This window comes from Manihot esculenta, chromosome 2 (assembly GCF_001659605.2).
Source record: "Manihot esculenta cultivar AM560-2 chromosome 2, M.esculenta_v8, whole genome shotgun sequence".
Lineage (NCBI taxonomy): Eukaryota > Viridiplantae > Streptophyta > Magnoliopsida > Malpighiales > Euphorbiaceae > Manihot > Manihot esculenta.
Genome location: NC_035162.2, coordinates 1,741,193 through 1,953,174, shown reverse-complemented (window position 1 = coordinate 1,953,174; position 211,982 = coordinate 1,741,193). Strand labels below are relative to the sequence as shown.

Here is a 211,982-nt window from a genome sequence, read left to right as displayed (position 1 = left end):
CGTCTTCAAAATGATTGTGTTGCCCAATTGGAGAATCAATTGATCAAGAAGCAGCCTGAAGCTTACTTTTGCGTACTTGGTTGTCCCAGGTCCAAGATGATGCAGAGTTGAAGGTTAAGGGCTTTCTTTTGCGTACTTCACAACTTGAGGATGAGCTTTTGAAGATGTCTGAAGATTTGAAGCAGGCTTATTGTCACTTGGAGAAGTCTCGAGAGGATGCTCGCGTCAGTGAAGTTGTGAAGAATCAATATAAATTGGAGGTAACTGAGCTCTCTGCCCATTGTAAGGAATATGAGGTGGCCATAGTGGATATGCGTAATACAACTAAGGGTATTGTCAGGACCATGTATCGGAAATACATGCAGTCCAATGAGCATAAATCTAAGATTCTCAATTCTACTATGCATTTTTATGGCAGCAGCTATAATTTGGGGCTAAAGGTTGGTCATGATGAACTGAGCAAGCCTCTTAGTTCTTTTCGATTAGTTGAGTGTGATTCCGATGGTGAGGACGTGCAGTACAGTCCTGATGACTTGCCAGTTAAGAAGCCTACCAAGACCCCTGTCTCGAAGACCTTGGCTTCCAAAACTCCTGCCACCTCTTTTCGTGATGCCTTAAGGAAGGATAGTGATCCAGCTAGCCAAATGATTATCAATCCCATTGCTCCAGAGGCCATAGATGCCCAAGTTTCTCTCCCGAAAGATGTTATTTCTTCAGACCTGACTATTGAGGCTGCTCATGCTACTCCTGCCATGTCAAGAGTTGAGCTTGACCTGGCTGGTGAACTTGCTTTCTCTGGGGAAGTTTAAAAGAATTTTCTTATTCGTAGATATATGGCAAGCTTATTTTTGCCTTGCCCTTGCCAGTATATAGCTTTTAGTTTTCATAACATATCTTTTTATTAATGAAATTGATTTCACCTCTTGATTGTTTTTCATTGTTAATATTCATTTTTTGTTCCTCTGTTGAACTTTATTTTCTTATTGGGCATAGTCAGCCCTATCATTTATATGTGATCTTAACTCATTAGGTCGTTAGGTAATTTATGACTTGTCTTAGCCCTAATGGTATATTGAGATAACAATACTTAAAATTTATGTAAACGAAAAGAGTAGTAGACAAGCTATTTGATGGAGATCATAACAAAAACTATCACAAGTTGTTATAAAAATTTGAAAGTTTGTGAGTTTTTCCTTTTCGTGTTATCAATTCGCACTCCTTTTAGAAATGACCTTCTAAGTTTAACAAGAACTGATTTATTTTTTCGATCTTTTTTAGCTCTTTTATCGCTTTCAGTGTTCTTTAGCCCTAAATATTTTTTCATGAGCATTTCGGCTCTTTACCGGACTCTTTAGCCCTTATTATTGTTAGAAGTATTTCAACTCTATCGGGCTCTTTATCCTTGATTATTTTTACGCCTGAGCTCTTTGGCTATGTACTTGATTCCAGACTCTTTAGCCCTGATTCTTAATCTGAACTCTTTTAGCTATGTGCTTGATTATGGACTTTTTAGCCTTGCTCTTCGTATTATTCTGAGCTTCTTAACCCTGATTCTTAATCCGAGCTCTTTTGGCTCTGTGCTTAATTCTAGGTTCTTTAACCCTAATTCTTAATTCGAGCTCTTTTGGCTCTCTATATTATTCCGGACTTTTTAGTCCTGATTCTTAGTTCGAGCTCTTTTGGCTCTGTGCTTGATTCCGGACTCTTTAGCCCTGATTCTTAATCCAAACTCTTTTGGCTCTTTGTATTATTCAGAACTTTTTAGCCCTGATTCTTAGTCTGTGCTCTTTTGGCTCTTTGTATTATTTCGGGCTATTTTATCCTAAAGCGTTTTCCAGGCTCTTAGCCCTGACTCTATTCCTAGCATTTTTGTTCTTGCACTTCTTTCAGGATTTTTGTCTTTAAGCGTCTTTCAGGCTTCTTTAGTCCTGAATCTGTTTCTGATTCTTTTTTCCTTGGGTGTCTTCCAGGCCCTTAGCCCGGAGTCTACTTTCGAGTATTTTTGCTCTTATACGTCTTTCGAATTTTTTTGCCTTTAGGCGTCTTCCGGACTTTTTACACCTTAGCTCTTTTGGCCAGTTCGTATGATTCTGGGCTCTTCAACCTTGATTATCTTTACACTAGAGGTCTTTTGCTCTTTTCCTTTTTCAGGCTCTTAGCTCTGAGATTTAGTCCAAGGATTCAAGCTCATGGCCTTACTGGCGACTTTAGGAATTCAGGCTCGAGGTCTTACTGACGACTTCAGGAATTTAGGCTCATGGCCTTACTAGCGATTCTAGGATTTAGGCTCATGGTCTTACTGGCGATTTCGGGATTCAGGCTCGTGACCTTACTGATAGTTTCAAGATTCATGCTCGTGGCTTTACTGGCGATTTCGAGCTTATTAGCCTTTCCATTACTTTTAAAATTTATGTGCAAAATAAAAATTTGTACATAATATATATAACGAGAATGTACGTTGTTGATTGAATAATATTCATTAATGAGTACTGTGGCTTGCAAGATTCTTAGTTTCACATTTCCAAGGATTGCAAGTATTAATTTTGACTAACCATTCATCTCATAAATTTGAAAAAATCTAATAAAGGGTGTTCACGTGCGCGAATTATTTCACAGGTTTTCAAACACATAGTGGCATACTTTAAATAAATAATTCTTTTCTCAATAAATTCATGTTAATATTAATCACCGATGAGAGCTTTTAAGCTATTTCAGTACACTATCATATTCAGACTCATATATACAAGGTTTTTATTTAAAGTTTTAAATTTTGTTACTAATCATGATAAACAAAAGATATTTTGAATTGAAGAAGTAACAGTATAGCTTGGTTAACTTGCGTATGTTACCTCTCTTTTACGATTAATGGATCGCTCTTGTGTTGTACTTTCTTCTCACATCAGCATCTTCCTCTACCCGACTTTCACTGTGTGACTGTTAGATGTAGCAGGTGATTCTCGAGTCTTTCACTATCTCTCTTCCCTTTTTTCTTCTTTGTTGCTGGTTGTTAGTTTTTCTAGGTTTGTCATGTAGATCTTAACGGGATTTGTTTGAAAACTTCAGCGACAAGATAGTTTCCTTCGTTTCCTACAGACAGCACCAATTGATGATCTGAGATCCAACAGGGCGGCCAGATGCGCATACCTAGAGGCTTGATTCGATGGATTGATCATTGATCCATGATTAGTTTCATATAGGTCCTTCCATATTTAATCTTAAAGAGAGGGACGTGCAAAATATGAGAGGACGGTCAGGGGTCCTCCGGAAATGTCCCTAGTGGAAAACCTCCGACACTCAAGTTAAATCAAACGTTATCTAAACTTCATTAATATGAAGAGAAAGTAAATAATAATAAAGCATTTATAAGGAAAACTCCAGAGGGCATGTATTTTGAGATTTCTTCTATGACTATGTGAGAGAGGAAGAGCCATTAACCCCTTTTTAGGGCTAGATTAGTAATATATATACTAGTTGGTCCTTTTGATGGTGTCCAATGCCAAGTTCCATCAGATTGGACATGGACACCTTTAGTAGGTGTATCATGTGATTCATTAATGGTGGGTAAGTTTATCTCATACTCTGTCTATCGTGTATCTTACGTTACTCAATCTTTTTGCATGCATATTTATGACTTCGGTAATATACCAAGGAGACGATTAATATGTTGGAGGTCGGCTTCCTACCTTTACCTAAATAGGTCGTGCTCGGTTCACCTAGTTTATGTAGGGGAGGGTTCTCCCGATCACTAAGATCGGAAGTCTCCATATTTGATTCCTATTTGGGGTACAAGCTTTGAAATAGTCGACCTATCCATTTCGGGTATTGATAAAGTCAAGAGTGTTGAGGGTCTGATTTTCGTTTCCTATAGGTCGAGCTTCTCCATTGCCCGGTCAGACCAGATGACTTGATTCTTGAGATCTTTCCGTATCTTTTGTATATGTGTCATTATATCAACAAGTTCTATTATTCTTTTATTATCACAAATAAAATGGATTAGCTAGATTCCCAATTCTTAATTTCTCTGTATATTGTCTGTTCATTGAAGCGGTGGTATAGTGTTTTTCTTTTTTAACCGAGGCAAGGGGGTAGGGGGAGGGGATTGATCCTGGGATCCCAGGATCTACAGGATGCCTTGCTGGTATAGTGTAGTTGATTATGAAAGATCGTGGATAGATTTTCAAATCGGAATAATCGAACCGAAAATTGAAATTGGTCAAAAAGCATTTCGACTAAAACCAATTTTGATAACACTAGAATCAGCCGGGCTAATTTCATGCGAAGACCGATATTTTAAATAGAAAAAGACAGAAGGAAAAAATAAAAATTCAACTTGGGAATTTAATGAAATCCGAAAATGAACAAGAATCAGAATTAAGTAGACTCTATACCTCGGTTCTAGTCTCTTAAATTTTGAACCTAAACCTTGAGAAGTTGGAGGATGAAGAGGGTTCCGGGTGGGGCATTTTGCTTTGGTCAATGATGCTGTTTTCATTTGATTTTCTACATTATATTTCCTCCCTCATATCCATATTAAAATTCTCTTAAATCGTTTGGTTTCTTATCTCAAATGATCAACTAATTACTCTCATAATTTATCAGCAAAACAGCTCATCAAATTTGACAGAAACCAAGTTCTTACCGACCTTGTCTCATTTTTATCTTCATCACCTTTTTTACACAGCATTAATCCCCAACGTGAAGTGGCAAGTTCAATTTGCAGGTAGAGATTTTAAGAGCTGGAGACTGTAGTATAGGACAAGGAAAGCAGTAGACATTATAGATATGGATTTCTTGAGCAGCTCAGGTGCTTGTGTTCGCTTCAAAATATTAATGCAGTAAATTCAGACAGGCACACAGATAGAATTCTGCTACAGAACAAAAGAACTTGCAGCAGCCACTGCTCTCCTTGCATAAACTTGCACCAGAGGCAAAAACAAACAGACTCTACTAGAAAGCAAAATATTAATTCAAAAGAATTCGTCACAGCATACCAAAAAATAAGAACCTCGCCTTCAGCAACCACAACCAATAGCACTGTACATAAATTACAACGATTGGGAAGACTTGAATTCACTCGCTAAATGCAACTTTAAACAAGAGCTGAATCCCTCCATTAACATGTAGTCTATCCCATGACTGTCTTAATTATTTCCCTAGATTGGTGTATTGGAAAAGGTCAGCAAACAGAAGCAAGGGTGAAGTGTTCATATCTGGATGTGAACGTTCCAATATGGCAAGTACCCAGCAAACTGATAAAAAACCAACGCATCCAACAATTTTCTCCAAGATGAAACCCATTCACAGGTGGAAGAAGGCTGCCATTTATGGCCCACACAATTCAAGGTTCGCTCTGAGGCTTAATAACACTGGATCAGCTGGAAATTAAGCTTGTGTTTGCCTTGGTGTCATCTCAAGGAAGAGCAAAGAAGAGATTTATTAAGCTTCATCATTTTCTATCATCAAGCATTTCCATCACTTTCTGTCATCAAGAATTAGTTGTCCTTTGATTTTCAAGTGTTGATCCCTCTTTGAGAGCTGCTTGGGCCTCGCTCTCCCTTCCCAATGCAAAAAGAGCTGCTGCCTGTAAATATGATGCAATATGCCAAATGGGGGATATTACTTGGGCTTGCACTGCATCATTAAGGGCTTCTTGTGGCATTTCGTTCATGAGATAACACAGACTTCGGCGTGCATAGACAGTTGGAGAAACCATGGTTCCAACCTCAATGAACTGCAAATTCAATGAACTGTCAGGCCATTTTGCATAAATTTTCTCATATGTAAACTACTTATCTAACCTAATCAAATGTAGATCATCCTAATTTTGTCTACTTCAAACAACTGCAAGGGAAGGACTCTAGAAATCATGGCAACCAATTTAACCTGGGAATAGCATTCAATGGCAGCTCTAAAATCTTTATGCCGGAAAGCAACATCACCCTTTTTCTTTGAATTTAATGTTTCCTGCATCTGATTGGTCCACATCTGGAATGAGAGCTACACGACAGGAAAACAACAGTAAGTGAACTAAAATACTCAAACTCAATAAGTCTTGCATAATATACAAGTAACAAGAAAGCTAATGTGAAACTGATTTCCAACTGTAAACAAAAAGAGAAACCCAGATGACTTTATCAATATCAATAAGTTACAGTTACCACTAAAATGTCAGAAACAAACCTCAGTAGCTGCACCCTCATCATCTTTATATCCAATCTTTTCTATGATCTCATGTATGGCAGTCAAATCCATCCTTGAGCAAGCCTCACCAAGGGGTGACAGCGTTAAAGGTGCAGCACCATCTGGAATACCCATCAATACATGAGAAGGAACCTGCACAACAAATTACTAAATCTCATTCCCACTAGTGCATTAAAATTGTTCGATCTTTAGCCATTTAATAGCTCTAAGAATATAAATATATTTTGTTCACATGGTAGGATAAGTTTCAAAATGTGTGAACTTAAAATGAATAACACTTTAAGTTCCTTGAGAATAAATAGATAACAACCTCAGTATCCTTCTGAAGTGGAATCAAAGCAGCAACTAACGACTTTGGATTTGGCCGCTCGCGAGGCTCATACTGCAAACATCGAGAGGCTAATCGAACCAATTCAGTCCCATCATCATTTGTAAATTGGCCTTCCAAGCAAGAATCAGTAAGCATCTGAATATTCCTGTCCCTTATTAAGTCCAGTGCCTGGAATACATAGTGTAACTTAATATTAGGAACTAGTTGTATGCATATCCTAAAACTTCAGATAAATACCACACCTTAAAAGAAAATGAGATTGTTTTGCTAACTTAAAAATATACTTGGTCAGGCTCCTATCAGAAACAACTTCCAAGATGTTCAATTGTATAGGCTCCTAACAAAAGGATTAAGTTGAATTCAATCCACTTAAAAATTATGGATTGTTCTAGGCATTCACAATTCCTGTCTCCACTAGCACACCATAACATTGTCCAATATGCACAAGTAGGAAAAAAGGGTTAGAGAGCCAAGAGCTGGGTTAACAGTTTTATGCTAGGAGTTTACAATTTGAAAATCACATTATATTCAAATTAAATGCTCCTAGTTGGAGTATGGTTTTGGACCAAAATTTGTGCTTCTAAAAGGCACAAGAAGTCCAGTTGATAGACACATTAAAATTGTTCTGTCAGATTGATCCTATAAAGGAGAAAACTCACATGGCTGGGAGGAATATGTTTTCCACTGAGGAGATCTAGCAAAAGGGTACCAAAGCTATACATTACACTTTCTGGTGTTACTCTCCCTGCAGATAGAATGAGATATGGGGTGTTATTCTGGAATAAAACAATCAATAAACTTTTTTGCATCCACAGACTAAATGAGACACAATTGAATAAACAACATCAAAATCAGAACTCAGGAATCAGGATTCAACTGCCACATTGGTTCCATTCACCCTATAGATATCAATGGACCACAAAGGTCAGTCTGCATGCCCATAAAAATTGATCTGTTTACCCGTTCTCAGGTACTCAGGAGGAGTAAATGCCAGGTTTGTGCTATAACTTTTTCCATCTCGGCTGTTCTTCATCAGACCAAAACATGAAAGTCGAGGGTTGCCCTCCTGAGAAATATAAAGATAAAAAGGTGGCCATTGTATAAGTTCTATCTACAAAAAGGGACTGAAATTGATAATACATACTTACATCATCAAAAACAATTCTATAAGCATTCAGATCATGATACAGAGCACGCCCTTTACTAGTACAATATTCTAGAGCTTGTGCAAGATGTAAGGCCACTCTAAGTCGCATTGCCCATTTCATTGGTTGTGCTTCCCCTACACAAGATGCAGAGAAAGTAATTGAAATGAAGTACAACATGCACCACAATTATCTATAGTAAGAAAAATTCCCTTGTTGCGGAACTTAGTGATCTAAATAAGAGTGTTGTATTCACTCCATGATCTATGATAAATTGAAATCACAAAAAAAAAAAAGTCACATTCAATGGGACACAAATTTAGATTTAAAGGCAGGAAAAGTTATTACGTATGAATTATAAAAGTAAAATGGCCATAATCCATCTGCAATTCACAGAACCTAGATTACTGTTCAATTGTGAAGTATGTGAGTTTTGAACCCTCAAATAAAAATGACCAAATGTTCAAGCTCCAGATCCATTTAAAAGGGGAAAAAAAAACTTACAGTGGAATAAGTGTTTTGCTAATGTATCATTGGGCATAAATTCTGTAACAAGTAGCCTCTCATCCCCTTCACAGCAGCAACCGAGTAAATTTGCCAGCCTATGGTTCCGAAGCTGACCAACAGCTCTTGCTTCTTCCTAAAGTTATAGAATGTCAAAGTCAAGGACCTATGAAATTTCCTTATACCAACAGCTACAAGATTACCATATTAGTGGTCATATGTATAAAGTGCATTGAAGAAAAATATAGCTGCCACAGCCATGAATCTGAGAAAATAGGAAATGATAGGCTTCACTTACCAAAAACTGTCTAGCATCAGGCCAAGCAGATCTATTAAATCGTTTTACGGCTATCCTCCTTTGGTTCTCAAACTTACCCTTATAAACCACATTTGGAGCCCTTTCCCCATGCTCAGAAACTATGTTCTCCACAGCGAATCCAGATGTTGCCATCTTGAGTGTCTCAATAGTGTATTCACGGAATGCAGGTAAATCATCAACTTCGTCCTTCTCCTCATTTTCTGCCAAGAATAACCAAGTTAAAGATCAAAAACATTCTCAATCATAAAGTAATAATAACAATAATAACAACAAGAACTACTACTCCTACTACACATTACAGATTTCACTTACCTTCATTTTGGCCCTCGGGAATTGATCCATCAAACTCAGAAGTCCAACAACAGGCGGAGAGCTTCGAACACTCACAGCCCATCCCAACACCAAAAGTTGTAATTAAACACAAATTAATCCCAAAGCCTCAAAAATTACAAAATCTTTTCCAGCTCAATCACTTCATCCAGCTTCACATTCTAATCCGTTTTCCCAAATCGTATGATAAACATTTTAAACCTTCAGTTCTTGCCGCGATCAACATAGAAAAGTGGGACAACTTTGTCCATAATCCTTTTTGGGAAAAAACCTAGTCAAGCTGTAACAAAAAACCAAATGGAATCAAACTTTCCTTCTAGAACAACACAAAAGCCACACAACAGCTGAAGCAATGAGAATCTAACAAGTCACATCACTAACCTCCTAACAAAAAAAAAAAAATCCCCGAATCACCGGCTACTTAACACAGCGACATATCTTCTTTCAAGAATACAATTCCTATGTCCCCTGTGAACCTAAACAAGTCTCTCGCTCTCGCTCTCTCTCTCTCTCTCTCACACACACACACACACACACACACACAAAGCATCAGTCATTTCCTCAGCCTTCTCAGCGATGAAAAAAAAAACAACCGAGAATAGAATATACCCCTTTGCAGCGATATCCCTTCGAGTCAACTCACTGAAGCAGCCAAGTCAATCGAATTTCAGCTCTCTGCAGCAGCTTCAACTGATTTACTCAATCAAAACAGAAAAAGATAGTTGAAAACCTGAATATAGAGCAAAGCAGCAGCTGGATTCGGTTCAATGGAAAGCAAAAGGGGACACCATATATGTATTAAAAGATTAAGAAACTTTTCGGATTTGGCAAATTTTTTGGGTTCTGGAAGCAATGGAAGTGTTATTCAAAGTGGGGTTTGGCGTGTGAATCTGAGATCAGTTTAGAGAAAAAAAAAAAAAAAAGAATTTTGAGATTTGGATATAATAATTCAACAAAAGCACAAAAAAAAAGGGATATATATAAATATTGAATAAGTAAAATGAGAAAGGAGAAGCTATGGCCAAGCCTTAATCCTCATGGGTTTATTCAATATCAAGCAATCAGCGGCATCCGCTACGCAGGTTGAGCCTGTGTTTTGATGTTTCTCTCTTTCTCTCATTTTTCTTTTTTTTTTTTTTTTTTTCCTCTGTATAATTCCACCGACATGACCACCCCTCTGTTGTGTTTTGTATCAATTGGCCACTATTTGCCTCTATTCAACCAATTAATTAACATAATAATTGAATTTAGATTTTTAATAAAATTTAATACTAATAATATCATAATTTAGCTACTAAAGATAATTTAATTGGGTTTTTAAAACTTTTTTTGAGGTATAAAAATAAGAAAAATATTAAATTTAAGTTTCTATGTTTCCTTATTCTGCAATTTATTAATGATAACATATTTAGAAAATTTTGCAAGTGAGACCATGCGCACATCTTATGTAAAGTCAATTTTATAAAAATACAACAATTTGAGTGAGTTAAAGTAACCCTAAATAATAATACAGGGGTTGATTTAAAAAAAAAAAAAAAAAAAAAAACTCTGCTCCACTACTAATCCATAATTGTTATTTTAATATTCAGTTCAATAATTTTTTTTAATAAAAAAATGACACCATAATCTACTATAATTTATCTTTTAAAAATATTAAAATCTTTAGTCCTGATAAGATTATTGGTTTATTCAATCTCTTAATAAAAAGAATCACATTTTTTAAAAAAAAAATACATATTTAATTGTGCATTAAATTTATGATAGGCTCAGGATGAACATAAATTTCTCATAGCTCAAAGTGTAGGGGCTTGAGACATGGTTGAGGTCATTTGAGATGTGATTTTGTCTTTATTGAAAAATTAGAGAAGAAAACTCTGCAAAAGAATGAAATTAAAACAGATAAGATATGGCTGTTTGATATTGTCACTGAACAAACGAGATTCTTGTGAGTTGCTAAATTAAGGTTGGATAAATTTGTTGCTTCGTTAGCTGTTTTGCCCATCACATCACTTGTCGTCTTTTTCAAAATCTACCCATAAAAGTTCGGCTGCAACCCTATAATTAAAATTATCATATAGTTCAACAAATTTCTTTAATTGATGGAATTTTTTATTAAAATTAATTTAAATATTTAATTATAATTACAAGAAAATTGAAATAATCAACATTGTCTTACAAACTATAAAGTGTTTTCACTTTTACATTTGCCAAATATTAATTGAAAAAAAATTATTACAAAGTTAAAATAGGATATAAAAAAGGAGGAGAAATTACATAATTATCAATCATTCAACTGATTGTTGCTTGGGCTTTGGGCCTTGGCCTTTGGGCGATTGAATCGGTTCCGTTCTCCTGACCAAGCCTCTCTCCCCAAGCAAACTGCAAAACGGTCCAACTTGTTTTAAAAATTTCGAATGCAATCCTTAAAAATATATATTTTATCTCCCTGTTGTGGAAGTGCGTTTAGATTCATTATTGTGGTCGGGAGTGGAGGTTGCATTAACCAAACACATCATGAGCTTATACGTGTGCCTATGTTTTTTCTTTATTTTTATTTTATATATATAGATTTACATTTCCCACAAATTATTATTAAATTTATTTATTTCATTTAATTAATAATAAAATATATATTAAACTAAAATTTTATATATTCTGAAATAATTAACATAAAATTTAAACCATGATCAATAAAACAATATCCTCAATCCGATATTATACCAATAGCACAAATTTTTAAAGTTCAAGTTTCAGATTTTGGTAATTTAAAAAATATAAAGTATTATTTTTTTTTAAAAATAAAAAATGTAGGATTCCGTGGGGTTAGAACTGTTTCAGTGTTGCACAGTAGCGTACTGCCTAGGTCAACCACATAAACTAAATTACCATTTTCTCCTTTGACCAACGACTGAAAAAGCAAACTCTTATTTTACCAAATTACCCTTACACCCATATCTTTATTCCCTTCACTTTTTGGACCACCTCACCAGACCACCTCACCAGACCTAACATTTTTGCAGGCAAAAAAAAAAAAAAAAAGGATTTAAAAGAAGAGAAATTACAAATGGACCATTTATTTCAAGTTACAAATTCATATATTCAAAAGATTAAGGAGATTATAGTAATTGGAACAGCTGGGATCTGCAAACTACTAAATTAGTAATATTTAATTATTGGAAATTGTAATATTAATTGCAGTGATCATCCTATCTCGATATTATGTGCAATTCCCAATTCAGACACTGAATCCTCAAATCTTGCTGGCCTGGCCTTCTTAATTTTAAGGGCTACCAGATAGCCAAAAGTACCCCCTCCCAGAACATAGTGACTACTGTTTTTCTTGGGTATAACTGTCTTTTTAAGATGGGTGCTCCGGTATGAAACTGCTAATCAGATTATTAAACAAAGTGATTAATAAAGAAACCTAAAAAAACAAAACTCCTATAATATTAGCTGCATATGATGACTGCAAGATGGCTTTTTTAATAGACATGAACAGAAGTGGCAGTCCTGTCAATGTTTCTCGTTGCAGCTCTGTCTCATGAGAGAGACGGAGAGAGAGAGAGACCTTTTGTGCTTATGACCAAGGCATGCGTTCTCTTCTCTCTCTATAACTGACCTTTTGTGCTTATTATGCTTTACTGCAATCGGTCTGCTTCTCGTTGGTTGTTTTTGCCTTTACCCAGTACTTTTGTTGATTCTTTGAGCCTCTAATAACTCTTTTGGTCATTCCGATTCTTCTTCAGGATGCGTTTTTAGTTTTCCTTTTTTTTTTTTTGTTTCCTTCTAAAGATTCATAACTTCATAAGAGAGTTTGAGTAGAAGAGATTGATGGATGTGATGGCATCCAGTTGCAGTTTGTTGGGTTTTTCTTTGAATTCACTTCTTTGAGATCTAGTGGGGTATGATAATTTTCTTGAGCATTTTTTTCTTCATTATTTCTGCTCACAATGTAGGTGAAGATAAAGTTGTTTGCTAATAATTTTTACAGAGCATAGGATTCCTTGCTGGTTCAAGAGTTTCAGTTTTAAGGTGATCAAAGTCAGTTTTTTGAGGTTTTCTATGATTCTAATTCTGGAATCAATCATGGGAGTGTGCTTTTTGGAAGAAGGGTTATCTGTAAAGTTAGATTCATAGTACTAATACTCCAAGATAGAACATTGGAGACAGCTCTTTCATTTTAGTATTTTTTGCCTATTTAATAATTATGCTGTTTGAAAAGAGTGTTGCTTTGGTATTTTCTTATCTACTTCTTAGTTTCATCTCTGTTTTTGTACATTTCTTCCAATAAGGAGCAGAGAGTTGTATTTCCAGCTGGTGGCTGCCCTTTTAAAAGAAGGTTTCTTTTTTGTTCTCATTTGCTTCTTGTAAAATTCAGGAAATCCCCTTGGCAAGTTATCATGGTTTTTCTTTGGCGACTGTTGTGTTTCCTGTAACCGAAGCTCCACAAGAAAATTTGCAGCTAATAGAATTCATTTTAGGACTTTCTGATTATGTTTGGCATATCTATATTCATATTTTGGAGAATTTTTTTTTTTAAGTAGATGCTGATTTTATTCATATTTTACAGGCATTCTCTTAATTTTTCTTGATCTTGATTATTGCAGAGTTATGGATCTAGTAATGGGCCTAGATATGGAGTTGGATTTGGAGAAGAGCTACTCCTCAGATCTGAGTCCTAACACTGTTCTTCCATGTCGACATTTTTCAGATGTTGAAAAGAAAAGAGCAAACAGCAAAATTAGATGTAAAGACGATTTGTTGACAATAAAGGATGGCTTCACAGAGATTAGCTTTTGTCGCTATCGTAGTTCCTCCGGCAAGACTCCATCAAGACCTGTTGGTCTACAAGGAAACGTTGAGTTGAAGCGAGGTTCCATTTACCAAAACTCCACAGAGGTAAGGACAATGAAGATGGATGTTAATGAAGGAAGGAGAAAAATTGAATTGTCTCGTGATAGTGACACTAATTTCTCCTTCAGCATTGTCGATTCTTTGTGTTGTTCATATGAAGAGAACACACATAAGAGTTCCCCTGCTTTGTCGGTGGACTCGAATCCAACATCTGTCAGGAAGTCTAGCTTAGAACCTCGCTTATCAGATGACTACATAGAAATCTGTCCAAAATTGGATAACAGAGAAAAACAATCTGCTGGAACTGTAAGGAGTGATTCAATTGAGAATCCAACTTTCAGAAGTGAGCAGGTTGTTGGTCCTGTAAATGATGCTAATGACCTTCTTGAAGATGATATGGCTCTTACATTTCATAGATCCCTTTCTGCTAAGAATGTAGAAATGCCCCATTCCCCTTCTCCTTCAGAAAGCACTTGCTCCTCCGGAGCCGGCTCAAAGTCCCGGTTTAACCCTATCAAAAAGATGTTTGATCCATTTATGAAATCCAAGTCTTTACGGAGCCCTTTGGGTTATATAGCAGAACTTGGTGATGTTAAAACTACAGGGATATCAAATGTGAGAAGGAATCAGACCATGAGGAAATCTTTGTTGCCTGACTTTGCAAATACAGTTGGAAAATCAAATGTTGATTCTCTACTTGTCCGGAATGATCACCATCAATCAACTGTGGCATGTTCACCAGTTCACCTGCATGGTTGTCTCAAGTTGGAAAGTAAACATGGGATGCCACATTTCGAGTTCTCATTAGATTGCCCTGAAGAAATTTTTGTGGCCAAGACATGGAAGGCAAATAATGCTGTTAATTGGGTATACACATTTCACTCAATCTGCAGTAGAAAGAAAAGCAATGCCAGTGGCTGGAATTTGACTGACAGCAACAAGGAGTCTTTGGTGGGGCAGATGCAAGTTTCCTGCTATTTATGCTCAGAACTAAAAGATGGCAGGAGTTTTGACAACTCTAAGGTGACAGAATTTGTATTGTATGACATAGCACATGCAAGACAAAGTGTCTTTTCACAAGATTCATTTGATATTGGTAAACCTCTCAATTATTCTAAGTCAGGCTATGGTGGTGGAACTCATGAGTTGGACCTCAATCATCAAACAAAACATGCTTCTGATGCTAGCAACCTTCGTTCTTCAAATCCTTATCCATTGCCAGCTGCAGTTTTACATTCAGACCTTGAAATTGCAGCTATTGTCATTCAACTCCCAGTTGCAAAGAAAGAAAGCTTGAAATACAAAAGGAGGAATAAAAGTAGTGATACAGTGCATTCAAATGTACTAAACAATTATACGTTTGAGCAAAGGAGAAAAAACGTCACAGACAGAGAAAGTCCAGACAAGTTGAATGTGGTAATTCCAGCCGGAAATCATAGTTTGCCAATTGATGAGAGCTGGGGTCCTTCTTCTTTGCTTGATAGATGGAGAATGGATGGACGCTGTGACTGTGGTGGATGGGATATGGGCTGCCCACTTACTGTTTTTGGCAGCCCTGGTACCAGATGTGCTGAAGATGAACGACCTTTAGAACTTTTCGTTCAGGTAAGCTTCTTTATTGGCACCTGATTATCACCATGTTTTCAATAAGTGCAGATTTGACACTTACAAGCTTAGTTAAAATGAGTTTAAGGAAACTCAGATTTCCAATGCTGTGTCCCTAGGCAAAGATCCAGTCAATAGATCTCGCTGATAAACATGACCTGAAATTGATGAAATAGGATTCTCCTGCCTGTGACATGTAGGTTTCTTTAGCTGCTTATTGTCAAAGATAGTTCAATTTGACGTCTTTGTAAAGAAGAGCATATAATGCAGTGCCTGTGCAATAACAATGTTCTTGAAATTCAGTATTTTCTTCTGATATTTTACCTGCAGGAGTCTCATGTTAATATGGTCATTTATAAGAAATCACCAGAAAGTTTAGCTGTATTTATTAGTAATTAGATCTATCCCTATTAAGTACTCTTAAGCAAACTATTGAAGCCAACCAAAATAAGCTCCTTTTAACTACAGGGAATTTGTTGGGAGCCATTACTAAGTTCTGTCATTGGTTTCCTAACAAAGAGAAGTTCTAACCAGATTCTGAATTCTGTACAGGGAAGAAAACAGAAAATTCCAGAATTGACCATGAGAGTTGTTGAAGAGGGAAAATATGCTGTTGATTTCCATGCACAGTTATCCGCATTACAGGCATTTTCCATTTGTGTTGCTGTATTGCATAGTACAGAAGCCTCCAATGATACTGGGGAGGAAAGAAGCAAGCAGTTGCCCCATTGCAATTCACTGAAAGTACTCATCGAGGAGGAAATGCAATTCTTCACTGAAGCAGCGAAGGAGGGGGAAAAGAAGAAAGTCTCCAAGAAAATGGAAGAGATCCAGCAATCTTATGTGCTTAACCCTCCTTTTTCTCCAATCGCCCGGGTATAAATTGTGGGACTAAACCAGAATGATTGACAAAGCAAAATGGCAGTTTCCAAGAAAAAAAGATTGGGGTTTGGATGGACTAGAAGCAAAAGAGATATTTATTAAGTACCACTGAAGGATTACAATTGATTCAGTTTTTCGCCTAGGTTGACTAGTTTGGGAGAGTCTTGAGTTCTTGTGCAGCCTTGCATTGCTTGCTTCATTAAGCTGAATGGTTCACATGAATGAGGTATCACTATCAATTCTACAGCAAGAGGGTAATTGCATATGAAGATGAAAGATCCTTGCATGTATAATTTTATTTGTTCTTCCAACTCTACTACTAGGGATAGAATAGAAAACATATACTGTCCATATTGTAAGTTGATAGCCAAGGAAAAGAACCAATTCAATTGTTGAGAGATAGGGGGTTCTATACCTTGTGTTCTGCAATAGATTGTAACTTAGAAGCTCTTGTTACTAATGAATCTTGAGCAAGGCAGTTCAAAATTTTGTTAAAAATTTCTGTATCTCCAAAATAATAAATAGTGGTTAATCCCTTGTTGTGATTTTCTGTGAAATAATCCAACAGATGCGTGGTGACCTTGTTTTTTTTTGGCTCCTGCACTACTAGCTCAATAATGTTGTAGTCCAAAAGCAATTGCAAACATGTCAGATGTTTAGATGATTTTGTTGTCTGCTGAAACAGAGCCATACAGTGATCTTTTAGAGGACATGCTCCCTCGTTTATGGTATACTAGTCCTTTCAACTTTTCCATTCTCCCCAAATTGAAGTTCTAATATTTCAGATTTCTCTGTCATTGATTGAACGAAGACTGAGCATTTATATCAAAATTTTCTTTTTGTTTTAAAGAAAAAAGTTATTTAAATAAGGACTTAAATGACTAGGGCAAAATAAAAGGAAAAAAAGAGTTGGAGAAGAGGATAAATCATAGAAGCAATAGCAAGTTTTTACCTGTTGTACATAAAAAATGGTTATAGACAAAAAAGTACGAAATAGCCGCCGTTGCCGGGGATCGAACCCGGGTCACCCGCGTGACAGGCGGGTATACTCACCACTATACTACAACGACTTTGTTGATTTATCTCTGTGTCGTAAATTATAAAAACATTTCGATCTTCAGACTATGGTTGCCCATCATCGGAACATCAACCACCATATATTAGTTATTAACAACTAGTTTCCTGTCTTCTGTACTTTCACAACATTCAAAAAGACAAGAAGCAAAATTTACAAGCCATAAATTTAGAGTCTATCCAACTACAAAGAAGCTGAGATCTGGATGAATTAACTGCAGAGCTTTCTGGTTCATTTTCTCCAGAAAATATTGTGAAGGGAAATTCAGGTCTTATATTGTTTGGGTTTATATTGTATTTTTAACTCGAGTTCATCTTTTTGTCTGCTACTTCCGCCGGCTCTGTGCATGGACAGATTGGTAAGGCGGAAACTGATATTCGCTAACGTGCGCTAGGTGGTAATATCCTTGATAATTTAAATTGCACTAACATAAAAATTCTATATTTTTCATACATTAAAATAAATAATTATATTCAGTATTCGCTATCCATTTCTTATTTGATTATCAAATTTAAATGATGAGTATTAAACTCGCAAAATTCTGAGCTGTCGTGCTAATAGTATTTTTTTCATGTACCCTTGGTTAGTTGTATACAGTTTAAACAATTTTTTGTAGTATAAAGAATTCTGAATAATAGTGACATAAATTTTTAAAAAAATTACTATTTAATTATTATGTTATTTAAAAATTTACTAATTGAAACTTCAATTTTAAAAAATGCATTAAAAAATTATTGATATTTTAAAAAAATTAATAATTTTATTTTTTTATTAATATTAACTGTTAAATATTATAAAAACCTTAAAAATGCCTAATAAAAAATATTAATTAATAAATTTTTAAAAATTTAAGAAATCAATTAATAAATTTTTTAAAATTATAAAAATTAAATAATAAAATATTTAATAATAAAATTAATAAAATAATTAAATAGTAAATTTTTTCAAAAAACAGAGACATTTTAATATATTTTTTAAAATTAAAAACTAAACTAGTAAATTTTTTTATATTATAGGATTAAGTAATAATTTTCTCTAAATTTTAATTATTTTGAGAATAATATTTTGCCTTTGGGTTCTGCAAACAATCAAGATGAGGTGATTTTGTTAAATTTGACACAACGCACATAGATCAATGAGGTACATGATCCACGTTCCATTTCAACGAGCTTTGGCAAGACACCAGTGGTGTGACAACGCCAGAACTCGATATATCTAAAAAGATGGACTTGAAACGATAATCCTCAGGTATATACATTTTAAACCACAGTCTTCTGGTTTATCGCTTCCCAAGTGAACATTTCTATTGGAATAAATGGAAGCTAGGACAATTCTAGGAGGAACAACCTGACAAAGTTAGAATCTACAAACTACTGCAAGTGTCAATTTCTTTACCATCCAAAATGTCTCCAATATTTAGTGCCATTTCTTTGGAGGCTTGGCTGCGGAGGAACTACCAAGAGTCCGAGGTGCTGTCATAGAAATAAAGCGATAGGTCACAAGTGTTAGCATGGGATATAAGTCAATTAACATAGAGGCCATATATATGAAAGTCATGGAACTAGCAGCCAAGAGATGAATATTTAGCAAAACTGAGTGCAAATAACAAAGAAGGAATAACACAGAAATGCACGTACTTGATAAAGCCCTTGGAGTGGAATTCTTAGTCAATGATAGGCGTGACAATCTTGTTTGCATCAATTGCTGTGGAGGCCTTGGTAACTTGGATATAAAACTGGGTCTTCCAACCAATAGAATTATCAAATGTCAGATTGATTTGAACGAATTTGGTCAAGCAATAGGATGCAAAAATCAGAACAGGGAAAAACACTGAAAAGGTATAAATGATGCAGAACGAACAAAAACTTGGAATGAATGAACGAGTGAACAGTAAATACATTAAGTAGACAGCATTGAGAAAGGTCGAGCAAAAAAGCATAACCATTTGCACCATAAATGTTTTTAATGATGCTAGAACCAGAGTTTGAAGTATGAAAACTATAGATCAGTCTGTAATGTTAGCAGTTAATAATTTCAGAAAACTGTCTAAACCTAAATATTCATACAATAAAACCTAATGTTCAAGTATACTCACTTCCTGGTGTTCTCTGCTTTCTCAGTTGGTTTTGCTGCACCTGGTGTTGCAACAGGTGATTTTGCAGGTTCAGCAGCTTCAGCTGGTCTTGTACTTCCAGGTGATTTTGCTGGCTCAGGAAAAAGAGTGAACTCGACTGATTCTGTTTCAGTTCCCATTGAAAGACCACCATCAGATATGTCACTCAATCTCTCATCAGAATCCACATCTCCAAACCCCAAGAGGTCAATGTCTTCTTTAGGATTCTGACCTATATCTTTTCTAAGCTTTGGTTGAGAGAGAAATTCCTTTTGAAGTCTCAAGTCACCCATTGACCTTGACTGCGGAAAAGATGCCTCTTGATGCCTGAAGTCATCCCTTGACTGTAGAGAACCAGCTTCAGATCGTTTCTCACTGTAATCTGAACTATTATCGATGTCAGAAGCCACTTTATCATAAGGTCCTAAGCTTTTCTCCCCACTTGTCATAGGGGCTTTACGAGGACCCTCAATTGAATATCTTCTTGGAGAAGAAGATTCACTTCTGAGGGAGTTCACACCATGCTTCATGCCAACCACATTAGATTTAAGCTGCTGCAACTGCTCAATCTCTTCATCTTTCTTCGCAATAGTGTCCTTGAGGCATGCCACCTGCAAGATTCTTTTCAATTTAGAGACAGTGAATGAATTAGACCAAATATTTAGCATCAAACTTTAGAGTTGGGGTGATCCATGTGGAGTGACATTTTTACCCTGAAGAATCAACTGTGTTTTTGTTCTTAGACATGAGAGCTAGGCAACCATAGCATAGATCTAAAATAGGTAACCTCCACTATGAATTCATGGAAGCTCCAATTATGTAAAGCAACTTGTGCTTTATGGACTTGAGGAAGCACAGCCATTTCTACAGCTTATAGATGAAATCATAAAAGCATCACTCAAGCCTAAAAGAAAAACAAAATGAACAGGCAATTAAGTCATCAGGTTAGGCAAAATTCAATTCCAACCAAGGGCATGCTACTCCAGGGGGCCGTACTTGTAGGGTTCTTATTGTCATTGTGATGTAGAAACAAAAGAACACAAACCCGAAGAAAACATTATCAAAACTTTATTAATTCTTAATATCATTAGTAATCCTAATAACTCTACCAAAATACCTAAAAGACAGGTATTTATAGTAGTATTTGTAATCCTACATACAGGATTTGGAATCCTAAACAAGAAATACTAATTAGGAATTTAGACAAAATTTAACGTCCTAAATAATAAACTATACTTCCAATATATTAATAGAATTCTTAAATAATATAAACTTCCTATTAGTATAAACCTTTATTTCCTAATTTTACAATGCAAGATTAGATAACACAAATAGATTTCTTGACGGTATCACATTGACACATGCATAGTTAAATGAATGAATATTAACTTATCGATTTATTCTCAGTCTGGGAGAAAATTAAGGAAAGAACTCATGAAGACCAACTGTATTAATATTGACAAATTTGAAAACCCAACAACCTGCTGCATAAGTTCTCTAATGTCCCTTCCTTCTTTATTACTCCTTGCAGCGCCCAACTCAATGCCAGATACTCTCTCAGCAAACTTTAAGGTACTTATAGTTTCAGAATATGAATCTACATCAGGATTCAGCTGGACAAACATGAGGGTCTTTGCTTGACCACCTAGAATGTGAAAAGTGGTTAAAGTTCTAGTAAAACAAAGTAAAATAACACAATTAAATTTTCTGTATTGCATATTACAAAACCATACACAATGTAAGACTGGAAACTGAAAATAATACCTAAAGAGCTTTGCAGTACTTGAGTCAATTTACTATTTCTGTAAGGAACATGTGGATTTTTTTGAGCTAAAGCAAATATCACATCCCCAAGTGCGGAAAGTGATTTATTTATGTGTTGTGCCTCCTTCAACCTGTCTCCAGTTGCTTCAGATCGATCCACCCTTTCACTTCCAGCAAGATCAATTAAATGCAGATTACCACGCAAAACAGCACCAGTCTCCAAGTCCATGCCATGAACATGAACAGTGAGCACACTGCAAACTGAAAGTAAATTAGAACCCTTAAAAATAGTAGTGGAAATTCAGCGTTAGACAATCATTTTTAGAAAGACAACCTGTGGGATCTGCTACTTCTTTCATTCAGGGCTGTAGCACCAATAGCACGGTTCATCAGCCCAATATTCATCAACTCTAGGACATCTGAGCTTGATTTAACACAGTGCATGATAGCATCAGGGACAGCTAACCCATTTGGTTGGGTTGTACTCCAAATCCCCAGTGTATGCAAGTTAAGAAAAATGCCAATTGGTTGACATTAAAGTCAAGATAATGTGTAGCAATATTATCCTTTGGTTTGATATACATGAGAAAATGAAAAAAGTAGTATTCACTCATTAACAATTTTTTTTTAAAAAAAAATAAAAATTGTAGCATCATCACAAGAAAGTTGTGAAGGAGAAATCCAAAAATATCTAAAGTAAACAAATAAAAATGAAGGATATCTTTTCTGAGAGCTATTGCTTGAGAGGAGATCGCGAACTTGTTCATTGTATATTTCAACCATTTGTACACCAATTTCATATCTGATGGAGCTTTTCCGGCTATGCGAGATTTTGAAAAGATCATGTAAGGCTCGATAATTGACCCCCCAATCCTCTTCTGATGATAAATCAGGTCCACTCTAGAGAATGAATACACCCAAAAACACCTCAAATACATAAGAACAATTTTCAATGCAAGCAAAGTGTTTGAAATGAAAACTTATAGATTAGTTTGGTACCATTGTGTAAGTCTTGCCCGAGCCAGTTTGACCATAAGCAAAGATACAGACATTATATCCATCGAGAACAGACCGAATTAGTGGTTGGGTGTCCAAAAATACCTCCTCTGAAAGCAATGGTATTTTCCAATGTAAATAAGAGTTGCATATCCTCTCTAAATAGGTAGAGAAGCACAAAATCAACGATCAAAATTTTTAAAAATTCCGACCTTGACTAGCAGTTGGAGCAAAAACCTTGTTGAATTTGAAGAGTCTATGGTTGTCTTTTCCCTGTTTTGAGGGATTTGAAACCACTAATTCACCATTTTCACCAATATACTCTATGGTTGTTTGCTTTTTACATTGGCCTGGAAGAAATGGTCTTATCCGACAATACACTCGAATATTTCCTATGAGATATGAAAAAACAAACATGAGTGACAAGCAGGCCAGATACAGATGAAGTTATACTCAACAGTGTACCTTTCAAATCTTGAACTTCATTATACAGTTTTCGATTTTCTGCAAGCACAGAGTGGTAATTCTCAGCAGCATCTGCCAGTCCCTTAAGCTTCCCTCCTGTTCAAGCTAGAAGTTGTTATACATCACAAAAAAAATAATGCTCAAAGCAAAAGCATATCCCAATACAAAACTAATTTGAAGGAAACCAACAGTTGAAAAATGACTCTACCTAAGCATTGAAATTCCTCCAAGTAACTCCGTTTTGTCTTCAAGACTTCACGTTTTATGGACTCAGATGTAGCTCTCAATTCCTGACAGTATCAGCCTCATAAATTAATGTGGTATACCATTGCATCAAAACAACACTAAATAAGGACATGATGATTAAAGACAAACCTGGAAAGCTCCAAATTGATAATTTATAAAGCTTTGATAGGTTCCTTCTTTCTTTTTCCATCTTTGAGATTTAGATTCAGAAAACGACTCAAGTTCTTTCACTTTGTTTCTTGACTCTACAAGAAGACGCTCAAGTTCCTCCATTCGCTTCTCTAATTCAGCATTTTTTTCCTTTGCACGCACTTCCAACAATAAGCAATGCTCTTCATGCATCTTCTTTGCTAATTCTAGTTCCTCTCTCAGAGTTAATTTCTCAATATCATTATGATTTTTCTCTTCCTTTAACTTATGGAGTTCCTGTTCTTCAAGCTTTTCCTTGTGCTCTATTTTGATCTTCTCAATCTGCAACATAGAAGAAATATAAAGCAACAGAAAAAGAGCATATGCTAGCATAGGAATGTCTCAGCAAGTTCTCTTTCCTTATCAATTGTGAAGAGCAGGCAGCATGATCACTATCAGCTTAAGATTTAAATTTTAATTACAATTTTTTTATAACATATACACAACTTACTTGCATAATTAGCATATAAATGTATTATACTAGACTAGATGCATAAAGAATATGAAACGTTTAAGAAAATAAACAAAAAGAAAAGGGAGAACTCAAATAGATAATTCCATTAAGCATTACTATTTACAGCTTAAAAAATGATTCTTTCTTTCAATCTTAAAAAATACAGGGAGCAGAGTAGTTCATGGCAAACATTCAGTTCTTTGCCATAAGCACTCAACTAACCATGTGCAGCAACAAAGGCAAGGAACTTGCACCCCACCCCACCCTACCCCCTCCCTCTTCCTTTTTGGATGAGCATATGTACAAGTTCAATTAAAAAAATGCATGCTTGATAAGGCATTGAGAATAAGAATCAACAACCAGAACATGTGCCTTTAGCTAAATACAGTAATATAGAGTTAGAGATAAGTTGATGAAGAGTACCTTTATCTTCTGTAGTTGCGACAATAATACCTAATGGAGAAGAATATTAGATAGAAACTAACTATGAGAATTAAATACACAAAATTGTAGCTAGATGCTTCAATCTATCAGTCAGAGTACCTCAATTTCTACTGCGGTCCCAGATGCAAGGGTCTCAAGTACTCTTATTTTTGATTGGTACTTCTCTGTATGAATGCCATAGAGGTTGTTTTGCTGAAAACAAGCAACAATACAAGCATTATTCTGCATGATCCCTATGCAAACGATTAGATAAACATACAATAATGCACATGCATATAAAACCATATGCATGTGCTTTTGCAGCAAAGGCATAGATTACTATAGAAAAGGATTTCCAACACATTACATCTCTCAAGTTCTCTGCTTGAATTGAAAATCGTTGCTCAATAACTTGGATGACTTTCTTCAATATATGTACCATCTGTAGTGAAAAGATAAATATAAAAAGATTACTTCCACATTCAAAAGGAACCACACACCAAGAAATTAGCAATTAAAAAAATAACACATCATTTTATGCATGCACTAAAATATAAACATTGATGCTTCTTCTTCACAGACATACATGTTGAATGTGGCCATTCTTCCTTCCTGTGCTATCATCCAGTATCTTATACACCAAACTGAACAATGTTCTAGTTGAGGCATTCTGAAAAAGAAAATTGCATCAGAATAGCATCAAATTTCAAGTTGATTCATACATTGTGTATTTCTGGTTCAGATGTTCACTCTAGACATAAGAACAAGCAAGTTCAGAAGTTTACATCCAAACTGTTTGATTTCATCAATTCCCAAATATTAGAATCCACAAGATCAGCATAGTATTCTTGCTTTAGCGGCAACTCCTTGGAAAACTTGTGTCCAGCATCATGCAACAAAGCAGGATAAGGCTCTAAAAAAGAAACCACAAACAAGGGAAAAAATGAGCAAACAAGCTCACATATGCACATGTACACAGAAGGTTTAAGAAAAGAAAGCTAAAGAATGGGAAAGCTGATTACTAGCCGCAAACAAAGAGAAGACAGTGAAGGATGGACAAAATGAATAGGACAAAATCAACAATCACAAATTAATCTTGTGATACAGGTATGCATGGAACAGTTTAAATCCTAACTCCTAATCAGAAAATTAAGTTGTCATATGATTGAGTAATCCTTACATTTTCTTTTTCCTCACATTACCTAATCACAAGATAAATGAAACGGCATTAAGCATTAACTTTAAGCTCAGTTGATAAATCATCAGATTTTAATTAGCACCAGCTCATTTACAAAGAACAAAAGAGAACATGTCCTAACAAATAGTCACGTATAACTTGCTTTTCTCCAACAATGTCACTATTCTAGATTATAAACAACCATGTTCGAAAACCATAGCATCAATGTCTTTTTCCTCACATTATCTAATCACAAGATAAATGAACCAACATTAAGCATTAACTTTTAGCTCAGTTGATAAATCACCTGATTTTAATTAGCACCAAGTCATTTACAAAGAACAAAAGAAAATATATCCTAACAAACAGTTATTGAACACTTACTTTTCTCAAAGAATGTCATTAAAAATTCTAGATTTTAAACAATCATGTTCAAAACCCATAGCATCTTTGTCCTACATTTTTGCTTCTTCGCAAACTGTGTAACTTTACACCACTAGAGTGCATGAAAGAATGAGTTCAATCAGGTCTAATAGAAAAAGCATAGATCTGAACAATTCTAACAGATTTACTATAAGTGTTGGCATACATAAAATTCTTATTAGGTAATTACAAAAATCTTAAGAAGATCATAGCATTTACAGCACATGCTATACAGATTCTTATCATGCAATTAATTGGAGATTAGAAAATCCAATACATGCATGTTTAACTTCTCTTGAGCTGGATAGTAAGATACCTGATATAACAGAACGATGCACCCCTTTGGAATGATCAATTCCTTCTGATTGTTGGTGTGTCCCCTTGGTATTTGCCAACAATAGATTCCATAATCTTCTTGAATGATTACGGATGCCCTCTTTCCCACCATTATAATCAAAATGTGCTTTAAGAGTGCCAAGGCACTGCAAAACTGGCATCATGTATCCCTGCAAAGTATCTCAAATGACATAATAAAATAATCCAACAAGGAATATAGGAACAACAAATGAAGTACTTTTAACTTTTCCACACCATGAGTTAGTATTCTACTTGGACAGTTCAAGAAATACAATAAATAAATAAAGTTCCGGTAAGGTTTATGAACTGATACAACCAGTTTTTTGTCCAATAATAGATAAATTTAAAATCAGACTCACTTAAAACGTAGTTGTCCTTATTCAGAAGCCTTCCATACCTGTTCTATGTCTGCAAGTACAAACCTAGGAAATCCCATTTCATCCATCGCAGCCAGAAACAGTTTTACTTTTTCTGGACCAGGCTCAAAGTTGCCCCTCTGAAAATCAAAAGCACATTCAGGAAAACAAACTCTGATTAGGGAAACTGAAAACCACAAACTAAAGCACAACAAAAGCATAAACTCTAAGGGAAAAGTAATCCAACCATTTCAACCAAACCAGGATTCAGCTTGCTCAAAATGCTACACAAAACAGTGCCATCAATAAGGCATGCCCTCAATTCTTCTTCTGAAGCTTCCAGTGGCAAATTTAAATGGGGAATCATATGGTTCAACCACTCAACCAATGGTTGTATGTTGCCTATAAATAAGTCAAAGTTCTTACGTAAGATGAAAGTAGCAAACAGGAACAAGTGTTCAGTGTGAATGTTGGGAAAGGCAGAGAGGAAGAAAGGGTGATTAGTCCTACCATCGATGCCTTCAGGCGCTTCTTTTTCATCTGCATTCAGAGCATGATTGCCATTTAAGCTGTCATATATCACATTCTCACCTAATTTCCTTTGTTGTTGATTATTCATGTTAAGGTGACCTAGAATTCCTCCTCTCCCAAATAAATTGTGGACACAGCTACAATTAAAAGCCATCATATTAATCCAAACACTTTGGAAAAAGGAAGAACAAAAACATGTCATTGCCAACATAAAATCAGCCAGTTATATTAATTACGTCACTTTTTCTTTAAAAGAAAATATAAAGTTCAAGCTTCGTCTACACGCAGCATACTTATGTACAGTACTACCACTGTGGTTGTGCGTCACTATTGTCATTGAAGGTATTGAGATTTTCGAGTAACATTCTAATAATCTATCACCAACATTAGCATAAAACTGAGAAATCCAAATATTAGTTGCTTTATCGCATCGAAACGTCTGCACTTGCCATTATAGCTACGTAAACAACAAATATACTGCCTCAGCTTAAAAGAGAACTAGAAAAGTTAGAAAATTAAAAAAAAACTGAAAGGATAGCTATAGATTCTTTTATTTCCCTACACTTCAACCAAAAAGAAAAAGCAGGGAAACTACGCAATTTGTTTTGCTTAAATGAGCTTTTTTTCAATTATTATTCTAGATAATCCAAGCTAAAAACAAATAAACAAATTGCACCAGCTTCATCTTGGTTCCATTTCTAAGCTGAAAAATAGCGCATAATTAGAATTTAAAAAAGAAAAAAAAAACACAGACACACACAAAAACCCTACTCAGTCCAAATTTTGACAGACAGAATCTGAATGCAGGATGTAGCAGATATCCACCAGATCCAAGCAGAAGCCCTAAATTTCACGCAAAATAAACTTATACAGACAAAATGTGGGCTACAGAATTGGTCGTACCTGAAGAACGAAAACAGGAGATGGACCTAAGATCGTGAAGAAGCAGACATTGCAATGCCGTCGAGATCGAAAAAATCAGAATTCTCCAAATAAAATGCAGAGAGCTGAGCTGGAAAATATAAAAGAAGAAAATGGAAAACGAGCCTAAGATCGCTGGATTTAAAAGTGACACTAGTGATTTTTTCTTGCTGCTGCTTCTCTTTCCTTTCCTTTCCTTTCCCACTTTCTGTGTGAGAAACGAAACGAAAGAAATAGCAAAGAAAGGAAAGGAAATGTTTCTCTCCGTCTCTCTGTGTTACGGAGATGTGTTTTCTGCTTCCGTTTTATCTTTTTCCATTTTTTCTTTAACGAATATATATTTATTCGAGACCAGTGAGTAAATAACTGAAAGTGAACTTCTCAATTCTCATGAGACTAAATTATTTTTTACTCCATATTATTATAAATGTTTTATATTTTCTGTACAGAATAATTTTTACTTCAAAATAAAGTAACCATTGAATTTTCCTTATCTATCACATTATATATATTTTTGTCATTTTATTAAAAAAGTATATTTAAAATTTTTAAATTTATTTATTTAGAACACTTTTCAGCTGTTTTTAGTTAGTAATAAAATCTTTTTTTAACTAGAGAATATATTAAAATGTATTTAGAAATAAGTTGAAATTATTATAAAGTTTATAGAACTAAATCTTAAGAATTTTTTAATTAATTTTTCAGTACAAAAGTATTAATAATGATAAAATATTAAGATGAAAATTAAATAACGTTTTCATAAAATTTATGGATTTTGTTGGAGGTGTGGTCCCCGCAAATTTGGAGTAAGTGGGGTCCAGTCCCACAAAATTTTGGAGTGGAGTTCCCGCCTTGCAGGCGTTGTCGTTTTAGTCATTTTGTGGATTTCAAATAACCAACAAAACCAAACAAAAACATAATTATCATTACATCATCTAAACATTGTTTGGGCATTGACCGATGAAAGCAGCCTTAGTTGTCGAAATTTGGTTAGAACTTAGAAGCTTCTCGTTAACTGTTTCACTAACTAACAAACTAACTAACTTACCCTATACTGAAATTACTAATGGCCCTTTCCAATTTCATCGAATATTTGGGTTTTTAATTTTAAAAAATTACTGGAAATATATTTTTTATACTTTTAAATAATACAAGTATTTATCATTATTTCTTATTTTTCAAGTATTTTAAACCAGTAATAATAAATTTCCGCAGAATAAATATTTTGTGAAATGTGAATAGCGATAAATTTCATAAATTAAACTGTTTTTTTTTTTAAATAAGAGAAAATAAATTATTTCTTTCATTTATAAAATGAGTCGGACCTTTCCACGGAAATCCGTATAGATTTTAAAAGAATATTAATTTTATCATCTACAATTTATAACCATCAAACTAAACTTTGTAAAAATTAACGAATTATCTTAATTTTGTAAAATTCATATAGTAATTCCAAAAGTTTATAACTAAATGATAACGTTGTTTCTTTGACCAAGGGAAAGAATGGTTGAGATGGTTTATTCCTGGATTCGGATTTAGCACAGCTGTGGCCTGTGGGTGCTGCGCCGATAACAAAAATCAATGGTGGAGATGATTAATGGTGAAGTAGTAGTATACGTTCTTTAGTTATGTCTATTTAGAATTATGGGTTGATTTTGAATGAGAGGCAATGATCACTCATATATTTTGAGAAACAAATTATAGTGTTGACTTAAACACTAAGTATAAAAAAAATCTGAATTTTCAATTCAAATTTATAAAGCAATGTTTCTAACGAGCTGTAATTTCCAGAATCATTCGTTTGTCATAACTTTTGCAAAGCAAAAAGAATTTAATTCCTCGCCCATGCTTTATTGAAGGGTCATCATCTGCCAATACATTTCTGTTAATGTGGGTACTAAGTTTATATATAGGGGCAGCCTGCATATCATAATTAGGCAAACAGAGTTCCAAGTCTGATTAAATAATTCAGTGCTGCTTTGTTCCATTGCCAATTATAGCCCAACAGAAAATTAAAAGGCAATAGAAGCTGCAAGAACAACTACAGGTTCTCTCTAGTTCTTATAATAGCTAGTTTTCACTTTTTTCTTTTTGTTCAATTCAATTCCAGAATTGAGCTGAAAAATAATGTCTTCTGATCATTATTTTTATGATAGCTCTTTCAACCTTAGTGACCTCTTTTTCTCTGACCCTTTTCCTCCTTTATATGATACTGACATCTTCCAAGAATTGTCCAACAAGCAAAACACTCAATACCCAATTCGTAATTCCAACCATGTAGACAACTTTAGCCCAAATATGCTGTCTTCTCCTCCAAGTCACAATCAGGAGAACTTGTCTCTTTATCAAGCAGCTCCTTTGCAGCCTCTTTCAGATGGTTCAAGTTTGGAAAATGGGTATAATAATTTCCAAATGGGGTTTGAGTTTGACTCCTCTTACAGTCACCAATTATTTATGGCTTATAGTCACAGTGGTGTGGAGAACGAAGCAGAGATGAAGAACAGAAGCTATAGCAGCAACTCCTCTGAAGGCAATCATCACTTTCTCTCTCAACCTCGCTTTGACACTCTCTTGGGCTCGCCCAATTATCAAAACCAATCCTTGAGCTCTCCTGAAGACAACCTTCTCGCTAGTCAGACGAGTATGGTTTGCAGCAATATACATTTACAAGTAAGATTCATTTAAAATCACCTACAGTACCCCACTTTTTGTCCTTCTTTTTTGCTTTTTAATCATTTATTGTTCCATCTTTGTTCTAGAATACTAGAACAGCACATACAACACACAGGTCCAGGTCCTATTCAAGCCCTTCGGCAACTGAGAGCTCCTTTATGGAAGAAGCAAACTTAAAAGTGGTTCCTTACAGTGCTGAAGAGAGAAAAGCTAGGATTTCCAAGTACAGAGCCAAGCGTGAGCAGAGAAATTTCACCAAGACCATTAAGGTAACTGAGACGCAGATTCATTAAGGAAATGATAATCAAAATCTAATCTAAGTAAATCCCAGACGTGGTTAATTAATAGCAATGCAATTTCATGAAAGAATATTAATGGGGTCTCTGTTTTTTTCTTGTAGTATGCATGCCGAAAGGCACTAGCAGACAGCAGGCCACGTATACGTGGTAGGTTCGCGCGCAACGATGAGAGCGGTGAGACTCCCAAAGCTGCATGTTCTATCAGACATGAAGACGCACATGAGCTATGGGTACCATAATTGCTTCTGTTTCTACATTTTTCACAGTATTGGATTTTTTCTTTTTTTTAATATAGTTTCTGTTTTTTTCTCGAAATTTTATAAATTTAATATTAAAAATTTGGCTTCTTTAATTATGTTATAAAATTGCAGGTTGTCACTCTTTTGTGTGTTCTTTTGCAGTTTGACGGGATGCATGGAGATTAAGATTACGTAGAAAGCAAAGTAAATTAGAATTATAAAATTATTAAATATATTCAATATATAATAATTGAATGCTCTTTATACTTGGCATATAAATGTGGCATTCTATAAATGTAAATATTGTATTATGTGAATGAAAAATATTATTTTATTTTAAATGTGTCTGATACTTTCTTGAGAAAAAAAAAAACCCTCAAAGAATAAATTCAATTGAAAAGAAGCATCAAAATATTTATGCTATTGGCAGTTTACAATTTTTTTTCCATTCTGCTCTTTAGTGCAATCATTTTTCAATTCACCTGTGAGTTTTGTGAGGAAGAGCTAGTGGGTATTTGAATATAATATCTCCAGGCCTCTTATGGCTGACTTTATATCTATTCCAATCTGCAAATTAAGCTTAGTGGGTGGGTCTATTGGACTTGATCGGTAAATTTAATTGTTAATAATGGATTATCTTTGTTTTTTTCTTTTTGAAATTTCAACTCATTACACTTCAATTTGTAGTGTGCTAATTATAGGAAATCTCGGAGACCTGTGGTTGTATTGTAAATTTGTAGCTTTTATGAGAATTTAATTTAATTTTTTTTTTCATTTTAAAGCATTCAATTTATAAACTTAAAATATTTTCATTTAAAAGAAATAAAAATCACATATTGATTATATAAAATTTTTTTTAGATTCTTTTTTTTTCCAAAATAAAAATCATAATTTAGTGGACGGATGGCAATGTATATCAGACCCATAATCAATTTGAACAAGTAAATGTTTTTGGTTAAAAGCATAATTTATTCAAGTGGATGGATGCCGATGTTGAAGCATCTCTTTATGCAGCAGCTTTGAAATTTAATTATCTTTCCATGAACTTGCAAGTTGCACCGACTTTAAAACAATAAACTCATTGACATGCTCAAGACCAAAAGAAAGTCTCAAAACATTAAAAACTAGGGAAGTGACACTTGTGACTTGTCCTCCTCTTTGTCTTCTCAACACGTCACAGTAATATCAATAATTTGACCACCACCATCAGGCAAAGATATGAACAATTTTCTTCCGTTGAAGAACTCACAATTGAATATCCTAGTTTTGGTGTTTTGATCGACAGCCTAAAAGATAGTAAAGGTATAAAACCCTCCCTCGAATCCGTTAAATAAAAAATGTACGCATAAATTTAAAAAAATACTGAGATTCAGAAGAAAATTGAGTAAATTTTGATATATTTGAATAAATTTAGTCTAAATGGTTTTTTTTTCTTTTATTTTTTTTTTTATCATTTAGTGACGTATTCTCGCTATCATATAGAGCCGTATGTACAGATATACCCGTCCTCTCGCTATCGTCAAGCGGTCATTTAATTCCCCTCAAATGCTCGTGCTGATAAGGTCATGGTCTAGCTGAATCCGCTCCCCATTAACCCATCACGTTAGGGGACTGAATTTTTTTTATGAATCCAAACCTCGGTCTACCTGTCTTACTCAAATGTGATGTCCAGTTTACATGGTAAATTTTAATGGATTCTGGACTAAACTTTCATACAACACTCGACTATGGTCTAAATGCCAAATACCCAACGGTGATAAAGCACAAAGAATGCAAAGCTCCCATCAGTTTTTTAGCCACAAATACCTGTCATAAAGTCATAAATTGATAGCTGTTGGAGAAGGAAATTCCAAATAGCTTGCAAGACCAGTAATCAAAATTTTCTCACAATAACTACTAATTAAATAAGTAAAATGCACAAATTGTTAAGTGGATCATCAACACACATTAAAATAATGTGCTTGTAGAGCAAAGGAGAATCCCTTTAAGCCATCGTTGATATAAACGTTTGGTGAAGGCAAGAAAGAAGCATGAAATCTGATACAAAGAAAAAGAAAAGTTAATTCAACTAGTCAGATATCCAAAAAGAATCTTCCTTTTTTTCTTCTTTCTCCCTTTAGCAAGGAATCATCTTAAAGAGTCTTGAGATAGCCAGCAGTTTAGATATAATTAAAATGTGTTACTGAAACTACTTGGAAGCATTAGGAGGGTTGTGACTTGTGGGTTGAAAAAGTGAAAAAGAAGTCAAATGCTAGGTAGGGAAATTCCCGAATCCTTGGAGCCACCCATCGACTCTTAGTTTTTGTAGTGTTTCCATCCAACCTCAAGAATACTTGCTTGATGCTTCAGGGTGTTTGGTAGGTGAAAAAAGTCCCTCCACAATGCAAGATTCTGACCTATTTTCAGCATCACCTGTGGAGAATCCTGCCATTTTCCAGTCTACTCCTTCTCCTTCTTTCTTTCTCTCTTTTATATATTTTAATTGCAGTCTCATTACTGCAATTAAATAACAATTAAAGGTAACATGAAGGAGTCGAAATGCAAACTTTAGAGGCACATTTGAAACTAGAACGAGTATCTTCTCTTTTGTTGTTGTTTTCCGTTCTTGATTTAACATCCGAAAGTGAAAGAAATAGTTACTCTTAATTCCAGTGGTGCATGTTCAAAGCAGCAGAACATGAATTTTCCTAGGAACACAGATAATTAAGAACCTTTTGATTGTGAGAACCCAAACCATTGCAGGAAAGAGATTGGTGTTATCTATCATTCAATCTCAATTTGTTTTAATGATGTTAATTTTTAATTTCATTTTTTTGAAAAAAAAAAAAAAAAAAACATTCTTCTAAACTAATATGCTATAATCATAGGAAACCCACAAGAAGATGATTATCAATATAATATAGACAAGGGAAGATATTTATTAGCATCTCCAATGAGAGTAGTTTTTTCCATTATGGAACCTCTACATAAAAAATAGGCAATAAAATGAAAGTAGCTCCGCAAATTTTCATTAACTTCAAATATTAACCCTTTAACACCCAATAAATCAAGAACTTCAAATTTAGGGTTCAACAGGTCCCTTTTCCTAATAATAATAATAATAAAATTTATTAAAACAATATTATTTTATTTTATGATATTAGACTTGCTTATTATTTTTAATTAAATAATAATAATAACCTAACCCCAAAGAATCACAAAACCCATCGGAATAAATTGATTCTTAAACTTTACCTGAACCTGCAGAATATCATTCACTACGTTTCATAATGATCTGTACGCTGGAGTTCTGTTTCAAAACTATACTGTATATATAAAGAAATATATAAATAGCCCATATTCAAATTTGCAGATTGTCTCGCCTGCGATTCACAAATGATTTAGTATAAGAATTAAAGTCGGCAGTTAACATGGTAAAATAAGGGATGATTTTGGAACAAAACTAAAGTTTAGATATAGTATTGAAACAAATTAAAACTACGAGATGAAAATAACACAATCCTTTGATGGGAAAAATTACCCCACGCTACGGGGAATGTGCAAAAAGAGCAGATATAAGCAATAAATTTCAATTACAAAAATATAGCTGCATTTAATACACAAAAGAACTGCAAGAAAATCTTCAACTTGAGAGCACCTTTGGTCCTCGAGAGAAGGTAAAATTTTATGCGTGTAAAAAGAACACCAAGTTGACATCTTAGCCATAGCGTCTTTTGAACAGATGATGCCGCTTGGATGGATCCTTCGGTTTACTCTTAATTTGTCCCTGACCAAGTTTGTTCCTTCCAGTACTGCAAATTACGAGAAAACGAATAAGAAGAAAGAGGAGTTGGCTTTGGGTGGCGGCAAATAATGGGGAAGAAGAAAAACAATGAATGGTCTTGAACTCATATTTAGGTTATCCAGAGTAAGACGTCTAAGTTTTCCACAGAGATACCGCACCTGTACTCCATATAAACCATCCCCTTTGCACCTGACATTGCACTCATTGAACCCATCGACCGACGAGCTTTATGAAGCGCTATGTCATCTGCATCTTCTTCCAGCTGCTCTAAGCCAACAGCATCATCACCAGCATTCAAAACCTGATGCATCCAACATTTCATAAACTTGATACTACAACTACCTAAAAGGTAATCAACCATAGAAGCAGAAATACCTTTGCAAGGAGTGACAACTGTTCATCAAGATGGTAGTAGCTCAAATCAGCACCAGAATCAGGTGGAGGCAAGCTTGTTATCACCTGTCAAAGGTTTTTACATACAGCACAAGTAAATTACACAAATATGAGATCTAAGCACACCAATTGTAGCCCTGATGTACCTTAAAGCTGTAACCCTGATCAATCAAAAACTGCTGCCTTTTGGTGGAGTAGTACATTTCCTGCACCCGGATAACACACACACACACAAAAGGGAATTGGTTGGAATAGAATACAACATAATCAACAGGGGTCATGTATGACTTAGGAACATTCTGAGGTTGAGAAACAAAAAGATACATACCTGTGTATCTGTAGAAACAAGGGAATAGAAAAACGCATTGTACTCTTCTTTGCCACCTGCCATCCTATCTTGATGTTTACCCTATTGACCCAAATAAAAAAATAAAAAATACAAGCTTGGAACCACAACACTAAACTAAGCTCAAGTAATATTAGTATGAGAGATTTACTATTTAGTTTTTGGGTATTGTCATTATTAATAAATCAATTCCTGAATTTTCAGAAATCTATTGAAACGTTATTATCTTTTCTCTCCATCAGCAAGATAATCCTACCATCTATTTCTACCGTTAAAAGTATAGCAAAAAACTAAATTACCGTCAAAGAGGAAAACGATAAGAACATTTTAATAAATCTGAGAAAAGATAAAAAAATTTTAATAGATCTGAAAAAAGATAAGGACGTTTCAATAGATTGCTGAAAATGTAAGAATTTGACTTGTTAATAATGACAATACCTAGAAATTTCATTTGAGGACAAAATTAAAATTTAAAATTTTTTCTCTTATTCTTCATCTATTTTTAATGGAAAAAAGGACGGAAAGACTATTTCGTTGACGGAGAGAAAAGATAAGAACGTTATAATAGGTTTCTAAATGTTGAATCCCATATCGATTATGGAAAGGGGTAACGTGCCCCATAGGCACTCCTCCCCTTTGAGCTAGCTTTTGGGGTGAGTTAGGCCTAACCCAAATTTAACATGGTATTAGAGCCTCCCATCCGATGTTGGGCACCCATAAATGTGCCACGGGCGAAAGGGAGTGTGTTGAATCCCACATCGGTTATGGAAAGATGGAAAGAGTAATGTGCCCCTTATATGGGCCATAGACACTCCTCCCCTTGAGCTAGCTTTTGGAGTGAGTTAGTCCTGGCTCAAATTTAACACTAAAAATAGAAGGACTGACTTATTAATAATGGCAATACTCAGAGACTAAGTAGTAAATCTCCCTATTGTTATTTCAGTAGTAGTAGATGTCTTGCTCCACCTAAGCTTTGCTAAACGAAGTCCTTAGAAGTAAATGCAACATAGTGCTGAAAGTTCAGCTTGGTTACTTAAATTCAAACTATTTTATGCTTTCAATGATATAGAAATCTGCATTGTCTCTGTCATAGGCTGATATTAGTAAGTTTTCAAGCAATATGATCTGCTTAACCAAACCAGTACGTGCAACTTGCCAATCGAGTAGAGTGGAGCCAAATTTTATTAAATATTAAAAAGAACTGGGAAACTGACCTTTGCCCTAAGAATACGCCCCAATCGTTGAGCTTCTTGTCGTCTAGAACCAGCATGTGATGAAATCTGAATGATCACATTTGCCTCAGGAATATCTATGGAATTATCACCAACCTACAAATTGCAGAATCAATAAAGATAAGGTTAAATATTGTCGTGTAGACTCCAGCATTTTTATGGAGGTGAATTACATAGCAAGCAAATGGCAGCAAATGAGAGAGAGAGGAGAAAATAATGATTTGAGAATTTCGTCAGAATACCTTCGACAGAAAGATTGTATTTACTTCCTTGCTAGTTTTGAAAGCCTGAAGAATTTTGGTCCTCTCAGCATGGCTGCACATTACACAATTGAATGCACTTTTAAGAGAACTCTAAAAGCAGTCGAAGCCCCACTCTCACACACACACCCAAAAAAAATCCCACCTGGTAGCACCATATATCATAGGTTTGCGAAGTTTCATTGCATACTCGGTGAGTGCAAAGAGATTGTCAGCAAACACAATTATCTTATCACCACGCTGTTGTTCATGGAATCGAATCAGAAACTCACATGCCCTGAACTTATTAGGGTTCATCACATATAGTGCCTGAAAATGTAAGAGAACTTTTATATCACCAAAGGAAAAAAATTATAAATAAATAAAAAGCATACATCTTTATTCTATAACATCTATTAGATTAGCTATAGACCAGCAAACCTGCTTCTTTTTGGAGTTTTCTTTCTTTAGATATTCAGCAAAAAACTCCTTTGTCATTGGACACCATACTTCAGCACACTGTACATTAGCTATAAATCCTCCTTTTACCAGATCCAACCAGTTTGCTTCATACAATTTGGGACCAATAAGGAAGTTCAAGTCTGTAATTCTTTCATCCTCTCTTACAAGTGTGGCTGCAGTTGGAATCACGGGTAAGATTCACTTTCTCAACAAGGAAAGATAGGTGCTAAATAATGGAGATGTGCCCAAACTGAGATGTGCCCAAACTAAAATTACCAGTAAGCCCAAGTTTGCAGTGAGATTTAGTGAGGCTAATAACTTTACGGAACATGTGAGCAGGAACCACATGGACCTAAACAAAAGAAAAAAGCAAAATAAAACTAAAAAGCTGGCAAAATCATGTAAGCATATTGGTTGCATGATTACCTCATCCATGAGAAGCAGTCCCCACTCTCTATTTCTTATTTCTTCAATAATTTTTTCAGATTCTTCAGATCGTTTACCACCAAAAGCAACCATGTTATATGTTGTCACAACCACCCCAGCATTGCCTTGAAATCTTTCTTTGCTATCAGACGTAAACCGACAAATGTGTTCGTCTCGGATGGTAGACCATAGCTGGAACTGGAAGGCCCACTGATCCACAGACACAGCATTTGTTGCTAAACATAGGCAACTTTTCTTTATTCGACATGCTGCAGAAACACCAACCAAGGACTTTCCAGCACCACAAGGTAGTACAATGATGCCAGATCTTGCTCTACCTGTAAACCACCACGAAGGCATGAACAATTAATTTTTGCTCAAGTTAAAAGCTTCTAGAGTGATATAGTTGCAACGATAACTAACTATGACATTGAAAATTGCCTACTAAATTTCAACTAACTTGAAGTACACCACAAAAAAATGAAATCTGAAGACACAAAATCTATTATACTCTAAAGTATGTCTCAGGCCATCCATAGTATAAATGAGTAATACAACCATTTTAAAATTGGATTCAGCAAGTTCCAAACATTTTACCATTTCCAAACATTTTACTAAGGCTCTTTTCTTGATATGGTCGTGGTTGTGCATGAGGCTTCAGTTCCATGTCAAGATCAGGATTGACCTGCAGGGTCAAAAGAGAGTTAACCAATCTTTGCAAACAGGAAAGAATTTGCCAAGTTCCTAAACTCAGCATCTGCAATTATTCATATAACACAACATGACCTTATTTCTCATGTTGTCATCCTATTGCTAATTTATATCAGCTATGTAATGAAAACAACTTGAATCAGAACAGAAGTAGACAAAAGAAGGAATGTATTACATACAGTATCATTTCTAAAGTCGTACTCCTCCAACATAGGATAATTCAAAGCATTTGGCAAGCACCGTTGTTTTACATTTTCAACCTGCCAAGAACCAAGAAACAACTGAAGAAGGTTCCTATGAAGTTCTATCCACATCACAGAGTATCCAATTTCATATGTGATTAACAACACTTGCATAAATAAACCATGAAGAATTATTGGAAGAAATTATATTACAGATCACTAATAAAAAAAAGTTCTATTGAAGCCATAGCCTCATCTACTTAATCAACACAATTTCTTTTCTTTCCTTCTATACCATCTATAATTGAGAAACCAGAAGAAAATTCACAACACCAAAAATAAAAAAATAAAAGGAGCCACCAAAAACTGCATACAGTTCTTAACTACTTATAACCATATGCTTGAAACGAAAGGCAGAAAGAATAACACAGTTCCAGTCATTTATGCCCTAATGTATCTACATTAGGTTTTACTAATGCTAAAACCTTAAAAAGCAGCATTGGGGTTGTCCATGGAAGAGTAGACAGAAAACACACAAATTGATCATCATATGACTACAAATCAGAAAAGCTGCATCATGCATGCAACTCTTCCCCCGTATGCATTAGCTCGCCAGAGCACAAAACTAACAAAACTTGGAATGTGCTTCAAGAAATGAAGCAACTTAAGCATTGGGATTTGACATCCATTTCAGATGTGCAGTTACCTGAGAAGGATCAATCTCAAATGCATGAGTTTCTTTTTCTTCTGCTGCAGCTGCCAATTCTGCTTCATTTAGCAACCCATCATGACCAGTTGCAATTTCTCCGGCAGTTTTACTTATTGTAAAACCATCATTTCCATGTGCCTGCACAAGGATGGAGAAATGAACAGTTCCCAGATACAATTCAAACCACCACTGCTAAAAATGGAGAGAAAGATATAAAGATAGGTTGGAAGAGAGAGATACAGCCACCTTTTATAAATTAAATAGATGAAAAATTAGGCAAGAGATATAACCAACATAAAAATAGAAATGAATGTTACATTAATCCAAATGCACAACACATATAGAACGCAACATTTAAGATGCACAAAAGACTTTTGACAATCATCCAGCAAGAGGAGAAAAAGTTCAGGTGGAACATTACCAATAATGCATAAACAATTACAGCTAATAATTCAGCAAATTGCGCAATTCCGATAGTGATCTCATGGGTTTGGTTACAAAACTAAGAATAAAAGAGCGACTCAGCACACATCACATTTGAGGATTCTGGGAAGGTTATCATATGCAACTTTACCCCAACTCTGCTAAGAAGTTGTTCAGTGGCTGGAAACTGTGACCTCCAGGTCACAGATAGAATAACTTCATCATTACATCCAAACCATTGTACCTATAAACTATTCAGTGTCATAGTATGATTAACTATGTGAATCATACTGAGAAAACAAACCTCAGGAGTTATTCTTGCCCGAGATATAACTTCATCCTTCAACAACCTTTTCAGCACCTGAAACGTGACCATAAACACATTACTACCAGCCATTCAAAACCCAAATATCAAAGAGTAGACACCTAAGAAAAACCATCTTGCCTCTGGAAATGGTGATTCCACAAGGTACCGATTCTTCTTGAGTACAAGCTTCACTTTGCCGTAATTGGCAGTAGAAGCATGTATAAAGTCAATCATCTCTTGAGGCAGCTTTGTTTTGGACAACTTGTTCAGAACAGCTATTATGGTTTCAGTTTCGAGACCCACCGATACGGCAGCATATAATGAATGTGGGGTCAAATTGTATTCGTGCATTGACTCAGGCCTAGAAATACAAATTTACATTCATAAACTCACATTCACAAAAACAAAACATGAGGTATACAAATAAAAACCTGGAATCATGCATATTTTGTGTTAGAAACCGATAACAAATACCTGCAAACGGGCTCGGCAATGGCGATGAGGAAATCGTAGGCCTGTTTGTATAAAGGGGAGAAAGTCTCAAGGAAAATACGACCATCGGCGCAGGCCCATAGCGGCCGACTGGCGTGGTCGAGTTTCAATTCTAATTTGCTAAAATCCCTCTTCTTCCCTTCCTTATCACCGTCTAATTAAACCACGGATAACAAATCAATCTCTCATTAAACATGTTAAAAACAGATGACAACCACCGATCGAGAAATAAAACAAACTTGATTAAAATGGTCGATCATATTACCATCCCGATAATCATCTTCAGCTTCGCCAAAATAGACGTCTTCGTCTTCCATAGCTATACTCCTGTGCTCATCCTGCATTTAAAAGTTCTTGATTTTCGTTTTTTGGGTACATATGAACAGCATAATTATCTTTTCAAAAGTTGCGTTCGGAATGACCTTAGAGGATTTGAGCTTCTTGTACGGGCGACCCTTTTCACCTGAAGATTATCATACGCAAATGTTAAACGTTACCATTTAGAACAGATGAACGATTAAAGAACCAAACATCAAGTAAAGCAAGCTTCAATTTCTTAGTGATAGAAAGATACAAGCTAAGGCCTTTTACCATGTCCCATGTTTCGCTTTGTTCCTCTTTTCTTTCGATCAGAGAAAATTGGCTACTTTCTTCTGTTTCTGCTTAGTAGAGTGCTATTGGAATCGATATATATATGAACGAAGAGACCGCCTCTCAGATCAGGCCTGAAACGGTGAGAGATATATGAGAAGAGAATTTCGTGCGGTGGGGTCCACCTGGGTACAGTGGGCGTGGCGCGCTTGTGGTCTAAAACGGTTGCGTATTGGCGGCCCAGCTCTCATTTATTTCCTTCAGCTCCTAAAGGGCTAAACCACCAAAAACAAACTCCGCTGGCTGTAGCTTCATTCCTTTCTTCGAGCCGCCTACCTTTCTTCTCTATCCTCGGCTGTATATGACATAAATGGTGAGTTTTGATCTGTATCAATGGCTTTTTCTTTCTTTCGGATTATCAAGATTGTTACCCAATTGTTCTTCTATTATAAAGTTTCGAGTTTGCGTGTGTGTGCTAGATTTAAATAGCTGCCCTTTGGTTGCCGAGAAAACGCAGGAAAATCAAAGAAATTCTGGTTTCATGTTTACTTTTTAGGACTTCTGAATATAATAACCCTAAAATTAAACTATCACGAGATTCGAATCCGCCCCTCCTCGTTTTCCCTGTTTTTCTCAGTAATGAAATGAAAATAGGATGATCCCTTAAAAGTTTCGATTTTTCTTTTTTATCTGTCGAATTTATTTGTTTTCCTAGTTATCGAGCTTAAATCGAAAGTTTTGCACCAGGCTACACCATTGATAACAGGGATGGCAATAGCTGCTGCTGCTTACGCGGGCAGATATGGCATCCAGGCTTGGCAGGCATTCAAGGCAAGACCTCCAACTGCTAGGATGCGCAGATTCTATGAGGGTGGTTTTCAACCTGTCATGACGAGGAGAGAAGCAGCTCTAATACTTGGAATTAGGTACGTCTTTTCTCAGAAAATCTAGGTTGTAAATGAATTCATTTCATAAATTTATTAAAAAAATTTAAAATAACTCCGTATTAGGTTTAGAAATGTCTGTTTATATGCATGAACAAGCTTTGACGGTCCCATACCAAGACGAGTATGATTGTTGTTGATGTTGCCTTACCTAAACTACTATTTGATTAGCTAATTGATTCCAGGTTCTTTTGATGTTTGTCTTTTATACTATAACCTGCACGTTGGCATATGATTGTTGTAGGCCATTTTGCTTTTGTAAATATCGCTGAATAAAAGTGCTTATCATTTATTTCCCATAGTTCCACATGCCTTTTGTCATTGGTGTAATTTCCCGAGCGAGAAATCAATCATGTTGATATTGCCTTGCCCCAAGTAGCATTGGAGATAAGCAGCTCTTAACTTTGTGGTTGATAGAGAGTGGTTAATTCATGAATGATTTCCAGCTCCATATGAATCAAAGGAGTTGGTACTAGAAACATACATTATATCCTTACTTTCAGACGTTAGTTCCTTAAATCAGCATGCCTACCTTGTGAATTTGGCCAAAACCTGACACTTAAGTATTCCAAAGGAGGAGATACCTCCACTTTATCCTTGTACGATGCTGAGCTTCACAGCTCTTGTAGCTGGAAATTGATGTCATCGCCTTTGTTACTATCACTGTACATTTTCATTTCTAGTTTATTTGTAAGAAATAGATGTTCTTCAAGTCTCCCAAATGCATGGTGCAAAATAAATGTGTTCAACCTAATATGCCTCTTTTCCTTTGACAGAGAAAGTACTCCATCAGACAAGGTTAGGGAAGCTCATCGGAGGGTGATGGTTGCAAACCATCCAGATGCAGGTGGCAGCCATTACCTTGCTTCTAAAATAAATGAAGCAAAAGATATCTTGCTTGGAAAAGCAAAGGGCAGTGGCTCTGCATTTTAATGCCATTTACCGTGTTTTGCAAACGAGTCAGAATACAAATAATCTTGCAAAAAAGCTCATCAAATTTGGGAAGAAATATTACAATTGCAAATTGAGGGTCTATATGTTCAATCGATTGTTTGAACCCGTAGATGTAACAGTGACCGAGTAAACACCAATTGGAAAAGTATAATGGTTAATAGTTTTTCTTTGTAAACTAAAGAGGTTAGGTGCCTTTCATATTGTAGCCTTACCATTTTTCCCCCCTTTACTGGAGCATTTCCGTCCCTCCTGTTGTCCTTTGATCCTGATATTATTCTGGGCAATGTATTTTTTGTGGAAAATGCTAAAATTTAGTTGAGAAATTGCTATACTGTGACAGTGTCTCAAATATGACAGGTGAGCTTCATTATCTTGATTATTTTGGTTTAACAATCTTGGCAAGGAAGTTTTATCATGGGTATGTTTCCATTGAAAGATTTTAAGAAGAAACAATGTATGAGAAACTGAGTTATTTTCTTGTCATTATTGTTTGGAATTTCTTTCTTCAAAAATCTGGCCCACAATATATATCATTGAAATCTTCTTCTATTAACCCTGCCCCATAATGAATTCAATGTGGCGTAGCTGCAAGGAAATATGAACTTCTTATTTCTTTTATCACATAAACACATCATTGGAGATGCATGTGGAAAGATCAGATCAAGTGTTCTCTGCTTCTAAGTGCATGTTTTTCGTTGATGTTCGGAGCCAAAAACGCTTTGATGTTAGAAAAAGTAATTTAGAAACGGCATAATTTTAAATGTTCATATTTGCTGGTCAGTCCTCTGGATAGTCAATACAAGCTCATTCATAGTTTCCCTTCAATTGAGGAAAATATATATATATATTAATTCTCTTTTGCGAAAAAAAATATATATTTTTTGTGTAAAAGAAATGGATTCTAAAATTTAAACTAGTATCATTACAGTACATGTGAAATTTATATATATATTTATTTATAAATAATTTTTTTATATACTCGAACCGAATCAAGTTGAGCCGTTATAAACTCATATTTGATTAGAAAATAAATTTAAAAGTTCGAGTTGGATCTCGACTCGAACTTTATTTATAAACTTGAATTTGATTTATAAAATAAATATTAAACTTAAATTTAATTCGTAAAAAATTTGTTTATCACAATAACGAGCTAACTCAAATTTTATTCAAAAAACTTAAATTTAAATTTGATTATATTATAAATAAACTCAATATAATTTAAATTTATTTAAGTTATAAATAAATTTAAATTATAAAATTATTTAGAAACTTTTAAATTACATTTTTATTTAATTGAAATCTCTCAAATCTAAAATTAATGAAAAAAAAAATAAATGAGTTATCTTTTTAAAAAAAATTACGATCCTTCATATTCATTCAACTTTCAATGTGGGATTGGTATTAGCAAAACGTACTCGCGAGCCTATTCATAAATTTGGAAATAAGTCGAGTTCGAGTTTAAACGAGTCGAATACTGTTAAGTTCAAATTCGACTCGTTTATTAAATGAGTCTAAAAAGTAAACTCGAGTTCGGTTCATTTCGAATCCGATCGAGTTTATTGAGTCAAGTCTTGAATAACTCACGAATTGTATGGTTCATTTATACTCATAAATAAATTTTAAATACTTATTGTTGAATTACACGTTATAACATGGATTTTACATTATTTATATTTGTTGTTCACATACATATAGAACTTTGTTATGTATTTTTCTTTTAACATACTATCATAGAAATAACTAATAGCTACTTAATTGAATCCATTATGCAATATATGGAATATTTTTTAAAAAAAAATCATATATGAAATAAGTTAAAATAAAATTAAAATAGTTTATGTAATTAATTATTTCTGTAATTATATTAAAAAAGTTATTTCTATAATTTATTACATATGGGTTATTTATGATTTTATTCTTATTAGAGATCAATTACAGTAAAATGATTTTCTTTTTGAGGTAAATTTCTTGAAAAGAACGCATCATTTTTTTTTTAATTGTAAGCATTCTTTAATAATTTTATTCTTATTTGGAATCTAATTTATGTAGTTTTTTTTTTTAATTTTACCTTAATAGGATTTCAACTAATGTAGTTTTTTTAAAATAAAATTATCTTAATAAGTTGCTGTCTATGGGTTCGTTAGTTGCAATTCTTTTTTAATTTTTAAATTAATATAAAAGATGACGCTAATTCTTTGTTACATAATATTAAATTATTATAAATATTTTAACAAAAACCATTATTTTATTGCCCCTTTCTTCTTTTTCTTGTCAATACCCTTTTCTAGTTTTATATATTATAAATTATTTTTTTATTATGCTATTATATTTATGCATTAACAAAATTATATTAAAATAAACTGATCATTTACAACGTAATTTTTAATCCAACAAAATTTAATCACTATTTTTTAAATAGTAAATAATTTAATTTTTAAATCTTTATTTTATTAATAAAAAATTAATAAGTCAACTCAAATTATTATAAATATTAAAATTATAAGTACTGAATTTATAAAATTAAAATTTAAAAAACTAAATTATTTTTTTTTTGAAATGAAAAAAAAACTAAATTATTGTAATCTAATATTTAATTTGAATGAAATAATTATTTCGATAACAAATGAGATTTTATAAATTAAATTATTTTTATTAAAATAATAAAAATTAAATTATAAATTTTATTCGATTTATCCAAAATACAAATGTGCAGGGTAGGCGAAAAAAAAAAAAAAAAAACAATAGCATGTGAGTGGTGGGTCAGGCTTTGAATCCTGAAGCAGGATTTATATGGAGTGCGCTCCAGCTGCAATAGCGGATTTCAAATCCAACTCAATATTTACCCAATTCTTATTTGTTGTTTTAGGAGTTTTTTTTTTTTTTTTTTAAATAAGTAATGTTTTATGATTTTAATATTTTACTAAATGTATTTTTTTTCTGATGTACTCTCTAAGATATTATTTAGATCCATCATATTTATATAAATATTCTAATTAAAGAGTCATATAATATTTTTATATTAATTTTTATTAAAAATTAATAAATTTATTGCACTCATATACAAAATAATAATTAAATAAAAAAAGGGGAGTAGTATTTATATTTTTACTTGCTAGCACTTTTGAAAATGAACTTAAGCATATGCAATTTTAATTTCTTAAGTGATTTTCAAAAATTATTTTTTAAATTGTAAGGATTGAATAATTCATTTTAATAAAAATAGAAATGAATGCTTTTAGAGTTGGTGGCAGTAGCACCAATCAAGGCTCTGTAGATAGGAAATAATAACCTGTAGTTGCAGAAACAGGACACACATGAACATAGTCCATTGATAGCAATTGCGAGATTTTTAAAGCTCTATGGACCATCTGGGCCCCTCAAAATCACGGTGATACAGAAACCTGATTTCATCAAAAACGACAAAAGAAGCCAGTCTGTCTGTAAGCCAATTAGCCGAGTCGATTTCGCAACTCATAGCATGAGCATAGCTGATTATAGTCCCTCCAAAAACAACAAGCAAACAAAGACGCGCAAACTCGGACGTTTCCGGTCTCTCGTCCAAAACTAAGGTAGAATGGCTTTTGATTTTACAGGCGATATCCGGTAAACCGGTGGGGCCGGTTCCAAAGGTGTGACCGTACGGCCCACGGCAGTTGGTAAGCATTTAGTTTGCTTTTGCCTTCCCCTCTCGTCTCTCTCCAGTATATCTGTTTTCTCTCTCACTCTCAAAAGCTGTGCATTTTTTTCGCTGCTGATCACTTCAGAAATTCCACTCTGAAGCCTTTTTCTTTTCTTTCTTCAAAAACATCCCATACAATGCAAACCCTCAGATCCGATTAGTTGCCGATTTATCGCTTCCTAAACACTATCTGAATCGGTTGCATTTCACTTCAGGTATTAGACGTACAAACGTTTGAACTCCTCCTCCTCATCCTCTTCATGCTGTTATTCTTCTTGTATTTATAATATTTATATAGAGAGAGATGGCGACATAAAGGAGATAATCAATTTCTTTTTATTTAAATTTTTGGTATTGAATGCTCATATGGGGTCATTCATGGTTTAACTTTGATAAGCAGAATTGGAAGCTAACTTCGATTAATTAGAACAACAAGCAAAAATGATCACTAATTATGGATTTTTTTTTTTTGGTTTTCCATTTTTCGTTGTTTGTCTTTGTGAAAATTTTTTGAAAGAAAGTTTTGGCTTGTGATTGTTCAAGTTATAAGCTAATTTGGGATTTCCAAATTTGGATTTTCTTTTTAAAAGGTTGCCTTGCTTCCAGAGGTGATGGAATCAAACTTTGAGGATTTTTCTATTGTAATCAAACTTTGAGGATTTTTCTATTGTAAGGGGATGGGATCAAGTGTATTAGATTGCTTATAATGCAGATAAGCTTTGGTATCCGTATGATCGTAGTTGAAAAAGCTTGATTCAAACTGGTATGCGGAGTAGTTGGATAATTTTCAGGTTCAGTATTACGCCGATAATCAATACGGCTGGATTACCGAGGAGTACCCTTTTGAATTGAATCCAACAGTGTTTCATTTATTGAATTCAATCTTAGTCCGTGACTCAGTGATGGCGCATTTTAAGTTTACTTATCAGTTCTCTCTCTCTCTGAATTATTGTTGACGCTGTAAATCTGTGGATTTTTATTTGATACTGATCCTTTTCTTTTTGCATCTCCAGGAACTGTGTTGGAGCTTGAAACTTGATACTGAAGAGAAGATAATTTCGATTTGGTTATACTAATAGCAGTCATTTAGTTTTTCTCACAAAAATTAAATGGGTTTTTCTGCAAAATTGAGTTTTAGATTGTGGGAACTGCGTTAACTTTTCTGGGGGCTTCTTTGCTATCTGGGTGTTCATCAACATTTGGAGAGGTAAAGATGTTAGAGACCGAGCTATATTCTTCTCGGATACTTTCTCCTTTCAGAGAGGAAAGTTGTGATGAAGAGCTTTCTGTGCTTCCTAGACACACCAAAGTAATTGTCACCGGAAACAACAGAACAAAGTCGGTGCTGGTTGGTTTGCAAGGCGTGGTCAAGAAGGCAGTTGGGCTTGGGGGCTGGCATTGGCTGGTATTTGCTTATAATTTTTAGTGTTAAATCATTCGATAATATAATAACCATTGCGTTGTTTTGCGGACAAACTTTTTATCGATAATTTTATATGCTTCTCCTCTTTACTCGTATTTTAGCCACCTCGTTTTCAATAACGCTTTTAGTAATTTTGCACGATCACTGTTATGTTAGAAAATCTTTTTCTAATAGAGTTCCGGGAAATTGTTAAAAAAAGCAAGTTAAAAATCCAAGTTTTTTTTATTTAAAAAAAATCGATATTGCGTTTGGATTGGTCAAGTTTGATCCATGGGTTTAGATTCTGGCAAAATTCATTGCACGCGTCTGCTAAATTTTTATTGATATGGATTTGAATGTCATAAAATAGAAAAATTTATAGATTGCCATCATTTCAAAAAAAGAAAAATCCAATATTTTTATTTTAAGTTTACATGAATGTCATATTCAAATTAAACATATTCTAAGAGTATCAAGTGTGAGTGTTTTCTTTGTTTTAGGTCTAAAGGTAACGTTCTTTTTAAAAAAAAAAAAATGGTAACTTCATTTAATTTTTTTCCTCCGTCATTGCTTTATTGTAATATGGGACCTTCATATTTCGTAGGTGATAGATTATTTCGGTGGTTTTATTCTTTTTGGTTAAACTTTATGAATATTAATTACTTAATAGTGATTTTGTATGGACAATTTGGTTTCACACACGTTTATAGTGCTCTGCAATTCGTTCTTCTTATTTTCTCACAATAGTCGATTGGCGTTCGTATAACAAGTATATAAAAGACCGTGTTTTAGGGAACTTTAAGATATTTAGCCTCAGCTTCGAGCAATCTCTCTCTTTTTTGTTTTTCACATCTTTTAGCTGGTGGAACTATGTCTCTCAAAGTAAGTGCACTGGCTTTTAAGATACAAACGACTCATTGGGTTATCAATAATTGTTACGTTCTGATTTAACTTCTTTTTTCTTCTTAGAAAATTCTTTAAAATTATCAATTCTTTGAAAGGATTCTTTGCCATTGTCATACAACGTTTATAGTTGATTTATTTTTCTTGCTTTTTTATGGAATCTTGAAACCTTAAGCATGTCTTTTTAACCAGGTACATTCAATGAAATCTTGTGATTCTTTTTTCTTGCTGAAGTTGTCCTAATATGATGTAACCTGAATTCTGGATACTTTTATTGCACGCAGAGCATGGAGATTCCTGGTAGACGTGGTTTTCTTGAAAATTAAGATCCTTTAAAATAATGAAAGTGGGGTTCGTTTTTCTTTAGTTAATTACTATCTTTAACATATATTGTTAGTAAGCCACTATTTCTTAAAGGGACCAGCCAGAATTCTGGTGAAATATTTGTGTAGATTTGGTTTACCAACGTGGTTGCGGATTAATATAATGATATTTCCTCACTTAAATTCACAATTCATAATTCAGAGATAATTATAGATAAACATCGTTGGTGTAGTTTATAGATGATGTGAGAGACTCATCAAGGATTGGTCTTAATTCTGATGTATTCCCTCTCCCCATAAAAATTTAAAACAGAGAGAGAGAGGCAGAGGGGAACCATATTTAGAGCCAAAAATTGATAAAGTATTTAGTCAGTCAAACTATGAAAAAACCATCGTAATGAAGAATTGGAAAGCATTGGTTCAAGTAAAAACTACTTTTTTTTGAGACAAAAAAAATGTTTAAACTGCTCTGTCTTTTAAAAAATTACTAGTATCATATTCATTCAATGGCTTCCTTTTTTCGCTGATTTGCTTCAAGTTTTGCAAATGTCAGAAGACTAGAAATCTATTATTGATGAAAGGTAAAGATTTATTGTTTTGCAGATTTTGGAAGTTGCATAGGATGAGATGGATCTTCCTGTGATTGACTGTTGGTCACTAATTGCTTGTTCTTTAATGCACTATTTTGCTTCCCATATATCCTTTTGTTGTGGGTTTAATGGATGTTCAATGTGCATCCTTGATGTTTTTCACTTGCCAGGTTCTAAAAAATGGAGTTGAAGTTAAGCTGCAAAGGAATGCATTAAGTGTGTTGGCACGTGCCACTGGAAGTGAAGTAGTAGATGAAGATAATGATGTTGATACTAGCAGTGGCTCAGAGATTTGTTCACAGGACCATGATTTCTGTATGGACACTTGATGAGACTGTTGATTTTGTTTATCCTATTTTTCCATTTTATAAGATATATCTGTACTCATGTGGATATAACTTGGGCAGCTAGTGGCACCGAGTTCCTTAAATTTAGAAAGCCAAGGGTTCGCTCAACCAGGCCACGCATTCCATTAGCAAATTCAACAAGTTCTAGCGGTTGCGTAGATGCTGAATCGATTATTCATCCACTCCAATCGGTAAGAGATCTCAAACAGTAGGGCATCCAAGTAGTTAGGCTCCTGTCATGCGTATCTTACATTTGAGCCATAGATCTAAAACCTAAGCTGGGTGGAACATATTTGGCGCATCTGAATTGGAAGAACTGATCGGTTCTCCCCCAAGCGAAGAAGGTTACGTGGAATAGGATTCTTTCATTGAGAAAAATTGATGGCATATTCTTTGTTTTGATACCATTTTGTGACACTATACAGACAAATATTTACTACAAAGTAACAAGTGACATTAACATGTTCCCAAAATTTTTGTGGATACTCAGAAGGTGAATTTGGCAAAACTATCAACAGAATCATTACGGAGATATTGCAGAAGCTTTAACCTTGTGAGTCTTTACTTGGACATTGCACCTATGTTATTATATTACTATTATTATCATCTGGAGTGTTAGTTAAATTTTTACTCGGTATTATGCAAATTTAATTAGGAGGGTGTGCATTCCAAATCAACAAGGGATCAAATGCTTAATGTTGTGCAACAGCACTTTGCTTCACAGGTTTTTTCTCTCTCCCTTACACGCGAGCTCCCAAGTCACAAGCACATGATAGGAGCTCTTCTAAATCTGCCTTAATCTAAATCTGATATATTTTATTGTTGCAGCAACCACTGGATGAGGTGCAAGTGATTGAAGAATTCATTAAAGCTAAAAAGAGAAAGAAACTAGCTGACAGACCAACGGAGTGAGATTTCTGAATGTTTGAGACCTTGTATAATTATATACTCATAATCTCTTAACATATAGAGTAGATCTGATCATATACTGATATGGGAGATGGCTCATTAGTAAATGACAGTGTCTCAGATTCTAACCATGTAACATTTGGCTGATGTCTAGTTGACTTCCAGTAGATATATGATTAAGATCGATTATTAGCTAACTGACTTGATATAATGAGATTTAGACAGTAGAGGTTGGGGCAGCTACTAAATATCTTCTGATCCATTGCATTCTTTTTCTGAACATCTTCATTCTCCTTAGAGATTTTGCTTTGACAGTGGTAACTGAAAATGGAAAAAGGTTGCAAGTTTAATGTCGGTGATCATGTTAGATGGTCTCTCTAAATGGACAATACAGGCACTTCTAGTTTTTACATAAACATGTATAAGGGCTGGTGCAAAATCATAATGCCTGCGGTGGGTGAATTCTGTAATCTTTTGGAATGAAATTACCAGCCATAGTAGGCTATTGATTCCAGTCCACTCTTTTCTCGATGGCAAAAAAGTAGAGAGAAATGTATTCATTGGCACTTGAGAAGATGCCCCAGAAGCCACAGACTCCAAGCTAATGGCTTAGTCAGGCTTAATGAGGTACCACACTAAGCAAATATCTTTGTTTTTTTTTTTTTTTCACAAAAATAATCACGTCAAACGAAGGGGATACAAATCTATCAATCAAACAGGATCTTCCAAACAAGTTAATCTTCTCAAATATTTATAAAAGATATTATATCCTTCATTATAAGGTTTACTAACTTGAGCATCCATAAGATTCCCAAGCCATTCAACTGGTACTCTTGATTTATTGCAGTATCTAGCATAAAAATGTTTTAAAAAAAACTTTGTTTTCTTATCTAATTTAAATGGAAACTCTTAACTATTATGTGAGAAGTTCATATACAGATGGTGATTTTATAAAATCTTTTTTAAAAGTTTAATTTTTTAAAAAATTTGTAGAATTTAAATATATTAATTTAACCTTTACTTAAAACTTAAATTTATGAATATGATTAAAAAAATGCTCAATTAATTTAAAATGGTTCAATATTTACGTGTATTTATATTTTAATTCATATATTTTAATTTTAGTTTAATTGAGCTAATTTTTATATTTTAGTGTAATTTTAGCCGATTTGTATATTTTTAAAATTAATAGTTTATGTGGCAATATGATAATATTGCTTATATGCACTATATTATTATAAATAATTAAAAAATATTTAATATTTATATTATTTGCGTTTTAATTTAAATATTTAAATTTTAGCTTAATTAATTTAATATTTATATTTATATTTACGTGTAATTTTAATTAATTTTTAAAAATTAAAAATAAAAATTAAATAGAAAGTTAAAAATAATATTTTATTATTTTTTAAATATAAATTAATTTTAGATATAAAAATAATATAAACTTATATTTAATCATAATTAAATAATATATTTAATTATAAAAATAACAATAAATCTACAATTAACAGTTTTAACAGTAGTTAAATTTTATATTAATAATTATAAAAATTTTATAATAAATATATTATTTTTAATTATTTTATATATATTATTATATTGAATTAAATAATATATTTGCTATAAAATATTTATAATTATTATTGTAAAATAAAATTTATGATAATATAAATTATTTATTTCATAATTAAATTATTTATTTTTAATTTTGATTTTAAAAATTAACTAAAATTACATTTATAGATAAATATTAAGTTAATTTATTTAAAATTTAAATATTTAGATTAAAATATAAAATAATATAAAAATTAAAAATTTAAATTAATTAATTAATTAAAAAATAATTATAATAATATACCTATCATATTAAATAATTAAATAAATTATTAAATTTAAAAATTAATTAAAAGTATATTAAATACAAAAATTAAATCAATTAAATTAAAAAAGTATAAATACGTGGAAAAAGTGAATTCGCCTTAAAAAATAATGTCCTCGATGTAATTGCCGCAAGAGATTTATTTTAAAAAAATCGTCTAAATTAAAATAATAAATTAATTAATTAGACAAGCCCTTTTGCGGTGAAGGGTTTCTCGCACGCAGAGCAACACTCTCGCAAAACTGAGCCTCCGTTCACTTTTCAGGCCCCCGTACACAAAGAGTGCATAAAAGGGGGGAATCAAGCAAACTCCCTTCTCTTTCTTCTGTTCAATTCCAATTCTAATTCCAGTTCCACTTTCACTGCTAACATCAGGTACTATTTCTCACTGTTGCGTTCCCTTCTCTTTACGTATCCACTACAGTTTTTTTTTTATTTTTATATTACTTCTGCTGTTTGATTATTCATTTCTGAGCTCATATGGATTTGATATTCTGTGTAATTTTTGTTTTCCCTGTTATGGGGTTTGCTGGTTTTTAATTTTGATTGATTGCTTATTATTTTATGTAACTTTAATTGTTGGATTTTGTTAGGGTTTTATTGGGGTTTTAATCCGTCGTTTTTCATGTTGCTGGAGTTTGCGGTTTCTTGTGTTTTTAACTTTTTTTTTTTTTGGTTGGCTCAGGTCAGGTATGCCTCTTGGATTGTTTTAGTACAGTTAAACGTTTTGCTTATGGTAGATAGCTGGTAGCAGCATATGTTACGTCAAACGAGTAAAATTTTAGATGGATATTGGAATTAAAATACAAGGATAATGGGAGGTTGCTGCTGTTGTTTCTCCAATGGAGCTGAACTAAATCGTGCACCGCCTTATTATTATGTCAGTACAACCTCTGCCCTTCTTTAGATGCTTTTTTATTCAGTAGCCCACACCAGAAAATTTGTGTTAAATACGTATATTGCACGTCTATTGTTGCAAAGGTAATATTGGTCTTTTTCTTTTTTTCTTCCTTTTTCTGTTTCGCTTGGATCGTGTGTTATTTATTTGTTGGCTGGGGAGCAACTCTGAAGCAATTCAAAATTTCAAATGTTGGGTGCTGTTTGTTTTTGGTATGCTGAGTATCCAGGCGTCTGTTTTATCCTATTCTATCTAAAGACTGGTTAATTTCAGTTCTTCCTGGAAGATTAGGCTTGCTGGTCATTTGTACCCTTACATAAGCACCCTGAAAGACCCGATAATATTTAGTGGCTCCTTATTGTTTTGTGCTTCTTTAAATTTTTGTTGTTAATCTATTGTCTTTCAAAATGCTTAACATGATGGATTCAGTTGCTTGGCTTAACATATCGGAGTAAGTGGGTAGAGAAACTGAATTAATTGCTATATTGATTGTATCTTAACTGTCTTTTTTGCAGTACCCCAGGGCATCAGAAGAGCGTGTCCCACTATCATCTCATCATGGTGCTGCGTCTACCCTCTCCACAGGACTCTTGGTTGACACAAACCTTGACACGTCAGTCCCTGATGCTTATACGCCACCTCCTCCACCTATGCCATTTGATGTGGCTCTAGGACGTTCTCAAACTCCTCAACGAGCACAGGGAGCTTCCTGTGATAAAGATGTTGGAGCAGTGCAGACAACTTCTGATTCTGTTCAAGAAACAACTGGCATGGATTCCAGAGGAACACCAGCCAAATGCGAAGATATTAAGGTGTCAAGTGGTAAAGAACATATTAATTTAGTACTTGATTCAGCGAAGGAGCCAGAAATTGAGCCCCCAAATTCCGTTGAACCTGTTGTTTCAGCAACAGAGGAGGATGTTTGTCCCATCTGTCTGGAAGGTAATGCCATTATTATATTCTTTCATTCCTTGTGAGTTGTGGGCTTCTATGGTAATTAAAATTACTTATGTAGTATTTAATTTTAGTTGTAAACGTAGCTTTGCTTTTGGTTGCTGGTAATGGTATAAAATCTGAACTTTTTTTCCTCCCTGCAGAGTATGATGCAGAGAATCCAAAAATTACCACAAAATGTGAGCACCATTTTCACCTTGCATGCATTCTTGAATGGATGGAAAGAAGTGAAACTTGTGCTGTTTGTGATAAGGTTAGCCTCGTAAAATTAATTCATTGATCAGGTGATCCAATAAAACCTACTGTGAGCATGAATGTTAATGACATAGTTGTGATATCTCATGGTGCAGGAGATGATAATTGACCCTCCTATTGATTAGTAGTTATGCAGAAATTTGAACAATGGTCAACTTTTTGCTGTTTGAATTAATTTTGGGAAGCGAAATTTACAAATGCAGAAGGGTTTTATGTTCTTTTGCATCCCCTGTTCAGTGGTACCACAGATTTGGCTGCAGCTGTTCCTTTCACTTTTGAAGAGTCGGTGCCGCTACTTTGTCTTTGTGCTAGAAGTCATTCATACATGTAAAAAAAATCTTAAATTCAGAGAAGAGAGAGAGAGAGAGAGAGAGAGGAAGAGGGATTTGGGGAAGCAAAAAATAAATAAAAAAAGGACTAGAGTTGGATGACTTCTATAATTCTTGATCTCTGTTGATGTCTGAAGCTCATATCGTATTAGTGTAGCAAGACAAGCGTAAATTTGCATAATGGAAGATGCTAGTACTTGTCCAAGATTTTGTTACTGTCCAAAGAGAGAAGTCAATTGATGGGCTTACCTTTCCTCTCCTTTCCCTACCCTCGTATAGATTTTAGGCAATTTGAAAACTAGCAAGACTGTTGACAGATGCTTTTTTGTTTTCTTCCAAAAAAGCACTTTGAAATCTGTTGTGTAAATTGCATATGGTGGTGGTTGATGTCTGCATTTTATTTGTTTGTGAGATTACTGGATGATGAAGGATTTGATTAGTGTAGGGAAAGTCGAGGGAATATCAAGCTGGTGGTCTTTGTTTTCAAGATGATTCATGTAAATAATACATGTGATTTTTACATGAAGGCTTGGTTTTTGGTTGCTTGTGCATTAATGGTTTGCCCAAACTCATTATTCTGCAATTTGCTTAAATTCCTTTGCTATGATATTGGTGCGACGACTCCGCTTTTCTCTGACTGTAGGCGGAGGCTCATCGGATTTGCCTGGCTAAGGTGATCTAGTCTTATTATTATCATCAAAATATATATACATGTTGCATGTATTAAGTGTATGTATGCTTGACATTTCCAATTCTTCACATCATGTTGATAGTTTTAGGGTAATATCATGTTGATAGTTTTAGCGTAATTTATAATAAAGTCAGATTTAGTAAAACTCATAGTTTAATCCCTATCATTTTAATACTAAATTTAATTTTTAAAATTTTTATTTTATTAATAAAATAGTTATTTTGTTAAAATAAAAATTTAGAGATTAAATTGTTTATTATTCAATAAATAAAGATTAAATTTTAGATTTTACTAAACTTTAAAAACTATAATGTAAATTATCTATAGTTTTATTGATTGACGATGATATTTTGATTCTGTCGTTCGATGTCCATGTAGTAATGTGTTGTTCTGGTTACAGTTTTAGATGAAGATCAATATTACAGTAGGATTCGGTTACTAATCAATTGAAATGAGTGTCAATTTATGAATTTTCTTGCCAAGTTGTCAAGTGATTAACAAAATTTGATAATAAGATGCTATCTCTGACAATACAAATGAGATAATTTCTTGAAGAATTTGGGATTACTAAGATTAGTTCTCTTGTTTCAATGGAAGAAAAGTAATGGAGTCATCAAGCTGATTTCTTTAAAGGCCTCCAAAAATTAAACTATTTTAATCAACAAATAGAAGATAAGATACTTTGTTGTATATGATGTGGAAGAATAATCATCTACATGAATAAATTAAGAAAAACAAATAAAGAAAGAAAGCTTGCCGGGTGGAGTGTATTGGTGATGAGTGCTCTACCAGAAAAAAAAAAATTCATAGTCTTAGTCTTAATTCTCTTATTCTAAAATATATAATTAATATATTAATGATTCTATTATAATCATCATATGGACCTTTCAAATCTTAATTCTATTATTCTACTAAACCAAGCTACCTACAAGACTTCTTTTTTTTTTTTTTAAGTCATTTTTAGTGAATAAAATAACCTTTAATCACATTTTAATCTCTATTTTTTATAAAAAAAGTATTTTAATTTATTTAAACTAATAAAATATATTTTTTAATAGATATATTTTAAACTTTAAAAACACTATTAGCACAACTATTTTTTTTTATTCATAATTTTATTAATACCCTTTTCAAGGAACTATGGTAAATTTTGCAATTGCTTAATATATATGATTATCATTTGATTAAATTGTAAACAAATGAATATACTATAAATTATTGGGGGAGAATGCAAGAAGGGCAAAAAGAAAAGGAAAGGGATAAAAGAATGTAGTAAAGAGTAATATGCTTGCTAAAGTTATGCAGATTCTACATTATCTTTTTGATATTTATGATTTTATACTCTTTTTATTTATTATTAGTCATATAAACACTTGCAATTTTTTTAATTGAGAATTTTAAAATTAAATTACTTCCTTAAATGACTTTAAATATTCACTCTTTTATATTCATTTAATCATTTAATATATTCATAACAAATAATTCTAAAATATTTCTAACACAACTGAATTCTAATTAATAAACTAGGAATTTTATTATACCAACTGTATTAACTTTAAAAATAATTTCAACCTCGTTTGTATTTTAAAAATTTTGTAGATTCACTGTTTTTCAAAAAAGAAAAAATTTGAGAAGAGCTTTTCTTTTTTAGTTTTTAATATAAATAATTTGTTTTTAATTGTTTATGAACGCAAACTTAGCACAACCTTGGAAATTAAATCTATAATATCACCTTAATAATTAAACAAAAATACTATTTAAATTAAAGATTGATGATTAGATATTCAAATCCAAAATTTAAAACAATTAAGATGAGAATCAGCTTATTATATGATTGTTGAAACTTTAAATATCCTTGAAGCATCATTAGTCACATATTAAAAATATAAAGAAAAATTGAAGACTCTAAAATTATTTATAATATATAATTTTTTCATTTATAAATATTCTATATAAATGCTTTAAAAATTAAAAAATAAAAAGATATAGGATCATGTTATTAATATTAAACATTAGAGGATTGTAATTGATAAAATTAAAATGATAAAACTGTGTTTTTTTTTAATGCTTTTTTGAACTTTAGAAATCTAACTCTGTTCACATAGTAAAGAGTAAAGGCGGAAAGTTACCATGGCTAGTGGGGCTCGGAGTAAGAAGACTGCATATAAATACTCGCTAGCTTCACTCATTGTTGTCTGAATTCCTTCTGGGTGTCTCTCTTTTCATTTGGGGAAAGGCTATTTCTCTATTATCATCTCACCTATCTCTCTAGAAAACGAATTCAAAGCCTAAAATGTCTTCTCCAAGCAAACGCCGGGAGATGGATTTGATGAAACTGTAATCTTTTTTTTTTTCAAATGATTCTTTTTGGGATTCCTCTTTTTATTTTTTTGTTTTTAATTTTTTTTTTCTGGGTTTTGATTTGAATGAACTAGGATGATGAGTGATCACAAGGTGGAGGTGATCAATGATGGCACGCAAGAGTTTTATGTGGAATTCAATGGACCAAAAGACAGTACAATCTTCTATACCCATTTTTTCTTTTGCAGTTTCGTATTATATAATTTGGTTCTTTTTGTGTTTCATTGAACTTTCCTCGATGTTCTCCTCTTTGTGGATTCTTTTCATTTTTTGAGTTGATTGTTTGCATAACTGTGTTGACCTTGTGCAGATGCTTTGAGCTGTAGATTTGTACTTGCAGTTGTATCAAATGAAAATTTCTACCTTTTTCCCCCTTTTCTTCTTGACTGTCTTTTTGATTTTGTAATCAATAGTTTTGATCACCTACACATGCCCAGACTCTGTTAGCGTAGAGTGGAGTGTGATTGTGATGGATCGTGTTATTGGTGTTATTGGTTCATATGAGCTGCAACTTTGTTGTTAACTAGTTTTCCTTAGTGATGATAAAGTATATTGGTAGATTAGTTGTAGGAGTTTTACAAAGAGGTTATTCTCTTTTATTTGTTGTTTTCTTTGGAACGTGACAGGTCCTTATCAAGGAGGGGTGTGGAGGATAAGAGTAGAACTGCCAGATGCATATCCTTATAAATCTCCATCAATTGGCTTTGTCAACAAGATCTATCACCCAAACGTTGATGAAATGTGAGCTAATGCATATCAAAATTCAATTGCTTTGCCTTGTTTTTAATGTTATTGTGCTTTGTATTTGGTGTATTTTTAAGAACACAAGTTCTAACACTAATAGTTGGCTGCATTTGCATTTCAGTTCAGGTTCAGTTTGTTTAGATGTTATCAACCAAACTTGGAGCCCCATGTTTGGTAAAACTACTGCATCATTGTTTTTTCTGCAGACAGTTTATATACTTTATGTAGAGCTTCTCATTTTGTTTCTTTCATCCTTAGAATTTTTTTTTTTCATCATTTTTAGTTGTGAAATTATAGTCTGAAGTTATTGATTTCCCCCTTTTCCTAAATTTGTAGATCTGGTAAACGTATTTGAAGTTTTCCTTCCTCAGCTTCTTTTGTATCCTAATCCATCTGATCCATTGAATGGAGAAGCTGCTGCTCTCATGATGCGTGATCGCGCCGCATATGAACAAAGAGTGAAAGGTAGCTACTTTAAACACAGATTATGAACTCACATTATGACAAAGTTTGACTGTCTAAAAAAAGGGAAAGAAAACTGAAAATACTTTCAGTTTTAACTGCATTTTCTTCTTTTTGGTGCTGTTGACTCCACAATGTTTGACGGGGGGAATCAATGGGGTTCATGAATCTAAGAGGCTGGACTTAGAAATTCTGTGGTGTGCCTAGGACAGCAGTAATCATGCTCCATTCATGCTTCTAGGACCTCTTTTGAGGTTTGAGTGCTTTACCTAGCAAAGAAACTTGCACTTTCAACTTTAACCTAGTGAGTGGTAAAAAGAAATTCCAGTCCAAGCTAGTGTTTTTGCATCCAACTTGGTATCTATAGTTTATCAATCCAATGCCTGTGAGAAGTGCAACTTACTAACTGGTTTCCACTTTCTAGAGCTATTTGGTTGTTGCCATCATCTCTTGCATCTGCCTCTTTGAAGTTGCTTGTGAATCTAACAAGGTATCCAGGCATGCCTAGCACACCATGAATTGTTTTATTTGCCCCTTTTTCCATTGGATCATATGGAAGCCAACCTATTAAGTAGAAAATTAAGACACTTAGAGACATCAAACTGTGCCTTGAGCCTTCATGAGTCACAATTTGATGCTTTGAAAGTAAATCAATCTTGACTTGATTTTCTAGAACCTTGAAGGTGTGCTGAAACTATTACTTCTTAAATCAAATGAAATTTTTTCCAGTTTGTCTGCTATATATGTTAATTCAAAAGGTTAACTAAATATAAAGTTATGCTAATAGAAGAAGATTGGATGCATTGTTGAATTTCAAAAAAATTGCAGCTTCAAACACAATATTTATTCCTACCAGGACTTTGTTTGGGAAAAGCAGTAATATATTTATGTAGTAGGTGATGTGAAATTATCATCTATTGCCTTTTGAATTGATTCTAAAGGTTCAATCTAGTTTCAGTATGTTCAATGATTGAGGTATTAGATGATAATAATTTAGGGGAAGACAGTATAAATTTTGCAGACATGGGAATCACTCCATAGAAAATAACTGGGGGCCAGAAGCGATATGGCCCAAATGGCTCGATGAGTCCTTTGATTCCTTGTTGACTGCTGATTCACTCTTGGTTGAACAATCTTTTTATAATCCCAGATAGAAGAAACTATAAATTAAGCAGTTAATATGATGTTGAAGAATTTTTTATTAAATGGGATTTGTTTTAAAATTTGAGTTGCACTCTATGAACTGAAAGACAATCATGAAGTCATTAAATGTTTTGTACAATGAATGGCAGCCATTCCATTGAAGGTTCAATAAAACTTGAAAAAAGGTTTGCAATGTACGGAACTCTTTGTTCCTCTATAATGTCTATGCTATAGAAGATGATTGTTAATTTAATTTCTAAGATAATGGACTTAAGCCTGTTGTTTCATTGTTGTCAAGTGTTGTTCATGAAAGTTAGTCTAAACCATCACTAAGAGGCAATGCCACAACTTTTTCTTGTTGTAGTGCTTGCACAGGGCTTTTACTTCATTTTCTTTAAATCATTTGTTGCTTGTGATTGCTTGGAGTCATTTAACAGTTACTTCCAACTGTTTAATTTCCAGAATACTCTGAGAAATATGCAAAACCAGAGGATGCTGGGGCCAAACAGGAAGAAAAATCAAGTGATGAGGAGCTGAGTGATGATGAATATGGCTCCGAGGATGAGCAAGTTGCTGGCAAAGCTGATCCTTAGTTGCTTGTATGCTTGCAATCCAGTTGTCTGTACATGATATTTGATATTCAGATCGTGGAAAATGAGACCCTTAAAAAACTGAAGGCTTTTGGAAAAATTCCTGGCCCTTCTGTCTTTTATTTTCCATGGATGTTCTGTAAATTATTCAACTCATGATGAATGCCTTCAATATTCATTTACTGTTGGGACTAAGTTTATTTGCATGCATGCATTAGATTTTTACAAGAGATGGCAAAGGAATGGGTATTTTTAGTACTCGATTGGATCGAAATTCTAATAGAACGGATTTGAATAGTTATAATTGGGTTTACGACAGTTTGAATTTAAAAAATAATATCAGCTGTCGGTTTGAGTGGATATAAAAAATAATATCGTTGCGGGTTCGGATTTTTTATATATAATTATATATAAATAATTAAGTTAATATAAAAAATATATTTTATAATAATATTTATAATATTTTTTTTATATATTTTTATTTAAAAATTTAAATTTAAATAGTCTTTAAAAATATTAGATTTTTTAATGAAAATTATTAATAAAAAATATTTTTATATAAATTATTAATTAAAATATATAAGATTAAACGGTTTTAAATTTTATTCGAATAATAATAATAATTGGATTTGAAATGAATTTTATTCTAATAATAATAATCTGAGTTTGAAACGAGTTAAAGTAGTTTAAATTAATTTTAAATTAATTTTTAATCATATTAATTTAATTGAATTAGTGACGGGTTTGAATATTAATGAGTTTAGATATTACTAATTAATTTAATTGAATTAGTGATGGGTTTGGATATTAATGGGTTTAGATATTACTAATAATTATTAACGATTTTAATAATTTGATTTAGAAAAATGTTATAAGAATTAATTTTTTTAGATTATTCATTTGAAATTTAACTATTAATATTTTGACTCAGACTAAATACAGAGTAATTTTTTCAAATTTATTTTAGACGGTAGCTACAAAGAATGGTTGAAAACTCTTAAATTGCTACAAAGAATGGTTGAAAACTCTTAAATTGTTTACCATGTATATTTTTTTCATTTATAAATATTTTACATAAATGATTTAAAACTTAAAAAAGAATAAAAAAAATGATAGGATGGTGATATTAATATTAAACATTAGGAACGTAATTAATAAAATTAAAATGATAAAACCATGTTTTTTTTTATGCTTTTTGAACTTGAGAAAATCTGATGCTTGCTCTGTTCATAGTAAAGAGTAAGGTGGGAAGTTACCAGTGTGTGGGCTCGAGTATGGAGACTGCATATAAATACTCGCTAGTTTCCCTCATTCTTGTCTGAACTCTTTCTGGGTCTCTATTTTCTTTTGGGGAAAAGCTATTTCTCTATTATCATCTCACTATCTCGCTGGAAAAAGAATTCAAAGCCGAAAATGTCTTCTCCAAGCAAACGCCGGGAGATGGATTTGATGAAACTGTAATTCTATTTAAATCAAATGATTCTTTATCGGATTCCCCTTTTTTCCTTTTTTTTAAAAATTTTTTTGTGTTTTGATTTTAATGAACTAGGATGATGAGTGATTACAAGGTGGAGATGGTCAATGATGGCATGCAAGAGTTTTATGTGGAATTCAACGGACCAAAAGACAGTACAATCTTCTATACTCATTTTTTCTTTTGCAGTTTCATATGATTAAATTTGGTTCCTTTTGTGTTTCATTGAAGTTTAGTTGATGTTCTCTGTGTGGATTCTTTTCATTTTTTAAGTTGATTGTTTGTTTAACTGTGTTGACCTTGTCTAGATGCTTTGAGCTGTAGATTTGTACTGGTCAATTGTATCAAATGAAATTTCTACTTTTTTTCCCCTTATCTTCTTTGCTATTTCTTTCTGATTTTGTAGTCAATAATTATGATCACCTACACATGCCCAGACGTCTACTTGCTGTTAGCGTAGGATGGAGTGTGATTGTGATGAATCGTATTCCTGTTATCTGAGTTATTGGTTCCTATGAGCTGCAACTCTGTTGTTCACTAATTTTCCTCAGTGAGGATAAAATATATTCATAGATTAGTTGTAGGAGTATTACAAAGAGGTTATTCTCTTTATTTGTTGTTTTCTTTGGTACCAGGTCCTTATCAGGGAGGGGTGTGGAGGATAAGAGTAGAACTGCCTGATGCATATCCTTATAAATCTCCATCAATTGGCTTTGTCAACAAGATCTATCACCCAAATGTTGATGAAATGTGAGCTAATGCATATCAAACTTCAATTGCTTTGCCTTGTTTTTTAATGTTATTGTGCTTTTTATTTCGAGTATTTTTAATAATACAAATTTTAACACTAATAGTTGGCTGCTTTTGAGTTTCAGGTCAGGTTCAGTTTGTTTAGATGTTATCAACCAAACTTGGAGCCCCATGTTTGGTAAAATGACTGCATCATTTTTTTCTGCATATAGTTTATGCGCTTCATGTAGATCTTCTAATTTTGTTCCTTTCATCGTTAGATTCTTTTCATCATTTTTAGTTGTGAAATTATAGTCTAAGTTGACAATCAAAATTGATTTCCCTCTTTTCCTAAATTTTTAGATCTGGTAAATGTATTTGAAGTTTTCCTTCCTCAGCTTCTTTTGTATCCTAATCCATCTGATCCATTGAATGGAGAAGCTGCTGCTCTCATGATGCGTGATCGCTCCGCTTATGAACAAAGAGTGAAAGGTAGCTACTCTAAACACAGGTTATGAACTCACATTATGACCAAGTTTAACCGTATGAAAAAAGGGAAAGAAGACTGAAAATACTTACGGTGTTAATTGCATTTTCTTTTTGGTGCTGTTCACTTCACAATGTTTGATGGGGGAAAATCAATGTGGTTCATGAATCTAAGAGGCTGTGTTGTGTGCCTAGTACAGCAGTAATCATGCTGCATTCATGCTTCTAGGACCTCATTTGAGGTTTGAGTGCTTTACCTAGCAAAGAAACTTGCACTTTCAACTTTTAACCTAGTGAGTAGTAAAAAATCCAGTCCCAGCTAGCATTTTTGCGTCCAAGTTGGTATGTATAGTTTAACGATCCAATGCCTGTGAGAAGTGCAACTTATTAACTGGTTTCCACTTTCTAGAGCTATTTGGTTGTTACCATTATCTCTTGCGTCTGCCTCTTTGAAGTTGCTTGTGCATCGATAGGTATCCAGGCATGCCTAGCGCGCCATGAATTGTTTCATTTTCCCCTTCTTCATTGTATCATATGGAACCCAACCTATTAAGTAGAATTAAAAGACAATTATGGAGTCATTAAATGTTCTGTACAATGAATGACATCCAATTTCCATCAGAACTTCGATAAAACTTAGAAAAAAGGTTTGCAATATACCAAAATCCTTTGTTTCTCTATAATCTGCGTATGTTGTAGAAGATGATTGTTTATTTAATTTCTAAGATAACAGACTTAGGCCTGTTGTTTCTGTGGTCGAGTGCTGTTCATGAAAGCTAGTCTAAATCATCACTAAGCGGCAATGCCATAGCATTTTCTTGTCAGAGTGCTTGCACTGGGCTGTTACTTCATTTTCTTTAAATCATTTGTTCCTTGATATTGCTTGGAGTCATTTAGCTGTCGCTTCAAACTGTTTAATTTCCAGAATACTGTGAGAAATATGCAAAACCAGAGGATGTTGGGGCCAAACAGGAAGAAAAATCAAGTGATGAGGAGCTGAGTGATGATGAATATGGCTCCGAGGATGAGCAAGTTGCTGGCAAAGCTGATCCTTAATTGCTTGTATGCTTGCAATCCAGTTGTCTGTACATGATATTCAGATTGTGGAAAATGAGACCCTGAAAAAACTGAAGGCTCTTGGAAAAATTCCTGGCCCTTCTTTCTTTTATTTTCCAGGGATGTTCTGTAAATTATTCAACTCAGGATGAACGCCTTCAATATTCATTTACCGTTGGGACTAAGTTTGTTTGCATGCATACATTAGATTTTTACATGTGACCTTGCTGGTTCACTATAGTGGTGTGATTTATGTGTTCTATTGGTTCACTGTCTAATTTGCGCCACTTTGGCGCAGAACTGAGCCGTTGATGAGCTACTCTGATCTCCTTGCTTCTAAGCTGTTGGAGTTTTAACTTTCTGAGGATGACATTGGAGCAACTCTTTGAGCTTCTTGAGGTTGGAACTTTATGTGAAAGTTTTTAAAAAATCCACTTGAAAGCTTGATCTGCGGTGGTATCAGATGTAGGTTGGCATTTCAGTTGAAGTAATTATACACTGGTAGGAAAATCCATGTGATATGAATACATGGGAAAGAATGAATTCGAAAATTTAATAATTATCTAATTAATGGGTTCTATTAAAAACTAATAAACAGTTTTTTTTTTAAATAAAAAATGACTGGAATACCATCTGTTGATTTGTGATTCCATATGAAATATTGCCTCAATATATAGTTTTTCCTTTGAAGTGCACAAATATAAACTATTGTGTTTTGGAAAATAAGTATGAGCTAATTAGATTTGGATGATACAAATATTTTATGATGAATATTAATAGGGACAATAACTAAATTTAATAGGTTTAATTACAAAAAGCCCCTTGAAGTTATGGGTAAAATTTTTTGCAATATTTGGTTCTTATTGTTTTAAAATTTAGAATTCTCAAGATCTTTTTATTTAAATTATATGATTGCTATCTAAATGGTAACTAAGACATCGTAAACTTATGAATAATCACATAAAGGATTCATTTCAATATTTATATCCTTTAAAGATGAACTTCAAGATGTGCCTTGGTTATGAATCCATGGAGATTGATGAGTTTGCCTTGGTCCAGACATGGACTTTTAGCTACAATAAACTCTGTTTTTGTCAAGACAGTAAAAACAAGATTCCCATAATTCCCCTTTTTTGGAGTTTTCATGACATACGATAAGTTAAATGTACACAACTGTAAAGTTCAAACACAGATTTTGTCGCTTCTCACCGACAAACCACCAGAGTTTTACTGTAGAGAGTAGCAGTCTGTTCAGAAATCTAGTTGATTAACCAAAAAAAAAAAAAGTAACAGTAGCAATCATTATTTCCAGCAACTCATCACTGCCACATTCCCCAAGAGGAAAATGATGAAACTATACTGAAATCTTTCCTTTCTTGAATGGAAATATAAAAGCTCAACTGTAAAGCGACAGTTCACTTTCTGTTTATTGACAATTTTGCTGCACTACACTTGCACGAAAAACAATCTTCCTTTTTCACATAAAAAGGAAAGAAACTTATTGTTATTGATCCAATCAAAATGAAATGAAATGAAATGGGACTGCATAATTTTGTTTTTCAGTTTTATACCATTCACCACTACTTTAAGCAACAAAGAATTAAGAAAGAAGTTTTGATCTTTCCATTGTCATCGAATGATTGATAATATACCAGCTGATTAGCCAATGTCTACAGAAACCCAAATATTGAATCCATTGGTTTTTTTAGCCACATATAAATGGTGAAGACTGGAGACTTTAACGTGAGTAGAGGCAATAGCATTGCTTTGTCTGGTTCTTGGGAAAGGCCTAGATGTTGAATCCACCATGCTTGTAAGAAAGACCAGAGCACTGAAGCCATGAACCCCCAAAAGCAACATGTATGATAAACATTCGGCTGTCGAATAAGAAGAAAGCTCTCCTCAGATTTAGGCAGTTGAAATGCTATCACCCAGATGGGGTTCTGAGATAGAAGACTTAGAATAAGCATCACATAAGATTGAAAAATATACTCCACAACTTACAAAAGATTATCACTCATAACTTGATAATAAATCAAGCAATTTAATAATTCTGCAAAAATCCTTCCCCTCAACAAAGATGATATATTGTCCAAATGGATTTAAACTTGTCAAATCAACCACGGGTACAGTAAATAAATAAATTGAGAATATATATGCAATCAATCATCAGAGGACTATTGAATTGTTTTCTGTGTATGCTACCTATTTCAGGCCAGCAGGAGTTGTCTTGTCACAACAGTATAGCTTCCCTTGTTTGTGGAAAGTTGCAGCAACCGAATTCAATATGTGATCTGTATGGGAAATAGAAATATTCCTTAACCACTAATTTCAACAAAGATAAGAGTCTAACGACATGGAATTATCTTTCTATTGTCTTTTCATAGTAAGTTTTAATGAAATAGTTTACAGCATTACATGCCAAATAGATGTGAGGACTTGCCCTGTATGATTGAAGTTAATTGAAAAGCAAAATTTGCACAGCAAAGGACTAACAGTTGAATGGCATACAATCTGACAGCACATTACAGCCAAAATGCATTTCTTTTCCCTTTTTTTTTTCCGGTAGTATGGGGGGTGGGGCGTAGGGATAAGTAGCAAAAGTAGCAAAAGTGGAATGTGTGACAACTTCTGAACAAAAATCAGCTGAAGTAGATTCAGACAACTTCACCCCAAAATAAACATATAAATAAAAAGATGGAGCATAAAGGTTTGTGAATTGCACCTGGCTAGAAATCTTTTCACGTACCTCTTACTCTGCACCTGCATGCTTGTAGCATAAGCATATGTCTCCGCAGAAGCTGTATAGAGCCTGGTTCACTGACAAATGCAGCCAATGAATTCATTCGGGATGGAAAAACCTGGAAGGATAAACTCATCACTGTAGCAGCAATATATTTCAAGACTGGAGGTAGAGAAGAGAATCATTAACCATTAACAGAGATAGTGCCAGAAGGAGACTTTGTTTATCTTCACCACAGCCACTGAAATAGGGATGAATATCTTTCACTATTCCCAGTGTAGCAGATGGTACACCAAGTAAACTCTCTACCATGTACGGTTAACCTCTTCCCAAAATAGCCTGTTATGGAATGTAAAGCAGTTCTTGTCCTGGAATCTCCTTTTCTTAATGCTGATGTCGTGACATTATGAACCAAGTTGTCCAAATATTAAATGGTAAGTTTTAAGTTGGCCATTTTCCCCTCAAGTCTTATTGTATAATAGAAATGCAATGAAGAAACAAGCAACTCAAAACATCGTCAGAAATACACACAAGCATTCATAGAATGTACGCATATAAACATATCGCGTACATGAATGTTATATCAAAGAGGAAATTTTTGAGGAATGAATGGGCATCATTTTCAGATTTAATGTAAAAAAAAATTACTCTAGAATGTTTACATTATTTGAGAATTTTGTATAATTCTAATGTTAAGTTTAATTTGCTTACAAGAGATAGTTTATGGTGAAGTGTAAATTTGAACATTCGCAAGATGCCTGGTGAGTCTGCTTAGAGTCTCGCGAGCAGATACAGTGTCTGGATGATCATCACCACAAACTGAAGTCCTAATAAAAATAGCTTTCCTTATTAAATCATCACCCACACTAAACTGCCCCCCTCTCAGCATGAGCTTTGCCCTAGTTTCCAGTACAGTGGCTCTTAATAGTGCTAGCTCCTGCCAAAGGTACGGATACAACTGAGCATTAGTCTGGATAGGCCTCCAACAAAGTGATTTGTCCAACCACTTCTCAACTGGGGTAACAAATGCTTGGTCTTCTGCTTCCAAAGCATCAGTGCATAGTCGAAGGAGCTCCAGAGCAGCATTGCACCGAGAGAATGTAATGAATGTCCAGATTGCAAGAGGCAAAACCACTTCTCTGACAAGGTACAACAACTCCGACACCTTCAATTCAGTGGCTTTTGGTTCATTGCCAAAACCAAATAACAAGAAACATGCTGCCCACATATGTTCTGAATGGTGGAATATGGACCCACGACTGATGACAGCTTGAACCATAGCCTGTGCACCTGTAGCAGCTCCTCTCTTACACACATAGAGCTTAACAAGCTCATTGACATAGAGATAGCCCTGCTTGGTGCTACTTCTTGCAATATTAAATCTCAATAACATGGAGGATGCTTCTGCTTCTGACCTTTTGATGTATGATGAAGTGAGACCACAAAAGGAATGCAATAATTTTCTCCATAACCGTGCCCCCCTATGCTTCTGGGGTATCTTTTTTGCAGCTAGGGCTAATAGAGAAATAGGAATAGCAGCTGGTGCGAACCAACCACTAGCTTGGACCATCCTGTTTGCCAAACTCCTCGGCCCATCTGCATGATCAAATATTGAGAAACATAGCTCAAACAACTGCAATATGAAAATATTGCTCCTCAATGCTTGAGCGTCCCTGCCACTCCATGACATCTCCCTCGACGGCATTCTATTTATGGTGTCCAATAGCCTGCTAGGATTTATAGGAAGCTCAGATAAAATTGCTCCTACTATTGCAAGGCCCAAAGTTGATCTTCCTACTTTCTCCTCAATAACCCTAAGGGCATCAATTTCTGCAATTGAATAGTCTTTCCCACTTCCCTGCATTAAACACATTGCCTCAACCCCTGATAAGTAAGAGAGTTTCAAGGGTTCCAAGTTCATCACACGAGGGAGCCGTGTGGATATTATGATGTGGGTCTCTCCACCAAAGCGGGGAAGAAGATCCATTATAAGTTTGTGATCCCACCAATCCTTTTCACTCTCCAAATTATCAATCACCACCAAAAATGGTATATTTCTCATGAGCTCTTTCCGAACTCTACAAATAGCTTCCTCTTCTTGCTCCTCAAAGCTTTTTATCCTTCCTTTCTCTGAGAAATTCTCAACCCCGACATCAACTTCTAAAAATGAACACAGGTTCAGATAATTATGCCTAATATACTTGCTTTCTCCTCCAATCCATAAAACCATTTTATACCTCTGTTGATATCTATAAGCAAATTCCAGAAGCAGTTCTGTTTTGCCAATTCCTGGCTCTCCTGACACACAAGCAATCCCTTTCCCATACACGATTTTTGTTGATCTTTTTCTCCTTGCATAACGCCCACCACCTTTTGGTCTCACTTGGCGTTGCCTATGAGAAAATTCTGTGCTTTGCATCTCAATCTCCTTTTCAGATTCCTTCCATACAACTGGTTCCTTGCCTTTCTTAGCTCCATTCCCCAATTTTTGCTCCCTTCGTTTTTCCTCGATTAAACCGCTCTTGCTCCATCCAGCCATTAAATTTTTTCTCCTAGGTCTTGCCTTTAGCTCAAAATAGTCTCTTTCTGAATCTCCACTAACATCACCAAAAAGTATGAACTCCAATTCTGACAATTCTTTCTTCCTTCCAATGAAATTCTCATTTCGAGGGAAAGGGAATTCTTCTTTATCCACCTTCTCTCTCCACTTAGCCAGCCGATCTACAACACTTCTCCTTCCCAATTTCATTGCCAAGAGTGTGACAGCCCTCAGAATGCAATCTCTCCAGTTACCTTCGTGAGCTTCCAATTTGCACTCATCAACTTGAGAAAGACCATTAATTGCTTCTTTCCACTCCTTCTCAAGTCCACCATATAAAAGCCATAGCTCACCTCCATGTTTTTCCCACAACTCTCCTCTCTTCTCAACTATGTCCCTTACTAGGCAATCATCTGGAGTCAAATCAAAGAATATTGGCACCAAATTCTTCTTGCTTGCGAAAAACCTCAGTTCCTCAATAGTATATGGGTTCCTAAAAGACTTCTTTGTCAAGACAATAATGCCAAAAGAAGAAACATCCATTGCCCTCTCAATGATTTCATGTTTCCGCGAGTTCCTACATCGAGCTCTGTCAGAAAGAAAACAACTCATCCCTTGAACCTCCAATTCAGCACGGAGCCAATTAGCAAACCTTAGCAATGAAGGTTTTCGACCATGGACACCTATGAAGATGTCACAGCTCAGTCTGTTACAGGAAAGGGGTATTGACACTGGAGTACCTGATGTTTCATGGCCTCGTCCATGCTTTCTGCGCTTCTCCCTGAACCCAGAATAACCATTGTCATGGGCATAGCTAATGCTATACGGTGAGCTGTTAGAAATGCCAGTTGAGGACAATAATCGATCTAAGTTCTGGAAATCAGTTCCAATTTCAGAAACTGGATCCCTTGACATGTCTGATAAGACATCTCGAACGTTTGCTAGAGATGCTGGTACTAGATTTCCAGAACCAAAGTTAAGGGGATTGCCACTCAAATGAGCACTGTCACATTGAGCATCTGACCTTGCTGATTCTGATATTTGACAAGTTGGTGATCTTGGAGAGAAGAAAGGTGACTGGTTTGCTGAAAAGAATGCTGAAGATGATGATGACATATTCCTTGAAGTTGTTACTGGTAACCCACCAAATCTAGAGCTGTCTTCTCGGAGATCCATACTTACGAAATCTCACCTTTTTCAGAGGGTATCAATTATACTCTATGAGAAAAGCCATCCTGAAATGGGTAATGACTTATTCAGTAAAAAAAAATCCCAAAATGGAACAGACACATTAAAAAGAAAATACACCATAAAAAATGAATGCTTTTATTTAGCATTATCAGTTTCAGTGGCTAATGGAAATGGGAAGAGAACGATTTTCATATGTAAGCAGCAGAAAAAAGAAAAACAAATTGATAATAGCTTGAAGTTTGTGGCATTTAGATCTATTAGACAGTCAGTATGCGAAGAACTTTTAAATTTTCAGATTTGAGTAGAATAAAATAACATTTTAAAGATAATTCAGATCTGAGAACTTACTTTACTTGGCTTCAAATCTCAAGCTTCGTTTCCAAGGTTCAACCTTTTGCCTTAAAACCATCCACCCAGTTCTAAAAATTTGAATGGTGAATGAAAAATAATTAAAATTTCGAGGAACCCAGATAATCTCGAGTGTTGTTTATTATCAGTGCAATGAACTGAGCCAGCCTGCAAAAAGAGTTGACACTAACTTGACATACAAATTACCACAAGCAAATAAAAAAAGACATGACGATTCAATCACATAGATAGAGGAAGTGTTGACAATGAGATATAGAGAACTGTAAAGATTAAAGAATTAGGAAGAAACCAGTCCGTGCTTTCTCACTCAAAGTAACTGTGTTCTACGACCTTTTAGAGATAGATTTGAAAGTGACCCACTTTCAAAAAATGAAAGATAGACCAAAGTTTTGTTCCTCCATGGATTTTGGTTAAAACCGAAATCACAATTTTTGCTTACCTTTCCGGTGAAAAGGAGTAATAAGAGTATTCAATATTCACCCAGCATTCACGACCCTTAAAAACTGTTTCTGAGAAAAAAAAAATTGCTCTCCCTTCTTTGACTAACTAAGAAGATTCCTTTTTCCTTCTCTAAAAAAGATTTCTCTCTCTCTCCAAGTGCTTTATTTTATCTGCGTACGAGAAATTCTCATGAGGAAAATGATGCGCAAGGAAGAGAAGCACCGCTGAACAAGGGGGAAATGGGACCCAATGGGACGGATCTGATGATATATGGGTTTTGTAGGCTCCACAAATAAATGATACAAAGAACAGACACTTCCCCTCTTTATATAGCAGTGAAATTTTTCTGGCAATCCACTGTCGTTTCACATTGCCCTGTTTTTCCACAGGGCCTGCGGTTGATGTTTAAGGTTTGCCAAAAAAAGCTTACGCCTTTTTATGAGCCTTTTTCTCTCTTGCTAATAAGATTAATGTCTCCCTTTTTCACCAAAAGTATTAGCCCTATAACAAATAAAAATTCTCTCTTTTTTTCTTCAAAATGGTAATTCAATTAATTTCTTCTTGACATTTGCCTTCAAATTAAATCTTTTTTATTGCATTACAGGATGAATGATAATAGAAAGTTGACAAGTGGAAAATAATTGCAATTTTTTTAAAAAAAAGGATCAAACTTGGTTAGTATTATAGATAAAAAAGACAGTGCAAGCACATAGTTGAGGGAACCAGCTTAAAAGTCATAGGTTAGAGTGTGCCAATGATGAAGAACAGAGTTTTGTACATTATTTGGTAAATAATTTACAGCCACTTCCTATATAAAATCCACTATTCAGGCAAAGGCACATGCTTCTCATGATCTCTAAATTGTGTTTTGGTTCTCATCAACATCAATATTAAAATTTTAAAAAATAACTATATAAACCCTTAAATTTAATAAAACTCACTAATTAATTTATTAATTTAAAAAATTTATTAAAATATATTTAATATGTTAAAAAATTTATTAATCAGTCCATTAAATATTATGATCTATTAGTCCATCCATTAAATATTATACTATTTAATTTTTATAATATAAATAAAATTTATTAGTTAATTTTTTAATTTTATAAAAATTAAATTAATTAATTTTATATTTTATATTTTTTATTAAAATTAACGAATAAATTAATTAATAAAATTTTTAATATTTCAAAAATATTTTAATATATTTTTTAAAATTAAAAAATCTCACTAAATCTAACAAATTAAATAGTAATTATGCTTTAAAACAATACATCGTGCTTGTTTAATACTCGACATTTTACACTCATATATTTAGTCTAAGATAAGTCAAGCTAAACTCTCGCCGATTTTTTTTTTTTTTACTTTTTGCTATAAATTATGCTTAAACTTTGTCTGTTTTGGTAATTAACACATCCACATGTGAAAACAAATCCTATTCACACTTGGTTTTTTTTTTTTTTTTTTTTTGTAAAAAGTGTTTAAAAATCATTAACTTCTAAATTTTGTCTTTTATGGTCAGAATTTTACAGCCTGCCCCCTGATTATGCAGGAAAAAAAATCCTCGTATTAATTGTCAATCTCGTATAAATGGAAGAGTTTTTAATTTTTTGTAACTTAAGCCATCATTAATTGTTATTGTAATTTATTTTCAATATTTATTAACTAAAACTTAAGGAAATAATTTTCCCATTTAATTATTTTATATAGTATTTTAATTGATTAATATACTAAACACTATTTTAAAATGGATGGTAAAAAATTCTAAGCTAATTTTGCAATGTGCCAAAAATTATTATTATTATTATTATTGTTGGGTAGTAGTCTTCCAACAATTATTGATTCAACAAGATAACATTTCTGTCGAGCACAGGACTGCTAGGTTGACTTGGAGGGTTATTGGATTTGGCTGTTTCGACATCAGTCCAAATTACTCTTTTGATACTTGGGAGCACATGGATGCATGTGAGCAGCACGGCCACGGTTCGATTTTTATTTGAATTTCAAATCCATAGTTTTAACTCTAATTTAAAAGACGGGTTTGATTTTTATTTATAAAATGTTATATTTAAATATATATATATTTTTCTGGAAGTATATTATTTTAAACCATAATTTCGATTTGATACAAAACTGGCCTACATGTGAGGTTCACATAAATGGATGGCTGTGATTTATTCTTTTAAATTCAATCAATGGCCTATTTTGCAACAATTATACCCCCAAGAGAAAGAGGTGGAGAGAGGGTTATAGAGTTAATGGAGTTTTAGAAGTTCTTTTAGTTGAAAAAATTAAAGGACATTGCCCCACAAGTTAAGGACAATTTGAGAGTGCAGCTATGAAAAGTGTAAACTATCTTTTCTAGTGTTTGGTAGCTGCTCAGTGTTCTCAAGACATCAAATTTTAATAATTTCTTTTTTTATTTTACAAAATTTCATTTCTAAATAATAATTATTTTAACATGCTTATCTCTTACATTATAATCCTCTGCAACTTAGGTGGGCCATGGAGGATGGAAAGTGTCAACATCCTAAGTTCTATTAGTCTATCAAATGCAATTCATACATTGATGGATAGTTGTCCACTTTTGAGCAACATTTAAAAAATTTGCATTGATTATATTATTTTATAAAAATATAAAAAAATTATAATTTAATTCTTAAAAATTATTATTATTAATAAATCAGCTCATACATTCTTAAAAACATATTACAACGTGATTATTTTTCTCTCTACCAATGAAATAATTAATTTATTTATTTTTCTCGTTAAAAGTATTGTAAAAAATCAAATTATTCTCCATCTTCTTCTCTTCTTTTTTCTTCGATTCCTCCTCTTCTTCAATTCTTTTTTAGTTTTTTTTTCTTTCTTCATTAAAAACGAGGAGAAGACAATAATTTTTCTTCTTCGTTATCATCATTTTCTTCTTCTCCTTCTTCTCCTTTCTCTTCTTTTTTTTTTTTCTTTTTCTTCTTCATCATTTTCTTTTTAGGAGGAAAAACTATTTCATTGACCGAAGAAATAATAAGAATATTTTAATAAATATGAAAAAAAATAAAGATATTTTAATAGATTTCTGAAAATATAGGAATTAACTTATTAATAATAGTAATATCCAGAAATTAAATAAGAAATTTTATTTGATATCAAAATTAGATTTAAAATTTTTTTTCTTTCATCCTCATTTATTTTTGACGAAAAGGATAGAATGATTATTTCGTTGACGAAAATAAAAAATAAGTACCTTTTAATAGATTTTTAAAAATATAAAAATTAATTTATTAATAATTACAATACCCAAATACCAAACAGAAAATCTCTCATAATATAATTATTTTATTATTTTGAAAGGGTCATTATTATATTTTCAAAATTATTACAGAACATATTAATAACTTAAACAGAAAAATTTAGTGAAAATAATGTGCATTATAACTTTGGATATAGAATTTAATGTGTAACAGTGATTTTAACTGGAAAAGGGACTGCTGAAGGCAGAATCTATTGTTTCTTATTAAGACACTAATCTAATTATTAGGCCTATGATCAGGAAACTGTTTGGCCTGATTCTTTTAATTGTTAGCATTAATTATAATATATAATACAGTAATCAAAACCTAGTAGGTGGCTAGCTTATTAAACAAATCCATTGAGGCTCTGTAAAATTGGCTGGACTTGAGCATGTGGACTTCAAATTTGAAAAATGAAGAATGCTTTGGATACTGTATCAAGCTAGCTACCAAAAGCAAAATGATCTTATCTCTTTGGACATTATTTTAATTATAAACAACTCAGAATTATTTGTTACTATTTCTGTATGAGCAAAAGAATACCTCAAAAGAAACACCTAAAAACTTTTGGCTGAATTTGCTCATATTCTAGTGATTAATAGGTCAAATAATGCAAAATAGGCAGCCCATTATGTAATTAATTACAGAAAATAAATAGGGATAAAAAAAGGAAATTTTTAATCCATGCAATTAAAAAGCTATAAAGTTATTATTATTATTTTTGAAAATGGTGAGCTGGAGCTATGTAGGGAACTTTGCAATAGGAGGTAGGAGTCAGTGTTAAGATTTTGATGTCCATAGTCTAGATTTGGGATTCTTAGGGTAGGAGTTGAGTTGGCACACTCTAAGCTGGGCAAAATTTGGGCTATGATGATGGGAATTGGTATATCAGTATGATCCAACAAAAATCCATACAATGTGATATTATAAAAAATGTCAGGGTTCAAATTTTAAATAAATATTTTATGGGTTTTAAGGATATTTTAATTTGATCACATCATATGATTTTTTTTTTTTTTAAAGAATTCTCTATTCATTGAAATCCTTGGTGTTGGGCCTTTGAGAATCCAAGGATTTGGATGGTTCAACATTTCAATATATGCCCATTGCTGTTTTGGGCCACTTGGATGGGCCATTATAGAATTTTAATAAATACTTTTTTTTTTTTTCCAAAAGCCAACACCATGACCATGTCAAGGGCTTTGAGATTGATTCTTATCCTTTGAAAAAAAAAAAAGAAAAAAAAAAAAGAAAATGCGTCATCATGTTACCATTTATGTTTAAATTAAAATCTACTTAATAAAAACTCAACTTTATCAACATAAATTTTAATTTTTTTGAAATAAAATTTTAATAGTTATTAAAATAAATATGTGTACTGAAATTTATATAAATTTGAGTATAAATATTTGCATAAATAACTTGTAAAATTTTTTTCACAAAAATGCATATATTGTATAAGCTCAACTATATATTTATATATTATGACGATATAATTTAAATATAAATATTTAATTTTTATGTAAATTACTCCATATTTATAAATGGGTTAATGGGTACTGATAATATAATTATTTAATTAAATAAATGTAAACAATTTAATTTACACAAGTTAAATTTATAAATGTATATTTGGGAATGATAAATGCCTTGTCGCGGAGAAGAAGGTCTTTTTGTTCTTCCTTTCTGAGAAAAGACTCTGTTTTTCACTTCATCTGATCATCGCGACTAGGTAGATCCGATTTCTCCCTTCACATCAATTTCTTTTTTTTTTTTTTTGGCATATTCCTCCTGTTTTTATATTTTACTGTTTATTTATTTGAATTCCCTTTTGGAAATTTCTTGTCCATAATTTGAATTATCCACTTCTCCTTTATAAGGAGCCATTGCGGCTCTGTCCTTCTATCTGTGGGTCTCATCCATTTAAGGGTTTTAGTTGCCTTCTCTGGGTTTTGACCTTCTGGGTCTTTTTTTGTTTGTTCTTTACTCAAAACCCTAGTCTAACTAATAGATCATAGTTATATAGGTTTTTCAGTTTAAATGGCTCGATTGATTCTTCCGTGCAAAAGTTCGTGTTTGACAAAGACCAGTCTCTTGGGTTTGATTTCCTCTGCTCCTGTGACTACTCATATCCTATCTTTTGTTTATTCTTATATAAATATTGACCCACTTGTTTGTAAGAGTCTCGTGTTATTGTTTAAACAGATTTTGAACTATCAAGTGAGAATACATCTTGTTGTATCTATTACTGTTGAGTGTATTCTCAAAATAATTCGTATTTGCTTGCTGGGCAATGTTGTTTGGATTATTGAGTTTGAGCTTATCTAACTAGGATGTTCCTTTCACTTCTAAATAAATATGAAAGTTGTAATTTTCAAGCTGTTGAAGTGAAGTAGTTCATTTGTATCACACACAGCACATCCTTACGTATTTCTTTGCATTTTTTGCAGCTTCAGGCTACAGGCCGAGCTAGTTGCTTTCGTAATTCAGCCAAAAATATATCCAAACATAGGCGTTTCCTTAGTTCAGAGGTTTGCAAATTTTCCCCTTTATATCCATGTAAACTATCGGATTTTGTTTATCGTGTCTTGGATTTTTCCATGTGCATTTTAAACTTACTGCAATTGAAGGTTCCCTCATTTGAATTTTGAATTGCGGAATCTAGGTCACAGTTAGAAGGAATTATCGGTTTCTGTATCCTGAATTACAGGCAAGCTACTGTGCCTTGAATTGACCTTTTTTCCTGTATGTCTGTACATTCTTACATTCCTCAATTTTATTTCAGAGGGCCAAGGAAGACAAAAAGAGGCTAATTTGTTCAGTTGCCACAGAACCCTTGCCTAAGCAAGTTGAGAACTCCAAAATGGATGCACCAAAAGAAATATTTTTGAAGGATTATAAGTTGCCAGATTACTACTTTGATACGGTATAGAGAAACTCAAGCTAATTGTCGAGTATTAGAAATCTTCTTTCCCTTTTAATGATTTTTCCTTGTACACTTGTCTGCTTATGTTATGTTTATAATTTTCAGGTGGATTTAGATTTTCAGCTGGGCGAGGAGAAAACAATTGTTAGTTCAAAAATAACTGTTTACCCCAGAGTTGAAGGTAAGGAGGGTTCTTGCATTTAATGTTTTATTATTTCATTAATAGAAAGTAGCAAAATATGTTACAATAGCAATGGTTCAAATGTTGGTAGTTACTATGTTATTTACAGGTTCCTCTTCCCCACTGGTTTTGGATGGCCATCATCTAAAATTAATTTCAATCAAGGTCAATAGTGAGGAACTAAAGGTGAGTAATTCTTAATACTCTCCCAACAGATGGCTAGGCATGTAACACTGTTCTTAGAATAAATGTGTTTGGAAGGCTTCTGCCTTCCCCCCCCCCCCCCCCCCTCTTTTTCATGGATTTAGTTGTTTCCAGCTCCTTACACAGGCAATCTTAAAATTTGTTTCCTTTTTATTCTATATATTCATTTGGTCTTGAAATCACATGACAATTGACAATTGACGATACATGTTCTTTTTTCTTTTTAATATTTCTTTGACTCAATTTCCTAGGTCCGCCCTCTCTTCTTTCATGTTTACTTTGGAGTTGAGACGTTCATATGATTTGGTAATTTTAACTTCATTTTATTTTTGTCTTTCCTTTTTTCTTCTCTTTTCCTAGGATAAAGATTATCATTTGGATTCACGCCATCTGACAATTTCATCACCACCCACTGATACTTTTTCATTGGAAATTGTTACTGAGATATATCCTCAAAAGAACACATCATTGGAGGTAATTCTTCCTTCAAAATTTTCTTGTGATTCATTGCTACTTCATGCCTTACCTTGGTTTTTAAATTCTCCTTAGGGGCTCTATAGGTCATCCGGGAATTTCTGCACTCAGTGTGAAGCGGAGGGTTTTCGCAAAATCACATTCTATCAGGTTGCTTAATTGAAGAAACGTTTAATTCTACTGTTCCTTGTTACAAACTGTCAGTCTGATTCCACTTGTATTTTAATTCGCTAACAGGATCGTCCTGATATAATGGCAAAATACACATGCCGGATTGAAGCTGATAAATCATTATACCCTGTGCTTCTATCTAATGGCAACCTCTTAGAACAAGGAGATCTTGAGGTGAATGTCACTGATGTAGCATTGCTCTGATTCCCCCTGCCCTAATAGTTGACAGTGTTCCAATGTTTATCATTCTCTGGTTCCTTTGCAGGGTGGCAAACATTATGCTCTTTGGGAGGATCCCTTCAAGAAACCTTGCTACTTGTTTGCCTTAGTTGCTGGACAGTTGGAGAGCAGAGATGACACATTCATTACCCGATCTGGTCGGAAGGTGTCACTAAGAATTTGGACCCCTGCCCAAGACCTATCAAAGACGGCACATGCCATGTTTGCACTTAAAGCAGCAATGAAGTGGGATGAGGATGTCAGTATCTTCATTCCTAAGCCATTTGATTTTTCCCAGTGATAATCTCAAATATAATTTTGGGGTCATGGTTGTAAAGGGTTCTTTTTATAATATATGTATGAGCAGGTCTTTGGTCTTGAATATGATTTGGATCTCTTCAATATTGTTGCTGTCCCAGATTTTAACATGTAAGTTGCTCTTGTTGCTAGTAAAATTTATTCCATGTCTTCTCTATTTGACGTTGACAATATCTTTTGCAAATTACTAATTATTGTATTTCGATTGATCGTCAGGGGAGCTATGGAAAACAAAAGTCTAAATGTATGTTCTGTAAATTTTTCTTGTTTTCTTATAATTGATATTTGATTATTTCTCTTTGATCTTAATAAGATTTATTATTTTACAATAGATTTTCAACTCCAAGCTTGTTCTGGCATCTCCAGAAACTGCTTCAGATGCAGATTATGCTGCAATTTTGGGAGTCATTGGCCATGAGGTTGACTTTTTTATCTGTAACATGAAATATTTCAATTATTCATTTTTACTTAATTTACAAAGAGATAATTTTTACCCTTTGTTATAATCTTACTTCTTCCATGCAGTACTTCCACAACTGGACTGGAAACAGGTAGATGTTACCCGCTTTATACTCCAGTCTTTTATAAAATACACTTGTAACCTATATTTACTTTTGGTCTTCATGTTTTACCTGCTGAGAACTAATAATTATGTTTCCTGGCGTCATTTAATTGCCCTATGTTTTTATGGATTTCTTCAATTGGGTATGGATTCTCTTTGTTATTGCTTTGTTCAAACATGTGATGGAACTTAACTTAAGCAAGCAAACAATTGCAGAGTGACTTGTCGAGACTGGTTCCAGCTCAGCTTAAAGGAAGGTCTTACTGTATTCCGGGATCAGGTGTAACTCCTCTTTCGTAGTATCAATTATCGTGACAACAAGATTTTCTCTGTTTTAATCGCAAAAATAAAAAATCTTCCAATTCTGCCAGGAATTTTCATCAGACATGGGAAGCCGCACTGTAAAGAGGATAGCTGATGTTTCAAAGCTTCGGACTTATCAGTTTCCACAGGTTTTGAATTCTCCTTCATGTTTTGGTAGTGATATCTTCAGTCCTATTATAGTCTTCTTAAGTTAATTTATGCATATTCCGCATGGACTTGCATCCATCTGTGATACCCTCTATCAATCATATATTGTTGCTGATAAATCTGTTTTGCAATATTCCAGGATGCTGGTCCCATGGCTCATCCTGTACAACCACATTCTTACATCAAGGTCTGGAATCAACTTATTGGATGATGCCTTCTTCAAAAATTATCAGCTTGCTTTAAAGCTTTTTTTAAGTGCTTGCTTGTGTTATTCACATCATTGCTTTTTTTTTTGGGGCCTGCAGATGGATAACTTCTACACAGGTAAAGTTTCTGTTCTCTGACTTACTGAGTCAAAGGTTACATAACATACTTATCTCGGGAGGATGATACTTTATTTTTTTGCTTTCTTTCTGCAATTCTGGAATGATTTCAATATGGGTCTATGCACCAACTTCAACATGCAGTCACGGTATGTTTTGGCAAATGGATTTTGCATCAAATTCATGCACTGTTTTTTTCAGCTATCTAATTGTCTTTTATTTCTTGGTTTTGTTTTCTATAACAGGTTTATGAAAAGGTTTGTCTCTTTTACACCATCATCTGCGTGTGTACTCCCTTTTTTCTGTTTTTTGCGGGGTGGTATTGGTGGTGGTGTGTTTGCAGGCATTGATCACTTATTCTTATTTTGCAGGGAGCTGAGGTTGTCAGGATGTACAAAACCTTGCTGGGGAGTCAAGGTTTCAGAAAGGTATAGCATAAGCACATGTTTAAACCTTGATCTGACTCGTGATAGGATTAATTGTTTTCTGGGAAGTTCAGTGAAATGACATGCTATTTATGTGTCAGGGCATGGATCTTTATTTTAAGAGGCATGATGGCCAAGCTGTAACATGTGAAGATTTCTTTGCTGCTATGCGAGACGCAAATAATGCAGATTTTGCTAACTTCTTACAATGGTATGATAATTTTTAGATCAATTATACAATCCCAGCATCTAGCACAATGTATACCTGCGAACCTCCCCTTTCAAAATTGATTGAATGGTCCTGGAGACTCCTAACATAATGGTGTGATCTTCTGTTAGAAAATCAGGGGTAGAGCTGTTTACTAAATTTGAAAACACAAAATTACCCTCTATCAGACATGATTATTTTCCTATTCACAGTCATTTGAATCCCAATAGATATGTATATCTCTCTTTCTCTCCTCCTAAATAGTAACTAATAAGCTCCATCACCTCCATAAATTGCGAGCAGCCACACATCTATGACAATGGACCTTAACCTCCATGGTAGAAAGGTATAATATGTGAAAACCATTAGTGCCTATGCCAAATGACTTCATGTGTAATCATGAAAGAAAATAGTTAGCTGTCGTTGATGAGGACAAAGCTCATGATACTTAGCTATTGAGAATTGTTATGCCATTTATCCAATGAATGAGCATGAGTATTTGGAGTTCCTGGACTTGATGATCAGTGGAGGGAATACCATGAGATGGAGTTTGATTGATGAGTGGAAATTCCCAATTGGTATTGTTTGAGAGTAGCTGTTTTCATCAATGGACGATTCATCTGTTTTTAGCATTGATATAATTTTGAGTGCTTGGCTATGTAATTATGAAGGTCCAATTGTGATTTTCAGTGGTGGTGATAGACTGCACTACGCAATGAGGAAAATTTTGGTGCATGGGGGATGGCTCCATTTTATGTTTGTTGACTATAAGTTGCTTGCTTTCTATTGGTTTTGCAATTGCAAATGGGTTTTATCCTATGTGATGGACTGAGATCCAGAGAGTATATGGTTTTCAATGGTTGAGGATGGACTGAGATCCAGAGAGTATATGGTTTTCAATGGTTGAGTAAGTTTGGGTGAGAGAAAGGTGTCCTCTCCTCTTTATTCATTTCCTTTTGTCTGCTAATGATGTCTAGTGGCCTCTCTGCTACAGTGTCACTTGTCTCTGTCATGCAGGTCCGTACGTACGAAACCGTCAGATGCCCTCTCCCCGCCAGGCGGCTATTTAATTCCCTCCGGCGCGCTTGTAGACAGGGTTGCGAGGTGATCAGGCCTGCTGTCCTTTTCTCCTGTCACGTCTTGGGCCGGGCTTGGTGTGAAGGGGCCGGGGCCCGTGAGGGGTCCGACCTTAAGACTGGGTAGTTCAGGCCGGTCCAGTAAAGAGGCCCCAGGACCTTTGGGTTAGAGTCACTATCATGGGCTCGGCCTTATACTGGGGTGGTGAGGCTCAGTGGTCATCAATTGCCCCTTTACTTTCTCATCAGTTATTACATGAATGATGAGGGGTAAATATCAAGAATCATTATGACTGCGCGGCCCGAGGACTGTCTTCCTTAAAACCTCTCTTCTTCTCTCTTCTTCTCTTTACTGTTTCAAAATTCGAATTCTCTCAATCTTCCCCAAACCCTCGCTCTTCTCTGCTCTCTGCTCGTTTCGCCTGTTCTGTCTTCCTGCCCCCATCGTTTTCAAGGTACGTTTCTCCCTTTCCATGGATAGTCCAAAGCTTTCCGATGTTATTAATCTAGAGTCCAGTATCACTCCTACTCTAAAAAATTTCTTTTCACGGGAGTATTTGGACACTCCCCTTTATCATATTCGAGCTCCTTACCGGAATGAGAGGATCGTTCTTCTCGATCCTCCTCCCTCCGGTTTAATAGACCCCCAGAAAAACCTCAACCTAGTCTTCTTCGTCAAACAACGAGAATACGGTTTAACCTTCCCCTTTTCTCCTTTCTTTGTCGAGGTCTTCCAGTACTTCGGGATAACCCCCCGGATGCTGGCTCCCAACTCCATCCTGTTTATGTGTTCCTTCGAATCTATTTGCCTGAGCTGGGGGTTAACGCCCACAGCGTGTCTGTTCGTAATCTTCTTCCGTCTTGTTAGGGCAAGCCAGTGCTTTTACTACTTTGCCCCTCGTGGTGGGTTGTCTATTTTTTCGGGTCACAAGGATTCAATAAAAGGTTGGGTAGAGGGATTTGTGGTGGTGGAGTTGAAGAAAGACTCCGGACTGTCTTGGGAGGTGGAGCTCTCTTGGGAAGATGTCCCACTGGGTTGCAACGACATGCCCCAGCTGAGTCTTTCTGAACAAGTCGGCTACCTGCGACTGACTTCTGTTGAACGGAAGTATGATGTCGAAAAGTATTATGTCGAAAAGTGTATGTTTGTGTCCAGTCTTTAGGACTACAAGGCGGCGGGTATTTCCCTTTGTTTTGGGTTGCAACGACCTGCCCCAGCTGAGTCTTTCTGAACAGGTCGGCTACCTACGACTGACTTCTGTTGAACGAAAGTATGATGTCGAAAAGTATGATGTCGAAAAGTATGATGTCGAAAAGTGTATGTTTGTGTCCAGTCTTTAGGACTACAAGGCGGCGGGTATTTCCCTTTGTTTTAATCGCTGGGTTCCTTCCTTCTTGATTTTCTTTGTATGTTTCTTCTAACCTGTGCTGATTTTGGGTTTTTGCAACTTCTCAAGTTCCAATGGACAAAATCAAGCCCCCGAAAAACTTTACCCTATCTCAGGAGAGTATGAATGCTGCTTTAGACGCCCTCCGAGCTGGGCGGTCTGTGTCGGAAGCCACTCAGGAGGTGGCCCAGGTCATCTCTTCCAGGTCGGCAGGCCGATCCGTTCACCAGCTTCTTCCCGAGCTCCCAAGCCGAGCTCCCCGGGGTATCAAGTCTTCCAAGCCCTCCAGCCGTAGCAGTTCGAGCACCCTCCCTCGGTCTTCCCGCGCCACTGGGTCTTGTCAGACCGCCTCCGCGAGGACGGAAGTTGCTCCAAAAGTTACTGACAGGCCAGCTGAGGGTTTCGAGCTCGTGAGGGCGGATGCTGCTTTGTCTTTCGGAGACGCCCCTGAGGAGAGTCTTGAGGCCTCTTCAGCTGATAGGAGGGCCCCCGAGGGTGAGGTCGAGGTCATCCCGGCTAGTGAAAGCGTCCCAGGAGCTGCTGTCGAGGTCGCCTCTGTTATTGAGGGCATCCCTAGGGAGGAGGGTGAGTCTCGGTCGGTTGATGACATTCTTCCCCCCGAGAAGGTCTTAGACGTTCCTGAGAGTGCTGTTGAGAAGGCTGCGAGCAAGCGTCCTCTTCCCTCGGACGTTCCTGCCCCAGTTCCCGTTCCCAAAATGTTTCAGGCCTCCAGACGTCCAACCCCAGACCTACCTCCACTTGAGAAGGAGAAGACTCCAGTGGTGCCCCTGCTCTCTGCCCCCAATAACGAGATCCTTAACGCCGAGGACAGGACATCACCCATCAATCTGCTGCAAACATGGTCGCGGAGGTACTTCGAGAGCGGATGTTTGGTGGGGATACTGATGCTTCAGACCCTCGTCTCTTGGCTCTTACCGGGCTCTTGGCGAGTTCTACCAGGGAGCAGGCGGTGTTCCGCTCCCGTACTCGAGAGCAGCTCGGTGATACTGTCAGGGAGATGCTCCTGATGGTAATTTATACTTGTCCCTTTTCTGTTTTTAATTTATTTCTATCTTTCTTCATTCTTCTGACTTCACTGAATTCTCCTTTTTTGCCAGGCGATGGGCATTTTCATGGAGATTGACGCCCGGGATTATTCTCTCAGGGATTCCGTGGATCGCCGGATTGAAGAGGCTCGCCTCGAGGAAAATCTGGCGGCCACGAGTGACGCTCGGGGTCATCTGGCCGCTGCCTAGGAGCATCTGAAGACTCTTCGGGAGGAACTGTCCTACACCCGTGACGTTTTGAGGAGGGCTGACGAGAGGGCAGCTGCAGCGGAGGTTCGTCGGGACGAGGCGTTAGAGCAGCTGTCCTCCTTGGAAGAAGCCTGTCGGGAGAGAGATGAGGCCGTGAGCCAGAGGGATGAGGTCCGGCGTTAGCATGAGTCGCTGAAGGCAGATCATGGAGGGGTTCAGGCTCGCTATGGCATCGTTATGGCTTAAAGGGATGAGGCTCTAGCTCGGATAATCATACTCAAGCAGGAGTTGGGCAAGCGTGCTGACAGTGTTACAAACCTGACTCTGGCAGTGGAGACATCCAAACTTCAAAACCAATACCTCTGTCAGGAAGTCGAGGTTCTAAAGAAGAGGTGTTCAGCCTTGCTCGAGGACGCCAAGCATGTCGAAGACAGGGTCCAACTGGAGTGTGAGGAGTGCCTAAGGGAATATAAGGAGTCAGCAGAGCTGAGAAAGGAGATTGAGCAGGCTTGTGAAGCTCGTCTTCAAAGTTACAAAGATTCTCCTGAGTTGGAAGCGAAGGTAGAGGAAGCCTGTGAGGCGCGACTTGCGGAGTACAAAGCCTCTGATGAGCTGAAGCACGAGATATGTAGAAGGGGCTTCCGCATGTTCGCGTTCGGGTTTAATCGAGGCCTGAGAGAAGCCAGGGTTGCTCCCTCTACCCCCTTAGGTCAACTCCGAGCCCCAGAAGTGGATTCAGATGGCGAGGAGGTGGTCTATGGGGAGGATGATCACCCTTTTCCCAAGGGGACTTCTCGCACTGCCACTGGACCTCTGGAAGAGGATGCCGAGCTAGGGGAGGAAGGCAAGCAAGAAGGCAGCCAGTCCGCGGAGGATGACGCCGGGCCTCAAAGGGAAGATACGGGCCCCCAGGAGGGGAAATAGTGCCCTTCGTGGGCACCGGGGAGTCAGAGCAGGAGGGTGCTGGGCTCCTCGGAAATAATAGTGTAGATAATGAGGATGTAAATAGTGATGTCCCTAGGAATGTAAGTCCTTTACGGATAATTTTTCCTCCAATAGTTATAGATGATTAGACAAATTGTAATATACTTTCTTGTTATTCAATGATATTTAGTTTTTGTGTTTTATCTATACTTGAATTATTTTTGGTGCATTTACTTTTCCTGATTTTACCGAGCTGCTTATCTTTAAAAGTCTAACTGCTAAAGGCCTAATTTGCTTAACCTGTTAATCTGCCAAGGATAAAAACTCTTAAGCCAGATGTATATTTTGTAATTTTTCAAAGAAATCGGCCATACTAAACTGACCAGCCTGGTTGCCAATTTTCTCGCCTTTGAATTATTCTGGGCTAAAACTCTAGTAATTGGTTGAACTTCTAACTTATGAATGTTTCTAATCCTGGGAAAGTATCCCTGTTTTTATCTCGTCAATTTATTAAGGGTAAACTGCAATTTAGTTTCTCTGGTTTAGTGAAATACAACCTCTCGTCCCTCTATTTTAAAAAATCTTCAATTTAATCCTTCACATTTAAAAAAATTGTAAAATAGTCCCTACTATCAAATTTTCAGTTAACCTTCCGTTTATTTTAATGAAAATGACTAAACTACCCTTTACGTAAAAAAACTCAACCAAACAGTATTCACTCCATCCCAACACAGAAGGAGGAGGAGGAGGAGGAGGAGGAGGATGAGGATAAAAGGAAGAAGAGGATCGGGAGGAGAAGGAGAAAGAGGAGAAAGGATCGGGAAAAGAAGGAGAAGGAGAAGAAGAAAAAGGAGGAGGAGGAGGAGGAGGAAGATGAGGAGAAAAGGAAGAAGAGGATCGGGAAAAGAAGGAGAAGGATGAGGAGAAAAGGGTAGTTTAGTCATTTTTATTAAAATAAATGGAAGGTTAACTGAAAATTTGACGGTAGGGACTATTTTGCAGTTTTTTTAAATGTGAAGGATTAAATTGAAGGTTTTTTAAAGCAGATGGACGAAAGGTTGTATTTCACTAAATCAGAGGGACTAAATTGCAGTTTACCCATTTATTAATGATACAAGCTCAGGCGCATGCCTTTGATTTGCCCCTTGGTTTAGAAGGAACTTGTAACCTTTATTTTGCTGTTGGGCTTCCTGAGTGTGGCTCTCTTTTATTTGGTTTCTTCGAGCTCAAATTTGTGTATCTTAGCTTGGGATTCTGTCTTCATCGTCTTAAGCCAGATTTGGGCACCTTTGGTCTCACTGTCGCTTCATTATTTGTGGTGTCGGAGTCGCCCAGGGAGCCCGGTCGCCTACCTCCTTGAGGTCTTGAACGAGATTCAGGCTCTTTGGTCTTACTGTCACTTCATCTTCTCAGCCGGTTTTATGGTGCTGGGAGCGCTTGGGGAGTGCGGTCACCCACCTCACTGAGGTCTTGCGCAAGATTCAGGCTCTTTGGCCTTATTGTCGCTTCATCTTCTCAGCCGGTTTTATGGTGCCGGGGGCGCTTGGGGAGCCCGGTCACCCACCTCACTGAGGTCTTGCGTGAGATTCAAGCTCTTTGGCCTTACTGTCGCTTCATCTTCTTAGCCGGTTTTATGGTGCCGGGGGCGCTTGGGGAGCCCGGTCACCCACCTCACTGAGGTCTTGGACTTTCGCGCCTGTTTTCTTTTTCTTTTTCCTCTTAAAGAGGGTGAAAATAATAATAATGGCAAACAACATAATTTGACAATGATGCTTATTTTATTTGCGTTTTTCAAAATACAACCGTTCCTTTTACATTTGTTGGAATTTTAAGGGAAGTACCTCTTCAAGTGCTGGATAGTTCAAGCATGAGGCTCTGGTTCCCCTGCATATCCTCGATCCGATACACCCCTGGTTACACTTTGATTATTCTGAACGGGCCCTCCCAGGTCGGTGCCAGCTTTCCCACGGCAGCTCTTTTTCCAGTGGCTTCCAGGTTTCTCAAGGCTAGGTCTCCCACCTTTAGATTCCTTTTCCTGACTCGTTGGTTGTAGTAACGAGCTGCCCTTTGTTGATATGCGGCCGTGCGGACTTGAGCTTTTTCTCTTACTTCTTCCAGGGCATCTAAGTTACTTCTCAACTTATCGTCGTTGGTGCTCTCGCTATTGAATTGGACTCGATGGGTAGGGATTTGCAGCTCTATTGGAACTATCGCTTCGGTGCCAAACGCGAGCGCGAAAGGTGTTTCTTTGGTTGGTGTCCTGGGTGTCGTTCTGAAGGCCCACAGGATGCTGTTGAGCTTGTCTGCCCAATTTCCCTTCGCCCCATCTAATCGCTTCTTGAGGCCTTGGAGAATAGCTATGTTGGTGACTTCTGTTTGACCGTTGGTTTGGGGATGGGCCACCGAGGAGAATTTATGCCATATGCCCATGTTTCTTGTGAACTCCTTAAAAGCGTTGCAGTGGAACTGCCTGCCGTTATCTAATATGAGCACCCTCGGTATGCCGAACCTGCATATAATGTTCCCCCAGACAAAATCTATCATCTTTCTGGTTGTGATTGTAGGGACTGACTTTGCCTCTGGCCACTTTGAAAAGTACTCCACAGCTACTATTACGAACTTCTTCTGCCCTGTGGTCTTGGGAAAAGGCCCCAGGATGTCTATGCCCCACTGTGAGAACAGCCACGGGCTGGATATACTAGATTGAGGTGTGGCCGGGGTATTGTTAGCGTTGGCAAACCTTTGGCACACATCGCATCTTCGTACGAACTCCTCGGCCTCCCTTTTGACGGTGGGTCAGTAGTATCCCTGCCTGAAGATTTTGTTTGCCAACGTTCCCGCCCCCTCATGGGCCCCACAGATTCCCTGATGTATTTCTTCCATCACCCTTATAGCTTCTTCTGGGCTTATGCATCGGAGCCATGGGCTAGACTTCCCTCTTCTGTACAGGGTCCCTCTCACTGCTTGGTAATTAGCAGCTCGGGCTGCAATTTTCTTTGCCTTGGCTTTGTCTTCGGGGAGCTTTCCATTCTCTAAGTATTCCAGGTACGGAGTCATCCAGTTCTAAGCTTCTTCGACCTCAATCACGGTATTGGCTTTATTGAAGGCAGGAATGTTAATGTGTTGTATGTACACCTCATCTGGGAGCTGCTCCAACTCTTCTCTAGTCAATCGGCTTAGCATGTCTGCTTCCTCGTTTTCTTCTCGAGATATTCTCTAGTATTTTACCACGATCCCCTGGTTCTTGAGTTCGGCCTCTATAGCCTTTGCTTTCATTAAATAGTGTTGCATGGTCGGATCTCTCGCCTGGTACGCCCCTTTTATCTGGTTGATTACTAGCTGAGAGTCGCTATTTACCTCGAGGTCAGTTGTCCCTACCTCCATTGCAATTAGCATTCCGTTTATTAGGGCCTTATACTCGGCCACGTTGTTGGAGGCACTGAATTCCAGGCGTAATGCATAACAAACTTTAAACCCTTCCGGTCCCTTCAGTATTATCCTTGCACCACTGCCCCCAGCCTCGGATGCCCCGTCTACATACAACTTCCAGCTGGATTCTCGTGGGGGCTGCCTCTCTCCTTCGCTCTCTGCCGTTTTTGCGGGTGTCTCATCCAATTCTAACTGTTTTTCGTTGAAAGAGCATTCTGCTATAAAGTCAGCGAGAGCTTGAGATTTTATGGTGGTTCGAGGTCGGTATTCTAAGCAGTACGGGCTAATCTCGATGGACCAGGCAAGCATCCGACCTGAAGTTTCTGGCCTGTGGAGGATCTTCTTCAATGGCTGGTCTGTCATCACTATTCCTTGATGGCTTTCTAGATAAACCTTGAATTTTCTGACCGCTAGCAACAGGGCATGCGCTGTTTTCTCGATGTTCAAATATCTAGTCTCAGCATCTTTGAGCACTTTACTGACATAGAAAATGGGCTTCTGCTCTTCTTCTTCCACTCTCACCAGTACGGCACTGACAGCTTGTTCTGAGGCTGATAAGTAGATTATAAGAGTTCTTCCCCTTTCTTTGGGCTACTAAGCACATGCGGGAAACTGAGATAGGTTTTGAGCTCTTTGAAAGCTTCTTGACAGTCTTCAGTCCATTCGAAGTTCGGAACTTTCCTCAATTTCCTAAAACACGGCAAGCATCTCTCTGCCGACCTCGACATGAAGCGATTGAGCCCTACTACTCTTCCAGTAAGTCTCTGGACGTCCCTTACTCAGGTCGGCTCGGGCATTTTCAGGATGGCTTCCACCTTTTCAGGATTAGGCTCGATGCCTTTTCCACTTACCATGTATCCCAAGAACTTTCCTCCCCTGTTGAAGAAAGCACACTTTGCTGGGTTCAACCTCATTCTATATTGTTCCAATACCTCGAACACCTCCCTCAGGTCTATCACGTGATGCTGAAAAGTTGGGTTTTTCACCACCATGTCGTCCACGTATACTTCGACATTCCTGCCAATCTGTTCTTTGAAAATTTTGTTCATTAGTCTCTGGTATGTCGCCCCGGCATTCTTTAGCTCAAAAGGCATGGCTTTATAACAATAGGTCCCGTCTTCTGTTGTGAACGAGGTCTTCTCCTCATCCGACCTGTCCATTGGAATTTGATGATAATCCGACATTGCATCCAGAGACGACATATAATCAAAACTGGTTGTAGAATTGACCATTTTATTAATATAAGGGAGGGGATAACAATCTTTGGGGAATGCCTGGTTGAGGTCAGTAAAATCTATTCACATCCTATATTTGCCATTGGCTTTTTGACTAATACAGGATTGGCCAGCCATTGTGGGTACATTACTTCCTTGGTAAACCTTGCTTCCTCGAGCTTTTGTATCTCCTCCCAAGTGGCTTGTTGCTTCTCTCTTCCCACCACCCTTTTCTTCTGTTTCACTGGTTTGGCTTCTGGGAGGACGTTCAACTTGTGATTCATCACCTCCGGATCTATCCCAGGCATGTCCGATGGTTTCCAGGCGAAGCTTGATGCATAACCTCGGATTAGAGCCATGATTTCAGTTTTCTGCTCTTTAGTCAGATCAGCATTAAGATTGAAGACCTTATCCGCCTCTGCCTCCGATAAGGGGAAGGTTTCTAGTTCTCCCACCGGTTCTGTTCTAGCTTCCTTCGTCTCGTCTCGGACTTCTAGGACTTCTGAGTCAAATTTTTCTCCCGCCGAGCTTGGTTCTGATATTGTGGCCAGATATACTGCTCTCGCCTCTTCTTGGCATCCTCTGACCACTCCCACTCCTGCTTCAGTCGGGAACTTCATAGCTAGGTATCTTATGCTGGTTACCACCTCAAAGTCGTACAGGACCGGCCTTCCCAGTATGGCGTTGTAATTCAGGGGAAGCTTTACTACCAGGAACACTGCGTAGTGAGTTCTAGCTAAAGGGGCTTCCCCGAGGGTCAGAGCCAATTTCACTTTTCCTTCCACAGGTACTGGGACTCCTCCGATCCCCTTCACCGGGGCCTGATCCCAAACCAGCTGCTCTTCAGGGATCCCCATTTGCTGGAAAACCCTGTACGGTAATAAATTCACCTTGCTCCCATCGTCTACCAGGATTTTTCTGACTCGGTAATTATGAATGATGGCTTCAACAACCAGAGCATCATCATGCGGCATCTGAACACCGAGGGCATCTTCCTGAGAGAAAGGGATGACCATTGGGGAATGTTCTGCCACTTGCATGACTTCAGTACTACAGCCCACCCCATCTCGCCCCCTCTTTCTCCCTCTCCTGCTCATCCGACCTCCTGTCCCTCCAACTATCATATTGATGGTTCCACTGGAACCGTCATTAACCTGTCCTGTCCCTGGCCTCCGGGGTCTTCCTGCAGTAGGGATTTGCTGAGGTCTTTCTCCTTTTGGTTTTTTCACAAAGTTTCGCAAGTGCTCCCTTTTAATCAGCCTTTCGATCTCACTGATCAGCTGGTAGCAGTTATTAGTGTCATGGCCGTGCGTGCGATGGTACTAACAGTATTTGTTCGGATCTCTCTGACTTGCTTCAGCCCTCATGGGCTTTGGCCATTGGAGGAATTCCTTGTTCTGGATTGCCATGAGCACTTCGGCTTTGGAGGCGTTGAGAGGGGTCAGGGTTTCTGGAACTCGCGGGGGGAATGGTCTTTGCTCTGGATCCCGAGAGGGGAATGGTTTTTGGTCCCTTCGGTCTCAGGGCTGCCTATGGTCTCAAGCCTTTTGCTTTGCTTTTTCTCCTGCCTTTTCGGCCTCCTTTCTTCTGGGGCTTTTCCCGTCTACTGTTTCCTTGGCGAATCTGCTCGTCACTAAGACATCGTATTGCCTTATGTATTTTTCTGCCCTCTTCATCAGTTTCGCCAGCGAGGTGGGGGGCTTTCTGCTTAACGAGCCAAAAAACTCTGGGGAGGTTGTACCTTTCTGCATGGCTTCTACTGCTCTGCCTTCGTCTAGCTCGGGGATCTGCAGGGCCTCCGTATTGAAACGGGCTACATACTCCCTTAGCGATTCGTTTCTTCTCTGCCTGACCGTCTCCAAATAGCTGGTTTTCCTGTCAGCTGGCACTCCGGTTATGAACCGGCTAATGAAGACGTTGGCTAAATCTACAAAGCTCCTGATGCTTCCGGCTTCCAGGCTATTGAACCACGCCCGTGCTGGCCCTGTGAGCGTGGTGGGGAATACCTTGCACATCAAGGCATCCGATAGGGTCTGCAGCTCCATGAAGGTCTTGTAGTTAAGGACATGCTCCCTTGGGTTTCCAGCTCCGTCGTATGCTGCCATAGGTGGCATCATGAATTTTTTGGGATGGTCTCTTGCTGCACCCATCTTGAGAAAGGCGAGGATGCTGGCAAGAGGGTCTGACTACGATCTTTTGCTCCCAACTCGACCAGGAGCTGTTCTCTCATCTTTTGCAGTTTTTGATCTACATCTTCTTCGTCTTGTCTAGGTCTTTTCCCCACGCGACATTCCTCTTTCCACTCATCGTCCTCCGTTCTCCTGGTAGTCCTAGCAGAGTAACTGTCTGCCTCATCATTTTCTATCAACTTCCTTACTCTTCTTCCATGGACTCTGGCTTCCAGTTCTTCTTCTTCACCGGCTCTTCTACCTCTTTCTCCGGTTTCTCTGCTGTTCGTTTGAGGATGGTTGAAGGTAGGCTGGGGTTCGTTGGTTCGGGGCTCTTCTACCACAGGCAATACGTTTGCTGGGATATTGAGACCCCTCTGCTGCATTATCTGTCCTAGCCAATGAGCGGTGTTTTGCAGTTGAAGGGCCATGGCTTGGAGGTCCTAGTTGGATAGGGTAGCTCCGAGCACGTTCCCTGCCGAGTTAGGGATTACAAGGGGTCGGTATTCAATTTTCAAAAGGGGTGCGGTGTATATATTTCATAAAACGTCAGAGGTTTTTTTTTTTTTTTTTTTTTTTTTTGCAATTAACCCTTTTTATTTTTGAAGTTTAGATTAATTGTTTTGATGTTTATGCTTCGAAATGCAATTTAAATTACAGGTACTCCCAAGCTGGTACCCCTATTGTGAAAGTTGTGTCATCCTATGATGCTGAAGCTCGTACTTTCTCGTTGAAGTTTAGGTATAATATGCTGTTAACTTTGTTACAAGTAATACTGCTCTTCTTTTCTTAGTCCAAATACAGTACCAATCTTAATGTGACCATTGTGCAGTCAAGAGATACCTCCAACTCCAGGCCAACCGGTAAAAGAACCCATGTTCATTCCTGTGGCACTAGGTCTACTTGATTCAACTGGCAAGGACATGCCTCTCTTCTCTGTGTATCAAGATGGAACATTGAAGTCTTTTGCAAGTGATGATCAACCAGTATATTCAACAGTCCTTAGAGTAACCAAGGTCAGTTGGAACTTTTGCTTGCCTCTGTTTGCATGTGCTTGCTGGTTTGTCCTTGGTTTATGCTTCTCCATGACAGCTAGTATTAGTGTACATGAGTCTCTCTCTCTCTCTCTCTCCTTTTTTTTCCTTTCACCTAGATTTGACTAAGGGTGGATACACATACGCTCACAGATATGTATCATGTATGTGGAAATTTCCTGCAAGTCATGTCTTGCAAATGATTCTTACAGTATTGGACTGCTTTTAAATGATTAACCATAGAATAAACCGTTTAACTCTGATTATTAAGCAAAATAAGATATCAAAATCTCTGTATATACAATATAAATCTTTAATAACATTGAGCTTAAATTTCAACATAGCAATCTAGTTATATACCCTTTTGGTTTAGTGATAATCTTTGATGGTGCTAAGCAGAAAGAGGAAGAATTTATCTTCCCTGACATAAATGAGCGGCCAGTTCCTTCTATATTGCGGGGTTTCAGTGCTCCTATCCGACTTGAGTCTGATCACTCTGACAGTGATCTGTCTTTCCTCCTTGCTCATGATTCAGATGAATTTAACCGGTTTGTCTTTCTCTAAGCTTTTGTTCTCTTCTATTTGTAGTCAAGCTTACTATTGGATATCTGTTGATGTATTTTGTGGCCTTCTGCTTTAGTTGGGAAGCTGGACAGATCTTGGCAAGGAAGCTGATGCTGAGCTTAGTGGCTGATTTCCAACAAAAGAAACCATTGCTTTTGAATCCTAACTTTGTGCACGGGCTCAGAAGCATACTTTGTGACTCTAGCTTGGATAAAGTATGATAAGAGTTTACCCTACCCGCGCCCCTTTCCCTTTTTAGGTTGGGAGGAGCCAGCAAATGAATGCACTAGTCAATAATTCTTTTTTGTCATCCAGGAATTTATCGCAAAGGCAATAACGCTTCCTGGTGAAGGAGAAATAATGGACATGATGAAAGTTGCAGACCCTGATGCTGTTCATGCTGTTCGAACTTTCATCAGGAAGCAGCTCGCTTCTGAACTTAAAGCAGAGCTACTAACTACAGTATGACAGCTGGTTTAGATTCAGAATATAATATAATATTATGCTTTCCATGTCTCCAATTCTTGATTAATCACCTTTGCTGAATGAATGTTGTGTTTTACAGGTTGAAAATAATAGGAGCTCAGAAGAGTATGTGTTCAACCATTCCAACATGGCTAGGCGTGCTTTGAAAAATGTTTCCCTTGGTCTGTGATGTTTATGATCTAGTTTGCGTTGTTCAAGGATCCCTTTTTCTTCTTTTTTCTTCCGAATATTACCCTGTGCTAATTGCATGTGTTTTCATTTTCAACCATCTGTAGCATATCTTGCATCACTAGAACATGAGGAGTTAACAGAGCTTGCACTACACGAGTACAAATCTGCCACAAATATGACAGAACAATTTGCAGCTTTGGCAGCCATAGCCCAGAACCCTGGTAAAACTCGTGATGATGTCTTGGCTGACTTCTACAATAAATGGCAGCACGACTTTTTGGTGAATCTCTAACTCAGTAATTCTGTGATTGCTTCAATGAATCTTTTTTCTTGTGTTTGTGCTATGATCTGTTCTGTCTGGAGAAAATGATATTTTCAGAAAATAAAGAGGCATAACTTCTCATTAGAAGCATTTTGGAAGAGAGCTTAAAAATGATTAGTTATAGCAGGAACATATCTTGTTGACTACTAATTTGTATGCTTCTTTTTTTTGAAACTTTTCTTTAATTATTCTTGTGACCCTTTGCCCTATGTTCGAACAGATTTTTTTTCCTCTCTCTCTGTCTGTCTCTCTCTCTTTTTGATCTCATTTTCCGGATGCTGCGTTTGAGCTACTTCAATGAGCTCTCCAGATAAGCTGTTAACTTCTTTTTTGTCAGGTTGTAAATAAGTGGTTTGCCCTCCAAGCCATGTCTGACATTCCTGGTAATGTTGAGAATGTCCGGAACCTCTTAAAACATCCAGCATTCGACCTGCGCAATCCAAACAAGGTAAACAGTCAGCAACTTCTGTTGAATGTTTTATTTATTTATTTATTTATTGTGAGGCTGTGTTGAATTTGTCTCTGTTTGTGAAATAGGTATACTCACTCATCGGAGGATTTCGCGGTTCTCCTGTGAACTTCCATGCAAAGGATGGATCTGGCTATCAGTTCTTAGGGGAGATGGTGGTGCAATTAGACAAAATTAATCCTCAGGTTTGTTTTGATCATCACCATTCTTATGCATTTAGGTGCGATTGGATCCTTATGGTATTCAGTTTACTTCTCTAACTTCTGTGGATTACAGGTGGCCTCCGGCATGGCGTCAGCCTTCTCAAGATGGAGGCGCTATGATGAAAACCGGCAAACTCTTGCCAAGGTAACTAGCTGGTGCAATTTCCAATTTGCAGTTATGTTGTAGGTTTTTCATGTTAATAATTTTCAGTAAATGCACTCTGGAGATTGGCAGTCCAAAAGAGGCTATTTTTCTAAGAGGAAATATATCAAATAAACCATTGAACCAGTGGAGGGGCAGAGACTTGTGCATCCCCTTTCCCAAATTTCTTTTTCTGTCACTGATTGAACCATTGATCGGTTGTCATCTTTATTATTGGTAAATACATTATAATTAAATTGGCATCGTTCTTTTTTGCAGGCACAGCTGGAGATGATCATGTCTACCAATGGACTTTCTGAGAACGTGTTTGAGATTGCGTCAAAAAGTTTGTCTGCTTAAGTGCTGGTAGTTATCAATTCAGAAATAAGTATGCTTACCTCCTTTTGAGACCGCCTTAATAAGTGTGTTATTTAAGCCTTGGTACTCATCTCTGCTGTAGCAGCAGTTGCTGCATTCTGCAGCTCTCCAAACAAATTTAAAATTTTTGTGATGAAATGAAATGAAATGAAATGTACTTAGTTAAACCCTGGAAAGTAAAACATTTCTAGTATTTTCTTCACGATTATTTTGTATTGCACCGTTATTGACCCCCAAACCAAAGTGGTCTATCTGCTTTCCTAGAGCTCCCCTTTCAGACTGGTATGCTTATACTTTAACCAGTTGAGGATGGCAGGAGTAATTAGTCCGTTAGATAAGATTGTTAGTCGCTCTGGGAATGGAAGCGCCTGCTTCCCCCCTCGTAGGGCCGCAGAAATAGGCTTTCTCTAGAATTGCCTGTGCATGGTTCAACGTTTGCAAGCAGGGTGCTGTTTGGTTTGACGGAAACGTATGGAAGGGTGGAAGGGAAAGGGGAGAGGTAGTACTGTTTCTGCAGACTCTGCATACCGAAGTGCAAGTGACTAGCCACCAAACTATTGACTCTTGCAGACGTCCTACAATGGGAAACGGGGCTAATCATAGTGGGTTAAGATTACGTCAACAGTGACAGATTATTGAGGGCTCACTTTAATTGTTTAGCAATTACAACAAATGAGTCTTATTAGACGTGTGTTGACCATATAGCCTGCATTGTGGGGTTGAGAGGTCACCAAATCTTAATCCATGCATCATAAAATTCCTTAAGGCTGATTCCATCATATGCTCAAGTTAGATCTGTTAAGCAGCAAGGGTTAGGATGAAAATTATATATAAAAGCACAGTAGGGCTAAAACCATTTGATCTTTTATATGTCAAATTTAAATTTGCTATTATATTTATGGGTATCCGTCCTTTAAAATAAATAAAATAATAAAACAGTAGTGTGTAGGGAAAAAGTTTTTAACTTTCTTCATGGCAATTCTTGATTATAGGGTAGAATTTGACCTGCTTTTGACCATCAAGTAAATGATAACATGTCCTAGTTAATCATAATTAAGAGCATAGATTATTGATTTAGTTTCTTCTAAAGCCTTTTTCATTGTAGCTCTTTTAAGCAATCATTTTAAAAATTATTAGTGATAACTGTTCTCATGGTCCTTGTATTAATGCAAGGTTGCATATATTCACATTTTGTAATTGATATAACAAGGGTGGATGATAATTCCTGATGAAGAACAAAACCCCCAAACAAAGACTAGGACTTTACATAAACCAACCTTGAGAGTGGAGCCTAGAGGATTATTAGGCTTTTTCTTACTGGGTGTAGGTGAGGAATAAGGTAAAAATTTTATTAATAACAATATCAAAAGAGAAGAAAAAGGTGCATTTGAAATAGTGTAAAGGCTCTTTTTGGCATGTGGGTTTATTGAGATAAAGGGTAGGAGAAACTTTTTGAGGCATCAATTTCATAAAAGCCTTGTCAATTCCTACTTTGTCCATCATTAGAGGTAGGGATAATCCTTTTGCCTTTTTTATTGAGTTTTTTTCATGTTTTTAGTTTGGAGGGAACAATTACAACGTTTTAACAAGAAGCTATAACAGAAAAGACTTGTTCTTTTAATTTTCAATTTTAATATTTGAAACCATAATAAATAAAATAATTCAATTCTATCTAAAATAATATAAAATTTTCCTTTAATATACTTTTATTTTAAATGATATTAACTTTTGAAATTTAGCATTTGAGCTACCTCAAATTCATATTCATAATCCTAAACAAACTGTAAACCTATGGACTTTTAAGGATATTAATTTTCCACAATTTTAAGGATTATCCGAAGTTAGAGGTAGAATTTGTTTCACAACATTGTTTATTAAAATTAATTTTGAAATTTCTTGATATATCATGACATGAAGTAATGCTATGCTATGCATATATTCTAGAACAGCAGAAAGTGAGAGAGAGGGAAGAAAGCAAAAGTCTCCAAGAAGGGTCAAAAGTAATGAAGAGCTTGATTACAAGGTGGGGTTTGATTTCTAAAAGAATGGAAGTGGAGGGAGGGAGGGAGGGATTTCTGGGTTCCATTCTATTACTTAATTAATAGAATATCTTTGAAAAGAGATTATAATTATTATTTTGAATGTGGGGAAAAGAGGAGGAAAGTGAGAGAGGAAGAAACATCAAACATTCGCGCAAGCCAAGTTCGTTTAAAGTGGCGGGTAAGGAAGGGGGATTTTGGAGGCTAGGAGTGGGCCCCACAATTACCGTATGCAGTTGTCGTTGTGCCCACGAAAGCTGTATGCCTACCTACATACACACGTGCACTCTTTTCCACAATTTAAACAAACTCATTTTCCCTTTTTTACCCCCATCGGACAAAACTACCCTCGAATTTAAATTTTTTTATTTTAATTTTAATTGAATTTAATGCAGAAATTGCAATTTTTATTCACAATTTTAATTTTAGTATTATTACAGGATTAAAGAAGTAATTAACCTAAGATTTATAATAAGGGTAAAGTGGTAAATTCGAAAGTCAGGGTCGTCGATTATCCGATAGAGGAACTAAGTCATTGCCGTGTTTGACCTCAAAGCCCTTTCTTACATTTATATAACACTTACCTTTAAATATTAATTAAAACAAAAACTCTTAGATTTCCATCTTCATTTCATTTTCTTCCTCAAAATTTCTTCGTTAATACAACTCAGATGAGAGCCGTTAATGGACACTCCAGACCTTCCAACGACGCTCTCCACACTATAAACGCTGCTGCCTCTGCGATCGCCTCCGCCGAGAATCGTGTTCCTCAAGCTACGGTTCAGGTGCTTCAATTTTATTTCTTTTTTATTGATTTATGCCTTATTTTTGTTTATTTTCAATTTCATTATTTTGGTGTGATCGTGCTTAGTATGAATTTTTTTATTTTTATTAAAAAAATGCATTAAGTTTTGTAGGATTGTTAAATTATGGAGTTTAGAGATCTATTGCTGATTGTTTTTGTTGATTGATTGCGGTTTAATGAGGTGTTGGTTTCAGCTGAGCTCTTTTTTTTTATCCTTTTCTTTTTTTCTTCGGAAGCAAAATATTACACGGATTTTGCTTTCAAAAGTAGTGAAGTGCTTCCAAAATAATAAGATGATGATTAAACCTTCTTTAAGTGTTCAAAGTTTGACTTCTGTTTGGCGAAAGCATATTGCTTTGGTAAAGTTGGGTGCTTCTGTACAGTATATTGCTGAAGTTGGTTCTCTTCTGTCAAATTCATCACCGGAAAATATTCTTTCTTTGAGTTTTTTTACCTTGCAGTTGCAAAAAGATGAATATAATATTTTTTCCCCGTGAAAATGCTAGAGTAATATTAAGGGTCTATTGTTACCTAATGTCTGCTAATAAAGAAGCTAATTGTAGTATGCAAATGGCCTAGAGAAAATGGGTGAAGGTTAACGAGTTTATTTCACAGTAAGGATGCGATGTGATCTATGATCTATTTACTGCAGCGGTTGTACTCACTGTTTGATTATTTTGACGTTTCCAAGATATATCTATGTAATCAGCAATCTTGTAACTAGGATAACATTTTCTGAAGGTTTACTTCATTCCATATGGACAGTGCTACGTTGCAATGGAGAAGAGCTTCTGTTAAGAATCGAAGAATCACACATAAAAAATAAACAACACACATATTCAACATGGTTCACCAATTTGGCTACGTCCACGGTGCCTAGTTTTGTCTTATTTCTCTGTAAATTTTTATACACCAGAAGAATATTATATATTTATATGCTTAGAGAAAATACAAAAAAAAAATAAAATAGTTTTCAAAAAATTTGCCAGTTAGATGCACGATCGTAAAGTATGGTGTACAATCCATGATATATCATTAGGCTCCATATTTCAACACCTTCTACAATGATCTTTAATTAGATCTCATCTGCATTTGTGATATACACTTGTAATTCAACTGCCAATTTTTTATTTATCAGATTCACTTAAAATATTTTCTAATACGCCTGATACACTTGAGCAGCTAAGAACTAGAGAATAGAGATTTTTTAATAGACATGTTTTGTGGTCTCTGGTCCCAAATTAAAAGGTACCTAAAATGTGATTCATTCTAATGATTTTTTCTTATTATTCTGCATATGCAGAAGAGAAGATGGGGGAGCTGCTGGAACGTATACTGGTGTTTTGGATACCACAGACACAGGAAGAGAATTAGTCATGCAGCCCTTGTTCCTGAAACATCTGCTCCTGGAAATGATTCTTCTGTAGCTGAAAACCCAACCCAAGCACCTCCTATCACACTTCCCTTTGTTGCACCTCCTTCATCTCCCGCATCTTTCCTTCAATCAGAGCCTCCTTCTGCTTCACAGTCACCGGCTGGTACAATGTCACACACCTCTATATCTGCTAATATTTACTCTCCTAGTGGACCTGCCTCCATTTTTGCTATAGGTCCTTATGCCCATGAAACCCAGTTAGTTTCACCACCTGTATTCTCAACTTTCACTACTGAACCATCAACTGCTCCTTTCACTCCACCTCCTGAGTCTGTACACTTGACTACACCTTCCTCGCCTGAGGTACCTTTTGCTCAGCTACTTGATCCCAGCATCAGGAGTGGTGAGGCTGGTCTGCAATTTCCATTATCAAACTATGAATTTCAGTCTTATCAATTTTATCCTGGAAGTCCAGTTGGCCAGCTGATTTCACCTAGCTCAGGCATATCTGGATCAGGAACATCATCTCCATTTCCTGATGGTGAGCTTTCTGCTGGTGGCACTCACCTTCTTGATTTCCGACTGGCTAACCCTCCAAAACTCTTGAACCTTGATAAGCTCTCCACCCATGAATGGGGATCCCGCCAAGGTTCAGGAACTTTGACCCCAGATGCAGCAAGGTCCACATCTTGCAGCTTTCCTCTGGATCGTCAATTTTCTGATTTCACATCACAATCTCATTCAGACCATGGAAACCAGAATGATGAAGTTGCTGAACGTAGAGTCTCTTTTGAATTAGCTGTTGAAGATGTTTTGAGATGTGCAGAACAGAAGACATCATCCCCTGTGGAAGTCAGGCCAGATTCTATGGAACATGGAACAACAGCTGCAAAAGAAAACTCTACTGAAATAGTAAACAATTTTGATTCCCGTGTTGGCGAAACATCTAATGAAACAGCAGAGAAAGCTTCGACAGATGGGGAGAGGGCAGCACAGCATCAAAAGCATCGGTCCATAACTCTTGGCTCTCTTAAAGAATTCAACTTTGATAATGCTGATGGAGGAGATTCACACAAGCCTAACACTGGTCCAGACTGGTGGGCCAATGGAAGTGAAAGTGATGTTGGGAAAGAAGATGGTGTCAGCAAGAATTGGTCCTTTCCAGTGATGCAGCCAAGTGTGGGTTAGCTAGTATTTAATTGCATCTCCTGGTACTTTCCAGTAGAACTCCACTGGCTGAAACCAAGAACCCCACTTGCTAAAAGCCAATTGCAGTGAAATTTTTAGGGTGTTGCGCGAGGAATCCAAACTGACTCACAAGAGAAGGCTGTTTTTGAGTCCTTCGTGGCCTGAAAACAGGGACAGGTGGTAGTGTTTTGCACTTTTATTGCTTGCTTAGCAAGATAGTGTATTATATATATCTTTTTAGGCAGAAAGATGAACTAACAGTGCTTGTTAGATATTTTTGTGGTGTCATCCATTTCATATGTAGTATAAATGACGAATAAAACAGTTTTTTATTAATAATTGCGAAAAACAGATGGAGATTGACTATATAACATGCTAATAAAAGATGCTATTCGCCAGCTTGGTTGATGTTCTTGTGGTCAGTGTTACCTCTGCATTGTGGAACCAATGTAAAGGAACTTTTTTTTCCAGAAAATGGCAAGTACGCTGCAGCTACTGATATCTTCTAGCTCAAAAATCGGCCCGAGGCCAAGCCTGTGAGTCTGATTGTACAAAAACTGTAAAGAAAAAGAGCAAGAAAAGTTGTCATTCCCTCTGAAACCAAGCAACTGTGGTTGGTCAAAGGACTATGGAAAGTTTGGGCCTCGAGTGGATTGTAACTGCCACTTTTAATACCTCTGAGCCTCTTAAGTGGCTTTTGCCTTAAAGCCCAACGGACACCCCCACTGCCTTGTTTGGAGTTGACAGTTAAAAAAGACTGGAAACCCGGAAGCTTACTCTTCTTCTATTTCTTTTCAACTAGAGTCTGATGGCTTTAATTGGTTTAAATGGGTTTTTTATTCGAAAATTCACTTATACCTTAACTATGTTAAAGGGCTTTGACTTTTCAACACATTAAAAAAAAATTAATCAAATAGATAAAATTTTAACATTTTTTAATAACTTAAATTAACCTTCCAACCATACAGAAAAGCTTCGATAAAGAAACATCAACAAAAATAAAAGCAGTTTGAAAATATCACTCTTTCCTTTCTGTTGACAATACCCAACAAATTTACGTAAGTCATGACAAAACATAAGCCAACTAATTTGGAATATGTTAATTCTGGTGACTTGACTTGATACAAACAATTGAGTGAATAATTTAAGAGGAAATAGGAAAAGAAGATTCGAGAAACCATAATTTGGAGATTGCAAAATCATAGTGGATTATAAGATAAACATGGTTCGATCTTCAATTAAAAACTTAAAATCGTTGTTACAAATATTTTCTTAAATATATTGATTAATTAATATAATAATACTTTTTAAATTGGCATGATTAAGCACATTTTTTCAAAACAAAACATGGTCCACGTTGGATGGCTCCGTTTCCACTGCTGATTTTGGATTTTCAACCCAGTCCGAAAATTCCAAGCCATGAAAATTGTTTTGTCTTAAGTCGGACCATGGAAATGATTCTTCTTCGCAACTGTCTTCCCGTTTTCTTCTTTGACCACAAACCACATCCCTTGACCTTCTAGGTGGCCACCATTATTGCCTTTATAAACCACCATTCACCTCCATCACTTCCACCCTAACTCCTCCCTGCCGTAAGCGTTATCAAGGTTTTACAAGAAAATCAAATAGTAAGAAGGATGCCTCCTTTTGCTTCAACCATGCCTCCTCGGAACGACCTTATTCGCTCTCAGGGCATTAGTCCCCTCTCAGATATTATCACCATTGATGTTGGTGGTCAACTCTTTCAGACCACAAAACAAACCTTAGCTCTTGCAGGACCCAAATCGCTCTTCTCCCAATTTTCGCAGTCAACTCATGTGAGTCTTGCTCCTCTGTTCATCGACAGAGATCCGGAGTTGTTCTCTATCCTTCTCTCTCTGTTGAGAACTGGGAATCTTCCTTCAAAGGCTAAAGCTTTTGATCTTGAAGATTTGATCGCAGAGTCCAAATTTTATAATGTCGAGCCTCTTTTAGTTAACTCTCTATCCAATCCTTCTCTGTTTGATGCTTTCAACCTCGAGAGGTCGTTAACTTTGCCCCTCAACGGCCGCGACTTCCCTTCTGCCATGGCCACGACGTCGTTTGGGACCCTGCACGTAGCTCATGGCAGCAAAATAACTTCTTTCGATTGGGCCTTGCGCAGGAAGTCGACCATCCTTACCCAGTTCACGGCGATCGATTCTCTCCTGGCGATTTCGCCAACTCTTGCAGCCGCGGGAGCCACCGATTTCTCGGGGATGCAAATTCTCGATCTCGAAAAGGGTTCTGTCAAAGAAACATTGTGTTGGGAGAACGTGACCCGATCGAGCTCTACGGTTCAAGCAATTGGTTCGTCTCCAGATTTCTTGCTCACAAGTTTCGAGTCCGGTCGCAGGAACTCAAACTCTATCATGGTCTATGATTTACAAACCTTTTCTCCAGTAACCGAGATTGCACACTGCGAGATATATGGTGCTGATCTTGATTCAGCCATTCCAGCCACAAAATTGAAGTGGGTAGAGAGTCACAATGTGGTAATGGCTTCTGGTTCTCATAGTGGACCATCTGGTATACTGGGGAATGTGAAATTGTGGGATATAAGGTCCGGAAATGTGATTTGGGAATTGAAAGAGAGAGTTGATTGTTTCTCTGATATTACTGTTTCAGATAGCTTGTCAGCCATTTTTAAAGTTGGGGTGAATTCTGGCGAGGTCTTTTATACAGATTTGAGAAAGTTGGGTGATACAGATAGTAATCCATGGATTTGCTTGGGCGATAAGAGGAAGGTGCTAAATGTGAAGAAAGAAGGAAATGGGTGCAAGATTGAAGCTCATGGGAATCAAGTCTTTTGTAGTAAAGGAGGAGATGTTGAGCTCTGGTCAGAGGTTGCCATGAATTCCTCCAAGAAAAGCGAAGATGGGTTGCCAGATAGGGTGTTCAGGAGGAATTTGATGGGAAGAGCAAAAGATATTGGAGGATCAAGAATAACCAACTTGGCTTTTGGGGGAAGCAAAATGTTCTTGACAAGGAAGGATCAGCAATCTGTTGAGGTTTGGCAAAGTTCTATAAGGGGATTTTAGATCTTTGAATTTTTTTCATTCAATTAGCCATTAGTGTACAATTTTAAGAGATGAATACTCATTGAAAGGTAGGTACTTATTGTTTGTAGTTCATAGTTTGATTCATACAATTGTAAATGTCCATGTATCTTATCAAAATATTCCCTTGTTTTATCATAGATAGGGCTTATCATTTTGTAGCAGTGGCTCTGTAACATTGTTTCCAGATGCAATTCCACCTGAGGATGTCACTGTAATTCCAATTTGTATGCCCATGAATCTTGTACAATAAATCATTTACTCTTGGTTTTCTACTGCTGCAATTTAATTATTTATAGCTTCCATACTGTTATATCTATTATCACTCTTTCACAAATACAGGGGAGATGTAGGAAATGTATCTTGAACCTTAATTTTTGCTTTCTGCAAGGTGTTTAATTTGCTCTTACTAGATACACAGATGCTATGTGTCTGTGAAGAGGACAGAAATCTGAAGGAAGGTGGGATATATCTTCTAGGTTGAAAGTAATTATGCTGGAGCCTATTCATCCTGTGATGTTTGCCAACTTCTTGTTTCCAAGGAGCTCTAGTGAGTTTCAAGATTGCCTGTAAAATGAATGGAAGTGCAAGGCAACCTCATCTTGAGAATATGGAGATGGCAAGTAGTGAAGAAGTCTGATAATGAAGTTGGAATCTCCGTGATAAATATTTATGTGTGGTAAGCAAGTGAAAAGTTGGAGAGTATTGACACCACATCTCTGGAACATCTGCTTGAACACAAACTCTTGTTTTCTGGGGATTGGTCATAGATTGTTTTTGCTATCTACCACTGTCAATGTATGCAGAGCTTCTCAGGCAATATTTGCTGCTTTATTTCCTAGCAGGGGCAACAAGTTTAAGGAAGCAGTAGTTAATTTGATACCCCATTCATTTATTCGTAAGTGGGCACAAAAGAGTTTTGGAGGGTAGGCTAAAGGTTCAAGCACATACCATGCTAAACATAAATTTAACCGTAAGTGATTAATGCGAACAGATGGATGGCTTCAGGGCTGAACTACTTCTTCAAGAGCTGCCTGGTTGAGAAAATGACTTTACCTGATCCCTGAAAGAGACATATACCCAATATCAGTGAGTTGCCTGCTACTCACTGAATGTATTGACAAGACATGTTCAAAAAATATATCTTTGAAAATTTATCAGTAATTAAATACCAAATTAGTTGTTTATTTGAAAATCTTGGTTTGTTGATTAATTGTGTTTAAGAACGGATTAGGAGCACAATTATCATATGGGTTTTCTTTGCTTAGAGAATCGAGCAGAGGATCTCTCCCTCCATATTAATATATAATATATGGATTTAATTAATCAGTCCATATCACTCAACTAATCATCCCATGTGATGCTTGTTCTAGATTCCTTAGTCATTTTCCGAATTGTGATTGGATAGCCAAACAAAAAATTATTATTAAATTTTATATTTATTAAGAGAATAAAATATCAAATTATAGGCATGAAAAAAATATCACTATTGCTGTCACACTTTTTTTTCTAAAGGAATTGAAATTTTATTTTTACAGATGAAATAAATATTTACTGAAATATTTACCTTCATTGAATGCAAGAATTATGAAGAAGCAGGCTGCACTTTTCTGGCAAAATTAGAGGTAAGCATTCTCTTCTTTCAGATATGAGTTGCGCATATTACATGCGGTGTTAAACTTAAATCTATTAATGGGCTCTTAATTTCTCAAGGCAGGATTTGGGGTTTTAGTCTTAAATAAGCTTCAACGACCTCTTCTGGCATTTAATGGCCGTGTTTTAATTTGCATGGCTGAACTGATGAGTTAGGGACAGTCCTCTGTCTGTCATCTTCCTTATTTATTAATCGCTTCCTCTTCCTCTTTCTTTTTCATTCATATCTTCCAACAACTCTTTTCTGGGTTTTCTTTCTTCTCCTCCACCGTTCATATTTTAGCTTCTGCTTTTGTCATCGGCTCTTTTCATCCTATCAGCTGTTGCCGCTTATTTGCTTTGGTGGAAAGTCTTCTCCCCCCCCCCCTCACTGACACGTTTTTGGTCCTTATTGGGTAGTCTTCCTGGTCTCATCCACAACGCATGATTGGATTGCAGAGAATCTCCGCTCCTACCAGACTTACGTGTGCAATCCCTTTTCTTGCCAGCAAGCAGGGTCTCGTGACTGTCACGTGCCACCCTAAGAATGTGGAGCGCATCTTAAAGGCTAGGTTTCATAATTACCCCAGGGGTCCTACTTTGCAAGCCGCCTTCCATGATTTGCTCGGCTATGGCATCTTCATCTCTGATGGAAACACGTGGCTCTTCCAGCGTAAGACTGCTGCATTCGAATTCACCACTAGGACTCTTCGCCAAACCATGAGTAGATGCGGTAGCCAATAAATTAAAAATCGATTTTGTCCAATACTTGAATCTGCACGGATCCGAGCCAAACCGGTTGATCTTCAAGACTTACTACTCCGGCTCACTTTTGATTTGTGGCTTGGCTTTTAGCAAAGGATCCCAATGCTATCCCCGAAGCTTCTAGAGAACGGCTTTGATGTAGCTTTGGACGGAGCCCCAGAAGGCACGCTACATGTGGAAGCTCAGCTCAACACATGGCCGGTTGAGCCAGAGCCTACAGTACATGGACACATTACTTGTCCCACATCATCAATACACGTGAGCTTGAGTTGCTGAGTCAACAAAAAGGAGTTGGCAACGGGAATCCGCGAGGTGCATGAAGGAAAAAATAAAAGAATTTTACAGGAGGACCCAGTCCAATTGTAAAACAATTATGATTGTGACAAGGCAGTTGCTTAAATGGCTGGTTGGGCTTGGTTTTATTATATCTGGTAGGTTGCCCAAGATGAAGATTGTTATTGCAAGATAGCATTGTTTGAAAGAGGATAGTAAAAAATAATGATTAAATTGCAATATTTAAAATCATAGGAGAGCTAATAATGTTGAAATCGTTGGTTGTGGGTGCATATGAACTGAGACATCAATCATCCATAATGATTCACACAATTCCTTAGCCTACAATCTTCATTTAAATGAATTTGGTACTTTGTGTTTGGTTCTCTCAATCATTTTATGAGTGCTCCATGTGGTCCAACTGCACCATATACTTCATCTTTTTGGCAAATCTACTCATCTTTTGTTTTAAATCAATTATTTTATTTTATTTTATTTTAATTTTCTTTATTTTTTTAAAAAAATCAAGTGTAATACATGCAAATAATTTTATGAGAATTTATTTATTTTTTATTATTTACAATAATAATTGAAGCAATTAAATAAGCACAAATAATGATGAGCACTGTCATAATAAATCATGAGGGCTTTGCTTTGAAGTTTCATCATATATGTTTTCCATTACATTTCAATAATTATATATATATATATATTGGTGGTATGATAAAGTTTTTCTTTTTCTTTTATATAAACAAGTTAAGAAAAAATTAATTAAAAAGAATAAAGCAAATCACATGTCATCAATAGCCAATAAACAATATTATGGGTTTGGTTGGCGTGATAAGCAAACGACAAATTAAACTTAAATTCAAAATCAACCAATTAAACAATCAAACCATTGATTAATTAAATTAAGCTTTTTATTTTCAATTTCAAAATCAATCAATTTGTCAAAATGAATTATGTGATAAGTAAACTATTAAATTAATTAAACCTCAAGAGAACCCAAAAAATAGAATAACCTTTTTGTCAACACTTTAAAAAAAAAAAAAACAACTCTATTACTTGGTAAATTCTTCCATGAAGATTGACAACAACATGTCAATATCTAGACAGAGAACTTATTCCAATAACATTTGACTAGTTTACACATGCTTATAAAATGGTCAAAATGTTATACACCATTATTTATTATTATTAAATTAATAATTATTAATTTGTTTTATAAATTATAATATATATATTTTTTATTTAAATTTTTTTAAATAATTTTCAAAACAAAGGAAGAAAAAATGCCCAACAAAATAAATAAAAAAAAATATATTTTTCTTAAAGAATATGAACAAATGCCAATAGAAAACCAAAAGAAAGTATCTTCAATCTTCATCAACAAAAAAAAGGGGGGGAATATATTGAGCAAGGCAGTCTATGATCTCATGCTTCGCGCCTCACCATAATTCATTGTTCTATTGCAATCTTCGTTGACTAACTAAACTATTCCCTCTTGCATATCAAAGTCAAAAAGGCACGGTTTATGTCAAACCAACGGTCATGATTTCGCGCAGAGAAGTTATTACCACACATCCATGTCTCTTACGTGGGGTCTTCCCGTTTTCCAACAGTTAATATTTTTTTTTTTAAGCAAGAGTAGTTAATATTTTATTACAATTAACGCTGAGAAGACTCTCTCTCTAAAAAATACACGCAGCGCCTCTTTGTCTCTCTACATTTTTTTCTTCCCTTTCTTTTCTTTATGACTTTTGAGCTTCTCTTCTTCTTGTCTGTGGGGAGCTGACAATGCAGTTTTGAGTTAGACATTCACTGCAATCCTGTAAGTAATGATTCGGGTTCTTTGCCCTGTTGTTTGAGTTTCTTTCTCTTTTTGTTTTTCCTTTTATTTTCCCTCCTTTTTTGGTCTATGAAATCTATAATTCTCAAGAGAATTTCGGAGTTAAAAATATTCATATGCTTGTTTGAAGTCAATTTGGAGATGGATTTTCAATTTTGACTATAATTTTCATGTATGCTTCACACTGGAGCTCTTTAACTTTGTTCAAAATTTCCGGTTTTTGCTGTTATGCGTTGGTTTTGAAAATTCTTGAATTTGTAGATCTGGCTTTGATTTTTTTTTTTTATAAACAATGTTTTGGTTCTTGAGGATGGGGATGTTATGTTGCATTATCCTGTAAAAGGAGGGCGGGGAGATATTGAATGATGGATCTAATTATGTAGTGGTTTCTGGGTTTTAAAGGTCTCTTATGTTAGCGCAAGTGATGCAGACTGTGTGTGTTTGTTTTGGCTAGCAGAAATTGACTCGTGTGAGCCTACATGGTTTTGAAATTAGAAATATTGCGGCTATGGATGAGACATGAATGATGAATTCAGAGGTCAAGCTGATGCTTTCCACTTGCCAAAGAAAAGGAAAAGAAGAAAAGGGGAATTGATTATTCTGAGTTTGTGTATATGGGTATAAATGTAGCTTGGAGAGAAATTCATTAATAGGTGTAGGATCAATGCATAACAGTTGATTTCAAGGCAGATTCTACTCATAGAGATCATTGTAAACCTTGATGCATGAATCTTAAAGTTGTTATTGCTAGCTATAAATAGTCTGGTTAGAGCTGCTAACTCTGTCTGCTAGAAGCCTTGGGGCTTCAACTATGTGTTCAGCCAACGCGGGTTGGATCAAGATTAGCTAGGTGCGGGTATCTAATTTTTTGAACAATCCCACTTGTGTCTTAAGTTTAACGCCAGAAAGAACTCTGATGCTATCCATTTATACCGATGAATGATGAATAGTTCTTTAGATGTTTTAATTTCTTTCTGAATATTTGTTGTATTTTCCAGACTCCTGGGTTGATGTTCATTTATTGTGACTACTATAATTATCTGCCGAAAACTTGACAATGAAACACTTGTACAGGTTCACATTGCTCACTGATCTTGTCAAGGCCGCTTTGTACTCAGGTTAAAATCCCCATATAGAGTCATGAGCATTTGGGCCCTTTTTATGGTGATTTCATGGACAAAGCTATCATGGCTAATTTCAGTTGCATATAGAGTATAATTGATCCTTTCAAGTAGGTGAATACATTTTAAGTTAGAATTTGTGGTCATTATTTGGTTACTTAAATATGCGCTCGTGGTGGGGAAAGACTTCATCTAAAGAAGACAACAAGAAAACAAAGAAAAGTATCATTGATGCAATACATCGAAAATTGAAGATTTCTTCAGAGGAGAAACTTAACAGTAGATCAGGAGGATCTAGATCACGAGTGCCATCAAGATCACCATCACCTTCTGCACAAGTAGCACGCAGCCAAAGTTTTGCTGAAAGGTCTCATGCTCAACCGCTTCCACTTCCTGCAGTGCGCTATACAGGCATTGGGCGTAGTAATTCCGGACTTGGTGCTTCAATAAGACCAGGATTGGACAGAGGCTCCAAGCCTTTGGATTTACCACTTCCAAGACCTGGATGTGTCTCTAATAGATTAGACCATGCTTACACTGAGGGAGATTTTGCTACTGCTTCTGTTTCTAGTGTGAGCTCCACTGATAGTGACTACCCATTTGATTCACGTGTCCTGAGCCCCCTCACATCTGACTATGAATATGGAAACAGAACTGCTACAAACAGCCCATCCAGGTGAGTTTCCAAGATTGCACTTGAAGATCAGTTGTTCTTTAATGTCTTGTGCGTCTCTGTTCTTCAAGATTTGATTTTATCTCTGACAAAATTTATCTTGTTTTCTAAAGCATAAAGCAGAAGGATCAATCTCCCATTGTCAGTAAAAAAAACTCCAAAGAGGCATTAAACTCAGTTGATTTTTCACTCAGTAATCATATTCCTCCTACATCTCCTAGACGGGCTCCTTCAAGAACTCACGTGCAGAATTTACAGATTCCTAATCGAGGTGCATTCTGCAGTGCTCCAGACAGCTCCATGTCCAGTCCTTCTAGAAGCCCGATCAGTGCATTTGGTCCTGAGCAAGTTATTAATTGTGGTTTATGGGCAGGACTAGGCTCTGGGCATTGCTCAAGTCCAGGTTCTGGTCATAATTCCGGGCATAACTCAATAGGTGGTGATATGTTGGGACAGTTATTTTGGCAAACCAATAGATGTAGCCCTGAGTGTTCTCCTATACCTAGCCCCAGAATGACAAGTCCTGGCCCCAGCTCCAGAATACACAGTGGTGCTGTCACCCCTTTGCATCCAAGAGCTGCAGGCACTAGTGTAGAGTCACCTACGGGCCGGCCTGATGATGGAAGGCAAAAAAGCCACCGGCTGCCCTTGCCGCCAATAACGATATCTAATACCTGTCCCTTTTCACCTTCATATTCAACTGCAACATCTCCTTCACTACCCCGAAGTCCTAATAGGGCAGAAAATCCAACAAGTCCTGGTTCACGTTGGAAGAAGGGACGCCTGCTAGGAAGAGGCACTTTTGGACATGTGTATCTAGGGTTTAACAGGTCAGTTCCAAGTTACATGCATGTATTTTAATGTGATTTAGAGAGATCATAAAATTATCAAATAGTGAGTTTTGATCTATAATCTTATAATATTGTTTTACTTTTTCATGTCCTTTTGTTATTGTAGAGCATACTTGAGAATTGAGATTGAACTTTTCTATTGTATTTATTAGGGAAAATCACTGGAAAATCTTCCAGATGTTAGCTTAATTGACAAGTAGGTCCTTTTCATTTAAAGATATGCAAATTTAGGAATATAAGAGACTAGAACATTTGTAGTATTGCAAGTCAGGGACTAAAGTGTATTCAGATTTTAGATTTTATTGGGGGAAATATGTGCTTTGCACATTTTGTTGATAATTTTAATGTTACGGTCATGTCATTGTTTTACATCCTATGGAAGTGTTATCAGTGAATCTTTCATGCACATTTTTCCCCACTAGTTTTATGCATGTTTGGTTTTAATTTGTTACTTGGACTTTAGTGAAAGTGGTGAGATGTGTGCAATGAAGGAGGTGACTCTGTTTGCTGATGATCCAAGATCAAAGGAAAGTGCACAACAGCTGGGACAAGTAAGTTTGTTTTAGTAGTTTCTTTGGCAATTTATTGTTCAAAAGCTATGTTCTTTTGAAGTATTTAGAATGTAGATTCGGAATCTCTCTTTCTCTCTATTTCTGAGGAATGTTTCTTATGATTGATAATATCTACAGGAGATTGCACTTCTAAGTCGCTTACGACATCCTAATATAGTACAGTATTATGGATCTGAAACGGTAGGCACTTTACCACTGTTGAGGTCATTGCTTTAATAAGGTTGATGTTGTTTGCTCTACTGTTGTTGCATTTCTTGATTAGTATTTCGCATTTCCTTTACAATCTTGCATTAAAAAAATTTATGACTGCCAAGAGGTTGTAACAATTTCAAGTGGATAGCTTCTGCAATAATCTTCTGGGATTTATCGTTCATGTATATATATGATTGTGCCATGCCATTAGAATACGGTAAAAGGGTTGTCAGTCTATATTTTGTTTGCACGAGAATTGTAGATAACTTGATTATCAGTCCATTTATGTTTTCTTAACCTAATTCTTTTTTGAGGAACAGGTGGATGATAAATTATATATATACTTGGAATATGTTTCGGGTGGTTCCATCTATAAACTTCTTCAGGAGTATGGACAGTTTGGTGAAATAGCCATTCGTAATTACACTCAACAAATCTTGTCTGGGCTTGATTATTTGCATGCTAAAAACACTGTCCACAGGTGAGTTTTTTTTTTTTTTTTTTTCTGGATATATTAGAAACATAGTGTATCAAATATTGGAGCAGAGGCAATGCTTATGCTTAGTTTCTATCATGTCCAGAGACATAAAAGGAGCTAATATACTTGTAGACCCAAGTGGCCGTGTCAAACTGGCTGATTTTGGGATGGCAAAGCATGTAAGAATAATCTTCTAAAACTTTTTGAAAAAATTTATGATATTCACGTATTTGAATACTAGGAGATGAATTCCCTATAGATGCTAGTTTTTTAATTTAGACTGGAAACAAGATCAGAAGGTGCTTTTGTCTATGTCTGTAAGTCAACTGCAAGGCTACATGTTCTAACACATTTTAACTGAACTAATCTCCAGATAACTGGGCAGTCTTGCCCCCTATCATTCAAGGGAAGCCCTTACTGGATGGCACCTGAGGTCAGTATTATGTTGCTGCATACTCCAATTCCACTTTTCTTTGTGATGATTTCACTTAGTTTCATTTAAAAGCATTAATTATTTTCAGGTGATAAGGAATTCAAATGGTTGTAACCTTGCTGTTGATATATGGAGCCTTGGGTGTACAGTGTTGGAGATGGCAACAACCAAACCTCCATGGAGCCAGTATGAAGGGGTTAGTTAAATCTAATAGTCAAATTTAAGTTAAAAATTCAAATTATTCATGAGATGGATCAGTTTATAATATAAGTGGAAACTTCTAAATATGAATGTCTGCTGGTGAGAGTTTTAAAATCCTAAACTTTAATCTGGAGCTTATCCCCTATTTGGCTTCATGGCTTCTTGAAAGGTTGCTGCTATGTTTAAGATCGGAAACAGCAAGGAGCTTCCTGCATTTCCCGATAATTTGTCCGATGATGGGAAGGACTTTGTGAGGCAATGCTTGCAACGGAACCCTTCACATCGCCCTACAGCTGCTCAACTTTTGGAGCACCCTTTTGTGAGAAATGCTGCTGCATTGGAGAAACCAATTTTAACTGCTGAGCCCACCGAAGCATTGCCTGCAGTTATGAATGCAGGAAGATCAATGGTATGAGGATTTTTCTCTCATAAATATGATCTTTGCTACTTACATCATGTGGATCTGATTTATTGAAATGGACCATATGTGTTGCTTACTAATATGGTCATGATGATTTAGACAGTAAATTTAAACTTGTAGGCAACTAGGATGGAAATATAACCTTGTTTTTGTGAATTTGCTCAGGGAACAGATTATTCTTCATCTTTGAATTTGAGTGTACTGGCACCTCCTCACATATACCATCCCTCCACCAGTGCCCAACCATTAAAAGCAAAAGAATTGTGAATCTGATTTACTGAAACGGACCATATGTGTTGCTTGCTAATATGGTCATGAGGGTTTAGACAGTCAATTTAAATTTGTATGCAACTAGGATGGAAATCTAACCTTGTCCTTGTAAATTTGCTGTGGGGAAAAGATTATGGTTCATCTTTGAATTTGAGCCAGTGCCCCACCATTAAAAGCAAAAGAATTGTGAATCTGATTTACTGAAACGGACCATATGTGTTGCTTGCTAATATGGTCATGACGGTTTAGACAGTCAATTTAAATTTATACGCAACTAGGATGGAAATCTAACCTTGTCCTTGTAAATTTGCTGTGGGCAAAAGATTATGGTTCATCTTTGAATTTGAGTGTACTGGCACCTCCTCACCTTTATTGTCCCTCCACCACGTTTTCCCTCCACCGGTGCCTAACCATTAAAATAAAAAGAATTGCTGTCTGACCAACTTGATAGTTAGAGTTAATGCTATATGATATCTGTTTTCTTTGTAATGCACTTCTCTAGATTTTTAGTCATTTCTCTCTCTGTCTGCTGGATCCGTTTTGGCCTATATGATCTTTATTGACTCTACTGCTGGGTTGCAATCTTCGGTCTTAAATTAGGGTATTGGGCATGCAAGAAATGTTGGAGGCTTTGAACCTGAAGGGGTTGCTATCCATCAATCTAGAGGCTCAAAAACTGGTGCAGGATTGAGGTCTCTCTCTCTCTCTCTCTCTCTCTCTCTACACACACACAACACACGCACACAATGAAGAATGTTTAATGTAGACACTATTTTAGCCGAAAATCACAAAGTGCTTATTTCCTGTGGATCAGAAAATACACGCGAGTTATGTTTCTCCTTCTACATGTTGTATTGAGGGCAGGTTGGCATAGTCCTTGGGGCAATCAACTGAGAATAAAATCTGTAGGATGGTAGTATTACTTTGTTGAAAGGCTAGAGATAAATTGATATCCTGGATTTCCCCTTAAATGATGTTTCAGTTAACAAATTTTCTTTCTTTTAACTTGTTTTTAGTCTTGTTTTATCTGTTAGCTTTACCCCATGTGTCTAGCATGTGCTCTATTGAAAGAAAGTCCTGAGCTTTGAGTTAAATACTAGTGATAATAATGCGATTCAAAGTCTCAAAGTGGTCTGCATCTGCTACTAGTTGGTGCTGTAATTTGTTGAATTGTGCTATTCAGAATGTTAATTGACTGTTATTCTATTTAACGCTTTTATATTCCAAATATTTCTCATCCAAATTTCTCCCCATTTCCCAGTGAAGTCCATGCACCGAAGAACTCATCATGTCCAGTTTCACCTACTGAGAGCCCTCTTCTGAATTCAAGGTCGCTGCAACACATGAGTGGAAGGCTGTCTCCATCTCCTATATCTAGCCCTCGTACTGTATCTGGTTCATCTACACCTCTTACTGGCGGTAGTGGTGCAATTCCATTTCATCTCTCAATGCAGCCAGCAGCTTACTTGCAAGAAAGCATGGGAATGATTTCAAGGACCCAAAATATCTTGTATACCAATGGCAATAATCCATATCAGGAGCCCACACCTGATCTATTTCGTGGGATTTCACAAGCTTCTCAGGTTTTTCGAGAGCTGGTTTCATCTGATAATGGTGCTCCTGAAAACCAGTTTGGACGAGCTGGCCATGAGGACCCCAGGGAACTTTATAATCCACAGCCTGTACTAGTTGATCATGTGTCTCAGCAGCTCCTAAGGGATCATGTGAAGTTGAAGCCATCATTTGACCTGCTTGGTCGCACCAATGGAATCTAGGATGCACCAGAAGCCTTGGTCTGAGACAGTCTCCAGGCGTTGTATATGCCCTACATTGCTTCACTCATATTTTTATTCTAACCATCAGCCAAAATATTTGCAATATGTGCCTTAAAAGTAAAGGTCAGCTAGTGAATAAAATGAATCCTCTTGAAGCTTGAATGCAGAAGAGATTTCTGGAAGTGGAATCCGAAAGCTGTGTTGCAAAGTTCATAGGGTGAGCAGCTTATGTGACCTGTAAGGAAAGGAACTCGGCAGCACTCAAATTAAATCCTTTTCTTGCATTTATTGAAGCTTTTTACCTGACAACATACTATTTCACCTCAAGTCATTAATTCAGCATCCTTTCCTGTCAGCTGTAATGATTCTGGTCGACGCACAAGCTCATTTGGGAATGAAGCCTGTTTAAACAGGTGATAGCCGCACTGCAATTGAGAAGTGTAAAGAAACTGTATATCTTATTACATTTCAAGTGCTATTGCCATTTTCTGGATTCTGTTGCCTTCTGTCATTTCCTTCCGCTGTTTTTTGGGTGGATGGATGGTGGTGGGAGATAAAACCATGTACAGAAATTTGGGAACTAGGTAGGAATCCAGGTTTTTTTTTTCCAAAGAAAACTGTTGAGAATGCGACGTCTGGTTTATTTCCATCCCCCGACCCCCTCCTTTTTCTGTATATCACTTTATGGCAGCTCAAAAACAAAACAAACTGTTCTTTTTCCTGCTGATATTGTTTTACCTACTTCATATGTGCATGAAATTGAAGAAAGCTAATTTAACATTTTGATTGCTTGTTGAATCCTCTAACAGTCCAAGATTAGTGTAGTGTACGCTCCTTACGTTGTGGATGCAGTATGACCAAGCAAGTAGGTTGCAGCTCCTTATACTCTTTAAGGATCAGAAGCGTTATCCACCACCATGAGGTCATCTCTTCACAGAAGCAGGTCTATTTGGCTCAAACGAAACAAAAACGCGTCTTTTAAGAGTATGGACAACACGACTAAAGAGCAGTTCTGTGTAGCGTCCCGTGTAATGAGCGCTGTAAAAGTTGAAGAAGCCCATACCATTACTGCGTCCCTCCTCAGAGACCTCAAAACCGAGCCCAAGAAATCCCTTGGCTACGTCCAATAAGCGACGCAGAAGAAGTAGGCGGGTCAATTGCATCAATCTACGTTGTATTTTATCAAAATTAATTACTTTAATTTTCTTTTAACAATATATATAAATAAACTTTATAATTGCATTAAATTTGTTGATAAACTTGTTTAATTTTAAATATTTATATTATCTTATTTCTATAATTTTAACTCTTTATATTATCTTTTTCGTCTTTATTTATCCCAATTTGAGTAATTTATTCTTGACCAGAATGAAATTTGAAACTAAATGAAGGTCCAAATCGACTTATTTCAACTAACATTAAAATAAGTTAACCAAAAGATTAAGGAATTTAAATTTAGTCGTGATACATTATGCCCAACCCTAGCCACAGGCCCACAGCCACAGCCACCCTGCTTCGGCATCAATATATAGCATAGTTAGCAAAGCTAATTGCGCATAGATTAGCGTGAGTAGACAAATAACGAGAGGAACTCACTTCCAGAATTGCAGTCATCACTTTCTAGCATTAAATGTCGATCAAGGCCATCTAAAAAATTACTAGTTTCTTGGGATTTTTTTCTCTTTTACCAAACTTATTTCATAAGAGGAGAAATAAAAAGCCCACAACTGCTTTTGTCATTATAGAAAGTTTCCTCCTATTTAATTCACAACATAGGCACACACCACCTTTTGAAATATGGATTGATCAACATAAACATACAATCTCAGAGGGATGTTCAAGAACCATATAAAATTAAAAATCCACACAACACCCCAAAGTCCCTAAATGCACTTGTTCACAAGAATATGAGGCCATCCACTCACTTGGGATTGGTCAATCCCAAGCTAAAATCCCATAGTTTTTTTGCCAATTCTGCATCTTTAGCCTGAGAATTTGGGCTGGATAGGTTACTGTCCATAAAATATTCACCAGTTATCCCCTTAACCTGTGGATGCAGTGCTACATAGCATGTAGTTGCTGCTCCCTGCAACCATATAAGAGGAAGTAAGGAACTAAAAAGGTTAATATTACATTGAACACAGAATTGAGTTGGAGCACAATAAATGCTCCACCTAGTTCAAAATTAATCCTGCGCCACAAACCTGCTGAACATTTTTAAGCACGAATTTACCAATAAGAGACGCAATGCCTGCATCAAGCCAGAGAAAATCATGAATCAGAAAATTTGAACGTAGAAAATAAATGAATTCTTATGCCCGATAATCTGAATGCAATTCTTCCCTTCTATACTTCCACACCAAAACATGGAACTGAGACTAATAATGTTCATCTTGAGGCTTAATTTGATTTTTATGGCACATTCTAAAAAATATATGCAGAAAAATCTGTACAAAACCTTATTTGGAAGAAAGCATGTTAGAGCTGGTGCTTACTTTAGCAACCTTGAGTTTATCACTACCTGTTTAGATTAGGTCACACTAATGTCAAACTTGATTAAGTGAAAAAAGTAGGCACTTTGCAGGCATAATGTCAAGGTATGCTGTTTGAGCGAGAATCTTATGATAAAAGCATAAAACACACAATTTTTGTATCTTCATACGTACATCGACAATGCTTCTGCTAACGGAAAACAGAGGATATCTGTTAGGATTCAATTAGCTTCAACAGGCAAAGAATGGTTCCTTAGCCGAATACAACCAAAGAAGAGATGATGTCTTAGAGGATTACCATTTACAATGCTGTGATATCGCAGAAGATTTGTAGCTATTGATCCAGGATGAAGTGAATTTGCGGTTATATTTACTCCATCTTCCTGCACAGGAAAAAGGTGGGAAACGCTTATAAGACTCCTCAGACACTGATGTGATTACTATTGAAAGTACCATGGAAGGGGTGACAAAGGTTAGAAAACTGTTGCAATCATATTACAAAAATAAAGAGTCACACATGGTAAAACTTCACAGTAATTAGATCAGCAGAAACATCTGAGAACAATATTCACAGTATGTATTGGCAGATTTTAGATCATTGGGAAGTTAATTGACCAAAAAGGAAATGACCATGTCCAGGAGTACACCACTATATTACATGAAAGAAACTAAATCGTTATTACCTTAAGGCGTCTTGAAAGCTCACTAGAATGCAAAATGTTAGCCAACTTTGATTGTCCATAAGCACATAAACTGATGTAGCTGTAAATTAACAGGCACAAGAGAGCAAAGTTAAGAAATACATAGAACACTGCTGCTAATCCATATGCATTATACAACATCTGAATCTGTTCACACTTGTGTCTGTGCTCAGAATCATTAAGGAGCATTGAAGGACAGTTTTCAAAAAAAGTACTGGCAAAGTGGTACCCTGATTCATCATTAATTTTTTCAAAACGAATTCCTTCGCGGTATGCAAACCGGTGACCTTCTGATGATACATTAACAATTCTTCCCTCTTGGTTGCTTTCACGCGCCGTCCTTTTCATGGTTTCCAGCAAGAGATCCGTCAGAAGAAAATGTCCTGCAAAATTATACTGAAATCTCTTAAAGTGTCCCTCTATTTTCTTCATATATAAGACATATCAATGCTGTCTGCATTTATAACATATAGTGCAATTTCTGCACATTATGAAATAAAGTTAATATATGCAACTATGTCTTTCATGGTTTATAGCAAAGATCCATCAGAAGAAAGTACCCTGCAAAATTATTCTGAATCTCTTAAAAATTTCCCTACCTTTTTTCTGTAGAAGACATATCAATTAACATCTAAATTAATTTCCACACATATATATGGAACCACGGAGCACCATGTAAATAATAATCTTGACTGATAATAACTAATGAGACTCAAAGAAGTGTAAAAGGAAACTTTGAAGATTAACAAAGTTATTTATACAAGGAGGAAAAAGTCAAAGTAATTTATTTTATTGAAAGTTTTCACAAAGTGATCCAATATAGAATATCGTCTATGTGTTCTATGTTTATGGTTTTCAAGGGATCTAACGTTCAAGATTCTTGTATATTAAATCACAAGGAGTTCAAATCCTGTGTTGTATGATCTTATTACATTGCATACTCTATTTGATTTCATACATAAACTAAAATCATTTTATAACTGATATTACAATTAACATATAACAAAATTGCAACCACCAACATTGTACCTTAATTAAAAGAATATATTTGATTATGCACTTACCTACATGGTTTGTTGCAAACTGCATTTCTATGTTATCTTGAGAAAGCATGAAAGGAGTCGCCATAATACCTGCATTGTTACTGAAAACAAAGAAAAGAGGACTTTAGATCCTACTGTTCAATTCCTAAAGACTTTCATGGGATACTGCAACAAAATCAACTAGCAACAGAAATAAAATCATAGTCATATGTGCACACAAACCAGTGAACAAGACACGAAATGAGGGAATTATAAAACAAGCTCAACGGTAGTCAAATAAATTTGAATTGTTCAGTTTAGTTTCTTACATTAGTATATTTAGTGGAAAACCCGAGGAAATATATTCAGATGCAAATTTCCTGACAGATGTCATTGAGCTGAGATCTAACTGCATAACATCAATCTTAGCGGTGGGGATTTCCTTGAGTATTGCTTCTGCAACATTCTTACCGGCCTCCAAATTCCTTATCGCCATAATTGTATGTACACCACGCAAAGCAAGAACTCTCGCTGTCTCCGCACCGATGCCGCTTGATGCTCCTGAAATTAGGCCAAAAAAGAAGTTAACAGACAAAACAATTAAACACCACAAAAAGGATGACATAATATTGTTGAGTTATTAAATGGTGCACGTAGTGGTTTGTGAAACTATCTGCATTTGGTTTGGAGAGCAGCAGCTTCACATGACACACGTGGGTTCCTAAGTTAGTTGTACAGGCCAGAGAGTTTGTTTTTGCTTCTTCTTAACGTGTATTGCATTCCAGTACCCGTACATAATGTAAACTCCTATCAATGACAAGCATTCTATTCCCGTCATTTCTTTTTCACAGTTTCACAAACTTGCACAAATATACAATTATACATTGTCATATAAAGCACCACGAACGAATAAAACTTGGAGGAAAGGCTTTCAGCATGAGAAATTTGTTTCACTTGCTAAAAACCACAAGTCTCAGGTGGTCTGCTGAGTATATTCTGCAACAATCATCAACAAAACTAATATAACCTAGAAAACGATTCAGATAGGCAGGTAGTTGAAAAATCCACGCAAAATATTTACTCTTTCTGCGCGTTTTGGTAATCCATGTGAAACAGGAACAAATAAAAAATAAGTTTACACATATGTGCTTATCGATCAACTTCAATACTTCATCAACTCTATCCACAATTTTGAATTAAGCATCCAGTACTATACAAAAACACGAAAGCAAAATAATTTAGACCCAGCAATAATCACTTAGGTAAGCAAGCTTTTGCATATTTTATTTAACAAAAGCACATAAGCAAAAAGAAATGAAGTAAAAAAGTTGTATCCTCGCTAACCTCGAAAACGATATCACAATTTTGGAAAGCTAAAAATGGAGTAGATAATTTTGTCATTTGAAAAATATAAGATTGAAAGATTCAATTCCTATATGGTTTCACTGCAAGTTTTTCCTCAATCAAAGAAAAACAGACATTAGAAAAAGAAATTAAGGTAAGGATCATAAAATAAGAGAGCAAAAGCAGACCTGTGACAATAGCAGTGAGGCCAGTTCCATCAATCCCTTGTGTGACTTGCTCAGCTGTGGAACAGGCTGAGAATCCAGAAGCCCCTTTCCACCCAAAAATCCACATGTTGCAGTTTCCCAAACTAGAGTGTGGACTGGCAATGGGTATGCGTCCAAAAATCGGAAGGCTTATACAGAGCCGACAATTTTCTTGTTTGACTTGAATAAGGTAATCTAGACGTGGACATGGGCAGGTTTCAATTTCGAATCGATTTATTTTGCAAATTTAATCAGAACTAATTTGATTTAATATGATTCTAAATGGTTTCGATTTTTTAATTATTTTATTCAATTTCGATCAATTTTTCACGATTTTAATTTTAATTAAATTTAAATTATAAATAATAAATTCGATTTTAATTTAAAAAAATTAAAAGTTAAAATTTTAAATAAAATATGAAAAATAAATATAAATCTTATATATTATTGAATATATATTTTATTAAACAAATAAATTATATAAAATATATTTATTTATCTAATAAAAAAATATTATTATATATAATATTAAATTTAAATGTAAATAATATAAACTTAAAATTTAATTATTTAATAATTTAATTTGCTTTGCATTAGTTTTAATTAATATAATTTTATATAATAATTTATTTTAAAAATAAAAAATTAAATTAAAAATAAATCAGATCGCTGATTTAAATTTTAATTCAGAGGTAGGAGATCATAACTGGTCTTTAAACAAAGTTTTGTTTCGGTTTAGGAACCGATTGAACCATGGCCATGACTAGGATATTCCCAATATTTTCGAGTTAAATCAAACTGCATATTATTTGTGCTGATTGTTAAAATCAAATTTATTTGTCAAATTGTTTTAATCAAAATAGAATTATGGATCGGTTTGATTTAAATATAAAACTCTCAAATTAATAGAATTAGAATAAACCAAAAGGAACCGGCCAGATATCGAGTGAATAAAAAACCCACACGGTTTAATTCCAGTTTTCGAAATCGATCCAAAGTGCACTAAAGAAAAATCAAAGTGTTTTTGTTGGTAACAGAATTCAATATTGACACCTCACCAAGGAAAAGATAGTTTCAACCATCTCAACTACCCCCATTGATTTTTTTTTTTTTCTAATTTTGATAAAAAAAAAATTATTTTTCTAATACACCTAAAATATATATTGGATTTATGTTGTTTTAAATTACATTAATATTAAATACTATAATTATGTATTATAATGAATAATTAGAAATTACAATTTTAATAATTAATATTTTTAATAATAATAATTTTATTAATAAAATTAAATTATACCTTGTTTTAAGTGAATGAGATTGAATGCGAAATCTCTTAAATTTCAATATTTTTATACAGAAGCCTATTATTTTATAAATAAGTTATTATTTAAAATTTTATGTTTTTTATAAATATTTTAATAATTATTTATAAAAACAAAATTGATTTTATAATTTCATTTGTACACTTGATCAATGAAAATGAGAATATATTATGTTTTAAATATATATATATATTTTAATTTTAAATTATATATTATAATCCTATTAAACGAGTATATACATTTGGGTGTGGAGTAGAATTTCTCTGATTTCAATCATTTGAGAAAGAGATTATTATTAAAATTTTTCTCATAAATATGATCTTTGCTACTTGCATCATGTGAATCTGATTTAGTGAAACGGACCATACGTGTTGCTTGCTAGTACAGTCATGAGGGTTCAGACAGTCAATTTAAATTTGTAGGCAACTAGGATGGAAATCTAACCTTGTTTTTGTGAATTTGCTGTGGGGAAAAGATTATGGTTCATCTTTGAATTTGAGTGTACTAGCACCTCCTCACCTGTATTTTCCCTCCACTAGTGCCTAGCCCTTAAAATAAAAAGAATAGCTGTCTGACCAGCTGTGATAGTTAAGAGTTAATGCTATATGTTATCATTTTTCTTTGTAATAGCTGTCTGCCTGATCTGTTTGGGCCTGTATGATCTTTATTCACTCTACTGTTGGGTTGCAATCTTTGGTCTTCAATTAGGGTATTGGGCATGCATGAAATGTTGCAGGCTTTGAACCTGAAGGGGTTGCTATCCATCAATGTAGAGGCTCAAAACCTCGTGCAGGATTGAGGTCTCTCCCTCTCCCTCTCTCTACACACACACACAATGAAGAATGTCTTATGTAGACACTATTTTAGCCGAAAATCACAAAGTGCTTATTTCATATATCTAGCCCTCCTACTGTATCTGGTTCATCTACACCTCTTACTGGCGGTAGTCGTGCCATCCCGTTTCATCTCTCAATGCAGCCAGCAGCCTACTTGCAAGAAAGCATGGGAATGATTTTAAGGTCCCAAAATATTTTGTATACCAATGGCAATAATCCATATCAGGAGCCCACACCTGATCTATTTCGTGGGATTTCACAAGCTTCTCAGGTTTTTTGAGAGCTGGTTTCATCTGATAATGGTGCTCCTGAAAACCAGTTTGGACAAGCTGGCCATGAGGACCCCAGGGAACATTATAATGCACAGCCTGTACTAGTTGATCATGTGTCTCAGCAGCTCCTAAGGGATCATGTGAAGTTGAAGCTATCATTGGACCTGCTTGGTCGCACCAATGGAATCTAGGATGCACCAGAAGCCTTGGTCTGAGACAGTCTCCAGGCATTGTATATGCCATACATAGCTTCACTCATATTTTTATTCTAACCATCAGCCAAAATATTTGCAACATGTGCCTTAAAAGTAAAGGTCAGCTAGTGAATAAAATGAATCCTCTTGAAGCTTGAATGCAGAAGAGTTTTCTGGAAGTGGAATCCGAAAGCTGTGTTGCAAAGTTCATACCGTGAGCAGCTTATGTGACCTGTAAGGAAAGGAACTCGGCAGCACTGAAATTAAATCCTTTTCTTGCATTTATTGAAGCTGTTTACCTGACAACCATACTATTTCACCTCAAGTCATTAATTCAGCATCCTTTCCTGTCAGCTGTAATGATTCTGGTCGACGCACAAGCTCATTCGGGAATGAAGCCTGTTTAAACAGGAGATAGCGGCACTGCAATTGAGAAGTGTAAAGAAACTGTCTCTCTTATTACACTTGAAACCCGAGTTTCAAGTGCTATTGCCATTTTCTGGGTTCTGTTGCCTTCTGTCATTTCCTTCCACTGTTTTTTGGGTGGATGGATGGTGGTGGGAGATAAAACCATGTACAGAAAGTTGGGAACTAAGCAGGAATCCAGGTTTTTTTTGTTTTTATCCAAAGAGAACTGTTGAGAATGCGCCATCTGGTTTATTTCCATCCCCCTACCCCCTCCTTTTTCTGTATATCAGTTTATGGCAGCTCATTTCATAAAAGGAGAAATAGAATGCCCACAACTACTTTCGTCATCATAGAAAGTTTCCTCCTATTTAATTCACAACATAGGCACACACCATCTTTGAAATATGGATTGATCAACATAAACATATAATCTCAGAGGGATGTTCAAGAATCATATAAAACTAAAAATCCACACAGCATCCCAAAGTCCTGAAATAGAACTTGTTCATATGAATATGAGGCCATCGACTCACTTGGGATTGGTTAATCCCAAGCTAAAATCCCATAGTTTTTTTGCCAATTCTGCATCTTTAGCCTGAGAATTTGGGCTGGCTAGGTTACTGTCCATAAAATATTCACCAGTTATCCCCTTAACCTGTGGATGCAGTGCTACATAGCATGTAGTTGCTGCTCCCTGCAACCATATATGAGGAAGTAAAGAACTAAAAGGGTTAATATTACATTGAACACATAATTGAATTGAAGCATATTAAATGCTCCAACAAGTTCAAAATTAATCCTGCGCCACAAACCTGCTGAACATTTTTTAGCACGAATTTACCAATAAAAGACGCAATGCCTGCATCAAGCCAAAGAAAATCATCAATCAGAGAATTTGAACTTAGATAATAAATGAATTCTTATGCCCGATAATCTAAATGCAATTCTTCCCTTCTATACTTCCACACCAAAACATGGAACTGAGACTAATAATGTTCGACTTGAGGCTTAATTTGATTTTTATGGCACATTCTAACAAATATATGCAGAAAAACCTGTACAAAACCTTATTTGGAAGAAGACATGCTAGAGCTAGTGCTTACTTTAGCAACCTTGACTTTATCACTACCTGTTTAGGTAATGGTCACCCTAATGTCAAACTTGATTAAGTGAAAAAAGTAGGCTCTGTGCAGGCATAATGTCAAGGTATGCTGTTTGAGCGAGAATCTTATGATAAAAGCATAAAACACAATTTTTGTATCTTTGTACGTACATCGACAATGCTTCTTTTAATGGAAAACAGAGGATATTTGTTAGGATTCATTTAGCTTCAACAGGCAAAGAATGGTTCCTTAGAGAATACAACCAAAGAAGAGTTGATGTCTTAGAGGATTACCATTTACAATGCTGTGATATCGCATAAGATTTGTAGGGATTGCTCCAGGATGAAGTGAATTTGCGGATATATTTACTCCATCTTCCTGCACAAGAAAAAGGTAGGGAAGGCTTACAAGACTCCTCAGACAATGATGTGATTACTATGAAAAGTACCATGGGAGGGGTGACAAAGGTTAGCAAACTGTCGCAATCATATTACAAAAATAAACAGAGTCACACATGGTAAAACTTCACAGTAATTAGATAAGCAGAAACATCTGAGAACAATATTCCCAGTATGTATTGGCAAATTTTAGTCCATTGGGAAGTTAATTGACCAAAAAGGAAATGACCATGTCCAGGAGTACACCACTATATTGCATGAAAGAAACTAAAGGTTCTACAACTCTGAATTATTTTATAGATTTTCATTGGTATAGAAGCTACTTATGTTTTAAATCTTTATTACCTTAAGGCGTCTTGAAAGCTCACTAGCATGCAAAATGTTAGCCAACTTTGATTGTCCATAAGCAGAAAAACTGATGTATCTGTAAATTAACAGGCACAAGAGAGCAAAGTTAAGAAAACATAGAATACTGCTAATCCATATGCATTAGACAACATATGAATCTGGGCTTTTCACACTTGTGTCTGTGCTCAGAATCATCAAGGAGCATTGAAGGACAGTTTTCCAAAAAAGTACTGCCAAAGTGGTACCCTGATTCATCATTAATTTTATCAAAACGAATTCCTTCGCGGTATGCAAACCGGTGACCTTCTGATGATACATTAACAATTCTTCCCTCTTGATTGCTTTCACGCGCCGTCCTTTTCATGGTTTCCAGCAAGAGATCCGTCAGAAGAAAATGTCCTGCAAAATTATACTGAAATCTCTTAAAGTGTCCCTCTATTTTGTCCATATATAAGACATATCGATGCTGTCTGCATTTATAACATACAGTGCAATTTCTGCACATTATGAAATAAAGTTAATATATGCAACTATGTTTTTCATGGTTTATAGCAAAGATCCATCAGAAGAAAATACCCTGCAAAATTATTCTGAATGTCTTAAAAATTTCCCTACCTTTTTTCTGTAGAAGACATATCAATGCTAGCTTCAGTTATTAATTAACGTCTAAATGAATTTCCACATATATATATATGGAACCATGGAGCATCATGTAAATAATAGTCTTGAGTGATAATAACTAATGAGACTCAAAGAATTGTAAAAGGTGTAGAAATATAATATTTTGTTGTTATATTTCAAAATAGAGATTACAAAATATTTATACATAAGAGACGGTATCTAAACAGGAAAGAAAATTAAATTTATGATTATACAATCCTAAGATTAAGTAATTGATCCATCTATCAATATTTACTTCCTATATTAACATATTTATTTCCTATAATCTATAACACTCTCACTCAAATTGGAGTATAAATGTTAATCATGTCCAACTTGTTACATATATAATCAATTTTAGCCATAAGGATAACCAACCCAAAACAATCAAAATAAACAAAGGATCAAAAGAACAGAACCAATGAACAGTAACTCGTGAATATTAACCGATGAACAGTATCTATGAACCGTGCCAGATAAACAGTGCCCGATGTCTCCAAATATTACCCATGGGTAATTCAAATGAACAGAGTCCTAAATCTCCAAATATTACCCTTTATGGGTAACCCCAATAAACAGAGCTCTAAGTCTTCAAACGTTATGGATAACCCAACATTACCCTTTATGGATAACCCAAAATGAATAGAGCCCTAAGTCTCCAAACGTTATCCTTTATGGGTAACCAAAATGAATAGAGTCTTGAGTTTCCAAATGTTACCCTTTATAGGTAACCCAAATGAACAGAGCCCTGAGTCGCCAAATGTTACCTTTTATGGGTGAGCCCTAAATCTCCAAATGTTACCCTTTATGAGTAACCCAAATGAACAGAGCCTTACATCTCTAAAAAAATTTAAATCTCTATGGGTGAGACTCTGATACCATATAAAAATATAATATTTTTAGCCATAAGGACAACCAATCCAAAACAATCAAAATGTTAATAATGTCCAACTTGTTACATATATAATCAATTTTAGCCATAAGGACAACCAATCTAAAACAATCAAAATAAACAAAGGATCAAAAGAACAGAACCCATGAACAGTAACTCGTGAATAATAACCGATGAAAAGTATCTGTGAACAGTAACCGATGAACTATGCCCGATAAACAGTGTCCGATGTCTTCAAATGTTACCCATAGATAATCCAAATGAATAGAGTCCTAAATCTCTAAATATTACCCTTTATGGGTAATCCCGTTTGATAAACAGAGTTCTAAGTCTCCAAACGTTACCCTTTATGAATAACCCAAAATTAACTGAGCCCTAAGTCTCCCTTTATGGATAACCAATAAAGCCTAAGTCTCCAAACGTTACCCTTTATGGGTAATCCAAATGAAAAGAGCCATAAGTTTCCAAATGTTACTCTCCAAATGTTACCTTTTATGGGTAACCCAAAATAAAGAGAGTCATAAGTCTCCAAATGTTACCTTTTATGGTAACCCAAATGAACAGAGCCCTAGGTCTCTAAAAAAATTTAAATCTCTATGGGTGAGACTCTGATAACATGTAAAAATATAATATTTTGATATTGTATTTCAAAATAGAGATTACAACCTATTTATACACGAGAGACGGTATCTAAGCAGGAAGGAAAAATCAAGTTTATGATTATACAATCCTAAAATTAAGCAGCTGATCCATCTATCAATATTTACTTCCTATATTAACATATTTATTTCCTATAATCTAAACTTTGAAGATTAACAAAAGTTATTTATGCAAGGAGGAAAAAGTCAAAGTGATGTTATTTTTTCGAAAGTTTTCACAAAGTGATCCCATACAGAATATCGTCTATGTGTTCTATGTTTATGGTTATCAAGGGATCTAACGTTCAAGATTCTTGTATATTAAATCACAAGGAGTTCAAATCCTGTGTTGTATGATCTTATTACATTGCATACTCTATTTGATTTCATACATAAACTAAAATCATTTTACAACTGATATTACAATTAACATATAACTAAATTGCAACCACCAACGTTGTACCTTAATTAAAAGAATGTATATGTTTATGCACTTAGCTGCAGCACTTACCTACATGGTTTGTTGCAAACTGCATTTCTATGTTATCTTGAGAAAGCATGAAACGAGCCATAACACCCGCATTGTTACTGGAAACAAAGAAAAGAGGACTTTAGATCCTACTGTTCAGTTCCTAAAGACTTTCATGGGTTACTGCAACAAAATCAACGAGCAACAGAAATAAAATCATAGTGGTATGTGCACACAAACCAGTGAACAAGACACGAATGAGGGAATCATAAAACAAGTTGAAACGGTAGTCAAATAAATTTGAATTGTTCAGTTTAGTTTCTTACATGAGTATATTTAGTGGAAGACCCGAGGAAATATATTCCGATGCAAATTTCCTGACAGATGTCATTGAGCTGAGATCTAACTGCATAACATCAATCTTAGCGGTGGGGATTTCCTTGAGTATTGCTTCTTTAACATTCTTACCAGCCTCCAAATTCCTTATTGCCATTATCGTATGTACACCACGCAAAGCAAGAACTCTTGCTGTCTCCATACCGATGCCGCTTGATGCTCCTGAAATTAGGCCAAAAAAGAAGTTAACAGACAAACCAATTAAACACCACAAAAAGGATGACATAATATTGTTAAGTTATTACATGGTGCACGTAATGGTTTGTGAAACTCTGCGCATTTGGTTTGGAGAGCAGCAACTTCACATGACACACGTAGGTTCCTAAGTTAGTTGTACAGACCAGAGAGTTTGTTTTTGCTTCTTCTTAACGTGTATTGCATTCCAGTACTCGTACATAATTGAATCTCCTAGCAATGACAAGCATTCTATTCCCGTCATTTCTTTTTCACAGTTTCACAAACTTGCACAAATATACAATTATACATTGTCATATAAAGCACCACGACGAGTAAAACTTGGAGGAAAGGCTTTCAGCATGAGAAATTTGTTTGCTTGCTAAAAACCACAAGTCTCAGGTGGTCTGCTGAGTATATTCTGCAACAATCATCAACAAAACTAATATAATCTAGAAAACGATTCAGAGAGGCAGATAGTTGAAAAATCCAAGCAAAATATTTACTCTTTCTGCGCGTTTTGGTAATCCATGTGAAACAGGAACAAATAAAAAATAAGTTCACACATATATGCTGATAGATCAACTTCAATACTTCATCAACTCCATCCACAATTTTTGCAAGAATTAAGCATTCAGTACTATACAAAAAAAAAAAAAAAAAAAAAAAAACACGAAAGCAAAATAATTTAGACCCAGGAATGATCACTTGGGTAAGCAAGCTTTTGCATATTTTATTTAAGAAAAGAACATAAGCAAAAAGAAATGAAGTAAAGAAGTTGTATCCTCGCTAACCTCGAAAACAATATCCCAATTTTGGAAAGCTAAAAATGGATTAGTTAATTTTTTCATTTGAAAAATATAAGATTGAAAGCTTCAATTCTTATATGGTTCACTGCAAGTTTTTCCTCAAACAAAGAAAAACAGACATTAGAAAAAGAAATTAAGGCAAGGATGATAAAATAAGAGAGCAAAAGCAGACCTGTGATAATAGCAGTGAGGCCAGTTCCATCAATCCCTCGTGTGACTTGCTCAGCTGTGGAACAGGCTGAGAATCCAGAAGCCCCTTTCCACCCAAAAATCCACATGTTGCAGATTCCCAGACTATGAGTATGGACTGGTAATGGGTATGCGTCCAAAAATCGGAAGGCTTATACAGAGCCAACATTTTTCTTGTTTGACTTGAATAAGGTAATCTAGAGTTGCCGTGGGCCGGTTCCAATTTATTTTACGAATCTAACTGGAATCAGTATCGGTTTTAATTTTTTTAACTGTTTTAATTTTAATTTAATTTTAAAGCGGTTTTAATTTTTTTACAGTTTTAATTTAATTTTAATTAAATTTAAATTTTAAATAATTAATTTAATTTAAAAAATAAATATAAATTTTAAATATTATTGAATATATATTTTATTAAATAAGTAAATTATATAAAATGTACCATTTACACAATAAAAAATAAAATAATATTACATATAATATAAAAAATGAAATAATATTATATTTAAATATAAATAATATTTTTTACAATGTTAAAAATAAACTTAAATTTAATTATTAGATAATTTAAATTATTGATATAATTTTATAAAATACTTTATTTTAAAATAAAATAATTGAATTGAAATTAAATCCAATTGGAGATTTCGATTTTAGTTCACAAGAAAGGGTACGATAACCGGTCTTTAGTCTAAAGTTTCATTCTGATATGATTTTGAATTAAATCAAGCTGCATATCATTTGTGCTGTCTGTGATCGTTAAAATCGGATTAATTTATCAGATCGATTTAATCGAAAATAAGACCATAAATCTGATTTAAATATAAAATTCTCTAATTAATAGAACTAAATAAACTATAATGGACCCGATATTCAGCGAACTGAAAACCTGCATAGTTTAATTCTGATTTTCAAAATCGAACCGATATGCACCAAAGAAAAATGAAAGTGTTTTTGTTGGCACCAGAATTCAATTCCGATAACTCAGGAAAAAAGACAGTTTCAACCATCTCAACTGTCCCCATTAATTGTTATTCTAACACCTAAAATATATATTGCATTTATGTCTTTTTTTAAATTATATTAATATTAAGTATTATAATTATGTATTATAATAAATAATAAAAATTACAATTTTAATAATTAATATTTTTATTAATAATAACTTTATTAATAAAAATAAAAATATATATTACTTTTAAAAGAATGAAATTTAAATCAATGCAAATTTTTCTATGTGGTCCCTTACTACTCGATACTCTCGTCTTCTATTTTTTTTTAACTTAATTTCTTCTTTTTCCTTTCTATAGAAGACAATCTGTGTCTATTGACTATCGATAAAATAGAAGATATTGTTGTCCCTGTTAAAAACTCCAGAAATATTCCGATCATCACTTATTATTTCTATATGGTACAATCCAATCAATTTTTAGAATATGCAGACCTCTTTGACAGATTTATGGCTGCAATTCTCAGACAGTTAATATATTGAAGGATTTAGTTTCTAATTACAAGCTGAACATTTTATTTTTGATAGAAACAAAAACTCTTATTTCTCGTATAGAATTTTTTTTATAATTTTTTATATTTTGATGATTGCTTCTCAGTTAATAGATAAAAATTGGGAGGAGGTTTTTCGTTAATATGAAAAAGTCATAAATCTGTTTTTGTAATTGTTTTTGCTTCAAATTTTATTAATTTGGTTGTTTCGGAAAATAATGTTTAGTGGAGGTTTACTAGTTATTATGGGTTTCCGGAATCGCAATAACGACGTCAGTTTTAGAATTTTATTCGAGTTTTATCTCATAAAAACTCTTTTCCGTAGTTTTGTTCGGAAAATTTTAATAATTTATGCTCGAGAGATGAGAAAGAAGGAGGAGTATATTTGCCAAATTATCTTATACAGGAATTTAGACAGACACTTGAGGAGCAGTTTTGTCAAATTATCTTATACAGGGGTTTAATTTTGAATAATTGTAAATTTTTATTAGACTCTAAAATTAATATTTCTGTTAAATGAATTTATTATAATACTACTATAATTTCTCGTACTTTAACTAGAGAATTTATTAAACATAATTATCTTTTTTTTTTATAAAATTTTATTAATACAATCATTAGTTTTAATGAATTTAAGTTAAATATAAAATCTCTTAAATTTTAATATTAAAATAAAAAAGTATATAAAATTTTGTGTTATATTAATTTATATAATTTTAAAGTAGTAATATTTATAGATAATTGAAAATTTTTTACCTTAATTTATTTTAAATTTTAATATAGTAATGTTTCATTTCATAATGTGAGAATTTTTTTCATTACTATATAATTGAATAATTTCTAAATGAAAGTCTTTCATTTGTTATTATAATTTTTTATTTAAGTTTTATTCATTAGATATAAATAAATATTATTATTTTATAAAAAATTATTATTTAAAATTTTAATTTTTTATAAATATTTGAAAAATATTTTAATAATTATTTATAAAAATAAAGATATTAATTATAATAAAAAATTATTATTTATTTAATAATATATCTATTAAATCCCAATTCAACCATATTTCAACGTTAAATCATTAACTCTATCTGATTTAACTCTCTATCTTTATTGATTTAACTCTCGCTCACAGGCATTTGGGCTTTCTTATTATAGAATATTGGCAAAAAGGCCCATTTTCAGAGTTAAGAGAGAAACTGCCTCATATAACTGATATTTTAATAATAAATTTATTTAATATATAAATATTAATTATTATTATTATAAATAAAAGTATGTATTTGCGATTATACATGTATATTAATTTTATTTTTCATGTTAAATATTAAAGAAACTAAAAAGTTCATAAATTAATGAGTAGTAATAATAGTACTAATAAATTTTATTTAACATAAATATTAGTTATTATTATCAAAAAAATTACATATATTTAATTTTATTTTTTAAAAAGAAATTATTATTATTATGGCCACAGCTAATATTATTTTTATTTATAAAATTAAAATTAGAAATTAAAAAAATAAAATTTAAGATTTTTTAAATTTACTTATAAACACTTATCACTATCACTAGATTAAAATTGTAAATATTATTATTATTATTATATAAAAATTAAAGAGTTATATTTTTTTGAAATAAAGTTATATTTTTTTAAAAATAAAAAAATTTTCTATTAATTAATAATAAAATAAAAAGCAAAATAAAAAAAATAAAAGCGTTGCTCATAATTCTTACATCCTACTTAAGAATGATGGAAAATAATTTAAAATTTTATAAGATACGATTTTTTATAATTTTTAAATTAATTATTAAAATTCTTTATAGATAATGCAAGCGAAATAAACTAACAAAACATTGGAAGAACTTTCCAGAGAGTAAGAAGCCGAAAAAGTATTGGACCGAACTCTCCAGAGCCATCCGTCAAGAGCATTGAAGTGAGGTGTCAAGCGCATCACCGTCACTCCCAGTTCTATATTCCCTCCCTCTGTTGAGAAAAAGGAGGGTAATTTTACAGTATATTATATGATTTCTAATAAAAACATATAATTTAAAGACTATTTTTTAAAATTTTAAACTATATTTATGTAAACTAAAAAATTAACTAAAATTAAAGTGATCAAGATGTTAAAATAAAAAAATATTTTTCATTAACACAACAAGATTAAATTATGAATTTTATTAAATTATAAATTACCATATTTTTAAAAAATCCTAAAATGAATAAAGAGAGGAAGAAAGGAAGGAAAAGAAAAAACCAACCTTCACCTTCCGGAGAAGCTGACAACAATGTGATTCCCTCTAAAATCACATCACCAACAGTGGGATGGTGAACTGAAAGTGGCGTAGGTGCAAAGCATCGACGGGTGGATCAGGAGTCCACTTTAACACACCTCCAACCAACTTCCCCATTCTTCTCTACTCACATGATTATATAGAGAGAGAGAGCATATCATAAAAACATAAAAAAAGAATTTCTGCATTCAATATCAATAGGTGTCACAACGATACATCCACCCACCCACACTACATAATTTACACACATAATTCACTCTCCAATACCAGATTCACATGGAGGGATAGAAACAAAATTACACAAACAAAAAGGAAAAAAGATGAGGAAGATAACACTAAGGGGAGAAAAGCGATAGAGAAGTGATTTTGGTAAAACACCTAAGCCCTGGCCTTGAAAGGGATAGCTCTGATCACAATCTGATGGTACACAGCAGCAAGGGCAGCTCCAATGAAGGGTCCAACCCAGAAAATCCACTGCACAATCAAACCAAATAACAAAGAATCAAAATCTACCTAATACTTGCTACAATATTAGTTGTAATGAATAAATCAACCAGTAGTCGGAATACTTACATGGTCATCCCATGCATGGTCCTTGTTGAAGATGATGGCAGCTCCAAGACTCCTGGCTGGGTTGATGCCAGTTCCAGTGATGGGGATGGTGGCCAAATGAACCAAGAACACTGCAAACCCAATGGGAAGAGGAGCCAAAATCTGCAAAACATCAGAGAGTTAGAACAGTCAGAACAGTGCTAGCGCTCCAATCTTAGCCTCCTCAGTTTAATGAACCAACCAAATGCCTATAGAATACTGAGCAAGATCACATGCCAATCACTTTTCAGGAAATTTTCAACATGTGAAGCTGCTTCTTCTCAGTTATTTGATCGCTTCGGCAATAATTTCATTTGGTTCTCAGAATCTTAAAATCTAAAAAGTAAAAATGCTTTGTAGAAAAGCAGGCATGTCAAACCAAACTCTCGTACACCAAACATCATTATATAGAAATCCAAAACCTTGTAACTTATGTGGCAAGATTTAGATGCTATTGAGAACTACATAATTCAATGAATTCTCAAAACGCATGTAATTTATGCAAAAATCAAGTTGCAGGACACCTGTACCACCCAACACAATCAAGCCAAACAACACAGAGAAATAGAAAAGAATACATACAGGAACATGAGAGTCTCTGGCGTTCCTCTTTGCATCAGTGGCAGAGAAGACGGTGTAGACAAGGATAAAGGTGCCAACAATCTCAGCACCAAGACCATCACCCTTGGTGTAGCCATGAGCTACAACGTTGGCTCCACCACCCAAAGTCTGGTATACACGCTTTCCCTCAAAACCTTTTACCACCCCAGCACCACAGATGGCACCAAGGCACTGCATGATGATGTAGAACAGTGCCCTTGTCAAGGAGAGCTTCCTAGCCAGAAACAGACCAAAGGTCACTGCTGGGTTGATGTGTCCACCTGTTGTTGCAGCAAACATGTAGATCTGGTTAGTAAGGCTCCTCACCATAGTATATAAAGTAGTGTATGGTTTTAGAAAGAAGCATTAAAACTAAACTTGTAAGAAAACAAGTAGAATAAAAAAGATGGCTAATTTTCACATAAAGATGCAAATCCTGAGAGAGAAAAGAAAAAAAAAAACGGAGTAGAAGCTAAAGCCAAGGACAAAAGAAGTGAAGGAAGCATTGAGTTACCTGAGATACCAGCAGTGCAGTAAACAAGGGCAAAGATCATACCACCAAAGGCCCAAGCAATACCTTGGATACCCACAGTGGCGCACTTGTTATTGGACTTAGAGACACCCATGACAGTCAAGACAGTGATGTAGAGAAACAAGAAAGTAGCGATGAACTCGGCAATCCCAGCCCTGTAGAAGGACCACGAGGAGAGCTCACCAGGCTCAAACAGGGGAGCTGGTGGTGGCTCCTTGTAGTCCTTATCAGTCTGAGCTGATGTACCTATGGGTTGTCTCTCTGTGAACTTGTTTGCTCCAAGTCTAACATCTTCTTCCTTGCCCTCCATAGCTCGCTCTCTCTCTCTCTCACACACACAAGAAAGATAGGTTCTTGATTCTCTCAACCACACTGAAAAAGCAAGCAAAAGCCGCAGAGCTTGTGAGAGAGCAGGAGAGATAGAGGGTGACTTTATAGTTAGATAAGTGCCATTAATCATGTAGCCTAAATAAAAAAAAAAAAAAAAAGGGATTTTTTCCCTTTACATGTTGATTAATTCTCATACAAGAATGATAATTGAACACTTTATTTTCTTCTTAATGGTAGGGCCATCATTGAAACTTAAATATTATAATTACATAATTATCTTTTACTCCACCAAACAAACATTTCAACTTTAAATTTCAAATTTGAATATTAAAAATAAGATTTCTATTAAAATTAATTTTGAACTACAAGATTGATTTCAAATATTAATTTAAAATTATAAATGGTTTTCTGAAGTCCAAAAATTTATGATATTAATTGGTTAATGGGGATTAATAAAATAGAGCAAAGAGATGAAAAGAAGGAAGCATGTAGTAGGGGGCAAGAGATTGTTCTTGAAAGTGGAAAGAGATGTTGACAGGTTTTGGTTGGTGGTTTGTTCCTTGTTCTTATCCTCTCCCACACTGTACACTCCCTTTTCTTTTCTTTTTATCATTTTGTTTCTACAAAATTCTTTTTTTTTTCTTAATTTCTTTTTCGTTTCTGTCTAATTTTCAATTAACATCTTCAGTATTTTATGTAAAAAAATCATATTTTAGCTAATCATTTTTCTAATTTCTTTACATAAACTGGATTAAGATACTAAAATTTTTTTAAAATAAAATTTAGTTCAGGTTTTATTCCAACTCATGAATTTCAAATTATCAGAAAATATTAGTTATTTGAGCTAAATAAAAAGTGACATTCGACGATGGGTAAAATAGTAATTCGAAAGGCATTTGGACAGCCACGGGATAATAAGGGAAAAATACAAAAATCGAACGGTCGAGAGAAACTGACCGTTTTGTGACCGTTAGGAAAGAAAGAAACGCCCTTTTTAGGAAGGCAGGTGCATAATGAACCGGTCCAAACGACTGAAATTACTGTGTCACCCTTTTCTGCGGCCTTATCTGGTGCTGACACGTGGAGACACACTACAGTTTTTTAATTTCTTTTTGAAAAAGCTTGTAAAGTTTAATTGTCATCGAATAAATTAATAAATTTATATTATCTTTTCTATTATATTCTTTATTTATAGTACCTTATTATTAAATCATCATTAAAAAGTTTATAAATAAATTATTAAATTTAAAATAAAAATAGTTAAAAATTATTTTTAATTCTTAAAAAAAAGAAAATTTATGTGATGGAGATTGTATTAACAAATAATGAATAAGAGCCTCTACTTTCAAAAAAAAAAAAAGTAAGAGCATTCTAATAATATGAAAAACTAATTATTTTTTGTTTTCTGAATAATAATGAAATTCATATTAAAATGAATATACATTAATTTCTCGTGTAATGAAAGAAAAAGAAAAGGATATGTCACCAACAACTTATTGAAATTTATATATTTAATCTTTTTATTTCTTGAAATTTTCTTTTAATAAAAAATTAGAATATCTTAATATCTTTTAAAATAAAATTTATCTTATTATTATAAATACTTATTTAGGATTTTATTGGGGACCACAATCTCTTTCCTGCATATTCTGATATCTTGTTGTTTAGCTTTATATGAAAATTGAAAAAAGGAGAGCAACTCTATTATGCTATACAACTCATACTCATGGGATACCCTCCTGGTTTTGTGCCCTGCGCTCACATGCCTCTTCTAGCCCCACTGCCAGCCATTTCCTACTTTTTAAATTACATAATCACCCCAAAATCAGGGCATCCACTCCCAACTCACCTCACTATCCAACGGTCTAAACCTCTCTCCTGTTCACACGTGGCACCAATCTGATCTTTCCATGTCCATATACTGGCCCACCAACCATAAACTATTTTGAGTTGGAGAGGATTGGCTAAAGACATGCAGCCAGAGCCTTTTGCTTGGCCACCCTTTTGACTAGAGTGATTGCAATCTTACTAATCCTATTAAGGCAGGAAGAAATTTTTATTAAAACAAAAAAAAGTTATGTCAAGAGCTTCAAGATAGTATATCTTTTGATCCAGAGAATATTTTATGTCCACAGAAACAAGAGACATGCAAGAGAAGAGCATCTTTGTGGAGAATATTATGAATTGGCTCCTTACTTGGTTCAAAATCAATCAATGGCCCAATTATAACCATGTGCTGGAAGATAATGTCTGCCATCAGCAACTCTTGCATTTCATCAACCACCTTAATCATGGAAGCAAGAAATTCATTCATTTATTTAATTATTAACTTTAACTTGTAAAACTGCTCTTTAGGTTGTGTAAAATGCAAGATTTGCTGTCAGAGGTCAAGCTGGTCATGTATGTCTTGGAAAATTCTCATATGCTTACAACTGACATTTTTTAAAACCTTCTTTCCCACACTTGTTGTTTGAATTTAAAAATTAAGTTGGGAGAATTTCTCTCTCTCTCTCTCTCACGCATGAATCGCAGCAGTTCATAAACATTACTACACATGAGTACTAGTGTTCTGTCCCTTTCAAGCATTATATTTGAACCAGCAAGGTCAAAAAATTTTGTCCATTTTCAAATATGGTAGAGTGTAATGATATCACATGCACTTTTATACTTGTAATGAAATAGAAAAATCATTTAAAATTTTACCAGATCACTGTAAAAAAGAAGACTTGAACTCCACTGCAATCTCATCCCCTGTTCTGGAAATGGACAGAAGAGGATTTTTCTTGGACAATATTGCGAACCGTAGTTAATTTATAGTTAGCCAAAAGGTTAATCTAAGATTTCATTTCATACAACATTTTCCAAGTTATGGTAGCTCTGACAAGCTGGTTTAACCAGCTTCACAGGGGATGATGAGAAACGCTACAAAATAATTACATAAAACAAAAAAGAAGTTATTTTTCCAGGTTAAGTTCGTGCAAGTGTTCAAGGCGGACATGAGGGCAAGATCTTTCTGGTTCTCCACGAGTCCATAAATTGTTGAGATCACCTCTTTTCTTTCCCAATGTCAGAAAGGTTCCTGCATCAACGTGTGAAATTTTGTTTCATCAGGCAAATCTTAACTGTAAACTTCAAGTTGCTTGGCGTTTCTAAACTGTTCGTATTGCTTTACGCAAATAAATAAATACCAAGAGTAAATGGGACAATGTAGAGCAGTGCAGGTTGGCCATGCCCATCCATCAAGTTCAGGGCTACATATGTGATGAGAAGACCTGCAGTGGAGTTACAGAATTGAGAAGAGGAAAAGAGAAGTTATTTCATACAGTTCATCTTTTATGTTATGTGTAAAATCCCATACCTAATCCATAAGCAATCATTGCCCACAAAAAGTATCCAGCTCGAAGAGACTTATTTGCCAACCAATCATACCTGGGAAGATAACCTATTGTCTGAAATTGTGTGCGCAATGATAAAGGAGGAACAATAACCGTAAAAGAAGAAACATATTGTGCTTAGAAAAATTCAAGCTTCCAATTACAAAGCTCAGAGAGGAATGCTCATCAAGAAATGATTTTTTTTTTCAAAGAAAAAAAGAGGAAAAAGAAAAAGAGGCAAGTTGAAAAGTAGGTGAGGTGAAACATCTAGCAACTAAAGCAATAACAAGTGCAAACCTGAGTGAGAATGCTATCAGCAATCCAGGTAGAAGGATGTCTCCAAATCCTATAATGCTGTAACCCCCCCAGGGATCAAACATTCGTGGGATCTTTAACAGCATGGGGATACCATCCACTCCACTTCTATCACCACGCGCCACCTAATGAAAAAGGATACAATCAGGCATATTTGTTCCACAGCATTTGAATGGCCCAATGGTGGAAGACAACCAACAGTTACTTGCAATAGATGGTAAAAAATTAGTGGGATTACTTACCACAATCATAACACTTTCATGGAACAACGTCTTGGAAATGAACACCCAAAAGATGTCATACAAGAATGCACAACTGAGAAGAACTGTTCCCACCTGATTTAGAAATAACTCAGATCAGAAACGCTGAAGGAGCACCGCTTTAATAAAAATATCAATTTAGAAAGAAATCCATTGCTTGCTAATAAAGGTGCAAAGCACAAAAACATTAGATAAGACAAAAGGGGATTCAAGTATAAATGTGTTGCAATGCAAGCTCAAATTGCATGCACATGAAACATTCACAAAGATTCAAGTATAAATGTGTTGCGATGCAAGCTCAAATTGCATGCACATGAAACATTCACAAACAAACTTATTGTATATAAATTAATGATATCGTTGTCTTTTTCTTTGTTTTGAGCAAGAAAAATTTGTTCAACTCCATAATAGCTACCATCCATCATGAACATATTTGCAAACTAGTAATTTCATTAGTGAATATTCATTAAAGAATACAAGGAAATGCCCATACAGGCAACTAGCAATATGTTACCTTGAGGTTGGGTACATGGACAATTTGGAGAACAGTGATTATCAATGCAATTCCCTGATTGAAGAAAAAACAAAAGGAAAAAGATTATTAGTTGAATTGCCAATATCATTGTTACAAATACAGTTGACAAATTGGAAATAGCCATGCCTCTTGGCATCTACTAAATCAGCATTGCTAAACATAGAAAACAAGACAATTAGAACATCAAGAAGAAAGAATGGATCAAGGTAGAGAAGTTTTCTGAACACTTTCAAGGTACAAAAGTTTTCTGAATACCAAAGTCCAGTATAATTTGAGAAAGTTTTCTAATAATCATTGGCACAAAGGAACAGAATACTTTTTCGTATATCTCAACAATAATTTAAGAGAATTTATCACTTGGTAAGTAAGACATTAACTTCAACATTCACAGTAAAATTTAGTTTTGAGAATTATTATTTGTAAGAGAGAGAAGAAAAAAGAACTCAAAATTTCTGATCAGGGTAAAGTAAAAGTAAGAATATGATGATCTCTGAGCTATCTTCAAAGTTCTAACCTCCCCCCCCCCTCTTCTCTCTCTTTCTCTTCTATAGATTTTTATTCTGTTCATATATGTATAAACCAAAGAGTCTGATGTCCATATGAAATACAAAAAATCAACCTCTCATATTTATCAAGGATAAGACACAGGTTCAAATCAGTTCATAGCATAGGCTGGCTAATCTGTAACCTATTTGGAATGGAGAAAAATCAGATACTAATAATCAAAACATTTAGAGCATGCATTAATGTGCTGGAAGGGGTGGAGAAGGACTCATAATCTAATAACCGGAACATTAGATAAACGTGGAAAATTTATGTGAAAGCAGGTGAAATGATAGGAAATATGTCCTTACTAATATATCTTGGCCTATCCAGGCTAAGGAGACATTGCGATACACAGCCCAAACAGCAGCAAATGCTATGCAGAATGGTGAAACAGCCAATGTCAGGTATGAAAGAGCTCCAAAGAAAGGAATTTTAACATATGATTCTCCTGCATGCTTGAACCATCTGTGCGAGGACTGCAACTTTAGTTTCAAAACCAAGAATACCAATTTCCTTGAGTAGAAAGGCCAGGAAACATAGATATAAAGGCTAGTATGTTCATCAATGTCATATGTATATATCATCCCGCCTCTACTTTTTAAACTCAATCCAAAAGAAAAAGTCCTTTCCCATGAAATGTTTCACAATAAATGTCCATTTTAAAGAGTCGGTATATATGATTCAACACATTTACTGTCATTCAAGAGAGTGAATTTGTTGCCTAATCATACTGTTCCCATGATCGTTAACACAGCATTGGAATAATTTGTTTGAGAGCCCCGATCACATCTGCATATATTCCTATATGGAAATTCCCAACTATCATAGGGTAACTATCATATGAAAAAGTCGTCTCTGATGACAATTGTATAAATCTCCCAGAGTACACCATTAAAAACTTCATCATTTTATATATTCTTGTTTTTCACTGCATTATTTCACTATAACATTTTACACTATGATTTACAACCCAATCACATCAAGTTCTGTCAAAAGCAAATCTTTCACTTTACATATGTACAATAAGCTTTTTACACCAAGTCAACTGCTCTCTGTAAAATTACTTCAATCCTTTTAGACCTTCTGATTATTGATCACAACAGAGAACAAACTTATAATAAGATAACCAATAAAAGATACTATTTCTCATAAAGCAATGCAGACAAAAGCTTTACATAACAACTATGGCTCAGATAAAAAGGAATTTGAGTCAATCCAGACTAACTCAGAATTGCCAAAGCCACATTCATTCTGACAATAGCTTGCAACAAATTACCCAATATTAGGAAGATTAAAAATACAAAAATATTTTAGAAAATTAGTGAACATAACAATTTCTACATTCATAGAAAAATCTCACCATAATGATTTTTCACAAAAATAACTGCATCCATTGAAAGCAAAGACAAAAAAATAATTGCAAACAGCCCACAAGTGGACCTGTGGCCCATACAGAGACTAAAAGTAACCCTTAACTCCTAAGTCACATCTTAATGAGACATTGATAATTTTACCTTGATAATAAAGCAACTAGGCAGGTTTGCAAGCCCTACAAAACCATGAAATTACACTGTTATTTAACTCCCATAAAAGGTAAATGTACATTGACAAATTGCCAAATATCCAGCATTCCATAACATGTATAATTGTACAAGTCAAATATTTTGACCACAATTTGCATGATAATTAATGAAAAACAGCAGTACTAATGAAACTTAGGATATATATATATATATATATATATATAATATTAAGCGGTGCCTTAATCCACACATGTGGGATAATTGCAGTGTGGAAAAGAAAAAAGTTTACCTCGACCCCACCTACGCAGAAAAGAACCACCAAAAGCTCAACAAACCAGTATGACATAAGTTTGTAAAGCATGACCAAGAAGCATGAAGCGACAACAACAAACAGGACAGCTGATGTTGTGTTGATGTCTACAACACTACTAACACCAATGACCTTGTAATTTGGAATTTCATCCACAGCATCCTAAGTGAAGAAAAGACTTGTAAATTAGCAAATAAACTGGAAAAAGTATGCCACCACTGGAAAGGAGTTATTAATTGATCATATTTTACATAGATAGGAAGATCACCTTCAATAGCTTGTCATGTTCAATAGTTGCTTCTCTGGTACTCCATGCAGACCAGTAAGATGCACACAATATTGTAACAACTGCCGTCAGCCACAAGAATACTTCGGCTATATCAACTAGTGGCCGGTTCGGAGAGTAAAGCTGCACAGACACTGGCAAGACAGAAAATTTAGACAGCTTTATGATAATAAGGAAGCATGGAGATAACATTTGTTGGGACTTAAAGCCAAAACTGTTTATCATTTAGGATGTGAACTGTGAAGGCCAAATGGATACACAGTAGATGCCATAAAACAGGCAGTTACTTGGACCGGAAGTTATCAATGGAATGAATAAATAGCATCTACATCAGCTTTTCACCAATAAAGACTAAATTTATATTTTGTTTCACATTTATATAGGCTGTGGAAAATCTTACCAGATGAGCTATTCAGTAGCATTTTTTCCAAGCTTGCACCAGCATCTTGTGGGAGCATAACAGCAGGTATTTTTATGTCAAGATCAGTTTCATCTGGCTCACAAACCATCTTGTAAAGTTCTACAGAAGAAATAAGGCGTTTCTTGCAAAATGAGTAAAAAGGGAAAAATCTGAAAGTAGAATACTATATTTTGAAGTCAGAGAATATACATACTGTAATTATCAAGTCTTTATATTTAAAAGTCATAGCTATATTCAAGGTCAGTTCCCTACCAAGCGATATTTAACATATGCATTTGAAGTCACTGGTGAAGAAGTTTCATTACAAGGAATAAAGAGAACCAAAGGCAGATCAAAAGTAGTGCAGATTAAAGATAAAAGAGAAGCATCTGATTTCTAAACATCTGAAGTTTGAATAACACAGAGAAACAGAGTACTTATGTAGACAACTCCAACTAGTTGAACCCTGTGATTATCTCAATTGAATTGATGAGGTTAATAATAAAAGATGAGTTATCTAATATCAGACAATACAAATATTACATCTGTTGATTAACATTGCTCTACTGAAACATTTACTGCTTAAACAGATGCATCAAATAACAACAGCAAATATGCTAATTACCTTTTTGGTTATTTATTATAAGGACAGCAGAAGCACCGGCAGCTTCTGCATTATTTGTTTTGGTTGTGAATTTGCACTTGCCTCGATCAACCATAATGACATCCCTATCAAGCTAATAGATTGAAAACTGCTGGCTTTAGCAAACGCCTAAGGATTCACCCTGAAGTGGTAAAAAATACAACTACTCAAAAAGAACAAAAAAAAAAAAACCTTTTTCTTGGGAGGAGTACAACAATCTCGAGGATCTGAAAGAGTGAGGCGAGTTTGATTTGCATTTTTCTCCTTCGACACAATGGTAGTGCCAAATCTAGCACCCACACCAACAAACTCAGCATTCTCTATTCCATTAACCCAAGTTTGAACTTTTACCTAACAAAAGCACTCCCCAGATTAACAGGTAATTATAGCACTGCAAGGAGGTAAACCCAAACAAAGCACAATTTCAATGCAAATTATGCTCCAGTAGAATCTAACCAATGCAATTTCCCTACAAAGTGCGAAGCTTTGGCTTGGAAATCAAACATAATTAAAAGCATGCCAGAACTAATAGCGTTAAATGCCAAACCTAGTACTAGTTCATAAAGTATAAGCATTTAATATTAATTTAAAACCCAACAGAGAACCAAGATGAGAGAAATAAAGGAGTTCAATTATCACCAGAAAAATAAACAATTTTAATCATAATTTTTTAATTTTACTTTTGAACTTTCCAAAGCTAAATAAACAAATGGACAGATCAGCTGATATGCTGCTAATAAATATTCACAAAATTGAGAAAATCTAATTAATTGGGAAAGTAAAAGAAGAGATGAAACTCAGCAGGTCCACTTTTGAGGATCACATATTCACATTACTAGTTCCAAATTACAGAAGAAAAAAAGAAAGATTAGAAGGAAAAAGGAGAAGACGAAGACACGTAATCAAGTTAAAATACCAAACTAACACAAATTACAATTTTCAACAGCTATACATCATATAAAGACATTAACAAAACCAAAATTCAACCAACAGACAAAATAAGCAAGACCCAGTTAAGAAATCATAAAAAAAAATAACTGGGATGGGGAGAAAAAGCAGCATCAAAAGCTCTACCAGGATGAAGTCGTTCTCGCAGCCAGGCTTTTTGGGAGATGAATCATCGTCATGCACTATGTCCCCAGCTGTAACAGAAGGCGGGTAACAGACCAACGAAATCACAGCCGCAACAGAGATTAGCAAGCAGAACTTCTTCAAATCCATGGGTCCTCCTCTTAATTAAATTCCCTTTGAAACACAACTTAAAGCAGACTGAGATACAGTCATATAGAGAGAGAACCAAGAAAGAGTCTTTCCTTTTTTTTTTTTTTTTCCCCTTTTAAAAGAAATCATTTTCTTAAAGGATGTTTTCCCCTTAAGGATTTTCCCATTGTAATAACACCAATAAAAAGATATAACATATAATTGGGGAAAAAAGGATTTTTCTTTTCTAAAAATCAGCTAATATTACTTGCTTGAACTGTATAAATAATTTATATTAATTTGTTAAAATGGTAATTACAATATTACTCAACTATAATATTTAATGATTATAAATTTATTCTCATATAAAACTATACTTATAATAAACTAATCATCAATTAATCTGATCTGATTGGTGCGCCCGAATTGAAATTTGCAAGGTGAGAAGTGACGTTTACCAACACCAATATTTATACAATGAATTTCTATTTATTGGAAATTGTATGAGCAGTGAATTATCAAAACCAATTAAATAACTTCCTCAAGCATCTAAGTAGGAAGCAGCCTTTTCAAAGGGGATAAAAAAGATAAGATATATATATATGGTGAAATTGCATCAAAAGCAAACGCAATTATTTCTTATGTATCTTTTCTTTTTCTTCTGTAATGAACATAACAAGGTGTTGCAGAGAAACCTCAAGAAGGAAAGAAACAGCAGAGATTTGAAACTTCAAGAAACACTTGCCAAACTGAGTGAATGAGCATTCCCTCAACTCTTTCAACCAGAAAATATTGAGAAACCATGGAAAAAATAGTGCAAGAGGATCTTGAATTCAACCCTTTCTGAAAGCACAAACACAAGTTCAACAGATGAATCTACTTCGGAAATCGACAGCTGTCTTGATATGTCATTAGTCTGCCATCAGTTCTATAATTTGAATGGCTATGGAAGTTGGCAATGTAAGGATCTGGCAAAGAGTATCCTCCCCCAGAAAACCTTATAGCTCCTTCATTCATTGTCAGACCCAGTGTGTTATTGTTCTCTCGGGGTAGATTTTCCAAGTCAAATTGATTTGGAATTATAAAGCCACCACTTACAGCCTGCAAAGGAACTGAAAATCCACTTCCCACAATTGAAGTTGTGGAATTGTTCTGGTTGAAGAAATTGATATCTCTAGGATTCATTTGAGCGTAGTGTGAGTATCTACTTCTTTCTTCTGGCTGCATGCCTTGAAAGTATCCAAGATGACTAGTTGAACCCAGTATTAGATTTGATCTTTCTGAACTAATGCCTGCTTGATTCTGGGCAATTCTCGGTTGCATATAGCTAAACGAAGAAGTATCAGGCCTATGATTTGCTATGTGGGGCTTTGCCAGGACACTTGGTAGTGTTAAGTACATTGATGAAGCTACCTGATTGAAGGAATCAGATGAAAATTTTGGCTCCACATACAATCCTGACCTTTCTCCCTTGTCCCTCTCAGCTAAGGGAATGGATTCAATAGCTTGGCTGTAATCAATTTGTTTGTCAGATGCTTGACAAGTACTATTAGAACTAGCAGCTTTTTTACCTTTTGCATTCTTCACCGGAGACCCAGTACTGCAATTTTGAGCTCTTATGGCCAACACAACGCTCTTCTGCTGTTGGGCTTGCAAATTCTGGTCTGAGGGTCTGGCCTTGGGTTTGGACTTGTCAGATAAGGCCAATCTATCTTCTCCATTCTTTTCAGTGGGTGTCACAAGTACAATTGCTTGACTATAGTCAACTTTGTCTCCAAGAGCTGGAATATGATTATTAGAATCAAGTGATTTCTTGTTGTTACCAGACTTCTTAAAACAGCCACCATTGGAGTTTTCAGATCCAGGACGAGATCTGATTCTTTTTTGACGCGCCAGTGGATTGTTTTCCTTGGAGTTTTTTTGAGGCTGCTGCACGTCAGTGTTCTCCATATTGGTCACATTCTCCTCAAACTTGCTCTGCTCATTCCCTTGGACATAATCCTCAAAGCTGTTTGGTTGTTGAACTTGGATGTTCTTTCCTAGGAGGCTTTGATACTGAACTCTTTCATTGTCCTCGGAGTTGTTCTGATGCTGCAAATGAAAGCTGCCTTCATTCCTTTCTGACTCGGAAGCTTTCTCCTCAGCCACCAATTTCTCCAATTCTTTCCTCATCCATAACAACAAATCCTTTCTGGTGACTTTAAGTTCTCCTAGCAAAGAGTTCATGTAGTTTTTGAGATCATCCAAAGCAGAACACTCGTTGGTTGTAGTTTTACCCTTATTAGGAGAGACTTCTTTCCTGTTACGAGATCCTCTCTTCTTTTCATTATGAGCTAAATTGTCATTTTTACTTCTTCTTCTTTTTCCTTTTTCAGCTTTCCCAAGTTCAAATTGGCCTGAAATGCAAGAATCATTGTTGCCATTCTGCTGAAATTTACTAGCCTCACAAGTTTCACCATTATCAACAAGAACCAAGCTGGAGACCAGTTTGCGCTTATTGCTAGCTGACCCACCACCTAAACTTGATTTAGAATTATCAGTTGAAGAATCAAAGTCACTGTCCCCCCTCCTAAACTCCCAGCGCTGATGGAATTTTAGTTCCTCTCTCATTTTAGAGTTGGCGAACATCGGAAATACAAGAAATGACCAACTTCCCCTGAAGAAATCAATGCATAGATGTTAGTCCAATTACCATTAACGTTTCAATGATAAAGCCGTTGGACAAAAAGTACTGCTGTGTTTAAACTTGGGCATTCAGCTCATTTCAAGAATAAATCATCAGCTTCAGCAGGACCCCAATTACAAATGAAATCGTGTCAATACAAACATGGTATGTTCACCCGCCATTTTTGTCTCGTTCTTCATTAGAAATAAAAAATAATAATAATAAAAGCAATCGGATACAATTTAAATACACAACAAAAATAAGTTCTCGATTAGCAAGTCCCAAATGCATTGGCTTAATGGATGTCCCGACTTCAGAAAATCTGCAACCTGTTTTGCAATTCAGACTTGCATATTTACATAATTTCAATTCAACAAAACACTGTGCTGCCCCAATATATATAGCAGCAAAAATCCACAAGAATACAGAAGCAAGACTACTTTTTGATACAATAGCGCTCCCAGAGCAAGGGAACTTAAACAATGGTTTAAAAAAAAAATAAAGGAAAATCAGAATCAGAGAAATTGGAAACAGCTGCTAAGTAGTCACAAATATCCAGCATGGTAATCTCATAAAGCTAGAAAAAAAAACTCATAAGAGAGTAGAAAAGGGGTGTCATACAGACCAAAATCCTAATATGTGCTGCGCATGAATTCCACAAACAGGAACTAGGTTCAAAGTCATAAACTTTTTTTTTCTGGTATACCCAGGAAAGTGATCATCAAACTCTATCCACAAAAGTAAACCACTGGAGGAAAGATGAGAAGTAATATTCCAAACAACACCTTTCTAGACACCAAGTCTATGTGAATGTGTGTGTATTTTTCTCTCAAAAGGACCTAAACTCACCAGGCTTTTGTAGATGCAGAAACTCTTCAAGGGGCCGCCATTCCTTTTTTCCATCAAACACCAACACCCAAATGCATCACATCAGTGAAGCTGTGTTCTCTCAGGCATTTATCTCTCCGCCTTCTCTCTCTAAAAGGCAAAAAAAGATACGTTCTTTGCTGTCTATATAATGAGTCAATCTGTGCAGATAGTGTGAGTTTGCTATTTTGCTGTTTATGGAAATGAGTCAGTAAGTTGGCTGGACAGTGGCAGAGGAGAGTTATGGGTCCTTTTGTTAATATTAGCTGTCTGATTGTGGATAAACACAAGGCTTAATTAGAGCTTTTAATTTTTCACCAAAGAATGTTTTGTAGAGGATTTTTAAAGATTTTTAGCCCCTGAATCTGACAAATGTAAGTTATTGATTCTCATATGTCTCCACCAAACTCCTGCCTTTATTGGTGAAGAGAGGATTGAACAATAGGATTCTCGTTTCAAGTCTTTTACTTGCATATAGCCTTGCTCCTTCAAGACTTACTGTCTCTATGACAAGTTACAGCTGTAACGATTAATGGATTCTATAAATGAGTTGCCACTTGGAAAAAAACCTAACATTTTTTGAAAAATTATTGCTTGTTTATAAATAATCGTCAGGACCAAGTTAAGAAATGTTCTTTGGATGGCAACCATGGGATAATGCTTCTCTTTTTGCACTTGTTTTCACAATTTTCACAGAGAAAAGAATCCTGAGAATCACCAAATTCATTTACAGGAAGCATTAACTTTACCCATAATTCAGATAAGCTGTGAGAAATTAAAGTGTATATAACTCATTCTTCAGAGAAAAAGAACAAAATTCTTGCAAGACAAAAGGAATTTAACTTGAGTAGGTAAGGCTGATGGTAAGTGTTATGGGAAAACCATTATCAATTATATTCTTCAGATTTCTCAAATGTTGTAAATAATTACATCCCCTTTTAAGAATATTGCTGAGCATGTAAATAATTACTCATAGTACAGGCTGGTAAATTATGACTAATTAACAACATTTCTTGGTGCTATTATTGAGTGCAGTATCATTGAAGATGTGATGGTACAAGAGAAAACCCAGCAAAGAAGATGGTAATCCACAACAACCTATAAGTTCTGGAGAAACTATATCCTTTTTCTTAACAAATTTAGTAATTATATCTGCATATATGTTTTTCTCTGATTGGATTGCCATTACATACAGTATATATACAGCATCAACATATTATCTTGTTGATTAGTGCGAAACCAATTATCTTCCTGAAGGGCACAAAAAAGGTAAATAAACAAATTTCTCTTTCATTACAATAACTTATATGGGTATTTTTATAATTTATCATTATTGGCAACTGAAGAGTGAAGGCCAAGTATTTGTTATTTCTAAAGGCCTACGTCTTACTCTATAAAGTCTTGCAGGTATGTTTTGAGAGGCAATCTTTTGCATTAGCGTTAGTTAACTGGTTGTACCTGTTCCCCCACGTAAGCTACCTGGCTTTTCTTTTGCTGCTTATTTTGGTTAAGCAGCTAGCTACTTTTTATGTGTTGTACAAGAAGTCTTCTAACATGCACATCCATACTCCTTTTATGCTGATATATACTCTAAACCATTCCGAATCCCTTTACTTGTATCTAAATGCTCCAATTACCATTTCTTGTGATTTGAGTTTGAACTCTTAGAGAACTTTTGAGTTTGAACTCTTAGAAAACTTCTCTACATAGTATAGCCATCTCACCATCGGTTCTGTTTTCATGGCCAATGGACACGGATTTAATTGCTTGTTTTCGAAACTGCCTTGTCACCATAACGAGGTAGGAGTCTCCAGAAGACCAAAATCATTGTGGACAGACTGTTAATGCCTACCTGAATAATGAAAGAATATTGAGAACTCTGTCATGTTCTTTTGGGCTTATTCTGTTACCCACAAGCATACAACAAGATGAGAATACAGATGAAATATACTGCAGTATAATGATGTTGTTACTATATACAATCTAATTTGCCCAACTGAATGGGACACTGAATAATTTTACATTGCTGAGAATAATTTTACATTGCTGATGCGTATAATCAGCTTTGCACATCCACCCAGTTTGAGAAAACGTCCAAGCTTACAAAATTGGACTGTTGATTGCTATGGAGGATCATCCCTTGAGGTTCCTTCACAGAATCTGCACGAATGAAAATTATAATAAAAAAAAGACGAGCAAAGATTTTAGAATTACGAACTCACTTAAAAGGATTCAAAATATCTTACCATCAACCTATTTGAAGGACTGATCATCAATTTCCTTCAAGTATGTGTATATCGATGTAATTAGAGACATATCCCACAAGACTCTTCTTTTGACGCGAACCGAACAGAATTTGCTTTCATGCTAAGAGCAGTAATAACGACAGTATAGTGGCACCGAGTAGCCTCTCAACATCCTATTCTCTGCTGCTGACCTCATAACTATATCAATGGCTTTCTGGTAACCTGCAGCAACAGAGACAAGTTTAAAGTATCACAATTAAAGGAGTGTAAAATTTTCAGACAGAACCAGGGCCAGGCTCCCAACTCAATCTCCCCACCAAATCATTAGTGAAAGCAGACATGTTGGGCCTATATATCTGCATTTATGTGCATATTGACATGCTGCCTTAATTTTCAATGGATCCAGGGCACTGGCCTCTTGTACACAGATAACTTTTGCTAAGCATGATTTAACAAATTGATCCAGGGGAAATCCAATCAGTCAAGATCTACACAGTTTGATATGTGATCCAAAGCACAGTGAATTAACTTACCGCCATGGAAATTCACTGGTGTCTATCCCAGCTTGATGAAGCTCATCAACATACTGCAAAGCTTCCCTGCACTCCTCACGATCATCAAATAACTCTTTTTTCTCACCTTCAATTTGATATGTCTCATGGCCTTTGCCAGTGACCACCTGTGATGTAGAGAATAATTTGAAAAGGGAAAAGCATCCTTAAAAAGAAGTGAACAGTAAGCTGGCAGGGTAACATCCAAGAATTCATTATTAAGGTAAAATGCCATTTAGCCCAGCAAGCAATCATTCTATTAATCCTAATCCATATTTACACATGAATTTTTAGCATGAAGAGCTTGTGGTAACTTGTAATAATGTAACATATTATGTGGGATAAATAGGTATAACAAGCATAGTAAAACGGGGAAGGGAAAACATATTTATAATATTGTTCCTTAAATGACATTTTCTCAGCCAGTCTGTTTCAGGTAGAGAGGTGATAGGGGGTGACAGGTGCACCATATAAAAGCTGCAGAGTACAGTAACATTGAGTTAACATAGAAGTATTAGAACATTTGTGAAAGCGCAGCAAAATGGCCATAAATACTTACAACCACATCACCTTCTTCTCCCATGGCAACAGCACAACGTACAGCCACTCGTCTAATATCATGTAGAAAAAGACGATGACCATTAGGAAGAGGTGGATAGTAATCATTCTCCCCATATTTCAAATAATCCTGCATTGTCCATCCCACACCAGCCAGCATGTCATCCAAGATCTCCACTGATCAAAATGAAAAAAATTTAGCAATAGGCTTTGTAACAATGATATTTTAGTTACGCAACATGGTCGACTACACATACATGGATCTTCATTCTTTGGATTGTCAGATGTCAACATTGTCACCTCACTTTTGTCCGTTGCAATTTTTGCCATCAATGGTCTCTTAGCTCTGTCGCCCTCACCAACACAACCAATAACTTTAAAGAAGGCATGAAGTTGGTTAGCATGACAAATAACTGGATTTACTTAAGAAACTTTACAGTTGCATAACAATAAAAGATGAAAGTGTAATTTCCTCAACAAACAATGATCGAAACATAAATACATCTTGTTAAGTCAAAGATAGGGTATGCAGTTAAGAGATGTTAACATCAAGGATGATTCAACTGATAAAGCTAACACAGATTATCAAACCTTATGCATTTTCAGGATTGATTATCTCAAAATTTCAACTAACAATTATTTTACTTACTTATGTAGCCTTTGGAGGAATTTTAAAAATTTTCTGAACAACCTCTAACAAAGAGAAGTATAATGATGTAGACAAAAATGTATGTTGTGTAATCATTACAGGACAGCAACGGTGAATTCCGAGTTTCCGACTATTGCTACAGAACTCTAGATCTTTCTAGCTTACCATAATGAAATTCGTGTCATATTTGACATTGAACCAAGTGACAATTACTTTCTCTCAGCGATAGCAGAAGTTAGTAGAAGGGAAAGAAAGACTTATAGGTCCACTTTAAAGAAAAAAAAAAATATATATATATATATATATATATATCTATTATCATGGACATAGAGACGTAGCATTTTATGCAAGGAAAAGATAGTAAACATTAGTGGGAAGCATTAGAAGCATACCAGTAATAATCCTTTTAGGCCCAAGCTCTCTTACTGAATCAAGCAGTCTAGACAAGGCATCAGGCGTTTGAGCATAATCCACTATTACCCCAAATGCCTGCTCCTCATCTATTAACTCACACCTACCAGGTACTGCATCAATCTCTTCAATCCCTCTGACAATGTCCTCCAATGGTGCCCCAACTGCAACCCCAACAGCGACAGCAGCCAAAATATTATAGATATTATGCTTCCCAAGCAATCCAGATGAAATCTCTAATATACCATGTGGTGTATTAACCAACACCTGTGTCTCAAACAAGGAGAGTTCAAACTTCAAGGGATGAACATGAGCACTTTTGTCCTCCATAGCGAAGGTTACAACAGGCACATCCGGATTGCCTTGTGCAATAAAAAAAGAAGCATTAGGGTCATCAATGTTAACAATTTTTCTATGTCTATCCGGATCCACCATCCTAGCAAACAACTTTGCGTTGGCATTCTTATACTCCTCTTCAGTGCCATGAAAATCCAAGTGATCCCCCGTTAAATTAGTAAAGACTGCAATATCAAAATCAACCTCATCACACCTCCCTAAAGCCAGTCCATGAGAAGATGTCTCCATCACTACAGCCTCTGTCCCATTATATAGCATCTTAGCCATCATATTCTGAACCAAAACAGCATCTGGGGTAGTGCTAGGTGATTCCAACTTATTATCCCCATGTACATAATATGCAACAGTACTCAACATCCCAGTTCTCAATCCCATTGCCCCATACATTCCTTTAATCAAATAAGCTGTTGTGGTTTTTCCATATGTCCCAGTTATCCCAATGACAGCCATGTTCTTTGAAGGATACTTATAAAAAGCTGCAGCCAATGCAGGCAAAATAGCATTAGTATCTTCCACAATCACTAAAGCCTTACACCCTAAAGTGTCCTCTATATCGATCTCCTTACTAGCCACAACCGCAACAGCTCCTCGCTTATCAGCCTCGGTCAAATACAAATGTCCATCAGTTCTCCTCCCCACACAACACACAAACAAATCACCAGCACTCACCATTCTTGAGTCATGCTGTATCCCAGTAATCTCCTCCTCCAAATCCCCAGCAACAGAAACTGGCACCACTTTACTCTCATCCAAAAGCTCAGCCAAACTCATTCTAAATTTCGGTTCTATAATAGTGGTCTTACCTTTCCCATAACTGTCAAAATCCAAATCAAAAGACGGATCCAAAGTAAAACCACGATGTTCCCTTTTGCCGTTTTCCCTGATACCCTCATCAAAACTACTTGCATCATCCTCATCAGACTCGGCATCTACCACTCTAAGCCCCTGTAACTCATTAATCTCGTCTAAATCGACTACTTCTTCAAGTTCTAATTCCTCGATTCCCTCAAGTTCTTCATTTTCTTTATTGGTTCTTGGTCTTATAAGTCCTTGCTTAATAAATTCTTCCCTCTTCAACGCAATTGCCTTATCTATCTCACCAAACAGATCATCACCAGAGTTCTTGTCACTTGCAGAATTAGAACTTACAGATGGGTCCTCTGTCTCGGCAATGGCGTTGAGATATGTTGACTGATTCTTTTTGAAGTCCTCTTCTTGAATTTTCCGGGCACGAGCAGCCTGGATGTGGATTTGGGCGAACTTTGATACTCCATGAGCGGAGTCTTCCGGGGCTTCAGGCGGGTCATCTTCGGACGGGGTTGGGTAAAATTTACCGTCTGGGCGGATGGCGAGTGGCGGAGGTGGATTACGAGGGGAGGGAAATGGGAATTTCAAAATGGAAGGGATGGGTTTAAAAGCGGAGGATGTGAAAGAAAGAAAGCTGAGGTGAGAAGAAAGAGCGTGCAATTGCGAAGTGAAAGTAAAAGCCATGGAAAGGAGAGAGAGAAGTTGCAGTTGCAGTTGCAGTTGCGGAGGGTATAGATGAGGGTTTTGGAGGGGAAAGGGGATAAGGGAGCTTTTGCATTGAACGTGAAACGGCGCGTTTGAGTGTTAACGGATTCTGACATTGGCGGATAAAATTCGGGATTTATAAATTACTAGTATAATTTAAACACCATACGAACGACAGCGTTTCTGTTGCCTCTAACTTAGACCTCTCATTCTGATTTTTGGGCGAGTTTCTCCGCACCAAGCTTTGGCTCCATCGCTTGTTATGGTCAGCCATGGACAGGCTTGGCTCTGTTAGATTAGGGGTTGTCTTGATCGAATGACCAGCTAATATTGTGGTAAGGTTTAGTTAGTGTTGAGCCCTATGGGCTTTTTATTCTAGATTATTTTTCATTGCATTGAGTCTTGGGCCTTTTATTATTTCTTATTTTAATGGACTCTATATATTTGACCAAAAAAACTTGTATTTAAAGATTATTCAACTTCTAAATTTAGAAGACAATTAAAAAATAATTAATATTAGTTCACATAATCTTATGAATCACGAGATTTCAATTAAATATATAAACTTATCATCTTTAATGGACACTTGGCTATGGCAATGACATAATTATAAAAAAAATAGTTAATAAAAAAAATTAAGCATACGTGTATAAACTTTGTTCACATTCAAATTCGTGACATACATCACAAAACAAAAACAAAGTAATGAAAGCAAAATTCTATAGCCACTACAGTGTAAGCCGGCTGCTGAGCATCAGTATCAACATAAATGATACTCATTATTAGCATTTACTATGATTTAGAATAGGCATATTTTGATATTGAAATTGGATACTTAAACTCAAAATCACCCTCTTGCATGCTTTGTATACCATTTAACACCAACCAACCAAAAGAATGTAGAGAAAAGCTGTTGGGGTTTGGGGTGGTCCTTAGGATTTTGTAAACTGGTCCCTTCCAACCCAAGGATCCCAAGCACAACTACCCACGATGTGGACACCCCAATACTCACCTAATTTCTCATGAATTTTGTTCGCCTTATCTATTGAGTTAATGTATTGAACAACCGTCTTCATAACATTTGAATTCAAAATTTTAGTATTATAATTTGGAAGGTAACTTACAGCTGCATTTTTTGTGGAAAAACAAAGGAGTAGAGAAATTTTCTGTAGGAGGGGAATTGGAGAATAGTTGTGGGTCATAGAATTTGACCAAGAATAGTTCATGCATACATCTACCACATGCAATAATTTATGGTATTCATACCAAGGGATAATTTCAATTATTTAATGGATAGCCCATTTGAAGGGTTAAGCGTAGAGTTGAATTGGGGTATCACAATCACAGTAAAAAATTTCAAAAGGGAAAAGAAATTGATAGGTACATAATAAGGGCGGCCGATCCAATATACATTCAAAAAATGAAAATTTCCAAAGCAAAACGACACAGCCTCTGCGAGATTTAATCGTTGACATAAGACTGACAAAGTTAGCAACCAGCAAGACAATTACGTCTCTACAAAATCCCAACAAACACTCTTTTCCATGACATTAAAAACCCATAAAAGCCCTCCTCTCATCTGCAAAACGACACCCATCTTACCATTTTAAAAACCATTAAGGAGGACTCTGTGGGTGTTGTTGAGTCTTGGAGATCACTGTTACAAATCGTTGAACGACAGAGCCACAGAGAGACAGGGAGGGAAATGGGAAAGCAAAGACAAAGTTTTGCTTCATTTGAAAGCTTTCCTTTATTGTCACGTATCTGATATATTACTATTATTTACCAGTCATATTATCATTAATACCTCTTCATATTTTCTTTCTTGCTTCGGCTTTCCACTTTCTTTCTCTCTCTCTCTCTCTCTCTATTAGTGTTTACTAGCAAGAATTTAAAGCAGAGGAAGTGCAGAGTGCCCACTTAATTTAACAGAATACAAACAGATATGATCATCTTCTTCATTATATGAAAAGACCAGGTTGCTTTTCTCAGTTGCAGTTGCCTTTTAAAGGGTTCTGTTGTTTTCCATTGTTCTTCAATTTCAAGAAGCGGTTCAGGTACTCAAAACTCTCTCTCTCTCTCTCTCTTGCTAATTGTCTCTGTTTCTAGGAATGGTTTGTCATTCTAATATTGGGTCCTGAGCATTGGCTAGATAGTCTTTGTAGCTTTTATAAAGTTTTTTGTTGCTTTAAATCCTATCCTGTCTCATTATTTGTGGTTTTATTTGCCGAAAGAAAAAGCTTATTTCTTTAAAGACCAAAAGGACAAAAGGTTGTTTCTTTGGATTTCTATTCTTCTTTATTGATTTTGCGGGAAATTTCATGGAAGCTTCAAGTATGAATTTAAAACATTGTTCTATATCAAGAAGTGCTTATTTCTCGAGTTGGGTCGAGCAAATATTGATATTAGAGAATAAATCTTTCAAAAATAAAAAATAAAAAATTTTGGTGTTTTTTGATGTTGTTGTAAATATCAGCTGTTAAGAAGTACTGGTTTATTTATCTTTCACATGTATCCATTATCACTCTCAGATTTGATGCTGTCACGTTGCTGAGATTGCAACTCGGTGCATGTTTCGGACTCCATCTAGCAGCGACTGATATGCCATGGAAAAGGGATCGCCTAAGAGTCATATGCTGAAGACCTCTGTGTCTAAGAGCTCTACGCTGAAGAGTCCTATGCCAAAGAGCCCCATGCCGAAGAGCCCTATGCCAAAGAGTCCTATCCCAAAGAGTCCAGTTGCCTATGAAAAGTACAAGTCGAAATGTATATATGGTTTAATCAGTCTCTTCCATATTCGACATCGTCGTTCAAAGAAGCTGATCTCGGATACTGGCAGTAGAAGCTTAAACAGAATTGCTCTTGGTAGGTATTCTTTGATTTCCATCTCTTAGGCTGCTAATGCAATAATTATCACAAATTCTGTTTTAATATGATGCTTGCTGGCTTCTTACTTCTCCCCTCTCTTTTTTTTGGGATATGCACAATGATGCATGAGCTTAAACATTTTTATTTATTTGTTTGTTAAAAGGATAAAACATTACAAGTTTCTTTCTGATGGCATAATTACTTCAATGAAGCTGTTTCAATTAGAATAATGAAATTTGCAGAATGCTGTTCAACCCTTCAACAAATGTTTGATTTTGTCTGTAAAGGTAGCAAAATGGTTTGCTTAAGATCATTATTGTTCTTTAGTCAATGCAATGTTTGGTCAGCGGTCTGTTCATTGTTTTTGGATCCTATGAATGTCATGTTCTCTGAGCCAAAGGTAGAAACTCCATTGTTTTTGGGCCTACAGCTTTTATTTTAAAATAAATCTGAATGCTCTTTTTGTTTCTCATGAACAGGTGACGGATACGTAGAGAATAGACTTGACTTGCATTCTGATCAATACAGTCATGTAAGTATAGATAACCTAAAATTATCCTCAAATTTAGCTCATTTTTATATTATATATACTTGATCAATGGAAGGATGGGTAGTTGTCCATTTCTTATCCTGCCACATGTATATGCATGAATTGTTTCTTCTTCAGTGTCAGAAGTATGATTAGAAACCATACTCATTTCAGGATGCATTAGACAAGAAATCTATGAGAATAGAGAAAATCCAGGGAGGAGATGACCCCATTGAGCAGCAGATAAAGAAGAAGATTATGACTGCTAAGGTGGAAAATGTACAATCTGATTCTCAACAAGTTGATCTATTAAGGAACGAGAGAAAAGCACTGAAGAGTTCTCGTAAATCTCGTCGATTACCCATTTATGGTTGTTATGATGTATCAACTGTGGAGAATAGGAAACCTACTCATCAAAATTTGGCTGACAGGGAAAGACCTTCAAAGTCCTTAGACTCTGTAGTGTCTGCAGAAGTGCATTTGCATCCTAAAAATGAAAGCGTCTGCAATTGTAAGAGTACAAATTGCGTGCAGCATGAGCAAGTTAATGAGATAAATCTTCAAGTTAACATGAATGAATCTACTGAAGCATTTATAAACCAGAAGTTGATTGATGGAAAACATTTTAGTGGTGATGGGACAAGTCAACAGTCTAAACACTTCTTGGATGCATTGGAGATACTGAATTCCAACAAGGATTTGTTCATAAAACTCCTGCAAGATCCCAATTCTCTGTTGGTGAAACACATTGAGGACTTGAGAGACTCTCAGGAAAAAAAGCAGCAGAATAATTTCTTCGCTGAAGCTGAAGTATCAGAACATCAGGCAAGGGATACAAGAGCATGTGACCTATCCAAGGAAACTGGTGATTTTCTGCCCTTGGAGAAAATAGTTCTTTTGAGGACTAGACCAGAAAGCTTGCAGCAAAACTGTACAGATCATGGAATCAGTCATGACACTCCACTGATTCATTATGGCTTAAGAAATGTTCAACAGAGTGTTAGACCTGCATTTTATGGCAAACAAATGAAAAGAAAGTTGATGCAGGCTATGGGGTTTGTCAGAAAAGAGCAGCAGCTGATGCCAACTGATGGTCCTTTGCATCAAAAGTCTATCCATGAGGGCTTTGTACGACGTAGCAAAGAAACAACTGCAGATGGTAACAAAGGAAACTCACCTGACAAAGCCTCCTCTGACTTTGGAGGATTCTCCGAGTCTTCCATAGATGTCAAGAGGAAGCACCAGGTGGACAAGGTGAACGAATTTGATCCCGTTGTTAGAGATGAAGCTGCTTCAACTAGTGACAGTGGCCATTCAAACTCACATTTGTCAACTGTTAATCATGCTAAGAGAAACAAACATGATGTATATGTTGAGCCTAGGGTGCAAATTTCTGAAGTAAAAATCGGAAATGCCAATTTTTTGAGGAAGCAGGGTGCAAGGACCAGGGATGGGATAAGTTCTGTTCCTGAATTTGACCCCTTGCCTATGGTCAGTTCCAGAAGGTTAAGGAAACATGGGTTTGCCTCCTCTGGTAATCATCAAAAGGCCAGTGAGAACAATTGGAGGAATCCAGAAGAAGAGAAAAAAACTTGCTCAAGTCCATTGAAGCAGGATGTAGAGACCTTGCAGTGGGCTGATAACCTGACACAACCGCAACTATACGACACAAGGCCAAACATCTCATACAAACTCATTCCTGATGAACAAGAACACAAAAGCATTGACTCTCTTAATAATGATTTGAACCATATAGGTGCATGTTGTCATTTAATCTTTGATTATGCTTGTATTCTGTTCTCTATAAGCAGCTTTTTATTCTTATGCAAGTTCTACTTTATATTGTAGAAGCGAAGTGTAGAGATTCGGAATTTCTTCCTCCTGAAGTGCCCTCCAAACCAGATTCTTTGTGTAATAATGGTGTTGGTGCAAGCACTGAGACAGCGGAGGTCTGTGAGAGAAATGTGTCCTTGGACTTTTCAAGAGAGGTAAACTTCTTTCTCCCTCAAGTTGTTCAGAAAGACCACTTTTCAGATCTTTTTTGTTGGTCTTGAAATGCTGTTATTAGATGTGCCCTTTTCCATTGTATCTCAACTCAAAATTTTCCCTCTTCAGGATTCAACTGTGGATAATCAGACATCAATCTGTTCAGTAGATGATAATTTAACAAGCCCTTTAAAGAGTCAGATGTTTAGAGAATTTGACACAGTTAAAGACAAAGAAGAGCAGCCAAGTCCTGTATCGGTACTTGATCAGTTTTTCACAGAAGAAATCACTACCACTTTGAACACTGAACCACAACCTGGTAAGCACTTGTACTTGGGGATTAAAATCCATTGATTGTTGTTAAGTTAAACTTGCTATTGAGTTTACACAATTAAATGTGTGCAGCTCTACAATCAGTACGACTGCTACAAATTGGGATTGAAGAAAGCTGCTTGGCTGATCATCAGCCCCGTTTGGATTTGAAGAGTAATTCAAGTACTCCCATGGAAAAACATGGATGCATGTCCGAGTACATAACTACAGTTTTACAATCTTGTCACTTCGGCTGGGACGAACTCGCATCCAAGTGCCATTTGTCAGATCAACTCCATGACCAATCCTTATTTGGTAACAGATATTTGCAGCCTAGCCATTTCTGTAGTGAACACAGGCTAGTCTTCGACTGTGTTAATGAAGTCCTTGTAGATGTAAACCAGTGGTATTTAAGATGCTCCCCTTGGCTTTCATTTATCAAACCAAGAATTGTACCAGATATGATGACAGGAAGTGTAGCTCATGAAGTGATGAAATATGTTGATCGGAACTTCCTCTTGGCTCCACCTTCACAAACGCTAGAGCAACTTCTTGTAAGGGACTTGACAAAATCAAGAACATGGATGGATATCCGAACAGATGCTGAAGATGCAGTTAGCGAGATGGTAGATAGTGTTTTGGAAGAATTGATAATAGAATTTTGCTCTTGAGTAGTTTCTCTGTCTTACAACTGTTGATATTCATTATAATTTTTTCACCAATGAGATCCAAGCCCTGGCTCAAATTGCTTTCGTCCAAATTAGACCAAAAAAGCATAGACAGGAAGCTCCAGCGTGGGAAATATGATGTCAGGACACATTTGCTGAGTGTATCCATTATTTTTACAGAGAATTTCCATTTCTTTTCTACATAAACATAACTCAGCACAAGATGGAGGGATGGGCTAGAAACTTAGGTGTTGGATTTGAGTAGAGAATTGCTTACCCAAGTCTCCATCGATCTTGTAAATTATCTCTAACAGAATAATGTACCTTTCGTTCGGATCAAGAATCTCCAAATCCTTCCCAAGAAGGAAAAAAATGAAAATTTTCTCCGAAATCCAGTAAAAGTTGGCTGACTACAAACCAAGAAATAAGAAATATACTTGCCCTCATAATCCATGTTGGAGTCATCAATTTTCCAAAAGCGTATTAATAGAATTTTTGTAGCTCCAGGTAATGTATGATCACGAGTCAGGAGTTGACAGAATCTGGTCCGTCAAGGACACGGCGAGATTGCGGAGTTTTTGGACAAAATCGTAGGCGTCTAAGCTTGAGGGAAGCTCCAGAACTTGTGCATACGTGAGGTACTTCTTCGGAATTGAGTAAAAACTCAACAAAACTACCCAAGTGATATACAATTTTAATTGAGATTACTAAATATATTATGAATATATTCACCAAATATTCAAATTTTAAAAATAAATATTCAACTCACGTAGTAATTAATATATAATTTTGTTTATGATAATAATAAAAATTATTATAAAATATAAAAAATATTTATATTTAAATTAATTAATTTCTTTCTTTATTTAAATGAATATATAAATTAAATAAAATTATATCATGAAAATTTTCACACGTATCACTAAACATCACTTTCAATCTTCTATTAATTTTCATCTAAATACTTAATTTTCTTTGATTGGAATTAAATTAACTAAATAACTTTAAATTTCTAGAAAGTTAGTTGCCATTTTTTTTTTAATTTTCCAGGAACTTAAAAAATTTACTTATTTACTTACCCAGAAGTAAGTAGGTATGTAAATTATTCTTTAAAAAAAATACTTTTTAAAAAATATAAAAATTGGAAAAAATAAAATAAAAATAAAAAATAATTTAAAATTACTTGAGTTAGAAAGGAAAATTTACTTTCATGATAAAGGAAAAACAACACAAACCAACTTCCTAGAAATTATAAAATTATATCAAGTTAATACTATTATTCTCAACTAAATATAGTCTATAATATTAATAAAAATAATTATTATTTTATTGAAATTAAATTATTTTTAATTGAATTATTAAATTTTTAATTTAATTAATATTTATTAATAGATTATAATTTTTATCAAAATAAAAAATTAATATAATCAATAAACATTAAGAATTTTAAATATTATTTAAATTTATATATCGATAGTATTAAGTAAAAATTCAACTATAATTAGAGTATTTTATATTTATATATGAATTATAATTCTTTATAGTAAAATTCAATCAAGGATATTACTATCCCTCCCTCGTGTTATATATAAGGTCCTAAACGGCTAATCCTAAACCCTACCACTTCCCGCCAAACCCCAAATCTCTAAAACCCTAATTTACTCCCCTCTTTGCACAGCTTCCCTCCACCACCATGGAGCCAAAAGCACTGAAATCGGATTTGGTGCTTATCCTCGACTATGGCTCTCAATACACCCATCTCATCACTCGCCGAATTCGCTCTCTCAACATTTTCTCTCTCTGCGTTTCTGGTACTTCTCCTCTCGACACCATCATCTCCCTCAACCCCAAAGTCATCATCCTCTCTGGAGGGCCTCACTCGGTCCATTCTCCCAACTCCCCCACCTTTCCTTCTGGTTTCGTAGAGTGGGCCCAGTCTAACGGTTGCTTCGTGCTTGGCATTTGCTACGGGTTGCAGTTGATAGTGCAGAGACTGGGAGGAGAAGTGAGGGTTGGAGAAAAACAGGAGTATGGGAGGATGGAAATTGAGGTCGGAAGGAATTTGGGAATTTTTGGGAATAAAAATGTCGGGGACAGGCAGATGGTTTGGATGAGTCATGGGGATGAGGCTGCGCAGTTGCCTGAGGGGTTTGAAGTAGTGGCAAGGAGCCAACAAGGGGCGGTTGCAGCGGTGGAGTATAGGGAGAACAGGTTTTATGGGTTGCAGTACCACCCAGAGGTAATTGTGTTTGCTTTGGACTATGGCTCAATTAGTTATTACTGCTTGCAATTTTTCAAAATATATTGGGTTTGAGGATCCTGGTATAGTCTTTTTCAGCTGAAATTATTTTGCAAAGCATTTGTCTTTATATTCTCGCTTGATCTGCATTGCAGCAAATGGTTGGCCATGTCCAATTGGCCACTCTAAACCGTTGAAATACGGTTTTCACTTAGTAGTAATAGGTTTTCAAGACATGTAATTATCAAACTTATTGCAAATAAATGTAGGAAAAATCACTCTATTCTTTTATTCTGAAATTTGGCTCGTAATAAAGCAGTATATTTATGGAAATGCTGAATCTGTGTTTACATGTGTTGTTATGACATACACACAATCATGGTTGCATCCATTTTAGGTGACTCATTCTCCAGAGGGCATGGATACGTTACGACATTTCCTCTTTGATGTTTGTGGAGTTGGCGCAAATTGGAACATGGAAAATGTGGTAGATGAAGAAATAAAGGTGATTAAAGGAACGCTGGGACCTGAAGATCATGTCATATGTGCATTGTCAGGGGGTGTGGATTCAACAGTTGCTGCAACCCTTGTTCATAAGGCAATTGGTGATAGACTTCATTGTGTTTTTGTTGACAATGGTTTGTTAAGGTGAGTGAAGGATCAATAGTTTCGGAACTAGAAAATTGAATTGGCATCTTCATGTGGATTTTTTTTTAAATGTATATAGTTGTATACTTCATGTAGGTTTAAAGAGAGAGAACGTGTGATGGAAACTTTTGAAAGGGATCTGCATCTACCTGTTACTTGTGTGGATGCTTCGGATCAATTTCTTAGCAAGCTGAAAGGTGTTGTAGATCCTGAGATGAAAAGGAAGATAATTGGAAAGGAGTTCATTAGCATTTTTGATGCTTTTGCTCATGATTTGGAGCAAAAGTTGGGAAAGAAACCTGCCTACCTGGTCCAAGGAACCTTGTATCCAGATGTTATTGAATCTTGTCCACCTCCTGGATCTGGAAGAAATCACTCACACACTATTAAAAGCCATCACAATGTAGGAGGGCTTCCGAAGGATATGAAATTGAAGCTTATAGAACCACTTAAGCTTCTATTTAAGGATGAGGTATTGGAATCTCTCTCACGTGTGCATGCACACACATACACAAATTTATGTATTTTCTAGCAGCTCAATGGTTTATGCATTTTCATTTTGTTCACAAAGGTTCGTCAACTAGGAAGGATCTTGAATGTTCCTGAGGCATTTTTGAAGCGCCATCCATTCCCTGGTCCTGGCCTTGCAGTTCGAGTCTTGGGTGATGTAACTGAAGGCAATGCTTTGGATATTCTCCGACAGGTATATGATGTTTTCCATGAAGGTAAAACCCAGGGTGGGTTTTAAATATCAGCCATAGGACTTGGGAAGCATAATGGCTAATTAAAAAAATGAAGATTATTACTTCAGGATTTATTTGCCTAGAAACTTACTGCATCAATTATAAGTAGATAATTTCATCATCATTACACTTTGGCAGCAACGTCCTTAACGGGCCGGAGTTTAACTGCAGTTTAATGCCTTCCTAATCCGTAATGAGTCTTTTTTTACCATTTCTGAGATTATTTATATTCATTGCCTTTGCAGGTTGATGAGATTTTCATCCAATCCATCAAGGATGCAGGGCTCTACGATTCAATTTGGCAAGCTTTTGCAGTGTTTTTGCCTGTAAGATCTGTTGGAGTTCAAGGTGATCAAAGAACACATTCTCATGTTGTTGCTTTAAGAGCTGTTACGAGTCAAGATGGAATGACTGCAGATTGGTAAGTCTTTTAATATTCTATATAAGTTTATAATCTTCTTTTATCCTCTCATCATCGACATAAGAATGATAATTTCTGCGTGAAACCTTAACATTTTAGGACAATATCTCTCTTCCAAAAGGCATGTGATTAAATTCCATGCTATTAAAGATTGAATAAATAGATCTTAAGATGCACAACTGTGTCTCTATTGATTTTTTGCATCTTTAATACTTTTCTTGCATTTTTGACACATGGAGCTTTTCTGTCAACGGGATTTGTTTCCAACACAATTTTGTGATATGTGCCAATAGTCCTTGGATTCTAATTCCAAATCCTATGCTGGTAGATGCAAAATGATTTTGCCTCTTTTGGTTTTAACCCTAATAATGTCAATTTTAATGAATTGTATCTAGGTTTTTGTGTATATTTGTGTTTATGTGTGTCTAACCTGTATGTGTGCACAGAGTTATGTTGTGCCCTTCTTTATTAGAAGAGATTCTTCTGGGTGAATATATATCATAGTAGAATTCCTCCATGTTCCTTAATTATTATTGTTTCACATGTATCACAAAGCATTCTAAGGCCAATTTGACTTGTCTTGCGCAACTAATATTGAGTATTGTTTTGCACTATGTTGTTGCGATATCACCATAATCTAGTGTAGATGTGTTCTCATTGTTGCTGCATCAATGCGATTGTAAGATTTTTCTGACCCCTTCTCAAACTGTGAAATTCCAGGTACTATTTTGAACATAAGTTCCTTGATGATGTGGCTCGAAAAATTTGTAACAGTGTGAGGGGTGTAAACCGAGTTGTTCAAGACATCACATCAAAGCCTCCATCAACCATTGAATGGGAATGACGCCACCTTCGATGCTTAAAGCTCGATGGAGACCAAGTAGCTCCATGGTTTTGTAGAGGAAAATGATTTGTGCTATTTGATGTGATTATTGTTGTCTTTGCTGGAAAATTTTATACAAACATTCCATTAAAACTTAATGATGGTAAAGTTAGTTTTGTAGTTTATGCATTTATGGTTTGCTCTGTTCATTTTTCATATTTGGACAAAAAAGTTTATATGTCTTGTTTGTCACATAGTAGGAGTGATCTAACATTCACGCGACTGGAAAAGAAATAACCAGTTCTGGAGTGTAGGGTTATAACGGTTGATTAAGAAAACCTTTTTGTTTAAGTTTTCATAGCCATAAGCTTCTAGAATTGTCTCTCTTCTGAATTCGTACATAAACTTATATTTTTGTATTCATAATCTTAATAATGTGCATCTTACTTTCGTTAAGCTTGGTAGGAAGTTTCTTACAGATACTGGAGTAGATCATCATAAGCATTTTGGATTCAGTTTGTTATGTTAAATTTAACTATGTGCTGCTGTGCCTCATCTAATTTCTATCCCTTGTGTTAAGTCTTAAGCAAGTAAATCAGCTGCTAAACGTCGATATTTCAAATCCCACTTGACAATTTTGTTTTTTTAACTCAACTTCTGATTGCTGTCCGCAGAACCTGCAACTTGGTTTCGTGTTTATCTTGTATAGTTGCATCTCCAAATACCACTGTATTCTTGGTATTTTTTAACCGACTTTCAGAGATAATCTCTATGTTTTCAGCCAGCACATAATTAACGCAAACAAACACTTGTTGGTATTATGTTCTGCTGCTAGAAAATTTACCATCTGTCCTTGCCATCAAACAGAGCTTCTTTCAATCTAGATGGCCAAGTCCCACTTTTTGCGTTTTCAGATCACCAAACCCCAATAGTCTTTATGTGATCAGCCGTGGCACTGATATGCTTTTTGTTTAATAGTCTTTATGTGACTCAAACATCTGAATTTCATCAGATACGACATTGATATGTTAAAGTCTTAAAGTCATATTGAATTGTTACATATTGGTTCTGCTCACATTTTTACCTTCTCGCGGTTTTGGTTCTTGTGTGACGGTATAATAATGCACTCAACATTGTTGTGGTTATATTGCTGCAGTGATAGTAGTGCCTTTTCAGCAAAGATGATCAAGTGGTAATAATGGTCTGTGGTCTCCACCATTTTTGATGATGTGGTATGATTTGCCTTCTAAGAGTTGTGATTTGGATATCCACAACACTGTGCCTACCTCTTTATTGTTGACCAATGATACTTATTAATGTGGTGCTTGGATCTTCATCCTTAAATCAAAATTATTGTAATACTTAGTGGTGGCAAAATAATTAGTGGCCATTAAGTACCTTTATCGTTTTTGAATGTGGTAGAATTAATCAAATGTTTCTTTGAAAACTTTGTGTTATCATATTGTTGTATAAAACTTGTTCCAGTCTAGCCCCTATCTGAATGTAGCCTACCCCTTAGCCTTGCACTTTGATTCAACGGAAGCAACCATTTCATTTTTTTCTTTTTAACTATGTCAGAACATAAGCCGTCTTTTAAGCTTCCTGTGTTAGATTTATCTCAATCTGTGGAGGTCTCCTCCCTATCTGCCCTTTATAAAGCCTGTCAAGAGTGGGGCTTCTTTTATGTCACCAACCATGGTATCTCAAAAATCTTGTTTGATGAAGTTTGTTCGTGCTCAAAGCAAATCTTTAGCATTCCTCTGGATTCCAAACTCAAGCTTGGCCCATCATCATGCTTGAAAACCTATACTCCTCATTTCATAGCCTCTCCTTATTTCGAAAGCCTGCGGGTGTCTGGACCAGGTTTTTTTGCTTCTGCTAGGAGTTCTGCTGATGAGCTATTTAGTCAACAGAAGTGTGAATTCAGGTGAAATTTCTTTTAATAACTTGTGGGTTTTATTTACTGTAACAATTATTATTACTACTGCAGTTTTTGTTTATATGCACTTCACATATTAATTGTGTTACTTCTCTACCATGACATAGTGAGATAGTACAAGAGTATGGAAACAAGATGATGGAGTTGTCAAAGAGGATCATAAAGGTTATATTAATGAGTTTGGGTGATGGTTATGATAGGAAGTTCTATGATTCAGAATTCAGCAACTGTCATGGGTATTTGAGGATTGTAAACTATTCACCACCAAAGAATGTAGAAGAAAAGGAGGTTGAAGGGCTTGGAATGCACACTGATATGAGTTGCATAACAATACTTTATCAGCATGAGATTGGGGGACTTCAAATGAGATCTAAGCAAGGGGAATGGATAGATATATGCCCACGTGAGAATGCTCTTGTAGTTAATGTTGGAGACTTGATGCAGGCATGGAGCAATGGGCGGTTACGATCATCTGAGCACCGGGTTATTTTAAGGCGAGTTGTAAATCGCCTATCTCTTGCTTTCTTTTGGTGTTTTGAGGATCAGAAGGTAATCTCAGCACCAGATGACATTATAGGAGAAGAAAACTTAAGATTATATAAGCCATTTGTCTGCTTGGATTATCTGAAATTTAGAGAGAATAATGAGGAGGGTAAGTTTGATAAAATTGGTTTTACCGTAAATGATTTTGCAGGGCTGAAACTTGGGTGATATTAGATAAGAAATTGTAATGCAAAGATTGCAAAGGGTAGCAAAACTCTGAGTCTTTTTTGTCATTGAAATAGAGCCGTTGAGTCTTGTCTGCCTTAGTTATGGCAGTGTTCTGAATTTCCTGCTTGTAAACAAAGTTGGATCTGAAGAGGTTGGGCTTGGATCATCTTGCTGTGAAGTAGTTTGTTGATGAAAAAAGAAAAAACAGAAAATATGGTTGGTTTCAGGATTCTTGTCAGGAGATGAATTATGAGAAAAGTAGTGTTGAAATTCAACATTTTATTTGGTGGGGCTCACATATTCGTTAGTAATTGTATGAATTTTCCTGTTTTTTGTCTTTTCTTAATTACTGATAATGGTTTTATTGTATAGGGATATTTTAAGTTAGTATATTAATATAATGATGATATTATTCTAACCTAGCGGTGAATTTGTCAACTTTTTGTTTTTCTGGGATTGCCCCGTCTTACTGCTTTACAAATTATAATCATGATAAAAAGATTCAGCTTCCTACCTAAACATGTATAACGTTTATAATTATCATTTAAAATAATTTTTTTTTCAAAAAAAAAAAAATTAAACCTTTCAATTTGAGATTGAAGCTATGTTCGCCAATAATTTTAAAAATATAGTTAAGTGGTTTAATTCGATCAAATCTAAGATATATTGATCGAAAGAATGAATTATAAAAAATTAAAACAGTTAATTCCTACTAATTACCAAATAAAGACTAAGTGGACCTTGATATGTTGATATCTCCTCACACTATCAGATTTAATTCTATTAATTCTAGAATGTTAGCCTTAGCCTTTTCAAGTGACAAAATCCATTAAATAATCAGACTATCATGTGTTAAAAAATAATGACTCATGAATACATAATTAACAATGATTATTAAACGATGTGGTTTTATTTTCATCAAGTGAAAGATTGGACTTTTATGCAAGAAAGACAACTATGATACCTTTTACTGGGATGTTTAAGATGTCTTATTTTCGTTGTACAAGCAATTTAACCTAAAGCTTGCGTGCTTGCCCAAAACAATGTAAAGTCTCTAATCAACCTAACTCAAAAGTGAAAAGTCCATCTTCCCAATACAGAAGCCATCATCATTCAAGATTCCATGATGGTGTGTTTTGAGATTGTTTTGTCCCTATTCATTGTCAGCCAGCATTTATTAAATTTTCCATAATTTGCTTTGAAAAACTGTCATTTTCCTACCCCTTTTATGAAAACTCAAATGGGTCCTGCTTTGCTAAAAACGACAACATTTTTCTTTGCCTTGGCCAATTAGAATCAATTCTTTGGCCTGTATATCGTTTCTAGGTGAACATGCTTTTTATTAATAATTGTTATCAATACTAGCAAAAAATCAAAGCCTCAACCTTTAAAAATAGAAATCAAACTTTCCATGTGCTTTTGTTTTTAACTTGTTGCTAGCATTTTGAAAGAAATGCACAATCTGTTATTAGAGATTGAAGCATATTTACACTGGCCACATAGTCCCTGGATTTGAATCTCAATTGAGTGGCTGAAATTAGATTCTAACCTTATCTACTTTGCATCTCCAAGTACTTGTGCTACACTGTCATAAGAAGTGAAATCCTAGCAAGTGCAGAAGTGCACGCAGTAGATTTAAGATCACTGAAGAACATAACAACACTCAAAGACAAGTTTATTTCAGCTTATTAGGCTACTCTTCTTGGAGGAAAATCCTTAGCATTTATAACCATGATGCATAAATCCTCCAAAGATGCATCATTTTACAAACTGAAGCAGTGAAATTCCAATGACAAATGAGGCCAAGCTTCAACATTTAGAAGCAACTCTTTCAAGTACTTGCTTGATCGCCCTAGCTGACCCGGCTGTTAACCTCTTCTGTTGCAATAAACGTACAAGTGTTCATAATTAATTATGATCATTCAATATGATGGAGATCCTTTCCATATTCGTTAAGTGTTTATACCAAAGTGTAAGATGGATTTGAGCTGCTGAGTTCATACCTTAGATTTGATTGTCAGATAAAGAATCCCATCAATGGTGGATGATTGAACTGAGTGAGAATCTAAATGCAGATGGCTTGCTGCATCTATGATCTCCAGCAATAACCCCTCCCTCCAAGGACATTTCATCTCAATTGATACATCCTTTTCATTCATACTGACGGTTATATTATCAGTTGAAGTATCTTTTGATATGTCATAATCCATCTCTTGCTCTGTTTCATCAATATTGCAAGCTTTTCTCTTGTTTGCCGGAGGCTTTTTCTTATTACCACTTTTGTAGCTGCCGCAGTTATCGGATGTTCTCTCAATAGCATCTTGGGGTTTTCTTCTAGTTCTTGCCTCTAACTCTGTTAACTCCTTGCATGATTCCAACTCTTCAACTCTTCTTTCCAGCTCTTGCAGGTATTCTATTGTCTCATCTAATATAGATACTTTATCAACCTGCACAAGAAAATGCAAAATTTAAGCGACGGCCTTCCTGTTTATGTGATTATTCTGAAGAACAGAGTTTTAACTTTCACTTGCCTTGTTAATTGAAGGAACAATTGATTTGAGAATCATAAATCTTTCGTTTAGCTTTTCTCTTCGTTTTCTCTCTACTAATGCATGATTTGCACCAACATCATCTGCCTCTGGTCTCCAAACTCCAACTCTATTGCTGCTGTCTTCTGGGGACTCAGGCAAGCCATTGACATGCATCCGAGGAACGTCAAACAGGATTTTCTTTAATAATTTCTGTGTCGCACCTTTCTGTTTCTGATAAGGCACCAATCCCACTTTTTTCCAACCGACGAAGCTGGATACCTTTTTACCATTTTGACAATGTGAACCTAGAATTAATGGATGGGAGGTCTTTAAGAGAGAAGAGAGAACACTTTGATAATGAAAATCATCGCTTCGAACATCCAGTGCAGTCAGTTTAGTGTGGTTGCAGTCTTGAACATCTTTCAGACAGTGGTTGTCTTGCTTTTCGTTGTTAGCAACAGGAACAACCTTTACAGGATCTTCAATGGTTTGAGATATACAGTCACTAGAATTCAGAGAATACCTGACACGGTCATCATCCATCAACTGCCAACTTAGCACTTGGGAAGCTCCTCCATTTATCCTTTCAACCATAAATGAATCCTCTTCTGGCTGATTATTTGAACTGTGATTGGGTGAAACTACATCTAATTCATCAGATCCTACCGCTGGAATTAATTTGGCTTCAACAATCTCCTGATCAAAAGCAGCATCAGCAAGTTCTTTGTCACTTCTTGTACTGGTCTTTGCAGCAACTATAGGATATGGAATCTCCAAGAATGAAGTTCTAACATGCTGAATGAGACTCGGGTCATCCAAAACCTTCAGAAAACAAATTACAATTAAAAATTGGCTTTCAGATGAGCCCATCACAAGACAATAGTTTATTATACATATGCAGAAATCTGAATAACTCATACCAGCTCCGTCACGCCTAGCTCGACCACACCCCTCAAGAATGGAAAACATACTACAGTCTGAAAGTTTGAACAGGAATTGCTGTTATTAGTATAGTTTAAATAAGATTTGAAATTCATAAATTTCAAGGTCGCTAGATGTGCAATCTTAAAAGGGCAATATTGTGCTATTCTGTCAGAAAATAGTTAGAATTGATACCTGAATAGATGCGCTCTGAGGGTGATGGATTATTACACGAGTTCAATATAGACCAACATGAAATCAGATGAAGTAATATTTAGTTTATCTTCTCACGCTGAGCATGTCCGAAACGAATTTGGATCTAAAGCAAGAAACGAGAAACCTACCTTAGCAAGCAGAGAGCGACTAAATATTTTGCTATCTGCATAATGAGCGTTGCACAACCAAATCGGTTGGCCAGTTGCTAAGGTTCTTCCTGGCAAGCTAAGACCAATTCAGAGGAAGAATTAACCATGACTGACCATTAAAAAAAAAAAAAAAGACAAATATTTGAGATAAGTCCATAAAGAAACATTTAGTTACCCTTGGCCAGTGTTGAATACAAAAGACATGCAGACCAAGTAATACCACTCGGTGTCGGTGAGATCTTCTGGGGATAACGCTACAGAAGGTCTTCTTGCTTGTGGGCTGGCTTCACCAGCTGAAAGAGACTCATAGAGTTCTCTCAGCTGTTCACTTCTCTGTAAACCCAATTGGTCTGCATTAAGTTCTATGGATTGAATAGTTTTCCTTGTCTTAATATCTCCATTGTAGTACCCATCTCCCCACTCCAACATCCTGGCCGCCAATAAGATAAAGAGCATGTCTTTTACTATAACTAGGAGCATGTAGCTGGACACAAGGAAGCTAAGCTGAATGTGAAATCTAAGATTTTAATGAGACCAGAAAATTAATTGAAGTTGTAGACGAGTAAACACTCTGTAATCATCCTTTTTAAGGTTGTCAATAAACAAAATTTCTGTGAAAAAATTCTTAATAAACACCCTTTTTGAAGTATATAAAAAAATTCTAAGAATTAAGAGAAACTGTTCACACCAATAAAGACAATAAAAACAGAGCAGATATGGAGGGGTCAATACCCTGGTTGTCTAGCAGAAATGGTCCAGAAGATTGCATAGCTCCATTGGATGCTTCTCACAGCAAGAGCAAGCTGTTGTTTGAGGTTCTTCTCTGGCAAATTCTCTTGAGCCATATCTTAAGTTCAAAAACGACAACACTCCCGACCTATTCAGATCAGATCCATTTTTTCAAAACAAGAAGCCAACTCTAGAAATGGAATATTCGGACTGCTCAGCTCAGAATATTGTTTCTAGTACTACAAAGAACCAAACCTATGGGGGTTTGGTTAAGGAAACTAAAGCTCAAGAAACACATAGTCCAGCTAGAAACCAATAGAATTATACTAACTAGAACTCAAGATAGTTGCTTTTAGATAGTAATGAAGGCTCAAAGAAAATAGAAAAAAGCACAAGGAATCAGTTCACAGGAATCGCCCGCCACTGAACTCGTAGTAACTGGTCTCTCGTCAAAACAATCATTTTGAAGGAGAAAGAAGAAAGAAAAGAGAAGGAAAACTACCAATAATAGCAGAAGCAGCTTTTGTTTTCATTTTCGATCTCATAAATGGTGACTTGATTTATCACTGAAAAGCTTTAAAGACTTGCTAAGAAATTAAAAAATAAAAACTTTCATCTGAAAAGCTTTACAGAGCCTTCTCAAAATAAACGCAAGAAAGGAAGATAAGGCCAATTATATGTTCTGAGTTCTGAAGACAAAAGGAACCCGTTCAAGAGGCCATGAAAGATCTGGGTTTTGGCCACTGCAGAAAATTGAGAAGCGAGGACGTACAACAGTTTCACAGAAATCAACTCTCCTTATTTGATGAAGTGGGTGTTATTGTTTTCAAACCAAAAATCCAATAAACCAGTTCAAAACCCAGAAAGGAAATAGCAGTGTCTACTTCACCATGTCATTCACGCACGACACATGCAAGTGCTCTGCTTCATTTCTTCATGGATTTTTGAGCTTCAAAAAAAGAATAGAAGAAAGATTCTCTTCTAGAAAGTTGTTTTTGGTCCAAAAAAGAGAAAAAAAAAACATACATGAAAGAAGGAAAAAGAACGGGAATGTAGAGCGTGTTAGTAGAGAGAAAGAAGAAGACATAGACAAAACAGGGGCTAACATGAGCATTTAAGCTGCAGCCATGGTGAAGTCATCATCTCCTCCATATGCTCTTACGGTTGGAGTATTTGGTGAGAATAATAAGGAAGAAAAAACCAAGAATAATTATTACACGTTTCTTTGATTTCATACGCATGTGTCTTGTCTTAAATTCTCTCCGCACCCTTCCCCTTCGTCCTTTTCTTTTTTTTTTTTAAAATTGCTGATTTTTTTTCCATCTATATTTTATATTTATCTAATTACATAATTTTAATACCAATTAATATATAATGAAATATTTTTTTAAATATGTGAGGATATGAAAGATATAGAAAATTTTATTAGTGATGCGTGACTAGAGAAATTATAAATTAATTGTTTGAAAAAATGAATTGTTATAAAATAATTATATTGTAAATATAATAATCATGGAAATTACAGCAGTGGAGTGGATGAAGCAAAAACTGGTGTGAACTTAGAAAAGGTAATAGTCCTGAGTTGACTGACAGTTGGGTTCTATTACAATATTGCATGTCTGTGGTCTGTAGTTGGTTGTGGCTATAACTTTTACTATTCCCAAAATGCCCCCTTTTGGAATCTGTTTTGGGTGACTCTGCTCCTTGGCCAAGGCCAACGCCGCCGCCGCCGCCAACAACGGGCACCGCCGGTGGTTCAGACACCCAAATGCTAAAATAAATAGGTTTATTATAATTTTACGTAATTAAATAGCTAGAATTGAAAAGTTAATTTTAAGTGAAAAGTTAAAAGTAGAATTAATTAATTTTTATTAATTTAAATTTTTAATCTATTTTAATTTGAATTGAACGGATTCTTTCAAATTTTATAGCTAGCTACTCTACTGTATATGGTCAAATGCCTACATCTGAAATGAAATAGGAATATATAATTTTATATTTTATTTGGGTAAGTTCAAAAATCACATGGATGGTAATTTAGTAGAATCAATTTTTATTTTTTTATCTTATTTTTTCTCATTGTAATTATAAATTCTACTTGCATACTCGTGTAAATAATAAGGTAGATAATATTTATCATATATCTTTAAAATTTTTATGCTTAAAAAAAGAAAGAAAAAAAAAAAAAAAACTTATCACTTTCTTTATATTGCGTGCTCAACTTGGAAGTGGGTACAATCATATCATCATATATATGAACGTGAAAATCTGAAGCTGCAGACTTTGGTGTCATTCACTTTTTGTTTACAGGACTTGGTTAAAGCTACAATTGTTTTTACAAAATGGTTATATTTATAAGTTTCTCAAATTCGTTCATCATCAAATTTTAAAATAATTTATATCAATTTTAATGATAATTTCTTTTAATAAAAAATAAAAATTAAAAAAATATCTCATATTTTTTAAATTTATTAAGATATATTTACCGATTTATTTATGAATACAAATTAATTTTAACGACGTTAAAATAGGGAGTTCTCTAAATTTCCTTCATGGTTAATTCTTTAATTTCAACATTTTGGACCTTATCGGTCCAATAATGACTTGGCACGTTTTTTTTCAGTAGATATAAAAATTGTGATTAGACTATTACAAACAAGTTTTGGTTGCACCCATTAATTGCTTTATTTGGACCCTTCTGCCCACTGCCAATTATTGATCATCAACTCTCTTTTTAAATAAATAAATAAATATTTTTTTCATTTCATAATTTTTATTTTTTTATAATTTTAAAATTATTATCAATTTTTAAAATTATATTTTTTAATATATAAAATAAATAAAAATTATAATTTTTATCCATATTATTTATTATTATTATTATTATTTTTTTACATATTTGCATGGTCGTCAAAACAGTGAAGTAATGTGGAGGGGACAGTATCCTAGATTTTTTTTTCTTGTTTATTATTTTCTGAAAAAACAAAATTTGCAGACATGATGTTTCAGCTTTCAGCTTTGTTTCTTTTTATGTCCTTTCTCTTTTCCTTTATACTCACAAGACTACCTAAGCCTCAAATTTATTTGGATAATAAATTAATATTGATGCTTAAATTTTATGGTTATTGATATTTAGAACCTTGTATTTTAAAAATTAAATTTATGTATTTAATTTTAATTTATTATAATTATTATAAAATTCTAACTCTGAAATATAAATTATGTGTTTAATTTACTTTTTTAATTTGGAGTTCAACAGTAATTAAATTATATAAACTCATTTGCTATTTTGGTAAATAAGTTTGTTAAGGAAAAAATTGTGTTCGTTTAATTTTTTTAATTAAAAAAATTAAAATGAAAAATATTTTATCAAACAGTAGTATTTGAATAACGCCACCATTGATAACTCACATATAAATAGGGAAAAAGTAGAAGGAGAAAAGACTTGTGATGTTTAGGGTTTATGGATGTGAATATTAATTGATTATGAATTTGAAAGATTGACAATTTGGTTTCTAGCCAATGACTTCCACTGCTCGTCATAATAATAATAATAATAATTCTAAGTGTGTTCTTAATTAAATCGTACGTCGCATCTCTTGTCTAAATTCTATTAAAATATAATTAATTTTATTTAGCAATAATTTTTAAAAAAACTATTAGTATTTAGAGTTTAGCAAATATATTATGAATAGTTAATTTTATAATAGTCATCCAACCACTATCCGAATAGCATATTAAAATATTTAATAGTAAATAAAATAATTTTTAATATATTTTTTTAAATAAAATTATGTATTGTATTAATAAAATTTTATCAAATAAATAAAAGTATTATCTTAAATAGAGAGAATAATATTTGATAAATTTTATAGCAAATAGTATTACGATAAATCCAACCAATAGAAATGTCAGTTTTAAAGTCTAATAAAAATTTACGATCATTCAAAATTAAATTTTTGTATAAGATAATTTGGTAAAAATGCTTCTCAAGTGTGTCTAAACCTTTGCATAAGATAATTTGACAAACATACTCCTCATTCTTTCTATCTATTGAGCATAAATCATTAAAATCTCTCGAACAAAACCACAAAATAGAGTTTCTACGAGATAAAATTCAAATAAAATTTCAAAACTAAAGTTTTCATTGTGATTCCGAAATTCCATAATAACTGGTAAACCTCCATTAAATATTATCTTTCAAAATAATCGAATCAACATATGACTCTTATGCATTAACGAAAGATCTCACACCAATCTTTGTCTATTAACTGAGAAGCAACTATCAAAATGTAAAAAATTATGAAAAAATTTTATATGAGAACTAAGAGTTTTTATTTTCATAAAAAATAAAATGTCCGGTTTGTAACTTGAAACCAAATTCTTCAATATAATAACTGTTCAATAATTGCCGCCATATAAAAATCATAAGTGACGATCGAAATATCTCTAGAGTTTTTAATAGAAATAATAATATATTTTTTTTTATTCGATAGTCAATTGACGTAGATCATTTTCTATAGTGAATGAGAAAGAAGAAATTAAATTTAAGAAAAAAAAAAATACGAAAATATCAAGCAACAAATGGATCATTGAAAAAAAATTGCGTCAAATAATTTTTAATATATATATATATAATTTTATTTTATTTTTTCATATTTTCCATAACTTAGATTTAATGTTGATATTGCTCCAACATATTTGGATTTTTTTTTTCAAAATAAAAAAGAAATTAATTATTCCATTGTATTATTAACTTGCAAATCTCTCTTTTTGTAATAGGTAAGTTTTGATAGGAAATTTTGTAAATAAAATTAAAAGAGGTCTTTATCGTTGTCTAATTTTATAATTATTCTCAAAAGATAAAAGCAAATCATCAAAACAGAAGTTGAGTACAGTCCTGGATAAAATCTAAGCCTACTGGGGTTAAATAATTACAATACTATACGTTTGTTACTATTGTAATTTCACTTTTTCTATTTTTACTGTTTATTTAATAATTTTATATTATAATTTTACCGTTAAAAATATAATAAGTAAATGATTTATTACTGAAATCCTGTTTTAATGATTTGCTTTTATGTTTAAAAGATTTGTTTTTATTTTTTAAATTTGAAATTTACAGTAAAGACAAGTAAATTTCCCATCAACCTTGCATATTTTTTAAATTTGGTTTTGTCGATTGTTGACTTTTTATTGTCCACTCTGAAATTAAATATCTAGATACATATGATCAACCTCATTATTTGTAATTAAGCTAAAAAAAGTGGCATCCCACCGAATAAATAATCATATCCTGTGGGTATTTTTTCATACTTTTCCTTCTTGTCCCGAAACGATTTAAGTTTAATAATTAAATATAAATTAATTATATTGAAATTAAAATAATTAATAAATATATTTTTTAAAATTTTAAATAAAAACTAAATTATTTTTTTTAATTTTTATTTTAATTTCAATATTGTTATAAAATTATATGATATAAATCAATTTATTTTAAAAAAATAATTTTTACATATTCATTGTTCTTTGCAAAACAATGATTGAATTGAAACTTAATTCAATTTCAGTTATTTCAACAAATCAAATGATTTTTGAAATTGGTCAAAACTCTTTAATTTATGGCTACTTCTCTACTGTACTAATCGTGGCTTCATTGAATTTCTTCATTAATAGGCTATGGGCTAACACTAAAATCTAGTCTTATAGAAAGGACTTGATTTTAATAGCAGCTACAATAAACCATGAAAATAATTTTTTTTTCGATAAGATTATATAAATAAATGTCTGAATCAAAATATGTACTTATCGTATAACTCAACTAGACCGATTTTCACCACTTGATAAGTATTTTAGAAATTACTATAGTTTTAAATTTTTTGAAAAAAAGAATTTTAATTTTTAAAAAATTAATTAGTTTACTTTTATTTTAAAACTATTTAATATAATATTTGTATATAATTCAACTTTTTAGCTGCCATGTCAAATAAACCATAAACTAACTCAGTTTTAAATGTGATTAAAATAATTAAAAATATTTATATTTAAAATTATAAGAATAAAATAATATATATTAAATAATATCAATATCAAAGTAATTAATAATTTTTTAACATACAAAATAAAGAACTAAAATTTAAAAAACAAATAAAAATTAATTTTTAAAATTTTGAGACCCAACAATAATTTACCCTCAAAATATTTGATGAGAAAGGATGTCATAATAAGCCAAACATAAATTTTTTTAGAAAAGGCAATATATTATATATAAATAATAAAATTAGAAAAAAAGATATTAGCATAATCACTTTTTAAATGTTTGTTTAATATTTTTTATTTTATTAATTAAAAAATAAAATAATTAATAATTAATAAATTTATTTAAAACTGAAAAAAGGATGGGAGTTAAAAGTGAAATTGAAAAAGTAGGTATCAGACTATCAGATTTTTTTTAAGTTAGCCCAATTTGGTTTATAATAAAATGATATTCATAGCTTTAACCCTTGGGTGGAGGCAAAAGAAAAAGGAGAACACTGGAGGCCATAGGCTATCCATTAACAAAAAAAACAAACACAACTTCAAAATATATTTAATTATTTGCTGATTAGGTTAAACGTATTTAGTTAGCCCATTGGACAACTCAGAATTTTAGAGTCACAAGCTATCTATTTAACCAACTTGTCCATTTTTATAATATTCTAAAAATTCCCATGCAATTTCCCTCTTAATATATTCACAAGCTTAATCACGTGTTGATTAAACTAAAACTTTATTTTTTTCATATATATATATAGTAATGAGCTCAAACATTCAAATTTTAGATACCCATTCTTCTCAATAAAACATAACACAAAATAGAGATTTATTAATTTACTAATATATCCTTTTTTAATATGAATCTAAAAAGCAAAATCATTAAGTTATTTCATTTTTAAACAATATAAATGAAGGTACATTATGAGAGGCAAAACAAAATTCATTAATTTTAGTTATATTAACACTATAATTTCTTAATATATATAAAAAATAAAAATAAAAATTTTATCTTTATAAAAGGAGGGGAGTATAATTTAAAATATAAACATCATGAATTGTCTTTTATTGAAAGTAAAATGTATATGTCCTTTTCTTATTATTTTAAAAACAAAAAAGAGAAAAACAAAAGTGGGGAAAGATGTCAGTAGCTAATTATTATTTTTCATTTGTAAAACTAAAATAACTCCAATTTCACCAATGAAAAAATAGAAAAATTCTGCTCCACCTAAATGAAACATCAATCCTATCCCTTCCCTGGTCTTGTTGATAATTATGGGGGAAGGAAAATTATGGAAGGTGAGCATGAGTACAATCCGGTCCAGCAATATTACGACATAGTATAGCTTGTCTTCATTCCTACTATTAAACCACATGAATCACTGATGATTTTGCTCACTAACAAAAAGATGACATAACCAATATGCTATTCGAATTTCTGAGTTCCGTGTATAAAATTTTTCAAGAGTTTCATAGACCTATATCAAAGCCCAGTCCACTTCCAATGCTCAATGGTTGGAATTTTTCAAGAGTTTCATAGACCTATATCAAAGCCCAGTCCACTTCCAATGCTCAATGGTTGGAAACAAGAAGCTCACAAGACCTTTTGAAAAACAACCCAAAACATAGCGCATAGGCTGCTGGAGATGAACACCAGTTGCTTTACAATCCAACATTACACAATTTCGCCATTTGGTGCTTCATTATGAATATGTAAGTTAATGCAAGTAGTCAATGACACTAGGCAACACACCCCATCCCTTTCGAGTAATAAATTCAATTTTTCTAGAACATTGACACTCCATTTGGCTATTATGAGAGAGGAGAGGTAATAGAAGGGAAAAATAAAATTATAGTCCTATATTATCCTTTATTTTCTTGTTTGGACGAGAGTAAAATAAAAGAAGAAAAATAAAATAAAAATATTTCAGCCCATTTGAGAAGAGAGGAAAATAAAGAGAAATTCCCTTCATATGTTTAAAAGTTTTCTCAAGTTTCAACCCAGGCAATAAGGTTAGAATTATAATTTCATGATTAATAGTAAATTTTCCCTCCAATGTGTTTCTTTCTCTCCAAATTGGAGAGATTGGTAAAAGGGGGATTAAAAGAGTTCTTTCCCCTTGTTTTTTCCCTCTTCAACCAAAGAAGAGAGTTTATTTTCCTCCCTTGTTTCCTTCAATGCAAACAACGGGTGAAGAGGTCAATCCAGAATGCCAATGCATTACTTGGCAGAAAACATGTGCATAATTTAAATTCATCCTACGATACAAAACAGTTGTTCTTGAACCCATAACTGAAGCGCAATGTAAGAAATATCTTAAACACAATTGAAATAGTCAACAAACTATAGCTTCAGATGTTCAGCCAGAGTTATATACAAACTACCTTACCAGGCAACTTGAAACTTCTCAAACAAAAGTTGCGCTGAATATAAGCGAAGTTGTATTAGAAGTCCCAAGTGACAACCAATTAGTTCAGCAGCTATGCATCATGGAAATCGGAGAAGCCTGTTCACAGCCGTGTCCAGCATATCCACATTTCTCCTCAGGATCTTTCTTTACAAGCATTAAGAAGTCAAAGACAGCCAAGATCACAATAAGCACGCCAAATTACATAATTATGGATAACTGTGAAGAGAACTTTAATCTATAGGGGGAACTCTTAATTCTTAAAAAAGAAATAAGCAATATTAGCGTATGAAACAAACAAGTTTTTATATACAGTCCTTTTGAATCATCCAAACAATGAGGACCTCCTAGGGAATTGAGCTGGGTCCACCCCAGGAGAAACTGTGAAAGTTGGATTAGGATGAGTCTACTGGACAGTGTTCTTCCATAAGGAGATTATAAAGGTAGGGCAAGAACTTACCCAAACGAAAAGCATACTAACAAAAAATAAAAAGGATACAGTTGAGCAGCTAAGCTATCAATACCCTTCATTTCCTCATTTAATCTGCCCAAAGAAAAAGCAAAACAATTACCTAGAACAGGCAAAATCAACAGTCTGATAAATTGGTAATTATGTGCCTAGATGTCTCTCACACTCTTGCATAAAATATTCAATTCTAAAGGAGCTACCACAAAAGATAACTATAAATTGCAAAGCATGTCAACAATCTATCTGTAAAAGAGATGAAAACTAATTTGATACCACTATGCCCAACCAGTTATTATTCAGAAGGATTTATCAGAAGTCTGGCACCAAATAGTTACAGCAACAAACTTTTCCACAATAATTGTAGGTTTTTCAAATGAAGTAAATCTGCACAACTGCTGAGTTTTTAAATGCCACAAACAAAATATGCTGAGAAAAGTTGCAAATTTGAGAGCCAACACTGATAAATCCATGAGCCATTGAGGGAAATGCCACGGACGCCAGCTAAAAGAAGAAAAAAAAAAAAGTGATCAGGGATCACCAGGTTGATTTGAGAAGATAACAATTCTTTAGAAGTGGAAAAAAAAAAAAACATTTTTACAAGCAGCTTTTTTCGTTTTGCTGTATCAAATCTTGAATTTCCATCCAACACAATGCTTTTGCAGAATGCTTGCTGCCAGACATCAATGCCCCTGATTTCATCATTCAATCTCTAAAATCTCTTAATGCCATCAATACTGGCAATATTTCATACAAAAAAAATCTTTGAAACAAAAATTTCTTATACGTTTATTGCTGTTCTAACATCAATTACAATCAATGCACAATCCACTGGTTTACCCTATTGGAAAACTGCAGCACAAGACAAGGGAAAGCTGGATAGCAGGGAACCCAAATTATGGGCTAAGCTCGGTGCTCTATTTATCACATCTGAAATTCCATCCAACACAATATGCTTTTGCAGGAGGCTTGCTGCCAGATATCAATGCCCCTGATTTCACCATTCAATCTATAACATCTCTTAATGCCATCATGTCCTAAAAGGATTGCCATCAATACTGGCAGTTTGCAATGCAAAGAAATCTTTGAAACAAAAATTTCTTATACATGTATTGCTGTTCTAACATCAATTACAAACAATGCACAATCCACTGGTTTACCCTATTGGAAAATTGCAGCAGGAGCTGGTGCTTGTACTAAATTTGATTTGTAAATCAAGGAAAGTTGGAATGCAGGGGACCCAAATTATGGGCTAACCTTAGTGCTCTATGTGAGTTTACTATAAGGACCTCCTCTCGTAAAAGTGGGGAGAAATGATGAATGAAACTACACAGGAAGCTTCTGATAGGTAGTGAATTGTAATTGAGCAAAAAAATAAGCTGCCCTTTATTAGCAGTAATGTTTTCTTCCTAATCAAATGAATGTATGCATAATCTTTGAGTATATGTATTTGATTCCGGTGATGTAAATTTCCTATAGAGCATTAGGTCGTAAAGAATTACCTGAGACACGAATTTATATACCGATTTCCCTTTGTTGCAGCATCGAGCACTGTAATTACACAAGGAAAGATAGTGATCATACATTTTATTTAAAAAGGAAAGAAAAAAAGGAAATCAATAAGAATGGTGTCGTTTACCCGATTCTTGAAGACGGCCAGAAGCGTCACTAAAACAGTCCATATGATCAACCGAGTTGCTAGTAACCTGCAACTAATGACATAATTCTCGGAAACCAAACGGAAAATCGAAAAGAAGATAGGAGCAACGGGTGCAATGAAATTAAAAGCTGACCTCGGATAGAGCCAAGCGAAGAGAAGCGAAGAGACTGGTGAAGCTCTCGGCGATGGCCAGAGAATCCCTCTCGACGACTTCCAGAGCCTTGAAGATCTGGCTATGGTTCAAAGCGGGTTTGGACTCGGTGAGGTTGGGTTCATCTAGGTCAGGTGTTGATTCGGGACATGTGGACGATGGATTGAGTTCTGGTCGAGTGATCAAAATTTCTGCATTGGTTGGATGACTGTGTCTCCGAAGCTGAGCTTCTTCTCCAGTTTCCATTGCTCGTGGATCGATGCCTGGGTGCTTAACGACAGGGACTGGAAATTCACTATTTCAGCAGCACGATTTGAGAGGGATTATGTATAGCGTAAGCGTAACTCACTAGAACGACGTCGTTGTCTCATTTCGTTGTATGCGATGCTGCTTCAGATTACACGGCGTGGTTTTATCAATTTTGTTTACGGATGATAGCCTGATAGGTTGCATTTTATCAAGATCCAGTGAATTAGATATAAAAGGTTAAAATACAAAAATTTTGATATAATCAAAGCAAATTAAATTAAAAAAATAAAGATTGATAAAATTAAATTAAATATGAGTAATTAAATTAATCACCGTCGCCATATTAACATCATCATCAACGTATCATTACGAAAAAAGCAATAGACACATAGCTAAAAGCTAATTACGAAAAGAAAAAAAAAGAGAAGAGACATGTGCAATGGAAAAATCAAACTGAACAAGCGAAAATAATTATTCAACCAGCCAAATAAAAATATAATATAGCAGAGTTCAGTCTGTCAATGGTGTACATAAGCATACTGGCTAGACGTAGCCACTGAAAGCTAATTGAAATATCAACAAACAACAACTTCCTCACAATAAAATCATAAAACTTAAATGGTAAGAAAAACAAACTAAAACTCAAAAGAAAATTCAAATCACCACAACACCAATGAAGAAGGAAAATAAATCGTCTCATTTCTCCACAACCACACAAAGCCAATCCCTACTGCTTTTCATTCACTCATATTCTATTTTTCTTCTCTTTTCTTAGCTGCAACGACAGTAAAAATATTTTTGTTTCATTTATTTTTTTATTTCTTTCACTTTTTCTCTTATTTTGCGAAACACCAAAAATAAATAACTGATTTCATTATATCATAGGCTCAAATCGAAACTTTATCATTTTTCTAAAGCTAATCTATAATATAATACTTGAATTTTAACAAAACTCATACTTGATCTTTTCTACTTTGATAAAAAATAATTTAATCTATAAAATTTTATTTTATTAATAAAATATTATTAAATGATAACAATTTAATTATTAAATTTTAACTTTTATAACAATTTAATTTATTTAATTTTAATAATTCATAATAATTTACTTCTTTCAATTTTAATATTTATAATACTTTATTCTCCATGATTTAAATTCATTTTTTTGATTTATATTTTATTAATAATAAATTAAATTAAATAGTTATTTTATTAATAAAATAAAAATTAAATTATTTATTATTAAAAAATAAAAATTAAATTATAAATTTTAATAATAATTATACGATAAATTATATTTTTTGTAATCTGTTTAGAGTTAATTCAGGATTCAAGATTTAGAGTTCAAGATTTAAAAGGTTCAGGTTCCGTTATATCCAATGTTGATTGGTGTTAGACGGAGGCTCAATACTCAGCGATTTCAGACAGTGCTAGAGTTGGACAGAGCAATGTGTGGGGTAGATTTTAGTTTAGGGTGGGCTCTGATTATTGGGTCTTGTCTTGAATTTCTTCTAATCTTGTATCTACTCTTTGATCCAATGAAATTTTGAAATTTTAAATACAAATTAACCTTTGCATATTAAAAAATATATATTTTTCCTATTAAAATTTTAACTACCAAAAGTTTTAAAAATAATAAATTGAATTGAAGTCGACAATTTTTTGAACAAAAAAAAAAAAAGTCTATAACTCTATTTTCCACGGCTTTTCTACTTATCTTGAATGATTTTCCCCCTTTTTGTTGCAACTCACAAGGGACCTATATGCAGTTCCCAACAAGTGCGAGGCATATTCTCTAATTTTACTAATTATCCAAAGTGGCAGATGGGCTGGCTTCGAAGTCCTCGTCAATACTTCACCCAACAAAGAGTCGAAAGGGCTCTTTGTTACTCTTTTTTGCGCATTCAAAAATATCTCCTATTTCATTTCTTAATTCTCAATTCTCAGAAATCAAGTGTTTTGCCTGCCTTTGAGCTCCTTTTGCTACAGATCGTAAGGTAATCATGGCTTCTCAGGAGCATCTGGACAAGATGCAGCTCCGCCAGAATTACCGGAATCTCTGGCACACTGATCTCGTGAGAGCCATCCAAGCTGACACCCCTTGTATGTTTATGTATTCGTGTATTTTTTATAAGGTTTAGTGCTGTTTCTATGTTCCTTTAATTTGTCTGATGCGTGGGTTTTCTTTGGTTTTTTGGTCTGAGGGTGCAGATTGCTGCTTTTCTTTTTGGTGGTGAGTACTCTTGATCTACTGCTTATTTGCTTTTGGAATGTAGATCTACCTCTTTTAGATATGGCTATTTATTTACCTTAAGTTTTCTCGCTCTTGATTGTTGATTTACATTTTAAACAAAAAGTCTTTTTTGACTTTGCTTGACATGCGGTTGACTTTGATAGTGCTCGTGAATTCTGATAAAGTAATTCTTTGGGAGGAAAACGTTTCTTTCTTGCCTCTCATCCTTGGGATTTTCGGCTTTTGTTTGGAAATGAAGAACATATTGTGTTCATATTAATTCAATTTATATATTGTATGCTTTTCTTTTTATTTTCTTTTATCTGGGATAAAGCTAATGCTTTTTGTTTTTCTTCTTCATGAGACTGTTGTGAACTGAGGAAGGTATCCTGATCTATCAACTAGCAATTACAAATATCATATTATTTTCTAGTGATTTTATGTGTTGTTATGATATAAGATACTTCTTCCGTCACACCATAATTGTCGTTTTAGATAATTTTTTATCCCATTTCTTCTGTCACTTTGAGAGTTTCAAGTACATTAATTTTTATTTTCTATATGTACCCTTACTAGTTTTTAAATCATTTAATACTAATATAAGGAAAAAAGTATGACCATTTAAAGATTATTTTAGACAAATTATTGTAAACTTTTCTAAAATGAAGGCTATTAATTATTCTTATTGGTTTGGATGAATAAACCTTTTGTGGGACGGAGGTAGTATTCAATAACCGTAATAATTCACAGTTTATTTATGCCTTTTCATTTGTACTGTTAAATTAAATGAATTTTACTTGTTGATTTTAGGTGGTGTTTTATCTTAATACATCTAATTATCTTTATATCTGTTTTAGTGGGCCATGTGTATCATATTTGCTCCGCAAACGAGCTCTTTACAATGACATGTCAAGGTAACTGATTTTTCATTGATACTTTTTTTGATATTTTGGTAGCATCCTTTATAACCAAACTGCCCTATTGTTTGTCATAGATATGTCTGTTGTGCTGGCTATATGCCTTGTAGTGGCAGATGTGGCGAAAGCAAGTGCCCAGAGCTTTGCCTTGCTACAGAGGTATGAATTTTATTTATCAGTGGTCATGACAAAGGTTCCACTCCAGAATATTTCCAAGATAAACTGACTTTAAGGGAGCTTTTGAAATAGGATTAATGTGTGTAGTTGTATGGTGAATAGTTGTTTTAACTTTGCTGCTTCTGAAATTCTGTACGCACCGGCATTTTATGACATATCAGATAATTCCCTTTCTAGTTGTTGCAATTAGGATTAAAACATTTGACAATAGTATGAGCATGGGATAATTCCCTTGTTAGTTGTTGCAATTTGTCCATATGTTTCCAAAAGCTGGTGATCTTATACTCTTCCATTCAGTTCAGGCAAGCTACCATAAGATATTGTACTATTTCCTTAGAGCAAACCACTCAAATGAAATGAAGGAGACAAAGGGAAAAATTGATTTCATTATATGCTTTTTCTCAGTTAGAAACCAAAGATGGTCCTTCACATTGCTTTTGTTTCCAATCTATTTCCTTGTTCATAGGCATGTTTGTTAGGTTGCTTTTATTGATTAGGGGATCAAAATTTTAATCATTATGGACAGTTTCTTGGGGAACTTCTGACTTGTTAAGATGCAATAGATCAACTGTTGGAATCATTTTCCTGATTCAATGTTTTCGTGAGGAGACTAGACACAAATGTGCTATTGCCCTGGTGACATTAAATCAAAGGATTAAGAAAAGCAAAGAGAACCAATTTAGAAAAACTTAGACATCTTTCTTGATTAAAATTCAAATAAAAGTAGCAATTTATATGAAAATATTAAATAATAATAACTGAATACTGGAAAAAACTAGTCCCTATCCAATTTCCTTTTTGTTTTTCTGCATCACATAGTGATATCTCTCCTCGTGATGCTGTTTCCAACATTTTGGAATTCGGATTTTTTTAATTTACTGAAATAGACATAGAAAATTTGTACAGTGAGTCTGTGACAAGAAGACCAGCTATTTATTATTTTCTTTCTAATCAGGTGTTACAATTTATGCATCTTTGTTGATTTCTTATCTTTTGGACATTTTTCACTTAATCTGTAGCATCATCTCTTGTGACAATACAGTAGGTAACTTACAACTCAGATCCTAACCTGTAAATAAGCACTTTTGCTTGAAAAGGATAGTAGAAAGGTTATTTTAATGCTTGTTCGTCAAGAAAGGTTATTTTAATACTTGTTCATCATGTTTTTGTCATAAGCTTTTCAATGATTGGAATCCAGCAGAGGAGACAATACCTGTCTCAGAAATTTGTTGGATGATTTCTCTTAATTGTATAGGAGTAAGTCCTATGTTCATCTGATTTTTCATTAACAGACTGATTTGTCTCAGAAACGAATTAATTGAGAACCTTGCTGGCTTTGCAGCCAGAATATACGCCTTAATTGTTTTTTGCAAGATGGTAACAATTTAGGCAAACGTGTTCAATTAATTGTTTTTATAGTTTCACAAATGTTGCAACTAGACATGCCAGCTGTGGAGACTGTTTCTGTCGTTATCTCCATTATGTACATGTTTGAGTTCCCAGGTATTCTGCTGCTTTGGAAACTCAGTGGCCTCTACCCGCTTTCTTTTGCAAGATGAATTCAACATTCAGACAACGCAATGTGATAATTGCATTATTGTACTCTCTCTCTCTCACTCTCTCTCTCTCTCTCTCTCACACACACACACACACACACACACACACACACACACAAAAACACACTAACACATTTATTTATACTCATTATGTGATTGGTGAAGCATGTTGGTTCTTCCCCTTCAGGGTTTTATGTTCTGTCTCCAACAAGTTGCTTGCATATTCTCAATTGTTGCAATGATTGTCGGCAGTGAGGAAATTCAAGAGGCTTCTCAATTACTTTCATGTTTGGCTGATATGGTTTATTGCACGTAAGCATTACAGCCTATTCTTACTGTTGAAGACATATCTGAAATGACTTTTGCGACTGTCGTACTGATATAATCTCTTTTCATGGGCAGGGTTTGTGCCTGCATGCAGGTAATGATATGATCAGCAAAGTGATGGGAAACTGCATATATTTTTGCATTAAGATTTCATATTAATACTAGCTGACTTGGATATTTACAGACACAACACAAGATTGAAATGGACAAACGAGATGGCAAATTTGGGCCACAGCCAGTGATGGCAGTGCCACCTGTTCAGCAGATGTCACGCATTGATCAGCCCTTTCCTCCCTCTGTTGGATATCCGCCGCAACAAGCATACGGACAGCCCTATGGTTATCCACCTCCTCAGGCTCAAGGCTATCCTCCATCCAGTTACCCACCACCTGGATATCCACCTTCTGGCTATTCAAGGTGATCTGTTTATTTGATGAATATTGGCGTGTGAAGACAGAAAGAACATTTTACAGTGGTCGGAGTCGATGAACTTCTAATTTGTGACTTGTTTTTTGAGTGAGATAATAGTGGAACTGATACCATTTTGTCTATTTTAGCCTTGTTGAGTAATTAATTGAAGGTGTTTATACCAGTAAAAAACTATGTGGATTTGAGTTCTTTCCTGTGCATTAAGAAATGTATAAAAATTGAAAACATAACTTATTTTCCATGTTTTAATTTCCCATGCCTTTAAATTTACATTTCTTGCAATTGTAATCTGTTGGTGTCCCTTGCTGCTTGAGGAATTCTACTGATCATTCCACATATGTGATACGAATAAGAGCTTACGCAATTGCAACTACAGTATTTGCGTCATTTTTCATCCGTCTTTTGCTGTGGCAACGAATTCTAGGCTGCCGCAAGGATTTCTACCCATCGTGGTTGTAGAAATTAGATATAGTAGAGTACGGACCAGCCATTTTTATTTGAAAAGTTTGATATGCTGATGAAGTCTTAGGCTGTTCTCTCTCTGGATGGATGAACCTTAGCTCGCCTATCATCCCATTATAAGCGCAGACTTCTCATTTTTCTAAAACAAGCCTGCCTACCAACCCTTCAGAACTTGGAAATTTCTAAGCCACCTCACGTAAAAGCCTAATCTTCAACGGCCTCTATCTCAAAGCAGCCGTCACAGTCCTTGGCAGAACCTCCAAACTTGGACAAAATTTTAATGTGCCTAATTAATTCTTGATCTTGAAGGTTGGAGTAGAAAAGATGCATGGAATGATGAGCACAGAAAAAGATCAAAGACGAATCGACTTGCTTCGTCATATTGTGCTTCTCACTTGAAGAATTGGTGGGTGTTTTTTCAGAATATTCCTGTGGAAAAGAGGAAGATCTGGCTTGTTCCACCTTCCCAATATGGTATTACGGTGGTTTGGTTTGATCAACTTAACAATATTCAAGCGTGGTTTGACTATGTCGCTTTGAAAGCTATATTTTCCTTTCTTTTGTTTTTTTTTTTTTTTTTTTTATTGGGGTGAAATGAGGTTATAAATATTTATATACTCAAAAGAATAAACTATTTTTAAGAAAAATAATTTAATTTTAAAAATTTTATTAACATAAATAAACTTTTTATGTATAAATAAACATTTAAATGATAAAATCCTCATTTGATTGTTATTAATTAAACCATGTGGGTTTTAAAAGAAATAAACAAACAAAAATTGAACCATGTGATATATATATATATATAATTTTTAAAATTTTATTTAGATTGAATTTATATGAATTTCATATAAAATTTCATATATTTATAATTTTTTTCTTTCTTATAGAATGATTATTTCTTGCATCTTGGGGATTTAAGAGTGATGCAAGGGATGGAACACACATTTTTTTTTTAGTTATAGTTATGGATTAAATTAAATTGATTTGTTAATTAACCTTATAAATTTGCATAACGATTTTCAATTCAACAATAAAATAAGAGAAACAAAATCTTGATAACCCTTTTTTATTGTATTCATAAATTGTGAGAAGATAAAGACAGAAGAAGCTTTGTCCACTATTTAACTTATATTTTTTATGATTTAAATTTCAGTTAATTTGACTGTGGAATTAATTTGTCACAATTCACAAAATTAGATTGCAATTTTGTCCAAGCTTGTTTTCTATATCATCTCAGCATCTAATTCATAACGATAAAAGCAGATGAACATTCTAAGGAAAATTTGCAATCTGCTTAATTTGGCTGAAAATTGCAAACCCTAAACCCAATTTTGCTTGTTTTTTTTCGACATTAACTTGTCTTTCAAGAACAGCAAACATTATTTAAAATTAATCAATAAAACCCTTTTTAGGTTTCAATGCAAAGAATTGGGCATGAAAAAGAAAAATTATTATGCGACTGAAATTGTAAGAATGCTATACAAAATCGTCTAATTCTCACAAGTTTTCGTTTTCCTCCATTTTCTTTTTTCGTTTTATGTACACACATCGCCCACCTCATAAAAAATGCAAGAAAATAGGAAAATTGGTCCTCCTTTTTTTTTTTTTCTTGGGTTGGAAATTATTGAATCTAAAATCTATAAGGCAGCAATTTGGGAATACTCGCCATGGAAGTCAGGAATCCCAGAAGCAGCCCATAGCCTCTCATTAAAAGCAGCCTGCATATCTTCAGGAATAACCGGCGTACGGCAAAGCGGGCATGTTTTCTGGTCGTAACTGATCCACCGGTCCAAGCAGGTTCGGTGGAAGATATGGCGACAGTTGGTGAGACATCTGATCTCATCTTGGTCTTCGAAGTCGTGGAGACAGACAGCACAACTGTCAGCTGGGTCGACGAGGTCGGAGAACTTGACAACTGGGAGGATCTCACGTATGAGGACAGCGGAGACAGAGTAGAACTCAGGGACACGGGGAGGTGTTTCTGGCCAAGAAATGTCAGGTTCAAGGAAATCAGGGAGACCCAGACAGCGAAAGAGGGTGCTTATGAGATTCCGAATGAAACCCAGAAAAGAAAGAGTGTGGATTAGTCCTTTTGAGAGAAGAAGCTCTGTGTAGCCTACTGGGAAGCCCATGGCGCAGAGAGAGCTACGATCTTCGCGTGGTTTTTGCTTGTATTTTTACTGTTGCAGAGAGCCAGTGAGAGAGAGAGAGGGGGAGGGGGATGCGAGTTGGGTTTTATAGAGGTTTGAGAGAGTGAAATGATAGCAAGGGGGTCTCAGGAAAGCTGCCAAAAGTGAATACAGCCATGGGAGCCAAAATTTATTAACAAATTAAATTTTTTATAATTTGATTACAATAAAAATTAACTTCGTTGCATCTTATTAATTAATTATTATATCATAAATAAACTATTTAAGGGATTTGCAATTATCAATTAATGGTCATGGATGAATTGATATGTGGTAGACATAAAATGGGCAATGCTTCTATCTACCTATCATGCCTTTGTGTGATCCACAAAACAAGCTAAGAGATTAAAGAAAAAACAAAATCAATGAAGTAATCATTTAGTCATGGCTTTTGTGCTCTTGGCACATCATGAATGGTGTCATTGTCCTCTATTAATTAAAATTATTAACATTCAAACCCTTGTGTGGACTAGCTTTTGACAAATATAAAGTTAGAAGCCTCTCCTTATCTGCATATCCTCCATGTTAGATCTCTTTCATGATGATGCTTATTTCTCCACAATGATTTTAAACCCTTAACCATGAAAACGACAAGTTGAATTCAAACATTAGAGATTTAAACTCTATGGCGATTTCAATATAAAATGCCATAAGGACTAGGTATATGATTACATGGAAAATATACATTGATGATTGTGTTTTTTGAGCAAATATAAGTGAATCTCAAAGAATACAGCAGTGCAAAAGCTGGGATGAATTTGGCAGAGAGAGAGGTGGTGGTGGTGGACAGAGATAGGAGATTGTCGGGTTAAGGAAGAAAGTGATGGCTGGTCAAGCAACCAAAGAAGATGGGTTAAGGTATGGCCTTTTGTGGGCTTCTACTGTGTTCCACCACCAACCTCTGACATCTGCCCAATACGGCCACGACATCTTCGGCCCCACTCCCTCTCCACCTCCATATAACACCACCACATCCGACCCTCAACGCCAGCACCGGAGCTTTCTTACTTGGTCACCACTCCACCACCCTTTGTCCCTTTTCTTGTCTCTGTGTACATGCCGTGGAGTCCGGTCAGAATCACAATTATTTATTCTTTGCCATTTTTTTCTATATATTCTCTAATTTATACATCATCTTATACTTATAAATATATATATATTTTTTAAATAAAAATTAAAAGTTAAGAGAGTAAAATTTGAAATCTCTTATATTTATTTAAATACGTCCATTATTAAATATATATTCTGCTTATAAATATATATTTAAGGTTTTGTCTGTAAACCCTAGCATGTTTTAACCATCATACTTATATATCAGTGCTTATCAGGGTAGGACAGCTAAATCCCACATTGATCAACCCCACATAACTGTAAGTGCAAGCAAATTTACTTTAACCTAGAAATTTAAATACCAACTTGAATTATTCTTTTATTTTTTGAGTAATTATTTAATTCTGTTTCTTGAATCTTGATATAAATAAAAAATTAATAAGGCATGACATGTTCTCAATGTATATAGGTCTAACTCAGAATCACAAGCTGTCCAAGGAAGATAAAAATTAAAATTCAATCCAACTTTGATTTGTCAGAAAATGTCTTTGCTTCAAAACAAAAAGGGCAAATATAATACAAAAACTAATTAATAATTATAAATTACATGTACTAATGGGAAAATTAAGGGCAATGTAACTATGTAAAGCTATGTCTTTTGGACCATGTGGTTTTTAATGACTGCTTGTGATACTAGAATTAGAGAGATGGGGTGCCTGCAAAAGAGAATAATTAAAGAGGAATTACAGCTAGCTAGGTCATGTCTGAAACTAAATGTGTGTTGTCTGGCTTAGTGTTTTGAGAAAAAGAGAGTGGTTTCCAGACATGTTTGCTGTACTAGTTATGCTTTGCTTTAAGCATAAAGCTTACAAAAATTTGTAACACAATGAGGAATATTTTGGAGAAGGGACCTCTGCATGTCATATGTTAATTAAAATACCATCTTTTTTTACTGTAGTAATATAACTTTTTCTGCAGATTGATATGGATTTTATTGTCTTATGGGTTGTCAGTTTGTGTAGATTGATGAATTATTAATAGATTTATAGTGGGGGGGATTGTAGTTGGAGACCCCACACCCACAGAGAAGCAGAAGGACCAAAATGAAATGGAAATTCCCAGAGTCTAAACTAAGATAGTTGATGAAAAGCTAATGAAATGAGGAGAGACACGACACAAGTCAGAATTACCATGTGGGATGTCTGCTGTCCCATTTTGTTGTTGTGACCAATACCTTGGCAGTCGAATTAAAATTAAAAATAAATTAGTTAATAGAGTTGAAATTGAATTATTTGGTGTAATTCAATTTCAAAGAACTCGGTCAGTAGGTTCCAGCTCTCCATTGCTAGATGGGATGTAGATTCTTTTGTTTTGGATGGGTTCTTTTGACTTCTTTGCTTATGCGTTATCTTTTTTGTATGTTGCAAGTGATTTTGGAGCTCCATGGAAGCTCGTGGTTATGTAGGAAGGTTGACGGTGGCGGCAACTTGGCAACTCAGACGCTACAAGACATTGTGAACGCCAAAGTTCTACCAAGCTGCACCAGTTTGTCCACCACCTACATGGTTCTGTTTTCTTCTTATTACTGATTTTTGGGTCCATCCTACTCCTTGGTCAAATATTGAGCCATTCGGGATAGCTACTACTGGGGTCATCTTCGACAGTTAATAGAGCCATGCATGGCTGAGTTGTGCTTGGGCGTTTCTGATGACCTGTAGTTTTGAGCTATGCTTGGTTGTAGGTATTGATATGTAGTACAAAACTTCCTATGCTACTTGATTTATTTTTAAAAAAAATATTTTGTTTATAATTTAAAATGTTGATTTTTTATATTTTCGGAAAATGCCACTAGGTTTTATTAATTTTATATTTTTTCATAAAATATAATAACTTAATAAAAATATATTATTTTAATAAATTTTATAAGAGAAAAATATAAATACTATAAATTTTAATTTTTAAAATAATTTAAAAAATTATGTTTGTATATTCTTCTAAATTATTATCATTTTGTTAATATTATATATTTTTTAATATACTTGATTATGAAAAATAAATCACACTTGACAAAAAATTTAAAATAAAATATAAATTTTCTGTAAAATTTAATTAGCTTTTATAAAAAAAATAATTAGTATTTTGGTTAACTTAAATTTTTTAGTGTTCAAGGGGATGGTTAATTTTATTTAATTATATTAATTATCTAAAATTTTAACATCAAATGGTATTACAATTTCCATGTAATTAAAAAATTAAATCAATGAATTAATCCAAAACCTCCACACAGCAGCGGCAACAGGTGTATCCATGTTACTGGGAGCAAGGTGGAATTGAAGGCTTCATTTGGATTTGAAAACAGAAATGGAAGATGAGTGTTGTGTTGGGATTTTTACTCCCCTGGGTTGAGGGTCTTCAGGGTTTTACTATGGTGAGCTATCTTCTGTTTGGACTTAGAGTCCATGTTCTTGGGTTGTATTTTGAACCTAGTGCTCCTTTTCCTGGGCCATTAATCATCCTTACAAGCCCACACTCATCAACAGTGGCGAGGTTGCCAGAGCGTCAGGAACATATTGCTCAAATCCTACTCTTTTTTTACAAGACTTTGAAATTTTACGGTTAAAATGATCATGAGTCGCCAAAAGAATTTAATTTAAACTTATATTTGATATAGTTAGGTTATAATAATATCAAAATAATAAAGCATCATTTTTGTAAAAAATTTATCTCGTTGAAAATCCCATCAATGCAGTAAACTGTTGGCATTTGTGAGCGGAAAATCGTTAGTATCAAATAATGATATTGAGGTTCATAATGGTGGTGGCTGTGTTTTTTTCTTTTTTAAGAGTAAAACTCATATTTTTATTAATAACGATAAAAATCAGTTAAAAATTAAGGGGTAAAATTTTAAATCTGTAAACATGTTCTAGTTAAGGAATGAGCCTATTTATTAATTTGTCTACGAATTCACTTATAAGAAAAGTTTAGTAAAGATAATAATAGTCTTATAATAAAAAATAACAATACTCAACTCAGAACGATTAAAGTTTAGTGAGCTAAGTGCAAAAATTAGAGTTTGAGAATCTATAAAAATAGTTCATCCTCCCTCAAAATGATGTTGCCGAAGAATTTGCAAAGAATGTTAAAGTCTTAGTGTTTCTGCTATCAAATGATCAACACATCCAACATAGTGACCATAATAAGCACGAAGAAACTCTCCCTCAACGTTTTTCAAAACTGCTCCAAAGTCAAACATGCCTTCTTGTTGGAATATCGCACTGTCTATGAAAAATTACCAACCATTACTGTTGTTGTCTATCATTGAAAATGATGAAAAACACTGCAAATTTTTGCTTGTTGATGAAGAAGAGGACAACTTAAGTGTTCTAGAATAGTTCCAAAGCTCTAAAATATTTAAAGCTTCCAAGTGTGTTGTGTAGCAAGTTGTTCTTTTTTTAGACCAAAGCATGTTATCTCTTGCCATCCAAATATGCCTTGTATAAATTACAAACTTTTGGATTTGAATGTTGTCACCATGATTAAGTACCTGCAAGAAAAAAATTAATAAATGAAGGGTTAGTGTCTTGCACAACATACCCTCCATGCCTCCAAACTCCTCTAGCTTTACAACATGACGTAAGAGCATAATTTAAATCCTCCTCCCCACCACAACATGAACAAGCTAAATCCACCTCAACTCCTCTCCTTTCTAGCTTCTCCTTAGTTGGTAAAATATTCCTTAAGGCTTACCACATAAACTCTTTATCCTTCGATGAAACATCTAACTTCTAAAATTTTCCCATCAATCTCTATTAACAACCTCACTACTATCCCTAATCAAATGTCATGTTCCATGATACCCCGATTTCACATTATATTTCCCTTTCTTATCTCAATGCCACAATAAATGATAATGACAAGTATGTAAACTTAGATGAATACTAAGAATGACCCTATACTCTCTCAAACTAAACAAATTCATAATTTTTTCCGCATCCCATCTTCTTTCTCCCTCTACCAACAACTCACTCACCCTCCTATTAGATACAATAAAATCTTTACTATCTTTCACCGTAAAATTATAATCAATTTGTAACAAAAAATGTTTTGTAACCACAATATTTTCTCCATTCCCAAAACTCCATCTCACTCCCTGTTTTAAAACCCCAATAGAAGTATGAATACTCCTCCAAATGTAACTAGAAGATCAACTAAGAGATGCCTCTAAAAAATTACTATTACGAAAATATTTTTCTTTGAAGATTTTTGCAAAAAAAAATATTGGGTTCCGTCGTAAGACGCCACATTTGCTTTGCTAATATGGCCAAATTGAAACAATGGAGATTACGAAAACCCATACCATCCGACCTTTTATTACCGCACATCCTCTCCTAAGCAAGCCGGTTATACTCCTTCTCCCATCCACCTTGTCTCCCCATCAATATTTATTCATTCACTTTTGCAAAGTATCACAAATAGTGACGGAATTTTAAACATACTCATACAGTTTGATTTAATAAGAATCTACTTCCCTGCTCTTAAAAGGAACCTACTAAATCAGCTATCAATCTTTTTTCTAATTGATCCCTTAAGAATCCAAAAACTTGCTTCTTAGACCTCCCAATAAAAAATAAAATCCCCAAATAATTACTGTCACCCAGCAGATTAGAAACATGTAGAATATTAGAAATACATTATATAACCTCTCTACTAAAATTGGGACTAAAGAAAATTTTCGACTTAGTAAAATTGATAGATTGCCCAAAAGCCCTTTCATATTTCAGTAATATCTCTAACAGCAATAACATTCACCACTGACCCCTTCAAAAGGAAGAAAGAGTCATCCGCAAATAGGAGATGAGTAACACTAGGATACATAATAAGAATAAATAAGGTGATAATGTATACCTCTGCCTTAATCCTCTTCCCGGAATAATAGGCCCAACCTCCTCCCTATTCAATAAAACAAAATATTTAATATTTTTCACACACATCATAATCCAATGCACCCATTTACTTGAAAAATCCAAACGAATCATCATATTTTGCAAAAAGTCTCAATTAACTTTATCATAGGTTTTAGATATATCAATTTTCAAAGCACAAGCCCCTCCTTTATTATTTTTCAGTCCCTTAATATTATGAAGCAATTCAAAAGCAACTACCACATTATCTGAAATCAACCTACCCAGGACAAAATCTAACCGACTCTCATCAATCAAATTAGGCAACAAAACTTTAAGCCTATTAGCTAAAATTTTAGCTACTATTTTGTAAAGCACATTATATAATGATATAGGCCTATAATCTTTCATACTCAAAGGATAGTCACACTTAAGAATAAGAACAATATGAGTATCTATTAAAGTATCTGGGAAAGAATTTGTATCCAACCACAATTTGCACGCTTTCCACACATCCTCTCCTGTCACATACCAATATTTTTTATAAAAAGCTGGATTAAGCCCATCTGGTCTCGGTGATTTATCCGGCTTCATATCATGCATAATAGTTTTTTCACTTCATCTAGAGTCATCGAAGCAGTAAGCAGATTATTCTAAACCCCTCCTATCTTGGACAGAACCAGATTGAGAATATCAACACCATTCGAGGGCTTACCTTCAAAAATCTTTCCAAAATAATATGTAATTTCCTCTTCTAAAGTAGCTCTGTCAGTAACCACTCTGCCATTTTCTTTCTGTAACCTCTCAATCGTAATTTTCTTCCTACGGGCACGAACCATTGCATGAAAAAACTTTGAGTTCTTATCTCCACTTAATAGCCACCTTTGCTTAGTATTCTATTTGTTCCTTCACTCCTCTTTGAACAAAATAATATTTCACTCTTTCCTAAGCATTTGAACTTTTCTATCATCGAAAACATCTCTTGCCACCTTTAACAAAATCTGTAGTTGCTTCCATTTCTTTCAAATGCAGAGTTGTGCTCTCTGCCCGACTGATTAATCTCTTTTATACACACATCACGACGCCTCCTAAAATCAGTATTAGGAATACAATTCCATGAGTTTTTTTTATCACCTGTTCCAATTCAGATTTCCCTAATTAACTGTTGTCAAACTTCCTATACTTTGCACCTGCTGGCCTTCCATGCAACTGGACTAAAATTGAAGAGTGATCTGAAATTGGGGCTACAATAAACTTAGAGACAACATTAATAAAGAGAGACGACTAACTTATAGTAGCCATTGCTCTATCCAATTTCTCACAGCAAACCACTAAGTTATCCCTCTTCTTTTTTCATATACAACGATAACCTTTCAAAGAACATCACGCAACTCATAATATAAAATGGTGTCGATAAAACCATTAATTAAATACCTTTGAACAGTATCGCCCCCAATTTATTTTTTGCTGTTAATAAATTGTTGAAATCTCCTAAACACAACTAAGAACTTGAGTCTCTACTCAACAAGTCTCGAAACAAGTTCTAGAAGGCATGACGCCTTGAACTTTTTGGAAAGCCGTAATAACCAGTTAGTCGCAAATTACACTTTTAAAAAGTCACAATTGTATCAATAAAAATGCTCAAAAAATCTCTAACAGAAACATCAGCTTCATTCTTCTAGGGCAAACACAAATCCCATTTCTTCCAATACAATTCACCGTAAAACAGTTATCATAGCGAACCAAACGACAAACCCCTCCATTCTATTCCTCTGCACCAGTGTCTCCATAAGAAAGACAATCATTGGTTTATAGGTGAATGGGATGGGACATTTCACATTGTTGGGTTTGACCACCATTTGCATACATGGGCCGAGCCCCACAATTCTTCTATAAGAGACAATTGCGTGCTACTTCCACAATCTCCGGATATATTTGAAATCGAAATCCAATTATAAAATAATTTATTTTTATATATCAATTTTCTAATTTACCACTTATGAGTATGCAGCTCGATTACCGCAAGGAATTAAGGCAACGTTTTCTTTCAGCAAAGTCAAATTTGTTCTAAATTATAGTAAATAATAGTAAATTTTATTTTTTTAATTTAAATTTATTTTAAATTGTGGTCAAATAAATATAAATAAATTTTAAAAAAATACAACTTACACTCTAAAATTATGATAATTAATCATTTTTATCGTATAATTTTAAAATAAATTTAAAATCTTAACCTATTTTTTTTATCGATAGACACTTGAGGAGGGACTTGGGAAGGGGAGGAAGAGAGAAATATACTCTCTTCCCGTTCTTCCGTTTTCACTTATTGATGGTGAAGGGCATCCTAGAGACGACAAAGCCATTAAGAATCACAACAGCAACCATTTAGAACTCAGCCATCCCGTTCTTCCATTTTCACTGTATTGATCCGTGAAGTTGCTTGCATAGTTTCCTAAATTTACAGGGCATCATATCTTGAAATTTTGGGTAGAGAATATATGATGCCAATGAATAGCTGTTGGAATTTGAATCATTTTGACCAATGCCTTCAGTGTTATGGCAGGCAGTGGAAGTGACTCTTTGTTCTTGTTAGGAATAGCTTGCACTAGGGGTTATGTTGAGGGAACAATCTCAACTTTTATGACTTTGTGAAGAAGCAACCCTAAGGTTTCCCATCCAATAAAAAAAAGTGATACCTTTCTAAAACATAGGAAAAGCTTCTGCTGTAATTTGTGGGTCGTCTTTCTCATCACCGCTTTGCTCTGCACAATATCTACAATCCAGCGCCCATTCTTGATAATGGATTATCCATTACATGTGTATGTGTGAAGTGGACAATTGTGCTTATTATGCAACAGCACATCCGCAATGTCCAAAAGCTATTTGTTTGAATGTTTCTGTGGTCTGAAGCTCCATTTTGCTTTCCAGCAAAGCAAGACTCAAAACAAACTAGGGGATTTTGCTTCTCTTGAAATTTGAAGGTTGGAGATCTGAATATCGATTTAAATCATTTCAATAATTTCTTTTTTTCAAGAGAACCCATGCAATGCTGGCTTCAATTCATTCTAATTTAAGGATCCGGTTGAATAAATAACTTATTCTCTGCTGTTTATTTTTAATTTTAAAAAATAATATATATTACTAAATTTATATATAGAATATTAATAAAATTATTTAATAATAAAAAATGACTTTGCCTTTAAAAAAAATGTCACTTTTATTAAAATAATTTAATTTTTCTTTTATTAAGAAAATAGTATTCGTTAATTAATTTTTTTAAATATTTTAAATATCAAAAATATGAAATATATTATTTAAGAAAATATCTTATGTAGCCTAATTCTTTATTTGATTTTGACTCAGAATATGTTGAATTGAGTCTAGATTAAGGGATCAATACCCTAGTTTCATCGATTTTTTTTTTCATCCATTTCTTTCAATAAATAAATTTATTTTATAAATAATAATAATAATTTCAGTTTTTCAATTTGAACTTGATTCGTTTCACATAGAATATTTATTTTTTATTTTTTATTTTACATTTGGAATAATTAGAAAAATTAATTAATAAAAAATATTTTTATAATTAAAATAAAATTTTAATTATTTTTTAAAAAATAATTTTTTTAAAAAAGTCACTTTTTATATTTTGAAAATCTTAATATATTCTATTATATATAAATATATATTGGTATTTATTTTTAAATTACAAAAAAAATGTAAAATAAATTTATTTTATTTGAAAATATATTTTTAAAAGAATATTTTTCACATAAAATATTTTTTAAATATAAATTATTCCTTTTGCAATCAAATGGAAACCTAATCTTTAATCTTAACTCAAATCTATTGAATTCCAAATTGAACCATGACTAAGTTTAGGTGAATCCTAATGTTTCTAATTTTTTTCTTTTCAACCCGATAAATTCACTTTATGAGAATGAAAAAAAGTAACAATTTCAATTTTGTTAATTATATTAATCTAAAGAGTAAAATAAATTAAAATTATTGATGTAGACGAAATGAAATTGTGTTGTTGATTTGTAAGAAAGAAAATGTGAGGTGATTGACGTTTATGACAATTATTTCGACGCCTCAAATCAGTAAACTGAATGGAAATAACGAATGTAAGAAATTATTTAGGATTTAAGAGTAGTTATATAAGAATCGTGTATTTTTATTTCTGTAATTGTTAATTTTTATACTGTAAAAAAATAGAGTTAAAATTATAGTATTTTCTGAAAATCCAGCTGATGTCGACTAATTGATAATATATTCTATCGGCTGATTGATCGACAATTTTATGCATAACGGAAATCTATTAGATTGTATTTACTAATGATAATTTTATGTGAAGACTCGACCTCTTCAAGGCGAGGATGAGTCTTGATGAAAAATCGAGTATTACGGTGTTCGGATTTTACCTTCCACGAATGGGACTACCTATCAACTTATTATTCTCTTATCACGTGACCTTATCTTATAATTACAATTTATGATTTAATTTAGACGATAATTATGTTACATCAATTATATTATATATTTTATTATTAAATTTATTATCTACGAGTATGATAATATAATATCACTCATATATATATTTTTTATAATAAAAATAATTTTTCTCAGACATAAAAGGCATAAACAATTATTTTTTTAATTATATTTTATTTTGTTAAGGTGAATTGTACTAAATCGGATTATATTACCTCCACAACATGATATACAAAAATTATCCACAAACAAGTAAATAAGGAGTGGAGATGCCAATTCCTTTGATTTGGAACCTTATCTCTTTCAAAATGCCCCATTCTCAACTATTGGAGCGGACACCCTTAAGGCATGTCATACAATAAAAATTTGTAGGACCCAATATAAATGAGGTCTAGCCCAAGCCTAGATTCGGACCTTACCCAATAGCACTGCTTCCCCTTTGGACAAAGGCACTGCTCTTCCTTTGAAATCCAATGAAAATCAAATCTAAATTGACTATTAGCTTCTCTTCTGATACTGAGGCTAAAAAGACCATGAAAACAACAAAATGAAGCCTAAGGAGATGCATGCAATCATTTTCAATAGAGGTCAAATATTCAGAGTCGTATCTAAAACAACCATCAAATTGAAGGTTGTGTTGAAAGCATGTGAAAATAAGGCTCTTTAACAATTGGATTTATGAAGTTCCAAATAGATTTGAGAGTTGTTAAGTTAGGGGGAAGATGTGTGTTCTCTAGCGATTCACTCACACCTTTTGAGATTATGCTCGAAAAGTTATTACTAATACTTTTTTGTTAGACCTTGGCTGAAAAGCAGTATTAATCTCTATTTGCATTTAAAATCAAATATAATTAATAAAAAAATGGCAACAAGAAGATAAAAATAATAGATCAATAAAAAACACTCCCTCTCTTCTCTGTAAATATGTCAACTGATGATAACCGGACCCTGGACACCCCGATTCTAGTTGAGCTCGTTCTGAAAAGGTCAAGTCTTAACTCTACTAAGATCCAATATATTGGTCTGTTTCACATGCAAGTCTAAACATCACTTTGATGAGCCGGACAGGGCTTGAACCTACGCATGGGAGACCTGACCATGTTTATCCCTCTGACCCCGTGAGACAATAAATCCCGTGACGCCCAAGATCGTATCTACATGGCACCAGATGAAATTAAATGGCCGTCTGACGATGGGAAAGGACACAATACGTCTGTACGTACGGTCAGTGTGACTATGATAGGAGGGTACAAATGTAGGACGACGGTTATACGTTACTAGAGAATAAAAAGAAAAAGGAATAAAGGAAGCAAGGGGGGCAAACCAGACGAGACTTACCAAAATACACCTTGAGCCTACCATTTACTGGATCTCAGAATATCAATTGGCACCGTCTGTGGGAGCGAACGAGATCTTTTTATTACCAGAGTTCTCATCCTCATTTCACCCACTGAGATCCACATGACCAACCATGGTGAAATCCATACTAGAAACATCCCAAACGACCTGAGTTCAACTCAAGAAGGACCACCGTTCTCATTCTCTAGCCTAGCTGCCCCATTAAACCAACCCCCTTATATTATTTAGCCCTGCACCGAGCTCAGCCAAAACCATGCCTCAAACTAGCTTATCTGACCAAGAGCTACAAAGTATGGTTCTCCAGTTATAGAACATTGTCCAGTGGTTAAGTCAGATGTTGCAATAGAGAGGGCTCAGCACCCTGTTGAGTGTACCACCTACCGTTGAGGGGTTCAACGTCAATGAACCCCAACATGCATTAAACTATCAAACCCCTCAGCAGAACAGTAGGAGAATAGATGACGGAGATAGAGAGGCCAGTTGAAAAAGCGAGCTGATAGCCAGAGCTACAGGCAGGGTAGTGAGAGAGCTCATTCAGAATGATGGGACTGAGAGCTACTCATTCGACTCAACAGAAAGGTAGAAGAGTGAAGAGCTAGAAAGAAACTACCCCTTGAAGAAGAGGCTCAGAAGGGAAGACGTTGATGCAGATCAAAAGCTAGAAAGATTGAAAGAGCAATTATTGACAGAGTTAGGGGCATGAGACAATAGCATTCCCCTGTTGCCAACCTCATCACCATTTATGAGATGAGTTCAACAAGAAACAATTCCAAAGAAGTTCATGATACCAAGTATGGCAGCCTATGACATGACAGAAAACACCTAGGAGCATGTCTTGAACTATAAGACTTTCATGAAGTTGCAAACCCACTCGGATGCCTTGATATGCAAGGTCTTTTCCACTACCTTAACGGGACCGACCCGGGTTTAGTTTAACAGCTTAGAGGCAAGAAGCATTAAGAGCTTCATAGTTCTAGCCAGTGTATTTATTAGGAGATTCATCGCTGGAGTTCCCGTAAAAAGAAAGACGAGCTACTTAGAGACCTTTGGGTAGAGGAAGAATGAATCCCTGAGGGAATATATAGCTAGGTTCAACTCTGAGGCCTTACAGATACCCGAGCTAGATGAAGGGAGAGAAGTAGAAGCCATGCAAAAGGGCATAACCTCCCCAGAGTTCTTTGGGTTACTATGTAGAAAACCCTCCACTTTTTTGTCGGAGCTGATGAAGAGGGCCGAGAAATACATAAGGCAGGATGACGCCTTAACCACCAGCCGATTTGCTAGGGACGACAGAGACAGAGGAAGGGTTGGGAAGGACAAGAGACAAGATAGGCCAGATGAGAGACAGGATCAGGGATTGGAGGTGTTGAACAAGCACCAGTGGGAAAGAAAGGAGCAGAGACCTTATCAACCCCGGCTCCCCACCGAGATTACTCCTCTGAACATGTCTAGAGTCAAAGTGCTCGTGGTAGTCTAGGACAAAGATTTCATACAATGGCCCAAGCCCATAAAAGCAGAAGCGAATAGAAGGAACCTGGATAAATACTACCAATATCACAGAACTCATGGCCATGACACAAACGATCGCTACCAGTTAATAAACGAGATGGAAAGGCTAATCAAGAGAGGCCACCTCTAGAATTTTGTGAAGAAGCTAGAGGGCCAGAGGCAGCAACAAAATGCAGTTGGAGAAAGGCCCAAGAGATAGAATGGAGCGCCAATAAACAACGGCTCTAGAGGAACAATCAACATGATTGTGGGAGGGACTGGAGGCCGTATGAGTCAAAGAGGGAAGAAGAGAGGTAGAAATGAAGACGAAAGCAGGAAGTGATGCAGGTTGCTGAACACTCTCAAGTAACCATCTTTTTTTTCTTGGAGAATGCACAAGGAGTACAAATGCCCTATGACGATACCTTGGTTATCGAGGCCATCATCCATAACTTCAGAGTTCAGAAAGTGCTAGTAGATGATAGCAACAAAGTGAATCTATTACCTTATAGGGTCTTCCAGCAGATGAAGATAGTTGGTCGGGGTCTAAGCCCCAATCAAGGGGATAGAGGGGACTCTGGTAGCAGTAGAAAGAAAAGCAAAGGTAGCCCTCACCTTAGGGGAGTCGATCCTGTCACGGACTCACTACACAATATTTTTGGTGGTGAAGTTACCACTGAGCTACAACACCATCCTGAGATATATGATTTTGAAGCAGTGACCAGCATTCGATATCTGACCATGAAGTTTCCAACAGAAGCAGGGGTCAAAATCATCCGAGGAAGGCAGGAAGAGGCCAGAGCTGTATACCTGCCTTAGTGAAGGAACAATGCACCAAGCCAAAAGAAATAAACTCTAAAGTCATGGAGGTCCGAGATAAAAAGAAGGAGATCAAGACTGAACCTCTGGACAAGCTGGAGACCTTCTCATTATCCAAAGAAGAAAGTGGTAAGGTCTTCAGCATCAATGCGAGCCTGGAAGAGAGCCAGAAGAAAGTTGCAATGGCCTTGATCCGGGGGCATGCCTCCAGATTTGCCTGGAAGCCCTCGAATATGTCAAGGATTGATCCAAAAGTGATGACCCACAAGATGAATATCCTCCCCGGAGCCAAGCCAGTGAAGCAAATGAAGAGAGTCTTAGGGAAGGAGAAACAACAGGCTACGGCGGAAGAGGTGGAGAAATTTGAAGAGGCTGAGTTTATTAGGGAAGTAATTGACTGTGCGGTTGTCGAAACCGAAAAAAAATAACATTTCTGGTTATCAACAATTTTACAACTGCAGATAGTGGCAAGAGGATCGAATCCACAGGGAATTGATACTTACCTATTTTCCTTATCAAGACCAAGCAAACAAACTGGAAGTAAATAAACTGAAAGTAAATAAACTGAAAGTAAAATAAAAAGGGGAGGGGTTTGAGATTGATTGAATTAAACTAATACTGAAAGCAATAAAATAAAGTAAATAATTAAAGTAAAAGAATTCAAATATGAGAAAAGCTCTAGTTGAAAAATTGGATCCACTTCAGTTGTTGGGATTGATCATTGATACTTAGGTTCCTTTGTTTGATTCAATAAATTAGTTATAGAGATGGAAGACACTTCTCACCACCATATCCCTCCTTCAGTATAAATCAATTAGGGAACGTCATCTAATTAATCACTAATCAACAAGTTGCCAAGGAACGTCCTTGGGCCTTTGGCATTTAATAACTGTCAATTGCATTAAGAAATAGAGAGACCTAATTCTAGCTACCCAAATGCATGGTGATATTGCTAGATCATGCAATTTCCTTAGTTTTTACACCAAGAGTTACTTGTGTTTGAATAATTCAAGCAATTACGGACTTAAAACTATCCAAACTAACAAATTATTACCTTACAATCAAGAATCAATTGGCCCTATTGATTTAAACCACAAAGCAACAATGGAATTAATCATGAAATTGCATAAATATTAAAAAACAAAAGATAAACAATGTATGTTCAGATCTCCCAATCCATAAAACAACTAAAGTTTCACCTAATCTTCAACTAGAAAAAAGGTTTCAGCCACTTATGGCTGAAACAAAACCAAAAAAAAGAAAGAGAAGAAGAAGAGAAGGAGTGGCCGGCAGCCTTGGAAGGAGAAGAGAGGTTGTAACGACCCGGAAACCGGTACCCTCTTTGTAACGGTCCGAACCGCTCGGCACTAGGATCCAGATCGGCTTAAGGCCGCCTAGACCCGTAGTAAGCCTGCTCTGAACTCTGTGTACCTGTTAAAATCCCATACATGATCCGACTGGACTATTACCTGTTAAAACTTTACTATAAAACTACCAGACTTAACCTTTAAAACACTCTCTGTAGGTCCAATCATATGAACCAAAATGCTCAGATATACAAATCTGAACTAGCCCTCGGTCTATCTGTAATACACCAGTGATGCTCTACCAAGTAACCTCCATGCCCTATGCGCTGTGTCATAGAACCCACTCTGTAAGGGTCAGCACATCATAAGTTAACTTGGCTACCATAGAGTCACAGGAATCAAACCTGGTCTTCTCTATTGGCCTCTCTATGGATCACAGGAATCAAACCTGGTCTTTCCTATGCACTGGTCTTGGGTCAAAGGAATTAATCCCTGTCTTCCCTCACAGTTATAATTCACTGGGTTTTCGAAACACAACATATATTAAGCCTGGTCTGACTCATTTCTCATCAAGAAACTATAAAACAGGATACATGCATACACTAGGGATTCACATACACTAGACAATAGGCAAAAGCACATTCTAACTCATTTATACATTAACGGACTAACTATTACATCACTTTTACATATATCTCGTTAGATACATCATGTCCACACTGTACTATTACACATGCAATCCTTTAGCATAACTCTGTTGCTTCTGCCCTTCCCAGCTACTCTGAACCTGCAAAACTGGGGATAAAGGGAAAGGGATGAGCTTCTAAAGCCCAGTGAGTAGAAACACTGAAAACAGTTCATTCATACGCACTATATATGAAAATGCATCACCAAACAAACATCTCAATATATCTTGGATTAGACATGACCCCAAAACTCCCTCGACGGGCTATTGAAGTCGCCTTGGTCCAATCTCCACTAAGGTAGACATGACCCCAAAAATACTCTCTGTCAATACTGGCCCCCCAAAGGAGCTACACAGGGCATACCAACATGTACTTGCCCAACTGACCTGACACAATGACAGGAGCCGAAGCTTAGGCTATTGGAGTCGCCTGGGTCCACCTAACCTCTGATCACATAATCAACAATCATATGCAATGCTTCACATTCGTGATTCTAATGCAATCACCCTAATACATATCATAACATTCATGATGCATGAACTATGCTCATTCCATTCCATTTTCTCAATATCAAAGATTAAGTTTAGTTCTACTCACCTCTGCTCCTCAAGCAGAAACCTGACTGACTCTGCAACTGCTAAACCTGACGACCTCCCTGACCTGTCGGGTCCGATCCTACACAAAAGGACTCGATTGAGGTGTCAAACATA

At 35.0% G+C, this 211,982-nt stretch overlaps 29 protein-coding genes and 1 non-coding gene across 58 annotated transcripts; 16 read left to right on the top strand and 14 right to left on the bottom strand.

Moving 5' to 3' along the window:
• Positions 1–4,945: 4,945 nt before the first annotated feature.
• Positions 4,946–9,984, bottom strand: LOC110609329 (serine/threonine-protein kinase BSK7). Of its 2 annotated transcripts, none has more exons than XM_043953899.1 (11): positions 9,440–9,984; positions 8,813–9,110; positions 8,480–8,700; positions 8,182–8,317; positions 7,681–7,814; positions 7,493–7,598; positions 7,192–7,277; positions 6,512–6,700; positions 6,181–6,333; positions 5,884–5,997; positions 4,946–5,731 (listed from the first exon to the last, which is right to left on the bottom strand). In XM_043953899.1, exons 2-11 carry the CDS (start codon positions 8,892–8,894, stop codon positions 5,486–5,488), a joined length of 1,467 nt encoding a protein of 488 aa, XP_043809834.1. In that variant the 5' UTR covers positions 8,895–9,110; positions 9,440–9,984; the 3' UTR covers positions 4,946–5,485. The 2 variants fall into 2 exon arrangements, with proteins under 2 accessions (XP_043809834.1, XP_021604529.1); XM_021748837.2 differs by lacking the exon at positions 9,440–9,984 and adding an exon at positions 9,212–9,380.
• A 2,292-nt stretch (positions 9,985–12,276) lies between these two features.
• LOC110605704 lies at positions 12,277–16,716 on the top strand. Of its 5 annotated transcripts, XM_043954476.1 has the most exons (4): positions 12,426–12,732; positions 12,822–12,862; positions 13,438–15,289; positions 15,842–16,716. In XM_043954476.1, exons 3-4 carry the CDS (start codon positions 13,442–13,444, stop codon positions 16,169–16,171), a joined length of 2,178 nt encoding a protein of 725 aa, XP_043810411.1. In that variant the 5' UTR covers positions 12,426–12,732; positions 12,822–12,862; positions 13,438–13,441; the 3' UTR covers positions 16,172–16,716. The 5 variants fall into 5 exon arrangements, with proteins under 5 accessions (XP_021600048.2, XP_043810411.1, XP_021600055.2 ...); XM_021744356.2 differs by lacking the exons at positions 12,426–12,732; positions 12,822–12,862 and adding an exon at positions 12,277–12,418; XM_021744363.2 differs by lacking the exon at positions 12,822–12,862.
• A 453-nt stretch (positions 16,717–17,169) lies between these two features.
• On the bottom strand, positions 17,170–17,241 carry TRNAD-GUC. The gene has a single exon. It is a non-coding gene; the product is annotated as a tRNA-Asp (tRNA).
• Positions 17,242–18,475: 1,234 nt separating this feature from the next.
• On the bottom strand, positions 18,476–27,984 carry LOC110609737 (kinesin-like protein KIN-14J). The gene is made up of 22 exons (XM_021749518.2): positions 27,644–27,984; positions 26,720–26,877; positions 26,457–26,611; positions 26,251–26,349; positions 25,813–26,002; positions 24,682–24,809; positions 24,483–24,566; positions 24,264–24,338; positions 24,017–24,109; positions 23,897–23,926; positions 22,960–23,301; positions 22,793–22,874; positions 22,585–22,680; positions 22,332–22,511; positions 22,123–22,229; positions 21,845–22,023; positions 21,458–21,622; positions 21,124–21,377; positions 20,841–21,004; positions 19,342–19,970; positions 18,884–18,987; positions 18,476–18,718 (listed from the first exon to the last, which is right to left on the bottom strand). The coding sequence occupies exons 2-22, from the start codon at positions 26,826–26,828 to the stop codon at positions 18,663–18,665; spliced, it is 3,321 nt and encodes a 1,106-aa protein (XP_021605210.2). The 5' UTR covers positions 26,829–26,877; positions 27,644–27,984; the 3' UTR covers positions 18,476–18,662.
• A 1,804-nt stretch (positions 27,985–29,788) lies between these two features.
• Positions 29,789–31,156, top strand: LOC110610053 (zinc finger protein CONSTANS-LIKE 2). Its single transcript, XM_043954420.1, has 4 exons — positions 29,789–30,331; positions 30,421–30,603; positions 30,735–30,863; positions 31,035–31,156. The coding sequence occupies exons 1-4, from the start codon at positions 29,789–29,791 to the stop codon at positions 31,056–31,058; spliced, it is 879 nt and encodes a 292-aa protein (XP_043810355.1). The 3' UTR covers positions 31,059–31,156.
• A 3,201-nt stretch (positions 31,157–34,357) lies between these two features.
• Positions 34,358–41,318, bottom strand: LOC110609453 (general transcription and DNA repair factor IIH helicase subunit XPB1). Its single transcript, XM_021749028.2, has 20 exons — positions 41,170–41,318; positions 41,001–41,041; positions 40,844–40,916; positions 40,561–40,732; positions 40,225–40,447; positions 40,084–40,140; positions 39,354–39,494; positions 38,645–38,725; positions 38,352–38,439; positions 37,755–38,092; positions 37,605–37,680; positions 37,308–37,501; positions 37,033–37,196; positions 36,870–36,942; positions 36,610–36,723; positions 35,378–35,458; positions 35,196–35,255; positions 35,032–35,115; positions 34,815–34,957; positions 34,358–34,663 (listed from the first exon to the last, which is right to left on the bottom strand). The coding sequence occupies exons 1-20, from the start codon at positions 41,177–41,179 to the stop codon at positions 34,570–34,572; spliced, it is 2,307 nt and encodes a 768-aa protein (XP_021604720.1). The 5' UTR covers positions 41,180–41,318; the 3' UTR covers positions 34,358–34,569.
• Positions 41,319–41,427: 109 nt separating this feature from the next.
• On the top strand, positions 41,428–43,399 carry LOC110606923 (mitochondrial import inner membrane translocase subunit TIM14-3). The gene is made up of 3 exons (XM_021745935.2): positions 41,428–41,542; positions 41,917–42,095; positions 42,890–43,399. The coding sequence occupies exons 1-3, from the start codon at positions 41,540–41,542 to the stop codon at positions 43,044–43,046; spliced, it is 339 nt and encodes a 112-aa protein (XP_021601627.2). The 5' UTR covers positions 41,428–41,539; the 3' UTR covers positions 43,047–43,399.
• A 3,302-nt stretch (positions 43,400–46,701) lies between these two features.
• Positions 46,702–51,417, top strand: LOC110605909. Of its 2 annotated transcripts, none has more exons than XM_043951040.1 (7): positions 46,702–46,723; positions 47,760–48,151; positions 50,135–50,279; positions 50,372–50,502; positions 50,802–50,864; positions 50,967–51,035; positions 51,140–51,417. In XM_043951040.1, exons 2-7 carry the CDS (start codon positions 47,960–47,962, stop codon positions 51,221–51,223), a joined length of 684 nt encoding a protein of 227 aa, XP_043806975.1. In that variant the 5' UTR covers positions 46,702–46,723; positions 47,760–47,959; the 3' UTR covers positions 51,224–51,417. The 2 variants fall into 2 exon arrangements, with proteins under 2 accessions (XP_043806975.1, XP_021600288.1); XM_021744596.2 differs by lacking the exon at positions 46,702–46,723 and adding an exon at positions 46,755–46,961.
• A 1,872-nt stretch (positions 51,418–53,289) lies between these two features.
• LOC110609862 (probable E3 ubiquitin-protein ligase RHB1A) lies at positions 53,290–56,096 on the top strand. Its single transcript, XM_021749687.2, has 5 exons — positions 53,290–53,480; positions 53,791–53,985; positions 54,519–54,945; positions 55,101–55,210; positions 55,308–56,096. The coding sequence occupies exons 2-5, from the start codon at positions 53,920–53,922 to the stop codon at positions 55,335–55,337; spliced, it is 633 nt and encodes a 210-aa protein (XP_021605379.1). The 5' UTR covers positions 53,290–53,480; positions 53,791–53,919; the 3' UTR covers positions 55,338–56,096.
• A 2,312-nt stretch (positions 56,097–58,408) lies between these two features.
• On the top strand, positions 58,409–61,714 carry LOC110609205 (ubiquitin-conjugating enzyme E2 4). Its single transcript, XM_043953898.1, has 6 exons — positions 58,409–58,569; positions 58,668–58,747; positions 59,220–59,334; positions 59,459–59,511; positions 59,674–59,802; positions 61,405–61,714. Exons 1-6 carry the CDS (start codon positions 58,526–58,528, stop codon positions 61,533–61,535), a joined length of 552 nt encoding a protein of 183 aa, XP_043809833.1. The 5' UTR covers positions 58,409–58,525; the 3' UTR covers positions 61,536–61,714.
• A 1,042-nt stretch (positions 61,715–62,756) lies between these two features.
• LOC110609204 (ubiquitin-conjugating enzyme E2 4) lies at positions 62,757–65,462 on the top strand. 2 transcript variants are annotated; one of them, XM_021748628.2, is made up of 6 exons: positions 62,757–62,989; positions 63,082–63,161; positions 63,642–63,756; positions 63,882–63,982; positions 64,099–64,227; positions 65,147–65,462. In XM_021748628.2, the coding sequence occupies exons 1-6, from the start codon at positions 62,946–62,948 to the stop codon at positions 65,275–65,277; spliced, it is 600 nt and encodes a 199-aa protein (XP_021604320.2). In that variant the 5' UTR covers positions 62,757–62,945; the 3' UTR covers positions 65,278–65,462. The 2 variants fall into 2 exon arrangements, with proteins under 2 accessions (XP_021604320.2, XP_021604321.1); XM_021748629.2 differs by having other exon boundaries at positions 62,763–62,989; positions 63,882–63,934.
• Positions 65,463–66,684: 1,222 nt separating this feature from the next.
• LOC110610023 lies at positions 66,685–72,851 on the bottom strand. Of its 5 annotated transcripts, none has more exons than XR_006349945.1 (4): positions 72,099–72,851; positions 68,732–71,794; positions 68,003–68,410; positions 66,685–67,571 (listed from the first exon to the last, which is right to left on the bottom strand). XR_006349945.1 is itself a non-coding variant. In XM_021749886.2 (3 exons), exon 3 carries the CDS (start codon positions 71,733–71,735, stop codon positions 68,742–68,744), a length of 2,994 nt encoding a protein of 997 aa, XP_021605578.1. In that variant the 5' UTR covers positions 71,736–71,794; positions 72,099–72,266; positions 72,409–72,851; the 3' UTR covers positions 68,557–68,741. The 5 variants fall into 5 exon arrangements, 3 of the variants coding, with proteins under 3 accessions (XP_043809831.1, XP_021605578.1, XP_021605577.1); XR_006349946.1 differs by having other exon boundaries at positions 68,003–68,138; XM_021749886.2 differs by lacking the exons at positions 66,685–67,571; positions 68,003–68,410 and having other exon boundaries at positions 68,557–71,794; positions 72,099–72,266; positions 72,409–72,851.
• A 4,596-nt stretch (positions 72,852–77,447) lies between these two features.
• LOC110605139 (puromycin-sensitive aminopeptidase) lies at positions 77,448–97,723 on the top strand. Of its 4 annotated transcripts, none has more exons than XM_043953894.1 (33): positions 77,448–77,582; positions 78,301–78,381; positions 78,516–78,560; positions 78,636–78,776; positions 78,882–78,957; positions 79,067–79,143; positions 79,522–79,635; positions 79,711–79,785; positions 79,873–79,980; positions 80,072–80,284; positions 80,393–80,454; positions 80,560–80,587; positions 80,676–80,762; positions 80,869–80,894; positions 81,122–81,185; positions 81,277–81,357; positions 81,516–81,563; positions 81,682–81,700; positions 81,844–81,848; positions 81,945–81,983; positions 82,071–82,127; positions 82,226–82,335; positions 94,448–94,528; positions 94,620–94,803; positions 95,221–95,369; positions 95,462–95,600; positions 95,701–95,847; positions 95,951–96,032; positions 96,147–96,322; positions 96,702–96,812; positions 96,902–97,018; positions 97,110–97,181; positions 97,458–97,723. In XM_043953894.1, exons 4-33 carry the CDS (start codon positions 78,714–78,716, stop codon positions 97,536–97,538), a joined length of 2,691 nt encoding a protein of 896 aa, XP_043809829.1. In that variant the 5' UTR covers positions 77,448–77,582; positions 78,301–78,381; positions 78,516–78,560; positions 78,636–78,713; the 3' UTR covers positions 97,539–97,723. The 4 variants fall into 4 exon arrangements, with proteins under 4 accessions (XP_043809829.1, XP_021599177.2, XP_021599185.2 ...); XM_021743485.2 differs by lacking the exon at positions 77,448–77,582 and adding an exon at positions 77,745–77,968; XM_021743493.2 differs by lacking the exon at positions 77,448–77,582 and adding an exon at positions 77,746–77,968 and having other exon boundaries at positions 81,945–81,956.
• On the top strand, positions 82,342–87,179 carry LOC122723105. The gene is made up of 2 exons (XM_043953895.1): positions 82,342–85,826; positions 85,915–87,179. The coding sequence occupies exon 1, from the start codon at positions 84,871–84,873 to the stop codon at positions 85,822–85,824; it is 954 nt and encodes a 317-aa protein (XP_043809830.1). The 5' UTR covers positions 82,342–84,870; the 3' UTR covers positions 85,825–85,826; positions 85,915–87,179.
• A 2,295-nt stretch (positions 97,724–100,018) lies between the features above and the next one.
• On the top strand, positions 100,019–103,302 carry LOC110609664. The gene is made up of 2 exons (XM_021749416.2): positions 100,019–100,380; positions 101,704–103,302. The coding sequence occupies exons 1-2, from the start codon at positions 100,267–100,269 to the stop codon at positions 102,961–102,963; spliced, it is 1,374 nt and encodes a 457-aa protein (XP_021605108.2). The 5' UTR covers positions 100,019–100,266; the 3' UTR covers positions 102,964–103,302.
• Positions 103,303–104,334: 1,032 nt separating this feature from the next.
• On the top strand, positions 104,335–106,313 carry LOC110609838 (BTB/POZ domain-containing protein At5g41330). The gene has a single exon (XM_021749662.2). It carries the CDS (start codon positions 104,601–104,603, stop codon positions 106,020–106,022), a length of 1,422 nt encoding a protein of 473 aa, XP_021605354.2. The 5' UTR covers positions 104,335–104,600; the 3' UTR covers positions 106,023–106,313.
• Positions 106,314–110,371: 4,058 nt separating this feature from the next.
• On the top strand, positions 110,372–118,332 carry LOC110609084 (mitogen-activated protein kinase kinase kinase YODA). Of its 3 annotated transcripts, XM_043953891.1 has the most exons (12): positions 110,373–110,541; positions 111,634–112,356; positions 112,467–113,183; positions 113,668–113,755; positions 113,894–113,956; positions 114,289–114,449; positions 114,550–114,625; positions 114,820–114,879; positions 114,968–115,075; positions 115,250–115,489; positions 116,372–116,463; positions 117,033–118,332. In XM_043953891.1, the coding sequence occupies exons 2-12, from the start codon at positions 111,845–111,847 to the stop codon at positions 117,544–117,546; spliced, it is 2,631 nt and encodes an 876-aa protein (XP_043809826.1). In that variant the 5' UTR covers positions 110,373–110,541; positions 111,634–111,844; the 3' UTR covers positions 117,547–118,332. The 3 variants fall into 3 exon arrangements, with proteins under 3 accessions (XP_043809828.1, XP_043809826.1, XP_043809827.1); XM_043953893.1 differs by lacking the exon at positions 116,372–116,463 and having other exon boundaries at positions 110,372–110,541; positions 117,033–117,170; XM_043953892.1 differs by lacking the exon at positions 113,894–113,956.
• Positions 118,333–119,259: 927 nt separating this feature from the next.
• LOC110609087 (short-chain dehydrogenase TIC 32, chloroplastic) lies at positions 119,260–123,484 on the bottom strand. Of its 3 annotated transcripts, none has more exons than XM_021748420.2 (9): positions 123,294–123,482; positions 122,091–122,322; positions 121,804–121,883; positions 120,969–121,122; positions 120,722–120,800; positions 120,337–120,421; positions 120,213–120,225; positions 119,751–119,797; positions 119,260–119,632 (listed from the first exon to the last, which is right to left on the bottom strand). In XM_021748420.2, the coding sequence occupies exons 1-8, from the start codon at positions 123,397–123,399 to the stop codon at positions 119,776–119,778; spliced, it is 771 nt and encodes a 256-aa protein (XP_021604112.2). In that variant the 5' UTR covers positions 123,400–123,482; the 3' UTR covers positions 119,260–119,632; positions 119,751–119,775. The 3 variants fall into 3 exon arrangements, 2 of the variants coding, with proteins under 2 accessions (XP_021604112.2, XP_021604113.1); XR_006349944.1 differs by having other exon boundaries at positions 119,515–119,632; positions 120,068–120,225; XM_021748421.2 differs by lacking the exon at positions 120,213–120,225 and having other exon boundaries at positions 123,294–123,484.
• A 3,209-nt stretch (positions 123,485–126,693) lies between these two features.
• On the bottom strand, positions 126,694–132,757 carry LOC110609085 (short-chain dehydrogenase TIC 32, chloroplastic). 4 transcript variants are annotated; one of them, XM_021748419.2, is made up of 10 exons: positions 132,403–132,757; positions 131,732–131,842; positions 131,493–131,655; positions 131,178–131,409; positions 130,894–130,970; positions 128,366–128,591; positions 128,190–128,268; positions 127,740–127,824; positions 127,156–127,202; positions 126,694–127,037 (listed from the first exon to the last, which is right to left on the bottom strand). In XM_021748419.2, the coding sequence occupies exons 4-10, from the start codon at positions 131,387–131,389 to the stop codon at positions 126,873–126,875; spliced, it is 891 nt and encodes a 296-aa protein (XP_021604111.2). In that variant the 5' UTR covers positions 131,390–131,409; positions 131,493–131,655; positions 131,732–131,842; positions 132,403–132,757; the 3' UTR covers positions 126,694–126,872. The 4 variants fall into 4 exon arrangements, with proteins under 4 accessions (XP_021604111.2, XP_021604110.2, XP_021604108.2 ...); XM_021748418.2 differs by lacking the exon at positions 131,732–131,842; XM_021748416.2 differs by lacking the exons at positions 131,493–131,655; positions 131,732–131,842.
• A 3,617-nt stretch (positions 132,758–136,374) lies between these two features.
• Positions 136,375–138,372, bottom strand: LOC110609093 (aquaporin PIP1-3). Its single transcript, XM_021748433.2, has 4 exons — positions 137,920–138,372; positions 137,388–137,686; positions 136,788–136,928; positions 136,375–136,688 (listed from the first exon to the last, which is right to left on the bottom strand). The coding sequence occupies exons 1-4, from the start codon at positions 138,245–138,247 to the stop codon at positions 136,593–136,595; spliced, it is 864 nt and encodes a 287-aa protein (XP_021604125.1). The 5' UTR covers positions 138,248–138,372; the 3' UTR covers positions 136,375–136,592.
• Positions 138,373–141,060: 2,688 nt separating this feature from the next.
• Positions 141,061–147,840, bottom strand: LOC110610046 (signal peptide peptidase-like 2). Of its 2 annotated transcripts, none has more exons than XR_006349943.1 (14): positions 147,534–147,840; positions 146,652–146,810; positions 146,442–146,553; positions 145,817–145,936; positions 145,399–145,550; positions 145,110–145,292; positions 144,812–144,846; positions 143,606–143,762; positions 142,731–142,784; positions 142,199–142,291; positions 141,939–142,081; positions 141,626–141,716; positions 141,456–141,539; positions 141,061–141,346 (listed from the first exon to the last, which is right to left on the bottom strand). XR_006349943.1 is itself a non-coding variant. In XM_043953890.1 (14 exons), exons 1-14 carry the CDS (start codon positions 147,678–147,680, stop codon positions 141,222–141,224), a joined length of 1,635 nt encoding a protein of 544 aa, XP_043809825.1. In that variant the 5' UTR covers positions 147,681–147,840; the 3' UTR covers positions 141,061–141,221. The 2 variants fall into 2 exon arrangements, 1 of the variants encoding a protein (XP_043809825.1); XM_043953890.1 differs by having other exon boundaries at positions 141,626–141,696.
• A 141-nt stretch (positions 147,841–147,981) lies between these two features.
• Positions 147,982–151,299, bottom strand: LOC122723103. Its single transcript, XM_043953889.1, has 2 exons — positions 151,174–151,299; positions 147,982–150,315 (listed from the first exon to the last, which is right to left on the bottom strand). Exon 2 carries the CDS (start codon positions 150,285–150,287, stop codon positions 148,536–148,538), a length of 1,752 nt encoding a protein of 583 aa, XP_043809824.1. The 5' UTR covers positions 150,288–150,315; positions 151,174–151,299; the 3' UTR covers positions 147,982–148,535.
• A 1,821-nt stretch (positions 151,300–153,120) lies between these two features.
• On the bottom strand, positions 153,121–157,604 carry LOC110609092 (UDP-N-acetylmuramoyl-L-alanyl-D-glutamate--2,6-diaminopimelate ligase MurE homolog, chloroplastic). Of its 4 annotated transcripts, none has more exons than XM_021748429.2 (6): positions 155,588–157,603; positions 154,804–154,920; positions 154,548–154,723; positions 153,971–154,116; positions 153,438–153,659; positions 153,121–153,351 (listed from the first exon to the last, which is right to left on the bottom strand). In XM_021748429.2, the coding sequence occupies exons 1-5, from the start codon at positions 157,452–157,454 to the stop codon at positions 153,641–153,643; spliced, it is 2,325 nt and encodes a 774-aa protein (XP_021604121.1). In that variant the 5' UTR covers positions 157,455–157,603; the 3' UTR covers positions 153,121–153,351; positions 153,438–153,640. The 4 variants fall into 4 exon arrangements, with proteins under 4 accessions (XP_021604121.1, XP_021604123.1, XP_021604122.1 ...); XM_021748431.2 differs by having other exon boundaries at positions 154,559–154,723; XM_021748430.2 differs by lacking the exons at positions 153,121–153,351; positions 153,438–153,659; positions 153,971–154,116 and adding an exon at positions 154,123–154,465 and having other exon boundaries at positions 154,559–154,723; positions 155,588–157,604.
• Positions 157,605–159,050: 1,446 nt separating this feature from the next.
• Positions 159,051–163,892, top strand: LOC110609689. 2 transcript variants are annotated; one of them, XM_021749456.2, is made up of 7 exons: positions 159,051–159,532; positions 160,007–160,340; positions 160,823–160,875; positions 161,047–162,628; positions 162,724–162,860; positions 162,988–163,177; positions 163,264–163,892. In XM_021749456.2, exons 2-7 carry the CDS (start codon positions 160,082–160,084, stop codon positions 163,839–163,841), a joined length of 2,799 nt encoding a protein of 932 aa, XP_021605148.2. In that variant the 5' UTR covers positions 159,051–159,532; positions 160,007–160,081; the 3' UTR covers positions 163,842–163,892. The 2 variants fall into 2 exon arrangements, with proteins under 2 accessions (XP_021605148.2, XP_021605147.2); XM_021749455.2 differs by having other exon boundaries at positions 159,055–159,532; positions 162,721–162,860.
• Positions 163,893–165,441: 1,549 nt separating this feature from the next.
• Positions 165,442–168,901, top strand: LOC110609549 (GMP synthase [glutamine-hydrolyzing]). Its single transcript, XM_021749188.2, has 6 exons — positions 165,442–166,077; positions 166,475–166,725; positions 166,822–167,197; positions 167,297–167,428; positions 167,714–167,889; positions 168,610–168,901. The coding sequence occupies exons 1-6, from the start codon at positions 165,532–165,534 to the stop codon at positions 168,731–168,733; spliced, it is 1,605 nt and encodes a 534-aa protein (XP_021604880.2). The 5' UTR covers positions 165,442–165,531; the 3' UTR covers positions 168,734–168,901.
• A 155-nt stretch (positions 168,902–169,056) lies between these two features.
• On the top strand, positions 169,057–171,776 carry LOC110609550 (gibberellin 20-oxidase-like protein). Its single transcript, XM_021749189.2, has 2 exons — positions 169,057–170,639; positions 170,759–171,776. The coding sequence occupies exons 1-2, from the start codon at positions 170,284–170,286 to the stop codon at positions 171,360–171,362; spliced, it is 960 nt and encodes a 319-aa protein (XP_021604881.1). The 5' UTR covers positions 169,057–170,283; the 3' UTR covers positions 171,363–171,776.
• Positions 171,777–172,965: 1,189 nt separating this feature from the next.
• LOC110608970 (transcription factor GLABRA 3) lies at positions 172,966–177,120 on the bottom strand. 2 transcript variants are annotated; one of them, XM_021748259.2, is made up of 8 exons: positions 175,912–177,120; positions 175,355–175,663; positions 175,159–175,255; positions 175,010–175,024; positions 174,814–174,870; positions 173,894–174,715; positions 173,366–173,809; positions 172,966–173,240 (listed from the first exon to the last, which is right to left on the bottom strand). In XM_021748259.2, the coding sequence occupies exons 1-8, from the start codon at positions 176,022–176,024 to the stop codon at positions 173,172–173,174; spliced, it is 1,926 nt and encodes a 641-aa protein (XP_021603951.2). In that variant the 5' UTR covers positions 176,025–177,120; the 3' UTR covers positions 172,966–173,171. The 2 variants fall into 2 exon arrangements, with proteins under 2 accessions (XP_021603951.2, XP_021603950.2); XM_021748258.2 differs by having other exon boundaries at positions 175,355–175,609; positions 175,912–177,117.
• A 7,013-nt stretch (positions 177,121–184,133) lies between these two features.
• On the bottom strand, positions 184,134–187,038 carry LOC110603346. 2 transcript variants are annotated; one of them, XM_021741057.2, is made up of 5 exons: positions 186,609–187,032; positions 186,455–186,521; positions 186,318–186,366; positions 184,849–184,893; positions 184,134–184,496 (listed from the first exon to the last, which is right to left on the bottom strand). In XM_021741057.2, the coding sequence occupies exons 1-5, from the start codon at positions 186,870–186,872 to the stop codon at positions 184,430–184,432; spliced, it is 492 nt and encodes a 163-aa protein (XP_021596749.1). In that variant the 5' UTR covers positions 186,873–187,032; the 3' UTR covers positions 184,134–184,429. The 2 variants fall into 2 exon arrangements, with proteins under 2 accessions (XP_021596749.1, XP_021596757.1); XM_021741065.2 differs by lacking the exon at positions 184,849–184,893 and having other exon boundaries at positions 186,609–187,038.
• Positions 187,039–188,664: 1,626 nt separating this feature from the next.
• On the top strand, positions 188,665–192,763 carry LOC110609533. The gene is made up of 8 exons (XM_021749157.2): positions 188,665–188,978; positions 189,087–189,108; positions 189,966–190,022; positions 190,103–190,184; positions 191,706–191,801; positions 191,946–192,070; positions 192,161–192,179; positions 192,270–192,763. Exons 1-8 carry the CDS (start codon positions 188,879–188,881, stop codon positions 192,504–192,506), a joined length of 738 nt encoding a protein of 245 aa, XP_021604849.2. The 5' UTR covers positions 188,665–188,878; the 3' UTR covers positions 192,507–192,763.
• A 1,644-nt stretch (positions 192,764–194,407) lies between these two features.
• LOC110608523 (brassinosteroid-responsive RING protein 1) lies at positions 194,408–195,203 on the bottom strand. The gene has a single exon (XM_021747769.2). It carries the CDS (start codon positions 195,109–195,111, stop codon positions 194,617–194,619), a length of 495 nt encoding a protein of 164 aa, XP_021603461.1. The 5' UTR covers positions 195,112–195,203; the 3' UTR covers positions 194,408–194,616.
• Between the last annotated feature and the right edge of the window lie 16,779 nt (positions 195,204–211,982).

Excerpts from the sequence above, each read along its gene's own strand:
- LOC110609329 (XM_043953899.1), bottom strand. The coding sequence starts at position 8,894 with ATGGGCTGTGAGTGTTCGAAGCTCTCCGCCTGTTGTTGGACTTCTGAG. Across the intron at positions 7,599-7,680 it reads ATAGAATTGTTTTTGATGAT|GAGGGCAACCCTCGACTTTC; the intron begins GTAAGTATGTAT and ends TATATTTCTCAG. Across the intron at positions 5,732-5,883 it reads CCATTGAATGCTATTCCCAG|TTCATTGAGGTTGGAACCAT; the intron begins GTTAAATTGGTT and ends TTGAATTTGCAG.
- LOC110609084 (XM_043953891.1), top strand. The coding sequence starts at position 111,845 with ATGCGCTCGTGGTGGGGAAAGACTTCATCTAAAGAAGACAACAAGAAA. Across the intron at positions 112,357-112,466 it reads GCTACAAACAGCCCATCCAG|CATAAAGCAGAAGGATCAAT; the intron begins GTGAGTTTCCAA and ends TGTTTTCTAAAG. Across the intron at positions 116,464-117,032 it reads AAAACTGGTGCAGGATTGAG|TGAAGTCCATGCACCGAAGA; the intron begins GTCTCTCTCTCT and ends CCCATTTCCCAG.
- LOC110609862 (XM_021749687.2), top strand. The coding sequence starts at position 53,920 with ATGGGAGGTTGCTGCTGTTGTTTCTCCAATGGAGCTGAACTAAATCGT. Across the intron at positions 54,946-55,100 it reads TTGTCCCATCTGTCTGGAAG|AGTATGATGCAGAGAATCCA; the intron begins GTAATGCCATTA and ends TCCTCCCTGCAG. Across the intron at positions 55,211-55,307 it reads CTTGTGCTGTTTGTGATAAG|GAGATGATAATTGACCCTCC; the intron begins GTTAGCCTCGTA and ends CTCATGGTGCAG.
- LOC110608970 (XM_021748259.2), bottom strand. The coding sequence starts at position 176,024 with ATGGCTCAAGAGAATTTGCCAGAGAAGAACCTCAAACAACAGCTTGCT. Across the intron at positions 175,664-175,911 it reads ATTTCTGCTAGACAACCAGG|CTACATGCTCCTAGTTATAG; the intron begins GTATTGACCCCT and ends CCTTGTGTCCAG. Across the intron at positions 175,256-175,354 it reads GTATTCAACACTGGCCAAGG|CTTGCCAGGAAGAACCTTAG; the intron begins GTAACTAAATGT and ends AATTGGTCTTAG.
- LOC110610053 (XM_043954420.1), top strand. The coding sequence starts at position 29,789 with ATGTCTTCTGATCATTATTTTTATGATAGCTCTTTCAACCTTAGTGAC. Across the intron at positions 30,332-30,420 it reads GCAGCAATATACATTTACAA|AATACTAGAACAGCACATAC; the intron begins GTAAGATTCATT and ends TCTTTGTTCTAG. Across the intron at positions 30,864-31,034 it reads AAGACGCACATGAGCTATGG|TTTGACGGGATGCATGGAGA; the intron begins GTACCATAATTG and ends GTTCTTTTGCAG.
- LOC110609087 (XM_021748421.2), bottom strand. The coding sequence starts at position 123,399 with ATGTGGATTTTTGGGTGGAAAGGGGCTTCTGGATTCTCAGCCTGTTCC. Across the intron at positions 120,801-120,968 it reads AAAATTAATGATGAATCAGG|CTACATCAGTTTATGTGCTT; the intron begins GTACCACTTTGC and ends GTTAATTTACAG. Across the intron at positions 119,798-120,336 it reads ATATCACAGCATTGTAAATG|GCATTGCGTCTCTTATTGGT; the intron begins GTAATCCTCTAA and ends GGCTTGATGCAG.
- LOC110609204 (XM_021748628.2), top strand. The coding sequence starts at position 62,946 with ATGTCTTCTCCAAGCAAACGCCGGGAGATGGATTTGATGAAACT. Across the intron at positions 62,990-63,081 it reads GAGATGGATTTGATGAAACT|GATGATGAGTGATTACAAGG; the intron begins GTAATTCTATTT and ends TTAATGAACTAG. Across the intron at positions 63,757-63,881 it reads CACCCAAATGTTGATGAAAT|GTCAGGTTCAGTTTGTTTAG; the intron begins GTGAGCTAATGC and ends TTTGAGTTTCAG.
- LOC110605909 (XM_043951040.1), top strand. The coding sequence starts at position 47,960 with ATGTTAGAGACCGAGCTATATTCTTCTCGGATACTTTCTCCTTTCAGA. Across the intron at positions 50,865-50,966 it reads ATTGCAGAAGCTTTAACCTT|GAGGGTGTGCATTCCAAATC; the intron begins GTGAGTCTTTAC and ends AAATTTAATTAG. Across the intron at positions 51,036-51,139 it reads AACAGCACTTTGCTTCACAG|CAACCACTGGATGAGGTGCA; the intron begins GTTTTTTCTCTC and ends TTATTGTTGCAG.
- LOC110603346 (XM_021741057.2), bottom strand. The coding sequence starts at position 186,872 with ATGGAAACTGGAGAAGAAGCTCAGCTTCGGAGACACAGTCATCCAACC. Across the intron at positions 184,894-186,317 it reads TATATAAATTCGTGTCTCAG|ATTAAATGAGGAAATGAAGG; the intron begins GTAATTCTTTAC and ends TTCTTTGGGCAG. Across the intron at positions 184,497-184,848 it reads GATAGCTTAGCTGCTCAACT|AAAGATCCTGAGGAGAAATG; the intron begins GTATCCTTTTTA and ends ATGCTTGTAAAG.
- LOC110609664 (XM_021749416.2), top strand. The coding sequence starts at position 100,267 with ATGAGAGCCGTTAATGGACACTCCAGACCTTCCAACGACGCTCTCCAC. Across the intron at positions 100,381-101,703 it reads TTCCTCAAGCTACGGTTCAG|AAGAGAAGATGGGGGAGCTG; the intron begins GTGCTTCAATTT and ends CTGCATATGCAG.
- LOC122723103 (XM_043953889.1), bottom strand. The coding sequence starts at position 150,287 with ATGTTCGCCAACTCTAAAATGAGAGAGGAACTAAAATTCCATCAGCGC.
- LOC110605704 (XM_021744356.2), top strand. The coding sequence starts at position 13,442 with ATGGATCTAGTAATGGGCCTAGATATGGAGTTGGATTTGGAGAAGAGC. Across the intron at positions 15,290-15,841 it reads CTTTAGAACTTTTCGTTCAG|GGAAGAAAACAGAAAATTCC; the intron begins GTAAGCTTCTTT and ends AATTCTGTACAG.
- LOC110609838 (XM_021749662.2), top strand. The coding sequence starts at position 104,601 with ATGCCTCCTTTTGCTTCAACCATGCCTCCTCGGAACGACCTTATTCGC.
- LOC110610023 (XM_043953896.1), bottom strand. The coding sequence starts at position 71,735 with ATGGATCTCCGAGAAGACAGCTCTAGATTTGGTGGGTTACCAGTAACA.
- LOC110609093 (XM_021748433.2), bottom strand. The coding sequence starts at position 138,247 with ATGGAGGGCAAGGAAGAAGATGTTAGACTTGGAGCAAACAAGTTCACA. Across the intron at positions 137,687-137,919 it reads CTGCACTGCTGGTATCTCAG|GTGGACACATCAACCCAGCA; the intron begins GTAACTCAATGC and ends CTGCAACAACAG. Across the intron at positions 136,929-137,387 it reads CCAGAGACTCTCATGTTCCT|ATTTTGGCTCCTCTTCCCAT; the intron begins GTATGTATTCTT and ends GATGTTTTGCAG.
- LOC110610046 (XM_043953890.1), bottom strand. The coding sequence starts at position 147,680 with ATGGATTTGAAGAAGTTCTGCTTGCTAATCTCTGTTGCGGCTGTGATT. Across the intron at positions 142,082-142,198 it reads ATGAAAGTGTTATGATTGTG|GTGGCGCGTGGTGATAGAAG; the intron begins GTAAGTAATCCC and ends CTTTTTCATTAG. Across the intron at positions 141,347-141,455 it reads CATTGTCCCATTTACTCTTG|GAACCTTTCTGACATTGGGA; the intron begins GTATTTATTTAT and ends ACGTTGATGCAG.
- LOC110609085 (XM_021748416.2), bottom strand. The coding sequence starts at position 132,508 with ATGTGGATTTTTGGGTGGAAAGGGGCTTCTGGATTCTCAGCCTGTTCC. Across the intron at positions 131,410-132,402 it reads CCTCACTGCTATTATCACAG|GAGCATCAAGCGGCATCGGT; the intron begins GTCTGCTTTTGC and ends GCCTAATTTCAG. Across the intron at positions 127,825-128,189 it reads AGCTTTCAAGACGCCTTAAG|GAAGATGGAGTAAATATATC; the intron begins GTAATAAAGATT and ends TTTCTTGTGCAG.
- LOC110609453 (XM_021749028.2), bottom strand. Across the intron at positions 39,495-40,083 it reads GGGCAAGAATAACTCCTGAG|GCACATGGAAATGATGGTTT; the intron begins GTTTGTTTTCTC and ends ATCCTTGTGCAG. Across the intron at positions 34,958-35,031 it reads AGTTGTCACTCCTTGCAAAG|GTTTTGAATGCTGGTGATGA; the intron begins GTATTTCTGCTT and ends TGGATGCATCAG.
- LOC110609737 (XM_021749518.2), bottom strand. The coding sequence starts at position 26,828 with ATGAATAATCAACAACAAAGGAAATTAGGTGAGAATGTGATATATGAC. Across the intron at positions 22,230-22,331 it reads TGCTCCAACTGCTAGTCAAG|AGGAGGTATTTTTGGACACC; the intron begins GTCGGAATTTTT and ends CATTGCTTTCAG. Across the intron at positions 22,024-22,122 it reads CGGGCAAGACTTACACAATG|AGTGGACCTGATTTATCATC; the intron begins GTACCAAACTAA and ends TTCATTCTCTAG.
- LOC110609550 (XM_021749189.2), top strand. The coding sequence starts at position 170,284 with ATGTCAGAACATAAGCCGTCTTTTAAGCTTCCTGTGTTAGATTTATCT. Across the intron at positions 170,640-170,758 it reads CAACAGAAGTGTGAATTCAG|TGAGATAGTACAAGAGTATG; the intron begins GTGAAATTTCTT and ends ACCATGACATAG.
- LOC110606923 (XM_021745935.2), top strand. Across the intron at positions 42,096-42,889 it reads GCTCTAATACTTGGAATTAG|AGAAAGTACTCCATCAGACA; the intron begins GTACGTCTTTTC and ends TTCCTTTGACAG.
- LOC110609689 (XM_021749455.2), top strand. The coding sequence starts at position 160,082 with ATGGAAAAGGGATCGCCTAAGAGTCATATGCTGAAGACCTCTGTGTCT. Across the intron at positions 162,629-162,720 it reads TAATGATTTGAACCATATAG|AAGCGAAGTGTAGAGATTCG; the intron begins GTGCATGTTGTC and ends TTTATATTGTAG. Across the intron at positions 163,178-163,263 it reads GAACACTGAACCACAACCTG|CTCTACAATCAGTACGACTG; the intron begins GTAAGCACTTGT and ends AAATGTGTGCAG.
- LOC110609092 (XM_021748429.2), bottom strand. The coding sequence starts at position 157,454 with ATGGCTTTTACTTTCACTTCGCAATTGCACGCTCTTTCTTCTCACCTC. Across the intron at positions 154,921-155,587 it reads GCCTAAAAGGATTATTACTG|TTATTGGTTGTGTTGGTGAG; the intron begins GTATGCTTCTAA and ends CCTTCTTTAAAG. Across the intron at positions 154,117-154,547 it reads GAGAAGAAGGTGATGTGGTT|GTGGTCACTGGCAAAGGCCA; the intron begins GTAAGTATTTAT and ends TCTACATCACAG.
- LOC110608523 (XM_021747769.2), bottom strand. The coding sequence starts at position 195,111 with ATGGGCTTCCCAGTAGGCTACACAGAGCTTCTTCTCTCAAAAGGACTA.
- LOC110605139 (XM_021743485.2), top strand. The coding sequence starts at position 77,891 with ATGGCTCGATTGATTCTTCCGTGCAAAAGTTCGTGTTTGACAAAGACC. Across the intron at positions 78,777-78,881 it reads CAGATTACTACTTTGATACG|GTGGATTTAGATTTTCAGCT; the intron begins GTATAGAGAAAC and ends TATAATTTTCAG. Across the intron at positions 80,455-80,559 it reads GCTGTCCCAGATTTTAACAT|GGGAGCTATGGAAAACAAAA; the intron begins GTAAGTTGCTCT and ends ATTGATCGTCAG.
- LOC110609549 (XM_021749188.2), top strand. The coding sequence starts at position 165,532 with ATGGAGCCAAAAGCACTGAAATCGGATTTGGTGCTTATCCTCGACTAT. Across the intron at positions 166,078-166,474 it reads GGTTGCAGTACCACCCAGAG|GTGACTCATTCTCCAGAGGG; the intron begins GTAATTGTGTTT and ends CATCCATTTTAG. Across the intron at positions 166,726-166,821 it reads GTTGACAATGGTTTGTTAAG|GTTTAAAGAGAGAGAACGTG; the intron begins GTGAGTGAAGGA and ends TACTTCATGTAG.
- LOC110609205 (XM_043953898.1), top strand. The coding sequence starts at position 58,526 with ATGTCTTCTCCAAGCAAACGCCGGGAGATGGATTTGATGAAACT. Across the intron at positions 58,570-58,667 it reads GAGATGGATTTGATGAAACT|GATGATGAGTGATCACAAGG; the intron begins GTAATCTTTTTT and ends TGAATGAACTAG. Across the intron at positions 59,335-59,458 it reads CACCCAAACGTTGATGAAAT|TTCAGGTTCAGTTTGTTTAG; the intron begins GTGAGCTAATGC and ends TTTGCATTTCAG.
- LOC110609533 (XM_021749157.2), top strand. The coding sequence starts at position 188,879 with ATGGCTTCTCAGGAGCATCTGGACAAGATGCAGCTCCGCCAGAATTAC. Across the intron at positions 190,023-190,102 it reads CTTTACAATGACATGTCAAG|ATATGTCTGTTGTGCTGGCT; the intron begins GTAACTGATTTT and ends TGTTTGTCATAG. Across the intron at positions 190,185-191,705 it reads AGCTTTGCCTTGCTACAGAG|GTATTCTGCTGCTTTGGAAA; the intron begins GTATGAATTTTA and ends TTGAGTTCCCAG.
- LOC122723105 (XM_043953895.1), top strand. The coding sequence starts at position 84,871 with ATGGACAAAATCAAGCCCCCGAAAAACTTTACCCTATCTCAGGAGAGT.